The 288,358-nt window shown below is 40.9% G+C and overlaps 5 protein-coding genes and 3 long non-coding RNA genes across 23 annotated transcripts; 3 read left to right on the top strand and 5 right to left on the bottom strand.

Moving 5' to 3' along the window:
- Nucleotides 1-6,267: 6,267 nt before the first annotated feature.
- On the bottom strand, nucleotides 6,268-11,035 carry LOC100028132 (uncharacterized). 2 transcript variants are annotated; one of them, XM_007499873.3, is made up of 2 exons: nucleotides 7,487-11,035; nucleotides 6,268-6,665 (listed from the first exon to the last, which is right to left on the bottom strand). In XM_007499873.3, exon 1 carries the CDS (start codon nucleotides 10,723-10,725, stop codon nucleotides 8,389-8,391), a length of 2,337 nt encoding a protein of 778 aa, XP_007499935.2. In that variant the 5' UTR covers nucleotides 10,726-11,035; the 3' UTR covers nucleotides 6,268-6,665; nucleotides 7,487-8,388. The 2 variants fall into 2 exon arrangements, with proteins under 2 accessions (XP_007499935.2, XP_056661026.1); XM_056805048.1 differs by having other exon boundaries at nucleotides 6,268-6,660.
- On the top strand, nucleotides 7,926-34,470 carry LOC103101679 (uncharacterized). 3 transcript variants are annotated; one of them, XR_001623728.2, is made up of 4 exons: nucleotides 7,926-8,240; nucleotides 27,288-27,407; nucleotides 28,476-28,628; nucleotides 32,663-34,470. It is a non-coding gene; the product is annotated as an uncharacterized LOC103101679 (long non-coding RNA). The 3 variants fall into 3 exon arrangements; XR_008913470.1 differs by having other exon boundaries at nucleotides 27,585-28,628; XR_008913469.1 differs by having other exon boundaries at nucleotides 27,288-28,628; nucleotides 32,663-34,469.
- A 10,548-nt stretch (nucleotides 34,471-45,018) lies between these two features.
- Nucleotides 45,019-45,878, bottom strand: LOC130455370 (uncharacterized). Its single transcript, XR_008913289.1, has 2 exons — nucleotides 45,791-45,878; nucleotides 45,019-45,311 (listed from the first exon to the last, which is right to left on the bottom strand). It is a non-coding gene; the product is annotated as an uncharacterized LOC130455370 (long non-coding RNA).
- Nucleotides 45,879-59,313: 13,435 nt separating this feature from the next.
- MST1R (macrophage stimulating 1 receptor) lies at nucleotides 59,314-92,128 on the bottom strand. 3 transcript variants are annotated; one of them, XM_056805046.1, is made up of 21 exons: nucleotides 91,948-92,127; nucleotides 90,340-91,805; nucleotides 82,603-82,782; nucleotides 80,695-80,820; nucleotides 78,791-78,961; nucleotides 78,051-78,211; nucleotides 75,254-75,413; nucleotides 75,000-75,136; nucleotides 72,666-72,827; nucleotides 72,259-72,352; nucleotides 71,796-72,008; nucleotides 71,421-71,567; nucleotides 70,747-70,909; nucleotides 66,087-66,170; nucleotides 65,800-65,997; nucleotides 65,152-65,232; nucleotides 64,434-64,615; nucleotides 63,820-63,929; nucleotides 63,223-63,388; nucleotides 61,875-62,011; nucleotides 59,314-60,945 (listed from the first exon to the last, which is right to left on the bottom strand). In XM_056805046.1, exons 2-21 carry the CDS (start codon nucleotides 91,573-91,575, stop codon nucleotides 60,615-60,617), a joined length of 4,239 nt encoding a protein of 1,412 aa, XP_056661024.1. In that variant the 5' UTR covers nucleotides 91,576-91,805; nucleotides 91,948-92,127; the 3' UTR covers nucleotides 59,314-60,614. The 3 variants fall into 3 exon arrangements, with proteins under 3 accessions (XP_056661024.1, XP_007499939.2, XP_056661025.1); XM_007499877.3 differs by having other exon boundaries at nucleotides 90,340-91,635; XM_056805047.1 differs by lacking the exons at nucleotides 59,314-60,945; nucleotides 61,875-62,011; nucleotides 63,223-63,388; nucleotides 63,820-63,929; nucleotides 64,434-64,615 and adding an exon at nucleotides 64,637-64,924 and having other exon boundaries at nucleotides 91,948-92,128.
- Nucleotides 92,129-111,768: 19,640 nt separating this feature from the next.
- Nucleotides 111,769-125,008, bottom strand: MON1A (MON1 homolog A, secretory trafficking associated). Of its 3 annotated transcripts, none has more exons than XM_001368050.4 (6): nucleotides 124,639-125,008; nucleotides 121,282-121,428; nucleotides 116,401-116,889; nucleotides 114,396-115,161; nucleotides 112,342-112,489; nucleotides 111,769-112,040 (listed from the first exon to the last, which is right to left on the bottom strand). In XM_001368050.4, exons 2-6 carry the CDS (start codon nucleotides 121,406-121,408, stop codon nucleotides 111,900-111,902), a joined length of 1,671 nt encoding a protein of 556 aa, XP_001368087.1. In that variant the 5' UTR covers nucleotides 121,409-121,428; nucleotides 124,639-125,008; the 3' UTR covers nucleotides 111,769-111,899. The 3 variants fall into 3 exon arrangements, with proteins under 3 accessions (XP_001368087.1, XP_007499940.1, XP_056661023.1); XM_007499878.3 differs by having other exon boundaries at nucleotides 124,807-125,002; XM_056805045.1 differs by lacking the exon at nucleotides 124,639-125,008 and adding an exon at nucleotides 123,328-123,519.
- A 25,094-nt stretch (nucleotides 125,009-150,102) lies between these two features.
- Nucleotides 150,103-251,605, top strand: RBM6 (RNA binding motif protein 6). 8 transcript variants are annotated; one of them, XM_007499881.3, is made up of 21 exons: nucleotides 150,103-150,240; nucleotides 157,514-157,621; nucleotides 160,816-162,130; nucleotides 163,256-163,345; nucleotides 171,625-171,694; nucleotides 195,640-195,713; nucleotides 232,547-232,621; nucleotides 234,231-234,291; nucleotides 234,798-235,091; nucleotides 236,781-236,941; nucleotides 238,598-238,695; nucleotides 239,997-240,039; nucleotides 240,193-240,274; nucleotides 243,522-243,607; nucleotides 245,561-245,713; nucleotides 246,004-246,093; nucleotides 246,555-246,815; nucleotides 248,879-248,953; nucleotides 249,115-249,212; nucleotides 250,070-250,199; nucleotides 251,357-251,605. In XM_007499881.3, the coding sequence occupies exons 2-21, from the start codon at nucleotides 157,578-157,580 to the stop codon at nucleotides 251,480-251,482; spliced, it is 3,426 nt and encodes a 1,141-aa protein (XP_007499943.1). In that variant the 5' UTR covers nucleotides 150,103-150,240; nucleotides 157,514-157,577; the 3' UTR covers nucleotides 251,483-251,605. The 8 variants fall into 8 exon arrangements, with proteins under 8 accessions (XP_007499943.1, XP_007499941.1, XP_007499945.1 ...); XM_007499879.3 differs by having other exon boundaries at nucleotides 234,792-235,091; XM_007499883.3 differs by lacking the exon at nucleotides 195,640-195,713 and adding an exon at nucleotides 184,911-184,951 and having other exon boundaries at nucleotides 234,792-235,091.
- On the bottom strand, nucleotides 152,523-159,721 carry LOC107649683 (uncharacterized). The gene is made up of 3 exons (XR_001623732.2): nucleotides 159,585-159,721; nucleotides 155,853-155,979; nucleotides 152,523-152,599 (listed from the first exon to the last, which is right to left on the bottom strand). It is a non-coding gene; the product is annotated as an uncharacterized LOC107649683 (long non-coding RNA).
- A 3,955-nt stretch (nucleotides 251,606-255,560) lies between the features above and the next one.
- Nucleotides 255,561-282,663, top strand: RBM5 (RNA binding motif protein 5). Of its 2 annotated transcripts, none has more exons than XM_007499885.3 (25): nucleotides 255,561-255,699; nucleotides 256,920-256,987; nucleotides 260,968-261,133; nucleotides 262,568-262,723; nucleotides 264,806-264,875; nucleotides 265,396-265,469; nucleotides 268,005-268,088; nucleotides 270,758-270,818; nucleotides 271,612-271,677; nucleotides 272,019-272,179; nucleotides 272,555-272,652; nucleotides 273,543-273,630; nucleotides 273,834-273,911; nucleotides 274,000-274,072; nucleotides 274,732-274,817; nucleotides 275,191-275,281; nucleotides 275,752-275,843; nucleotides 277,264-277,425; nucleotides 278,281-278,430; nucleotides 278,517-278,588; nucleotides 279,462-279,641; nucleotides 279,842-279,916; nucleotides 280,892-280,989; nucleotides 281,074-281,203; nucleotides 282,009-282,663. In XM_007499885.3, exons 2-25 carry the CDS (start codon nucleotides 256,971-256,973, stop codon nucleotides 282,132-282,134), a joined length of 2,454 nt encoding a protein of 817 aa, XP_007499947.1. In that variant the 5' UTR covers nucleotides 255,561-255,699; nucleotides 256,920-256,970; the 3' UTR covers nucleotides 282,135-282,663. The 2 variants fall into 2 exon arrangements, with proteins under 2 accessions (XP_007499947.1, XP_001368163.1); XM_001368126.5 differs by lacking the exon at nucleotides 255,561-255,699 and adding an exon at nucleotides 256,539-256,687.
- The last annotated feature ends 5,695 nt before the right edge of the window (nucleotides 282,664-288,358 follow it).

The following is a 288,358-nucleotide window of genomic DNA, read 5'->3' as shown; positions in this document are numbered from 1 at the left end:
TTGTATGCTCAGTGCCTCATAAGTCTTACAGAAAGTGAAGACTATAACATTTCATCAAAGGGAGAGACCACTGTAGACTGGAGTGGTCTAGGAAGCCTTTATTGAGGAGTCTGTGATTTGAGCCAGGCCCTGAAGCACAGATAGAATTTAGAAGGAAGGGGATAGGGCATTTTAGAGAGAAGAAAAACCACAGATGTAGAAATATGGAAGACCAGTTCTCTGGTGTGAAGAGACTCTGAAGCCTGCTGTTTAAAGGTCCTTATATAAGTTATCTAATCTACCTCTATCTCCAAGCAGATCGGAGCATAACTGAGGTATAATGTGGGGAGAGAGAAGATGTTGCTATGATCTCTGTATATCTCCCTGATTCTTTCATCCTATCCTGTGTCCAAGTTGCTTCACTGACCACCACTGCTGTCACATGATCCAGAATCCTGGACACCATCTCTGCTTTGGGGGGGGGGGTGTTATGAATTATACTAGATACACACACTGAATAAATACAACCATATCTCAATTTTCTAATAAGAAAAAATTCAGGATGCTAATTGTTCACCAAATCAGATAATCCTCTGACACACTTCTTTTGGCTTCAGAATGCTTTAAACAATTTGAAAAGAAGTAGATTCATTCCCATCCTGTATGATTCTAACTAATATTACAAAGGGCTTGTCTTTTTTGGTCTCATAGAGACTGATGGCAGAGGAAGGTGGCCCAGTGGGATCTATTCTTAAAATTCTCATCACTTTGCCTAGATCTCTCTTTTGCTCTTTTAATTCTACCTTATATAAAAGTTATTTGCATATGCCTTTCCTTCTATGAGTTTGTAAGTACCCAGAAATGAGAGTCTGTGTTATAATCCACATGCAGGTAATTGAAAACTAACTTCATTTTCATTAACTGTCACCAAGGAAGTTCTTTTGTTTTCTAGTTTGCTGTCCTTGGCAAGCATAGATGACCTACCAGTAACAATGCACATAACTATAGTTATATATAACTTTCCTTTTTCTGTCAAGGGCACCACCCATCCTTCTAATCACTCAGCTTCACAATATAGGAATCATCTTTATTCTTGCTCATCCTTCAGATACAATTAACTGCCATGCTTTATTCAATCTATTTCTATAATATCTCCTGTATCTGTTTGCTTCCACACACTCACACAGCCACTGCTCAATTCAGTTCTTTCTCACCTCTCCTCTTTTTTAAAAATTTAATTTATTTATTTAGAATATTTTCCCATGTTCCCCAAGAACATGATTCATGTTCTTCCCTTCCCTTCCTCCCTCCCCCCCCAAATGCTGATGAGCAATTCTGCTGGGTTTTACATGTATCATTGTTCAAAACCTATTTCCATATTATTAATATTTGCAATAGAGTGATCATTTAAAGTCAACATCTCCAATCATATCTCCATCGAACCATGTGATCAACCATATGTTTTTATTCTGCATTTCTAAACCCACAGTTCTTCCTCTGAATGTGGATAATGTTCTTTCTCAGAAGTCCCTCAGAATTGTCCTGGATCATTGCATTACTGCTAGTAGAGAAGTCTGTTATGTTCGATTATGCCACAGTGTATCAGTCTCTGTGTACAAAGGTGTCGTGGACTGATGGCCCCCAGCAGTTCTTCTGGTTCTGCTTCTTCACTCTGCATCAATTCCTGGAGGTCTTTCCAGTTCACATGGAATTGTTCCAGTTCATTATTCCTTTCAGCATAATAGTATTCTATCACCATCAGATACCACAATATGTTCAGCCATTCCCCAATCGAAGGGCATCCCTTAATTTTCCAATTTTTTTGCCATTACAAAGAGCGTGACTATGAATATTTTTGTATACATATTTTTTTCCTATTATCTCTTTGGGGTATAAATCCAGCAGTGGTATGTCTGGATCAAAGGGCAGGCAGTCTTTTAAAGTTCTTTGGGCATATTTCCAACTTGCCTTTCAGAATGGTTAGATCAATTCACAATTCCACCAGCAATGCATTAGTGTCCCAACTTTGCCACATCCCCTCCAACATTTATTAATTTCCTTTGCTGTCATGTTAGCCAATCTGTTAGGTGTGAGGTGGTACCTCAGAGTTGTTTTAATTTGCCTTTCTCTAATCAGGAGGGATTTAGAATACTTTTTCATGTGCTTATTGTTAGTTTTAATATCATCCTGTGAAAACTGCCTATTCATGTCCTTTGCCCATTTATCAGTTGGGGAACCTCTCCTCTCTTAATTATTCTCCCAGCATTCAGTTTCTCCTATCTCAAATTTGCCTTTCTCCCAGTTACCAAATTGACATACATCAGTTACAGGTCTGACCATATCATGACTGTTTAAGAAACTTCAGTAATTCCCCATTGCCACTAGGATAAAATACAAACGCCTCCTCTGATTTCACATTCATTTTCCCACTACTTCATGTTGAAATCAAATTGTTACTGTACCTCATGTATGACATTCTATCTCCCACATTTGTATAAGTGGTCCTCCATCATGGAATGCTTTTCCTCTTCACCTTTAACTCCTAGAATCCCTAGCTCTCTTCAAGATTCAGGTCAAGTCCTGTCATTTATGAGGTCTTTCTGAATCCCTTAGTTGTAAGTGTCCCCTACCTCTACCCAAAGTACTTTCTTCTATTTCGCGTCTACTTATATATTTATATGTTGTTTCTCTCCCCCAGTTGAATGTAAGTTCCTTGAGATCAAGGATTGTTTTGTTTTTGTCTTTGTATATACAGTGTCTTCCACTGTTCCTAGTGAATAAACTCTTAAAGAACTGAATGGTTAGTATTCACAACAACCCTATAAGTCAGTTAGCACAATTTTGTTTGTTTTTTTAAACCCTTCCCTCCCCAATACTGTGTATTAGTTCCATGGCAGAAGAGAGGCAAGGGCTAGGCAATGGAGGTTAAATGACTTGTCCTGGGACCCATAGCTAGGAAATGCCTGAAGTCAGATTTGAATCCAGGACCTCCTGTCTCTCTAGGCCTGACTCAAATCAATGAGCCATCTAATTGCCCCCAAGCACAAGTTTTACAGATACATAAAATGGGACTGAGAGGTTTAGTGACTTATCCATGATCACACAGCTAGTAAGGGTCTGAGCAGAAATTTGTATGTAGATCTCCTGACTCCAAATCGAACTTTCTGGCTACTATGGCATATTACTACTAATGATGACAATGTGATGATTTTGTGTATGTGTGAATAGGATTGACCATCCTCACATTGAAAACCCATAGAGGATATTCTCTGGTAGACATCACTGGCTTTTTGTGCTTAGTTTGGCACATTCTCTCCCAGCTATCTTGCTCCTGTCCATAAGAAAGAGAGAGACAGGGAAGAAGCCAGGATTTGGGGCCTTAGCTGGGTTAGAGGAGATTTAAGTGGAGGCTCTCTGACAAGGCTGCCCCTATTTAGTTTCTCAGGGATCAAAAGGGGGAAGGCATGAGGACACATTTCCAGGAATATGAATAGATGTATGTGGAGAATCTGCACACAGTAGGCATGCAGTGAGAGTTGACCCTTGATATATCTACGTGCCATCCTGCCTGTGAGGGCACGAGTATGTGTACGTGTGCCTGCTTCTCTCTGGCTCCCTGGGCATCCAGTTGAAAGTGCACTTCTGTATGTGCATGACTGCACACACAAATAAATCCCCAAGGCTGTCCCTTCCCCATCTCTAAGACACAGGCATTCACATCATAAATGAAGACTAATTCCAGGGATCTTAGGTTCAGTTCTAGTTTGTGCAGGAGAGGGAAAAGGGCAAAGCATGACTGATATGTCAAATTATCTAAGGTCACAGGAGCAGTTCCATTATCAGGAAAGTGGGCTTTCCTTCTTAGAACTTGGGTGGGGCCCAGAGGTCAGCAAGAAACATTTGGGCTCTTGTGGGGGGTGGAGCAGAGATAACCCATAGAAGGTCTGGCCAGCCAAGGCTTAAGGGAACTAAAATACTGCATGTTTGGAAGCTTCTTGCTGAATTGGACAGAGAGGAGAGAAGGGCTTAAGGGATGAAGACAGCAAGTCAGTGTTGCCATAACTACCACCCAAGCATCCCTGAACTGAAGGGAAATGAAAACAAGGACCTCTCCAGAATTTAACCACTGAGAAAACAGGGAATTCTGGTAAGAGTGTTTCAGGAAGAAGGCTGAAGTTCCACTTCAGTTCCACCCTCAGTTCTTATGGTCTGGGCACCTATCACTCCAGAGCTGGATTATTCACTGTCACATAACTCTATTCCCTTGCTCTACCCTGGGCATGATTGGGCAAAAGCCTTAGGTTTGAATCTTGCTCCGCTATTTATTTTCTGTGTGATGTTGGGAAATTCAGCTTGCAAGTTTGAGCCTCAGTTTCCTCATATCTCGTGGAGGAGTTGGATTAAATTATCTCTCAATTTCCTTCCAATTCTAAAGCCTATGGTCCTCAGTGCAGCTAGGTAGCCCAGTGGATAGAGTGCTAGACCTGGAGTTGGGAATTGGTTCTAATCTGGCCTCGGATACTTCCTGGCTGTATAACCCTGAACAAGTCACTTAACCCCCATTGCCTAGCCTTTGCCACTCTTCTTAGAAGATACTCTGCCTGATACTAAGGCAGAAAGTAAGGGTTAAAAAAATAAAAATAAAAAATGAATCATCTAACCCATCCTTCATTGCCTGGCTTTAGGAAGGCACTAACCTTGTTTCCCAGTAATCCTTTCTAAGTATTTATCAAGAAGCCTCTTTAACCTTTAACCTTTAACCTAGGATAGGATGACTTTGTTCCCACATATGCCAGGCAGCCAGCCCCAATGTTCTCCAGTCCAACTTCCGAAGGAATCTAATAATCCTATGTTTGAGCTCTCCTAACTTCACTTGAAAATTATTAATTATCTATTAATGTGTTGGGTAATGAATATGGCCCCCTCTACTTCTATCGCCTGTCCTGAAGTTAGAATAGATCTTATTTTCTATATTAAAGTTGAAAAGTTTATTCTCAAGAGCTCCAAGATATGCCTTTCTACCAGTCTGTTCCTAGGTCTGAGTTGATACAGTCCCCTTTTTTTCTCCTTTCAGTCATACAATTAATTTGTGGTCTATCTGCTTCCCTCCCCAATAAAATTTCTCAGGAAAAGGCCCTACTATTTAGTCATACATACCTTAATGAATCAATAAAGCAGACTTTTGTTAAGTAAGCATTTACTATGTTCTAGGCACCATGGGGATATGAAGAAAAAGCCAAATCAGTCCCTGCCCTCCAGGACAACTCAACAATTCCACTAGAATGTGGACAATTACCAGATACAGGGACAACATGTAAATAAATACAAGATATGTACAAAGTAGATGGAAAGTAACCTTAGAGAGGAAGGCATCAACAGCATGGCGGAGGGTGGGGACTGGAATATCCTCCTACAGAAGGTAATGTTTTGGGGCAGCTGAATGGCTCAGTGGATTGAGTGCCAGGCCTAGAGATAGGAGGTCCTGGGTTCAAATCTGACCTCAGGCACTTCCCAGCTGTGTGACCCTGGGCAAGTCACTTAACCCCCATTTCCTAGCCCTTACCACTCTTCTGCCTTGGAGCCAATACACAGTATTGATTCTAAGACAGCAGGTAAGGGTTTAAAAATAAAAGGTAATATTTTAGTTGAGTTTTGAAGGAAGCTATGGCTTTTAAGAGGAAAGATGGGAAGAGGAGAGACAGAATTCTGCCATGGGGGACTACCATGTTCAAAAGCTCAGAGATGGGAATTGGAGAATCTTGTATGAGAAATGGTGGTCAGTCAGTATGGATAGGTTGAAGAGTGCACAAAGGAGAATAATGTAAATGGGTTTCTTGATTTCTTGTTGTTGCTGTTGAGTTATTTCAGATGTGTCCAATGCTTCATGACCCCATTTCCATCTTCAGCTCATTTTACAGATGAGAAAACTGAGGCAAACAGGGTTAAGTGACTTGCCCAGGGTTACACAGCTAGGAAGTGTTTGAAGCTAGATTTGAACTTGGATTTTTCCTGACTCCAGGACCGACATTCTATCTACTGGGTCATCTAGCTGCCTTTTGATTTCATAGAATATTAGCTATGAAAAAAAATAAATTTATTAGATTATATAGTCTAACTTCTAAATTTTACACATGGGGAAACTGATCCCTAACGGGAGAGAAATGGATTTGCCTAGAGTTGAGCAATGAGTTAGGCCCGGACTTCCAGAGGCCTGGCTTCTAGGTGTATGAGCAAGGTGGGCAAACATTCAGTGCACAGCACTGAAGAGAATATGCACGTGGTAAGGAATGTTTTCAAAGGTGATATTTAATAAAAGTATATATTTTTAATGCCTGAGCATTCCTCTCTCCAGGGCACGTATTTATTTTGGGTTAGGTATGTTAATCATGCAAGTTCAAAGCTTCTGATGGTGGCAGATTGGGGGAGGGCAATAATGTACAGGGTGGGGGGTACCATTTTCAAACCTTGCCCAGGTTTACAGATGCATTGTCTCAGCTCTTCGCTGGGATTGGCATAATCAGCTCAATCTCTGCTTGTCTCTTAGAAAAGAGATTTCCCCTCTGTCCTCCTGCAAGCAGGAAGAGGAGGTAGACGTCCTCTTTTCCCCAGGGGTCCAACAAAACTGAGGGCAGGGGGTCTGACGGGCTGGGGAGCAGTCCACTCTGTGAGGATGGTCTGTGCCTAGGCTTAGGAAAAAGTTGCACGCATGACTCTGTGTTTGAACTTACTGCTGGTCCAAAGTACACACTCACAAAAGAACCTTTAAAATCTCCTACTGGCCAAAGCCTGGGGTTTTTGCAGCATAAGATAGAAAAGCATCTGCTCCTGTTCTTGGTCACCCCAGTCTTTGATATTTGCCATTTACTCTTTCATTCAATGTTGTTCACTGCCCCATTTCTAGGTTCTTAGATTCAAAGCTGGAAGAGACTGGGGAGGCCACTGAATCCAGTATTACAGATGGGAGAATAGAAGTACAAAGGTTAAATGACTTTACCAGGGTCACACATATTTAAGTATAGGAGGTAGGATTTGAATCCAGGTCTTCCTCTGGTATTTTACCCTTAATTCCCTGGTATTTTCTCTTACTCTATTTGCCTTAATTTCTTGCTTACTTTATGTTCCACCCCCTGGTATTTACTCAATTCTGTGTTACCCAATTTACCCTTACTAACTCTTCATGTCTTAGTATTTACCCCTATTCCCTGCTATTTGCTCCCATTCTAATATTTGCCAGTTACTTTGATTTGGGGCATTTTTATCCAACTTCTTGGCATTTGCCACCTTTTCCCTCATAATTTGATCCCATTGCTCATACTTGACATGATTACTCTTCTTTAATACATTCCACTCCAATTCCCTGGTATTTGTCCCCATTTTATGTTATTTACCCACATTTCCTGGCTCTGTCCTTTGGTATTTATTTACCTCCTTTGCTTTTTCATTTGCCCCTCCTACACACTGGTTAAATGTTCCTAAGGTGTGCTGAACTGGGAGGAGCCACACTCACCACTCTTCCTCCCATGGCTTCTTCTTATCCCTACTTATCCCTTAACATGAATTCTTTGTGATTTACTGCCTCCAAGGCCAATGAAGTCTTGCATGGTTCTGAACAGAGCTATGGCAGAAGTACTTGCAGGAAGGAAGCTAGGTCATGGTCCCTTGGCTGATTGGCTAGATTCTGGGTTGGAGCCCTTGGGTGTTATGAAAGTGTAGCCATGTTCTCTAGATCTGGAGAGGTGAAAAGCTTGGAGATCTCCCCCACAATCCTGCATGCCATCAGAAAGGAAGGATCCTCTCCCTCTGTCCCCACCCCCCAGCTATGAGTCATTTGGCATGCTGTGTGGGTTATTACTTTGTGTTTGAAATCTCCATAGCAACAAGCTGGCAATCAAGGGTAATTGTGCTGATTGCCAGGGCAACGGGGCAAATCCCAGAGAAGAAGCAGCTCCTTGGGCCCTAAAGGTCCTGGCCAGTTGTCCTGTAGGGGGAAGAAGACGGATTTCCATTTCTTGTGGGCACCAGCCCCTTTGTGACCCCAAATCAGGAGCTGTAGGGGAAACCCAGTCTGCTAGGAATGTGTTGGGTGGGGGGGTCATAATTTTCCAAAGGACTGAAGATACCAGGTTTGATGATAAGACCCTATCTTTCCTCTCACATCTGGTGGGGATTGAAGGATGAGTCCAGATGGAGAGAATGGAATAGAGTTGGGAAGAGTTGTTTCACAAGCAAGTTAGGGAAAAGAAGAGAAGATCCTCTGTCCGGTATGGTTGGAGCACTTGGTAGCAAAGTCATGCCGTTATGCCTCTTGAAGCCCTGTCCCCCCCTCACTGGAATCCTATGACCCTAAGAGATACCCAGAGACCCAGAGTCCTCTTTGACTCCCACAGTAACTTTATGCTCCCATGACTATCACAGGTGGTACTTATAGATGGCCCACGGGCCTTCTTCCTGATATTCCTCTCTGCTCAACCAGAGAGTCTGGAAGGAATCAAGGGAGGCCATGATGGAACCTCCTAGCCAGGCAGCCATGGCACGGTGAGGCAAGGATAAGACGTTTGCTGTGGACCCTAGTTCTTGCTGGACCCTTTCGGAGAAACCATTGAGCAGAGTGGTCCCACCTTCCAGAACCACGTTAGCCAACAGTTGGTCTTGCAAGTGTGGCTCCAGCTGGCTAATGCTAATCTGAGCCAGCTCAGGTAGACTGGGCTGATTGAGGCCCAGGACATCAGGCTTGAACAAGGCCTCAGGGCAGCGGAACCGTTCAGCCCCAAGGGAGAGGATATGCTTGTCTGGAAGGACAAAGTCAAGCCGGTTCTTGCTCTCTAGTTGGCAGAGTTCAGAGACCATGTCGAGGGTCACATAACAGCAGGTTTCCTTCATATGGGTCAGAACATCGATCTTGGGTGGTGGCTGCCCACCAGCCAAAAGTAGCTGGGAGAGGTATTCAGAGAGGTCTTTCCCAGCCACATCCAGTCGGTAAAGGTTCAGGGGTGCCAGTTCACCTGTGATAATGGGAGCCACATAGGAAGTGCCATGCCCGCTGCCCATGACAAGTCCTGTGGTACGCCCATAGGCATAGAGGCTGAGTAATGCCTGATGGACAGTTTGCATGGCAGGTACCCCAAAATTTTCAAACAAGAGCTCAACTACCTTCTCACGATTGGTACGAGGGGAGACTGGTGAATCAGCCACCAGAACAGCTAATTCTTGGGGCTCCACACACAATTTGCTATAGAAGATGTGATTCCAGAGGACTTCTAGGGCATCCCAGTCAGTGACCACCCCACGGATCAGTGTAGAGCAAGCTGCCTCTGCTTCCTCTGTGATATAGTAGGGGGTTTTGTCCCCTTCAGAGTTCAGGTGCCTCCCCACCCTGGTAGGCACTATAGCCCGAGTACGATCCTCCCCCGCCAAACCACACTTGCTGTAGCCTGTTCCTGTGTCTATCACCACAGCAGCCAAGTTTTTGTAGGAGGCTGTTGTGTGGCTTGAGGTCATTTGGGCAGGGGGGCGCTCTTGGAAATCAGCGGTGGAGACTAGCTCATGATGGGAACCTTGGAAAGACCCATAGTGTTTGACCATTGAATGGTTTTCACTTGACTCTGTGAGGGAATATTTTACACAATGAGGTCCCTTTTCCACCTCAGTCATGGGCAATATCTTGTAAGTGACACCAGGTCGGCAGTAGGTGGTAAAGGGCAGAGTCTTAGCAGTGGATTTTCCATAGCTGACCTTGCCATCCACATTTTGAGTCGACTTAGTGTTAGTACTCTGGCTTGCCATGACCTGAGATGTCCCGTCCTTTCCAGTATAGACATAGATTTCTGATGAAATGGGCACCCTTGATACACCTACATGAGTGGGTAGAGGCACAGATGAATTTTTATTTTCCATTGAAGAATGGATATCACCTACATTGTTGGTCATTGTAGGTGCAATTAATTCCTTGATGAGTTGGGAATCAGTTAGGACAGGCTCAGTACTGTTTTTTCTGGAGACTTCAGCTATATTAGAAATACTCTCTGTCGTACTGATCTCACTGAAAGAGACCATGTTCCCTTCCTCTTTATTTGAACTGTAGGAGAATGATTCCTGGTATTGGCTATCATATGTGGTACAATTGCTGGGCTCCTTCATTGATAAACTCTTGGAGATGTCTGATGATAGTATGGCCCAGGAGGATGTAGGATTACCCTTGTCTGGTGCTGTCGGGGGCCAGTGGGTTTCCTTCTGTTTGGTTAGAATATTTTGCCCAACAAAATAGATTGGATCCAGGGGTATAGGACCACTAAGCAGTCCAATTTTTGTGGCCACAGGTTTTATAGACTTTCCCCTCTCTTCCAGGTCTGCATTGCTGTTCCTTGTGACTGACTTTGAGATTTCCCTGTCTCTGACCTTAGATGTTTGGGAGGGACTTGATCTGGTAGCCCAAGATTGGTCTTTGCTAGGACATTCAACCTTCTGGGAGCTAGTGGTCTGGGTAGCTGGAGATTGAGGACAGACCACCTTGTCCATGATGTAGAAGGGCTGTGCCTCTAGGGGAAGGCTCCTGTGGGTCTCCTTGCAGTGAGCCTCCCCATGGAAGTTAGTTCCCTCACACACAACCCCAAATTTGGCTTGACTAGTGCATATGCCTAATATCATGCCTTTCTTGTTTGGCTGGTAGGAGCCCAGCGTATAGGAAGCCTGAAATTGACTGGGTTGTCTAGAACAGAGGTCCTGGCCATCCATGCTGCATGTGACCATGGGGTAATGGAGCCTCTTTTGTCTTTAATGTAGATGGCCTGGTTCTCAGAGTTGGAGCCCTGTATAAATTCTTCATTAGTAGATACCATGCAAATGTCTATGTCTTTGTCGATCTGCCCAGCCTTGGTAGGGGTGATGGCAAAAATGACTTTGGGGTTCAGATTTTGGGAGTAAATGGAGCTTGGATTTTTGATGTTGGACTTCTTGATGGTTTTGGCTCCACTGGAAAGAAGGTTGTAGTTGGGATGAGAGTGTATAAACTCTCTCCCCAATGTGGTTGGAGGCTCTTTAGGAGTGAGCATCCTACCTTAGACATTATCATGGGCAATGTCATGGACACCCCTGGAGGAGCTGTCATAGGCATTACCGTGGATACCAATGACATTGGTATAGGTATCATGGGTAACGTCATGGACAACATAGGCCTGCCTCTCCAGGTATTGCCTTATTTTTGTCCTTAGCTAGTGGAAGAAGTCTTGGCTTGTGGTAGGACTGGCAATGATTCCTAGTCTGACCTTTAATTGAGTGTTCCATCAATGTGCATGGCAAAGTTGAGTTGTCTATTATCTCCAACAGTGGACTATTTCTCTTAGCCAGAGTTGACAGAGTCCCCTCAAGAAGTTGATTCTAAAGTGCTAAGGTCACTCAAGGATTCATTAGCCTGGGCCCTCAACAAGAAGTCAAGATAATGCTAAGATCCAAAGATCCATCAGTGGCTTGGTGACTGAAGACGAACTCCTTCTTCCTTGCCCCCAAATCCCACCTAATGTTGGCTTTCCATACAAGAGGCAATTACTTGTCATAATCCGGTTCTAATATTTGACTCTGGTTTGTTCTTCCCTGGCTGGAGTATAAAATCTTTCTAGAAGCACTTATTCCTATAGTCTAGGAGGCTGACATTGGTTTTGGGGATAGGCAAAGGCTGTGAAAGACCAAGACAATGTAGTTGGAAATTTACCTCCTTTAGTGGCCCATCCACCCTCCCCATTTGAAACTCTTCATTTTATTACCCTGGATCTTTTATGTTCAGTGCTGTCCTCTCTTCTATGATTTGCCCAGGGTCACAACTGGTAAGTGATAGAGCTGAGCTTAGGATGGGGCCCCAGCACTTAGCATAGTGCCTGGCATGTAGTAAATGCTTAAAAAGTGTTTATTGACTGCTTGACTGGCTGACTTGACTCCAAATTTTCTGGTTCCCAAATCCAAGATTCTTTTTGAAGTGTTCTACTTCCTTGTGTAACCTGTGATCCCATAAATATTGGCTAAATTGAGGAGCAAGAAAAGAAAATTCTGACTAATTCCAGTGGCTCTTTCCCAGAGGTTGAGATCTCCTCTCCATAAGGTTACCCTTTGACAAAGTGCAAAATTGTTTTGTCCTGAATTGAAAAATCTTTGTTTGCTGATTTAGGACTCTCTTATACACTTGAAATATATGGGCTTGGTCTTCAAAGGTGGTCTGTGTGACCAACCTGGGCAAGTCACTTAACCCTATTTGCTTCAGTTTCTTCATTTGTAAACTGAGATAGAAAAGGAAATGGCGAGCCAGTATCTTTGCCAAGAAAATCCCAAATAGGGTCATGAAAAATCAGACATAGCTAAAAGGATTGAACAATAACAACAAGAGCTGTTAAAATAAACCTCTCACCTTGAAATGGAGGAAGGGGACTAATATAATCAGTTTGCCAGTCAGGGCCAAGTGTGACAAGGAAATCACTTTAACAGACTGATATATATTAATTTAAGGTTCTCAACGTCCTTGTAAGACGGATTATACTGAAAAAATATGTCTCCCATCTTTTTTGTTACTAGAAAAGGATCTTGTTCATATGTGGGGATATTTCGTGTAAATTCATTGATTTCTTGGGGAGTAAACGGTATCCTATGTCTTAAAGTCACCACATCCCCATTCCGTCCTATTTCAGGTACTTCTCTTAGAGGAAACAGGCCTCTAGTTGAATTTTGTACCTGTGGGTCAGTTTGACAAGGACAGGTTTCTCTAGGAGGACAAGATCTCCTTTGCATTGGAATTTGGTTTTCTGTAGGAGAGGGAACATGAGAAACTGGGCTTGCAGGGGAAGGGTTTTGGGGATTAAATTCAGTCAAGATTTGCACTGCACGAGAGAAGCAGTCTGTTAACTGGGCTATAGGGAAGGTGTTTTCCATCTCTATTTCAGGGAAGGAAGTTTCCTCATTCAAAGGTTCAGAAACAGGTCTGTTTCTGGTAGAGTGGGTGTTTTCCAATTGATCCTGTAAGATCAAGAGTCATATGGAATCATGCCATAGCAAGCTTTCAAAAGCAGATGTTTCTATTGCCAAGAGGAGACGATATAGCCACACATTATCTTTACAGAACATATGGTTCCATGCTTATTGATGTAGCATTATGACCTTCATGTCCATATTGATAATAGACCCAGTCTCCAATCTCTGCTATTTTCACCAATCACATTATTCAGTCTAGCAGGATAGAGAATGTATACGATGTCTCTGATGGATACTAGTATGCCCTTCAAACAACTCTGCATCTGAAAACATCAGCAAAAGTCTGTCATTGGTCCTGACTCCAAAGTGAGGAGATTTTAATTGTCCAGTTCTATTTTCTCCAGACCTCAGATTACTCAGCTCCACCTATGGTCACTACCTAAGAATCAGTATGAAAGAAATATTGCCTGTCCCCATCCCTCCTGGCTCTCATTCAGTAGCCATATAGCTCAGAGGTTGGCTCACTGGGAGGACTTGCCAGGATTCTGGTACCTCAGGGAGTCTCTTACTATTGGATTAATGGCCATTGAGGTCCAGTGGTGTATGCCTCTCGCAGAATTGTGAGGTCCCTCAGGACACCAGAAAAAATAGCATTCCCCAAAAGCTAAGTTCTTATAGGTAGGGATCAATGGGGCTAATAATAGAATAAGCAAAGTGCTAGGGCTAGAATGGGTGGAAGGGGTCAGCTTTTGGCAAAGTCACAATCTGTTCATGAAGGGCAACTAACATCTAAGGGGTCTATGGGAGCTTGATCTTGGATGTACCATTTCTATTTAACAATGGAGGGCTCCCCATCTTGTTAGGGACCATCTTACATTATTCAACTCCTAATGGGAAATGTAATGAAGGGTAATAGTATGACCTTGCATCACCAGTTCAGTAGTAATGAGGGCACAACAATAGGCAAACAACTGCTTTTCAAAGGAGTGGCCCCTTTAGGGAGCTTATAACTCCAAAACCCTAATTGTCATTGAATTTAGTCACTTCTTGGTACCCACTGAAGGCTCCATTTAGTCTTGTCCTTCTAGAACCCCTAAGAACATTGGATCATAGGGACCCAGGAAAAGAGACTGCTGGATAGTTCACATTAACTTTTTCCAGAGCTAAATAGCCTGTTCCAAGTTCCACTCCAAAGAGGTGGACATGGGAGTGACTAGTTAAATAGGGACCATCAAAATACCCAGGTGAAAAAAAATGGAGCCTCTAAAATTAAAGAGATTGAAGTCTCGGGCAGAAAGGAAACCAAATCAAGGACTCCAAAAAAGGCTTTCCCCTCTCCCTTTAAGGGAAACCAGACAAGCTTGCATAAAATAGTGCCAACTTGCATCTCAACTATCTTAACTATCTTCTCCCCTCACAAAAGTGACTCCTGTTTTTTACATCTAGAACTCTTCATCTTCAAGCTCTGGTCCTTACTGAACATCTCTGCCTGGTTGGCTCATCTACACTTCAAACTCAACACATCCAAAACAGAACTCTCACTTTGCCCCTAAAGCTACCCCTCCTAATTCCCCTATTTCTGTCCAGGGTACTCCCATTCCTTCATTTACTCAAGTTTTTCCCCTTAGAGGTCATTCTCAAATCTTCATTCCCACTTCTCCTGCCATATCCAATCAGTTACCAAGTATCTTCCATTTCACTTACTCAGTATCTCTCCTGTCTGATCCCTTCTCTCATATCACAATCACCTTAGAAAAGGTCTTCATTACCCCTTGCCTATTGTTATTGAAATAGCTTCCTCATTGGTTTCTCTGAATAGTCAGTCTCTTCGCTTTTTAATCTAGCCTCTCTACATATGAAAGCTAGGGTGATATAAATAATATTGCCTGACTCCTCTACTCAAGAAGCTTCAATGGCTCCCCATTTATACAGGTGATGAAACACAAACTTATTTGTTTGGCAGTTCCCTTGAATTTATTCTGTGCTACAACCATATATCCTATTTTTGCTTGTTTGTGAATATGTTGTTTCCCAAAAGAATATAAGCCTCTTGAGAGCAGAATTCTTATTTTTGTTTTTATATCTATAATACCTAGTCCTGCATATTAGTAGGCAATACATGTTTTTTAATTGGTAGAGAAAGGAATGGAGGGCCTTTTTCATAAGGAGGAAGTAGATGGGGCCCTAAGTGTACTTCTTAGCTCCTGCCTCCTACTTCCTAATCCATCTTCCCTTCCCTTCCCCATGACCCTCTCATTTGGAAAATCCCTTCTCAAGATCCCACTCCCTCCCTCTATCCCACTGGTGAGTTCCTCCCAGACCCTCCACTTTGTATAGGGCTCCAGTCTGATCTACCTTTATTTCCCTCCAGCCCTTTTTCTGACTTCCTCTGAATTTCAAATCCATGCCCCTGTCCAGGGTACCTTTATTTCTATAGTTGAACCTTACACTGCCTTTTTTTTTTAAAGCATTCTTTCATAAGCTCCTTGAAGGCAGGGACTTTCTTGTTAGCTTGTATTTGTATTTGTGTTTGTATCTCCTCAGCTTAGCACACTGCCTGGCACTTAATAAATGCTTCTTTCCTTCCTTCCGAGGAATCCCCAACTAAATAAGGAGACGGAAGGTAGGTAGGGTCCCTTTAAGTTCCAGTATTGATTCTGATACTCATGGTCAAATGTAAGTCATCTAAACTTTAGGGTTCTCATTTTCAAAAATGGTCTCTCTCTTAGAGATGCTGTGAAGAGATCACTAGAAATCGCAAAGTGCTCTACGAAAAGGTGTTGTGGTTATCATTACATCTTATGGTGTAGTGCAATGAGCACTATATTTGGGGTCAGAATAGTTATTCTGTTGTTCAGTTGTGTTTGACATTTTGTGACCCAGGGACCATACTGTCTCTGGGGTTTTCTTGACAAAGATATAGGGATGATTTGCCATTTCCTTCTCCAGCAGATTAAGTCAGGCAGAGGTTAAGTGACTTGCCCAAAGTCCCACAGTTGCTAAGTGCTTGAGACCTGATTTGAACTCCATCTCCTGAACAACCTAGCTGCTTCCTAGACAAAAAGGTTAAGTGATTTGCCCAGCCTCACACAGTAAGTACCTGAGATAGGATTTGAACTCAGGTCTTCCTGACTCTAGGCCAGTCAACTCTATCCACTGAGCCATCTGGGTGCCTCAGAGTCAGAGACCCAGATTCAAATCCCAGCTCATATCCTACATATTACCTTATGTAACCTTTACTAACCACTTAACCTTTAAGGGCCTCAGTTTCCCCATTTGTAATATGGAGTATTGAAGCAGATGATTTTTAAAGTCCATTCCAGTATTAAATCCTCTGGTCTTTTACCCTGGGCTTTAGGAATTTCTACCCTGGAAACAGGGTGGTGGTTGTTATTGGTTCCCTTCCCCCATGCCTTGCCCAGTTGTTCTCCAAAGTGGTATTTACATGAAGGCTAAAAATGGCAACTCTTCAACCCAACGTCCAGGGTGTACTGCTATGGGATACCAGGGGACTAAGGCCAGCAGCAGAAGAGATGCTGAATTTGCATCTCCATAATTGGAGCAATTTAGCTAATCCCTGATTCAGCCTCCTCTCCTGCTCTCCTCCCCTCCTGCTCGGCCCTTCCTGTCTCTCCAGTTTCTCGCTGGATTTTTCTTTAAGTAAGAAACTGGGGCAGTTCAAGACTCTGTGTCACGGCTGTTTAAGCCATTTTAAAGGCCTAGCTCAGAGGAACAAAGATAGGAATAGATGCCCAGTTCTTCCTCTCCCAGCTAATCCCATTTGCCACCCATCTGCTTGACTTCTGCCCAGACACCTTTCCCTTCACCCCTCTTCCCTTTACTTTGCAGGTCCCTTGTCTGCCCCTCCTTACCAATCTACTTCTTTGCCAAACCCCGATACACTTGCCCCTTGAGTTTAGGTCTCCTTCCTGAGCAGCTCCCGTGGCTACTAACCCTTTCCCCCTATTCCCTCTGCATGCTATTATTCCCTTACCCAGCAGCCCCATCTGCTATGGGACTGCCAGCTTCCTGACCACCGATCCCTTCCTGGAAAGGACTCTTGTTTGCCAGACCCACTAGGCCTTGGTCTGCTGATTCTCTGCCCACCAGCCAATTTCTGTTGCCAGACTTCTTCCTGCCATTCCTTGCCCACTGTCCCTTACCTGCCAACCCTAGCCTTCGGTGCCATCCCCATACCTGGACTCACAAGCAAAGGAACACAAAATGATGTGGCTGGTCGTCTGGGATTCTCAGGTCATTGCTGGGGGCTTGCCACCCACTTCCCTACTTAGTAAGGCTCTGGGATGACAGTAGAGTCCTTCTGGTCCCTCCAGAGGATAGATTATCCATACATCTCAGGATTAGGAAGAAATACATTTTCCACTGGACCCTCCTCACCGTATGTCTTTGTGGTCTTTACTGGCCTGATCTCCAAAGGATGCCCTCAGACTGTGTGTTTGTCCTGGGCCAGAAGCTTTTTGTATGAACAAATTCCAGCATCCTTTTTTCCTTTTTGTTCTTTTTTTTTTAACCCTTACCTTCTGCCTTAGAATCAATACTGAGTATTGGTTCCAAGGAAGAAGAGTAATAAGGGCTAAGCAGTGGGGGTTAAGTGACTTGACCAGGGTCATGCTGCTAGGAAATGTCTGGGGTTAGATTTGAACCCAGGTCCTTCTATCTCTAGGCTTGGCTCTCCATCCACTGAGCCACCCAGCTGCCCCCTCCAGCATCCTTTTAAGAGGATAATGAATATCCTTAAAGCAGAGATAATAGTCAGATTCAGGCTTGGAAAGATGGAGGAGCTGAAGCAATTTCAGTTGACTCCCCATCTCTTTCACCCTCTGACTCCTTCCAGTCCTGCCTAGTGGAGCCCATGACATTCCTACTCGCCTCCGAACGTACCAAGATGGTAGCCCTGAAGGCAGCTTCTGGAGCCACTGTCTGGATGTCCCACCAAAATTAGAACCTGTGATGTTGCCCACTAAAAGCCCCGGTTTTAGAATCAGAGAATCTGGAGTCTGTTTGAGATACTTTCCTCTCCACAGTCTTGTGAGGGAAGGAGGAGTATGTTATTCCCATTTATTTTATGAATAAAGAACTTAAGAGAAGTCAAGTCATTTCCCCACAGCCCATAATAACAAGTGCTGGAGCAAGGATCTGACCCCAGCTTTCCCGGCCCCATGGCTACTCTAGGAGTCTTCTTTCTTGGTGAAGCGTTGTCAGCATGTCATCTCCCATGAAGCTCCAGGACCACCAAAGACCCACCCAAAGCACCAGCTTTCCTGAGCCTTTGTCTTACCCTTCCTTTGTAGTCTTCATTTCAATAAACATTGATGAAGGGCTTCCAAGGGCAAAAGAAGCAAAAAACAGTCCCTGCCCTGGAGGAACTTACAGTCTAGTGAGGAAGGCAACATGCAAACAAATAGCTACCAAGCAAGCTCTACATGGAGGATAAAGAGGAATTAAAAATTTGTTTTATATTTATATGTTTTATATTATATATAATATGTGAAATTTTATATACAATGAATATATCCATATATTTATTTAGATACTTATATATAAAAATTGTAAAAGGAGAAGTACTGGAATTAAGATGGATCAGGGAAGGCTTCCTGGGAAACATGGGATTTTCATTCAGGGGAAAGGATCAGATGGATGTTGGGGGAGGATCCAAGAGTCACCACCTGAGGCATAAAAAAGGAACCAAAGGCTGGAGTAGAGACTTCCTTTTTTGTTCAAAAATATTTTATTTTCTCAATTACATGGAATAATAATTTTTAACCTACATTTTCTTTCTTTTTTTTTAAACCCTTACCTTCTGTCTTGGAATCAATAACTGGGCATTGATCCCAAGATAGAAGAGTGGTAAGGGCTGGGCAATGGGGGTTAAGTGACTTGCCCAGGCTTACACAGCTAAGAAGTGTCTGAGGCCAGATTTTGAACTCAGGACTTCCCATCTCCAGGTCTGGCTCTTTATGCCCTGAGTCACCTTGTTGCCCCTTGACTAGATGATCCCTTCCCAATCTACAACCCTATTATTCTGGTATAGGCACTATATAAGTGCTTGGATCTGTAAAATGGGCAGGATACTACACGCTGCTTCTGGTATTGCGATTAGGAAAAGAGACCCTATAAACCTTGAAGGACAATTTTAATGCCAGCTATTATGCTAACTGTGAGAGCCAAGGAGGCTAGACTAGGCTCAGGTTCTGCCTCTGAGACAAAGGGACTCTGGGCCTTAACCCCTCCCAGTCCCAGATGACTGTGAGATCATCCCTTGCAGAGCAATTGTAGACATTCCTGGGAATTTCCTACACAAAAGAAATCACAGGCCTGAACCAACAAAAACAACAATGACTGCATCTGCAATCTGGGGACCAGAAATCCTCCTCATTTGCGGAGTGGCCACAAGGCAATGTGTTCTTTGGCCACACTAATCCATGCACCAAAAAGTGATTCGGTAAACATGCCATGCCCTTCGTTTGGGGAACAGTTCAACAAGTTGTGGCATATGATTGTGATGGAATGCTACTGCACCAAAAGAAATGACAAGTAGATTAATTTTTTTGGTCATTTGTTTCTTTTACATATATATTTCTTTTATAGATGTTACTTGAACATATATTTCTTATATATATTTCTTTTACATATATCTTTTATGTATATTTATTTTACATATATTTCTTTTATAGAGAGATTTTAAACATCTTTTATATACATATTTCTTATATATATTTCTTTTACAAATATTTCTTATATATATTTCTTTGGCATATATATTTCCTTTATATATATTTCTTCCAGATTACATGTAGATACAATTATTTTTCAAACCCGTACCTTCCATCGTAGAATCAATACTGTGTATTAGTTCTAAGAAAGAAGAGCAATAAGAGCTAGGCAATGGGGGTTAAGTGACTTGCCCAGGGTCACACAGCTAGGAAGTATCTGAGGCCAGATTTGAACCCAGGACCTCCTGTTTCTAGGCCTGGCTCTCAAACTACTGAGCAGTTGCCCCCACTAAACAAACAAATAAATTTTAAAAAAAAGAAGGGGGAGACATCAAACCAATGGAGTTCCCCAAAGGAAAAAATCAGAGTAGCTTCCAGACTCTGAGGGTGTAAGGGGCAAATAATGATTAGTGATGTGTAAGGAGGTGGCTGCATTGGTATTCTGGGAAGAGCAGACCCTTTGAGGGGTCGTTTGCTTAGGAAAGGGTCAGAAAAATCTGGCTGAAGTTTGACAGAGACAATGGATGTGGCCAAGGCTGGAGAAAGCTTTGGGGTGGGGGCATAAAAATGGGTGACCTGGCTCTGGTAGAGTTGAGAAAATATTCCAGCTTTGGAGAAAGGACTCAACTATGGAAAATATGTTCTTCCCTTCTCCCTGTGTGCCTCTTGGAGGGTCCAGCAAGGGGACTGGGAATTTTCTCTCCTCTCCCCCAGTGTCGGCAATGGTATCTTGGAGCAGAAGTGTATGGCAGCATCCAATGGAGGGGATCTGGCTGCAGAGTCACCCTGAATGTAGTTGTGTCGTGGGAATAAGGACGCTAACGCAGGATGAGCAGCTCCATTTTAGGACTAAGTCGTGGCTGTGTGAGGTATTTCCCTGTAACAAGATAAGCCGTAGAGTTTGGCAGTGATCCATATCCACCCCAATTGGTCAATAATTAACACTGGCATGTATCCCTTCCAGATCTAGTGAGCGACAGGTAAACATTTACTAATGCCATTAGCTTTTATTAAGTTTCTTTTCATTATAAGCTTGGGTGATTTTCACCAGTTAGAGGTAACTTATAAATGCCCTTAGCTAGATCTGCAGCTAGGTGGTGCAGTGGATAGAGTTTGAGCCTTGGAGTTAGAAAGATTCATTTTCCAGAGTTCAAATCCAGCTTCAGACTCTAGCTGTATGACCCTGGGCAAGCCCCTTAACCCTTATTGGCCTCAGTTTCCTCATTTGTAAAGAGAGTGGCAGAAGGAAATGGCAGGGGGCAGCTTGGTGGTTCAGTGGACTACTGAGAGCCAAGCTTAAGAACGTTGTACAGAGAAACTGAAACATCGGACAATTCAGTGTAACGGACTTCTCTACTAGCAGCAATGCAGGACTTCTCTACTAGCAGCAATGCAATGATCCAGGACAACCCTGAGGGACTTAGGAGAAAGAACACTATCCAGATTCAGAGGAAGAACTGTGGGAGTAGAAATGCAGAAGAAAAACATAGGATTTATCATTTGTTTATATGAATATGTGATTTAGAGTTTCAGTTTTAAAAGATGACTCTATTACAAAAATGGATAATATGGAAATAGGTATTGAGTGATAATACTTGTCTAACCCAGTGGAATTGCTTGTCAGCTCTGGGAGTGGGGAGGGAAGAGGGGGGAGAGAGAGCACGAATTGTGCAACCATGGAAAAATATTTTTAAATAAATAAATAAAATGTTTTAAAAAACCAGGCTTAGAGATGCCCCAGACACTTCCTAGCTGAGTAATTTTGGACAAGTCACTTAATTCCCCTTGCCTAGCCCTTATCTCTTTTCTGCCACCGAATCAACAAGACAGAAAGTTAGGGTTCTAAAATATACATGAACAAAAAAAGAAGGAAATAGCAAACCACTCCAGTATCTTTGCCAAGAAAACCCCAAATGGGGTTGCAAAGAGTTGGACACAACTTAAAAAATGACTCAATAGCAACAGAACTCTAGAATCCCACCGGGGGCCCCAGCCATCCGCCTACTCTTGTGTCATGACTAGGACGAGCTCCTACTGGCCCCAAACCTGGAAAGGTGAGCATGAGAGCAGGGCTGATTGACAGCCTTGCCACCTATCCTCTGGATGGGAAGAGAGGGAGCCCATTATGGGCAGCCATTCAAGACACACGGGGCCCTTTAGGAGTCAAATTGGTGGTTGGTCCCTAGAGGGTCTGATTTTGCAACATGGAATAGCCATACAGATTTTTTTGCGTGGATTGATGAGAGTGAGTCTTGTAACAACAATAACCTAATGGTAAATCCATAGTATGCACAAGAGGAGTCTGGAGACCAACACCTAGAGCTGGTGATCCTCCTTGAAGATATCGGGTCTCACAATCCAAAATCCTTCTGACCCAAGAATAGTTGACGTTCTAGGTTTTTTTAACCCTTACCTTCCATCTTAGAATCAATACTGTGTATTGGCTCCAAGGCAGAAGAGTGGTAAGGGCTAGGCAATGGGGGTCAAGTGACTTGCCCGGGGTCACTCAGGTAGGAAGTGTCTAAGGTCAGATTTGAACCCAGGACCTCTTGCCTCTGGCCTGGCTCTCCATCCATTGAAGGTTCTAGTTCTTTATGAGAACCTAGTTGGAATGCTAGGCTGGGACTTTAGCTGAACCTGATGCTAAAGATGGTAAAGTCCATGACCTGGCATGGGTGCCATTGGCCCCATCTAGCAGGAGTCTTCTAGGAAGTCGCTCAGCTAGGAAGATGCCATCCCTCCCTGCCAGAACTAACTGGAAGACGTTGAGAATGCATGGGAAGAAGAGGAGCGCTGGAAGGATACGTTGCCTAGGCCACCCAAGTCCCCAGCATATGGGCTTCCCCATTTGTGAACTCTTTGGGCATCCACTCTTCCCACTGACACTGGGTGTATTTGTAGGATATCCTCCACCGGTTATGGGGGAAGTGTTTTGTTGTTACTTTTCTGGCTCTGCCATTCAGTAAAATGCCTTTATTTGGAGCTAACTGTGTCCTCTGACTATCCAAAGGGAAGTACATCGGTGGGAGGCTGAGAGCTATAATGAGAGCTACACGGAGGGCAGAGAAGGGGGTCTTTGGAACCTGGGGTAAACCATCACCAAGGAGGCCAGCCTGGGAGTGCTAGCTGGGGAGACTGGCACCACCCAGAGGCTAAAACAAATCCTCTGGCTCTGCAAACAAACACCCCCAGCCGGGCCTTTTGTTGGGTCCTTTGCTGACATTTTGTTGCTTGGGCTCCTGTAGCTGTCACCTCTGACCAGCCTTTTGGCGCCATCTTTGATCTGAGAGGTTTTGTAGGTTTCATCTGGAGGTAAATCAACATTGATAAGTAACAGCTGGTAAGTCCAGGGGCCATATCTGTTTGCAGCCTTGGCTACTGATCTCCACGAAGTAGCAAATTCCAGATGTATTTCCTTAAGCTTTTAACCTGTTTATCATGTAATCTGAGAATGGTCCTGTTCCTTTGGCTGTAGAAGTATTCTGCTTTCTATAGCTTTCTTGGGGTGATGGGCCCTTTAATTCATTAATATTTTTCTTAAAAACCTTTACCTTCTGTATTATACTAAGATAGGTTTCAAGTTAGAAGAGCTCTTAGGGCTAAGTAATGAGGGTTAAGTGACTTGTCCAGAGTCACACAGCTTAGGAAGTATCCAAGGTCAGACGTGAACCTTGGACTTCCCATTTTGTAAAAATTAAATTAGTATCTAGTAATAAAAATATTATATTTTATGAGGTTTATTAAGGATTATTAGAAATCAAGGAATAAAGAAGATACAAATATATAACCACATGCCCATAGCTGATTAGCCAACTCAGAATCTCCAAGCTTGAACCTTAGACTTCAATCTCCTGAAGTCTAGGGTTCAAAATCTCCATTTTTACAATCGCTAGGCCTAGTTCTCAATCCACTGAGCCACCTAGATGCTCCCAGTAGTCATACAATATTAATAAAATAAGGGACAGCAAGGTGGTTCAGTGGATAGAAAGTCAGACCTGGAGTTGGGAAGTCCTGGGTTCAAGTTTGACCTTGGATACTTCCTAAGCTGTGTGACCCTGGGGAAGTCTCTTAACCCCCTTGCCCAGCCCTTACTGTTCTTCTGCCTTGGAATCCAATATTGATTTTAATACAGAAGGTAAGGGGTTTTTTGGGAAAAAATATTGTGTGAATTCTTTTAAAATTTGTAGTCAGGGGCAGCTGGGTGGCTCAGTGGATTGAGAGCCAGGCCTAAAGACAGGAGGTCCTAGGTTCAAATCTGGCCTGAGACAATTCCTAGCTGTGTGACCCTGGGCAAGTCACTTAACCCCCATTGCCTACCCCTTATTGCTCTTCTGCCTTAGAACCAATGCCCAGTATTGATTCTAAGACAGAAGGTAAAGGTTTAAAAAAAAATCTGTAGTCCATTTTACTGTTTTAAAAATATGCATTATTTTGAAGGCACTGATTGTTCTAAATGTGTTTGTTCCCATTTTGCTTTGACAGTAGGATGCCAATAAATCTCTTGAAATATACAGTAATAGCTTTCTTCTTTCTTCTTGATAATTTTTTATTCAAGCTGTCTTATGTAAAGAAGGCCAAGGTATTTATTATAATAATAACAAGACAAAGTAATAATTATAGGACAATAATTATTATTAAGGATCCCAAACTAATTGATGAATATAGATCATGCAGCAAAATATGGAAAATAATAATCATTATTAAAATAGATATTGATATAATATAATTAATAATAAAATATGGAAATATGGTAGAGTGGAAAGAGTGCCAGGCCTGGAGTCAGGAAGGCTCATCTTCCTGAGTTCAAATTGAGCTTCAGATACTTTATTAACTGTGTGATCCAGGGCAAATCACTTAAGCTATTTGCCTCAGTTTCCTCAACTATAAAATGAGCTTGAGAAGGAAATAGCAAACCACCCCAGTATCTTTGCCAAGAAAACCCCAAATGGGGTCATAAAGAATAGGACATGACTGAAGAAAACTGAAAAAAAAAATTTGTTATTTTAATGGTTACCTTATCCTCTTCTCATATTATTAAAAAAAAACCAAATATAAATAAAAGTGGTCTTAGGATCATTTGCTATACTGCTATTCATTTTTTTATATTTAATATTTTGTAGATGATGGTTCAGGTAGATAAATAAATTTGTTGTAACTAAACGAGAATATTGGGATGTAAGATCATCATCTGTAGAGTTACTGAAGGTATCTGAGAAAAATAGAGCAGTAGCAAGATGATAGACCTTGTTTTCTTCCCACATGATTTCAATTTCTTGTGCTAGGTCTCTGAAAGCTTTTCCTTTCCTGTGCTCTAATTTAGAGATGATGAGTTTTTGTAGGATCACAGATGTAGAGCCAGAAGGGATCTTAGAGGTCACAGATAAAGACACCAAACCCATGACAAGTTAAATAATTTGTCCCAGACACAAACTTGAAAGCATCGAGGAGAGATTGGAACCCAGGTCTTCCTTCCTCCCCAGTCCAGTGATCCATCCATTGATGTCCAGGCAGTTGTGAACAATAGTTCTGTCTGTAAATGATGCTCAAGTTCTAGCATTGTTTGCTTTCTGAATTCTCAAGGACCTCGGAGGGCTTGTCACCCATTGGGCTACATAGAATATCAAACTCCTGTTGCCTGGTTCTAATCATTTGATCATGAGGCTGCTTTTTAGGCAGCCTCTGGGGGCTAAATTCTTGCAACCTGCAGTGAGATATGTTGTACAATTTAACCTGTTTCATCACATGATCTATATTAATCAATGAATATGGTTTCCCTAAGGATCACCTTTCTGTCATTTCTGATGGCAGTGACATATGATCCTAAATTATGAGCATAAACTCTCCATTTCTATCAAAAAATCTGTATGATGGAGTCATTTATTTCATGCTTCTGTTTCAGTATGTTTGTTTCCGTTCACATGGATGTCATCCATGGAGTACCATTTCATTCCACTTTTGGATTTCAGACATTTCCCAGGCTCTGACTACAGTCAAGACATTTTTGGTTGCATATTAGAAATCCAGGGATGTGTGTGTGTATTATATGTACACATATGTATATAGCAGTGGAGTAATATCTATATAGTCTTACATTTTATACATGTACATATGTACCAATAAGCTTATACACATGTGTTGATAAGTATGTATGTGCTATATATGTATGTGTGTACATTTCACATAGAAATATACGTGTACCCTGTTATCAGCCTTTACTAAGATTTTGTGAAATAGGATTTGCTTGTTTCAAAAGTATTTCTGTACATTTAAAAGCCTGTTTATTACATGTTCTGAGATCATCCATCAACCCTCCTCCTCCTTTTTCCAGTATTCATCAGTCAACACCCATTTATTATTATTATTATTATTATTAATAATAAAACCCCTTACCTTCCATGTTGGAATCAATACTGTGTATTGGTTCCAAGGCAGAAGAGTGGTAGGGGCGAGGTAATGGGGGTCAAGTGACTTGCCCAGGGTCACACAGCTGGGAAGTCAACACCCATTTATTAAGCACTTACTGTATGCCGGGCATTGGCACTTAGGATGATCAGTAACATTGGAGGGAATAGGGTTTAAAAAAATATCCTTTAGAGATATTGTCCTCCATTTTGCTGTGCCAAAAGTATCTGTTGACTGATTTTTCACAGGCTAATTGTATTAAGTATGCCTTTCCCATTAAGCATTGCCTTCAAAATGCCACACAGTTTCTTAGCATATATGGCCTTGGCTTTCTCCTTAACAGACATGCTCAATGTGTCTTGTTCAAAGAAGACTGGTATTTGTATTACAAACTCGTTTTCCTTAAGAACATCTTACACTCTAGGATTTTTGCTATTTTTTATATATTTGTAGTTGATGATCAAGTCATAAGTGTGGAATTGAGTCACAGACTTTTCAAAGATCAAAAAAAGGTGGCATAAATGTTTTAGTGCCTTCAGCTGGCTTGTTCAATAATCATGGAATTGCCATTGTGTCTTGAGTCTTGGACTTAGGATTATTCCTACATAACTCTACCTTTCTTCTTCTGTTTTATTTTTTAACCTTTACTTCTGTCTTAGAATCAATATTAAGTATTGGTTTCAAGGCAGAAGAGTGGTAAGGGCTAGGCAACTGGAGTTAAGTGACTCACCCAGGGTCATACAGCTAGGAAGTATCTGGGGTCAGATTTGAACCCAGGACTTCCCATATCCAGACCTGGCTTTCTATCCACTGAGCCCCCTAACTGCCCCTCTTCCAACAACTGTAGTATATATTCTTGTGTGAAGGTCATGACATACTTTTATACTCTCTGTCAAATATTGTGGGAAAATGCATTCTTTCATAATGGTCATAGCAGATAACTTATTTTTTAAAAATAACTGTTTTAGCATAACTGAACTATTAAGTGGTTTCACACTTTAATAGCCCTTAAAAAGGGCTTTTTGAAATTCTAGTCCTAGTATGTCCATCCCCTTTTTCAAAACTATTAGTCACAAGGGCATTATTTGGCCATTTATTTCACTACCAGGAAGCACTTTGGTAGTTTGTGTTATATGTAGGTTTTTAGTGCCTTCAGAATCTTTAACTTTTTTCCTCTTTGGATTTAAGTAACAAGTTAATTTTTACTCATTACATCTAATTTAGGTTGAGGAATGAAGTTATTTCTTCCACTTGGCCTGTATAGATCTGCAATATGTTGCTGTGTGACTTGGAGCTAAGGGTATTGTTGGCAAAAAAGCTGTACAAAGTCCTTGTCTATAACTGGTAAGGTTATTTCCAAGTTTGTTATGATGTAGTAATGGCTCATAATACTCTAAAAGCATTCCCATCTTCATTTCATTTCCTTCCCACTTGTGGTTTGCCTGTTTTAGTGGCCAGTACCATCTGGCCTGCAACATTTCCTGCAGGTGGGTTATTGGAATTCCTGCTTTGTTCCAATAGATTTTGCCTTCTCCCAAGAGGGGACCAGAACCCCCCAAAAGGACCCTGTGCTCTACTCTTCTTGTGTCGCGGGATCATCAGATGGTTCTTAGTTGGGTCAGCCTACAACATGAGACCTCGAATATGAATCCAGACAGTGGCATCACTAGAGCCCAACTGGCTATTGTTTCAGGTTTCTGCCAGACCATCATAATTCGATAGAGAGTGGTCTCAGGGTACCCCACTGTACATCATCCTGGCTAGCAACCCCTAACTTTGCCGTTGCCTTAAACATGAACGATGGGGTGGACTTTGAGAAGATTATTATTCTTATGATGAATGACTACTATCACTACTACCACCACTCTAACCACCACCACTACTACCACCATCACCATTTAATTGAAATGAATAGAATTAAGTTGAAATGAGGGAACTACTAAGATAAGACCAAGCTCCAGTGGTTGGCATTGCAATGCATACCAGGGAGGACTTTTTGGGTGGATTGACCTGTGACTTGTCAAAATTCTTCTTAGAGTAATTTTACCCCATCTGTTTCTTGTGGTTTGGAGCAACCCCCTAAGCATGGAGAACTCTCGTGTCAGGGGAGGAAGTAAGGGAGGAAAGGGGCTGTGAGGTTGGCCCCTGGAGCCTGAGAGAGAAGTGACTTGGGTAGAAGCAAGGGCAAGAAACAGGCTAAGCCCTTATCTTGGTTGCAGGCTGAGCCTTGATAGGAATATCTTATCAACACATACCTACAGTCCCAAAGTGTATCCACAGTCCTTCCCCACTTCAGGGGACACATCTCAGGAACCCTAAGGATAGAATGTCATCATTTCAAATCAATCGTGATCTATTTTATCTGAGTGGATGTTTAGAATCTCCCCAATTCTAATTTTTTTTTCTCCTGAGCCAACTTTGGTGGTGCTCCTCTGCCTCCCCAGACCTGGAGCTCCCTGAGGACAAGGAAAGGACTGCTGCTGCTGCTGCTGCTGCTGCTGCTCCTCCTCCTTCTCCTTCACCGTCTCCCCAGAAGACTGTGAAGTCCCTGAGGACAAAGAACAGGTGTGATCCTTCAGACTCTGAGCTCTCAGAGGACATTTCTGACCCCATCTACCCTGCTCCTAGACTGTGCGCTCTCTGACACCTGAGCCTGGGTCTCATTCTTTTCTGTCTCCCTTAGATTCTTTTCTTCAGTTTTCCCCACAGCCCATTGGAGCCAAGGTCTGGGCATAGTAGTTTGATTAGGGTAGATTTGGTCATTTAATCTTAAATTCTGGGGACCCTTAGGTGCCTCAGTGGACTGAGAGCTAGTTCTAGAGATGGAAGGTCCTCGGTTCGAATCTAGCTTCAGATACTTCCTAGCTGGGTGATCCTGGGTGATCCTTGACTCCCATTGCTTAGCACTTATTACTCTTCTGCCTGGGAATCAATACACAGCATTGATCCTGAGACAGAAGATAAGGGTTTATTAAAAAAAATAAGGTCTGCCCCTTCCTCTACTGTATCCCCACCGGCCCCAGCCCCCACTGCCTGTAATCTGTTAGAGCTGCATGTTTGTTGTTCCCTCTACCAGGGAGGTTCTTAACCTAGTTGAGCCTCAGGGGCTCCATGAACTTGTGTGAGAAATGTAAAAATTGCATCTACATTTTCACTAACCTTTAAGTGGAATTGAACATTTCCTTTGATTGTTTAAAAATATTGTTCTGAGAAGGGGTCTATAGACTTCACCAGACTACTGCCAAAGAAGTAAATGACACCCCAAACCCTCTGTAGACAGGAATAGGACAGGAGGGAGATTCAGGCTGGGGTTGACACCAAAAGAGATCAGATGAGAATTTCCAGGTGGACTCAGAGCCCCCCTGTTTCTGCCTTCTGATGGAAAGAATCTAAGGAGACAGCTCCTGCCTGGGACCTGGTGGGGTTAGAAGGCCCATAAATAGCCAGAGAGCCTTCCCCACCCCCAACTTCAGTGCCTCTGGAGAACAAAAGTGGAGGGACCCTGGCCCAGGGACCTTTCCTCCAATCATCTTCCATTCTTTCCCCATTTGAGCCTGAATTGCATTTCTATTTATGATTCAGAGAGTTAAGGAGCCAGGACTGCGCAAGCCCTGCCTGTTCCCATGGTAACTCAAGAGTTTTTCTCATCCCCCCCAACACCACACACACACACACACACACACACACACACACACACACACACACACACACACACACTCATGCAAACCACTTCAGCTTCTGGGTGACATGCGAGTAACGGGAGAGGAAGGCAGGCAGAAAGGATAGTGGATAGCCTGAGTCCTGGACCACTCAATTGTAAAGACAGGGTGGCCCCATTATTGTTAGGACATTCCAGAGACACAGAATCAAAGATGAAAAGGATCTCAGAGATCATCTACTCACACCCTTCATTTTATACTTGGGGAAACTAAGATAGAGAACTGAGATATGAAGATTGTCTATGGTTATCTAGTAAATAAGCATCAGTCAGGATTCTAAAGTAGGTCTTCTGACTCCTGGCCCAGCCCTTTTTCTCTATACTCTTATCACTCCCATGCTGTTTTTAGACATGTATGGTTCAGTGGCTTCCTCTCTCAGGGTGCCCTCAGGCCTATTGGGTCCCCAACAGAGCCAGAGCCCTCCCTTTGCTTCTCCTTTTCCATCACCAGAAAACAATAGCTTCTTTGGTTTCCCAGCTCCATTCCTTATCTTCTATTCATTCTCCCACCACCTACCCTTTCCAGGTCAAAGCTCCTTTTGGCAAGCATTTGCACGCCTGACTATGAATTCAATTTCTTTCTTCTTTCATCCTTTCCTAGGAAGAGAAAGAGAAGTAGATTTCCAGGCAAGCTCATACCTCCCTTTTTGCATACATTTACCTAGCAGAGCTCATACCTTTTCTAATCTCCTGTCAAGCTCCAGGCCCCAGTGTGATTGGATCCCATAAGCATCCCAGCATCTCCAATTGGAACTGACTTTGGCCAAACTCAACCTGGGCTCTGTTGATGGTGCCAACCTCTCGGAATCACTTTTAATCCCTGAGCGAGCTCCTGATCATCCTGTTCCCCTCTCTTTTGGGGTCTGAGTAGGATATGGATCACTGGCTCCTCCTCCACTGCTATATCCTACAAAGGGACAAAATGAAATCTCCTGGCTCCTTTCCTCCCTTATCAGCCCTTGGGAGACTATCACAGAGTTTTTACCACTCCTAGAAGGAGAAGAGAAGAGGACCCTGGACAGATACCTGAGGAACACCTACTATTAGAGAGCATGATCTGGAGGGAGATCCAATAAATGAGTCTAAGAACGAGTGGTCAGATAGGTAGGAGGAAAACCAGGAAAGAATATCAATGAGGAAAGGGTGTCAAAGCCTGCAAAGAGGTCTAGATTAATAAGGATTAAGAAAAGGCCATTGGATTTAGCAACCAAGAGATCACTGGTAACACTAGCAAGAGCTGTTTTGGTGGAATGATGCAGTTGGAAGTCAGATTCTAATGGGGTGAAGAAGAGAATGAGAGAAGAGAAAATAGAGATACCTATTGTAGATGGACATTTCAAGGAATTTAGTTACAAAGGGCAGAAGACATATAGGATGATAATTAGCAGTGATAGAATGAGCAATTAAGGGTTTGTTTGTTTTTTCAATATAGGGGAAACATTGACATATTGGTAGAAAGTAGGAAAGGAGTCAAGGAGGGGGAGGGAAGGACAGAGGGAGAAGAAGGGAGGGAAGGAGAGAGAGAGAGAAAGAAAGAGAGAGAGAGAGAGAGAGAGAGAGAGAGAGAGAGAGAGAGAGAGATTGAAAATAAGTGAAAGAGTGGAGATGACAGAAGAACACTTGAGAAGGTAGAGGGGTTAGCCTGAGTAAATAAGGCCAACTCATCAGGTGAAACAGGGGTAAAGGAAGAGATAATGGTGGGCAGCATTTGAGTGATGAGATAAGGAGGAATGATGAAGAGAAAACTCATGGCTAATGGCTTCCATTATTTTTCTGTAAAATATGAAGCAAAGTTCTCAGGTGAGAGGGGAGGGGGAAGAAGAGCCATGGGAGTTTTGAGGAGGGATGACAATGTTTGGAGGAGCCATTGTGGAGAGGGGATAGTGAATTGATAAGGGAGATATAATAGGATTGCTTAGCAGCAGTGAGATCCCAGTTGAGGTTTCTAAGTAGTAAATCAAGGTTTCAAATTCAGGTCCTTTGCCTACAGATCCAATTGGTAATGGAAGCATCAAGTCCTCTCAGTAACAGGTGGTCTGCTTGGGAATAAAAGGAGATGACAAAAAGAAATAAACATTTATTAAGCTCCCACTATGTGCCAGGCACTGTGCTAAAAGCACTTTACAAATCCCCTCAATAACCCTGGGAGGCAAGTACTATTATTATCCCTCTTTTACTGTTGAGGAAACTAATTCAGACAAAGGTTTAGTGATTGTCTAGGTTCACACCAAGAGGAGTTGTTTGAGGCTGTTGAACTCTGGTCTTCCTGATTCCAGGTACACTGAGTCACCTCTGAAGTGGAGTCACTTTTCAAATCAAGATGAGAAAGTAAGGAAGCCTGAAAGAGACCAGAGGAATCAAATAAAGTTCCATTCATTCCCCAAACTAACAGCTACAATGTTCTGTGAGAGATTCCATGTGACTCAACTTTCCCAAGTGTGTTATTTTAGGCAGTCTGTTTCCTGGTCCTTAGGAGCAGTAAAAACCCTGTGATATTCTCCCTAGGTACAGTAGGGGAAGAAAGGAGCCAGGAGATTTCATTTTTTCCCATTGTAGGATATAGCAGTAGAGGAGGAGCCAGTGATCCATATCCTACTCAGACCCCAAAAGAGAGGAGAACAGGGTGACCAGGAGCTTGCTCAGGGATTAAAAAGTGCCTCTTGGGGGTTGGCACCATCAACAGAGTCCAGGTTGAGCTTGGCAAAGTCCAGTACATCTAGTGCAAGATGTCTGAAAGATGATTGGAGATGAGACTGGAGTTCAGTAGAGAAGTTGGGGCAAGATAGATTTAAGAATTATCAGTATAGACATGGTAATTAAATTCATGGGAGCTGATGTGTCCGACCAATTTTAACATCTCTCAATGCCTTCTCTCCTCTAGTATTGACAGCACCTTAGTACAGAACTTTAATCACCTCGAGCCTTGACTGATGCAAGAGCCTCCAGGTGAACCCGACGCTCTCAAGTCTTTCTCCACTCCACTTCATCTTCCATTTCAGTGATTTTCCAAGAAGGCAGATCTGATCACATCACACCCCCCTCCCACATTCAAATTCTAATGGACCCCTGCAAAATAAAATATGAAATCTTGTACTCATTATTCAAAACTTTTAATTTCTACTTCACAGAGAAGTTATTTTAGATCAATATATCCTTTGCCCTCACATCTGGTTAAATCTGCAAACTGAGTCAGTGCATTGGCCCTCTATCTGGAGGTAGATAGTATGTTTCATCATCATGAGTCCTCTAGAATTATGGTCATAATGCTGATCAGAGTTCCTAAGTTTCAAAGTTGTTTATCTTTAGCATATTATTATTGTATAAATCATTGTCCTAGTTCTATTCACTTCACTCTGTATCAGTTAATGCAAATCTCCCTAGTTTTCTCTGGCACCATTCCCTTCATCATTTCTTGTACTACAATAGTATTCCATCATATTAATATACCATAACTTGTTCTGTCATTCCTCATTTGATGGGTATTAGCTTCAGTTTCCAATTCTTTGCTACCACAAATAGAATTACTATAAATATTTTTGAACTGTTTCCTCTTTCTTTGATACCTAGCAGTCCTATTGCCAGTTCAAAGTATATACACAGTTTAATAACTTTTAAGTCATTGTTTCAAATTACTTTACAGCTCCACCAACATCGCATTAATATATCTGTTTTCTCACAGCCCCTCTAGTATTTGTCATTTTCCTTTTTTTTGTTAACCTTGCCAATCTGATGGGTATGAGGTTGAGTTTCAGAGTTGTTTTTGTGTGAATTTCTTCAATTATCTGTGATTTCAAGGTCCTTCATTTTACTGAAAGTGAAACAGACCCCCAAAGGGGTAGAAACCTGCTCTAGATTATATAAAGTTAGTAGAAGAGCCTAGACTTGAAGGCAATTTAAAAGACTGAATTTGGGGTCAGAGGACCAAGGTTTGGGTTTCCATTTTGCCATCACTGCCTGCATGTCCTTTGGAAAATCAGTTCATTTTTCTGTTCCTCATTATCCTCATCTTGACTCTCCTTTCTCTCTCACTCCCAATATCCAATCAGTTGCCCAAGTATTGTTCATTCTTCCTCCATAACCTCTCTCATGTCCATCCACTTCTCTCTACTAAAATGGCCAACACCCTCATTGGGACTCTCTTTACCTCTAGTTCCAAATACTTCCTAATTGGACTTCTGGCTTCCATTTTCTCCTCTCTCCAATGAAAAAGTCCTTCACAGTCTGAATCCAATCAATCTTTCCAGGCTTACTGAATATGACTCCACTTTTACATTCTAGCCAAAGTGGTCTATTAATAAATAGACCCAAAATTGACAGTTTCCGTAGAATTAACACCATGTTCTCCTTCTGCACTTCTCACAGACTGTTCTTTATGCCTGGACTTCATCCCCTTCTGGACGCTGATTCTAAGAATCCTTAGCTTTCTCTAAGGCCCCACGAATGTGTCTTTTCCTAATCTCTTTGGTTGTTAGTACCCTCTCCTTCCTTCTCAAATTATCATCTATCAACTTATCTATTTATATGTTGTATCCAAGTAGATTGGAAACCACTCAAGGAGGCAGGGACTATATTTTGTTTGATCTTTATATCTCCAGGGTCTAGTATAGTGCCTTGCTTATTGGATTGTAAAAAGAAGGGATTTGCCAAAGAATTAAAAAAAAAAGGATCTATGTACCCAAATGTTTCTATCAGCCCTTTTGGTAGTAACAAAGATTGGAAATTAAGAGATCCATTATAAAACCCAGTGGAATTTTGTGTCAGCTATGCGAGGGGGGTTGGGGAGAGGGGAGGGAAAGAACATGAATCTTGTAACAGTGGAAAACTATTCTAAATTAATTAATTAAAAATTTCCAAAACTAAATAAAAAGAGGTTCATTAATTGGGGAATGACTGAACAAGTTATAGTAAATAATTGTGATGGAGAATGACTGTGCCATAAGAAATGATGAACAGGAAGATTTCAGAAAGACCTGGAAAGACAAGAATTGATACAAAGTAAAATGAGCAGAGTATATTGTACACAATAACAGCCATATTGTACAATGATCAGCTGTGAATGACTTAACTATTCTCAGCAATACAAAGATCCAAGACTTTTCCAAAGGACTTGTGATGAAAAATGCTGTCCACCTCCAGAGAAGGAACTGATGGAGTATGAATGCAGATCAAAGCATACTTTTTAAAACTTTGGGGTTTTTTTGTGGTTTTCGGTCTGTTTTCTTTCATAACATGACTAATACGGAAATATGATTTGTACGACTACACATGTATAACCTATATCAAATTGCCTGCCTTTTTATGAAGGAGGAGGGAAAGAATTTGGAACTAAAAAGTTTAAAAAACAAATGTCAAAATTTGTTTTTACATGTAATTGAGAAAAAATAAAGATTTAATTTAAAAATAAAATAAAATGAGGGGATTTGGCTAGATGACTCCTGAGGTCCCTTCTAATTCAAATCCTAGGATTTTGTGAACTCACATCTTCTGACTCTCAGTCCAGGGCTTCCCATAAATGTTGCCCTCATTCTGAGTGAAGGGTCTCTGGCCCAATCTCCCTCTTCCCCAGGTCCTACCCCCAGATTAAGTGAAGTACAGCATTTCCAGTATGATTCCTTCTTGCCCCTTCATTTCAAACCTCAATTTCAAACTCAGGCCCTGGAGCCCCTAGATGGCCCTTGGGCAGCTAGCTTCTCAAATGCAAGGTCTATTTTTAGGTCAGTTCAGGAGGCAGAGTTGATGGTGTCCCAAGACAAATCCCTCATTGCTCTAGACCTGCACACCTCACACACTCTAAATTTCATTTCCCCTCAGTAAAATGGCCAAGGAGTGAGTGCACTGAAATTCTTGCTATTTTATGGAGGGACAAACTGACCTCCAGACAAGGAAAAGGAGTTGAACAAGAGACCTAGGGTGCTATGATATAGCCAGGTCCTAAAGGTGGGTCCCCAAAGTGAATTACAAGATACTTTCCCCACCGCAAGCCCATGAGTTAAGTAGCATACCATAAATCCCATTTTACAGATGAGGAAAAGGAGGATCATTGAGGTTGAGTGATATGTCCATGATCATGCAGTTAGATCTGAAATTGGAGTCATATCTCCCAGCTCCCAAAACAAGCTCTCATATATTTAGACCATAGACTTAAGACCCTATCGAAGGCAGTTAGGTGGTATAATAGGTAAAACCCCGAGCCTGGAATCAGGAAGACCTGAATTCAAAGTTGGTCTTAAGAACTTTATTAGGTATGTGACCCTGGGCAAGTCACTTAACCTTTGCCTCTGTTTCCTCAATTATAACATGAGGAAAACAATAGTACCTACCTCCCAAGGTTGTTGTGAGAAATAAAATAATATTGATAAAACGTTTAGCACAATTCCTGGCACATAGTAGGCTCTTAAATGCTTGTTTTCTTCCTCCCTTCCTTCCTGTTAGCATGTAAGAAGGAGAGGAGCATAGTTTACCTGGTTGAACTTCAGACTGGGTGTTGGGAAGAGAAGGTAGAGAAGAGAGTGCATAGATTATGGCGGATTTGCAATGCTAGGCAGAAGTGTTATATAAAAGGTGAACTAAGACCCAGGGCCAGGAGCTCAGCCTCCTACTCCCCTACCAGACCTGGGCTGGCAATGAGGTCTTGTGGTGATGTACATCTGGGCATCCAGGCATGGGGATGGGACAGGATGGGACAGACTGGCCCCAGGGGACCCTGTATCTAAGCACATCTCCTCCCTTCCTTCTCCAAACGGTTCCCCATTAAGTGAATGGCTTGTCATTTCCACTTGACTGACAGGCAAATTCATTTAGCTAACAATGGCACTCCATGACAGCACCTCAATCCCCCTCTGCCTTCCCCCCTCTACTGTCAATACCCCTGGGGCTCTGACTCCCAGCTCCAGCTGAGTCCCAGAGCTCAGCCTGAGGCATTCATGTGAGTGTTAGGGAGGGCAGTGTGGAAGGAGGAGAGGTTCAGGAAACCCAAAAGGAGAGGAAAAAATGTTTATAGGATCACAAGATTTAAAGCTAGAAGAGCCCTTAGAACATAGAATTTCAGAGCAGGAAGGGACCTTAGAACAGACTATCAGACCTGAAAGGTTCTGTAGAGAGGAGTGGAACCCATTCATTCTAGAGATGAGGAAATAGCCAAAGAAAAGAAATGATCTTTTTTGAAGTCCAATGTTCCTTTGTTTGGGGGCAGGGATAAGTCCAGACTCTGAAAAGATCCAAATGCAGGTCTTTTCTGATCTCTATCTCCCATCCCCATCCCATGGAAGACCAAAGGCCCTGACAGACTCAGGTTCTATCCTTTGGGAACTTTCCTTATGGCTGGTGTAAGAGAGGAAAGCAAACTTATGCTGGAAGACCATCTTGAGTGGGTGAAGGGCAGGAAGGAGAGAGAATTCTGGAGAAGGAACTGAGACACTGAGAAGATCCAAACAGTTGAACTCACTTCTCTTAGGGAAGCCAATCAGGGAGGTTGATCTGAGTGAACCTCTGAGCCTGGAGCATCCTCCTGTGAAACCTGACCCCAGTATCCAGTGAAGACAACCAGAGTGAATAGGACTTTGTCAGAAAGCTGTTCACCACAAGATTTCCTCGCAATCCCTCTAGATAGCCTTGAACTTGATATCATAGCTAGGACAGCTAGGAATCAGGACAGCTCTCACAATTGACCCCAGAGGGTCAGGCAGGCAAAGCCGGACCCTGCAGGACTTGGGGAAAAGGGGTCCAATTGCTATTTAGAGACTTTCTATTTCCCACCTTCCCATTACCTTATCCCACAAATCATTTGCCCTACCTTTCAGGTGTTCCTTTTAGAATAAATAGCTGTTTACCAGATCAAGTGCCTGCTTCATAGTATCCAAGAAAGGAGACTTGAAGTTTGGGGGGAGGAAAGTTATACGTCTCTCTGCAGAGAGAAAGAAGCTGTCTGTCCTTCTTGTATTTTATTTCAACCAAGTCTCTGAGGGAACAGTAACCTGTGATTCTGAAGGCAACCAGAGTGAGGGTTACCAGGGAAAGAGAGAGGGAAACCAATCTATCCCCTCTCTCCACCTCTTGGCTCTATCCCTTCTCTACCATGCTCTGGTCCTGAATTCAGTGGTGGGGGACTCCATTTTTCTCCCTCCATTACACTGGGGCTCCAGGACAGAAGGGATGCTACTGTGTGCTGGAAGTGGGAGAAGACTTTTGAAATTTCACCTGAGAGTAATATCTGAATTTATGGAAATATTATAGGAAGTAGGAAGAAGGTATTTCAACAGGGGGAACAGGGAACAAAGTCACTAAGCCAAAAATAAACCTAAAATAAGTGGAGGATGGTGGGAAATCCTATCTGGCTAGAGAAGGGAAGTGAGTTGGAGGGGGATGGAGGGTCTCATTTTAGGCAGTGAGGTATTAGAAATGGAGAAGGAAATGGGGTCATAAAAGACGTGTTAAACTTGGAATCTGGGTAGACTTCAATTTCAATTGCATTTCCAGCATTTAACTAACCCCAAATCTCAATCTCCCAGAACCTGTTTCCTCATCTAGAAAATGAAGATAAGGTGGTGTGTCAGATAGAGTGCCAGGCCTGCAGTCAGGAAAATCTGAACTCCAATCGGGACTCAGGCACTTGATGCTGTATGACCCTGAACAAGCCACTTAACCTTGTTTGCCTCAGTTTCCTTATCTGTAAATGAACTAGAGATGGCAGTGGCAAACCATTCCAGGATCTTTGCCAATAAAACCTCTCAAAATGGAGAGTCAAAGCATTGGATACAACAGAACAACAAAATGAAGGTAATAATCCTCACACAACCCACTGCACGGGTTCTTGTGAGACAAGTGCTTTGTAGACCTTCAAGTCCTAGATATGGGTAAGCTCTTATTTTTTAGGCCCCAGGGCTTAGTGCTATGTCTTCCAGTTGATAAGTCAAACCAGCAAGCATTTATTAAGCTCCTGCTATGTGCAAGGCACTCTGCAAAGCCTGAGTTAGAAATAAGCTCTAAAAGATCAGGGCTGTGAGCTAGATTTCCAGTATTCTGGCCATTTAGTCATTTAGCCATTGCTTTCCCCAATCAGTCTGCTTTGTGCCTCAGTTTCCTTGTCTGTATTTGGGAGTTGGGGAGAAGACTGTTCATTTCAGATTTCCAGAGACTAAAGCTGGGGAAGAATCTCCTCCTCAGGCTTCAGGATTCTGACAATAGTGAGATGCTTTTCTTTCGCAGCAGAATTTTGACAAATAGGCTGATTGAATGTTAATTAATTGCAAATTGAATGACATCATTAAAACGAAGAACTGACTAGTGTTTACAGTAGTTGAATTTGAACTTTAAAACTGCATGGAAATTTAAATAACAGATTTTTTTAAACCTCCCGGTGTGTGGCAGTTCCCCCTCTGCCTGGATGTGTTACCAGAATAAAAATAGCCTCTTAATGAATAGTAGCTCTGTGCTTGACTCAGCAGTTACATAACTGAGGCCTTGATGGTCAGTCTGGTCCTTTGAAAGACCCTATTGCCCACCTGCACCCTTCTCCCCACTCATCTCCACCTCAGAAAACAGGATTCCAGATGCCTGGCTTCTGCAGATTCCTAAATAATCTGGATTCATTCTCTTAATTTCCTTAAACCTCAGTCTCCTCCTCCTTTTGTGGAATGTTCACTTCCCCCATCCCTGTATGCTAGGAAGTCTAGAGGGAGTAAGAGGCAACATAGTGGAAATAACATTGGTTCAAAGCCAGGAGATCTGCTCTGATGCTATCCCAGTTTCTTTGGAGAAGTGGCTTAATGGTCTCAGTTTCCTCATTTTTAAAATGAAGAATTTGGATGGAGGATCTCCTAAATTTGCTTCCGGTTCTAAATCTGGAAGCTGACACTAAGGGGCAGAAAATAAGATGCTTTCCATAAAGGCTTTTCATTGCAGAAAAAAGGAAGGGTTCTTTTGATTCCAAAGGGAGAAACTGAGGATCCAAACAAGGACAGAAACAAAGGGATTTCTCTTTAAGAAAAGCTGCTCTGAAGAATCCAAATGTGCAAAATGTGAAATCAGGATGGAACTGTTCCAAAAGATTCTTCCGTTTATTTTCCTAAAGGGATTTACCACAGCTCTCCAAGAGCCCTGGAAATATTTGATGCTTTGCAAAAATTCCACTGATGAAGAATTCAGTTCAACAAGTCTCTATTTAGCCAGTGGCTTCCTTGACTCAGGGAGCTGAGCTCACCTGTGGGGGAGTGAGGGGAAGGAGGAGGGCACATATCTAGGAGGAAGCTTGATGAACTGGGGTTTGGAGGAGCTCACCTGAGTAGCAAAGGAATGTAGTGCTTGGAACCCCCAGGCTCCATCTCTCCAACTCAAAGAGCTGAGTTCACTTGCAGGGGAGTGAGGGGTAGGAAGCAGGGATGCGTCTGAAAGGAGGTGTGGAGGGCAGAGAATGAGAAAATGTGGATCCTGGAGCCTCTAATGCCTCTCCTGCTTCAATGGGGATCAGTAGAGTGAGCCCCAGGGATTGAGAGGGGACCAATGCTTCTCATCTCCTGGGAATGTTACTCAGGTACCTTCCAAAGGCTGGCAGTTCTGTAGCTCTCACTCCCCACTCCCTTCCTCCAGCCTCCCAGCCAGTAGAAAGGAGGGGTGGGGGTGGGAAATTACAAAGGTCAGAGCTGTCTTAAATTCATACCCAAGGTTGCATACAGTAGTTAATGAGGCAGCAAGTATTTAGGGAAGAGCAATGTCAGTCAACAAGCATTAAGTGCTTACTATGTGCCACTGTGCTAAATGCTGTGGGAGTGAAAAGAAAGCCAAGCCCTCAATGAGGTCCCATTATAACATGGAATATAACAAGCAAACAGAAGGGAAATATGGGAGAGGGGGTATGGAGAATTAACAAGTCTTGTAAATGGCTGAAAAGAGAAGACATGGCCCCTAGTCTCAGGAGGAGATACAACCTCTACCCTTGGGCCGAGGTTTAAAGAGGAGTCCTTTGTCTAAAAGGGACAACACCCTCAGAGAGTTGCTGATCTAAAGGGGGAAGACAGGAAGCACTCAGGTATACTGTGTAATACCAACACATAATAAAATATGCCTCCATCAGGAATCTCTATTAGTTCTTGGAGGAGCTGTCCAAGGTGGAGAGGAGCCTGTTGATACTGTTGGCCATAGTTCCAGATCCCAGAGATGCCCCTGAAAGATACTAGAGAACCAGCAATTTCTTCAGTGTCTTGGAGCCTGTTCTTAGTGACTTCTTCAGGGCGAAATACAAGTTGTCCTCCTGGCTCCCTCCACCAGTGCCTCCCTAGTTCAGGAGGTATTTGAATCAATTTCCTTATTGAGACTGACTTTTCTGGGAAGAGCCATGGAGGGCCTCCTGTGTAGAGAGACTAGGCTGAGATTCCTGGGGGTATAATGGAAAGTAAACCTACTCCCCTGGGCCAAAGGCTAAAGGATGATGGTGTCACTGGCTCTGTGGAAAGGATTTGAGATCTCTAGTGTCTGAGCTCTCCCTAATTCTTCCCAGATTGTCCTTCCTAAGGTACAAAGTATAGAGCATAGATTTAGAGAGAAAAGTGATTCCAAGATCACCTATGACAGACACTCTCCTTTTTTTAACCAAAGAGATAATTGAGCCCTAGAGAGGTGAACAAACTTCTCCAAGATCACATAATTTAAAATCTAATTATTATTTTATAACATTATTATGTAATCATGTTATATTTATGATAAACAATTGTATATATACAGTAACACCTCGATTTTCATTGACATCAGTTATTGTTGGTTTTGGTTTTTGTTGATTTTTTCAGTGAAAATTTTGTCTTGGTTGGTTGCCTCGGATTTCAGATTTCGTCAGGCGCCCACTTGACCTTGATTCTGATTTTGTGAAAACAAAGGGTGACCCATGTGTTCTCCTGCTCAGTGTGAGCAATACATCTATTGAAAAGCAAACAAATCCATTTATCCATACAGAGAGCAAACGAAAATCAGATGAAGCATACGGAGGAGAATATATACCTGACTACAAAATGAATGAGGTCTCTCATTAGGAATGAGACATCTCATCTCAGTCAAGTAGAAATTCTCCCATAGTATCTCAGCTGAAAAGAGGGACATGATTAACGTAACAACTCCTCTACATGTCAACTTCTTTCCAAAGTCTTTCCAGATAATGCCTTGATACCTAAGATCCTTATGGAGGGGGATTCCCCTTCCAAACAATAACCTCTCTCTCCCCTCCTCACAGTCTTCCATATGCCAAGAAGAGTCTTCAGAAAGTTAAATGCCATGTTAAATGTTCATTTATCTTTACATTAGACTTTTATATGCATTTTATATTAATTTCTTATTTTTAGTATTAAATACTATATTTTCTATAAAATGTGCTTTTGGTATGTATTTTGGAGCATCTAGAATGAATTAATTGGATTTACATTGATTCATATGGAAATAATTGCCTGAGCTTTCGTTGGTTTCAGATTTCCCAATTATTTTCCTTTAGATTATCAATGAAAACCGAGGTATCACTATATTTACACTTATAATTTGCTTGTTCTAGATAGTGGAGTTACAAAGACAAAAGGAAAAAATAGTCCCTGTATTTAAGGAGCTTACATTCTGCTGGGGGGATACAATGTCAAGGATAATTTTAATCTACAGAGCAACATGGGTCGTGAATCTAGGTATTCTGATTCAGCCTGATTTCCACTCCACCAAATTTCCTTATAAAACATGGTCTCTACAATCATGGAACCCACTGTTAGTAGGGGAAATAAGAGGTAAATACATATTTGCAATACACGAAATGTGAATTCATCAAAGAGGGGCAAGTGCTCTGTGAGTGTTTTGTGAGAAGTGCTGTGGGAAGATGACCAATTGAGTGGGGAGAGGGCAAATGGGATTTAAATTGAATGATACCCATAGCTCCATGCCTCTTCACCCTCTGACCCTTGGTTTTCCTTCCATAGTCTTCCTTTCTTCCTTCCAGGGCTCCCACCTTAGTGAGTGTGGGGATTGCAGAGTGGGGGTTTCTTGGAATAGAGGAGAGCCCAAGAAACAAGGTTAGGGACAGAGACCTTGGCTCCTTTTTTAAACCAAAACCCAATTCAAAAGGCTCAACCCTAGAGGCAAAGCCAATACATGAAGGGCTTTACCACCTGCTTCATCTGTCCTGAGAGCTTAGATGGGGACTTTGGTTTGTTTGATAGTAAAAGACTCAGGAACATGGTAGGAGAGGATTCTGAGATTTAATTCCAGAATCCAGATTTGTAGCTCTGCCTATCCTTAGGGCAAGTCTCATACTTGGGACCTGAGAGCTATGCCCCAGATTAATTTAGGAGTCCCCTCCCTGGTCATTGTACTCTTTCACACTCCCCCAGGAAGAAAGAGTCTAGTCAGTCTCTCCCCTCCTTTAGCACCTGACTCCAGTGACACTATCTCTTTGGTAAGTAGGGTGTGAATCATCTGAGCCTCCCCAGAGCTGGCTGGCAGTGCTCCTCCCTATCCAGACCCTAACCTCCCACCACTCCTTCTCCACAGTGTCCTTTCCACATCTTCCTTGAACCTTCAGTTTCATCAGCGAAGTGCTGTCCATGTTGCTGGTTTGTCTTCTTCCATGCTCAGTTATAGGTACGTCTGGTACGTCCTGAGAAAATAGAGATGGTAAATACCTGGCTCTGTCCTCATAGAGCATCTAGTCAGGGGAAGACCTCCTCAAAGTCATAGAGACAGACTTTGACCTCTAGGAGCTCACATTCTAGGGGGAGAATAAGGAGAAGCTGACTCATACCTTCAAAGGGCACCCAGTATGGAAGTGACAAAATCTCATTGCTGGAAACATGGCAGATACTAGGGGAGGGGCATGTGAAGTAAAGAAAATAGTATGGTGGCTACCCAGGGCTTGATTAAACAGCTAGCTATTCTTTGTCCTCCTCACTTCTTGCCTGGATAGTTATAATCACCTCTTCACTACTCTGTTTCCAGTCTCTCTTCCTCAAATTCCTCCCACATAGTCTCTTATATAATCTTGATTTATTCATCCCTCCATCTATGACATTTTCCTACTCAAAAGTGATCCATGACTCCCCATTACTGAAGTCAGCCTTGCATCCAGACCTTTCCATCACTCCCCAAATGGAACTCTGCTCCAGATAGACTTGTATCTAGACATCTTATCCTTTCCTACCTCTGAACTTTTGCTAACACCTTTTGTCCCATCTAGGATACCTTCCCACATTTTTCTGCCTATCTAACCTATCTATTTTTTTTTTAATTCAACTTAACAAGCATTTACAAAATTCCTATTGTGTGTCAGACACTGTTAGGGATCTGGGAATACAAGATAAAAATAAAGATAGTCCTTGCCTATAAGGCAGAGGGGGGAAAATACCTGTACAAAGCAAAATATACGGGGGGGGGACTATATGGTTGGGGTAGAGGGGACGGGAAACAACAACAACTGAAGGAAGCAGGAAAGGAGGTGACATCTGAGTCTTTGAAGGGAGTTAGGGATTCCAAGAGGCAGAGGTGAGGAGGATTTGGGGGATAGTTTGTACAAAGGCATAGAGGTAGGAGATAGTATATGCATGGAAAAGCAAATATACCACTGGGGCTAGAAGATTATATGCAAGAGAGTAATGTGAAGTAAGTTTGGAAATAGTTTTATTTTGGTAGAAAAGAGCACTGGACCAACAATGAGGAGACTTGAGTTGAACTACAGATTGAATTCTAGCTCATATCTGGACAACTGTGCCTACTTCTAGGCTCCATATTTTATTTTGATTTCCTTTTTTAAAAAATATTTCTGGTGGTTTTATATCACTTTTATTTCCCAATATATCTCTTCCTTGCACAAAAGGCCATTGCTTGGAACAAAGAATAAAGAAGATAGACAGGGATCCCCCCTCCATGATTTGGCAAAACTACATGGACCAAGTTACAGTCTACATGACCCTTTCCTTTGTAGGGTTCATTGGGAAGGTCATTAACTGATCTAGGCCTCACTTTCCTTCTCTGTAAAATCAGGGGCCAGGGATTATTGCTTTTTGATATATGTACCCACCCCCAAGAAAACCCAATATAGAGTCACAAAGAGTCAGGCACAACCGAATGGCTGAACAATTAAAGCCTCCCCCTGAGTGGGGCAACAGAGGATCCTCTTAGAAGGGCTGGGGATTGGGTTCCCTACTCACCCAGTGACTACTTTTCCCTGAACACCCCTAGTTTACAGACTCTTAGCACTGAGAGTTGCACAAGATCATGGAGATCATCTGGTTCAACCTCATTGTTTTATTGAGGAGGAAACGGTCTCCGAGAAAGGAAGGGACCAACTTGAGACCAAACAGGCGATAGGGAGCTGGGCTTTGTAGCTAGCTTCCCTGAAATCCAGCACTTTCCACAATAACATGTTTTCCAGCCCTGCCTCCACCCTCAGTCTTCCAGTCAAGTGTTCTCAAAGGAATGACATAGTCACAGAATGTCAGCGCTGGGAGATTCTTTAGAGCTGGGAGGGACTTTAGAAAATAGAACATAGAAAAAGGAATGTTTTCATGCAGGGAAAGACTCTAAAACAGAGAAAACAGAATGTTAGAGCTGGGAGGAAGCTTAGAGACCATCTAATCCCACCCCTCCATTTTGCAGATGAGAAGACCGTCCCAGCTGCCATTGTGGCCTTCCAAGAAAGTGGGAAGGGGGATATCTAAATCCATTTGCTTCCTATTGCTCATCAGCTCTGATTTACTCAAAAGTAATGACATTTTCTGGAAATGCCTGCCTTCCCTCACATCCCCTGCAGAGCTATTCCTCATTGGCAGGGCTGCAAATTGAGTTGTGGCACAGGGCAGCTACCCAAGCAGGGGAGGTTATGGGACTGGGAGGCAGGGTGCTTGGGTTCATGCTTATGTTCTGGTTATTCTAAACCACAGTGCATGCTGCTTCAAAGACCTTTAGGCTCCAAACCTTCCTCCTCTTCCTGCCCACATCCCTGGGAAGGAGGTTGACTCGAGATGGGTAATATCCTGCCATTTGACAGAGAGTACCCCACCTCCTCAGCCACACACAGCTGACCAGGGAGCAGAGGGTGCCTAGAAACTGTCCTTCCTATGATTCCTCTGCCATTTTCTCAGTTCATCCGGACAGTAACTCTGCTGGGAAGGCAGGTTTTAGGACTGTGATGGGCAGGCATTATGACATAGTGGTTGGGTAGCTAGGTGGCATAATGGATATCACACCAGGCCTGGGGTCAGGAAGACCCCTCTTCCTGAGTTCAAATCTGTCCTTTGACTTTTATTAGCTGTATGACCACAGCGGAGCTACTTACTCCTGATTGCCTCAGTTTCCTCATCTGTAAAATGATCTGGAGAAGGACTTGGCAAACCACTCCAGTATCTTTGCCAAGAAAATACCACAAGAGGTCATAAAGAGTCAAATATGACTGAAATATGACTAACAACAACAAAATAACATTGTGGATCGGGCACTCGGAATCAGGAAGACCTGGGTTCAAATCTCACCTCAGATACTTGTTATATGACCTTGGGGTAGTAACTTAATCTATGTGCCTCATTTTCCTCATCTGTAAAATGAGGAACTTGGACTGAGTGTCTTCTAAGATCCTTTCCAGCTCTAAATCTATGATCCTTTAGGATCCCCATTTGACAGATAAGGAAAGCTAAGTCCCAGGGATATAAGGCAGTATGGCATGGACAGCTTTTTCCTCTTTCTATGCTTCCCCAAATATGATGGAAAGAATCCAGGAGGCAGGCAATGTAGATTCTAATCCTAGTTCTGACACTCACCACCTTTGTCACCTGGGGCAGAGAGTCCCCTCTCTGACCCTCAGTCTCTTCATTTGCCAAACAAAGGGGTTGGATTAAGACATTTCAAAGGTATCATAGAAAATGTGGCTCAGTAGAAAGAGCACTCGATGTAAAGTCAAAATACTTTCATGCCAGTCTGGGCTCTGACACTTAGTATTTGTGTTACTATGAGAAAGTCACTTGATTTTTCTGAGCCAGTTTTATCTGTAAATTATTAATATAATAAACAATTCTATGTGATAATAAATAAATGAGTGAATAAAGGTATCTTAACCTCCTTATCCCAGCCCACTGAGGTTACTAGCTTCCCGAGGGGTAAAGTCCTGCGCATGGAGTCACAAAAAATGGCCTTAATTTCAAAAGTCAATAGCTGTGTGACCTTGGAGAAGTTGTTTCCCCTCTAGAAGTCTTAGCTTGAACATCTATAAAATGGGTATCATCATCCTTGTTCAACCTACCTCACTGCTGTGAGCAAGACATTTGTAGACAGTAAAGCTCTATGTAAGTGGGAGCTATTACTATGACTCTTAACCTCTCCTGTCCCTAGAGGAGCTCAGAGTACCTCTGAGGCCTTTCCCAGCTCTCATCATGCCTAAGGACTGACACATAAAAGCAGAAAGTTTCTGAGCCATCTCTAAGCCCCAGGTAACAGCCCTGGGGCTCCTGGGATTCAGAGGAGGCCTCTTGCTTGATGGTGCCCAGTTTCTCCAGTTCTCTTCCTGATCCATCTCTAGGGCATTCAACCCCTCCTCCAACTGATCCCCTTCTCCTGCCCCAGGAAGATGCCACAGACCAGAGGCAGGACCATCAGTACACTTAAATCGCTTCTGATGGGGTCTGACAGGCAAATGCTGGCCTCTGGAGAGAAGAGAGGAGGGCTGTCAGCAGCAGGTGTGGGAGCCCTGCACAGCCAGGTCCCATGAGCTCCAGTGATGTGCTGCCAACCCCCACCCTCTTAAAGGTCTTAATTGGGTCCCTTCCCCTGGGGTGAACTGCAGAGCCTGCAGGGACCAGCATGGCCCAGAAAATGAACCAAAAATGCACCTTGTTCTTGAGCAGAGGTTTTTTTCCATGTGCTTCCTTCTTTCTCCCTCCCTCAGTCCCCCATCCTGCTCACTGAGCTCTCCTGTTCCTTTACAGGCCCTCCATGTCTTCCTTGAGCCCTCATCACATCACTGAGCCTACTTTTGTTCATTTGAAACTGTGTTCCCCCTGAATCCTCTGTTTTGTCTCTTAGAGCTCTCCCTTGCCTAAAGCCTCTCCCTCTTACTGATTTCTCCTATTTGCCCTGAGCCCTTCCCATACCCTCCCTGAATGACCATACTCCTCACTAAGCCCCCATTGCCCCTCATTCAGCCTACCAGCCCTCCTCTGACCAAAAAAATCTTCCCTGGAGTCCTTAACCCCTCACTGAACCACCACCCTCTCCACTAAATCCCTCTGTGCCTCACCATGCCCACCATCCCCTCACCAACCTAGCCTCTGCCCTCTCTCATCCATTGTCCGAAATTTCCAAGTCATAGACCTGAACCCCCATTCAGAAAACTCACAGCCAATTCATATTTCCTCAAGGATAAAATACAACCTGACTCCTATGTTTGGGCTTGAAACCCCTCATGATGGGGCTCCCAGTTATTTTTCCAGGCTTGTTGCCATTCCTCCCTTTGCTGCACTCTGGCCAAACTGGCCCACTTGCTATTCCAGGTACATAGCTTTCCATCTTCTCCCTCTATGTGTTTGTTCAGGCTGTCCCCATGCCTAGAATGCTCTCACTCCTTATCTGTGCCTCTTAAATGTTCCTCCGTTCTTCAAAGTTCAAGCCAGGTGTCAGCTTTTCTAGATCCGTAGTCCCTCTGGGCTTCTAGTGCCCATTCCCCCAGCCCCACCTCCTTTGCTGAAAATTTGCCTTGTATATGTTTGGCATTTACTTCTCTGTGCCCATGTGTGATTTCCCCTCTAGAGGATAAGTTTCTTGAGGGTAGGACCTTGGTTTTCTTTTTCTTTTCTCTTTAAATATATTTTTATACTAATATTTTTGCTTTTATATCTTCTCAATCTACATTTTTCAAGTGTTCCACTCTGTTCCACCTTGAGGATACAAACATAAACTCTAGTGCCTATCCTTAAGAATTGTATGATCTACAATGACATATTGGAATTGCCCATTGGCTATGGGGCGGGGAAGGGAAAGAACATGAATCATGTAACCATGGAAAAATATTCTAAATTAATTAATTAAAAATTAAATTAAAAGAATTCTATGATCTAATTGGAGTAGGGGTCTAAATAGAAAATACAATGATATGACAGAGGCAGCTGAAGATACATAGAAATTAAATTCAAAACCAGTTGGACAGGGGGGAGGAAGGATAGTAGTCATAATGGGCAATCAGGAAAGGCCACTTAAAGAAGGGGGCATGATGAATCTTGAAAAGAACTTGGAGGGAGACAGAGCTAAGAAGGCATTCTAAACTGGGGAGACTATCTATACAAAGGTGTGTAGGGGGGGAGATGAAATGTCATTCATGTATGGAAAAAAGCCAGTAGGAGATTCTGGTTGTATCAAAGAGCCAGTGGGGGGGGTATTAAATAATCAACCTGGAAAATAGGCTAGAAATAGGCTAGCAAGAGTCTTAAAAGCCCTAAAATGGGGTGGGGGGAGCTGGGTAGCTCAGTGGATGGAGAGCCAGGCCTAGAGATGGGAGAGCCAAGGTTCAAATTTGACCTCAGACACTTCCTAGCTGTGTGACTCTAGACAAGTCACTTAACCCCCATTGCTTAGCCCTTACTGCTATTCTGCCTTGAAACCAATACATAGTATTAATTCCAAGATGGAAGGTAAGGGTTAAAAAAACACATCCTAAAAGGGGATATAGTTACTGTGAAGATTAAATTTAACTCTCCCTTGATTATAACAATGAAATTAATTAACTCTCCCCTGATTGTGAAGATTAAATTGTAACCCCTGACTAATTTTAGAATGCCCTACTTAAAAGCTGAGTATGGAGATCAGCCATTTTAAGATCTAATCACCAAAAGTATAAATATCCCACTTAATCTTTGAGTGGGAGGTCTGTGACCCATGTGTGCAATAGTGGGTGAAGAACCAGAATCAACTGACTGCCTTCTGGGCAGTCCTAGAGCCTCGAGCATCAACTGTGATTGGCAGATGTAAAATTAGGGGAAGACGTAGGAAGTGATCCAAGAGAAAATGTCTTTAAAAGGGAGTGACAACTTCCTGAAGGAGTTCAATTCTTCATGCTTTCAAGTTGAGGCTGGTGAAGAGGGGCAGAAGGATCTGCTGACTGGACCTGAGACCCTGTTCCTTTAGACTCTCACGTGGTGAGTGAAAAGCTGACTCTTAACTGCTGGATATTCAGACAAGACTAACCTCAGGAGAGACCTGTCCTCTTGAGAGAGATTCCCTGCATCCCCAGGGCCTTGGCTACAAGGACCAAGGCTCTTCCGGTTAAGAACTAATTCTCCCTGCCCAGGGGCTAGGAGTAAATTACTTAGTGTTTAGGCTAGATATCTTACCTTATCCTCTCTCTGATTTCTTACTTTACTCTTTCTACATTTTGTAAATAAAATATCTTTGGAATTAATTAAATTCCTGGCAGCCACACTCTTAAATAATTAAGTCCAACCCTTTTAAAATTAATGCCATTTCCCCCTTACATTACTTTCTGGACATGTTGACTCTGAGTCATCTTTGTTTCTCTGGCAACTGTTAAGGAGCAGGATCTTCATAAATGCTTGTTGATTGGTTAATTGATTGGATCTTCCATTCCTTCACTGGGTGTCCATCTCCTCCTCGAGTCCCTAGCTTCTCCTGCTGCTTCCATCTGCCTCATATAGCTCTCTCTCCCTCTCCTGATATCTATGACAGGGGAAATGAACCAAACTCAGGGGGTGACTCTTAAAGAAAAAGACAGAGGAGCAGGTCCTTCCTCAGGGAGACATAGTCCAGGAGAGACAGGGAATAGCAGACCTGGACCTTGCCCTCTGTGAGCTCTCAGTCTAGAGAAGGCAAAAGAGGAGGCACCTTCAGGGAGGTCCCATTGGGGCAGTTGCTTCTCTCCAACCAGGATACGGTCTGTCTCTTCAAGGATCCTTCCCCTTTCCTGGACTGTGTTCCAAGCCATGCCCTTTTACATACACTTAAGAATTGAGGGGAGAGTAGCGGTAGAAGTCTTCACAGAAAGAGAGAGAGATTGACACCAAGGGCTCAAGTTTAGATTAGAGAATAAAGCTCCCTGTGGGCAATAACTATTGTGCTTTTGACTTTATATCCCCAGAAGCTAACAAGATGCCTGGCAATGTGCCAATTGTTTCAACTGGGTCTAAATCGATTCTCTTGGCAGAGATACTGTAGTGGTTTGTCATTTCCTTCTCCAGCTCATTTTATGGAATAAGGAAACTGAGTCAAATAGGGTTAACACCACTTCACTGCCCTGCCTGGCACAAAGTAAGAGCTTGATATATATTTGCTGATTTGTTGGCACATGTATAAAGTTTATTATTGTTGTTTTTTTTAAATAAACCTTTACTAGAATCAATACTAAGTATCCTTCCACTGCAGAAGAGCAGTAAGGGATAGGCAAATGAGGTTAAGTGACTTGCCCAGGGTCATACCGCTAGGAAGAGTCCGAGTTCAGGTTTGAACTCAGATGTTAGATCTCCAGCCCTGGCTCTCTATCCACTGAACCCCTAGAGTCCTCCTCATGGATAGAGTTTGATGCTATAGCAAAGACAGGGAGATTCAAGTCTCGTCCCTTGGGAACTCATAGGTCAGCAGGAACACTCAAACAGAAAAACACCTCTCCATCCAGTGTAGATGACAGAGTAGATAGAACACTGGGCCTGGAGTCAGAAAGATTCATCTCCCTGAGTTCAAATCCAGCCTTAGACACTTACTAGACCCTCGGCAAGTCACTTAACCTGTTTGCCTCCCTTTCCTTGTCTGAAAATAAGCTGGAAAAGGAAATGGTAAACCACTGCAGTATCTCTGCAAAGAAAACCCCAAATGGGGTCCTGCCTAGGATGACACTGAAAGTGACTGAACAACTCAAGTCTGTGTATTACTAGCCGTATGAGCCTGGGCAAGTCACTTAGCCCTGTTGGCCTCAGTTTCCTCATCTGTAAAATGAACTGAAAAAGGAAATAGCAAACCACTCTGTTATCTTTGCCAAGAAAGCCTCAAGCTGCAGGAGACAGCCAACCACACTAGTATCTTTGCCAAGAAAATGGGGTCACAAAGAGTCAGACACGACTGAGAAACAACTGAACAACAACGAATGTGGAAGGCAGTGCGTGCTGAGGGCTGTCAAGCTGGGGCTATGGAAACAGAAGAAGAAGGGATGGTGCCGCCCTGGAGGAATCAGAAAAGGTTTCTTGGAGGAAGCAATGCTTGAGCAGACCCCCTGAAGTACAGACGGGACTTTAACAAGTGGAAATGAGGAGAGGGCACTCAGACTGGGTGGTTCAGGGAAGCTGTCTCTGAGCTGCGGTCACCGATGGGACAGACGGGGAGTCTGCTGCGATGGTAGCCCCCCTTTCCAGCTGAGGGCCCCATGCCAGCACACACCCCCTTTGCACGTGTCCCTCAGATACTGCGTGACACACTCGCCAGGGAAAAGGGGGGCTTTCTCTGTTTCTCTGCCTAAATGCCCCCTCCCGCAGCCCCACAGCTCGCCTGGAATCGTGCTGAGTTCTGGAGTCTGTCCAATTTCCTAGGGAGAGGAGGCTGAATTAGGGGAGACTATGAGCCAGCCTACGTGCAGACAGCACAGGCAGTTCAGGTGTGAGTATGTGTGTGTCCTGGAATCCTTCTAGACATCTTGCTGCCATAACTACCCAGTGACAGCTGAGAGAGGAGGCGGGAGGGCTTCCTCTTGTCTCACTGGACCAGGGAACTTGAGAATATGATGCCAGCTTCTCTCCCTTTCTGAGTACCCCTGCCAGACATAACCTCCCATATTCCCCTAATTATCACGGCTTTTAAAAAGTCTTCCCTTCTGTGTTAGTATCATTTCTAAGATAGAAGAGCAGTAAGAGCTAGGCAAATGGAACTAGGTGACTTGACCAGGATCTCGCAGCTAGGATGTGTCTGGGGCCATCTCTAGTCCTGGTGCTCTGTCCACTGGGATACCTGGCTGCTTTCTCCTCTCACTTCTTGAGTTTAAACCAAAGGATGTGCCTTGGGACACTGTTGAGGAAAGAGGAAGGATCCTTGAAGAGACAGGCCATATCCTGGGTTGGAGAGAGGCAGCTGCCCCAATGGAACCTCCCTGAAGGCGCCTCCTCTTTTGTCTCCCCTAGACTAAGAGCTCACAGAGGGCAAGGTCCAGGTCTGCTATTCCTCTGTCTCTCCTAAACCACGTCTCCCTGAGGGCAGGAGCTGTTTCTCTGACTCCCTCTTTAAGGGACACCCCCTGAGCTTGGTTCATCACTCCTGTCATAGATAACAGGAGAAGGGAAGAGAGCTATATGAGGCAGATGGAAGTTTAGGGAGAAGCTAGGGACTCAGGGATGGGTTGGACACTCAGGGAATAGGAGTACAAATCAATTATTCAATCACCAAGCATCTATCAAGCTCCTGCTATAGGATAGTTGCTAGAGAAACATCTAGGTGGCATAGTGGATAGAGCACTGGACTTGTCTTTCTGAGTTCAAATCTGGCTTCAGGCACTTTCTAGTCATGTGACCCTGGACAAGTCACTTAACTCTATTTGCCTTAAGTTTCCTCATCTGTGAAATGAGCCAGAGAAGGAAGTGGCAAACCTCTCCAGTATTTCTGCCAAGAAAACCTCAAAAGGGGTCACGAAGAGTCAGACATGACTGAAAAGACTAAACAACAACAAAGGGAAGCAAAGATGATGAATTCAACATGTCCAAAATTCCCCTCCTATTTTAGAACTTTTAAGGGCTTTTTGTTGAATTTGGGATTAGAATCCCAAAGCCAGACTGGGTACATGACATTTTTCCTTTGCTCACTCTTCCCAATTACTTCTTTTTTTTTTTAACCCTTGCCTTCTGTCTTGGAATCAATACTGTGTATGGGTTCCAAGGCAGAACAGTGGTAAGGGTTAGGCAATGGGATCAAGTGACTTGCCCAGGGTCACACAGATGGGAAGTGTCTGAGGCCAGATTTGAACCTAGGACCTCCCATCTCTAGGTCTGGCTCTCAATTCACTAAGCCCCTCCTCAATTACTTCGAATCCCCCTTCCTTTGTTGTTGTTTTTTTTAAACCCTTATGTTCTGTCTCAATAACAACTCAAAGGCAAATTGAGGGTAAGTGACTTGCCCAGGATCACACAGCTAGGAAGTATCTGAGGCCAGATTCAAACCCAGGTCCTCCCAACTCCAGGCCGAGGCATTCTATTCATTGAGCCCCCTCACTGCCCCTTTCCCTTGGTCTTAGTACCTTTCCCAATTCCCTGCCCCCAGAGGGTCTCCTGTATCCCTTAGAGTAGGGTCTGGAAGTCAGTAATTACAGACTCAAAGTTAGAAGACACCTCAGACCATCAAGTCAAACTCAAACCCCTGACCAGCGTCCTACCAAATGGTCATCCAGCCTCCAACTGAAGAATTCTGGGCAAAGAGGAGCTCACTGCTGCTGGGTTCAGACAGCTTTCTTAGGTCAAACAGAAGACATCTAATCTCCCTTCCCCACGGCAGCCTTTCAGATGTTTGGAAGACAAAGACTGTGCCTCCAATGAAGTCTTCTCTTCTGCAGACTAAACAACCTTCCATCCATCCGCAGATGATGCCAGTCTCAGGACATCCTGTTCTCTTTCTTCTGGGTAGACTTTATTTTCTTGAAATCCTTCCTAAAACAGGCCAAACCCTAGACGTGGGTTCACACACATTGTGACCCCTGGACAAGTCTTTTACTCCTCTACTTTCTTTGCCTATAAAATGGGAACAGCCTTGCCTGCCCACAAATCTTTGAAAAATGAACCTAAAAAAATACTGAGAGGCAGTTAGGTGACTCAGTGGATAGAGAGCCACGATTAGAGACAAGGGAGATCTTGAGTTCAAATCCAGTCTCAGTCGATTCCTAGCTTTGTGACCCTGGGCAAGTCATTTAACCCCAATTGCTTAGATTTTACTGCTCTTTTGCCTTGGAATCAATACTTAGTATTGATTCCAAAAAAGAAGGTATGGGTTTGATAAAAAAATTTTAAGGTTTAACGCCATATATCATTATAATTATACTTTTCCCACAGGTTCTACATAGAAATCTATTGGAGATGAAACCCACACAGGATCCCTGAGGATTTCACTGGGCCACGTCGCTGCCCCTTTCCCTTCGTCTTAGTACCGCTCCTAATTCCCTGTCCCCAAAGGGTTCCCTCCATCCCCTAAAGTGGGGCCGGGAAGTCAGTCATTACAGGCTGGAAGCTAGAAGAAACCTCCAAGGAAGGCCTGGACCCCAGGTTGGCTCTACTCCCAAGTTCCTTATTTCTTTTGTTCACAAGGAAAGTGGTCGAGTGGGGAGTGTGTACTAATTAAAATTAAATGAGGCTGCTCGGAGCTTTAAGAACTTTATTAAATCAATCACCACCCGTGGGCTGAACTCAAAGCCCTTCAGAGAGGTGGTTGAAGCCAATGGCAAGTGCTCAGGGGGACCCATTGGGTCCCTCCTGCTCCCCCCCCCCCAGCTGCTGAACAGGTGTTCCTCTGTGGAAGGCCGGCTGGGAATTCCTTCTCTGAAAGAGAACAGCCCCTCCCCAATCTTGGGATCTGCAAAGGCAGAGCTAATGAGGGGCAGAGCCGGCCCTTCGCACCTGGTGGAGCCCCATCTTGCCCACTAGAAGGCCTCGACTCCTCTGGGTCTCTGGGCACAGAGCAGCGGATCAGCCAGGCACATAAAAGGGCTCGGGAAGATCTTAATGAGGAATGAACAGGCTGATATTAAGGGCAGCCTCCAACCAGAGCTGGGTCAGAGCTAAGCCCAAATTTCCAGTTTAATGGGGAGCGTCATTGTCTAGAGGATAGCTATTAAAATGATCGCTGGAGGGCTTGGGGGGAGATGGAGTGGGCCTCCTTTTTTCTGCCTCCCCCCCCCCCATTGCTGCTGCTCTCCATGGCCCAGCAGCCGGTGACCCTCAGCCTCTGTCCAGCCAAGCCTCCTTTCCCAGCCACCCTGGGCGCCGGTGCTGTCCAGGACACTCAGCTCCTGAAAGGCTGCTTCTGGGAACTGTTCATAATAGCAGCTGATCATAAAAACTTCAATGTTAAAGGGATTGATAGACATCATTCCTGAGTAGCTAGCTGGGGCAGTGGATGAAATACTGGACCTGGAATTGGGACTTCTCTGTTCATCTAAAAATTAAATCCAGCTGCACACATTTCCTAGCTATGTGACCCTGGAAAAGTCATTTGAGCTTTGTCTACCTCAGATTCCTCAACTGTAAAATGGGGATAATAATAGCATTTAACTCACAGGCTTCTTGTGAAGAGCAAATGAGATCAAATTAGTGCAAAGTACTTTGTAAACTTTAAGGTGGTATATAAAATGCTGTCAGAGATGGGATTTGAACCCAGGTCCTCCTAGTTCCAAATCCAGCACACTATCCATGGTCTAGAAGAGGCATTGGGAAAATCCCATGTCCATACTCTAGTAACTAGGGGCAACTAGACAAAGTTTAAGAGTTAGGAGGAAGCTAGGTAGAGGATCCATGGATTGAGAGACAGGCCTATAGGTGGGAGGTCCCAGGTTCAAATCTAGCCTCAGACACTTCCTAGCTGTGTGATCCTGGGCTAGTCATTTAACCCCCATTGCCTAGCCCTTACCACTCTTCTGCCTTGGAACCTATACATAGTATCGATTCTAAGGTGGAAAGTAAGGGGGTTTTTTTGTGTTTTTTTTTAAAGCATAGGATCAACAATGAGGGAGATGCTAGTTATGTCATCCTCTGCCTTGCCCAGCCTACATCATGAGCACTGGGTTCAGATCCAGAGGCTGTGTTTGAGGAAGGACCCTGACAAATGTGGAACTCTCTAAAAATGATGAGGAGAGAGTTCCTCATGCATTTATTACAGGGATCAGGGTAAGAAAAATAACCTGGAGGAGGCATCTAGTATTAGCAGAGTGGATAGAGAGTCAAGCCTGGAGATAGAAGGTCCTGGGTTCAAATGTGATCTCAGACGCTTCCTAGCTGTATGACCTTGGGCAAGTCACTTAACCCACATTGTCTAGCCCATACCACTCTTCTGCTTTGGAACCAGTGCGTAGTATTGATTTTAATTTGAAAGGTTTAAGTGTTAAAAAAAAATGTGTCTTCAAACTCTAGAGACCACACTTGGGTGCCAAAAGTCCCACCCTAGGAGCCTGTGTTTCACTCTGCCTTCTTTCTCGTATGCCCAGAGGAGCTCAGAATGAAAAAGGAATTCTTTCGGGAGAGATCTGGAAGGGCAGATAATATAAACCGAATTCCCTCGTGATCAGAAGTGGGCAAGAAGCCACTTTCCTTCTGGAGCCAGAATGAGCGGGTGTGGCACAGTGGAGTCTCTGCGAATGACCAAGAAAAGCCAAAAAGGCTAAACAGTTCCAGCTCTCATGGAGTCCATAATCCAGTGGAGGAGCCAACGTGCTAACAGCTACATAAACAAGATGGAGACAGGATTAGCTGAGGGGGGTTTCAGAGGGAAGACCTTAACATTGAGGAAGACTGGGAAAAAGATGAGAGTTTAGCTGAGACTTGAAGAAAGTCAGGGAAGGAAGGAAGAAGAGATGAGGAGGGAAGGAGCGAGTTCCCAGCCTAGGAACAACCAGAGAAAATGTTCACAGTCCAGAGATGGAGCGTCTTGTTCAAGGAACAGCAAAGAAGGCCAGTATCCCTGAATCCAAAGATCTGTGGAGGGGAGTAAGGTGGAAGAAGCCTGGAAAGAGAGGCAGCTGGGAGCACAGTGGAGAGAGTACCAGACTTGGTGTCAGGAGGTCCTGGGTTCAAATTTGACTTCTGACACTTTCTATTTGTGTGACCCTGGGCAAGTCACTTAATCCCAATTGCCTAGCTCTTGCCACTCTTTTTAGTGTCAAAATTGACACGAAGACAGAAGGTAAAGGTTTTAAAAAAAGAAGCAGCAGCCTGGAAAGGTAGGAAGATTTAATATTTGATCCTAGAGGTAATAGGGAGCTACTGGAGTTTATTAAGTAGGGTTTCTTAATGATTAAACTAGTTTATTAAGTAGTAGACCTTTCTAGAGGAAGATCACTTTGACAGCTGAGTTTTATGGCAACCTGACTCAGTTTACCAACCTCACCAGCTGTTCCTGGCTGAGGAGCCTAGGGGAGCCTAGACCCTGACCCTGGTTACAGATTAAACCCTGATCCTACCAACTTGTCTCTCAAAATATCAGTGATCTCACAAAGCAGGGGATTCAACCAGGGATTGGGGATGGCTCAACACCCTCCATTCCGCCCACATACTTTTGACAATGAGTCCCAAGGTTTTATAGCACATGACTGGAGCAGGGTACTCTAGTTGCCTAGATAATAGAATCAGTATTTTCCAGCTGGGAGGGACCTCAGAGATAACTGGCCCAACGCTTTCATTCTATAGATGGGGAAACTGAGGCTGCCCAGAAAAAGGAAGAGACTGACCTGAAGCTCTCTTTTTCCTGGTTTCTTGCTTACTATCAACCAAAGTCCAGAAAGTCAACCAGATATGGAGTGGAGACGGGGTGGAAGACACAGATGATTGCTCTGAGAAACTGAGCCAGGCTACTGCAGGACGAGAGAGTCAGGGGTCCTAGCCTGGCTGGAGCTGTTTCACAGGGGAATAGTGGGCTTCCTGAATTCAGTCTGGTCTGGTGAAGGTAGGAGAGAAGAGCTCCACATCTTTGATATTTTGCAGTTTCAACCCTCTCTGCCTCACTAGTCAGCCTGAGAACCGCCCTCCCCCCATTCCCCCAGCAGCCCCTTCTGGGGAAAGCAGCCATTCAGGGGCCCCCAGTCCCCGCCTGGCCTGCTGTGCTGATGGCCTTGAGGCTGGTATAAATAGAAGTCTGAATGCCTTGGTTACAATAGATGGCTCACCCTCACCCTCCTCCTTCCTCTCCCAAGCCCCCCTCCCTACAGATTCCCATCCTCCCTCTCCCCAACTCAGCTGAGAAGTGGGGGGATGGTGGATCGGCTAGGGAACCACAGGCTAAGGTCCAGATTTAGCCCAAGGAGGAGGGCCACTAGTCAGCTTCGGATGGGTCCCAGATCCAGAATCTCCAAGCATCAGGGAGGGAAGGAAGGGCACTCAGAACACTCCATGCCAAAGGGGGAAGCGGCGATGTTAGAGCTTCCCTAATCTGGGTCTTTGCTTTACAGGGGAAGGAAATGAGACCCAGAGGAAGGGTTTGGTCAAGGTCACCCAGCGTGGTCTTCTGACTTTACGGTCAGTCTGATTTCCAGCTTCCTCCCAATCCTCCTCTCGTCCCGCCAACCTGCTTTATCCTAACAACTGGCCAAGGAAATGAGAGGGCACAGGATGGCAGAGTCACTGGGAATACAAAGACAGGCAAATGGGACAGCTAGGTGGCTCAGTGGATAGTGTGTCCAGCCTGGAGTTAGGAGGACCTGGGTTCAAATATGTCCTCAGACACTTCCTAGCCATGTGACCCTGGGCAAGTCACTTAATCCCTATCACCCATCCCTTAAATTCTGTCTTAGTGTCATTATTAAGATAGAAAGTAAAGATTTAAAAAATAAAGGCAATTAAGCAAATAAAAAACCATTCTCTGATCTCAAGGAGCTCATAATTTAATGGGGGAGACAACATGCAGACAAATATATACAAACAAAATAGACAGATAAAGCAGAGATAATCTCAGAGGGAAGATACTAAAATTAAGTGGACCAGGGAAGGATCATTCTTAGAGATGGTGGGACTCTAGAACAATCTGCAACGGTGGAACTCTAGAACAATCTGTATTGGCAGGACTCTAGAACGATCTGTACTGGTGGGACTCTAGAATAATCTGTATTGGTGGGACTCTAGAACAATCTATATTGGTAAGACTCTAGAACAATCTGTATTGGTAGGACTCTAGAACAATCTGTATTGGCAGGACTCTGGAACAATCTATATGGTGGGACTCTAGAACAATCTGTACTGGTGGGACTCTAGAATAACCTGTACTGGTGGGACTCTAGAACAATCTATATTGGTAAGACTCTAGAACAATCTGTATTGGCAGGGCTCTAGAACAATCTGTATTGGTAGGACTCTAGAACAATCTGTATTGGCAGGACTCTAGAACAATCTGTACTGGTGGGACTCTAGAACAATCCGTATGGTAGGACTCTAGAACAATCTGTACTGGTGGGACTCTAGAATAATCTGCATTGGTGGGACTCTAGAACAATCTGTATTCTCAAAGAAAAGCCAAGAAAGCTTACTGCTTGATCTCCAATGAATGAAGCAATATTGGTGGAAATTTAGGCAACAATGAGAGGAGCTTATTTAGGGCCAGGGAGGATCATCAGTCATATTCTAAGGCCAGCCCTTCCCCAGGGTTCCTGGAAGTATAAAGTACAAAGAAAATGAGGGCACAGTGAAAACCAAGGAACCACCTTCTTTTTGCCACTCGTGTCCCCCTCTTCCTATCGGGGACAGGAAAGGAGAGGTGGGGCCAATGCATTATCCCTGGCCTTCCACAGACTTTGGGGCTAGTGAATGACAGCTCTGTGCCTTGCCTCATGTCCCCCATTCTTTCCTCAGAAGGAAGGAGGGGCTAAATGACCATCCTTGTCCTGTAACAACCAGGACTATAACTGAGGAGCTGGGCCAGGGCTCCTGAGCAGAGAGAGTTGCCTCGAAGGTCCTGAAATGTTCTATTTACATTTCTCCCTGAGTACCAAGAACCAGGGAGCCCTGAGTCAGAGAGCCAACCATGGAGCAGGTCCAGGGCTCTGTGTGAGGCTCTTTGCTCAGTTTTCCTGAGCTGCCCACTCTGGGCTCTCAGGCCCCCAAGTCCAGGCTGTTGGTTCCCCTTTGGGGAGATCTTTATCCTGATCCGGATGTCGTTCCCTGCAACAGCAGCTGTCATGTAGAGTTCTCTAGTGTGGGGAAAGTGAGTGGAGGGGCTGAGAGGGGCCGGGGTCCCCCCCTTTGCTTGCAGGCCTCCTTTGCCTCAGCCTTTTCCCCTGGGTCCTCAGGCTCTTCCTCTTCCTCCTCACTCCGATCCAATTCATCTTCAGAGCTGGGGCAGGGGGGCAGGATGGGGCCACACTCCAAGTTCACATAGCCACTGTGCAAGTTGACATAATGTTCCCCCCGCAGGGAGGCTGCGACACACTCCACCTCCCTCACCAGCACCCCAAAGGTTGGCCGCTCTGTGGGGACAGCATTCCAGCACTGGAGCATCACTTCATACCTGTAAGGGACAGACATCCTCAGAAGAGGAAGGAGAAGGGCCTATGCAGTAGCCATCCACCCCAACCAAAGCCTCCAACCTCATCTTCTTTCTTTAAATCCTTACTTTCCATCTTAGAATCAATACTAAGTAACAGTTCTAAGACAGAAGAGCAGTAAGGGCTAGGCTGTGGGGGTCAAGTGACTTGCCCAGGGTCACACAGCTAGAACGTATCTGAGGCCACATTTGAACCCAGGACCTCCCACCTCTGGGCCTGACTGTCTAACCACTGAGCCACCTCGCTGCCCCAATCCACCCCCCTGCCCCTACCTCCCCATACCTTGTCTTAATGATTACTCCCGCTCCCTGAGCCCAGGTCCCAAACCAATAAGACTTACTAAACATCAGAGTTTAGTAGGGTTCTTATGGATTAACCAGTTGCACCCCTTTCAGTTTACAAAGGGGAAACTGAGGCCACAAGTAAAGAATTACTCAAGATTCTAGTAAGTTAGGGTTAGAGCTGGGTCTAAATCTAAGTGTCTCATCTCCCAGGCTGGGGGTCTGTCTTTCCACTCAATGACATGACTGCCCAAGGGAACTTTGAGTCCGGATTCTATCATTCAGGCGGTATGACCCTGAGCAAGTACTTCTTCGGGGCCTCGTCATCTCCTTGTAAATGAGGTGAATAGGGGATCCCTGAACCCCTTTCGAGTTCTGGTCTATAAATCTCTGGCTCCAAAGAAGAGGCCTGGAAACACAGAACTTACGGCTGAAAGGGACCTTTGCTAGTCTGACCCCCTTATTTTACAGAGATGGAGTGTGAACTAGAGAATGCTTCAACACCTCGACAATCCGAGGTCTCCTGACACCCAGCCCACAAGCGTCAGCCCCATTCCCTGTTCCCTAAAGCGAGTTGTCCCCCACTTCTCTAGTGCCCTCACAGTACTCACAGGGCATCAGGGCAGTACTCGGGCTGAGGCAGACGTCGGCCCTTTGCCAGGAAATGGGCAATGTCAAAGGGGTCGATGTTGGGATATGGGGACGCCCCTCGAGTCAGCAGCTCCCAAAGGAGGACGCCAAAGGACCACTGGGGATGAAGAGGACAGGGTATGAGGAGAGCCAATGGCTAGCCACCTTAACTGTTCTTCCATTTGTTCTCTATTCTGTAGGCTGAGAATGGTCCCCCTCCCAAATCCCCCAAAGGATCCCCGCAGCTACAGATGAGGTGCCGTCCACGCTTAGGGCAGGCCTTATGACCTCTCTTTTTGAAGCCCTCGCCTTCCATCTTAGAATTAATACTGTGCATTGGTTCCAAATCAGAAGAGTGGTAAGGGGCTAAGTGGCTTGCCCAGGGTCACACAGTTAGGAAGTATCTGAGGCCAGATTTGAACCCAGGACTTCCTGTCTCTGGACCTGGTCCTCCATCCACTGACCACCTAGCTTCCCTCTCCCCACAATAACCTTTAAATGAGACCTTGGCCCTCTACATTTCTTCCTCTCTCCCCCTGGACCATCAAGCTCCATCCTCCAAACTACCCTCCTGAAACCTTTGCTTTTGCTCCTCTACTCAGACCCCTTCCAAGGAAATACCTTTACTTGACAGAGAGGGGAAACTGAGGCCCAGGAGGGGTCTCAATGTCAGAGACTTTGTGGGCTCTAGAGCCAATCCCTGAAGGAGGAGGAGGTGAATCACCTTGAGGATTGTCTGTGGTAACTGTATAATAGTCCTACTCATGACAATTATGACTCATTTCTAGAGCACCGTGGCATTTACCACGCACTGAGTGACCAAGGATGATCATCCTGACTGACACTCATTAACTGTGTGAGTTTGGGCATCTCTCTGAGTCTCAGCTGTACAATTCGGGCAGCCCATCTGGACCTCCCCGCAAGAGCTCACAAGGCTGCTGGGAGGAAAGCACCCCAGGATGCCACACGAGTATCGGCTGCCCATCCCCGGCTCTGGGTTATCTGGGGGGTGCCAAGATAATGCCGGGCATTTAGAGCTGGGCAGGACCTTCGAGACGGGTCCTCTAGTCATTTTATAAAAGACGATTGAGGCAGCGGGGTCTACTTTTCACCGAAGATCACAGGGCCAACAAGTAGCAAAGAAAAACGAGACTGGGCCACCTGTCCCCTTGGCTGAGGTCCATGGTTCTGGAAGGACCGCAGAGGAGGAACTGAGAGGGGCCCCAGGGCTCCTCGTTTACAGATGAAGACACTGAGGACCCAAAGTCAACCCGGTAGGATTGGTGCATGGAGGAGAAGAGGCCCAGACCCACAGTCCCGGCTTCTTACCACATCTGATTTGGTCGTGAACTTGTGTGTCTGCAAACTCTCCAGGGCCATCCATTTGACCGGTAACCGGGCATGCCGGTGCCTCCTGACGCTGTAGTATTCCTTGTCTAGGATATCCCTGGCGAGGCCGAAGTCAGCCACCTTTACGGTAAACATCTCGTCCAGCCTGGGGAGATGGGCGACAGAGGCCTCCAGTGCTTTGGCAGCTCCCCACTGGGGCTCCCCTGGAGTAGAATCACAGAACCTGAAAGGGAACTTAGCCCCACTCCTCCGTTTTACAGACTGGCGCATTAGAGGACTGAGATTTAGAGGGGGGAAGGTGACCTGCCCAAGATTGCGCAGAATATTAATACGTGGCAGAGTCAGATCTATGGATTTCAGGCCCATTTTCTTGGAGATTTAGAGCCTGTCTAGTCCCCCCTCCTCCCGGTTCTACATAGGGGAACCAGAGCAGACTTTCCCGAGACCTCACACGGATTTATCATTGGGAAGGGGACCCGCGATTTTTCCGAGGTACTGCATGCATCAAAGCTCCTTTCTGCCTTGGCTCGGTCACCCCCTTTCCTCTCTTGGTGCTTCCCAAACCCAGCTCCTCACATGCAATTCCGAGCTGCAAGGTCCCTGTGAACAAATTTCTTCTCGGCCAGGTAGGCCATCCCCCGGGCCACCTGCAGCCCGAAGCCAATGAGGTCCTTCACCGTGGGGTTCTGAAAAGACAGCACAGCCATCATCAAGCCCAAGAGCGAAGCGGAAGAGCCACGTTCTCTTAGGATGCTCAGAGGGACGTGCCCTTCGCCTTGCTTCCTGGCAATGGCTTAGCGAGCAGGAAAACAGTCTGAGGGACACACAGACCCTTGAAGAGCTCGATGTGGGGAGGTGGAGTTGGGGGAAGACCCCAAAGACCTGTGGCATGAGGTAGGGACCTTGGGCAGGTGGGGAAGGTAGGAGGGTAGACAGAAAGTGGCTCTGGGGCAGAGCTTTAGGCTTTTTCCTGGGGCCTTGGAAGAAGAGAACTTGTGCTCTGACTGGGGAGCCGTGGCCCCCTTGGCCTCAGATGGTGAGGCCTATAACCACAGGGGTCATAGCATCTAGGACCAACTGGGAGAAACCTCAGCAAGCATTGTCGCCTCGCCTTGCCTTGAGAGACTGTGGACTGTCGGCTCTGAGCTAGAAGGAAAGGGAGGTGGGGGGGTGGTCTGGAGGCCATTTACCCTTTCTGGGGAGCGGATGAAATGCCGTAGGTCCCCATGTTTCATGTAAGGAAGCACCACTCGAGGGAGCCCTTCAGGAGGCAGCAGGATGCCAATGAGTGACAGGACATGGGGGTGACAGAAGCTACGCATGAGCAGTCCCTCCCTCAGGAACTCTTCCACTTCTTCTATCTCTGTGATGCCTGTAGAAGACTCAAGATCTCAGTCCAGCTGGGGCCTGGTCAGAGAGGTTTTCCCTCCACCAAGAGAAGCAGAAAAGGACCAGCCCCCCCTGCCCAAACAAGCATTCACGGAGCCATCTGCCAGGCTTCTTGGGGAAGCACATTTCTATTCTATTTCCTCACAGATGTAAAGGATTAGAGTGTCACACACCCTGGAGATGGAGTATTATTGTGCCCACTTTACAGAGGGGGAAACTAAGACCCAGAGAGGGGAAGAGACTTGCCCAAGGTGACCCAGACAGCATGACTCCAAGTCCAGGGCTTCTCCCCCTGCACAGCAAGAGAAGAAGACATGGTCTCTTCCTCTTCCCTGATCATCTCCACCCACCCACCCCCACTCTTCTCCCCACCCTCAAGGACCTGACTGTAAAATTCAAGGAATTCCAAACAGGGCTGGCCCAAGCACTACCAACTGGGTGCACATGCGCACGTGCGCGCATACACACACACACATACACAGACACACACACACACACACACACTTGGAGCATACTCACGATTCAGTGACTTGATGGCACAGTGGATTCGATTCTGGGAAGAGTCCACATATTCCCCATGGTAGACAATTCCAAAATGGCCTGGGGGTAGAGAAGAGAAGGGTTCCTAGTGACGTTTGGATGGAGCACAGGGCAGGAGCAAAACTCCTCAAGGATGTCAGGGACAACTGTCTTAAGACCCCACTCAGGTACCAGAATGGATCTGGCCTCATCCTTGTTCCATTTTCCTAGCCTGAGTCTCATGCCACCCATGCCTATCACCCCAAAGAGACCAACTTTCCCAATCCCCCAACTTTGAGCGCTTGGTCTAGCCTCTACCCACAAGATGACCCTGCCAGCCTTCACCTTTGCTGCCCATTTGGTCGCCATGTTGTTTTTTCTAACCCTTCACCTTCCATCTTAGAACCAGCACTGTGTATTGGTTCCAAAACAGAAGAAGGGTACAGCTATGCAATGTGGGTTAAGTGTCTTGCCCAGGGTCACAAAATAGATCACTATTCTTAAGGAGATTCTGGGGAAGGAGGTGAGGAAGGAAGGAGATGAATCTTATCCTACCCATTCCATCCCATCCTATCCCATCCCATTCCCCTAGCCCAAGCCCCTACCTTTACCCTGACCAGCCCCTAAGACATCCTTGCCAGCCCACACCTTTGCCGATGACTTGATCATCATGTGTGATGATCCATTCAGGGGGGATGAGGACATCCTTCACCTCAGCCAGGAGCTCAGAATTCAGGTCTCCCATACAGATGGACTTTACCCGAAGGAGGGAGACCCTAGAGCCACTGCTGCTGCCCTTGGATGATGAAACTTGAATGTGGCCAGGTCCTACTGTGGGACTGAGGACTGCAGGGAAATGAAGAGGAGGGGAAATAATGGGGGGGGGTGAGTAAGCAGGCCCCCTCCCCAGCCTTTCCCTAGGATCACTTCCTTACCAGTACCATTCCGGTAATCAGAGTCTGAGCGAAGCAGGGGCAGAGAGATGGCTGGATGGCTCCTCTCTAGAGAACCTAGTCGGTCTAAGCAAAGAGAGATTTCTGTGAGAGGACAACCTCTCAGAGGCCTTTCCATGTCAGAGAGGTCACTGGGAAGCAAGAGGCTTGGATTTTAGTCTAGACTAGATCACAAAGTCCATGTACAACTGTAGGCAAGTCATATTTCTCTGGACCTCAGTCTACCATCTGCAAAAAGAGCGATAACCCATCTTCCCTTCCAGAGAGGGAAAGGAGCAACCTTTTGAAGATAAAAGGAAGGTTGTGTTGATTGAAGCATTTTTTCCCCCGAGAGAGGAGAGGAAGATGATAATGAGGGCCCCACCTCTCTCTCAAAGGAGAAAAAGAAGGAATAACTTGGTTGTCAAGCAGGGACAGAACTCCTTAGCAATCAGAAGACAATGTGACAGTGGTGAGAAAAGCATGAGGAGGGGGTAGCAACAGCTAGATGGTTCAGTGGATTGAGAGCCAGGCCTAGAGACAAGAGGTCCTGGGTTCAGATCTGACCTCAGATACTTCCCAGCTGTGTGACCCTGGGCAAGTCCCTTGACCCCCATTGCCTAACCCTCACTTTGGAGGGTTCTGCTTTGGAACCAATACAGAGTATTGATTATAAGATGGAAAGTAAGGGTTAAAAAAAGAAAGAAAAGAAAGTATGAGATTGGAGCCAGCAGACTGGGGTTCAAATCCTGGTTCTGTGAATTACTGGCCGAGACAGCGTACCTAGGGAACTGGAGGTCTAGCTCTGCCATCTTGAGAGGACCCCAGCCATTCTCCAGGGAAATTTTCTAGACCAGCAGACTACCCAAGTCTACTTTTTATGGGGCAGCATCTTCACTGTTCTGCTAGTTTGTTTTCCCGGGACACTAAAAAGATTTTATAGCAAGAATCAAATCCCTTGCCAGTAAACCCAGGCCTTATGGCATTGTTGTTCCACAGCTAGACAAGAGGCCTCTGTCGGTCGGTCACTCAATCAAGTGACTCACTAGTCATGAGTCTCTCTCCCTTCCCCATCCTCAGAGACGCCAAAGCACAGATCCCAGCAGTTGGCTCTCCCCTACCCGTCCAGGTGTATGGAATAAAGCCTTTGGCATCTTTCCTGGTGGCCTTGCAGACATGCATCAGAAAAGCCACATGCCGAGTCCACCGAGGCTCTGGTGGCCGTGGCAGATTTGGCAGGGAACAATTAAAATGCTTGGGTTGAGGAGCCCTGGGGGGGCGGATGTCACAGCATAATTCTCCATCTCTTCACTTCTGCCAGGCAAAGCATGTTCTTAAATAACATCTCAGAATCTCCGTCCTGACAGAAATGCAGCTTGGCAGAGAAGGCGTACACCGAGTAGACGTCCCTCAACCCACTTCGGCCACTATAGGAGCCCCAGTGGCTGCTGGCTGGCAGCTAGGCCCGCATCCACCTGGGGTGGGTGAGGATCGGACTGACACTCCTAGGACACGACTACCAGTGAAATCAATTGTCCTGTGATATCATATACATAACCTTTAGCCAATTGCTTACTGTCTTAGGAAGGGAAGGAAAGAATCTAGAACTCAAAATGAGAGAAAATGAATGTTAAAAATTGCTCTAATGTAGTTGGAGAAAAATAAAATATTACTGGAACAAACAAAATCTAAATTAAATTTAAACTATAAATTTTAAATTTAAATTAAATTTAATTTAAAAATTAAAAAAAAAAAAGAAACCAACTACTGAATATTGTCCTGGGCCCTTTCCAGAGACAAAAATCCAATAATGCTTCATAAATCTATCGCTGACTGTGTGACCCTGGGCAAGTCACATAACCCCCACTGCCTAGTCCTTACCACTCTTCTGCCTTAGGATCAATACTTAGTATTGCTTCTAAGTCAGAAGGTAAGGGCTTAAAAAATAATAAGTCTATGGCTGCTTGTGTTTCCCAGGTAAGTAGCTTAATACATTTCTTTCCTTAGAATGCTCCAGGTACACAAGTCTCACTTCTTGTAATCTGCTACCTTTTGGAGCTCATTTTGTACCAGATTCCAAGATCCTCTTGGCTCAGGGTGCCCAAAGTCACCTGGGAGGGCTTTTATCGCCCTAGACTGGCAGGATCACACATCTAGAGCAAGGAGGGACCTCTAGTCCAACTCCCTCGTTTTACAGCTAAGGGAAGGGGTCCAGGGAGGTGAAGTGGTTTGTCCAGTATCACACAGCACCTCATCATGTAGGATTGCAGCCTGATCGATGAACCTTCTATTGGGGAAACCATCAGCCTCCAGCGACCATTGATCTTTCTGGATCTAGGTTGGCATTAGTGTGTGACATAAAAAATCTGTGTGGATGTGCAAAAGCCGACACTGGCGTGTGTGTAAGTCCTTAAAGGCCATGCCACTTTTGTCATCCCAGCAATTTCCAAACTGTGCCAGGGAGTCTGGGCTGGATCCCTCCCCTTCCTTCTGCCCTTGCGCCATACTATTCTTCATAGCCATCAGATTCCGGAATGGAGATCCCAGTCATTCTCCAGGCAGGACCAGATGATGAGAGGTGCAGGGTTAGTCCCCCGCGGTGACTTTATGTGGCCTGCTGACTAGGCAGAACCAACACTTAGCCATTGACAGCTTGTAATGCACAGCCTCTGGCCAGGCTAGTAATTCTCGTATTAGTCTCCTTTCATGTCCTTCCAATGCCTTCCACATAAAATGAAATTATCCAGCTAAGCCAGCATCTCTGAGTAACCCACATCATCTGCTCTTTGCCCCAGCAGGAAGGATCTAGGAGAAACCCTCTGGGACCTGGGTCCCAAAGGAACAGAATTCCCCAGGATTGGTGAAGGGGGTCTTCTTCCCTCCCCATGCCAGGAGGTTTAGGTAGCTCTAACACAGATCTGGTGCTGGTGGCCCAGCAGATAAAGCCGAGCATTGAAAAAAAAATTCTTACCTCCTGTCTTAGAATGAACACTGTGGATTGGTTCCAAAGGCTAGGCAATGGGGGTTATGTGTGCCCAGGGTCACCCAATTAGGAAGTGTCTGAGGCCAGATTTGAACCCAGGACCTCCATCTCTAGGTCTGGCTCTCAATCCACTGAGCCAGCTAGCTGCCCCCAGTGGGCTTACCTTCTAAGGGGAGAGGGAACCGTATAAAAAGAGTCAGTTAGTTGCTAGAAGGAAGCATTAGAGGGACAGGGAGAGATGGGGAAAGAAAGCCTCCTGCATAAGGTGGCATTTGGCCTGTCTCCAAGGAAGCCAGGGATTCTGAGAGTCGGAGGTGAGGAGGGAGACCATAGATAAGTAGGAATTCCTTTAACAACCTCATAAGATGGCCTATTCCACTTTGAGAGGGAACAAACATTTATTATGTGCCAGGCACGTTTCACATATTATCTTATTTGATCCACACAACAACCCTGAAAGGGAGGTGCTATTATTATCACCCCCATTTTACAGATGGGGAAACGGAGGCAAATGGAATTGTGTGCCTGTGTGTGTGTGTGACAGGGTCATGGCATGAGGGTCAGGCAATGCAAGGGTAGAGACTGGAAGGGAAAGAAGGGGCCAGGCTGTAAAGAGCTTTAAAAGCTTCTTCTATTTTATCTTAGAGGTAATAGGGAGCCACTGGAATTCTTGAGTGGCAGGGTGGGGGACTGGGGGGTGGGGGGAGGGTGATCTCGTCAGACCTACACTTTAAGAAAATCACTTTGGCAGCTGTGTGGAGGATGAATTCGAGTGGGGAGAGACTCCCTCTGTGCTCAGGAGATACTTAATAATTTTTTGATTGATTGATAATAGACATGCAAGTTTCTGAGTCATTGTGCAGAGCATAATGGGTGCTATCATGAATTATAATTCTCCATTGTTGGAGCCTGGTCCCAAGGGCACAGACTTGGAATAACAGGACACCGGAGCTGGGGCTGGGAGCTCAGAAAGCAGAACCTAGATTGGTAGGGCTGGGAGGGACCTTGGAACCCAGAACATGGAATGTTGGAGCTGGGAGGGGGACTCACAACAGGGCGTAAAAAATAGCAGAGGTGGGACAATCTTTGGAGATCACACAGTTCAACCTTCTCATTTTACCGTTGAGGCCCAGATGGGGAGAGGTGATATGGCCAAATTTCCCTGGAGCCAGTGCAGAGCCAGGTCTAAAATGCAGTTTTTTTTTACTCCAAAGGGTCTAGCCCAACCTGCACCTAAACAGAGATTCCTTTAATAATGTGACCAAGAATCTTTTTTTTTTTAAGTGACTTATCCAGAATCACACAGCTAGCAAGTGTCTGAGGCCAAATTTGAACTCGGGGTTCCCTGACTCCAGGCCCAGGACTCGGTCTGGGTACACTCTACTTAATCACTTAATCTAGGCTACGGTACCCCCATCTCTCTGCCTCTAACTATTGGGATGCTTTTACTTACACTGAGATAAAATCTGCCTCTTTCATTTCTATCTCGCTTTCCAATTTGTACTCTCATCCAATCTCAACCTACTCCCACATCAGGACCACAAAGACACGGGGCCCAGCCAGGTGAAACCATCTTTCCATTGGGGCCCAGGAGCACTGGGAGGGATGATGTCACCCGACACCCATTCGGTCTCCCAGATTGTAAAGGGGAGGGGAGGATGAGGAGACAGACAGACTCACTTTGCCTCTTAATCTTCCTTCTCCAGAACCTGAAAAGCAGTAAGGCTAGGACGCAGGCTGCCAGGATGACGATGATGGAGAACACTCCGATGGAGATGTGTAGGAGCTGTGAGGAGCTCTGCGCCACGATACCAACGTTCTGACATTCCCCATTAATGCAGATCTAAGGACCAACCAGTCTGAGCTCAGACCCCTTGGGCTTTGAACCCAGCCAGGCTAAGGCTTATCTTGCTAGAGCCCGGCTTTGTAGAATACTGCCCACTCCCCAGCAGCCTCCCCCTCAAAACTGCCCTACTTTGGGGCCATGTCTAGTCTACTGGAAAATTGAGCTCCACCTCTGGCTTCCCTGGATCTGTTAGAGGAGCTTCCAACTTATCTAATGGTCTGGGGAGCCTTGAACCCCATGATGGTGTGCCTTCCCCTTGCCCTGATGAGGCTGCCCAAGTCTTGCTAGAAGCTCTCTGCTGTGATCCCTCTGTTGGGACCCCCTCCCAGACGGTAGGGGATTTGAGATGGCAGAGGTAGACCCAGGGTTTAGGAGCCCTGTATTCGAGGGCTCTGGCCCCAGTTGTTCTTTCCTTACTCCTCCAGTTCTGGGCTTAGACTGGGCATCTGAAGTTCAGAGAGACAAGGGGACTGCTGCTGAGACCCCAGGAGCCCAGAAATCTCTCTACCTGCAGGGGAACTCCACCAAGGGGGATGGACAGGGTGGGAGGAACATTGCAGATCACAGGATTATTCTTCAGGTTGGCCTGACAGCTTTGGCCACCCACAGTCATGTTCACGTCCATGCAGGAGGCCACGGCGCTTAGTCCCGAAATCTGCAGGGAATCCCATCCTTGTGAACAGGAGGATATATGCTTTCTCCCCTACCTCTCCTCCAAATCCCTTTTCTCCACCACCATTTACCTCTCTCCAAAGCCACCTCTGATTTCCTTCTTCTCCTTCTGCCAATGGCCTCCCATTCCCAGGAGGCCGGGGCTCTCTTGGACTCAAGGGTCCTGGAGCTCAAGCCTCAATGGCTTCCCTTCCCTGGCCCCTATACAAACCTTCACTTCCACAGAGCCCTGCTCAATCTTCAGAGGACCCAGACGGGAATGGAGGTGGGGCTTGGGGTAGAATGGAAATTTGGACTGGAAGTAGAGGATGGAGTCATCCCCACGGATGCTCAGATCGCCCCATACTGGTCCCCGGCCTGGCAGGTTGGCATAGGCAGGAGCCAGGCACACACGTTCAGTGGGGAGCGTTGCATTGTTGCATTCCTGAGGGCCAAAGATAGAGAGGCTTATGGGCTGGTCAAAACTCTAGCTCTGGATCTAATATATGAAGGAGATCTCTGCCCCTGGAGAGATGGGGGAGCCTCCACCTCCACTTTGGGAGCAAACTTTGACAACACTTCTTCCCAGTATCTAACATGGGGGTTGAGGTCCAGCATGGCTTGCACAAGCTGCAGTGGTAAGGAAAAAGAGGGGAACAGGCTCAGAAAAAAAAAACTACTCAGGGTCTGCTCACCAGTTTCTTCACTGTCTTGTGCTCATCCTCGAAGGTGGTAACCATCTGCCACATGGCATCCAGATTCTGGCCCTGGATGGTAATACGGGAGCCGCTGAGGAAGATGAGAAAAGGATTTTACTTTCTTTCCCCTTTCCCATAAGAATCCTCTGGAGAACAATAGCCCCCAGGAAGGAGAGGGGAAACCAAATGCACCCAAGAATGCTTGAGCCAAGGTGGGGACCAGAATCTATCCAAAGGATAGGGGGGCCCTGAGAAGACATGCCCCAAAGGGAAACAGACCTAGAATTAGGAGTTATTGATAACCCCCCAGTATCCCCTAAGAGAGTAGGAACTCGAATCCTCATTTGGCATTGGGGCTGGAGAAAAGGGAAGTAGATTAGACAAAGGGAAACATGGGGACTCACGAATAACTGCAATTGGGGGAGATGCTGGAGATATTGGGATTGTTCCGATATTGGAAAGGCCAAAGAGTATGGATCTCAGCACCCCCAATGTACAAGCTGATGGAGACATTGGCCTCAGCCCCTCCTGGTGGTGTGCTACACAGAAGGTGCTCTTCTTCGGTTCTGGGGGAAGATAGGAGAAGAAAAAATAAAAGAAAAGACTGTTCACTAAGAGGCCCTTCTTCCCCCATTTCCCAACTATCTCCTCAACATCTCAAAACCTTCTGACATTATCTTCTCTTCTCTTCTCCTTTATTCTAGTCTCTAATGAATGGGCAATCCTCCAGGGCCAAGACCAACTCCTCTTAGACACTTGATCCCATCCCCTTCCATTTCCTCTGACATACTACAATACAATCACTCACTCCTCCTCTCCTAGTCTTCAATCTTTCCTTTTCTATTGGCTTATCTCTGGCTACTTATAAGCTCTCCCATAATTTGCCTTCACCCTGCCATCTCCTTCAACTCTTATAGTATCTTTTCTCTATTTCATAGCCAAATTCCTAGAAAGAGCTATAAATGTTTACTTATTGCTTCTACTTCCTCTCTTCTCATTCACTCACCAACCCTTTGCAGTCTGGCTTCTGACCACATCACTCAACTGAAACTGCCCTCTCCAAAGCTGCTAATGATCTCTCAGTCGCCAAATCTGGTGGTCTTTTGTGATCCTTTTCCACCGCTGCAGTATTTGGCACCACCATTCCTCCTGGATACCCCTTCCCCTCCAGGGTTTTTATGACACTGCAGTCTTTGGGTTCTCTTCCTACCTGTCTGTTCTTTCTCAGTCTCTTGTGCTGACATCATTCATAGATCAACTCCTAACAGTGGCAGATTCCCCAAGGCTTTGTCCTAGGCTGTCTTCTCTTCCCTCCCTACACTTACTCTTGGTGATCTTATCAACTTCCAGGTAATGTAGATGATCCTCAGACCTACATATCTATCCCTAGTCTTTCTCTTGAGCACCAGTCCTGCAACAACAGCATATTCAACATTGTAAAATCCTGTAGGTGCCTTAAATTTAATATTTCTAAAACAGAACTCATCATCTTTCCCCCAAAATTCGCCCCTCTTCTCAACTTCTGTCCAGGATGCCACCATTCATTCATTCATGGTAACAGTCTCAGTGTAATTCTCAATTCCTCACTCTCCCATCCCACAAATCAAATTAAGTTTGTCCAAAACATCTCTTTTGGAAAAACTGTTGGGAGTTGGAGAGAGATGGATCAAAGCAGACTATCTTTCACATTAGTGAATTTACGGTTTTATTTGGGGGGTTTGGTTTTGTATGAGGGAGGTCTTACAACAATTATCAATATGGAAGTGTGTTTTATGTGACAATAAAAATAAAATAAAGCACAAAACCACATCTCTTTCATTCAGGTAGGTTGTTGGAGAGGAATAGTACCCTGCCTGGATTCAGGAAGACCAGAGTTCAAATTCAGCCTTGGACACTTACTAGTTGTGTGTAATCTTAGACAAATCACTTAACCTCTGTTTGCCTCAGTTTCCTCATCTGTAAAGTGGTGATAATAATAGTGCCTATCTTCCAGAGTTGTTGGCAGGATCAGACGAGATCACAATTGTAAAGTAGCTAGCATAATGTCTGGCACATAGCAAACACTATATAAGGATTAGCTATTCTTTTTTTCTCTATAGCCACAACTCCAGTTCAGACCTTACTGCCTTTGAATCAGTCTCCTTGCCTCTGGATTTTCTCATCTCCAACTCATATAGCTTCCAAAGTGATATTCCTAAAATACAGGTCTGACTGTGTCACTTCCCTGCCCCAGAAGCTCTGGGGGTCCCTATAATCTCCTGAGTCAAACACAAACTTCTCTCTTTCCAGCCTCACTATACATTCTTCCCTTGACATACTAAGTCCAATTGACTTTCTTGCTTTTCCTCAAACTATTTGTTCTCCTGGTTCTCTGCCTTTGCATAGGTTGTCCCCCAAGCCTGGAATTTACTCTCTCTCCCTCCCCTCTGACTCTCAGAACCTCTGATTTCATTCAAAGCTCAATGTAAATGCCATTTGCCTTGTATATACATTTTAAATGCATGTGTATGCACCTATCACCTCCCACCCTCTTCAGAGGGAATGTAAGCCTGTCAGGGCAATGACTGGGCTTATTTTTGTCTTTGTATTCCCAAGACGTAAGTACAATAAACTGCACACAGTTGGTGCTTTATAAATGCTCATGGATTGCTTGCCCCTCAGAAAGAGAATACATCGTAACAGCAAATACCGTCTAACCATGTCTGGGTGCCATCCTTCAGTGCCAAGGCATTACTCACGGAATAAGGTGGCATTCGGTTCCATTAACCAACACCCGATGACTGGAGCCCACCTTCAGGTTCTGTCCTTTGATGGTGAGCTGAGTGCCACCGGCCTTAGGGCCAAACAAGGGGAAAATGGATGTCACCACTGGCACCTACCCAGAGACACAGGGGAAAAGCCAAAAGAACATCTGGTCAGCAACCCAATGCCTACCGCTTTGGCTCAGTCTCCCAGCACACCCCATCTCGCGCGTGACAATAACAAAACTCACCACAAAGGAGAAACCACTCAGGACTGAAGAGCCATTCACCTGAAACGGATATTTGGACGTTGTTGCCGAGACGGTGAGGGTGACATTTGCAGGACCAGCAGCCTGTGAACTTGATGCCACCAGTAGACATTCTAACTGTTCCACGTAGCCCTTCTTGGAGCTTGGGAGGTCCAGGCGAAACATTAGTCCGGGTGAAATCTTACGGCCAAAACCTTCCCTCTCCCCCACTTCAGATCCTCTCAGACGTCACCCTACTCACCCATGACACTTTCTCGCTAACAAGTCAACAAGCATTTATGAAGCTACTACTATGTTCTGGACACTTTGTGCTAAAAACACGGAGGATACAAAGAAAAGCAAAAAATGGTTCCTGCTCTCAAAGACCTCACCGTCTAATGTGGGGTACATGTAAATAACCATGTACAAATGGGACATGTGCAGGGCAGGTTGCAGATAATCAGCAGAGGGAAGCAACTAATATTAATAGGGATCAGGAGAGGCTCCTTGAAGAAGGTGAGATATTACCTATAATTGGTCAAAGAAAATATCTCTAAAAAATAAGCAAGATCTGAAAGAAGCCAGGAAGCAGAGATGAGGAAGAAGAGCATCCTAGGCATGAGAGAGGGCAAGTGATCATGAGCAGAGTTGGGAGATGGATTTAGCCCTCACCCTGGCATCCGAGACTCTCCAAAATCTGGACCCAATCTCCCTGTCTAGCTTTCACTCCTAATTCTGCCCATCACATAACATCTGTTGGAACTACTTACTACTCCCCAAATACATTTTAACTTTGCTCATGCCTGAAATCTCCAACACCTACCCTATCAAATGAGATAATGTGTGTAAAGCACTTAGCACAATGCCTGGCACATGTAGGCACTTAATAAATGCTTGGTTCCCCTTTTCCCTTAATTTATTTCTATAATGTCCATCCTTCAAGGCCCAGCTCAAATGCCACCACCCTCGGGGAAGGGGGTTCCCTTTTCTACCCCTTTATACTAAGTATTAGTTCTAAGGTAGAAGACCAGTAGGGTTAGGCAATTGTGGTTAAGTGACTTGCCCCAAAACATATAGCTAGGGAGTATCTGAGACCAGATTTGAACCCAGGACTTCCTGTTTCCAGGCCTGGCTCTCTATCCACTGGGCCCTTCTCCAGATCTCTAATAGAATTAATCTTAGTTCCCTGGATGGTACTTTTATGAGTCTTGTCCCCCGATCTGACTGTGAGCCCCCGGAAGGCAAAGTTTGGATCTTAGTGAATTCAATCCATTTTTATTAAATGCCTACTAAGTCTAGAAACACAAAAACAGAAAAGTACCCGCCCTCAAGGACATTACAGCCTAGTAAGATAATAAAACAAATATGCAAACCACTACAATACAATGTGAAACATAAGTGCATAGGTGAGGCCATATAGAGAAGGATGAGAGATGAGGGAGGGATTGATCGCTTCCAGTTGGGGGTGTGTGTGAGTGAATCAGGGAAGGGTACGTGGAAAAGAACTTGAGCCATGTCTTTAAGAAAGAGAAGGGACAGGGCAGCGAGGCAGCACAGAGGATAGAGTGCTAGGTCTGGAGTTAGGAAGACCTGGGTTCAAATCTGACCTCAGACACTTCTTAGCTTGTAACTCTGGGCAAGTCACCTCACTCTGATTTGCCCAGCCTTTGCTACTCTTGTCTTGGAGCTGATACTAAGAAAGAAGGTAAAGTTTTAAAAAAAGACAAAAGAAAGAGAAGGGTTTCAACAGATTAAAATGAGGAGTGTTCCAGGCATGGAACAACAACCTTTGCAAATGCACAGAGGCGGGAGAGAACACCCCAAGACTGGAGAATAGGCAGTAGTCCAATCTGTCTGTAGCACAGAGTGAAATCAGGTTGAAAAAAGGAAGGCTGAAGTCTTCAGTGCTCAGGTAAGGAGTCTGGATTATTATCTCCTGGAGGCAAGGAGGAGCCACTGAGGGAAGCCTTCTGAAGAAGGTCAGTGACATGGTTAGATCTGTACATATTAAGAGGGCTGTGTGTGAAGGATGTGAAGGATGGATGGGAGAGGGGAGAGAACACGGGCCGGGAGACCCCCCAGGAGATTGTGACATGTGAGGAAAGTCTGAGCTAAGGTGAGGGCTGATGAAAAGAGGATGAATGGGAGAGACGTGATGGAGGTGGAAAACAAGACTTGTCAACTGATTGGGTATGGATGGGGTGGGGGTGGGAGGTGAGGGAGAGAGGAGTCCAAGATGGCTCTGAGCTTCGGTGCTTTGGATGAATGGATGGATGGTGGTGCCAGGAATAGAAACAGGGAAGCTGAGCTGAGGTATAGGTTTAGGAGGAAGGAAAAGAAAAAACCTACTGATTTAGCCTTATTTACCTCTGTCTCCTCCACAGAACCCACAGCACATGGCCTTGAACATGGCAGGTGATCAGTAAATGCTTGCTGAATTTGGATTCTGAATTTTTATTACATATCATCCCTCACTCTGGTGTAGCAATTTATAGCTTCCAGAGTACCTTGCCATCCCTCCTTGGGTCCGCATAAACAGCAGAGAGAGAGGGAAGGAGGGAGAAGTAGGATTATTATTCCCATTTTACAGATGGGGAAACTGAGAGATCTAGAGAAGAGACATGATGTATCTAAGGTCAAACAAGAAACTGCATTAAGACAAGAACCTGATTCCCCTGACTCCCACCTGGGTGGTGTGCCAGCTAGGATGGGCAGAGGGAGAGAACACGGTGGGTGCCTACAGGGATAAAGGAGAACAGGGCCCTAGCAGTCCAGGAATGTAGGGGGATCGTGCATGTACCTCTGTTGGGAGGTGGCCATAGACTGCCCCTGGCAGGGACTCTGGCCCACAGTGACTTTCCAGTGGTCCTTTGGGGTCATATCCTGGAAGTGGCTGTGGAAATTAGAGCCACATATTGTCAGCTTCGTACTGCCCTCCGTGGGTCCGCTTTTGGGGTGGAACTGTAACAGACATAGACCATGTTTGTGTGTGCTGGGAACCCCCCCCCAGACTTCTAGATCCTTAGGAAGTTGGAGGAAAGTGTTCTTCCTAAGGCCTGAAGACATGCCAGGAAAATCCAGCGGGTCTCCCCTCATCCTTCCCTGACTGCCCCAGCCTGTGGTTCCCTCTTCCTCCTCCGATCTCCTACCTTCCTTAGAGCAACAGTTTTTAACAAGGGCTCTGGGAACTTATTTATATTTTCAGAACTGTTTCAACATGATGGGTTTTCTTTGTAAGCTCTCTATTTTATTTTATGATTCTGACAAGGGGCTCATAGACTTCACCAGATGCTGCCCATGGAGTCCAGAGCACACCAGAAAGTAAGGATCCCTGCCTGGTGTACGTATCCCTTTGTCTACAGCACCTCGTAGGTCTCTCCAGCCAACAGGTCTGGGTCTGTTCCTCCTCTGGCCCCTGCTCCACCCGCCCCTCTGACACTGAATTCTGTGGGTATATTGTGGAACTAAGGAGGCAGAGTTGGTTCAGGAGAAAGAATAGCTGCTCTGGGAGGGGCATGCAGGGGCAAGAGATGACCATACCTCAGTAATATGGGGTGGGCAGGACTTCTGCTGCCAAGTACTTGGACATTCCTCTTGCCGGGCACAGACATCCCCACACCAACCACAGCCCATGAAGAGCTCAGCTCTCAGGCATCTTTTACAGGTCAGGAAGTGGCGGCAGCCAGGGCCCCGAATTGGCACCTTGAAGACCTGTGGGGAAAGGTGTGGCATTGGTTGTATCAAGTGGGGGAGAGAGAGAAAAAAAGAGTGGGGAGGGAGGGAAAGAGGAAGGGAGAGGGAGAGGGAGAAGGAAAAAGAAAGGGAGAGGGAGATAGAAAAGGGAGAGAGAGAGAGAGAGGGGAGAGGAGAGAGAGAGGGAGAGAGAGAAAGGGAGAGGGAGAGGGAGAGGGAGAGGGAGAAGGAAAGAGAAAGGGAGAGGGAGATAGAAAAGAGAGAGAGAGAGAGAGGGGAGGGGAGAGAGAGAGGGAGAGAGAGAAAGGGAGAGGGAGAGGGAGAGGGAGAAGGAAAGAGAAAGGGAGAGGGAGATAGAAAAGGGAGAGAGAGAGAGAGGGGAGGGGAGAGAGAGAGGGAGAGAGAGAAAGGGAGAGGGAGAGGGAGAAGGAAAGAGAAAGGGAGAGGGAGATAGAAAAGGGAGAGAGAGAGAGAGGGGGGAGGGGAGAGAGAGGGAGAGAGAGAAAGGGAGAGGGAGAGGGAGAAGGAAAGAGAAAGGGAGAGGGAGAAGGAAAGAGAAAGGGAGAGGGAGATAGAAAAGGGAGAGAGAGAAATAGAGAGGGGGGAGGGAGGGAGAGGGAGAGGGAGAAGGAGAAGGAAAGAGAAAGGGAGAGGGAGATAGAAAAGGGAGAGAGAGAGGAGACAGAGAGGAGAGAGAGAGAGAGAGAGAGAGAGAGAGAGAGAGAGAGAGAGAGAGAGAGAGAGAGAGAGAGAGAGAGAGAGAGAGAGAGAGGGAGAGGGAGAGGGAGAGAGGGAGGGAGGGAACTTGTTCCTCACCCTTTTAAGCAATCTTAGACTAAAGCTGGGGACTCTCCCACAAGGGAATCTGGGGGGGGACCTCTCATAGCATGCATGCCTTATACTTCTACATCTTTACCATGTACCATTGCATTCTGAATATTATTGTTATCTTTTGTCATTTGTCTTATTCTTCCACTAACCTGAGTTCCATCATATCATGGACCAGGCTTTTCCCTAATTCCTCTTTCACCATCTGCCTAAGTACCCTTCCTAAGGCACACCTCTCATCATGTCACACTTGCACTCAAAAACCTTCTGTGGTTCCCTATTGTCTACCAAATAAGGTACCAATTTTGGACGCTGGTATTCAAGACCCTCCATATTCTATCAAGCCTGATTTCATTTAACTCTCCTTCATGTATCCCAAACAAACAGAAGACACTCTGTGTCCCATCCTTATTCAACCTTTATCTAACTGTGTTATTCCTGTAATCCACCTTGGTTCCCTTCTATCTCCATTTCCTAAAGTTCCTCCTTTCCTTCTAGGCCCATCTCAGGGCCGGACGCCCCAAGAAGCCATCCTGACTCTGTGCCCCTTCCCCTCCATCTGTCCTCCTCGAGTTGGCAGGGATCACATCCCCCCCCTCAAATTTCTCAGAGTACTTTCCCCAGATGTGACCAAGCCTGATTCTCTGATTCCCTCTAAACACTTTGGATTACAAGCTGATTAGACTGGAAGTTTCTTGAAGGTAGGACCTGCATCATGTCCACCTTTTTATTTCTCATCAAGCAAAGGTCCCTGCCTGTCCTTGGAAGCTGGCTGCTTAATAAATGCTTCTGGGATTGAGATGAGGCTGTTTCCTTTAAAGAAGACCTGGCTAGGATTAGAGGGGTGCTCCCCATCCCCTTTGGTGACATCCCCCTGCAGGAAATGAAACCTATGTGCCCCCCACTAAAGGTCCAGGCTTTACTTTATTCCCAGAGCTGAAAAGCAGGTGGTCCCCAAGGCGGCTGACATCTCGATGCACAGGCTGGGAGGAGCCCAGGGAAAAGTTGGACACGTAGAGCAGGTAGTTGAGCGATCTGAACAACTTCACCTGGGACCAAAAAATAATATAAATAATGGACATTGCTTGAGAGTTTCCAACTTAACAATGCGATCATCATAGCTAACATTTATGTAGCCCTTTAAAAACTGCCCCAGAGGCAGCTGGGTGGCTCAGTGGTTGGAGAGTCAGGGTCAGAGATGGGAGGTTGTGGGTTCAAATCTGGCCTCAGATACTTTTTAGCTGTGACTCTGAACAACTCACTTGACCCCCATCGCCTAGCCCTTACCACTTCTGTCTTAGAGCCAATACACAGTATTTATTCTAAGATAGAAGGTGAGGGTTAAAAAAAAACAAACCATCCCATGCTTGGCATATAACAACAACCCTATGAAGCAGTCCCTATCATTATCCCCATTTTACATCTAGGTGGCTCAAAGGGATAGAACACCAGGCCTAGAGATGGAAAACGTGGCCTCAGACATTTCCTAGTTGTGTGACCCTGGGCAAGTCACTTACCCCCAATTGCTTAGTCCTTATCCCTCTTCTGTCTTGTATTGGTTATAAGACACAAGACAAAGGTTTTTTATTATTTATTTTTATTTTATTTATTATTTATTCTTTTTATCTCCATTTTACAGATAAGAAACTTGAGGCCCAGACAGATTCAATGACTTAATAAGGCTACTAGATTCAAACTCAGGTCTCAGGTCTTCCCTATTCCAAGTCCCACATATCACTGTATCCCCTAACAAAACTCTGTGAGATCAGTAGAAAAATGATTACTCTTCCTACTTTATAGACAAGGTCAGTCACTTCACACACACACACACATGGTTAAGTGTTAGAATTATAATTTTTTTACTAATACATTTAAGTTTATGAATACTCCTACATAGAGAAGGAAACATTTAAAAAAATAATGCATACATGGAGGGGAAGCTAGATAGCCCAATGGATAGAGAGCCAGATTTGGAGTCAGGACAATCTGGGTTCAAATTTAGCCTCAGATACTTCCTAGCTGTGACCATGAACAAGTCACTTAACCCCAACTGCCTAGCCCTTGCCTCTCTTCTGTCTTAGAATTGATACTAAGACAGGAGGTAAGAGTTATTTTTAAAAAATACATGCATGGCAAAGAGACACATATTTAGTCATCCTGTTAACATCCATCTCTTAAACTAGGGGTTCTTTTTTTTTTTAAACCCTTACCTGTTGTCTTGGAACCAATATTATGTAGTAGTAGAGTGGGAAGGGCTAGGGGTTAAGTGACTTGCCCAGGATCACACTGCTACATTTGAACTCAGGACCTCCCATTTCTAGGCCTGGCTCTCCATCCACTGAGCTACCCAGCTGTTCCCTAAACTGAGTGATCTTAACTCGAGGTCTATAATCTTATTTTTTCTCAACCACATGTAAAAACAATGTTTATCATTAGTTTTTTTTTATTTCGAACTCCAGATTCTCTCCTTCCCTCCCTCAAGATGGCAAATAATTCTTGTAGAGCACACATGTGCAGACATGTAAAACATAGTTCCATATTAGCCATGTTGTGAAAGAAAACAGACCGAAATCCCCCAAGGAAAATTTAAAAAGTTTAAAAAATGTGCTCTGATCTGTATTCAGACTCCACCAGTTCTCTCTCTGAAGGCAGACCGCATTTTTCATCATGACACCTTCGGAACTCTCTTGGATCTAGAACGATGGTTTCTACCCAGGTTCCTGGCCTCCAAGCCTAGAACTCTGCCCCATACCCTGCTTCCTCTCTGCCAGAGTTCTCTGGACCCCTGCGTCTGCGCCAGACCCTCCATGCAGGCGTGTTATCATTCTCACCTGTAGGATGCGCCCATCAGCAGTGCCCATGTGTGCCACAGTAGCATTGCCCTGATGGATAACGTGGATGGCCGTAAGGAGAACACTGTCCAGGTGCCCATTGAGAAGGTCCACTCGGGGGTGGTTGGTGGGGATCATGGTGGGGTAGTTCCAGCAGCTGACATTGGAGCCCAGGGTAGGCTGCAGAGAGGATCAAGGGATGCCAAAGGAAAGGGTCAGCAGAATCAAGAAGAATTTCTACATGAAATGCAGAAATGACACAATGAAATGCCTTCTAAGGTATCCACTTCTGATCCAGGCATTGGAGATCCTCCACATTCTAGAAAGCTTTATTTCATTAACTCCCCTCCGTGCATCCCGAGTCAATGGAAGACACTCTCTTCAGTCTTACCCTACCTTCGTCTCCCGCCATGTTGGGCAGGGAGTGCAGATAGGATTATCTTTGCTTAATGGACCCCAAAATGAAGGCCCAGGAGTTTAAGTTGTCTGAGGTTCCCCGGCTAGTCAATATTAGAACCTCGATTCAAACCTAGGTCTTTCCGGAGACCGGGACTCGTAGTCTTTCTACTCTTCTAGCTGGTTCCCCAACGCTCTCTTACTCATCGTCTTCCAGCCCTGACTTCATCTTCTCCCCCCAGAGCCCCAGTAGCCCCACAAATCTGCCCATTGCAGAGGCCTCATCCCACCCCCCTCTCAGCACACACACATTTCCTGTTTCCAGGATTGCTAAAGACTTTGCTCAATCGGAGACCCGACAAGGAGAAGGTACAGCCAGATCACGCCTATGTTTGTGAAATGACGCACCGAGTCCAACCCGCCTGACCCCTCCTCCCCCTTCCCAGAGCCCCTGGACAATGTCTCTGGACCCAGACACCCCAGGGAGAGCCCTCCCCACACCCCCCCCCAAGGGAAACGAGCCAGTGGTCCAAGGAATACAGAGGAATGACAGGATTTAGAGTGAAGTTTAGAGATGATTTTTTTTAACCCCTTATCTTCTGTCTTAGACTCAATACTTCATATGGGTTCCAAGGCAGAAGAGTGGTCAGGGCTGGGTGATGGGGGTGAAGTGACTTGACCAGGGTCACCCAGCTAGGAAGTGTCTGAGGCCAGATTTAAATCCTGTTTGCAAGCCTGGATCTCAATCCTCCAGAAATGTAGATGATTGAGTTCAACCTCTTCCTTTCACTAATAAAGAAACTGAGGACAAAGGGGAGTGGCTGGCTCATGGCCAGCTGGATAAGGAGTGGTCAAGGTTCAGAGCCACAACCTCTGATTTCCAATCTGCAGCTCTTGCTTTGGAAAATATCCAACCAGACTTGCCCAGGAGGGGGAACAGGTATAAAGGGGGGGGGGGAGAAAAAGGGGGGGGCTCCCACTCCAGGGAGGAAATCTGCAACATGTTCTCAGCATGAGTCAGAGACAGGTGAGGCTTGGCCAAGACAGACATCAAGGCAACCAGTCCCAGCCCCGACCCTGCCTCACCCCGAGGGCTCCTTTCTTAGGATCCCACAGCCCCATCCCAGGTAAATGATGACTCTTAGCCCCACACTACAGGCATGAAAACAGACACGGCAATGGAGTCGGACTCAGAACACCCCCCAAGCTGTTATCACTTGGGATCCTCAGCCCTAGGAGGGCTTCATGGGAGGCAGCAGGGTTTCTTTTTTACTTTTTTTACTTTTTTATTATTTATGTTATATATAATATATATTATTGTTTACTTTTTTACTACACGTCCATTTCACAGAGCAAGTAACTGAAGTCCAGAGGGAATGAGAGGTGGAACTAAGGTCAGGGAACTTGTAGCAGAACCCAGGTCTCCCGATAACGGACCAGGGGCCCTTTCTGTGGCACAGATTTCGAACATTTAGAGCTGGAAAAGACCCAAGAGCTCGTTTCGTACCTCCCTCTTCCTTTTGTAGAGGAAGGACTTGTCTAAGGGACACAAGGAGGGTCTCCTGGAGGCAGGCCCCAAATAACCCAAGTCATCTGACTCCAAGGCCAGGACTGGCTCTGGGAACAACACAAGCCTGGGCACACACTCACCCGCCTCCCCACGCCCACCAAGTCGGCGAGCAAGGTCCTTGGCAATAAGCTCTGCCCCTTGGAACCTGGTACGACGGAGCCCAGACCTACAAACAGGATCCTGTGCCTGGGAAGGCTGGGCCTGGCTCCAGATGGCCCAGCCTCCCTGGGCCAGCCTTCTTCCCTCTTCCCTTTCTAAGCCACACAGGAATCTTGGGGAGAGGATTGGATGGGAGGAAATGGATAGACAGGTCTATACAGCCTGGGAGGCAGCAGGGGTGGAGGCTACCAGAGGACACAGGTGCCAGCCTGCCATGGCCTCAACCCTCCCTCCTCCCATGAGGCACCAGCACAAGCGGGCTTAACCAGGAGAAAACAGATGCATGAGCCTCACCTTAAGTACTGGCTGGGTCAATTCACTTTGTAAAAAATAGACCCCGTTTCCTTAGGTAGTCATGACCCTTTGGGGGAGCAATGTGGAAAATACACAGGCTCTGAAGTCAGAGGACCTGGGTTCAAATGCCACCTCTGACAAGTATTACCTGTGTGACCCCCTTAACCTCCCTGGGCCTCAGTTTCCTCATCTGTAAAAATAAAGGGGCTGGATTAGAGAGCCTCTCAGTTCCTGCCAGCTGGATTGATACTCCTATGATTAATCCTAGGTCTGGGGGTCTCTGATAGGTCAGCTCCAGACAGGAGTTACCAAGATCATAGCTAAAAAAGATTCTCTGCCCCAACTCCTGCCCAGGAGACAGTCAGGGGACCATCTGCATCCTGGCCACAGAGTCAACAGGGATCGGATCTGTAACTTGGCCACATCCTGGTCCAACCACTAAACAAAAGTAGTTCCTGATTAAGGCAGGGGATGGTTCTTCTATTTACTGAGAACTCAGGCAAGTCATTAAAAAGTGACCTGTTTCTCCAACTGTAAAATGAGAAGTTTGGACTGGCTGCCTTCTAAGGTACTTCCACATTCTACAACCATGATCCCAAGAAAAGGGAGTGTCAGAGCACGGCTAACAGCAGAGGTTACGTTCAGAAATGGAGACTGTGAAATACTTTGGAGCCTGGTCAGTAAAGGTCACACACAGATAAGGAAGGAGACTGTCACTCAATCGTGCTGGTTATGCCCAAACTCTTACTGCCTGGGGATGTATTTGCTCACTAGGGATGATCTGTTTCATTAGGAGAAAGAAAGGACATTCCCCTCTAGCATCACAGACTTCCTATGCTGCTAGGAAGCAGGGATGGGCTGAGTGACTCACTCTCTTGCTGCCACACTGGGGTGGGGGGAAGAGGGAAGGAAAAGGAAAGGCTGGGCTGACCTTGCCCCCTCACCCCCAAAGAGACAGATGGCATTTCTACTTCTCTTACCCTTGATGAGCCCCATTTCACCCACCTTCCTTCCTTCCTTCCTTCCTTCCTTCCTTCCTTCCTTCCTTCCTTCCTTCCTTCCTTCCTTCCTTCCTTCCTTCCTTCCTTCCTTCCTTCCTTCCTTCCTTCCTTCCTTCCTTCCTTCCTTCCTTCCCTTCTGTCTCAATACCAATTCTAAGACAGAAGAGTGGTAAGGGCTAGGCTATCAGGTTAAGTGACTTGCCCAGAGTTATACAACTAGGAAGTGTCTGAGGCCAGATATGAATCTAGATCCTCCCAATTCCAGGTGGGGCACTCTATCTACTGTTCTACCTAGCTACCCCCTTCAGCATTAGGATTTCAAGGTAACAATTTGATAGAAATAATTTTGAAAGGGATAAGAATTAGGAGACCTACAGGAGAAAAAACACTATCCACATCCAGAGGAAAAACTGTGGGAGTAAACACACTAAAGAAAAACTCCTGCTTAATGGCATGGGTCGAGGGGATATGAATGGGGAAACAGACTCTAAATGAACATCCTTTTGCAAATACCAACAACATGGAAAGAGGTTCTGATCAAGAACACATGCGATACCCAGTCAAACTATGGGAGGGGTGGAGGAAGGGGAGGGAGGAAAAGAAAATGATTTTTGTAACCAAGGAACAATGTTTGAAATTAAAAATTAAAATTAAAAAAATAAAGAATTAAAAAGGAAAACAACAACAACAAAAAAAAGAATTAGGAGACCTAGTTTCTAATTCTGGCTCAACTAGTAATTTACTGTGTGGTTTTGGTTAACTAACTTAATCTCCTTGAATTTCAGTCATTTCATATATAAAATGGGGATAAGGATAAGTATACATGGGAGCAGCTAGGTGGCTCAGTAGTTTGAGAGCAGAGCCTAGAGATGGGAGGTCCTGGGTTCAAATCTGAACTCAGACACTTCCTAGATATTTGACCCTGGGCAAGTCACTTCACTCTCATTGCTTAGCCCTTACCACTCTTCTGCCTTGGAACCAATACTGAGTATTGATTCTAAGACAGAAGGTAAGGGTTTAAGAAGAAAAGAACAGAGACAGCATGATTTAAGGGAAAGAACCCTGGAAGGTCAGAAAGAAAACCTGAGTTCAAGTCTTTGTTCCATCACGTCATAACTATTTGACTTTGACCAAATAACTTCCCTCTTTGAGTCTTCTTTTCGCCTTTGTAAAATGTTAGGTTTGTTTGTTCGTTTTACTGTGCACAGGGCTTTAATTTAAAAACAAAACAAAAAGCATCCCATCATCCTATTTGAAGATTCATGGTTTGTTTCAAATAAATTTTTAATTGCTGCCTTTTGTTTTTACAACAGAGAAAATGGGGATATTAATCCCTGCACTGCCCCCCTTCCAGGGCTGTGGTGAGATGCCAATGAACCAATACCCGGAAAAGTGCTTTGGAAAGTACAAAATTGTGGATTGCTGGGAAGGGCATGTGGGTGCTGGAACATCAAGAGGTTATGCAGCAAATTCCACAACTAGTCACTGGGAGAGCTGGAGCTAGAACCCCAAGGCAGGTTTGTTATTGTTTTGTTTCTTTTTAATTCTCTAGAGCCTAGCCCAGAAGTTCTTACCCAGGAATCCATGGGGAGATTTCTGAGGATTGTGAACTTGGATGCAAGAAAAAACAAAAAACAAACCTATCTTTATTTTAACTTCTAACCGAAATTTAGCATTTCCTCCTGAGTAATCCATAGGCTTCACCAGACTGCCAAAGGAATCTATGATGTGGCCTGGAGTTGGGAGAACCTGGCTTCAAATCTGTCCTCAAACTGGGCGAGTCACTTAAGCTAGCTCTTGCTACTCTTCTGTCTTAGAATGGATACTAAGACAGAAGGTAAATGGGGGGAAGGCATCTATAATGCCCCAAATCTCACATCTGTTGAACCCTAGAGGCTGTGGCTATGTCTAAACTCGGAGAATGGTGCCAATTGGTTTCTCCTGGCCCATAAGCAAGGAGGTTGCCTCAGCTATCAGATCAGCCTGGAAAGTAAGATTGCTCTATCATGTCTTAGGCCAGCTCCTCTCAGAAAGGCGGTGTAGACCAGGGTGCTAGTGGAAGGGGAGTCAGTGCCTTGTATTTGAGTTTGGGGGACTGAGCTCTAGCAGGTGGGAGCCTAATTTAGTCGTCTAGTCCCTCCTGAAAGAGAAAGGCAGATTTGGATTTAAATTATGCCCTTTCTTTTCTATATTCTATTTCTATGCCATTTCTTTTCCGTTACTACCTGAAGGATTCCTCAGGATCACAGATTCAGATCTGAAAGGGACCTGAGACCTAGTTCAATATGGCACCATGATGAAGATGAGGCATGAGCAGAGTCTGGGGCCCCACAGGAGACAGCCAAAGAGGCCTGGGCCCAACCATTGTTAGAGTAGCACAGAGCTGGGCGCCATGTGCCAACAAGGGAGGTGCTGGTGTTCCTGCACACCTAGGCACACACGCCACCCCACCCTACCTGGCCAAGTCCCAACTGGTCTCTGCAGCCATCACTCCCAACCCCAAGATGTTTACAAACTCCTGCACCCTTATCTCAGAATCTGTGGAAAGGATCTGAAAGCTCCCAAGTCACACTCAGCAAGGACTCTGGAGCCCCCACCCCTAAATCCAAACCCTTTCAGCCCCTAATCTTCTTGTTCGTTCTTTGGGAAGGTGGTGTGGACCTAAGTCCTGGGCCTTCCACCAAACCCATCTTCCTGGGAAAAGCCTAAACTGGCTTCCTAACCTGCAGCAGAACCAAACTTTGGCAGAAGCCGAGACCCCTGGTCCCATCCTGGGGTCCCCAAATTCATACCAAGTCCCAGAGCCCATCCCCCTGCTCTAAAGCAAGGGGCGCTGATCTAGCTGGGATGGAGCTCTGAGCAGCAGATGTGGAATTGGACAGCTGCCAGAGGGAGAGGCAGAGGGCCCAGGCTCCAATCTCCTGTCTGTGTGACCTTGAACAAATCATTTTTACCTCCCTCACTGGCTCTCATCTGCTAACTTCTCTCTGCAAATTGAGGTGATCAGACTAGAGAGATCAGGGGTTCTTAACCTTTTTTTTGTCTTGGACTCCTCTGATGGTGTTCTGAAGCCTGTGGATCCATTCTCAGCAGAATGTTGTTATTTTAATTCACAATGGAAGGAAATGCTAAATTTCAGTTAAAGGTTAGCAGAAAAAAGTTGGAATTTGTTTCCCATCCAAGTTCCTAGATCCCCTGAAATCTCCCCACAGATTCCTTTTTGGGGTTCATGGGCTCCACTTAACAATTCCTCCACTAAATGATTTCTAAGATCCCTTCCAGTACTAAAATCAATGATTTTAGAGACCAGGTTGGGAGATGCGTCTCTTAGAGAGAACTGGCTCCCAGCTCCTCAGACAAGGAAGAAAATACACTGTCCTATCCTTGGAAAGATAGAAGATGGGGACAGAGTCCTGGAGTGGGTGGAGAAAGAATCCCCAGAAAAGGGTAAGCTGTCTGCCCTCCTGGTAGCTTAGAGGCTGGGAGGGCAGGGCACAGGCCATGGTGAAATCACTCTTTGGTGTAACCTTGGAAACTACCTAATAAATCAGGGGAATGGGGCCAAGGCAGAGGGTGGGGCTGGAGCTGAGCCTGACTAGGAAGTCTCCTAGAGCTGGGGCCTGCTCTTCCTCTTCCCAAAGGGATTAGCTAGGATTTCTGACCTCACCACCCCTCTAGCCCACTAGGATCCAACAAGCTCACCTTCCTCTGGATCTAGAGCCGGAAGGTAAGACCTGGAGATCACCTAGTCCCTGGGTTAGAACCAGTTTTGTGCTGAGATCTTTTTGGTAATCTGGCAAAGCCCAGGACTCTGTGACTTCTTGCCTAGTCTGTAATTGATGGAAACTGTTTTTGTGTCACAGATCTCTTTGGTAATCTAGTGAGGCCTAATGCTCTGTGAATTCTTATCTAGTTTCATGATTGATAGAGATGTTAAATTTCAGTTTGAAGTTAGTGAAAATAAAGATGGAATTTTTGGATTCCCACTGAAGTTCACAAATTCCCTGAAATTGGGACCTGGAGTTAAAAATCCCTGGTTCTAGTTCAAACTTCAGATGAAGAAACTGAGACTCGGAGAAGCAAAGGGCAGAACAAAGATCTGAATCTGGGTCTTCTGATGCCCAATCCTGGGGGAGGAGTAAAAGGAGACCGATTCTCTCCTCTCACTTTGCCCTGGTTTTCTCCAATTTCTCAGTGGAGGAAAGAGCCCTGCCAGGATTCTGTCCCCCAGCACCACCAGCCAGTGGGTTCTCCTCCCTTTTGTCCCCTTCCCCATCCTCTCCTCTCCTCTCCTCCTCCCTTCCTTCCCCTTCTCACCGGATCTGGGCAGTAGCTCTGAGGCTGAAAGAACTCCACTCCACGTTCCACCCGCTCCTGGTTGGCCTGAGACTCACAGCATCTCTCCATGCCACTATCAATGAACTCATTCAGCTTGGTTATGGGAAAGGCGCACACAGCCGATTTGTGACGAGGGACTCGACTCCCCTCCTGGCTCACGGCAAAGGCCCCAAACAGCACCTTCTGGCCCTCGAGGATCCCTAGATCCACTGCCAGCGAAGACCCCACTGGGGCCACGTGGGCCGCTTGAAGCACGTTGTAGGTTTCCTCCTCCATGCTGGCCACCTGGCTTCTCCGACGCCGCCTCTTGTATGAAAATCTGCAGTCGAGGACCAGCTCCCGGTACTCCCCCAGATCAGTGTCTTGGGCGCTAAGTCGCACTAGTCGAGTATGGAAAGCACTGGAATCCTTCAAGGACTCTGGTTGGACAGTGAGGAAATAGACAAAGCTCTCCGAGCGGAAGGTGTAGATGTACTCGATGGGATAGGTGGCCAGGTATCCGGGCAGCACGGCCAAGGCTGGGGGACTGGAAGCAAAGCCCTGCCAGTCGGATTTGAGCCTGCGGATCGATACAGACTGGGGACTATAGCGGGAGGCCACCTTCCGGTTCAGGGTAGAGGCTACATAAAAGTAGGAAGTATGGCTCAGCTCGACCACAGTCACCTGGGTGCCCAGGGGGCTAGCTACGCAGTCAGGGCAGTCTTGAGGACTATTGGCAGAGGGGGTCCAGAGGCAGGACGTGGAACCCAAGCGGACCGTCCCGCCGTCAGACTCCAGCTCGTGCACAAAACAGCGGCCCAGCAAGGAAGAGCCACAGCTGTAGAGGCAGGGAAATTCGGGGTCCAGGACCAGCACCACGTTGTCTGTGTCTTCCCCAGGCAGCGGAGGGTCTGACGACTTACATTCCGCACAGGACTGGCAGCTGGGGTGGCCCGCAGGCCCGGTGATCAGGCTCTGGAGTAGCCCCAGGCTGTGATTCAGCACATGCAGATGGTTCCTAGTGGCTACAAAGATGGCCCGGCCACCGCCTGGACCCTCATCATAGGTTACCACTCTTTGGATGGGGGCATCAGCCTCAAAACTGGGCACCACGTACTCGACGCTGAAGTTCCGGGAGGAGGCATACGGGATGTGGGTGCACTGCCAGGTATCCCGTGGGGAAGGGGACCCCTGGGCCAGGAAGAGCACCAGCAGGAAGAATGAGAAGAACCCCATGGCAGGGGAGACTGTCAGCTGGGCCAAGGGGCAGGGGTGCCAGGCAGCATCCTTTTTGAGCTGAGGAGAAGGAGTGGGGATCAGCAAAGAGGATCAGCCTCTCTGGAAAAGGAACTCAAGGCAGGGTCCCCCTTTCCCCACCACCTCTCCCTGGCCCACCAGGCCTTCACCATTCAGGACTCAGTTCCGGCAGATCCTTCTTTAAGATAGGGTCCCACAATACAGGGTCTCTGGGGGGATAAGAGAAGAATGTTGGGGTTCAGCAGGGTGTGTCCCTAAGATTCCTTCCCAAAGCTCTTCTGGCCCCGAGTGCCGGAGGACTTCCCTTCCCTTCCCACTGCTCCCAAGGACTGGGGCCCCTAGGAACCATACCTGTGGCAGGGACAGGGGCTGGGGCTGGGGCAGCCAGCCGGAAACAGGAGGGAGGTGCTGGAGCCTCTGTATCGCCGTCTTGTCCCGCTTAGATCATTCACCTGTGGCTTCCTCAACTCGGGCAGAATAAGGCAAGATTGGCCCTGCAGGCGGGGCAAGAGGCTGAGTCTAGCCTGGGAGGGCAGGGGGGCGGGAGGCGGAGCCCAGGAGGAGGAACGAGGAGGCCGGGGCTGGGCTCCCCAGACTCCTCCCGCTTCCCTTGCCAGATCCTGGACACCGAGGTTAGGAAAGCCTTTTCCCCGTCCTCCACCCGTCCCAGACAGCAGTGGGAAGGGGGTGCGAAGGACTGTGGGATTGCTTCCAGTCTCCAGAGCCTGCCGCCAGTGCTGGGAACTGAGTCTAGGGCCGATTTCCCAGCGGTTTAGAGAACCAGTCACGCACTCCCGTGAAGGGCAGCCTAATAGAGCCCTGGATCCGGAGTCAGAAGACTGGTTTGGATTCAGATCCTGTTCCTACATGCTCAGGTCTGTGACCTTGGGCAGCTCTTTGGTCCCTTGGTTTTAGAAGTGATCTCTCAGCCCAATTCTTGGACCTACTAGGTGAGGAAGTCAGAGGACTGTACCATTCTCATCCTTCCCAAACTCCTCAAAGGAGTCAGAGCCAGAGTCTGACTCCAGCCAGGAAGAAAGGCAAGGCACTGCTTTAGGAGCAGGCTCAGGAGAGCAAGGAGAGTGAGAGGGGAGAGATACTGGGGCGACTGCCCCCCTCCCCGATAAAGAGCAATGAGTGTCCTGTGTATTCCTGACTGTTGGGAGCCAGGACCCCTCTAGAATCATAGAATGTTTGAACTGGCCTAAGGGACCTTAGGGAGGAAAGGATCAGAGATTTAGAGATGGAAGGGAACTTCAGGGTTATCTATGCCAAGCCCCTTTATTTACATAAGAGGAAACTGAGGCTCATAGAGTTTAAGGGACTTGTTACATTTTGTTAAGTCAGAGTTAAACATGTTTCCCATTCAAGCCATAGTCCTTCAGAGTGCAATTCAAATCAGATTAAAATGTCCCATCCCCACCAAACAGAGCAAACCACCAGGAAACATGTGGTTCCTGCAGTTGCCTCTTTTAATTTATTATTTTCCTCTTAGAAATAAAACTGATAGCAATGATTTTTGGAACTATCTGATTTTAATGTGTTGGTGTACTAATTTTTTAAAAAAAGAAATCTATAGGGGTAGTTAGGTGACTTAGGGAATTGGGACAGGGGGGCCTGGGTTCAAATATGACCCCAGACACTTCCTAGCTATGTGATCCTGGGCAAGTCATTTAACCCTCACTGCCTAGCCTTTGTGGCTCTTCTGCCTAATACAGAGCATTGATTCTAAGAAAGTAAGTATTATTTTTAAAAAGGAAGAAAAGAAATATAAATTGTAATTTTCTAAGTCAATACAAAGCCCAGAGGGATCCTTCTGTGTCATTTAGTGGTCCCTATTTTTGAGTGACACCCTTGTATTAAGTAGAGAGTCAGAATTTGATCTTAGGTCTTTTAATTCTGATTCTGTTGTCCTCCATCACTACACATTGCCAAATTGGTTCTTCTTTTACCCCCAACAAAGCCCCTGAGCATCCTCAAACAATTCTTCAGGGGCTCACATATGTGGAAAAGGGAGCTGAGGTGAAGAGAATGGATGTACAAAGACTGCCTTCCCCTTCCACGTGGAAGGTGGGCCACATGGCCTGAAGGGAGGATCCCATATTTATGAAGAATGGGCCATACAGGGACAGAGAGTGAATCTTAACAGTGAAGAATCAGGGTGTGTGTATAAGGGTTGTTGTTGGGGGTGGCTGGGTGGCTCAGTGAATTGAGAGCCAGGCCCAGAGACCGGAGGTCCTGGGTTCAAATTTGGCCTCAGACACTTCCTAGCTATGTGACCCTGGGCAAGTCACTTAACCGCCATTGCCTAGCCTTACTGCGCTTCTGCCTTGGAACTAATACACAGTATTGATTCTAAGATGGAAGGTAAGGGTTTAAAAAAAAAAGTTGTTGGTGCTTCCATTTTTGAAGAGGACCAATAACATTGCAAAGTCATCAGCCTCCCTTTTCCAGTCATTGAAGCTCAGTGGCAAGACAGAAGTCAGGACCATTGCTGATGGTCCGAGCTGTGGTGGATGACCTTAGCATCTTTAATGTCTGCCCAAGCTCCAGGTGCTCCAAAGCCCCTGCTTCAGTGGCCTTCCTGGTTGTCGGAACAGATTGTTTCCATCTGCCCATTCCACAGGGAGAAGCCTTCCCGTGCTTGGAGTAGGCATCCCCTAATTTGCTGACAGGTTTGTGGTCCACTGGTTACCCTCAACCTGGCTTAGCCCATTTGTGAGATGGTTTACTGGGACGTGGCTACTGCCCACACTCCAGCTTCCCTAAGCCACAGATGAGTGTATGAGGATAGAGATAACCCAGACGGGAAGGGCAGGACCTTGAAGTTCCACCTCAGTCACCTTGACTTGATGTCTTGAGGGACAGGAGAACAAAATCTCAGCCCAGTGAGGTCAAGAGGGGGCTGAGAGGAACAGGGAAAGACAGACAGGTGAAAGCAAAAAGGAGACAGACAGATTGGTGGAGCAACGGAAAGTAGGCACCCCCTCTGTCCCCAGGCGGGGAATGCAGAGGAAGCCTCCGGAGATCTGGGATCACCTGTTAGCAAACTACTTGAGATAGGGTCAAGCTTGACACTGGGGAAGTGGTGGTAGAAAGTGGGATCCAGGGAGGTGGAGGAGGGGCAGCGTACCCCAGATTGAAAGTGTAGAGACCCAGGTTCTAGTTCTAGGTCTTCTGCTATCCAGACTGTGATTCCCTCTGTCTGATGCTGTGGGTCTCTGCCTCTGTTCTCTCTCTCCATATCTCCTAGTCTCTTTCTATCTCGGTTTCTTTTTCTATCTTTGCATCTGTATCAGCAAGAGCAGTTGGCAGGCTTGGCCCAGGGGATCCAGATTTTCAATTTCCGCAGCTGAACGCCCCCCTCATTTGGCCGCCTTCCTGGTTGGGAGTGTGGGGGGAACCAGCTCATTTCATTCCCTCCCCCCCTCTTCATGTCTCACGTGTCCTCTACCACCACCAAAGCCAACAGCCCTGAGGGTGCTGGGAAGCTGACACTGTGTGTTGTCATGTCACATGTGTTCCCTGAAGGAGAATTTGCTTCTTCCAAGGCACATACCTCATCCACATATGCATGTGTTTGAACATATGTGCAAAGAGAGCTGGACAAAGGGACCCACGGACAGATATACCTACATGCTACACATACTTACACATTTACATGTACACATGAGCACACATACATAATATCAGGAAGTGGCATTTAGAGTGTTTTAAGATTCAAAGTACATTTTCCTAACAACTCTAATGTGAGATACATACTAGAGATATTATCTATTTTATAAATGGGGAAACTGAGGCTTAGGGATATGAAATGAGCTCCAAAATCACTCAACTAATGAGTGTCAAACCTGATTTTCTTTTGGCTCCAAATCTGGCACGCTTTCCTCTATGACACATTGCTTCCCATGTGTGCTCATGCGTGTGCACACACACACACAATTTGGATCATACAAATTATTCAGTCTGGAAACTTCTCCTAGCTCCACCTCTCCCATCAGCCATGTGGAGTCAGCTAGTTATCTGGGCAGGGGGGTTGGGGAGGGTGAAACAGCAGAAGCAGAGTTCTGGTATCTCGGTCTCATTTCTGACTCTTCTTGCCTTGGTTTACCAGTCTCTGTGATATAAATCACCTGTGCCCCTCAATGCATATTCCCAGAGCCTAGGAATGAAAGGGACTCAAAGACTCAGGACATGGAGTAGGGGGAGGAAGATAAAAACTTGTAGAAGGGCAGATTCTGGAACTCTCAGTTCCTTTACCCCAAGAGGATGCCCAGCAGGATTAGTGACATCCTAGGAACAGGCTCCTTGCTAGGTTAACTGCACTTCCTCCTCTACCCTGATTTTTCTATCTCTAAAATAGATTCAAGTTGGTACCAGGAGAAGGTGGGGAAGAGAGGACCGGTGAGGGCTCTTTTTCAAGGTGGAGGAAATTGGTAGGGGTGATGTCTAAAGAGCCTCTTTTATTTGGAGTCAAAAGATCTAAGTTTGGCTTGTTCACATGGGTTGATGGGACATGATAGGGGATGTAGACTCTAAACGACCACCCTAATGCAAATATCAATAATATGGAAATAGGTCTTGACCAATGACACATGTAAAACCCAGTGGAATTGCGTGTTGGCTATGGGAGGGAGGAGGGAGGAGTGGAGGGAAAGAACAGGAATCTTGTAACCATGGAAAAATATTCTAAATTAATTAAATAAAATTTTCCAAATTAAAAGAAAAAGATCCAAGTTTGACTCTGAATCCTGCCCCTACTATGTGACATCGAACAAGTCAAGTCAGTCAGATAACATTTACTAAGTGCCTACCATGTACCAGCCACTGTGCCAAGAAGTGGGCATACAAAGAAATGCGAAAACAAACAAGCAAAAAAAGTCAAACCCAAACCAGATCTTCTTTCTCAAAGAAATCTCTCTGGCTCTTAGTTTCCTAATACAAAAAAATGGAGAGGGATTGATTTAAATCAGGAGTTGTTCACCTTTGTGTCATGGACCCTTTTGGCAGTCTGGTGAAATCTATGGACCCCTTCTCAGAATATAATACATTACTTTGTAAAATAAGATACATAGGATTACAAAGGAAACTACATTGGAAATACAGTTATCAAACTATTTTTTAAAAATAATTTCCCGGGGGCAGCTGGGTAGCTCAGTGGATTGATAGCCAGGCCTAGAGATGGGAGGTCCTAGGTTCAAATCTGTTCTCAGACGCTTCCCAGCTGTGTGACCCTGGGCAAGTCACTTAACCCCCATTGCCTAGCCCTTACCACTCTTCTGCCTTGGAACCAATACCCACTATTGATTCCAAGACAGAAGGTAAGGGTTTAAAAAAATAATAATAAAATAAATAAAATAAAAATAAGTTCCCCAGGGGAAGCTAGATGACTCAGTAGATTGAGAGCTGGGCCTAGAGACGGGAGGTCCTGGGTTCAAATCTGATCCCAGACACATCCTACCTGGGTGACCCTGGGCAAGTCACTTAACCGCCATTGCCTAGCCCTTACCTGCTCTTCTGCCTTGGAACCAATACACAGTATTGATTCTAAGATAGAAGGTAAGGGTTAAAAAAAAGTTCCTAATCCCCAAGTTAACAATCCCTGATCAGTTCCTCAATAAACCCTTCTAATAATGTGGAAATGTAATTGGTAAAATAAAATATCTTTATAATAAAAAAAAAAACCCAAACCCCTTGGCTCTTCTCTGATCTATATTCTGTGGCTGATTTCCCTCCTTCCCAGAATGACATTTTCTAAGGAGAATTCCTGGGGAGAAGACTGAAGGAAAGCCAGTAAGTATCCTGTTCTGTTTGCTTTGGGGTGAGTGGGGGAGGAAGAAAGTCAGGATTGCTAATATCTTCCGGAAAGAGTCATGTTGACTAGTAGAAGGAGCCCTGTTCCTGGAATTTACCCAGGATTCCCAGTGTGACATTGGATGAGTTCCCTTCCCTCTCTGAGATTCCTTTCCCTTTCTGCAAATGGCAGGGGCATGGTGTTCGGATGGGCACAGATGATTTCTTGAAGGGGTTTTCCAGATCCACCAAGTGTGTGAGCTCTACGCCCGTGGCCCCTCCCCGCCACTCAGCACCCACTTCAGCTAGGAAAGCGGGACCTCTCAGAGACTCCTTGTTTAAAGAGGGCCAGGCCCAGAGACAGTCCAGCTGTTGCCCTTGCTGAGGCTCTGGTTTATAAAGGGGCCAGAAGGAGGCCCCTCAGCTGGCGCAGGATCCCAATTTGGCTGTCCTAGCCAATTTCATTCTTCTTTCTGACTCAGTTTTTCTTTCTGTAGAATAGGTGATGTTTCCTGATAACTAGAAAGGGTTGGGGGTGGGGGAGACTGAGAAAAAGGGTGTCAGATTCTAGGGACAGAACATAGGTTGTGTGGGATGGGAGAGGGGTGAGGAAATTCGTCCTGTTCAATCTTCCTCCTTAAATCATTCCTCCCTCCTAAATACCACAGAATGCTGCCTTCCTCATGGCCTTGCTCCCCAGAATTATACATTCCATTTCCTCAGCACTGAAGCATTTAAACTCTCCCAGCTGCCCAAGTTAGCACCATATATATATATATATATATTTATATAGAGTGTCCCAAAAGTCTGGGTGCAGTTTTAAGCTATTATTAAAGCTACTTTAATAGCTTAAAACTATACTTTTAGTTTTAATCTATTGAAGTCTTAATGGCTTAAAACTCTATCAAGGGGGTAGCTGGGTAGCTCAGTGGATGGAGAGCCAGATCTAGAGGCAGAAGGTCCTGGGTTCAAGTCTGATCTCAGACATTTCCTAGCTGTGGGACCCCATTGCCTAGTTCTTGCCACTTCTACCTTGGAATCAATACACAGTATCGATTCTTAGATGGAAGGTAAGGGTTAAAAAAAAAAAACTCTACCAAGACTTTGAGGACATGGTGTATTTAGCAGTCTATATTATTTGCTGTTGGGGTTGTGCCTCCCTTATTCAGAACAGTTCTTGGAAGCTAGAACTATAGTCTCTCACCCCCTCCCAGCTCCCGTGCCCTTTAAGACTCCCTAAAGGCAGAGCCAATGTTGCCTCACTCTGACCAGGGGCTCCCTAAAGAGCAATCTCAAGTCCATCAGGTACATACATCTCTGACCAGGAACCTTTTGGGCTCAGTACCTCAGTTTCGCCTTCTGCAGTGAGAAAGGACCTACCTATCTGCCAAGTGTCCAGGGATCTCACCTCAGATTGTTCCTGGGAAGCTTAGAGCCAGTCTGGCCCAGAGAGATCACCTGCAAGTTCTTGGATAAATGTATTGACGAATAGCCTGCTCATCTAGCTCATCAGATTTGCAGATGACAAAAAAACCAGGAAGACTAAAAATAAAATCTGCTAGCTGGCGTACTTTACATACAGTATTTCATTTGATACTTATAACAACAACCTTACGAAGTAGATGCTATTATTATCCCCATACCCTGAGCAGATGGAATCAAGGAAGGATGACCCCCTCTTCTATTATCTTGTATTTAACTGTTTATATTTATCCTCAGTAGAAAGTGAGCTCCAAAGGAGCCAAGATGGTAGATTAGGGGCATTCACTCACCTGAACTGTCAAAACAACTTTAAGATAATGCCTCAAATCAAATTTTGGAATTGGAGCCAACAAAAAGTCAGGATGAGCCATTTTTCCAGCCTAAGAAAACTTAAGAGGGCAGCCGGAGAAATCTGTGACACCAGGATGGAGTCCTGTCCTAAGCCCACACAAAACCAGCAGCTTAGGGAGCTCTCAGCCCAGAGGTACTAAGGGGTTTGGTGCCTGGTCAAAAAGAGATTGCCCTTTGCTGGCACTGGTATAGCTGGTACTGATGAGCAACTCTATTGCCCATACGCAGTTCTGGGTCACAGTTCCAGGGAAGAGAAGACTGCTAATGGTTGGTCACAAGGGAGCAGAGGCTATGGTCACAGTTCCAAAGCAAAGAGGAACACTAGCACTTATGGCTTCAGGGGACCAAAAGTCCTTTCTGGGTAAAGATCAGATCAAAATCAGGAGAACTGTAGGGACAGTGTGAGAACAACAGGGGCTTCCATCAAACAAAGCTTTGGAAAGCCTAAAAGACCCCCAGCTTGAAAAGTCTCTGGGTAGCCATAGTCTAGATAAAGCCAAACATGTAGCTCACTCCTCACAGAAGACTTCAGCTCCTCCTCCCCTCTTTACTGAAACTGCATATCCTTCCAAGAAACTACTGATGCAGGCATTTGATGAGAATCTGGTTTAGATAGTTACATATTGACATGTTGATTAATCAGCCTATAGAAAACTCTGTCTAGATTTACTAGGGTAAACGAAGTCCATTGTTTTGATCTTGTGAATTAATTGACTTTTATTATGTATGACCTAATCCCTCAGCCTGATGCAAACTCTCTATAAAAATGTACCTCTAATCAAAAAACTTTGTCACTGATTTGCAAGCAGCTTGTCTCTGACCCTCTTGATCCCCAAACCTACTCATCTCTCCCACCCCATCTTGGGACCGAGGTAACTTTGTGAGCTTATTCTTACAGAGCACAGTGACCACACCTCTCCCAAGGTCACACCCTTTTGTAAGCATCAAAACTTGTAGATGTTCCCCCACTAGCTCTGAAAACAACAGCAGGAAAAAAAAAAAACTAAAGCTCAGGAGAGTGACACCCTACCCCCATCCCAGGTGAGCAGAGTCCAACTTTAACATAAAGTTCAAAGTCAAGAAATAAGCTGGAAAAATGAGCAAATAACAACAAAGGAATTCAAACATAAAAAGCTATCATGGTGGCATGGAAAACCAAAATATAAACTCAGAAGAAAATAATGGTGTAAAAATAGCTACAAGCAAAGTCTCAAAGAAAAATGTTAATTGACCACAAAACCAACAAGATTTTCTGAAAGATTTATAGGATGAGATAAAGGTAGTAGAAGAAAAATTGGGGAAAGAAATAAGAGTGATATAAGAAAATTATGAAAAGAGAATTAGCAGTTTGGTAAGAGGCAAAAAAAATAGAAGAAAATAATATTCAAAAAATTGAATTGGCTAAATGGTAAAAGAGGCACAAAATTTTATGGAAGAAAACTTCCTAAAAAGAATTGGCCAAGTGGAAAGGGGATGCAAAAATCTCATTGAAGAAAATAATTTTTTAAAATTTAGAACTGGAGAAGTGAAAAATAATGATTCCAGGAGACATCAAGAAACAAATAAAACAAAGTAAAAAATGAAATTAAAAAAAAAAACAGAAGAATAAGGGGATGCAAAAATCTCATTGAAGAAAATAATTTTTTAAAATTTAGAACTGGAGAAGTGGAAACTAATGATTCCAGGAGACATCAAGAAACAAATAAAACAAGGTAAAAAATGAAATTAAAAAAACAGAAGAATAACACGAAATGTCTCACATTGGAAAAGAAAACTGAGCTAAAAATAGACCAAAGAGCAGTAATTTTAAGAATTATTGGACTTCCTGAGAGCCATGATAAAAGAAAGTGTCTAGATAGCATATTTTTTTAAAATATCAAGGAAAATTGCTTTGATATCTTAGGTCCAGGAGGTAAAATAGAAATTGAAAGAGATCCCAAAATGAAAACTCCCTCTACTCAAAAGAGTAGACGGCTTGAAATATGATATTTGGCAGACAAAGATGCTAAGATTACAAGCAAGAATAATCGACCTAGCAAAAATGAACATAATCCTTCAGTGGGGGAAATGGGCCTTCAATGAAATAGAGAACTTTCAGGCATGTCAGTTCAGAGCAGAATAGAAAATGTGACTTTCAAATACAAGTCTTGAGAGGCATTTAAAAAGTAAAAAGGTAAGAGAAAACATAAGGGATTCAATAAGGTTAAACCATTTTCATTCCTATGTGAGAAGATGCTACTTTTAACTTCTAAGAATTTTATATTATTAGGGCAGTTTGAAGGAATATTCATAGGCAGAGGCCATGGGCATGAGTTGAATATGATGGGTTGATATCTAAAGAAATTAAGGGATGAGAAAGAGGGATGCATTGAGAGTAGGGAGAAAGGAGATATAGAAGAGGGAGAATTTTCTCATATGAAAGAGACACCCAAGGAAGAATTTTTACAATGGAGGGGAAAATGGGGGTAGGGTGGCCAGCAATATTTAAACCCTCTCACAATGGAATTGGTTCAAAGAGGGCAGAATATATACACTCAGATGCATATAGAAATTTAACTTACTCAATGGGGAAATAGGAGTGGAAGAGGATATGAGAAAGAGGAGGGGAGAGCTAATAAAGGGACACAATGGGTAGAGATGAAATGGACTTTTGAGGAGGGACAGGATAAAAAGAGAGAGGAAGAAACAGAAGAAAAAGGGATGGAGAGAAATACACAGTAATCATAACTGTGAATGGGAATGGAATGAGCTCATCCATAAAATGGAAGCCAGTAGCAAAATGGATTAGAAACTGGAATCTAAAAATACATTGTTTACGAGAGATATATTTAAAACAGAAAGATACAAAGAGTTAAAATAAAGGGCTGGAGTAGAATCTAATGTGTTTCATCTGAAGTAAAAAAGGCTAGGTAGCGATCATGAACTCAGATAAAGCAAAAGCAAAAATAGAACTAATTAAAAGAGATAATCAGGAAAACTACCTTATGCTGAAAAGTACTATAGACAATGAAATAACATCAAAAAATTTTGCAACAAGTTTCTCTGATAAAGCCTATTTTTTTTAAGATATACTGGGTACAGAACTGAGTCAAATTTCAAAAATAAGAGCCATTCCCCAGTTGATAAGTGGTCAAAGAATATAAACAGATAGTTTTCAGAAGAAGAAATCAAAGCTATCTGTAGTCATATAAAAAACCCACTCAAAATGGTTAGAGAAATATGAATTAAAACCACTGTGAAGTACAATCTTATACCTATCATACATAAATGACAAATGCTGGAGGGGATGAGGGAAAAATAGGTACACTAATGAAGTGTGGTGGAGCATCATTCTAGAGAACAATTTGGAACTATGGCCAAAGAGCTATAAAACTAGCCCAGCAATAATACTATGTCTGTGTCCCCAAGAGATCAGAGAAAAAGAAAAAAAAGGACATATATGTACAAAAATATTTCTAGCAGCTCTTTTTGTGATGGCAAAGAACTGGGAATCGTTCATCAACTGGGGAATGACTGAACAAGCTGTGGCATATGACTGTGATAAGAAGTGACAAGGGGGGTCAAAAAACATGGCAAGAATTATATGAACTGATACAAAGTGAAGTGAGAAGTACACTAACAGCAATGTTGTATCAATGATCAACTATGAAAGACTTGGACACTCTGATCAATATAATAATCTGGAAAAATTCCAAAAGATTTGTGATGAAAAAATACTGTCCTTCTCCAGAGAGAAGTGATGAACTCTGAGTGCAAATTAAAGTATCATTTTCTCACTTTCTTTCTTTTTGTTGCCTTTTTTTTTGCAATATGGTTAATATGGAAATGTTTTTGCATAATTTCACATGTATAATTGATATCATATTGTTTGCCTTCTCAGTGGGCGTGGGAGGGGGTGAGAGGGAGGGAGAAAATTTGGAGCTGAAATTTTAAAAAGAAAAGAATGTTTAAATAAATAATAAATTGAAATGTTAAAAAAAAAAGAAAGCTTTTTGATGATAGATTTTTTTTTTTTTTGAGCCAACAAAGTGTCTTTTTAGGAAAAAAAAATTTTTTAATTCTTGAATTGAATTGAAAAAAGCAAATTTGATCTTGGGAAGTGATGATCCTCCTGTAGGCAGCTGGGCTTGGCCTCAGGAAGACCTGAATTTAAATCCAATTTCCTATCCTTACTAGCTATATGACCCTGGGCAAGTCACTTTATTTCTATTTGCCTCGGTTTCCTTACTTGTAAAATGGGAATAATAATAGCAAGATCCTCCCAAGAATATTGTACAGATCAAATGAGCTAATAATTATTAAGTGCCTGGCATTTAATGAATGCTATATAAACATTAGCTGTTATTATTTTATTTTAGCCAAACCATAACTGGAGTATAGGATTATTTTAACCCTTATTTTCTGTCTTATAATCAATACCAAGGGCTAGGCATTAGACTTTGCCCAGGGTCACACAGCTAGGAAGCTTCCCAGGCCAGATTTGAATCCAGGCCCCCCCGGAATCTAGGTCTGGAGCTCTATGCACTGTGCCACCTAGCTGCCCCCAGAATCGGAGTTCTAATCTCGTTTTTGCTCCTCACTTCTTGTGAAACCTAGGACAGATCCCTTAACCTTTCAACGCCTTGGTTTCCCCATCTGTTAAATGAGTGAGTTGGTAGAGAGAATAGCCTTTCATATTTTTCCAGTTCAGAGGCATCAAGGGCTGTCTCCCAGGTGAGGGAGCCTTGCGCTATGTGGCCGAAGGAGTCACCCCTTGGGTCAGGGGATGGAAGGTGCAGAGGCAGAGAATGAGGGAGAACGGCCAAATCACGAGTGAGCTAGAATGGAATGGGCTCCCCCCAGAGGCAAGGAGTTCCCATCACCAGAGGCCTTCAAGCGAAGGCTGGATTCATTCCTTTGACAGACATTTTAAAATGCCTCCTATGCACTAGGCACTGGGGTAGACAGACAAATCAAAGGGGCAGCTGGGGGCTCAGTGGACAGAGCCAGGTCTAGAGATGGGAAGTCCTGGGTGCCAATCTGGCCTCAGGCAGCTCCTAGCTGAGTGACCCTGGGCAAGTCACCTAACCCCCATTGCTGAGCCTATACCAATCTTCTGCCACAGTATGAATTCTAAAATAGAAGATAAGAGTTTAAAAAAACATCAAAATAGTTCTTGCCCTCAGGGACCTTGCATTCTATTGGGAAGAAACAACACATGCATACACATATATCAATAAAAAATGCACACATACATGTGTATATACACTATAACTGCAGATATGTATACATGCATATATACTGTATACAAATATATATGCTATGTATGGTATGCATGTATACCTATAAATGTATACATACATGTAAAACCACAAATTGTAGCAATTTATAGATGTGTGTATGTATACATATATGTACCTGCAGGACAGATAGAGAGGCAGACAGATAAATAGAGAAACAGACAGACAGGTAGACAAGTAGAGAGAGATAGACACGTAGACAGACAGAAAAATAGAGACAGACATAAAGATAGATAGACAGACAAGTAGAAAGAGATAGACACATAGACAGACAGCTAGAGATATATATATATACAAATAGACACAGACAGATAGAGAGATAGACAGACAGACAGACAAATAGATGGAGAGATAGATAGATGAATGGATAGATAGATAGATAGATAGATAGATAGATAGATAGATAGATAGATAGATAGATAGATAGACAGACGGACGGACAGGCAGGCAGACAGACAGACAGAGACAGATAGGTAGATTAGATAGATAGATAGACGGATGGATGGCTAGCTAGACAAATAGATGGATAGATAGATCTATAGATGGATAGATGGACGGACGGACGGATGGACAGATGGACGGACGGACGGGCAGGCAGGCAGACAGACAGATAGATAGGTAGGATAGATAGATAGATAGATAGATAGATAGATAGATAGATAGATAGATAGATAGATAGATAGATAGATAGATAGATGGATGGATGGATGGATAGCTAGACAAATAGATGGATAGATAGATCTATAGATGGATAGACAGACAGACAGACAGACAGACAGACAGACAGATAGATAGATAGATAGATAGATAGATAGATAGATAGATAGATAGATAGATAGATGGACAGACGGATGGACAGACAGCTGGATAGATAGATAGGTGGACAGACAGACGGACAGATAGATAGATAGATAGATAGATAGATAGATAGATAGATAGATAGATAGATAGATAGATAGATAGATAGACAGATAGACAGATAGATAGATAAAATAAAAAGTGTGTTGTAATTTCTGGAGGGGGATGGAGAAAGGGCATTAGCCACTTCGGAGAATCAAGAAACGCCCAGGGTGGAAGGTAACAGCTGAATTGGACTTTGAAAGAAGTTCTGAATTTATGGAGCAGTTAAGGGCTGTAGTAGATAGAGCACTGGTGTTTAAATCAGGAAGACTCATCTTTCTGAGTTCAAATCCTGCCTCAGACACTTACTGGCCATGGGACTCTGAGCAAGTCACTTTACCTCTATCTGCTTCAGTTTCTTCATCTGTAAAATAAGCTAAAGAAGGAAATGGCAAATTACTCCAGTACCATTGCCAAGAAAATCTCAAATAGGGTCATGAAAAGTGAGATACAACAGAAGAGTGCCTGAACAAGAAAATTCTGGGCAAGTCACTTCACCTCTGGCTGCCTCAGTTTCCTCATCTGTAAAAAACAAGCTGGAGAAGAAAATGGCAAAGCAGTCCAGTATCTTTGCCAAGGAAACTCCAAATGAGGTCGTGTTGAGTCAGACATGACTGAGAAGACTAAGTGACAACCACAGATGGATTCTAAGAATCGAGGAAGGTAAGGAGTGTGTGTACTATCTTCAGGTCATAAGGGATAGCCTTGTGCCAAAGTAAAGAAACAAAAAGTCTGGTAGGGATTAAGGGCCTCCTAAAGGGAAGGCAGGCCCTGGGAAAATAGAAAGGTTTGAATTTTATCTTTCGAGGTAATAGGGAGCCACTGTGGTTTCTTGAGAGGAAGCATGATAGATTTGTGCTTAAGGAATACCAGTTTAGTGGCTGTGTGGAAAAGGAAGACAACCTTATCTCCCTCCATCTGGCTACCCTCCCCTAGAGAATTCACAGCAGGGCAGCCAGGGAGGCTACTTCCATTTGACAGATGGAGAATAAGAGTGAGCCGATCTCAGGACGGGTACCAAGGACTGAGATGAATGCTGTGAAGAAAACCCTTGGGGCAGGATCATCAGGGGATCGTTGTGTAGGGACAGGTTGGACCAATCCGTGGCCTCTTGGCTCTTCCCCAATTCGGATGAATAATCAATCTGTGCCTCTGATTCCCCAGCCATCCAGGGAGCCCGCGGAGCACTCTGGTCTCTGCTTCCCTCTGGTGACCATTCCTGGCCATGGCAGAAAGCAAAGCCAGGCTCTCAGCCTGCCCTTTTTATTCCTGTCGTCTCCTTTCCCGTTCTGGGTGCCCAACCCAACTCACCCTTCCATGAAAATTAAAAAAAAAAAAATTAAATTTAACTAATTACATCTTTGTAATAATGTATTTATAATAAATTCATCAAATACATTATATAGGATAATAATATAGTAGGTTATAATAAATAGAATTAAATTAATTTTAAATGAAAAAAATTAAATCCTTACCTTCCATCTTAGAATGAATACTATATATTGGTTCCAAGGCAGAAGAGTGGGAAGGGCTAGGCAATGGGGGTCAAGTGACTTGCCCAGGGTCACACAGCTAAGAAGTCATTAAAATTCTTATTAAAGTGCTCTGTCCCTACTCATCAACACCAAGGCCCAACTCATGAGTGATACAGCTGCAGGCAGTGGGGTAAATTTAGTAGAAGGAGGTTTCTAGAGTTGGGTCACCAGCCTGTATCCAGTGGCTCTTCCTCCCATCTCAACTACCAAGGAGTCTTCCAAGTCAGAACTATTTTCAAATAATACTAAGACATTTTAATGTCTAAATATTGATCAATATAACTTGTATCAACAAAAACAATTTCGGGATCCTCAATAAATTTTAAGAGTGCATTAGGGCAGGGGTGGGGGGGGAAGATAGCTAGATGGCTCAGTAGATAGAGAGCCAGGCCTAGAGATGGGGAGGTCCTGGGTTCAAATCTGACCTCAGATACTTCCTAACTGTGTCACTTAACCCCCATTGCCTAGCCCTTATCGCTCTTCTGCCTTGGAACCAATATCCAGTATTCATTCTAAGGTGGAAGATAAGGGTTAAAAAAAGACTATAGGGGTCCTGAGACCAAAAAGTTTTAGAACCACTGTCCTAGACCAATGCCCCACCTCAGTAGGCTAGAGAGGTCCTCCATTCTTCTTCCTTGGGTGGGTTAAGAGGGAAATATCTGGACAGGCTAAGCTATACCACAAAAGGAAGCTAGTCTGGTTCAAGAAAAAGAGCTGGGGGTTTTAGTGGATTACAAGCCCGAAAAAAGTGGCATGGCAGCCCCAAGAGAGTTAAAGTACTCAGGTTTCATTATGAGAGGCATCATGTCCAGAATGAGAGACAGAGGAGAGTCCTCCTGTTCTTGGGCTATATCTATGGCATTATGTGCAGTCCTGGTACCATGTTTTAGGAAGGACATTGATACATCAGAACTTCTCCAGGGGGGTAGATAAGTGGCACAGTATCCCTGGGCAAGTCATTTAACCCTGATTGCCTAGCCCCTTCCCTTCTGCCCTAGAGTTGCTACTAGAACAAAAAGTAAGGGTTAAAAAAAAAAACAACCCTTATGCAGAGAAGGATGTGGAAGAGCCTTAAGACCTCATCAGATGATGGCCATTTGAAGGAAATGGAGGTATTTAATCTGGAGACATGCAAGGATCAACTAAGTGGTTCAGTGGATGGAGAGTCAGTCCTAGAGACAGAAGGTCCTGGGTTTAAATCTGGCCTCAGAAACTTCCTAGCTGTGTGACCCTGGGCAAGTCACCTCACCCTATTGCCTAGCTCTTACTGCTCTACTGCCTTGGAATTGATACAGTTTTAATTCTAAGATGGAAGGCAAGGACTAAAACAAAACAAAATGCAACACAGCTGCCTTCAAGTACTTTAAGGGTGGTCCTATGGATCATCAAATAGACTCTTTCTCCTTGCTGGTCAGAGAGAACTAGGAGAGATGAAAGGAGGTAGAGAGGCTGACGCACTCTTCTATACATAGCTAGAACTGACCTAGAGTAGGGAATATACGTGCCTTGTTGGGAGAGCTGAGCAGGTAGTGAGTCTCCATCATGGGAGGATGGACGAGAAGCCCTTGAGAGTCTCAAAAATATGTTCAAGGTCACCTAAACCACCCAACTGCCCACCTAGTACAGGAACTTTCCATCCAGCATTTCCAAAAACTGATCTTTCAGGGCTAGAGAAAAACTTCCTCACAATTAGAGATGACCAAGTGGAACGAGCTGCTTCAAAAGTTCCCTAATACTGAGTCTTCAGAGGCCAGATGACTATTGCTTGAGCAGTTATATGTTTCAGAGAGGGATCAGACTAATTTTTTAAAAAACCTTTACCTTGGGGGCAGCTGGGTAGCTCAGTGGATTGAGAGTCAGGCCTAGAGATGGGAGGTCCTGGGTTCAAATCTGACCTCAGACACTTCCCAGCTGTGTGACCCTGGGCAAGTCACTTGACCCCCATTGCCTAGCCCTTATCACTCTTCTGCCTTGGAGCCAATACACAGTATTGATTTCAAGATGGAAGGTAAGGGTTTAAAAAAAAAAAACTTTACCTTCTTAGTATTGTTTAAAATCTTTCCCTTCTATCTTAGAATCAATACTGCATATTGATTCCAAGGCAGAAGAGCAGTAAGGGCTAGGCAATGGAGGTTAAGTGTCTGAGGTCACATTTGAACCTAGGACCTCCCATCTCTAGGTCTGGCTGTCAATCCAATGAGCCACCTCCTGCCCCCCTTAGTACTAACTCTAAGACAAAAGAATTGCAAGGACTAAGCAAATGGGGTTGTGACTTGCTCAGGATCCCACAGCTAGGAAATGTTTGAATTCAAATTTGAACCCAGGACCTCCTGACTCCAGGTCTGGTGCTGTATCTGCTGTACTACCTAGCTGCCACTGATTGGAATAATTTTAAGGCTCTCTGCAGTCCCAAGATTTTTTTTTGTGACCTCTGATTGAAAGGTGTCTTCTCTCAAGATAGCCCAATCCAACTTTAACCATTAAAAAATTCTTCATTTTATTCCACGAAAGCGTTTCCCATTAACTTTTGTCCATTGATTCTAGGTCTGTTCTTTGGGGGTTAAGAAAAAGTCCAGAATAGAAAATGTGACTTTCAAATACAAGTATCTGGGCCTAGGTCAAAAGAGAAACAGCACCTGAGAATCCTATATAGAGATCATTTGCAAAAAAAAAAAAGGAAGTAGATAAGAAAGCTTGGAAGGAAGTAGATAAGAAAGCTTGGGGACCAGATCACACGCCTGACACAGACACTTCATGTAGTAATGAGAAGAGACAGTAATCATCCAGATTTCTGCTGAAATTTTTTTTCCTTCCCGGTTTTCCCTTCCCTCTCTTTCCCTTCCTCTCCCTCTCCCTCCTTCTCTCTCCCTCCCTGTTACTCTTTTTCTCCATCTCTCCCTCCCTCTATTACTCTCTCCCTTTCTCATCTCCCTCCCTCTCTCCATCTCTTTTCTTCTTTCCCTCCTCCCTCTATTTCTTTCTCTCTACCCCCTTCATTTCTCCCTTTCACTTTCCTTTTTTCCACCTCCCTTTCTCTATCTTTTCTTTTCCCTCCTCCCTGCCTCCCTCCATTTCTTTCTCCCTCTCCACCCCTTCATCTCGACCTCTTTCACTTTCCTTTTTTCCATCTCTCTCTCCCTCTCTCCATCTCTTCTTTCCCTCCTCCCTCCCTCCATTTCTTTCTTTCCACCCCCTTCATCTCTCCCTCTTTCACTTTCCTTTTTTTCCACCTCTCCCCCCACCCCATCTCTCTGTCTGTCTGTCTCTCCCTCCCTCTGTCTCTCTGATAGAAGCAGAAGCTAAAAACGTCTTGACCTGCCTTGGTGAGAATTCCATCCTTGAAAAATGGAGAAATCAACAAAAGGAATTCTATTCCCGGTCTTAATCTCCCTAACAGGGGACAAATGATGGGAACCTTGATGGAAAAGTGACCACTCCCTCCTAGAGCTTGTGATGTGGGGTGAAGAAATCTGGCCCTCATTTGACCTGCACCCTAAATGTCCTCCTAGCTGAGGCTGTAAAGACACTCTGTTAGGGTTCAAAAATCAGCTTCACACTTAGATGAGGCAGACCTGGCCAACATGTGTTCCCTCAGATAGCACGTAAATTCCTTGAAGGCAGAGACCGTCTGTGAATCCCTAGGGTCTATCAGAGTTTAAAATCTATGACCTGAGGATAGGAGGGTCTTCCTCCCTGCCTACTGCTTGACTGATTGCGGGCCTTCAGAAATGGCGTGAAAAAGGCCCGCAGATCTTAGGCTGCCTTATGAGAGGCTCAGCATCCATCCAGGATTGTAGAGCTCACGGTGCTATAGAAAGGAGAGCTGTTATCATGTCTATACATATGGTCACAGCTACACCATGGGGACAAAGGTTTACCTGCTGGCTAAAAATGTTTTTTATGTTTATAAATACAATAAAACTTTATTTAAAATTGTAAGAATTGGGGCAGCGAGGTGGGTCAGTGGATAGAGAGCCAGGCCTAGAGTCAGGAGGTCCTGGGTTCAAGGCTGGCCTCAGACACTTCCTAGCTGTGTGACCCTGGGCAAGTCACTTGACCCCCATTGCCTAGCCTTACTGCTCTTCTTCCTTGGAACCAATACCCGGTATTGATTCTAAAACAGAAGGGTTTGAAGAAAAAAAAATTGCAAGCATCCATTTTAGCTCAAAGGCCTTACTGAAGCAGGCTGGGGGCAGCCTTTGGCTGTCTGGCTAGTTTGCAGACGGTGGTGTAGACGGTGCGGTGTCTGTATCTACCTACGTACGACTAAGCCTGTCCTGTATGTAGTGGGCGCTTAATAATTGAGTAGCTATTTCTCGAGGCAATAGAGATGTGCCGGCGTCGGGGGCAGGCAGGGGCTGTCAGCAGGTGTGCACATGTACAAGGTGATGCAATGCCGTTCGGGGACTGCTGTGTGGGCGTGCTTGCAGGAGGGGGGCCGGGCTGATGCGAGCAGACGTGTGAGGGGACACGTGTATGCTGGGGCTACAGAACGCAGAGGTTCACAGTGCAGGGATGTCGAGGGGGCCTCCACGGGGAGAGCTAGTAAAGCGAACATTGGTTTTTTTTGTTTTTAAGTCTCACCTTCTTTCTTAGAATCAATACTAGATATCAGTTTCAAGGCAGAAGAGCAGTAAGGGCTAGGCAATGGGCATTAAGTGACTTGACCAAGGTCACCTAGCCAGGAAGTGTCCCATATCAGATTTGAACCCAGGACCTCCCCACTCCAGGCTTGGCTCTCTTATCTTCTGGGATACCTACGGGTTCTGGGAACATTGTTAAGGCAGCTCCTGGGAGACTGCCATGGTCACTGGCAACAGACAAACAGCAGCTTCAGACATCCACTCTTTAATGCAAACACTAAATCCAGGGGTTGCCCTCCCCCCAGCCCTCCCAACCCCCCTCTGTGCTCCCCTCCAGCCCCCCCCGCTCCATGGGACATCCCAGCGGTCCCCAGTGTCCATCAGTACGTGAGAGGGGTGAGAATGAATAGCCGGTCCTCCTCCTTTCGGATCCAACGCATCAGCTTGTGTACGGCACTAATGGCGGACACCTTGGTACCCAAGGGGCTGTAGCACATGTACAGCTCAAAGGCTCCCGTCACCTGGAGAGGAAAGGGCTGGTCACACCTCTGGGAACCCCCGAGGGAAGGGTCTGCGTTAAGGGGCAGGGAGAGGGGCTGGCTGGGAAGTCAGACTCATCAGGAAGCTGAGCCTTCGAGGGCAAATGTCATCCTCTGGCTCTAACCATCAGTCCTCGGCCCCAGCCCCATCTCCCCCTACACACAGCCCGGGGGGGGGCTTGCACCCCTGTCCCCCCCCCGGCACGCCCACCCCATGACCCAGGCCAAATGGATCCCGAGCAATGGGAGAAAAGGGGCCTCCTGGGCTGCCTCTGCCCCTTACCAGAGCCAGAAGGTTCTCATTGGGTCCTGTGTAGTAGATGGTCTTGAGGGGGCGTGAGGCATTGTGGGCACGGCTGTGCAGGTACTGGTAGAGGCCCAGGAGGCGCTCTTGTTCCTCCTCACTTGCGTATGGATCCTCGATCTCGGGGCTAGGGAGGAAGCAGATGGGAGGGGAAACGGGGGCGCGAAGGACACTCAGATCCAGAGCAAGATGAGACCAGAAGCACCTACAAATCCGGCCTTGGCCGAGTCTACTCTCGAGGCTCCGTTTCCTCATCTCTAAAACGGGAGTCATCGTCCTTGGGCCGCCTACCTTACAGAGTGGTAGGAAAAGCCCCGGCTAACCTTCTAAAGAAACAGGCGCCACGCGAGTGCACGCATGGGGGGTCCCTGACCATCATCAGGGCCACAAGCCTCGCCTTTACGCCACTTTGAGCTCTAGGAATTCATTTCTTCCCATCATCTCCTCTGCTGGGTATTTATTCCTCAAGGGACACCCTGCTCCTTACTGCCGGCATACGTGCCTTTACGCCACTATGGCCTTCTTCCGGCTCTCACTCTTGGGGCGTTCCTCAGGGGGGCTAGAACAATCAGGCGGCAGGTCGCAAGGGACAGAAGGAATCGGAGGGCTGGCCTCGGCCTCCCAAAGACCGCGGTTCAGGCCTTCCTATCTCTCTCAGGCTTAACTCAGAAGACAAAGTCAATGAGCTTCTCTCGGCCTCGATTTCCACATCTGTAAAATGAGGCTTACCTCCCAGGATTGTGCGGCTCAAGAGTTCTGAAAACCTTAAAACACTACATAAATGCTATTAGTGATAAAGATGATAAGAATAAGAATAGATGGTGCAGTGGATGGAGCTCCCGGCGTGGCATCAGAAAGACTCCTCTTCCTGGGTTCAAATCTGGTTTCAGACACTTCCTAGCTGTGTGACCCTGGGCAAGTCATTGAATCCCATTTGCCTCCATTTCCTCCTTCTGTACAATGAGGTGGACAAAGACATGGCCAACCCGCTTTTCTGTCTTTGCCAAGAAAACCCCAAATGGGGTCTCCGAGTCAGCTATGACTGAAAAATGATGGACCAAATGCTTCTGTGAAGAGCTGCCTCGGGGATGAGCATCCCCCAGGCCTCTGCCTGAGCCTTTCCTTGTTCCCCTCAGCCGAAAGGGTCTGGGGCCTCCCAGGGCAGAAGACCCCGACTCAGACTCAAGCTCTGCTAACATACATCCTGCAGCAAGATGCTGAGATCTATCTCTAAACCCTGCACACCTGCCCCTCCAGGCGGGAATGTTCTCTCGCCTGCAACAGCACACCGGTCGCATCTGAGACCCCTGGAAGGTGTAGAAAGCCTTCGCCTCCCGACCTCTGCTGGAGCTGGCCGGTCCGAAGCCTATTGCTCCCTTTGTGCAGATGAGCAAGCTCAGAAAAGCACGCGGGATCGTGTGCTACTAGGTGTTGGAGGCGGGATTCAGAACCAGGAGTCCAGGCTCCAAAGCCTTCAGGGCCGCGTCAGCCTAGGACAGTCCCTCCCGCAGTGGGACAGGCCAAGAGGGCAGAAAAGCAACCCGGGACGGTGGAAATCCCGCCCAAGTTGGAGCCTCCAATGTGACACTTTTTAGGTCTGTGCTATTGGCCAAGCCTTAGCCCCTAATTACCATCCGGCCTGCAGCTGCCCTCCCGGGGGTGTCATCTCCCCTCTGTCTCCATTTTCTATTTATATCTTGAGTGCTTTACAGATTAATAAGCTTAATACATGTTCTTTCCTTCATTCTACAAAATGGAGCTAATGGCATTCAAAGGATGCCTCTTTTGGCTTTTTAAAAAGTGCTTTGTAAACCTTAAAGCCACACAGAAATGTGGGTTGTCATCATTCTGGGGGGCACGGACCCCACGAACCTCAGATGCAGTGCCCTGTGACTCAGCCCCATCTCTGCTTCAGCCTGTAAGCTTTCCCCGTCCCCTCGCCCTGCCTTGTAGGTAACCCCGAAGCAGGTGCACGGGCTCCGGCCACGGCCATCCGAACCTTCCCTTCAGGGATCTGGCAGGAGCTCACTCACCTGGTGAAAAGCCCCGAGCTTTTGGACTTGTAGATGAAGTGGCGAAGGTCTGGGATGCCCACTTGGGCCACGCTGTAGAAGGGGGTGCGTAGTGCTTCCCTCAGCATGTGGTGGGCCCCCCGCTTTTTCAACCGTTCCTGGAAACGGCGGCGGCAGTCTGAGACTGTGAAGAAGTCCTCTCGGTCGGTAGAGACCAGGAGCAGGCACAGGTCTGTGTCCGGCTCCAGGTAGGAGATGTGCACGTGGAAGAAGCCACCTGAGTTGAATTTGGGGAGGCAGATGGGCGTCCAGGCCTCTCCTTCTCGAAAGGAGGACGAGGAGCTGATGAGATTGAAGAGAAGGTGGAGGTCGATGGGGTGAAGGAACTGGTCCTTCTTCCGCACCAGAGACACCAGCTGGTTCCGGGACAGCAAGATGGAAAAGACGAGGCTCTTGGCCCGGGCCTGCTGCAGGCTGGTGCTCACAGCGTCCCGCACGCCGGCGGCCAGGGGCAGGCAGCGAGCGGCCCCCATCAGGAAGCTGGGGTCCCGGGCCATGAGCTGCAGTAGGTTGTCGGTGATGCGCTCTGAGCCCGACAGCAGCCGCCGCAGATCGTAATTCTGCTTTTGCTGGAAGATGTGATTAAGCTGGGTCCAGGTGAGCAGGCTGAGGATCTGGTAATAGATGTACAACAGCTCCTGGGCTATCTCCTGCTCTGACTGGCGGGTGCGGGCCACGGCCACCAGCACCAGGGGGCTCCGGCGGACAAACACCACCTTGTAACCATCTGGCAAAGAGGCAAGGAGGAGAAAAGCCGGCCAGGTGAGAGGGAGGCCCCCCTCCCGATCCAGGATCCCTCGGGTGCCGCTCCCTGGCTTTGCTGTGGAGTTTCTACCCGCCTAGTAGTGCCCAACTTGAAAACTACCTCCTCCAGGACTTCATCCCTGATCCCCCTCCTGTCGGCATCGACGCGGACTTCACGGAGCACTTTTCTGGCCTGCTGATGTTTTTTGCCGTACGTTATTGTATATGAAAAGGATCTGCTTCAGCCCCATCTTTCTACCGGACTGTGAGATCCCTGAGGGCCAGGACAATGCCTTATTTCATTGCAACTCTACCCTGGCCCGGAACGCAGAGCTCATACCTCAGGTGATATAATAATATATATATATTATAATATATATATAGTATATATATATAATATATAGTATAATATATTATAGTATATATATATATATATATATATATATATAGTATAATATATATAGTATAATAAATGTTGGCTATATTGGGGTAAAAGGCTTCCCAGGAGCTAGCTTCTAACCTCAGCAAGGCTTAGCTTTGTCCTACCAGGTGCCAGCCTTGGGGAGCGCCGAGGACGTTCCCCTTACCCTAAAAGCCCTTCCTGTTCTTTGCCATCCATGATCCCTCATCTCTTCTAAGAAGTTTAATTAATTAATTAATTCCACTCTCCCAGCCCAACCACTGACTCCTGTCTCAACTGGGGATGCATTGTTTGTGGGTGTGTGACTTGTCCTCTTGGCCTGAAGGGGAGATCTATATCTCTCCCCAAACCCAGAGGCACCCTGAGGGCACAGGTTGTCTCCTCCTCAGACCAGGTGCTGCCTGGGGACAAGCGCTTGTCTCAGCTCAGAGGAGGGGCTTCCTAAGAATACTCTCCCTCTCAGACTGGTGGTTCCCCGGGGACAGGCACCGGAATGTGCCAGGAGCTGGGATTATTTCTTCCCTGGCAGACTAAGGAAATCTGTAGAGGGAGGGATGTGGCAGCCCTTAGCCTGAGGAATGCTTGAAGGTATGGGTTACATGTCCCCCATCATCAGATGAGGACCCCCAAAACAGTCCCCTTTCCTGATGTGTGCATGCAGAGGTAATCTGATGTATGCTATAAACTGAATGTGTCCACAGGGGAACTGGGGAGAAATGGGACCACTTCTGCTCTTCCTTCCTCCATAGACTTCTGCCCAAGCCACGTAAGATCCCATCCCCTTCTCTAGGCGGTCCTTACCTGCATGGATGGAGCGAATCGCATTCTTGTCAGCCTCCAGGAAGGACACCAAGGCCACCATGACCCCCATCGTGCTGGAGAGTGCCTCCTCTGAGCCATAACGGGAATACACGGGCTTCCCTGCCTCACTTAGCACAAAGATGTGCTTTTGGTGCAGCCGCCACGTGTTGGCTGCGTCTTCCTCATCCCCCTCTCCGGTCTCCCCCTCCCTTGAGGGCTCGGAGGCCCTTTGATCCCCAGGTCCTGAAGACTCAAGGCAGTCGTCAGGCTCTGGACGCATCTCCTCTTCCAAGTCCCGGGCCACCCCCGTCAGCTGGGTGCTCAGCTCACTGAAGTCTTTGCTGATCTGCCGCATGTCCGTAGCCGTGGCCCGAGGCTGGGTGCTGGCTCCTTCCTCAGGATTGCCCTCTGTGGCTTCCCCAACCTCAGACTCTGTCAGGTCCTCATAAGAGCGGGCATGGACAAACATGGCACCTTCTTGGCCAGCCCCTGCAAACCAAAGAGCCAAATTCTTAAGGGGGGGGCACATCCTCCTTCAGTCAACTCTTCATTATCGACATTGCGGCTTAACCACATAATTTCTCATCGTGGGACAGCCGCTTCTGTACGGCTTTCCACCCCATCATTAATCATTCCGTGCTTAGGGAATCTTAGGGGATGACGGCCAAAAAAGAAGAAGAGAGATCATTTGTGTATCCCTTGCCAAAAGAACCCCCACAACCATACTGACATTCCAAACCCAGACAGAAATTACTTCTGGAGAGGTACTATGATAGTGGAAAGAATATTGGATTGGGAGTCCCAAGACCTGGGTTCTAATTCCGTCTCTGCTATTTACTAGCTGTAAGACCTTAGACAGACTTTAGTTTCCTCAATTATAAAGTGAGAGAGCTGAAGTAGATGAGCTCTAAGAGGTTCTATCATTCAAAGACCCTTACGTGTAACTCTGATTTCCCACACTTTGGCACTAACCATAGAGCAATACTTCATCAGTGCAGATAACTGAGTTGACTATGAATGACACTGCAACAGCTCACAGTTTATTCTCAAATCAGTCCCCTCTCCCCATCCTCAAGGGGCAAATGTAATTAAGAATGATCTTAGGGGAGATGACTGGCCTTAAGACACAGGAGTTGGGACTAAACTTGCCTTACCAGTATTCTCTCTAACAACTGAACCATTAGTGGGGTCCAGGGCTCACCTCCTCATCCTAAAAATATACTACTGTCCTGCTGCCTAGGTGCTGAGACTGAGATACGAGGTAGGATGGAAAAGGACAGAATCTCAGCTCTAAAAGGGACCCCAGATTTGGCCACGTGGTTGAGTGAGTAATTGAGTAAGAATCCTATTATTATAAATTATAATTATAATTATAAAATGGCCATCCAGCTTTTACTTGAACATCTGTGGCAATGAGGTGCTCACTGCCTCCCAAGGCAAAATTGATTTGCCTACAACTTCTCCCTCCTGCCCCTCAGACAGGACTCAAAAGGGCCTTGAATATGACAGCTCTTCAGATACCCAGTGATCACTGTTTTGACACCCTCCCCTGTGTCTTCTCTTCTCTAGGCTAAGGGTTCTGGCAGGCTTTTCAGCCAATTCACAAATGGTTTAGTTTTCAGTTGCCTCATTATCCTGGAATCCTCTCAGTTTGTCAGTAACCTTCCTAAAACCAAACTGAGGGGCAGCTAAGTGAGCTGGGACACTCAGAGAGGAGAGAGCCGGACCTGGAAGCAAGAGATCCCTGGGTTCAAATTTAACCTCAGACACTTCCTAGCTGTGTGACCCTGACTTAGTCCCTACCGGTTTTCTACCTTGGAACTGATACTTAGAATCAATTCCAAGACAGAAGGGAAGGGTTTAAATTTTAAAACAAAAAACTGAATTCAGTACCCAGAACAGAGGTGCTCCAACCAAAGCAGAGGCTGGGGGCACCCCAACACTTTCCTGTGCTTCCATGTTAATGTTCTATGTTGAGGCAGCTAGGTAGCACCATGAATGGAGCACTGGACTTATAGTCAAGAAGACCTTGAGTTCAAATCAGACTTCAGATACTTGCTAGTTGAGTGACCCTGGGCAAGTCACTGAACCTGTTTGCCTCAGTTTCTTCACCTGTAAAATGTGGATTATAAATATTACTCACTTTCCAGGGTGGTTGAGAGAATCAAATGAAATATTTGTAAAGCACTAGGAATGTTGTAGTTTCTATCTAAAATGCCAGCTATTATTATTACTCTTATTAATGCTGTCCAAGAGTGTGTTAGCTTTTTGAGCACCCTCTCAATTGATAATTTATACTGAGCTCGTAGTCCACTAAAACCAGATTTTTTCTTTTTCAATTTTTTTAAACCCTTCGCTTCCATTCTAGAATCAACATTGTGTATTGGTTCCAAGGCAGAAGAGCAGTAAGGGCTAGGCAATGGGGATTAAGTGACTCGCCCAGGATTACATAGCTAAGAAGTAGGAGGCCAATTTGAACCCAGAACCTTCTTTCTCTAGACTTTAGGCTCTCAATCCACTGAGCCACCTCGCTGCTCCCAGACTCTTGCTTATTATCAGATGCTTCTACCAGATGTATGCATGAAAATAATTATGACAGGGAGATGTGTCCACTTGCTTCTTGAAGTACAAAAACTGCAGGAAACTTTGGAATGCCACCATAATAAAAAGACAACAACAAAGTAGAGTTAAACCACATATACTCACAGCTGCAGAAAGAGAAAAAGTCTAGGGAGCAATGGGAAAGATGGCGTATTAAATAAAGGTTTACATGCAATAAAAGATGAATTTCATGTGAAACACTGTTTAGCTCTACCTCCCCTCATCTGCATTTATGAATGTTTTAGAAATTCAGATGATTTTCCTTACATAAAGAGAAGAGTGGCTATACTCTCTCCCTTTACAAACTCTACCTACAAGTGCCCAATGTAAACCTCAAAATTTCTCAGACTTATGAATGTTAGGGGTTTCCCCCAATCTTCTACTTAAAAAAATTCCCTAGCAGATGGTGAGAACTCTACATGAGTGTGGGGGCTCCTAGCTATGGGAGTGTCCCTGCTCCACCCTACTTAAGACTGCTTTAGGACAGAAAACAGCTTGCTAAACAATGAAAGTACTTTGATCCATGCTTATGGAAGGAACAGGAAGTTCTTTGAGTCATGACTGTTTTAGAATTGATACAATGGGATACTAAGTACCTATAAAGGTGGGGCAACTTGTAAACTACTTAAACCTAAAAGGGTGATAACTTATTCAGAGGTTTTTTCTTAATGAAATCTGTCAACACAGCAGCATTTTTTTCTGACTTACTAAAGAGATAAAAACTACTCAGCTGTGAATTCAAAATGGGCGGTCCTTTAGAAACATCTACAGTGATTGGTAGATGTAAAGACTTAGGGGAGGTGACAGAGAAGATTTTGCCCTTAAAAATAAGAGCTCAGAGAAGAGCAATAAGAGGATCTCGATTTCTGACTCTCATTCTGAAGGAGAGCTCCTTGAGGAGCTCCTCTGAGGGGCTCTGTCCCTCTGGGGTAGGAGCTCTGGAGGCTCTTGAGAGAGGCCCTTTGAAACAATCTCTGGCTGGAAGATTCTTTGAGGAAGGACGCTGGCCTGGTGTTACTAGAATCCTTGTTTAGTCAGACCTTGTGGTGAGTGTTAAAAAACTGACTGATTTCTCTTTTAAGATTCAGGTCTAGGCCATATTGGCTTGAGGCCCTTCATACTTATTCCTTTCTTACTCTCTCTCTCTCTCTCTTTGATTACTCATTGTATTGTTAATTAAAATCTCTATAAAACCCAATTGACTTGGGTATTTGAATAATTGGGAATATTTCTCTGGCGACCACCTTATATTTTGATTTTAAACCCAAGACATTGTAGTGAAACATATTTCTGCGGTCAAATTTACTCACCCTCTCTTATATCTATCACAATTTATATCTTCCACTATTTTAATCACTACAGTTTAAGACCTCAACCATTTTAAATCTCACATCAAGCATGGCACGTCATTTCTTTTGGTTCTCTTCTGGACCATGGAGGAGGAGAAGAAAACAAAGCGAAGATGATCCATTCCACTGTCAGGATGCTTCCCCCAAAGTCCTGCCAGGGAAAGTCCCTGTCTGCCTGCCCCATCAGTCTGTTATCTCAGTGTAGGAGGTGGGGCATGCCTAGGTCCCCTAGGGCCTACAGGAAATCCTCCCCCACAGGAAGAGAAGTCATCCTGCTGCTGGATTTAACCATTTGCATGCCCCTGCAGTTCTGAGCTTAGGGCTCTCTGGAACCCTTGGGTTTCTTTAGGTCCAGAGTCTAGCACTGCATGCCTGCATACCTTCCTCACTCTAGGCACATCCAGAGGTTACCTGGTTACACAGAAGCTGCTTCCATGCTGTGAGGATAGCAAAGGAAGAAAGGGGAGAAGGAAACTCATGGGATCTGTCCATGAGCCTTTCACTTCCCCTCAGAATGAACAACATAACAATTCGATGCAAAGGATCATGGTAACAGAAGACCTGAGTTTGGATCCCAGATTTGTCTCTTACAAACTGGGGGACTCCAGCCAAATGGTTCAGGTCTCTGAACCTATTTCTTCATCTACAAGATGGGAATAATCACATTTGCATTATCTACCTCACTGGGTAGTTTTAAAGATCAAAGGAGAGACCCTCCCCCCTTTTTTTCATGCGCACCATAAAAGTGAGCTGCTAATATAAAAAAGCTATGATTGATCGAGGCTCTGTCCCCTGCACAGAGTTGAAAAGTCATGGCAGGAACTGGTTTGAATTAAGATCTCCAAGAACCAGACTCCCAGGGCCCCTTTTCATGGGCTCTCCCTGATGGGGCTGGTCAGTGCCTGCAGACCTCTCCCTACACTTGCCTTACCTGGTTCTGTGCCCTGGGCCAGTCCTGGAGTCGGGCTCTCGGACCGCTCTGAGCTCTGCCCATCAGAGGGGACCAAGGTACCATTGGTAGTTTCCCAGCTTTTCTTCTTATGCACGTCAGCAGCCATATCCCTGATTCAACCTGTACCTACAAATCAGAGAGAGAAAGAACCTTCAGAGGACTGTGTTGGAGCCTGGGCTAACTGAAGCTGTTGAGATGAGATTCTATTGTGTAATAAAATGAGGCCTAGACTTACAATCAGGACACTTGGGTTCCACTCAAAGCCCTGTCATCCACTCACTATGTGATTCATTTCTTCTCAGGGTCAGTTTCCTCACTGATAAAATGAAAGGATTGGACTTGGTCTCTAAGGACTCTTCCAGCTCTAACTTTCTGTGTTCTAAAGTACCTCCAAGCTCTGACATATTTATGTTATAAGGTAAATTCTGGTCCTTACATTCTATATTCTCAGGTCCCTTCTAGCTCTGACATTCTATGTGCCCTGTTATAAGGGCTCTCTCAGCTTAATTATATAGCCTGTCCCCGCCAATATATCTTATGCCTTTATTTTCCTCCATTAGAGCAGATAATCTAAAGCTAATAATTGATAAAAAATAAAATATTTATAGTACAATCAGCTTTGTTCAAGAGACAAATAGGGTTGATTCAGAAGTCTTTTCGACAGTACCAAGAGGAAAGCCAGTACTAAACACCTACTTCTTAAAAACTGATTACATAGAAGCAGGTAGTGTCAGGCATGGAGATAGGAGGTCCTGGATTCAAATCTGATCTCAGACACTTCCTAGCTGTGTGACCTTGGGTGAGTCACTTAACTCCCATTGTCTAGCCCTTACCACTTTTCTGCCTTGGAACCAATACATAGTATTAATTTTAAGACAAAAGGGTCAAAAAAACAAAACAAAACCAACCACTGTATAAAGGAATTGCCCACATCCTCTCTAGATTACCATAGCCTATGAGGATGCTTCAAGTAGTAGGAGAACCTGAGAGCAAATCTTTGGCCCTCACAAGGCTACTGGTTATACCTTTCCTGAAAGACTCCACTGATGTGGTCCATAAGATATACTTTTCCCTTTCCCTATTCTTAAAATGTCCATCTCCACTCTCTCTGTTGGTCCTTTCAAGATTCACTTCAAGTCACTCTCTCTCCATTGCAGACATGGGGATTGTGGACTTGGAATACTGCATAAGCCATCAATCATAGTCAATATATTGGGGGGGGGGTTCTCCTTCATTCTTAAAAATACTTATGAGATGGCATACTGGATCCAGTAAAAAATCCCCCCAAATCTCTTCCATCTAAACCTCCCTATCCTATGCTTGCATAGTAAGGAATGATATACTTGGAAAATAAATGAGATGTAAAATCAAATGACATACATACTAATAAGGTAAAAATTTTTTTTTAAAAAGAAAAGACCTAGTTCAAACGCTACCCTTCCAAGAAGCCTTACTCCCTTCACAATGTCAGGTCACTCTTATCTCATACTCCTTCCAATACACTCTAAGATCCAGCCACAGCCATTGATTCTCTGAAGAGGCAGTAGAACTTAAGCCCCATGGCAAGGACTTCATAGTGAATATATTTGGATCTCCAGTCTCTCCGATCAGTTAATAAAATATTTTTTGGGCAGAATGGACTTATTAGTCATATTCTCTTCTAAGCAGAGGCCAGGAGCATGTTTTTCTGTAACAGATAAACTTCTACTGATAAACAGTTAATTTGAGAGGGTGGGGGAGGAAGGAGGGAAGAGGGGATGGAAGGATGGAAGGAAGGAAGGAAGGAAGGAAAGATCTAGCATCAGTCATAATAAAGAAATAAAATCCCTAAGGCCAAAGCCCTTCTGAGATTCAGGGGTTGGAGTTCTGAGTCCATCCAGATGGCTCAGGGGGTGGGCAGATGGCTTCAAGGCTAATTCTCCCTTAGGAGAGCTCAAAGCTTTCCTGTACCTCCCCCTGCCTCCTCCTCCCACATTTTCTTCTTCCTCCCCCACCCCTTTGCTGAGAAATGCCCCAGTAGGTTACCTGGCCCATCTCTTCCTAATCATGGATCCACTTCCCTCTAGTGGCTTTAGGGAAGAATTCCTAGCCTGATGAAAATAATGTAGATATTTTCACCCCTCTTCCACAACATACACACATATCTTCCATTATGGGAGTTCAACTTCAAAACTCCCCAAATCCCTAATTAGGAGGGACACAGGAGGTCATTTAATCCAACCCATCCTTGGTAGAGAGGGCAGCATTGTCCTGCCAGGGCACAAAGGAGTATCCTCACATCCCACAGTGTGCCCTTTGTATTCCCAAGGTTCCTTCTACCTCTGGCAACAAAGTTTCCAGAATGCATCTTTTTTGTTAGAAGGGGTGTTACAGTGTAGGAACTCACACAAAAGATCAGTGTTGGCTTCCCAAGAAGCCTCCGCCTAAGAAACAGACTTTTAGAATTAGAAGTGACCTCAGAAATGATCTACTTCATTCTGTAGAAGGGCAAAGTAATCCTACTCCAATGAGATGGGAGAAGAGGCTAGTTCCAGACTAACAGGAAGGGAGGCAAGCCAGGGCTGCTAGAGGGTGACTGTATACCAAATGGGTGGAGCAGGGCGGGGTGGCCTGCAGGGGCTCAGGTGAGGCCCCAGGCAGGGTTTGGGTCAGTCCTAGAACTGCAGCCCTGCCCCCTTCTCTGGGAGGACCACTCCCTGCACTGACAAAGGAAATGGGCTTTTTCTGAATGGACGTAGGGCATTCAGGTGTGAGAGTTGGGGTGGTCTCTTTGTTTCGGGGTTCCCAGGCACTACCCCTCCTTTACCTTGCTCCAGCTTCTCCCCAATTCTTGTATGGGGCCAGGCATGGGGAGTGCCCTGAGGAGACGTGCCACGCTGGGCATTCTGATGGCAATCCCACTGGACAGGGGATTTTAATGACCAGAGCTCAGATTCTCACTCTCTTACCAGAGTAAGTCACTTCCTTTTCTAAACCTTCAGTTTTGAAATTTTTGACAGGAGGGGGTCGGTCTAGATGACCTCTAAAATCCCTTCCAGTTCTAAACCCTCTAATTCTGGCCTTTGTGAGAAGCCAGACCCCCCCCCCCCCATTCTCAAGCGGGCCCCAAGACTGATCCCTGGATCCTGTGAGTAGGTGGGCTGCTCTTCTTGGGGAGGGCCCAGCAGCCCACACCTGGCTAGGCAGGTGTGTGGCTCATCCCCTCCCCCGCCCTGAAGTGCCCGGTAGGCCCTCAGAGCTGGTGAATAATGGATCCAGCTGCAACTCCCGCCTCCCTGAACCCTCCCCTCCCCACTCCCAGATCCCTAGCCCACCAACAGAGGCAGGCACACCCACCTGGCTTCTGCTCCAAGAAGGGGGCAGGCAGGTAAAGCACCGCCCTCAGCCAGATTCCCCGGAAGCTGGAGGGGCCCCGACAGGGCCCACCTAGAGAGCGAGGGGTGCCAGGCCCCAGCAGCCCTCACTCCCCCAGCCCCTGACCATGGTGGTCGCCTAACTGCTGACCTCTGGCCCCTGCTGGAACGGCTGCAGCTCGGACCATCCTGTTCATCTCCAGCCAGCCAGGAAAACAGTGCAAAACCACTTCTCCTCCCAAAGGTCAGTTTCCAGCGACTCGGCCCAACCTTCCCTTAGGTTGCATTGTGGGAATTGTAGTCCGAGAGCTGCTCTAGGCCCCGTGGTCCCCAGCAGCCTTCCTGAGCACTCAGAGGCGTGGCCTACGGGAGGAAGCCTCCTACCTGACTGGTGGCTCCCCTCACTCAATCCTCGGCTAGGCCAGGCCTCTGGAAACTCGTTTCTCCTGCCTCAGAGACCTGCTCTGTCCAGGCCTGGGCCTTTGTGACTCGGGCAAATCCCTGAGGTTTAAATGGCAAGCGCTCTGGCTCTGAAGTTTGAGGCCCTGGGTTTGAAACCTAGTTTTGCTATCTCTAGCCCTGGATAAATGTTAGCAAGTAGCTATGAAAGGATGAGGAGGGATGGTTTCCCTTCTGGATCTAAATTCGATACCATTTTAAATTCCTGCCTCTGCCCAGTGGAAGAAGGATTAAACGGGAGGAGGGAGGTTTGATCATAGTATTATATATAGATGATGCACTTTAGTTTAAAAAAAAATGATTGCTTTCTTTTGGTTTTTACATCCTGTTGATCTCTCAATATTTCTCCCCTTCCAAAGTCATCCCTTATAACAAAGAATAACAAGAGGAAAAGAAAAACCTACTTACCAAAAATTATACAACACATGAACTAAATCTAAGATGAGTGTTTCACACCTAGAACCTCCACCTCTACAAAAAACATTTTCATATCTTTTCTTTGAGGACAGGTTTGGGCATGATAATTTCACAGCATTCAGTTTAAATATTTTAGCTGGTCTTCTCACCATAGTTCCACTGCTGAAGTCATTGTATATATATTGAAAGGCATAGGGATATGTTGAAGAAAAAAGTAATGATTTTCTGGGTTTTAGGCATAAGTTTTCTAGAAATTATTTTAGATTTAATTTGACATTAATATTCAAACATTTCTAGTTTAGAGACAAACTGTCTCTCTCCCCCTGTCCTTGCACATATCTCTTTACCCCAAGATGATCTAAGGTAACATTTATAGGCACTTCTATACCAAAGAAGTTATATGTTAAAATATAATTTGGAGTTAACATTAAATAATAATAATCACTGAAGCAGCTAGATGGCTCAGTGGACAGAGCAGCAGGCCCATAGATAGGAGGTTCTGGATTCAAATGTGGACAAAGATACTTCCTAGCTATGTAATTCTGGGCAAGTCACTTAACTCAAATACCTAGCTCTTCCTGCTCTTCTCCTTTGGATGCTAAGACAGAAGGCAAGGGTTTAAAAATAAAATAAGAATACTCCCTACTTAATTCCTTCCCTGATCTTTCCCCTAAGCATTCTCTGGGAATAATTAAAGGACCCTTTCCCCTCTAATTCATATCTTAATCCTGTCTAAATGGAACCAGGTGACCCTCTTCTCCTCAGAAAGAGGGATTATCAGGCTAGAATTATATCTACATGTTCCCTTGCATATTTTTAGTCTAAGGGATATATGATTGGCTTCAATCTAACTAATGAAAATTATGTTATTATTAAAGGTAGGAAAGGAGAGAGGACTCTCCCCCCCCCCCCAAGCTTTATATCCAAAGCTTCACCCCTTTCCACAAAACTTCAGGTACACAATGAACACGCTTGGCCAAGAAAACACATTTATCCAAATTGAAGAGCAAAGCAGAAAACAGAGAAAGTGTACATAGAAGAATATATGCCAGGGGCAGTTAGGTGGCTCAGAAGGTAGTCAGACCTGGAAATAAAAGGTTCTGGTTTCAAATTTGACCTCAGACATTTCCCAGTGGTATGATCCTGGGCAAATCACTTAACTCCATTGCTTAGTCCTTACCACTCTTCTGCCTAGGAAATAATACTTAGTATAGATTCTAAGATAGAAGGTAAGGATTAAAAAGAAGGGGGGAAAAAGAAAGAAAAAAGAATATATATCAGACAAGACAGAGTGAAGTAGCTCTTTCATTGGGAGTGAGGTAATAGCTCACAAGAAAGAATCTCACCCCACGGTAAGTTCCCTGATTTAAGAATAGGGACATGATAGAGACTGCCAGTTTCTATCCTTGTCTTCCCAGTGTCTTTTCCTTCAGCAAGCTAAAATGAGGTTGGCCTCTTCCATCTTCCCTCTCAAAGCCGGGAAATCAGAAGCACCTGAAGCAACTTACTGCCTGAAGCTTCCCAAAGAAGACTGAAAGAGGCTGGAAATTCTCCCATTCTTACCAATGCCACTCTACCTCAATGCAAAGCAGGGCATTCATCCCCACCAGTGAGGAGACAGTCCCAGACCAACAGATTTTGGCCCTGGAGCTACACAAAGAAAGACAAAAACAAAACAAAACAAAAAACCAGCCCCTGCCCTCTAGGAGGTCACTGCTCTAAAGGCAAGGCAACATAGAAATAATTATGAACAAATAAGCTATATAGAAGATAAATGGGAAATAATCAACAGAGGGAAAGCACTAGATTTAAAAAGTCTGTAGAAGGTGGGATTTTACCTGGAACTTGAAGCCAGGAAACGGGAAATGAAGAAGAAACATGGGAGACAGTGAAAAGGCTGAGAGATGGAGAGTCTTGTCTGAGGAATAGAGGCTGGTGTAACTGGATTGAAGAATACATGGCAGGAAATAAAGTGTAAGAAAACTGAAAGATAAGGTAAGACTATGTTATGAAGCGTTGTGGGAAAGCTTGAGATTAACCCTAGGTTGGGAAGGGTGCTCCTTCAAGAATGATAGTCTCCAATGATTATCCTTAAAAATAGAAAATTGTATTAAGTTGAATGCAAGTTGAATGACTAGGAGGCAGGTGTAGATAAAATACTGCCTCCTAGAAGAGACAGGGTTTAGGATTCTTATACCCTTTTGACAACAGGGACTATGTGACCAGAAATAGGATGGTAAGAGGATGTGCTATGCCTCATAGACAAAGAAGGGTGGATTGCATATTTCATGCAATGATTTGGTATCTGAGATACAAATGGATACTTATCATAAGCAAACTGGGAAGTGTATATCTGTGTTCATCAAAAAGTTAGGGGAGAGGCCAAAGGGAGAGTCTCTCAGAAACCCATCTTATCCCATGGTTTCTGTGGCTCAAAATCCCCTTTCTTCAACCAGTACTGCAGCGTGCAAGGAAAAAATACCTCTGGAGTTTGGGAGTGTCCAGGGTAAACTGTTACCTCTATATCAGAAGGACTTTGAATGCCAAATAGAATTTCATATTTCCTGGAGGTGTTAGGGAGTTATTGGGCTTCACAGAATAGGAAAACAAAATAGTTGAACCAGAGTTTTAGGAAAATCACTGTAGCAGAGGAATAGAGAATGAAGAGGAGTGGAGAGAGATTTGTGGCTGCCATAAAAGTGGCAGTATCAGAGGAGAAGAAGGGGTATATGCAAAAGATATTGTTTGGTGGGTGAAAAATGAAATGCTGGAGGAAACAAATGTTTGAGCTTCTAAGCATTTCAGTTTATTAAGCATTGCATTGAAATTGTCTAACAAATCTGGACCAGGCCCCAAATTAAGTTAGGGCAAGACCCTCAAAACTGGGGGAGAGGGAAGAGACAGACTTTTATATATTAAAAGCAATTAATCAAATAAGGCCAATTAATTCAAGGGAAACAATAAAATAATAGATAATCTGATTTTTAATTAGATGAAAGTTTAGGAACTTTCCAAGTTGGGATGGGAAGAGTGAACAGGTATAATTCCCTGATTTCAGTATAAGAAGTATTTCATTCTGCCCCCCCCCCCCAATTTCTGAAAACAATCATAGGAACACGGAAACAATAAGTGATTCATTCGTAGGGGATATGTAGGTTGCCCAAGATACACAATTGTGAGAAAACTCCTTGCATTAATCTTCAGATCTAACTGATTTTCTGGTCAACATAACTTAGGTCCTTGGTTCTGGATCTCTAAACAGCTGATATCCAGGTGGTCTTGCTTCCCAGCCATACAAAGGTAGGTTCAAATTATACAATAAAGTTTTCTCCCAGTTCCCACAATTGAATAAAGTGTTCTCATAAAGCAGAAGTTGGACTAGTCCCATAATTGAATAGAAAGGGAACTGAGCTAGCTCCAGAATTGAGTCACAAGAGTCCATGTGGTTTATTCAATTCCCACAATTAACCACTTGCTGTTCTAATCCTCTCAATTCCCTCAATTTCCTCAGTTGAAAAGATAAAATTGACAGGCTTTGGAAATGGCTTGAATATGGAGAGCAAAGACAGTAAGGAGTTGAGGATGGAGTCTGGGAGGACTATAAGGATGGTAGTATCCTCCATAGTAATAGAGAAATTTGGAAGAGGAGAGGGTTTAGGGATAAAGATACAAATCCAGTTTCGAACATATTGAGTTTAAGATGTCAATAGGACATCCAGTTCAAGGTGTCTAATAGCCAATTGGAGATGTAAGACTGAAGGTCAGCAAAGAGGTAAGGGCTAGCTAAGAAGATTTGAGAATCATTAGCACTGAAATGTTAAATCGAGTCCATGGAGCTGATAAGAGTGAAATAGTATGGAGAGAGAAAAGGACAGAGCTCTGAGGGACACCCATGCTTAGCCTGTCTCGGAGAAAGTCCTTTTGAAAAATATTTGTTAGTGTTCATTTAAAAAATATTCAGTTTCACATTCTCAGCCTCTCTCTAGCCCTTCCCCATCCACTGAGGAGGCAAATAAGAAAGTCCTTTTGTGGTCAATCTAACCCATCTTCCAAAGGAGCTAAGACTATGTTTTCTAGTGTTTTTAATAGGAATGGGTTTTGTATTTTGTCAAAGGCTTGTTCTGCATCTATTGAGATAATTGTGATTTGTTAGTTTGATTATTGATATGGTTAATTATGCTGAGAGTTTTCCTAAACTGTATTCTTGCTAGAAATCCCACTTGGTCATAGTGAATGATCTTTGTGATATATTGCTATAGTCTCCTTGCTTACATTTTATTTAAAATTTTTGCATCTATATTCAGTAATGAAATAGGACTGTAATCTTTTATCTCTATTTTTGCTCTTCCTGGTTTAGGTTTCAATATAATTACTTGTGTCATAAAACTATTTTCCCAAATAGTTTCTGTAATATTGGGATTAATTGTTCTTTAAATGTTTGGTAAAATTCATTTGTGAATCCATTTGACCCTGGGCATTTTTTCTTTGGCTGCTCTATTGATGGTTTGTTCAGTTTCTTTTTCTGAGATAGGATTATTTAAATATTCTATTTCCTCTTGTAAATCTGGACAAATTACATTTTTGTAAATATTCACCTAGGTTGTCAGATTTATTGGCATATAATTGGGCAAAATAGCTCAAAGGAGCTAAGTCTGGAAAGTATTTTTAGAAAAAGATTTAGCTAAGTCTAGAAAAACCGTTTTTAGAGAAACTAAAAATGATGTTTTTAATATAATTAAACAAGTAGGCAGAGGGTAGAAGTTAGGATGGGAACATTTAGCTGAGATATTTCTGTTACTTTGGAACATCTTTTAAAAAAATGTGCACATTGTTCTAAATCCCTCCTGATTAGAGGAATGCAAATTAAAATAACTCTGAGGTACCACTTTACACCTATCAGACTGGCCAATATGGCAGCAAAGGAAAGTGATAAATGTTGGAGGGAATGTGACAAAATTGGGACACTAATGCACTGCTGGTGGAGTTGTGTCCAACCATTTTGGAGGGCAATTTGGAACTATGTGCACAGGGCTTTAAAAGAATGCTTGCCCTTTAATCCAGCCATACTGATGCTGGGTTTATGCCCTAAACAGATAATAAGGAAAAAGACTTGTACAAAAATATTTATAGCTGTGCTCTTTGTGGCAACAAAAAATTGGAAAATGAGAGGGTATCCATCAATTGGGGAATGGCTGAACAAATTGAGGTATCTGATGGTGATGGAACACTATTGTGCTGAAAGGAATAATGAACTGGAGAGACCTCCAGGAAGTGACACAGAGCAAAAGGAGCAGAACCAGAAAATCATACACAGAGACCGATACATTATAGCACAATCAAATATAACAGACTTCTCTACTAGCAGCTATGCAATGACCCAGGACAATCCAGAGGAATTTATGAGAAAGAATGCTATCCACATTCCGAGAAAGAACTGTGGGAACAGAAACAGAAGAAAAACATATGATTGATCATGTGGTGCGATAGGGATATGATTAGGGTTTTAATGTTAGATCACTCTACTGCAAATATGAATAACATGGAAATAGGTTTTGAACAACGATACATATATAACCCAGTGGAACTGCTTGTCAGCTCCAGAAGGGAGAAAGGAAGGGATGGGGGAGGGGATCATGAATTATGTAACCATGGAAAAATATTCTAAATTTAAAAAATTTGCACATCAATCTATATGCCATTGGGTCAGAGAAATCCTATGGAATGAGGATACAAATATGAGCCAAGAAAATTCTGGATTATAGTGGAAATTAATCCCTAACTTTAGACTTTACTCTGGAAAGAGAGGAAAATAGAGAGGCTAGCTCTGTCTACCTGTCTAGCTTCAGAGATACAGGTGGGGAGGTCTTTAGAGCTTAGCTAAAGGAATTTCTGGGAGATGTAACCCTGAACAGAGCATTTTTTTTCCTACTACATATATCTAAAGGAAACTATGGCAAACACTGAGCAGTGTGGGTGCATAAGAGGTAGAGCTGATTTTTTTCTCAGCTGAGCACTAACATCAACAAGGGCTACTGGGTTATGATAGCAGCAATTATAACAGTATTGAATTGAATGGCAGTTGGATTTTGACACTAGAGACTAGACTGAATTGGCAATGGCATGCATATCCCTGTGTGCCAGAGGAGGCTGCTCCCCTCCTCCTATTCATCACACCTGAGGACAATTTTTACATGCCCCACCCCTCTGTCCAGCAGCCCAATGGGAGCACTTCCTTCCTCTGCTGTCTAGGGTAATGCCAGGGGCTCACAGGCAGTTTGAAGGTACAGTTTGGGCATGCAATCTCTAAAAGGTTTGCCAGTGCCAGACTAGTGAGATGAGCACTGAGGCAGAGCAGATGATGGCCAACTGCTGTAACCTCTGTATTGAAGTTCTTTTCAAAAGTCACCAGAATGGGATGGTAGTTCTGGTTTTCCATTTGGGAGAATAAAAGTGGGGTTTCCTCTTCTACAGAGGCTAATTTCAAAGCTTATTTGGATTTCTAGAGTTACTTTCTAATTTCTCTTTAAATTCCTTTTGCTATCTATTAGCTTTCTGTCAATCTAGCTGTTGCTTTATTTGCAAATGTAGAAAGTACTTCTGGGAGTTGTTCACTCATATCCAATTATTTGTGTTCCCATTTGGGGTTTCCTTGACAAAGATATTAGAGTGGTTTGCTATTTCCTTCTCTAGCTTGCTTTACAGTTGAGGAAACTAAGGCATACAGGATTAAGTGACTTGCATAAAGTCACCTAGTTAATAGGTATCTGAGATAGGATTTGAACTCAGGTCCTCCTGACTCCAGAGTTGGCACTCCAGCCACTGCACCATCCAACTTCCCCAAGCATTCAGGTACTTACTTGTACATAAAAAGGGTCAGAGCTTAAGCCTTAGTTCCCCAAACTGCTGGACTGGGGGCTGAATCAAATTGAACATTATTATCAAACAATTTTTAAATTGTTTTTTTTTTCTTTGTTTATTTTGGATAAACTTCTCATAAGGCAGAACTAAAATGGATTTGGAATTTTTCCTTCTTCAGAAGTCCCATTGCCATCTTTGCTGTTGGGGACAAATCCAGCCTGTCAGGATAAGTGGACTCCCTCATTTCTCCTCTTTTTCTCCAGGAATGTGCAAGGGCAGAGAATTCTCTATGTAGAAGTAATTTGAGGGTAGTGACTAGGAATTAGGAACAGACTGTTGGGGAAAAAGATATAGGTCTGTACCTGACCACTGACACCCATATTCCAAAGATGAGTGCCAGAGGAGAGAAGGAATACTTGTCCCCTTTTGTTGTCATTTCCTGCCTCAGTCCGGTACTCAAGACAAGCCAGAAGACATGTTCACATTGTGATCTACCTAGAGCCTCAGAGATGAGGGTAGGGGGTGGAAGCTCAGTCATATGTAGTGGATGGTTGCTAGTACAACTTGAATTTAGGTTGCCACCTGGTGGCATGCCCTAATAGGATATGATGTGATATGATACAGCCCTCAAATAGGGCTGTAGACCCCCTTGCTACCACTTCTTTTGTGAGTAGGGAGGATTAGGGATGGGGAGTTATATAATACTTTAAACATCTTTGATTCTCCCCTTCCTCTCTTAATCAGCATCTCTTAACCATCCAAACCAGCCTCCCAGTTCTGCTGCTTCTGCTTCTCATCACATCTGACACTGACTATTTTAATAAACTCTTAGTTGGTCTCATCGTTTCAGCTCCTCCTATCTCCAATCCAACATAACTGGCACATGAACTACAAACATAGTCTTTGACCTAGGAGGCTCTGAGGTATGAGGTAGCTGTTGTGTATCAGAAGAAAAAAAAAACCCCAAAACCCTGGAGAAAGAGCCGATAAGAGTTTGAATGTAGATCAAAGTATATGATCTTTTGCTTTATTTTCTTTGTGGGTTGATTGGTTTGTTTTTTTGATATGTGTCTTCTTCCACAACAGGACCAACATGGAAATGTATTTTGCATGATCACATGTGTCTCACCTATATCAAATTGCTTAGCATCTCAGGGACAGGATAGGGAAAGAAGGAGGGAGAGAATTTGGAACTCAACATTTTATAAAACTAATGTTAAAATTTGTTTTTTCTTGCTGAGGTTGCTTATTAATTAACTATATAACCTTGAGTCTTCATCTTCCCATATGTAAAACCCAAACTAGAGAATCCCTAAGATTCCTTCCAGGACTGACATCCAATGATTCTTATTTTTTTTCCAATGATTCTTTGACTTATTTCTTCCCTGTATAAATGCTTCTTATAATGAAGAGGTCCCTCAACAAATGACAACCTATCCTGTGTCTCCATGAGTAGGTACATTGTTTCTCACTTGATGTACAGGGTTCAGACTTGATGTACAGTGTTCAGTTTTGTCTCGGTCAGATTTTTTCAATGCCTCCACTTTCTGCCAAGAACAATGGCTTGTGGTAGGGTGTTATATGGAGACTACAGCAAGCGCAAATACAAGGCCTCCTTTCTTCCTAGAGTTTATCTTCCTTAGTTTATTTGGAAATTCAGATTTTAAAATTAGAAGCCTGTAACCCACTCATTCTTCCATTCTCTGCCAATGAAAGGCAACTGGAGTTGGTCTAAAAGAGTACATAGATGTATTTAAATGTTTTTGAACTTTGTATTTGTTTGGGGCATTATGTTTTACAAATCCCTTCCTTCCAAGAGCCCTCTCATGTAGGTAGGACAATATCATTGTTCCTACTTTATAGATGAAGAAACAAAAGAGTGAAATGACATCCTCTGCGTCAAACACATTTCAGTGCCAGGATTAAAATGCTTTTCCAAAGAGACAGATTCTATTCACAGCTCTATCACTGTCTTGGCTTGGAAGCTCTCTAAGGATTCATTAATAATACTGTGCCTCAGTTTCCTCACCTATCAAACAAGGGCAATAGTCCTTCCCCTCTTTTTCTCTACCCTACCACTGTGATAGCATATGCTATGAGAGCAAACAAGTGAGTGAGGTGGTTTTAGGGCTCCTTGGCATAGGTGTTATTAATAGACAAATTTATACATTTCAATTTAATGAATTCAATTCAGTAAACATTTGTTAAGTACCTTCTATGTATAGAACCTTCCTCCCCTCCTTCCAAGTCCACTGTTTTGTTTTGTTTTTTCATTACACTATGTTGCTTCCCTTAAAAGTAAAAAAAAAAAAAGCATTGTGTTAAGGATGAGGTGATACAAAATTCAGAAAATATCAGGTTCCTGCCCTCTTGGAATTTATGGTCAAATGGGGTATGAAAAAATCAGTCCAGGGGGATAGGTACATGGTTTGGTGGATAGAGAGTCAATCACGAGGGCCTGGTTTCAAATCTGGCCTCTGGTTCTTTGACCCTGGGCAAGTCACTTCACTCCTAGTTGCCTAGCCCTTGCCCTTCTGTCTTAAGAGCTGATACTAGGACAAAAGGTAAAGGTTTTAAAAACAACTTAATCCCAAAAATTGTAGTATAACATAGTATGTAGTAGGGGGACTGGCCAAATAGGGACATTTGAAACAAAGTGCCTTAAGAAATCTGAAAGAGCAGGTCATTACTGACAGAGTGAATCAGAAAAGTCTTCCTGAAGGAGGTCACATTTGAATTGGCCTTTAGAGGATGGGCTATTCCAAGCTTAAGGAACAGAATGAACAAGAACATGGAGTTATCCAGTTTATCTGATGGTACTGGGGGAAGTAATATGAGCTGGAATTGGAAAGGACCTTTGCGTGTCAGGCATAGGATTGTGAACTTTACTCAGGAGGTAATAGGAAGCCACTACAGATTTCTGAGCGGTAGAGATAATACTAAGCAAGTTTCTCTTCTTACTCCCCCCCAGAGGATGGTCCATGTTCATTGTGGGACACTAATCTGCCACATGTTCATCTTTTGAAGGCATCACCATGTTCCTTCTCTGATGGAGAGAGAAAAAAGCCCCACCCGTAGATGAGCTTTTATAGTCCAGTGGCCCAACAGGATCTCTGAAATTAAATTATCCCTCCCATGTCCCTCTTCTGCTTTACAAACGGAAGCAAGTCCCAGGGAACTGCCCCTGGGAGAAATCCCCTGGCTCTACCAATCACCCTATACACGCTCTCCTTCGATCTTTCCAATTGTCCTGTGAGGTAAGTCCTCCACATATTATTACACCATTTTGCAGATGAGAAAAATGAAATTCAGAGGTTAAATAGCTATTGAGTCAAATGCCACCTGTCTGACCTACTGAGGTTTTCAGAGGCAAACAAATTCTTTCTTCTACTCTAGAAACGTAGCTAGCATACTTAGTGTAATAATAACAACTTTCATTGCTATAGCATTTTTAGACCTAAACATTTTTGCCAGAACAGCCCTGTAAGGTCAATTGTGTAAATGTTATCTTCATTTTACAGATAAGGAAATGGAAACTCATGGTATCTAAAGGGGTGTTAACTTGAAATCTGGAGACCCCAATTCTGCCCATGCCCCTCGAGAATTCACCCTGGGGGAAGCCCCAGATTTAGCCATTTCAGACCTTAAGATACTTAATGGTCCTAGTTAGGTGGAACTAGTAAATATAAATTAAATGTTAAATACCCTTTTGTCCTGGTGGTTTCTTCATTGTAAAGCTACAGCTTCTCCCTGTAGCTATGGTAATGCCAATCAATCATACTTCCCTGTCCTTAATTCCCCAAATGGTATATAAATTCCCCTAGTTCTATTGTTCTTTAGAGAATCCTCTAGTGCAGTGATTCTCTCAGATACTGTTGCCAGAGTGCCAGAACTTTTGGCTCTGTGTAGTTTTAGGTGCTTGACTCTATGTAGCAACAGAATATTGGACACTATCTCTTTCCTGATTAAAGACTGAGTTTCCCCCTAAATTAACAGGGGCTTGTCCAAGGCCCTGGGAACTGCCCCTGGGAGAAACTTGAACCCTTGTCCCTGCTTCCAAGTTCACTGTTCTTTTCATTGCACCATGCTACTTTCCTTAAAAGTAAATACTAGTTACATTTGTTTAAATAGTTTTTCATTTACTAAGTGCTTTCATCAGAATTCTCCTACTAAGTAGATAGTAGATTTATTTACAAAACAGAGATAGTAATGAGGAAATCAAATCCCTGCCATCACACAAGAATTTAGCTACTTGGAATTCCTGGCCTTGTGAACAAATTCTGGGCAATATTTGTGTAATCTGACTTAGTGAAAGTACTTTCTCTTTCATGAAGTTGACAAGAGTCCCCCATTCAGTGATGGAAGCCTAGAATGAGCATAGAAATGTGTCCACAGTGACTATATTCTATTGTTTTTGAGACATTCCATCTATTAAAGATTCATATTCTCATGGACGTGACAAAAATTGACCAATCACAAGGCTTACAGCTAGACACTTTGGGACACATAAAATTGATCAAATTATGATCTAGACTTTTTTTTGTATTTTTGATTTTCTGTCCAATCTTAAGATTTCATCAGAGCAGGAAGTTGGAAGTTGGTAAGGAAACTGCCAGTGCTGACTGTCAACTATGGTCTCTTTTTGTTCTAATTTAGCTTTTTTCTGTCTATATCATTTGGTGTGTCTTTCCATATTTCTTTATGTGTTTCATATTTGCCGTTTCTTATGGCATAATAATATTCCAATAAGGAATGGGGGAGTTGATTGAGGAAATCAACTAAGTCACTCCATCCCACTGTGATGTCCTGATATATTAACAAGGTAAGAATAAGGATCATTCAACCAGTCATAAAGTACTTTAGATTAAGTACACCAGGAGAATGTTCATAGGGACTTAGGAAATCTGGTCACTTCCTTGGGGTCTTCTGTAAAATATCAAGCTAGTTAAAGACTAAAGTTTTTTAGATATTTGGGTTTCAGAGTGAAGTAAAAAAAAAAAGGAGAGAGTGTTCTAGTTAAACCTTTTGAGGAGCTGGTTGGAGAGGGAGAACATATCAACATCAGCCTTGATTTCTCCATTCTTCTTTCCCACCCCAACCACTTTGGCAGGAAGAGGATCTTCCAGACTTTGAAGATACTTTAAGGACTTCCTATCAGTCAGTGTCCTAGCATTGTCCTCTGAAACAGGAGATACTTGCCATAATATCTGCATCCAGTGTCAAGGACAGATTGGTGGAGATTCACAGTTCTCCAAAGAGCCCAACAAAGAAGCTACACCAGGCCCAAGGGAAACTTCTGGAGCACCCTGCAAAGGAAAGAAAAGTACTCCTAGCAGCCAAGAGCTTTGAGCTACCCCTTTGCTACTTTACTCTCTTAGCTTGAGTCTACTTTCCCCTGGATTCTGGATGTACTTGTAGGACGTGTGTCATTCTTTGGTGGGGATGTTTTATAGTAACTATTCTCACCGTAACCCAATAGTAAATAGCCCCTTGCTCAAACTGCTTAAGTCTGGCTGACTAAATAAGTGATATTTAACTGACAATCATGTAGAAAACACAGCAGTAGGGGTTCATGATTTATACTACTAGGAAGACATTCCCCTACCTCCAAACCCTCAGGGTTCTCTGTAGAGTCTTGAGGGGGGATGGATTAGCTGAGCGCCAGGGACCTAAATCATCAGGGAGTTGGATTCTCAGTGCCCATGATATCATACTCTTGTTATAACATCATCTTGTTATAACACAATTTATGCAGCCATTGTCTAACTGCTGGACCTTTTATTTACATTTTAAAAATAAATAGTCTATGAAAATTTTTGCCCAGACAGGTTTTTTTTTTCTTTTAATAATAATCCCCAATTCCATTTCCAGAGCTTTAAAGATTTGAGTCTTATAAAACCAGTCTAATAAGCAGATGATAAAAATGTCAAAGAGGATAAATGACTTATCTGAGGCCACACATCAGAGCTGAGATTCAACTCAAGCCATAGAATGACAATATCTCAGAACTGGAAGGGACCTTAGAGCTTTCCAGACCCTAAGACTACATCATATGACCCATGGCCTCTTTGTTGTTGTTCCATAGTTTCAGTTGTGTCCAACTCTTTGTGACCCAATTTGGGGTTTTCATTGGAAGGATATTGGAGTGGTTTGCCATATCCTTCTCCAGCTAATTTTACAGATAAGGAAACTGAGGCAAACAGGGTTAAGTGACTTGCTCAGAGGCACAGCTCCTAAGTGTCAGAAGCTGGATTTGAACTCAGAAAGATAAGCCTTCCTGACTCCAGGGCTGGCATTCTATCCACTGAGCCACCTAGCTGCCCTTAATAATGGGCATAGTCACTTAGTAATACTTTTTAAGTATTGTTCTAATAGTGAGTTTATTGGGTCCAGAGAGAATCATTTTATTTACTCTTAATCTATGTCTATTTTCTTATTCTGTCACTTCCTTTGGTATGTTTCTCTTCTTTATCATGGAACTGAAAACAGCGAATCTTCCTGATGCATCAGGGTCAGGAAAGGGCACTGCATTTGCAACTAGAAGACCAAAGTTTGAATTTTTCCCTGCCCACTTACTATCTATGGAACTCTAGGCAAATACTTGCATCTCAGTTTCTTTTCCTGATAATTGATCTCCAAGTTTCTTTCTGGCTCTAAAATGAGAAGGCAGATCTGTCCACCTCCCTGAGTAATCAAGAGAAACTAACTTATGGCTGAAGTATTTTTGGACCATAGGTAATTCACAAGGGAAGGCTGAAAAATTGAATTCGTGAGGAAGATGTGATCCACAGGACCTGGGAATGCTATTCCTTCCTGGTTGATGATTCAGCTAAGGTTAATTCTGGCTACACTATGACTTTGTATGAGGCATGTTCATTCTCTTTGCCTTAAGTCTACCTCCAGGAATGATATGAGAACTCTCTGTTGTATAGGCCAAGCATACCTAAAGGATCTGTTGTTCTATGAAGAACAGGAACTATATGGAGTAGGAAGATGGGTAGGAGATCTGCAGGTAGAAGGAATCTTAGCTCTGCTACTTTTAAATTTTGAGTCCTTGAACAAGTCACTTCTTTTCTGTTGGGCCTCAATTTTGTCTTCTATGAAATGGAGATAATAATTGCACCTACTGCCCATGGAATGTTGTAGGGATCAAATGAGAATATATTTGTAAAGCAGTTAGCACAGTGTTTGGCACATAGTAAGTACCATATAAATGCTAGTTATTATTATTATTATTAACAAGGACATTGGATTTGATAATCTCTGACAGTCCTTATAATTCTTTTTTCCCCCATTTGAATTAGTTTATTTAGTCAATTGAGAACATTATTCCTTGGTTACAATAATCACATTATTTCCCTCCCTCCTCTCCACCCACCTTTCCTGCAGCCAAATGCCCAATTTAATTGGGTATTACTTAGTGTCCTTGATCAGAACCCATTTCCATATTGTTGATGTTTGCACTAGGATGTCCATGTAGAGTCTATACCCCGAGCCTTATTCAAGCAGTTGTTTTTCTTTTGTGTTTCTGCTCCCTTAGTTTTTCCTCTGAATGTGGATATTGTTTTTTCTCCTAGATCCCTCCAAGTTGTTCAGGATCACTGCATTGCCACTAATGGAGAAGCCCATTACATTCGATTGTACCACAGTGTATCAGTCTCTGTGTACAACTGTTCTCCTGGTTCTGCTCCTCTCACTCTGCATCAATTCCTGGAGGTCATTCCAGTCCCCATGGAATTCCTCCACTTTATTATTCCTTTTGGCACAATAGTATTCCATCACAACATATACCTCAATTTGTTCAGCCATTCCCCAATTGAAGGGCATCCCCTCATTTTCCAGTTTTTGGCCACCACAAAGAGTGCAGCTATGAATATTCTTGTACAAGTCTTTTTCCTTATTATCTCTTTGGGGTACAAGCCCAGTAGTGCTATGGCTGGATCAAAGGGCAGACAGTCTTTTATTGACCTTTGGGCATAGTTCCAAATTGCCCTCCAGAATGGTTGGATCAATTCATAACTCCACCAGCAATTCATTAATGTCCCAACTTTGCCACATCTCCTCCAGCATTCTTTACTTTCCTTTGCTGTAATGTTAGCCAATCTGCTAGGTGTGAGGTGATACCTCAGAGTTGTTTTGATTTGCATCTCTCTGATTATCAGAGATTTAGAACACTTTTTTCATGTGCTAAGTTTTGATTTCTTTAACTGAAAATTGCCTGTTCATGTGCCTTGCCCATTTATCATTTGGAGAATGGCTTGATTTTTTGTACAATTGATTTAGCTCTTTATAAATTTGAGTGATTAGATCTTTGTCAGAGGTTTTTGTTATGAAGATTGTTTCCCAATTTGTTGCTTCCCTTCTAATTTTGAATGCATTAGTTTTATTTGTACAAAACCTTTTTAATTTGATGTAATCAAATTAAAAGTGATGTAATCAAAATGATTGATTTTACATTTTGTGACTTTTTCTAGCTCTTGTTTGGTTTTAAAGTCTTTCCTTTCCCATAGATCTGACAAGTATACTATTTGCCTAATTTGTTTATAGTTTCCTTCTTTATATTCAGGTCATTCACCCATTCTGAGTTTATCTTGGTGTAGGGTGTGAGATGTTGATCCAAACCTAATCTCTCCCATACTGTCTTCCAATTTTCCCAGCAGTTTTTTTTTTTTTATCAAATAGAGGATTTTGGTCCCCAAAACTGGGATCTTTGGGCTTATCATAGACTGTCTTGCTGAGGTCATTTACCCCAAGTCTATTCCACTGTTCCTCCTTTCTTTGTGTGTGTGTGTTACTTTTTTTTTTTAAACATTTTATTTGGTCATTTTCAAACATTATTCATTAGAAACAAAGATCATTTTCTTCCCCCCCTCCCCCAATGGCAATGTGTGATTCCTCTGGGTATCACATGTGTCCTCAGTCCGGACTCTTTTCCATGTTGTTGGTATTTTCATTAAGGTGTTCATTTAGAGTCTCTCCTCAATCATATCCCCTCCACCCCTGTAATCAAGCTTTTTGCTTGACTTTCCTCGGTGTTTTTACTGCCCCTGTTTGTCCTCTGCTTGAAGGTAGTGTTTTTATTTTCTCCTTGATCCCAGTGGATTGTTCAGGGACATTGCATTGCCACTAATGGAGAAATCCATTATGTTTGATTGTACCACAGTGTATCAGTCTCTGTGTACAATGTTCTTCTGGCTCTGCTCCTCTCGCTCTGCATCACTTCCTGGAGGTTGTTCCAATCTCCATGGAATTCCTCCACTTTATTATTCCTTTTAGCACAATAGTATTCTATCACCAACATGTACCACAATTTGTTCAGCCATTCCCCAATTGAAGAGCATCCCCTCATTTTCCAGTTTTTGGCCACCACAAAGAGTGCAGCTATGAATATTCTTGTATAAGTCTTTTTCCTTATTATCTCTTTGGGGTACAAACCCAGCAGTGCTATGGCTGGATCAAAGGGCAGACAGTCTTTTATTGACCTTTGGGCATAGTTCCAAATTGCCCTCCAGAATGGTTGGATAAGTTCACAACCCCACCAGCAGTGAATTAGTGTCCCTACTTTGTCACATCCCCTCCAGCATTCATTACTTTCCTTTGCTGTTATGTCAGCCAATCTGCTAGGTGTGAGGTGATACCTCAGAGTTGTTTTGATTTGCATCTCTCTGATTATCAGAGATTTAGAGCACTTTTTCATGTGCTTATTAATAGTTTTGATTTCTTTAACTGAAAATTGCCTGTTCATGTCCCTTGCCCATTTATCAATTGGAGAATGGCTTGATTTTTTGTACAATTGATTTAACTCTTTATAAATCTGAGTAATTAGACTTTTGTCAGAGGTTTTTGTTATGAAGATTGTTTCCCAATTTGTTGCTTCCCTTCTAATTTTGGTTACATTGGTTTTGTTTGTACAAAAACCTTTTTAATTTGATGTAATCAAAATTGTTTATTTTACATTTTGTGACTCTTTCTATGTCTTGCTTGGTTTTAAAGTCTTTCCCTTCCCACAAGTCTGACATGTATACTATTCTGTGTTCACCTAGTTTATTTATAGTTTCCTTCTTTATATTCAAGTCATTCACTCATTCTGAGTTTATCTTGGTGTAGGGTGTGAGGTGTTGATCCAAACCTAATCTCTCCCACACTGTCTTCCAGTTTTCCCAGCAGTTTTTGTCAAATAGTGGATTTTTGTCCCAAAAGCTTTGGGTTTGTCATGGACTGTCTTGCTGAGGTCACTTACCTCAAGTCTATTCCACTGATCCTCCTTTCTGTCTCTAAGCCAGTACCAAATTGTTTTGATAACCACTGTTTTATAGTATAGTTTGAGATCTGGGACTGCAAGTCCTCCTTCCTTTGCATTTTTTTCATGATTTCCCTGGATATCCTTGATCTTTTGTTCTTCCAAATGAAATTTGTTATGTTTTTTTCTAATTCAGTAAAAAGGTTTTTTTTGGTAGTTCAATGGGTATGACACTAAATAAGTAAATTAATTTGGGTAGGATGATCATTTTTATTATGTTAGCTCTTCCCACCCATGAGCAATCAATGCTTTTTCCAACTGTTTAGATCTAGTTTTAATTGTGTGGAGAGTGTTTTGTAGTTGTGTTCATATAGTTCCTGTGCTTGTCTCAGCAGATAGATTCCTAAGTATTTTATACTGTCTAGGGTGATTTTGAATGGGATTTCTCTTTCTAGTTTTTGCTGCTGAGCTGTGTTGGAGATATATAGAAATGCTGATGACTTATGTGGGTTTATTTTGTATCCTGCAACTTTGCTAAAGTTGTTGATTATTTCAATTAGCTTTTTGGCTGATTCTCTAGGATTCTTTAAGTAGACCATCATGTCATCCGCAAAGAGTGATAGCTTGGTCTCCTCATTGCCAATTTTAATACCGTCAGTCCTCATAATTCTAAATCCCAGAGCTAGATTTCTGGGCTGGGATTTGGAACTTTTTTTCTAGTTTCCAGTTGGCCTAAAATCAGGCAGTTTCTTAGTCCTGATAGTTTTATTTTGTAGTTATTTTGTTTTTGCCATTTGATAAAGGGTTTCCACATTTCTCTGGATTCTGAAGCCCTCCTCTTATATGGCTAGTAGGTTGAGCTGGGCTGCTCAAATCCAACATATTGTCACTTCTGAGAAAAAAGAGATGAGGTCTCCAGGTTTGAGAAGGGTCAGGGTAGGTTCTATCTTCTCCTAAAGATAGGGCTAAGAAGGGGTACTTAAGGGATAACTGGAAATGTCATCACCTTCTGAGAGAGGCACCACATGTGGGAAACTCTTAAATTTCTAGGATCATAGGAAGGAACCTTAGTGATATCTAGTGAAAATCCCTTATTATATGACTAAGAAACTCTAGGCTCAGAAGGACTAAATGGATAGCCTAGGGGGCATATAGTTAGTGGCAGAGTGAGGGTTTAAACTCAGGTTCTTTGATTCAAATCCAGCACTCTGCCCACCAGCAGAGAGATGGGTTCCTACCTTGGGGAGTATAGTTAAAAGGAATATAAAGTAGACAGATTATGAAGGAGAATGGGGAAATACCCTTTTATTAGGATGAAAAGCCTTTGGCCCATGGAAAAGATGGAAGGAAGAAAGCCTTTCTAGTATAGTTTGAGATCTGGGACTGCAAGTCCTCCTTCCTTTGCATTTTTTTTCATGATTTCCCTGGATATCCTTGATCTTTTGTTCTTCCAAATGAACTTTGTTATGTTTTTTTCTAATTCAGTAAAAAGGTTTCTTTTGGTAGTTCAATGGGTATGGCACTAAATAAGTAAATTAATTTGGGTAGGAGCAAAAGGGGGAAGGGGGTAAAGGAAGAGCATTTATTAAAACACCATATCCAGGCCCTGAGCTAAGTTCTAGAAATAAATATATAAGCAGAAAGACAGTCTCTGCTTTCAATGAGCTTTTATTCTAACAAGAAGAAACAACACATATAAGGAAGCTGAAAAACAGGGTTTTTCAGGTTGAGGCATGCGATGGGGGTGATAATGACAGATGCCTATTCCAAAAAACTGAGGCTATTGCTTGTCTTAAAGTTGAGGGACTTTTTGGTGTGGGAGCAAAATGAGCTTTAAGAAGGGTCTTGAGTCAGATTTTTTTTTTTTTGAGAGACATGAGCTGGGTACCTTCCAAGGATTTCCCTGAGTTGGGGGACAAGTTAGAGAGATTTTTTTTAGAGAGAAAATTGTTCCCAGATGCATTTTAGGAGCCAAAGTTCAATTGCTATTCTACTTTTATTGTGGGTACACATCCAAGAAACCTTTCTTATCTTTTGGACCTAACCTTTCATGTAGGAGGTTGCCTCTGTCCTAGATACACTCCTCCCTCCTACCCTATCCTTTTGGCTGGAAACTTCCTCATTCTAAATAGAAGTAGGAGGAATGACAGGAGCTTGGCATAATCTGAGTGGACTAAGTCTGAAGGGAAAGCTCTTGTAAATCCCCTTTTTTCTCTCCACAGATAGAAAGAAGCTTTACAACTAGGCAGGCGGCCAGGAGTCAGGAAGATCAGAGTTCAGATCCAGTCTTAGACACTTACAAGCTGTGAGGCCCTGGGCAAATAATTTACCTTCTGTTTGCCTTAGTTTTCCTCATTGTTAAAACAGGGATAATAATAGTACCTACCTCCAAGGGTTGTTGTCGGTATTAAATTGTATCAGTGTCAAATTTGTAAAGCTTGGCATAGTATCTGGCACATGGTAAGTGATATATAAATGTTAGCTATTATTATTAGCTAATAGTAATATCAATTATTAGATAACTATATTATCTAATAACAATAAAATTGCCAGTTACTTATATAAGGGTAGAGTGATGATAATATTATCTTGCTTAAAGATAATCATATACAAAGTTCTGGTAACCTCCCTGATTATATCCTTGACTGCTCATACCTACCCCTGGATGTCTAATGTTTAGGCCTTATACTTTTATTTGTGTGAATAAAATATAGACCAGTTGATTCTAATTCAACCCAATGCCATTTATCAAACATTTATTAAGTATCTCCTATGTACCAGGCAGTGTGCTAGTTAGTAGGTACCCAAAGATAAATATGAAAATGATTTCTGCTGGAATTAAGGGCAATAATATAATTATATATGTGTATATATATATATGCATTCACTCATGTATATAAACACATGTGTATGTATTTGTATAATGCTTTATATGCCATATACACATTATATATGTATATATACACATACCATATACATATATATACTTATATGCCATATGTGTGTGTGTTTGTGTGTACATGCCTTAACTTTCTTCTTGTCAATTATCCTCTGGATGCCTCAGTTTCTTCATCTGTAAAATGGGAATAGCACCTTCCTCATAAGGTGGTTGTAGTTACCAATCTGGATTGTTATGACCGTAATATCAGGCCAATCCGAAGAGACCCTCTTATAGAGCTCAAGATTTTACTCTGTCATCTTGCTAATTGCTAAGACCCTCTCGGCCTTCACTTAGGGTCTTTGGTCATTGAGAGAGAGCATTGACCCAATTTATTGATTCGGGCTAGTATAACTAATAAATTGATCATGTTCGGACCTTTGTCGCTCACCTTAATTTTCAAACTTAACATTACCAATAGATATAGAAAAAGATTTTGACAAAATCCTATAACACTTTGTGTTTAAAACTTTAAAAAACATAGCAATAAGTGGATCATTCCTTAATATGATAGATATGCCTCTAAAAATCAGTTATCAGAAAGGGCTACCTTGGCCTCAATGACCTCGTGGTTGGAGCAAGTTTTATGATATCCTGGAAACTTATTTCACCTGATGCTGATCAGATGCTAATCACATCTAGAGCCTTTGATCTGGTTAGACCTTAATCACATCTAGAACCCATGAACTGCAAATATTACTTGATCCTCTCCCTTGTTGCCCCTTCCAAGCACTTCTTTCCTTGCAGGATATTGAAATCTTGCCAATTCCTATACATCTCTAGCACTCCTGCACTCCGGTGTTGTGTGGCTACCCTGAATTCCTTGGCTCTGATTAAAGACCCTTGTGTTCTCAATCTCGTATAATCAGAGAGATGCAAATCAAAACAACTCTGAGGTATCACCTCACACCTATGTTATGGCTAACATGACAGCAGAGGAAAGCAGTGAATGCTGGAGGGGATGGGCCAAAGTCGGGACATTAATTCATTGCTGGTGGAGTTGTGAACTGATCCAACCATTCTGAAGAGCAATTTGGAACTATGCCCAAAGGGCGATAAAAGACTGTCTACCCTTTGACCCAGCCATAGCACTGCTGGGTTTGTACCCCAAAGAGATAATGGACACAAAGACTTGTACAAAAATATTCATAGCTGCGCTCTTTGTGGTGGCCCAAAACTGGAAAACGAGGGGATGCCCATCAATTGGGGAATGGCTGAGCAAATTGTGGTATATGTTGGTGATGGAATACTATTGTGCTCAAAGGAATAATAAAGTGGAGGAATTCTATGGGGACTGGAACAACCTCCAGGAATTGATGCAGAGCGAGAGGAGCAGAACCAGGAGAACATTGTACACAGACTAATACACTGTGGTATAATCGAACATAATGGACTTCTCCATTAGGGACAATGCAATGTCCCTGAACAATCTGCAGGGATCTAAAAAACACTATCCACAAGCAGAGGACAAACTGTGGGAGTAAAAACACCGATGAAAAGCAACTGCTTGACTACAGGGGTGGAGGAGATAAGACTGAGGAGAGACTCTAAATGAACACTAGTGCAAATACCAACAACATGGAAATGGGTTCGAATCAAGAACACTTGTGATATCCAGTGGAATCGCACATCGGCTATGGGATAGGTGTGTGTGTGGGGGGAGAAAATGAACTTTGTCTCCAATGAATAATGCTTGGAAATGACCAAATAAAATAATGTAAAAAAAAAATAAAGACCCTTGTGTCCTCGGTTTTCATAAGTGACAGTAATAGAAATCTCAGTGCCTCAGGGTTATCCTTAATAGTAGTTTATCTTCCAGAGACCCTTACCTATTAAGTTCAGTTGGAATAGTATCCCTGGAGGAGGTGCTATATAACTAACAATTATATAGTGCTTACTATGGGCCAGGCATGGTGCTAAGTACTTTCCAATTGTCTCATTCAATCCTCACAACAATGCTGGGAGGTAGGTGCTATTATCATTTCCATTTTTTACAGCTGAAGAAACTGAGGCAAACAGAAGTTAAGTGACTTGCTGAGGGTCAGCTAGTTTTTGAGGCTGATTTTGAACTTGGGTTTTGACACCAGGTCTGGTTCTTTCCATTGTATCACCTAGCAGCCTCAAGATGGCTTGGGGATTATTTTGTATATATACAGTAAAGGTCACCAGATGTCTCCTGAATTTTATAGTAGAGGACCTGCTGACAGTGAGAGTTGTTATCCCTAGTTGTATTTCTTGGCCTTGAAAGACTTGTCACTGAAAAAATTTTAAGACTCTGCCCCTGGCACCTAATTCAGATATGGGTATGCAGTAATTCATTGCTCTGTGTTCTGAAAAACACTATGCTGGAGGCCTAGTGATCATGGATTGTGTTCAGCATGTGTTACCAGCTAAGGACAACCACTGCAAATGCAAGTGCCCTTTGCCATAGTCCCCATGGGTCAGAAGTCACTGTGGTCCTTAATGAGGTGAAGGTGATCTCTCCTATGAAGCGAATAGATCTGCTGACACAAGAGAGTATGGCATCTCATCCAAGGGGAATCTCTAGTGCAGAATAGTAGGTTCAACAGAATTAGGCCTGGTGGGTTTGGTAGAAAGTCTTACCAACTCAAGCTTTACTAGAAAGGCAGAGGGCCTTGGGTGGAAATGCTTCCCTTCCCATTCCCTGCCCCTCTGCTGTAAAGATTAAAATTTAGGGGAGATGGGGAGACTGAGGCAAGTAGAAATTAGTTTCTCTCCACAAGGAGTATTATATTTTTTAGAGGTTTATTAAAGGTTAAAGATTAAGAATATACAAGTAAGAAACATGTGCCTAGGCCAGAGGCCTAGACAAAATAACCTCACATCATGGAAGAGACGCCTCTGCTCCAAAGTCCAAAGTCCAAAAGTCCAAAAAAAACCAAGCCCCTTTCAAAAGCCTTTGAATCCACTTAAATACCTTCTCGATCTCGGCCCAGGTGAGATTACAAGGCATTCTGGGGAAGTGGAGCAAAGGCTCATGGGGATTGTAGTCCTGTATTCGAGTCTATTTTTTACACTGCCCAGCAGTCCAATGGGTGCGTATAGGGGGTAAGGTGGGCAGCTAATAGGTGGCAAAGTTGGAGGGGAGCAGAGCACTGGGGCCACACCCCTCCCCCTCTCTACCCTCTACACTTGCTGAGGACATTCCTCACTTCACCTGCCCCTCTGTCCAGCCCAGCATCCCAATGGGAGTGCTTTATTCCTCCCCTGTGTGTGGGGTAAAGGGGAAAGGACAGGGTGTACTTGGCACTTTGGCTTCAAAAGGTTTGCCATCACTGGACTAGAGGTTGTGGTGAGGTCAAAGTAGAGGGTTAGGAGTTGCCAGTAGAGTGATGCACCCAGGACCAATGGAGGTGGAAAGATTGCCACCTTTGGTGATTGGCAGCTTTCAACTCCTGGCAGAGAAGAAGGCCAGTTTTTGATGGAAGAAATGGTTTCCAGGGCCAGGATTTGTGAGTCACCTCTCAAGTTTGAGACCAGTCTTCCCCTGACCTTTTTGTGTGTTTGAGGGAGAAGACACCTCAGGTTTTTGGGGAGAATGGCTATACCAACTTCTTTTTTATTTATTTTAATTTTTATTAATCTTTACCGGCATTATTTGAGTAGGCCAGGGTCACACAGCAAGTGTCTGAAATGAAACCAAATTTAAACCCAAGATCTCGATCTCTCTCTCTCTCTCTCTCTCTCTCTCTCTCTCTCTCTAGCTATGCTATAAACTAATTGACTAATTTTTACCTTGTTGGTGGATTAATCCAGATCTTAAAGTGATCCTCCCCTCCATCCCTTGTCAGACTGAATGAGAGTTTAGGATACTTGGGAACAGAGTAGATGCTTTTTAAATTCTGGTGTTCTCAGCTAGTATGAAAGCTTCTTGATGGCGGGACCTGCTCTCCCATTTTCTTTGTTTTTTCAGCATTTAGCATATTGCATATCATGTCAGAGTGCTTGTTGATTAAATGCTGTTTGGACCTTTGTATCTCCAGTGGGTGGGGGTGGCTCAACCTCCAGGAAGTGCTTAATACATATTTATTAATTTGCACTGAATTGAGTGGACCTCCTATCAGATGAGAGATCTTTGTTTCATATACATAAAAGGTCCAGGAGATAAACTGAGGCCAGCAGAAGGGGAACCAATGCTAAATTCTTATGACCCTTCATGATCTTGTTCTAGTACACAGCATTATCTATTCCAAGACAGCTTTCTTGTGCTCGGCTCTATTTTGCCGGGCCGGAGCTTTTAAATTTGAGGTAGGCACTCGGGACAGTAGTCACAAAACTACAAATCCCAGTAAGCTTCACGACAGGTATTGGCAGTCAGGTATTGAGCGCCATCTTGTGAGCCACAGTCTCAGCAGGCTTCTTATTGGTTGTCTCCGCGTTCCATCTATCCTTAGAGCCGTCCCTCATCTCTCGCTGAGGACCGCTTCCTTGCGCGGTGCTCCCTGGGAATCGTAGTCCAGGAAGCCTCACGGTAGCCTACAGTTCCCAGTGGGCTTTGGCGTCGGAGGAGGGTTGGGGGTGGGGTGTTCCTTTGTGGAGGCTTGGCCTAGAGGCCGAGGAGGGGTTTGAGAGGAAGTTCCGGTCTCCTTAACGCTGGGTCGGTGACGGGGGCGATTGAGGAGGCGGCGACGGTGTAGCTGTCGCTGTCTCAGGTAAGGGATCTTGGCCAGCGGAACTGAATCTGGTCATGATGGAATACTCGGCGTTGGCCTCCGTCGATCCCCGGCCACTGAAGGTCCCTTTGCTGGGAGGCGTCCTGGCCACTGCCCCCTCCTCGACTGCCGGGTCGGCTGACCTGGAGAGGCCCGTGCGCACTGGCAGGGTCGACTTGCTCAGGAGTTGAACCAGGCCGCCAGAGCAGCTTCCTGGCCCACCTCTCCCCAGTGGCTGTAGCCAAAGGCAGGCGACGTAGTTGCCGTAGTCGCTGCTGCCTCGGGCCCTTCTGCTGCGCGAGGAGGCGAGGTTACCGGCCTAGTTTGCCCCGGGCACGGGCCGCGGCCGGTCCTGGCCTTCTGGGAAGCCGAGTTTGAGCCGGTGGGGAGTGCCGTCGCCTTCAGTCCTTGGTCGTGGAAAATCTGGGGCTGGTGGGTCTGAGGTCTCTGACGACTGCTTTCTGCCTATGGTGCGGCCCCGTTAGGAGGATACGCTAGCTTTAGGGGAGTTAATGGGGAATTTCAAACTCCTCTAAAGAAAGGGGGCCGGGCCCAGAAAGGAGAATCCCGATTTCTGGGGCCTCCTTTCGGGGCTAATCACATCTCTCTCTGTCTTTAACTTTACTAAGATGTGGGGAGGGGAGATCTTAGCTCTCCTATGATAATTTCCTTCTGTTAGCATTGTTCCCTGACTGGTAAACTGCCTGCCCACCTGGCCCCAGCACTCCAGGGTTTCCTTTCTGTGAGTTAGGGGAGATTCAGCATGTGTTGGCATCCAGCGCCTAGTTTCTTTGTCCCGTTTTTGGTTAAAAATGAGAAGGCACATTTATCCACAGAATGTTAGAGCCCTACTGAACCCTAGAGATCATTTTGGCAGATCCCATCATTTTCCTTCTTTCTTTTTTCTTTTTGGTGTTGTTAGTTTGTTTTTAGAGTTCGGTATCATTTGGAGAAGGGTTTTAATGGAATTTTGCACTATTTGTAGTTGGAAGTGTCAGCGTCTCGTCAGTTAATTTTGTATTTTAAGTCCCTGTTCTGGAAGTGTGTTTTTCCAGAATAAGAAAAGCATAGGTTCATAACCTAATAAACTCATAGAGTTAGATCTGTAAGGTACTTTAGCCATCATCTGGTCCAAACCTTCCATTTTTGCAGATGAAGGAAACTGATAGATAGGAGTAGTGACTTATAATTCTAAATTAAAACTTTTGCGCTCTTTGTGGATTATATTGCAAATTTTGGGGAAATTGTCAGATGTAGAGTTCTAGGGCCCAAATGATGAGAGCAGGAGACTTTAAAAGAATTTTTTTACCTGTCTAGAATTAATACTAAGTATTAGTGGGGACAGCTAGGTGGCTTAGGGGATAGAAAACTAGACCTAGAGACAGGAGGTCCTGGGTTCATATCTGGCCTGAGATACTTTCTAGCTGTGTGACACCCGGACAAATCACTTACCTCACTTACCTCACGTTGCTTAGTCCTTACCACTCTTCTGATTCTAAGATGGAAGGTGAGAGTTTAGAAAAAATCCTGAGTATTGGTTCCAAGGTAGAAGAGTGGTAAGGCCTAAGCAATGGGGATTAAGTGACTTGCCCAGGTGTTAAGACAGCTAGGAATTATCTGAGGCCAGATTTGAGCCTAGGACTTAATGTCTTCAAGGCTGGATCTCTGTCAAGAGCCACTTGGCTGCCCCAAGCAGGGCACTTTTTAAGTACATGATATCATGGGTTCACTTTTAAACTAGTGTGCTTGAATTTCTTATTTTCTTCTTTTTGTGCAATAATACTAATTTGGATGATTTGATTTTAATACAATCAAGACATGGTAATTGGAACTGAAGGTTTAGATAGTAATGCTTAGTGGTCCAAGTAAAGGACTGGCATTAGATGTCTGTGACATCAGATAGGGTTGTTGGCAAATGGGTTCACTCTGTTAGGTGGGTATCTTAACACAAAATGAAAATTCCTAGTGATTGGGGGTAGGGTTCTGTTTGTTAACTTCCCCCTATTCTTGAGTTTAGGATCTTAGAGTGTTATACTGCAGTTGTTGAACAGATGGTGGATTAGAAGTTAAACAAGAATGTGTCAAGGGACAAGAGAGATCAGAAAAAGTGTCCTTTGCTTAGGAGACAAGTGGAATGGAAGAAAATTAGGCCTTTCAGTGAACCTTAGTTCTGAACTCCCCATATTTTGTTGATTAAATTTAGAATCATTTTAGAACTGGAAGGAACTTCAGTTCATTTTAGTCCAACTACCTTGTATTATAGATGAGGAAACTGTCCCAGAAAGGTTTAATAAGTTTATTCAGGTTTTTTCACCTCTCAGTTTAATTTGTAAATGGAGAATAAAATTCACTTGAAAACCTGTGAAAATATAAAGAACAAAGATAAGTTCATTTTGTGGTAGATTGCAGTGAATGTCTTTGTGTTTGTTATGGAAGTAAAAATTGTATAATGATTTTATGCTTTAGATTCCATTTAGTTTAGTTTAGTTTAGAATACAAATTGGTATGCAGTAAATATTTGTCTTAAACTCATAGTAATAACTCAGTTATTACTCAGGCATTTATTAAATACTTGCTGTATGCCAGGCACTGTTCTAGGCCCTGTGACTACAAATGCAAAGAATAAAATAATCCCTACTTAAAAGCTTACATTCCAATGGGAGAAACAACATATATGAGTGTGTATGGATACATATCTATATATGTATATATAAACACCCACAAATATGCAAAGAATAAATACATCATATCTAATAATTACATATAAGCTAGTTTGGGAGGGAGGGTAAGATACTAGCAGTTAGGGGGGATCAAAAAAGGTTATGTGTAGAGTGAGCTCAGCTTGAAAGAAGAAAGGCATTGTGAGACAGATGAGAAAGGAGTGCCTTCTAGGCATGGTGTACAGACATTGCAAAAGCTTGAAGATGGGAGTATTGTGTTTAAGGAATAGAGTGATGGCCAGCATGCAAGGGGATTGGATGGACTAGAGCCAGATGATGAAGTATTAAAAAACTAAACTTGAAAATTATATTTGATCCTAGTGGCAATGGGTGGCCATTGGAATTTGCATAGGGAAATGCTATAATTACATCTGCATTCAGGGTGAGCCAATTTTGAGGCAGTGTGTAGAATGGCCTGGAATAAGCAGAAATAGGAAGACCAAGACTTATTAGGCAAGAGGTGATAAATGTTTAAACCAAAGCGGTAGCTTTGTGAGTGGAGAGAAGGGGCTCAATGTGAGAGATGTTGTACAGGTAGAAATAGTAAGATCTGGAAACTGATAATAGCTATGTGGTGAGGGATGGTGTAGATAATGGAACCTGGGAGTCTGGAAGGACCTTTAACAGAAATAGAGACATTTGGAAAAGGAGAAGAAAGTAGGTCAGTTTTGGACCTGTTTATCTATAGGACATCCAATTTGAAATATCTAATGGTTAGGCAGTGGTGATGTGGTACTGAAGTTCAGGTGAGAAACTGGGATTTGATATGTAGATTTGGGAGTCATCTTCATAGAGACGACATTTAAACAATGGGAGAATAAAGATCCTATACCTTGGGAGCATCCCAGTTAGGAATGTTCTTTAAATTGTACAAAGTGTCATTCCATTTTTAAAACAACCACATGAGTTGTGATTTAGAGGTTTATTCATGTCATTGTACTGAGGAGGAAAGTAAATTGGAGAGAGGTTAAATTACTACTCAGGATTAGACAGCTAGTATTGTTCAAAGGATCAAAGGCTAGAGGCTGGAGGAAGGGATCTTGGAGGCCAAGGCCAAGGCCAACTCCTTCATTTCACAGATAAAGAAAAAAAAAAGGTGAAATGACTTGTCTTCCCAGGTCACTCAAGGAGTATCTAAGCTGATATGTGAACCCAGGTTTTCTAGACTCCAGTGCCCTATATTCTCTGCCATGCTTCCTCTCAAGGACACCACATTGATTGTGAGGTACAAGATTTTGTGTAACTTTGTATGGTACAAGCTAATACTAACATGTAGCAGGTAACTTTGGTACTGATGGAAACATTTACCAATCAGTCTTTAAAGAAAAGATGTTTCCCTTTCCCTATCATTCATGTATTTATGAAATCATCCCAACTCTGGTAATAGCTGCGTATTTAACTTTTCAAAAGATGAGTCAGATTAATGGAGCCATAAAAATAGTGTTTTTGTTACCTTTTAAACATTTTAATTTTCTTTGCTAATTAAAGCTTCTGCTAAAAATTAATTTTAGATTTTAAAGACTTAAAAGATTGTTTATGAAAATACATGTTGAAGGTAAAGTATAATTATGCCTTAAAAAGAACATACAACCAGTGAAAAGTAATCAAGGAATACTTGACTCTCATTCTTAAAATAAATTAAATAGATAGTGGTATAGTAGAATGCCTTTATAAAGGGAGCTTAGTCTTTAAACAATATTTGGTTCAATTTTAATTGTCACAATGGATTGCTTTTTCAGAAGTTTTCTATTTGGTCATTTGAAACTAGCCCATAAGCCTATATTTTCTTTGATTCAGGAGAACATTTTATCTTTCTCATTTGTGTGATTTTAAAAATTACTAGATTGCCATACTTTCAAGGGGTATGTATTTTGCTCATTCTGATTTATTTCTATGTGTAGGAATGGCACAAGTACTGGACTTGGAATCAGGAACATCTGAGTTCAGATTCCAGCTCAGATACTGACTCTGATTCTGGGTAAAGTCATTTAACCTTTCAGCCTCCGTTTTCTCATTAGTAAAATGAGAGTTAGCTTTGATGGCTTCTGAAGTCTCTTCCAATTATAAATCTATGATCCTATTATCCTATGATTTTAAAATATTCAATGAATATTTTATCACCTCTCCCAGGAGAAATACAGATTTTCCCAGACTTAACAATCGGTCATATTCTACAAGTGCATTTGTGGGTTAGTTTGGAACTTGGAACACATTTTCTCAAAAAAATAACCTTAATAAAGGCTTAAATTAAATTAACTTAAATTTCTTAACCAGTGCATAAAAATTTGACTCCTAATACAGCTGAACTGCGACTTTGCCCTAATAGTACTACTCTAAGAACTCTTCCTATTTTCAACATTGTTTATATAGAAAGTTATATTCTCTCTAAGTCCAAGTTTAGAATGCATTTTTTCAGCTCTGGGAATAGACGATACCCAACTCCCCATTGCTGCAGGAGTCTTTCAGTATGCCTTGTTAATTATAATCTGATGCCACAGATGAGATAAGGGAAAGGTGAAGAATCCTATTGGAGGGGGTGATGCCAGTAGGAAAAATGGGCATAGTAAACCTTGAGTTGAAGGCTCATGGTAGCAGTGATTACCATTTATGACAGCCCTTAATTAGTTTGCAGCTGCCTATTTAGGGAGAAAAGAATTCTATTTATTGACAAAAAATGGAAAGAAAGATACAGAGAATGTAAAATCCTATCATATTTCTTGTTTTTGATTGCAAAATATCTTTTGATTTGGTAGGGAAAATGCTGCCTTGAAAAAGCTTTTTTCCAAAGAAGTATGGGTCAGAATCATACAGGGGTCCTTAAATGATCTAATGGGTGGAACTTTGACAACTGATTATTAATATCAAGTAAGCTATAAAATAGGGGAGATGTACCTTTACAATGTTCTAGCGAAGTCTAAATGGCAGAGAGATTCTTGTAGATGGTGAAGTTCTGCAGGTATTCTTGTTGGCAAAGATAGTGTCTTGATTGTGATAAAGGCCAAAAACATTTTGAAGTCACCTAATAAAATGAATAGTCACAGAAAAGAATTCAGCCTAACCATTCATACAGCTAAGAGAAAGAGGAATAGCTTTTGTTCACTTATCAGTGAAGAGCAGGCTGCTTTGACTTTGGGAAATTTCATGGTCCCCTTAATGATTCCAAGCTTCTTGAAACAAAAGTCTATTTTTTTGAACTGGAAAAAAATAATGGGTTGGTTATGACAGTAAGGGATTTGACTGGGAAAGTTTTGACATAAGTTTTGAAATTTTTTTCTAAAGCATTGTTATGTCAGAATGAGAAACCCTGTTAGGTCCTCTGCCAGCGTTTGCTCCCGTTGGGTTCCGAGGCATGCTTCATTTCTCTAGCCTATCTAAAATGTCTCAGAATTTATTCCCAGAGGCCTTGGAAATGAAATTGTAAAAGTAAGACAAAGGAATTTTTTTCTTGGAGTATTTTTCTGGTTTGCAGAGGGAGACTTCAAGGATCACAAAAAAGAAAAAAAAGACATGAAAACTAAGGAAGGGTATAGTTGAGAGAGGTACATTTGCATAGAATTAAAGGATAAGAAGTGACCCTGTACTAGGAAGCAAGATGAATAAAAACATAACTTTGTTGTTCTGCTTTTGCACCTTTTAGCTTTCCATGCAGTTGTTACCTGCTATATTGGTAGCTGCAGAAACTCAGAAATAATCATGTTTTCTTGGGGGAAAAAAAAAGATGCAGTGTAAGAGACCTGAACTAGCTGAAGTTCTAGAGGTGTATGGAGAAAAGAGAGTTTGGAGGAAGTAGGAAACCCTTTAACTTAATTTTTTTTATAAGTATCTCTAGAGCTCAGACATGTAACACTTGTGAATTTCTAGGTTCTTTTAAGTTTCCTAGTACTTCAAAGTTTGTCTACTTACTGTTTGTTTACCCTTTAGTGGAGGAGAAAACCCTTTCTCTAGTACTGTATTGCCTTATATGTGATAAAGAAATGGGATTGTTTCTCTCCTCTTCTATTTCTTTAGTAATTTCAATTTCTTCCTCCATTCAGGTGAAGGAAAGGAAGATGGCTTTCTTTATCTCTTTACTTTAATTAATTGTTAATTTGTCTGACTGCATTGACTGAATTGGTCAGTTGACAAGCAAAATTAAATCCCTTATTAGTTCAGGTACTATAAGGAGCAATACATTTCCCTTGGATATGATCTGGTTTGGTCTCCTAAAAAAATGGCAATAATGGTAGCCAGCATTTATATAGCATTTTTAAGGTTTTTGAAGTACGTTCCTAAGACTGTTTATTTTGGAATTTTGCTTGATGTGTAAATGCTTAATAAATATATTAATATTAAGGAAAGTTCAGAAAACATTCTTATTAAATATTAGGGAATTAATGTCCTTGAATTATTGGATGAACTTTTTAAAATGAGATTATTGTTTTTCATGGTATAAAGTAATATGTTAAGTTGGTTCTCACACAAGGGCTCTTCTTAAAGTGGCTTTATAAATGAAACAGCTCTTAAAGGGAATTCCAGGTTTTATTGTGCTAATTGCTCTGTTTTTGTTTGTTTAGGTACTATTACCAGCATTTGGTTTAAAAAAATCCATTTATTGGGGCCCTCCCAACACAGGAAGAAATGTGGGGGGACCCTCGACCTGCTAATAGGACAGGCCCTTTCCGGTATGTAATTTAAAGTTTATAATCAAGAATCTAGTCTCAATGTGTATATTTTTAGATGCTATGTGAAAGATGTACAGTAAAAAGTTTACATTTGCTCTCCCATTGCCAAATTTACTGATAAACTTAACTCTTCTACATCTTGTGATATACTATTATCAGACTGTTGAATTAATAAGAGAATTATTTAGATGTTTATGTCCATTCTTATAATTCGAGATTTCTCACTATACAAGTATAGTCTTAAATTTGGGCTTCTCACAAATTTAATTAGATGTTTTCTTTGGGGAGGAACATAAGTATCATTTTCTACTCCCAGACTATTGAATTTAACTAGGAATACATTTTAAATGTCAAATTCCTTCTAAAATGATTATATAGCTGTAAAAATCTATTAAATTTTTTCCTCCCAATATGTTCTCTGTATTTTGAACTCTTATCTGCTATGTGCTTTTTCAGGGAGATAATACCTCATTTATAAAATATCATTTTTTATATAAGATCATCATTACATAAGATCATGTGCTCTCGTAAAGTTCTTTGAAAAAATACTTTATGCCTTTTTACATTGCAAATTTGAAAATCTGGGGAAAACTTACTGGTGAAATTATCTTACTACAATCCTATTACTCCTAGTTTTAGGAATCACTAAATAATAGGAAACAAGATAATAACTCACAAATAAATAAACTTGCTAGTATAATTATTATTCCCATTTAATAAGGAAACTGAAGTTTGTATAAGGTTTAAGTGGATTGCTCATTGACATAAAGCAATTAAATATTGGGCCTTCTAATTCAAATTATGACCTTTTTCCTACACCACACTGAATGAGAGAATTGGCTATTAGATGATTATTTTTTTCCCAGTAAGTTAACAGGATATTCAAAATCTTTTTTCCCCCTTCTCCATCAGTATAATATTATTGGAAACAGTATTATTACTACTTAGACTTCCCATTGTTCTGAAATTTTAAAAAATTCATATGATTCTCTGATCCTTTTTAGGATTAGTAATATATGTTTATCATTTAATAAGTTATGGTAGAAAAGCTCCTTTCCAAGCTTCAAATAAGAGCCAATTGTACTTATACCTAAGAAATATTTATTAAAAGATCCCTCTGTGCCTAGTACTTTGCTAGATGTTTAATAGCATAGGCTGAATATGTGCCTGCCCTTTAAGAGTTTATAATTCCTATTCCTGATCTCAAACAAAAACCCTATATAACTCTTATCTTCTGTCCAGTACTCAATGAGATGAATTCAGTAAATGTTAAGTACTAGACCGAATTATATGGATCTCACAGGAAGTGACCTTTAAGATGAAGGTGGTGTAAGTTTTTTTTTCCCCATTTGCTTTCAGTTAAGCCAATTTTGGATCAAAGGGCCTCGTAGCTTTAACTTAAAAAAAAAATTTGGTTGTTTTCATAGTCTTATATTTTGACATTTTTATACTTGTAGATCATTGCGAGAGCAAGTTGGATTATTTCCCAAATAAACTGCTTAATTAAGGTAGATTAGTTACTATTCAAAGTTATTGAGTATGTTTATGCTGCATTGTCCAGCACCTTCCCTGTCTTTGTAAAATATAGCCTAGTCATTTTTCTTTACCTCATGTTAACTGACTTAAATTTTAATTTAGTAGATGAGGAAACTGAGGCTCATTTAGTGTTTAAATGACTTGCTTACAGTCACAGTACTAGTAAGTATTGAAACTGGACTAGAATGAAGCATTAATATTTAGTTTACATTGAATTCCTATTATTGGATTAATTTTTCTAGAAAGAACACCTAGTACATTTCAGGAAATAAGATGTGTATTTTATTTGCTTCAGTGTAATTAATACATCAATTAGAGGAAGTGTGAGGGAGTGGATATAGAACTGACTTCAAGTTATTGGGACGATGTGACTCTGACCTGCCTGTCTGACACATAATGGTTCTATGACCCAGAGCAAGTCACTTACCTTTTCAGTCCCCTAAGCAACTTGTTTAGACAGTAGGGAAGATGAAAGTCCTTATGTGCTCAGGACACAGGAATTTACCACTCCAATCCTCTCAGATTTAAAGTGGCTCTTTTTATGGTAAACCATAAAGATCTGATGTAAGTTAAGTAGAATATTAATAGAAGCTGTGAGTAGTCAGTGTATTTACCCCAACAGTTGTTGCATTTGGATTTACTGTTCTAATTTTCAGGTTAAAGCAAGCGAAAGTTCCATAACGGTACCATCACAAAGGAGAAAGTTCCATAACGGTACCATCACAAAGGATAGTTCTTTAGAACTCACCTTTTTTGTTGTAATGAATGGCTTGGAAACAGTATTGTTTTGATAAGTTTTTAATTAGTGTTTTTTTCTTGTACTACATAATTTAAAGAATTCATTGGTTGTTTTGCATTGTAGTGGGATGAGGCGTACTGAGTTGTGCTTGAGAACTTAAGACTTGTGTTCTGCCATATAGCAATTACCTTTCAGCTTTCCTCGCTTTTTCATTTGCCAAAATTACTCTATTCTCAGATCATAGGTTAGGGGGAAAAAGTAGGATAGGTTTGAAAAGCTTAAGTTCAGCTGAGTTTCATCTCAAGTCCTACAAACTGGGAATGCTTTTTAGCATCATATTCATTTTTAACAAATTTCATTACAACAAAATAAATGTATAGATGGAATTTGATATAAAGGAATGTAACTTGGAGTACCTATGAATGCTTTATGGTGATTTAGGGCATACTCAGAATTGACATGTAGCCATGAGAAGTAGACCACTGACAAAACCTACCTTAAATAAAAAGCCTCTGATATATATGAGTCATCATGTTGGCCTTGGAATTCTAGCTTCCCTGGCTGTAGGAAATGGAAAATTATATAGCATGTCACCATTGCTAGCTTATCTGGTATTGCGGATTTTCCCTGTTGCAGGCCTGGGTGAAAGCTTTTTCTGCAGCAGTCATGTTGAAAACGTTGTGTTGACTTCCCTCGTATCCTGAAATGGGAGCATAAAAGTTTACTCCACCACTTCGTCTTAAAATATCAAAACATTGCTGTTTTCTGCAAATCTAGGACATTGTTACAGAACTCTGCAAAAAAAAAAAATTTTTTTTTTTTGGTTTACGGAAGAATGTGCTGTGATTAGAGAAGAATATGCTGGTGTGTAGATTGCAAACTCTGGACAATATGAATAACACTGTCTTTGTTTCTACAGTGGGAGCCAAGAAGAAAGGTTTGCTCCCGGGTGGAACAGGGATTATCCTCCTCCCCTTAAGAGTCATGCTCAAGAAAGACACTCTGGCAACTTTCCTGGCAGAGATTCACTTCCCTTTGATTTCCAGGGGCATACGGGGCCTCCCAATCCTCCCTTTGCAAATGTAGAGGATCATTCTTTCAGCTATGGAGCTAGAGATGGACCACATGCTGACTATCGAGTTGGGGAGGGACCCGGACGTGATTTCATGGGGGGGGATTTCCCTTCTGATTTCCAGAACAGAGATTCTCAGCAGTTGGATTTCAGAGGTAGAGAGATACACCCTGGAGATTTTCGAGATAGGGAAGGACCACCTATGGATTATAGAGGTGGGGATGGTACTTCTATGGATTATCGAGGTAGAGAAGCATCCCATATGAACTATCGAGATAGGGAAGCACATGCTGTTGATTTTAGGGGTAGAGATGGGCCTCCTCCTGATTTCAGGGGCCGGGGTACATATGATTTAGATTTTAGAGGCCGGGATGGGTCCCACTCAGATTTTCGGGGCAGAGATATATCTGATTTGGATTTCAGGGGCAGAGATCAGTCCCATTCAGATTTTAGAAATAGGGATATGCCAGATTTAGACTTTAGGGGAAAGGATGGATCACAAATGGACTTCAGGGGTAGGAGCTCAGGCACTGCTGATCTAGACTTTAGAGACAGGGATACACCACCTTCAGATTTCAGAGGTAGACATCGATCTAGGACTGATCAGGATTTTAGGGGCAGAGAGATGGCTCCCCATATGGAATTTACAGATAGGGAGATGCCCCCTATGGATCCAAATATTTTGGATTTCATTCAGCCCTCTACACAAGATAGAGAACGATCTGGCATAAATGTGAACAAGAGAGAAGAATCCACCCATGAGCTTGCAGGAACAGAAAGACCTCCTTTTGGCATCCAGAAGGGGGAGTTTCAGCATTCAGAGACAAGAGCAAGAGAAGGAGACTCTCATGGTTTGGGCCTTGAAAATGAGTCTCCTTTAGACTTTCGGAACAATCAGCGCCCTCTTCAGGACCAAGACAAAACACCTCAAATCTTTGCCAACAAACAGCCACTTTCTGGAGGTGAACAACGATCAGATTCTGGTCTTGTATTTAAAGAAGAAGTGGGTCTGGATTTCCTTGGCCGCCAAGATACTGATTATAGAAACATGGAGTACCGTGATGTGGATCATCGGGTTCCTGGGAACCAGATGTTTGATTATAGTCATAGCAAATCTTTCCCAGAGGGAAAAATTGTCAAAGATTCCCGTCAGGACCTTCAGGTATGTGAATGGAGTGCATTTTGGTGCAATTAGTGTTATTGTTATCCTACAAAAGAGAGGAGACTAGTAGTATTTTGAGAGAATGGCCTTAGGCTACCTGTCTATATCCTCTCAAAAAAACCCCACCAAAAATGGTTTTAAACCATTAGAAACATTTGTGTAATATGCATCTTAGGAAAAGTACAGGTCTACAGACCCTAAGTTCAGTTATTCCATTATAATTGTAAGCTAGTTTCTATGGTTCAGATTTGATAATATGGCAGTTCTTTTAATTTTATGTTAGAAATCTAGTATGACTGTTATTGACATCTAGATAATTCTTTCGTTTTCCAAAGTTGACCATTCAGGAAAAGAAGAAAGTTTAGCCAAAAACATTCTTTTCATTACAGTGTTAGGAATATAAAGGGTCTGGCCAGAATTTTAAACGTTTATTAATAAAATGAGGTGAGAGGTGAGAGAGAGAAGAGCTATAGATATGTTTTCCTAGAGGAAAGATTAACCTGATTAGGATTGATTCTTCATTTGGCTGGCTAAGGCCTATATATTCTTGTTGCAGTAGCAACTCAACTCAGCTGTCTCTAGCTCTATTAAGTCAGACCCTGAAATCAGCTCCCACCTCAGTTTTTCTAACTTTCTCCTAGCCCACTCACTTTTACACCTCATGCTTGTGGGCCAACTGTTGCCTTTCCTCCTTCAGTAGGGGCTCTCAGGGGACATTTGCCCTACCTTGTCCCCTACCTTAATTGCTGGCTTTCCCACTGACCCCAGGGGGCACCAGAACTTAAATTCTATCCTCATGATCAAGGTCCCCTCAATAATTTCCTTCACATAATAGGAATGGTTATTAGGGCATTTATTTATAAAATTCCTCTTTTAACTAGACTTCCTCAGTGAGTGAGTGACTTTATTAGATGTTTGTTCTAGCATTTATGTAATCTAATAATTTGAAATCTGATTTATCTGGGACTATTGTAATTGCTTCTTATGTTCTGATACAGAATAACTCATCTGTATGATGAGGAGGCCTTTTGTCTTTAATCTTCTAAATATCTGTTATGACACTTTTATTTTGTGTCTGCTTGCCAGATTTTTTGTAATTGAAATTATTTTCATTCTGTATTTAAGGACCAGGATTATAGGACTGGCCCAACTGAGGAGAAGCCTAGCAGGCTTATTCGACTAGGAGGGGTGCCTGAAAATGCCACAAAAGAAGATGTGAGTATATGTTAATTTGTAAAAGTAAATGCTACTCGGATGTCACTGGATGGTAGAGTACATGGAAGGGAATAAGTTATAGGAAGACTGGAAAGAGAGGAAGGAGTGAGGTTATGAAGGGCTTTAAAAGGTAGGGAATTTCATGTTTGATCTTGGAGGTAATAAGAGAACCATTGAAATTTATTTATTGAAGGGTTGGATGTGTCTGTGTGACATGATCAGAAATGTGCTTTAGGAAAAATAAGTTTTCCAGATGAGTGGGGAGAGAGAAGGAAGGGAAACCGAACAGCAGGCTATTGTAGGAATCTAGGTATAAAGTGATGAGGGCTGGTGCCAGAGTAGTGGCAATAGGGGATGGATATAGGAGAGAGTTTATGAAGGTAGAATTAATAGCAACTGATTGGATATATGGAGTGAGGTAGATGAGGAGTTGAGGATGACACTGAATTTTGAGCCTGGGTACCTGGAAAGAGTATGATATTTTCTACAATAATAGGGAAATAAGGAAGAGGAGAGGGTTTTGGAGGAATTCAGTTTTGGATATGTCAAGTTTAGAGACATGGGATTTTAACCTAGACCTTCTCTGACCCCAGAGTCGGTGTTTTTGTTTTTGTTTTTTCCACTTTGAAATGGGAAATGGGAGGCTAATTGCCTTGCCTCCCAGTTGTATTTGTTTGTTTTTCAGTCTTTTCAGTTGTGTCTGACTCTGTGACCCCCTTTTGGGTGTTTTCTTGGCAAAGATACTGAGTGGTTTGCCATTTCTTTTCAGCTTATTTTACAGATGAGGATACTGAGACAAACAGGATTAAGTGACTTGTCCAGAATTCATACAGCTTGTAAATGTCTGAGGCCAGATTAGAACCTTGGGTTTTTTTGATGCCAGGCCTGGTGCTTTATCCACTGTGCCACCAACTGCTTCTTTCCTCTCCGTACCTCCCATTATTTATGTATCATGTATTTAAATATATGTCTGTATAAAGTATTCACATTTAAAAAAATAACTGAAGTGTTAATGTTGCCCATCTGTAGAATTTTGCACTATGTACTCTCAGAACAAGCTGCCTGTATGACATGACTTATTTTTAAATTTATTATTAGATTTTCCCCTTCCCTATTTCAGACTTAGAGCAAAGAATTTTTAAGAAGAAGAAAAAATGAAAAGAAGAAGAAAAGGAAAAGATTTATCAAACCCATACATTGAAAAACTTTATTTAGTGTTCCACACCTGGGGTTCTTCCCCTCCTTCCTATAGATGAGTAGGGGGAACTGTCTTCTCATATCTCTTCTTTGGAGCCAAGCTTTTTTTTTCCCAATAAAATTGCACCCTCTTTATTTCATTTACCATTAACTTGCAGTAATACATTTCTCCACATTGAATTAACTGGATAAGGTAAACTTCGGTACTGTAGCACAAGACATTAGCAATTTATCAGTCAGTGTTCTAGAATCCCTCAATATTCCATCTTCGGTCACTTAGATCATATTTGAGGTTTTGCAGAAAATAGCAAGTTTGACCCGTGGTGCTGGTAGAACAAATGACACTCAACCAAAGCTGCTCCACTACACATTTTGGGGTAATCACAAAACTCCTTCTGGGATTGGGGCAGTTATAGAATGTTTTCTAGAGATGAAGATTTCTGTCTTTTCACTCAGCTGAGACAGGCAGGGCAAGAAGTCTAGGCAAGACCCACTCCAGTATTCAATGTTGAAAGGATAGTCTTTGTGATTTTTAGAAAAAGCTAATTCAGCCAATCGAAAATTCCTATTCAGGCTCAGGATGGCATCCATTTCTTCTTTTGTGAGTTCAAAATTGAACACCTCAAAGTTCTCTTTTATTCGACTTGGGGTGACAGACTTAGGGATTACTGCCACGTTTTGTTGTAACTGAAAGTGGATCAAAACCTGAGCTTCAGATTTCTTGTATTTTTCTGTAATCTTCTTAATAATGGGTTCATCCGAGCATTACTTGTGCCCCCAAGTGGATGATAGGCTCTCACAGTGATACCTTTTGAATGGTAATAGTTGATCAGCTTCTGAGTACAAAATGGGTGGCTCTCTATCTGGTTGTTTGTGGGCTTGTATCATAAACTAGGCTTGTTCAGAAGTCTCTCAATGTGTTGGTGGTTGAAGTTTGAAACTCCAATAGCTTTCACCAGTCCCTCATTCAATAGATCCTTTATAGCCTCCCATGTGTCCATGTAGTCTGTCACTGGCAGTGGCCATCCCATTCTTTCTCATCTTTGGGTAAATCGTCATCTCCTGCCTTAAAACCCATAGGCCAGTGAATGAGGTAAAGGTCCAAATAGTTCAGCTGTAGATTCTTCAGGCTATTTTGGCAGGTACTCCTCACCAAGTCATTCTGGTGGCAAGGTATTCCACAGCTTGCTGACAATGAAAAGGTCCTCCTGTTTCACAGTTCCTTTTCATTGTGGTACAGAAAGGCACAATCAAAGTGGCAGTAAACCAGGTCTATGGCAATCTTCACTGCTTCAGTCACTTGATTTGGAGAAGCCTTCTAGGTGCTGAGACCCAGGCGAGGTATTTTCTCCATTGTGCTTTAGGCTCATCCCAAGCTTGTTTCTTAATAGTATTGTGACATTGATTTTTTTCTTGTTTCATGGCAATGGTTCTTTCAATTTACACTGTTGTAGTAATTGCTTAGATTATTTTCCAGGCTGTTTACTTCACTTTGTATCAGTTCATATACGTCTTTGTTTATCTGTCATGTTTATCTGTATTTTCATTATCATTGCTTCTTATAGTAATATTCTGTTATGTTGGTGTAAGGTATCTTTCACTATTTAGCAATTCCCAAATCAGTAGACATCTACTTTATTTTTAGTTCCTTTGCTACTACCATAAAAAAAGTCCTGCTATAAATATTTTGTTATATATGGAACTTTTTTTAAAATACGAGACCTCTTTTGAGTATATACTTAGCAGTGAAATCTCTGGGTCATTGGATATGGAAATTTTAGTCTTCATTTTGCTTAATTCCAAATTCCTTACAGCAATTTTGTTTACTGTGTTCTACAACCCATCTAACATTGACTGTTCTCATATTTGCCATTTTTCTTGGTATGAGATAAATTTTGATTTGTATTTCTTACTGAGTTGGGTTGTTTCATATGGTTGTTAATCGAACTGTTAGTTCATAACTTTTGGCCTTTGTGACATGACTTTTGCTTACAAAAGAGAAATGATTTTCTTTAGCTTTTCTTCCTGTTTTCTCAGTGTACCAAATGTACTTGATGACTTTTTTCCCTAGTGAGTCGGATTATTTTTTTGTCCTTCTGTATTTTATTTGCATATACATTTTACAATTAGGAGTTGAAATTTTGTTTTGTTTTTATTGGCTTGGGCTGTGCCCTTGGTTATAATTTTTACTAAAGAAATGCTTCTGCTCTTGTAGAGGGATGCAGATTGTAGTTATTCCAAACAAGGTAACTAATCTCAAAGCAATTAAATGCTCATAACAATATCAAGATTATATATTCACAGACTACTTTGTAGGTTGTACTATGGAGATGGTTAATTGACTTCTGTTTCATATAGTTAGGGCACCTAAGTGGTATAATGAATAGAGTACCAGACCTCAAGTCAGGAAAACTCATCTTCATGAGTTCAAATTTGGCCTTAAGACAACTTGCTAGCTGTATGGCTCCTGGATAAATAAGTCACTTAACCCTGTTTGCCTTAGTTTCCTCATCAGTAAGATGAATTGGAGAGGGAAATGGCAAACCACTCCAGTATCTTTGCCAAAGAAACCCCAAATGGATTATGAGAAGTCAGAAATGATTGAAAATGACTAAACAACAAAAGTTGTATATGTTCCCAGGGCTCTTGTGAGTTATAAGAGCTGGAGCTCTTATCTTCAGTAGCTAATGATAAAGTTCTTATTTCTGAGAGTAAGACTGATGAAAATTTTGCAGGTTGTCAAAAAATTCTTATATACTTGAGGTTTTTATTTTTTAAGTAATACACATTTAACTTTTGTTCTGAATGTAAACACCAAGTGAGATGAGCTTTTCCATATACAAAGCAGAAAAGAAAAAAATATTGCTTCTGCAGTTATATATTTAGACAATTGTCACAGCTGCCCTGCTCTGCATTTCCTATTGAATTCCTTTTGTTCTCTTTGCACTTTTAAAATACTTCAGTGAGGACCTCCCCCCCCCCTTAAAAAAGACAAATCTAAGCCCTTCTTTTCCCTTCTCCAATTGGAAGAATTAAAAGCAAAACCTTTATATCAGATATACAAAATCAATCAAAATAAATCCCCAATTGGCCATGTCTGAAAATAGATCTCATTCTGTACCTTGATTTCATCACCTCACTGTCAGGTGGGTAGCATGTTTCATCACTAGTCTACTTCTTCTTTTTTAAATAACCCTTACCTTCTGTGTTAGAATCAATTTGAACCCAAGACCTTGCATCTCTGGGCCTGGCTCTCAATCCACTGAGCCACCCAGCTGCCCCCCTCCCCCTCATCACTAGTCTTTTTGAATGGTGGTTGGTCATTGCATTGATCAGAGTTTTTAACTCTTTCTTCATTGTGGTCCTTTACAATGCTTTATAATGTTCTCTGAGTTCTGTTTAACTTCACTATCTGACATTTCACACAGATCTTTCCAGGTTCTTTGAAATCATGACTTTTGTCATTTTTTAGGGTTAACATATACCGTAATTTGTTCATTTTTTCCCCAATTGATGGGCATCCCTTTGATTTCCAGTTCTTTGCTGTTTTAAAAATTGCCAGGGGGCAGCTGGGTAGCTCAGTGGATTGAGAACTAGCCCTAGAGACGGGAGGTCCTAGGTTCAAATCTGGCCTCAGCCACTTCCTAGCTGTGTGACCTTGGGCAAGTCACTTGACCCCCATTGCCTAGCCCTTACCACTCTTCTGCCTTGGAGCCAATACACAGTATTGACTCCAAGACGGAAGGTAAGGGTTTAAAAAAAAAATTTGCCACTATTTTTGTCCAAAAGGGTCACTTTACTCTTTTTTTTTTTATCTCTTTGGGGTATAGTCCTACTAGTGGTATTACTGAGACAAAGAGTATGTGCAATTTAATAGCTTTTGGGGTGTACAGTTGCCCCTTGCTATATTGTGGTTCACTTACTGGGGCTTTACTGTATTGCGGGTTTAAAAAAAAAAAAAATATATATATATATAATTCTGTGTCATGGAGTTTCCCTTATCGTAGCACACTACTGACTGATGGAATGAAAGGTGACCAACCATAGCACTGTGTTCTATATCCTGGGTGCTGATTGGCTCAGTGATTGTAAGTTAATTAGAATGTGGAAATGGTTTATAGTAGAGTGGGAAGGGTTTATAAAGCCTTAAAATATATAAAAATAACAAAATAAATATAATGCTGCCTCTTCAAGAATTTTCACCTATGGTGGGGGTCTCTGGAACGTAACTTCCACGATAGGTGAGGTATCATTGTAGTTCTAAATTGCCTTTGAATTCCACATCAGTGTATTCTTGTATTTACTTTCCCTTAGCACTTCAGGTGTCATTTCCATTTTTGCCAATCTGGTAGGTGTGAAGTAAAATTTCAGATTTGTCTTCATTTCTTTTTCTCTGTGATATGGAACATTTTTTCATATGCATATTGATAAATTTGATTTCTTCCTTTGAGAACTGCCTATTTATATTTGCATCCTTGATCATTTATCCTTTAGTGGAGAAAATTGTAAATGATGTCAAATATTGAGCATATTTTAAAAACAGTTTCAAAAAGAGGCAATTCTCTGTGGTTTTGAAAAAATTCACTAAAAAGTAGTATTTGCTTTTAGTTCTGGAAAGCAAAAAAGAATAGGGAAAATATAATGTGTTATACATTAAGAACATTTAAATACAATTTAAAAAAACATTCTTTTAAATCACGTGTCTCTTAATTGTTCTAATAAATTTACCTTTCTAGGTTTTTCTGGACTCTTTGTGTTTCAAAGTTACTACTCAGCTTTTAGTTTTTTTAATCAGAAATACTTGAAAGATTTCTATCAAAGATTCATTTTTTCCTTATTGGATTAGTCTCAACTTCTCAGAGTTGTTCTTGGTTGCAAGCCTATTTCTTTAGCTTTTGAAATACTATATTCCAGGATCTCTACTTGTTTGATAGATGCTGACAGGTCTTAACTAATCCTGTTCTGCCTTGGTACTTGAATTTCTTCTTTCTGGTAGTTTGCAGTATTTTTTCTCTGATATGAGAGTTTAGATTTTAACTATAACATTTCTGGGACTTCTCCTTGGAGATTTTTTCAGGAAGTGCTTTCTTTTTTACCATCACTTTTCTTTAAGGTTCTAATAGGTTTGTGCTGTTTAGATTTATGATTTCTTGAAATATGGTATACAGTATTATTATAATTTTTATTTTTCACTCATAGTTTTAATGGAGTTCATTATTTTAAAAATTATCCCCATTACATATTTTCCAGGTCAGTTGTTTTTCATGTCAGATATTCAGTTTTTTTTCTTCAATCTTGATTTTGTTTCTTATTGTGTTAGGGCCTCTTTGATTTATTTGGTCAGTTTTAGTTTTCAGGGATTCCATTTCTTGAGTAAGGTTTACCACATCCTCTTCCAAACTATTTGTTCTCCCAATTTAGTTTCTTATGTCATAGGAAGCCCTGTGGAAAATCCATTTTTTTCTTTGTGCTTCTGCTTATAGGCATTTTTATATTTGCAGTAATGTTTGATTCTGCTTAGTGTTTCATTTGCTCATCTCTTAAGTGTTGGTTTCTGAGTTGGGGGGTTTGTTAGTGCCACCTCCCTTCCCCCAGATATATTTTTTGAATGAGATGTTGATTCTATTTGGTCATTCCCTAGGTTTCCTGTGCTGATCTACAGCTCCTAGAATAGGTCTCCTCCCTAGATCTTGGTGTTTCAGAGTGTTGGACCTTCAGGGCCCTCTCTTTATCCTTTCTGGAAAAAGTATAAAGGACATCATAACCCCTTTACCTGGGCTGTCTCCTGAGTGTTTCTCATTTCTACTATCTGACATCATGAAGGTCCCTACCCTGCTGCTTTCTGAACCACCCTGGGTCTTTTCTCAGAGGAGCCCTCTGATCTTGCTTCATCCAGGCATAGAGCCTTATAGGCCATTCCCTTGCCATTTGTGGTCACATTGGTAGACTACCTGATATTGGTGTTGGTTGATCTGTTGGCTGGCCCCTTTTCTATTGCTTGTGAGCTTTTGGGGGGGGCCTCATGTTTGGGATGTAAGAAGGCTCTTTCTGTAATTTCTCATTGGACTTCTTGATCATAATGTGGTCTGGTGCAAACTAGGGTTTTGCTGTGGTAGATAGGAACTTGATGGTCTGCCTCCTGTTTATTAGGTCATCTTGGTCAGAGATTCATAGCCAGTCAAGAGGTTCATTTTTCTATATATCCAGGTTGGTCATTAAACAAGTCAGTTTTGTGTTGTTCTTTTCATTTACATTGTTGTAAAATATATTTATTCTCTTCCTGGTTTTGTTTAATTCACTCTGCATCAGTTCATGTGAATCTTTTTCCTGTGGCTCAGAATTCTTAATATTCATTATTTTTTGTGGTACAGTAATATGGCATTATATTTTGTATCTATTATCCTATATATTATGTATTATAGTCTTCTGTACCACAAATTATATAGCATTTCCCAGGTGATTGATCACTTACTTTGTTTCCAGTTCTGTGCTGCCACCAAAAGTCCTTTTGGTATATTTGGTACCTTTTTGTCTTTGGCCCCTTTGGATATATATGTATCTGGCAGGAATATCTCAGAATCAAAGGGTATGGACATTTTAATAACTTTCTTGGTATAATTCTAAATTGTTTTCAAGAATGGTTGAACTAATTCATAGCCTTACAATGAGTGTGTTAATAGTCTGTCTTCTATTGTGTCCAATAATTATTTCCATCTTTTGTCACTTTTACCAATTTGCTGTGTGTAATGTGAAATGCTGAATTGTTTTGATTTTTCATAACCATCATGTTCTAGTAGAGAGAGTGCTAAATCTTAGAACCTGGAGGATCTGCCTCAAACACTGCCTTGTCTATATGAGGTTGGACAGATCATGTAATACCTCGTGTAAGATGAGGGAGCTGCACTCCAAGGTCCCATCTAGCTCTATAAAGTTTCTAGGGTTCTGTTGTCAGTGACTTAGAAAAATCTTGTATATAGTTATTATTAGTTTGCAATTCTTCTTTTGAAAACTTCATATTTTTTGAACACTTGTTGGATAAATCATCATGATTTCATTCATACCCATGATTTTTCTTTTTGTAGATTCTTAATGCTTTTCGGACTTCAGATGGGACTCCTGTGAAAGACTTACAGCTAAAAGATTATAGCTCAGGTGAGAGTTTTTTTCTACATACATTCGTCCTTGGACTTATGAAAGATCCTTTATTACACTGATACTCAGTATTCTAACTTATTTAGTCCTTTCAAGAAATCATAAATATACTTTGGTCAGGAACATATATTGATTCATATGGTGTATTCCCTCAAATATCAGTCTGGCTTAGTTGTAGATGGGCTTCTTTGACTGCTTTCCAAAGAATTGCCCATCCTTGAATTCTTTATGCAGCATCTATGTCTGATGAGCTTCTCTAAGAGTAAAGTATACATTAGTATTGTAAATATTTGTCTCTGACAACATTTAATGTAGTTGTTACCTAAATCTTAGGACATAATTTTATAACTTTGGAGTAGATTTGACTTTTTAAAAAAGTGTATGTGGGAACCACATAGTTTATTAAATTTGTAAACAATTATTTTTAGTAAGTTTCAAAGTATAATATGCTTATTCCCTGTTTCTCAAAAGATTATAGGATAATTTGCCACATAAAAAAATCTCCTTTAAACTGCATGAAGGTGAGGTGATGAAGTGCCATCTTTCCAGAGAGACTTTTAAAAAACTAGTGGTTAATTTTGTGAATTGACTTTTGTACAATTGCCTATCTGTGTAATTACTTAATATATGTATAAAACTTCTATTGACAGTTTCCTTCAAAGATGTCAAATGGCTATAAGTCGACCGTAATGTATATTTTGATAATCTTTAGTGTATTAAAAATGGTTAAAATCAGGCAATGAAGATATATATGTGAATGTCAAGTGGGCAGGGTTAAACAGAGACCTTAGTTTAGCCAAATGTAGATTTTTTTGTTGCCTTGATGATTGCTCTTATAGGACTCTATAGTAGATAAAAGTTTTTTTTTCTTAATCAAACTTTATAGGTGTGTCTTGTTTTAAATGTAATTACTTGACAAAACTTGAAATGTGCAGAATTGTTAAAAATAAAGCATTAATTTAATTTACATAACCCACAGTTTATAATTTAGGAATTTTTAGCCTAAATACATCTTGTCAGAAGGCACCATATATTGGATATATATGGAACATCTGATATTGACATTGTGAATATCTAGGTTGGGAGTAAGAAGGAAGCTAGTTCTGGCAGCTACAAATATGGCGTCTAGAGATTCGCTATACTATACATGGGAGAAATTTGAGAATCTGTGTTAAAAGGGAAAAGTGAAAGTGTGGAGGAAATGCTATATAAAGCATTTTTAGTACTATAACACTGGGTATAGCCTTGGCCTCACCACTAGCTTCTTTCTGATAAAATGTTTTCAGTTCAATTTATTAGATTTTGCATTTAATAACTTAATTCTAATTTTGTTAATAAAATCAATGGGAAAAATGGATTGCTTTACAGAAACTTACTTTACAGCCTGATTTCCTGGAATATATCTACTCTACCCAAGGAATACCTGTATCTTTAGATGGAGTTGTATTACAAGGAAGAAATGACATTGGGGTGGTAAAGATGTTGAATGATTTTATGCATTTAGTTTGGATTTCAGACAGGTTACCAGCAAAGAAATATTTCTGATATGATTTGACATTCCTTATTCTAGTTTTTAAGTTTAGTAATCTTAGAAGTCCCTCTGAATGAAAAAAAGCATCCTTCCCTCCCTCCATTGAATGTTAAAAAAAGTTTCATATGCTGATGTTTTTTTCTAAAAGAAACCTGTTGTTTCTCATGTGTAATAACTTTCTATGCTCTTGATCTTTGGGGATAGTGAAGGAAATTTTTCATTACTTTTACAAGAACAGCATTATTACTGCACGGGCATTTCTTGAGCAATAATCTTGGTTCTAAATATATGCTTTGACTTAAAGTATTGACTTAACAGAAGAGACTCAGGAACATTTGTTCTGGCAAGTGTAACAGAATTAGAAAAATCTGTACTTTATTTCTCCCTCCTTTGTTCTCTGTCATTCTGACTTTATTTTCAATGTTGAAACTTCAAGATGAGGTGTTAATTTTTTAAAACTTTAAATGTTCATCTCATTTTTTCTTGAATTAGCATTGTTTGTCAAGAAAATCATCACATTGTTACTTAGGAGTTAGTTGGTACTAACAAATTAAATCTTAAAATGAAATGATTGAGACTTCTCCAAGACAGGTTATCTTTTCTGTACCTTGAATTAGACAAGTGTTCTGAGAAATTTAATGTTTGAAATTTATTTGATAATAAGACTATGCTTGTTTCTGTTTTTCTTTGGGAAAATAGCAGTGCCCACAAATGAAAGGCATCTTTCAGTTTTCTTCAGGCACAGAAGCATAGATGGCAAAAATGAGTAGAGACCATGCAACTCTCCCTAGTTTTCTATTGATGTTTCCCAAGAGGTAATTACTTATAGAGATAAAGTGTTCTTCAGTTGAAGCAATAGGGATGCAAATCCTTACGTTGTATAAGATTCATACTTAGTTATAGGTTTACCCTCTAAAGCAGGAAGTTCTTAACCTAGAGGCCATGAACTTGATTTTTTAAATATTTTGTTAACTGTTTGAATATAATTAGTTTATTTTGCATTTCTGTGTACTTTGTGCATTTAAAAAGCATTCTGAGAGGGCAGCTAGGTAGCTCAGTGGATAGAGTGTGAGACCTAGAAATGATGGAGCCTGGGTTCAAATTTGGTCTCAGATATTTCCAATCTGTGTGACTCCTTAACTCCAATTTCCTAGCTCTTCTGCTTTGGAACTGATACTAATCAATTCTAGGTCAGATGGTAAGGGTTTTTCTAAAAATAGCATTTTGAGAAGGGGTCCTTTATCAGATTGCTAAAGGGGTTAATGATTGAGCCTGCTCATAAAATAATTAAGAATGTATAATTATGAAATTAATGAAATTCATTTAAAAGAGGAAGTTATAAGTAGAGAAAGTAAAGCTATTATATACTTCTCACTTTGGTCATGAGAGTGATGGCATTTTCTACCTCTGATTGGAGAGGAAACTCCAGACTAAATAATAAAATCATCAGATTTGTAGGGGGAAGGGTATTCCTTATTAATCTTTGCTCCTTCTGTGCACATATCCTATATGTATACCATTTGCAATTAATTTGGTTTTTCAAGTAGACTACTAGGAAGAGGTTTTCCAAATGTAAATTATTACATTTGGTTGCTTTATGAGATGTAGTAGAATGAACTTCTTTTCTCAGGGTTTGACCACTTTTGGTTAAACTGGCCTGAGGTTTGAGATCTTCTGAGAAGTGGGGAGATGATCCTATTGTACAGAGAGATGGCAGTGGTCTTTTCTTCTCATTCCCTCATTTTCCAGCCTCTTCCCTTCTCCTTTCTCTCTTGTCCTTTCACTATTAAAATGACTAGTTCCAAATTATAGTGATACTTTCCATATTAATTACATATTTTTTATGCAATTATATAAATGTATTCTTTGTAAATTTTTATTACCCTTTTATATTTATGTGGCATCTACTTTCTAGGGAAAATAACTTTCACAAGCCTTTTTTCCTTTAGCTTTTCAGCCACTATTGGAATGGCAAAGGATGTAGGAAAATGGTAACTCAGAGCCATACACTCAGCCTTGACAACTTCCTTCACAGAAACTTGAGAAACAAAACAACTCCCCAAATCACATTGGGTGGTATTCTTGGATTCACTACGAAAGTTAATGACAGTCCACTCTCTGGGTAGTTATGTTACTTTACTTTCAACACACTGAGTACAGTTAGCATATCGAATGAAAATAACTGTGAATTTAAAAGGTTTAAACAACACTTTCTTTGAGTAATTTGAAATTCCAGCCATAAAAGGGCATTGAATTAGAGACTTGGAGAATTTTATTATATTTAATTAGAACAATCAGTTTTTTTGTGTGCTGTTCATATACATACATAATAGGTATTTCTTGAAAATTACAAAATTATTCTGGACTTTGCTTTAATTCCATGTCCTTGACAGCTGGCAAAATGGGAAACAACATTTCTCAGTTTTTCCTAGGCTTTAAATACCTAGGATTGTGAAGGATATCATTAAAGTAATATCAACTATCACAACTTGGTGCTTCTTTGTTAGGCTTCCATTGTGATCAATAGTAACTATACTGAATTTTGCTCTTATCTTCCTTAACAAATTGTAGGTCTTTGAGGTCTGGGACCAGGTATTATATTTCATGATTAGGTTGCCCAAATATTAAGTAGGTACCCAATAATGTTTTCAATGAATTATACCTTTGTTTTGTTAGGTCCTGTGTTAAAAATAATGCTGCTATATATTGATTCTCTGCTCTATTTGATGTTAGTCATTTGCCACCAGTGACTCTCTGGAGACTTTCTCCACATAGCAGTTATACATCCCTTGTTCATGGCAACCATGGAAAGGAAAGCATGTCTAGAACTAGATTTTCTCCTTGTTATAGTCACAAACATGGTGAAAAGTAGCATTAAGATTGAATGGAGGGGTCAGCTGGGTAGCTCAGTGGATTGAGAGCCAGGCCCAGAGATGGGAGGTCCTAGGTTCAAATCTGGCCTCAGCCACTTCCTAGCTGTGTGACCCTGGGCAAGTCACTTGATCCCATTGCCTAACCCTTACCACTGTTCTGTCTTGGAACCAATACACAGTATTGACTCCAAGACGGAAGGTAAGGGTTTTATTAAAAAAAAAAAAAGATTGAATGGAGTATATTATAGTAGAAAGAATGAGAGACTTGTAACAAGAAGACTTTTTTTTTTTCCCTACTGGGCTACACCATGTAATAGGAAAGGCAAGTATTATAGCATGTATGCTTAATTTTTAAGGAAACCTGAGCACATATTGTATGTTAGTCCTTTTAAGTTGGGCTTAGAAATATCAAATAGTGCATTTTGTGTCTAAATTTATTACCCTTTGTTGGTTGTTTGGCATTTTTAAACACTACCTAACAGCTGACAACCAGTTGTTAGGCCAAAAGTTGCCATAGCTAACTGACCGTAGTAATAATTTTAAAATATGCTTTTAGCACTTATTTTATCTACAGCAATGCAGAAAAATGGATGTTTTTAAGTTTTGTTTTGCTTCTGTTAGTATAATTCTTGGGTGAGATAAAGTTAGAATAGTCTTGATGTCTCAACTTCTGTTTGCTGTGGAGAAACATGATAGAAGTGTCTCTAGATAAAAGTGAGACAGGTTATAAAGGACATTAAGGTTGAATTAATTTCTTGTTCTTTGAAAAAGTATACCTAGTTATCTCATGATCTATGTACAACTTGTTTAAATTTGAACAAAGAATTCTAAATAATTTTTATTTGATAGCTGAAATATCTTAAGTAGGACTCTTATGAGTAGAGTAGAAGTGAAAGAACTCTCGTCTCAACTTATTTTCTCAATTTCATAAGAATGAAGTAGTATATGCCCACTTTCATGAGTCAAGTTTTGATTTTCATTTATTTTGACAAAAATGATTTTTAGATTTATCCTTTCTGAAGATCATATGGGGCCTCATCTTCTCCTTAAATCAGCTTGTTGGTGCTAGTGTCTTAAGGTTCTTCGATTTCTTTCCAGGCTAATTGGATTTCTCATTCTAGAAGCTGACTTTTAATGAGATAATGGCAAAGTACCCTGAGTTTCAAATTGCTACCAAGGCGCAATACATATTTTTATTAAAACAAAACAAAAAACCCTTTACCTTCTCTCTTAGAATCAGTACTGTATATTGGTTCCAAGGCAGAAGAGTAGTTAAAGGCTAGGCAATGAGAGTTAAGTGACTTGCCCAATATCACACAGCTAGCAAGTGTCTCAGGTCAAATTTGAACCCAGGACCTCCTATCTCTAGGCCTGGCTATCCACTAATCCACTTAGCTGCCCCTGCTAGTACATATTATTAGTCCCTGTATCAAATTCTTCCTAAGGTAGTCATCTTTACAGTGCAAATTCAGGGTTAAGTTTTTGGTGTTCTATCATGGCTCTAGATTTCCTTTTGGTCTGATTCCCTTCCTAGATTCATATTAGTCAAATTCACTCCTTTTGTTCTCTTTCTTCTGTAATTAAAAAAAAAAAGACACTATACCTCTGAAGAGATTGCTTATGTTTTTAGTTATCTTATTTTAAGAACCAGTTTTTCTTGGTTCACACCAGAGGATTGCCTTTATATATCTTTTAGTGCTGATCAGTTGGCTTTTGGTTATATCCAAGTTATTTTCTTGACATTTTTGGAACTTTTAAGATTTCTCTCCTAACATTTATACATTATCTTCATTTCCTAAATGTATTCCTCCTCCTAGACTTATTTCTTCTGATAGTACCATCATCTGTCCAGTTTTTCGATTAGATACCTCAGGTACCCAGATTTCTGTCACCCTTGCCAAAGCCAATTACTTGTCGAACCTGGTTGATTCTAGCTCCTCAGATCCTTCATATCTGTTCCCCTCTCTTCATTCATGGCTACTGCATTAGTTCAGATCTTTTTGTATTTCCCTAGACTATTGTAATTACCTCTTTATTTATCTCTTGGCTTCCAGTTTCTCCTTTCTCTTGTGCATCATCCACACTGATGCTGAAACATTAAAAAAATTTTTTTTCAATGAACAGAAATCCATTTTTTCTCCTCCCAACTCTTATTTCCCTTCTTGAGAAAAAAGAAAAGCAAATCCCTTATAACATAATGTCTAATAAAGTGAAATACATTCCCTCATGATCAAAAACATGTATCTCCTTTAGCATAGTGAGTTCATCATTTTTTTGTTGGGAAATGGGCAACCAACTTCAATATAGGTCCTTTGGAATTGTGGTTCATTATTGCATTGATCAAGGTCTTTATAGTCTTATATACACTGTTCTTATTTTGCCAAAATAATCTGCATAAGGAACAGGTCTGACCAGGGCACTTGCCTGCTCAAGAATTTCTGATGGTTCTCTGTTGCCTCTAGGATTAACATTTACTAACTTTAGTGGTCTTGCTTTAGTTTACCTTTCTGATTCATTTCCTATTTCTCCTCTTCATATACTCTACCTTCTAGCAAGTTGGGCTACTTGCATAGTTCTGAAATCAGACAGGTTTCCTCCTTTTTTTCTTTTTTGTCTTTGCACAGGCTCTTTGTGCTTGGAAAAACTTCCCTGGCATCCATTAGCATCCTTAGACCTCCTTTTGTGGTCAATTCAGATGTCACCTCCTATACGAAACTCTTCCCAGATTCTATGAGTTTTTAGTAGTTCTCTTCTTCCTCTTCTCCTTATCTTGATACAATTGCGTCCCTCCAGCATAATGTAAGCTTCTTAAGCTTACATCCTTTGTATTCCTAATGTTTTACACTTGGTAGGGACTTGATCGACTTGAAAAAAATATCTTCTGTGTGCATATATGGCGGAGAGGAATTACGAGTGTAATTTTTTTTTCTGAAAATAGATAAATGATATTAATTATAATCCATCTGTTTGCTATTTCATTGCATTTGGCAGTTTCTGCTCATCCCTATTTGTGTTATCTAATTGAAAAAGACTTGAAAGGAGGTGCAGTTCTTTTTAGTTGTTGACTCTCAGAGGTATTCTTGTGAGAGCACCACATCCTCAGTTCAAAATCTTGACATGGCTCCTTCATATTCAGGCAGGGGGTACAGACTGGTAACCTGTTGCACATGGCTTCAGGTAAGTTGATTTCTTATGTATTAAGTCTTTTCCTCTGAGATAGTGATAGTATTTAATATCCAGCAAGGAATCACTGCCTAGAAAGAAAAAGAAAGCAAAATATTTTGAATCTGTTTATCACTGTGATGTGCACTAAATATTCCTTTTAATTACATGGGATATGACTTGAGTTTTCTTGTCCCTGGAAAAAATGAGTGGAACATGTTGTGTGTCTCTAATTGTGAGGGTGGGAAAGCGCTTTTGAAGCATGGGAAGAAAGGTTTTTTGTTTTTTTTTGTATAAAGGAAGATGAAGAGACTGGTTACAATTTAGTTGTGATTACTTCAACAATTGATTTGCTTAGTAAAGCTATTTTTTCCTTAGTAACCAGATAGAGAATAGGATAGATTACTTTTTGTTTATTTGGAGGGTCTAATGAGTAGTTTATTTACTTTGTGATACAAATGCTTGTAATGTCCTTGTTTCATTTGTCTGTGCCAGGTGTTTGATGTGGTTCTTTTGAGTAGAATGTGCTTTCCCCATATATTATGAAGCAGTCTTTACTTGTATGATGTGTAAGAAATCATTGCTAAGTACAAAATGTGAGAAGCATAAGGTTTGTGATTGATGGGGAACATTTTAGTTGTTACAGCACTGATGTATCAGATATTTCCCTTGAAGCTAGGAGTATGATTTATCTGATTTATTATATTTAAAAACAAGCAAACTTCTTGGTAATATTACCTGTACTTCATTCAACAGTATTGTTTATTCATTTTGTTTATATGAGGTGGATATGCATTTGCCTTTTACAAATATTTATATAATGGTTTTACAGATATTTTACTAAGAACTTAAAAACCATCTCAGACATCCAATTACTCTACAAATGAGAATTTAGGTAAAACACTTCAAGGGAACATTTCTTCAGGGATCTGATTTGAATTTTCTAGTGTATAGACTTAGTTACATCAGTAATAAAAATAATTCACATTTATATCATGTTAAGGTTCACAAAGCATTTTTATCAGTAGCTCTGTGAGGATAGGTCCTGTGCATAACTTCCCTATTTTGTATATGAGGATATGGCTTCAGATACACATAATCTGAGATTTGAATTTGTCTTCCGATTCAAAGACTAGAGCAGTTTTCATGATACTTTATTGCCTCTCAAGAGGTCAAACAGATTGAAACCATAGTTTAAGAAAAACTTTAGATACATTTGTGATTACTAGAGCCACCACAGGTTAAGGGAAACTAGGATTTTGGGGGGCTACTTTCATTTTTTAAAGATTGATATTATGGTGAAGGAACTCCATTGCTGCCCTACAACAGAATTGAGTTATGTTCCCCATAATTTTGATCAATGAAATGCCAAAGTTGATCTGAGAGTGAACTTCTTTCTTTATGTTGGTGTGAATATTTTTGGATAACATAAACTCATAGATTGTGAGAGATGTAAGGAATCAACTCACTTATTTTATGGATGGAGAAAATTGAGCCTAAGAAAAGGTGGTGCTTTAAAGTTTAGTGACATAGAGCTGGTGCTAGCACTGCAGGGAGTTTTACTATGTCTATTCTTGCTGTTGTTTCCCATTGCCTTCCTAAAGTTTTTATTAAACAAGTGGAATTATTTTAGTGTCACTTGTATAGTTCCCATTATATTGCATAACATTTTAAAAAATTTTGATCAATGCCTTTTGTTGTTACATCATATTATTTTGAGATATTTCTTTCTCCTCTTTCTTACCTAGCAAGCCATTCCTTGTAACAAATTAAAAAATAAATAGGAAAAACAGTTTAGCAAAACCAATCTATATGTCAACTATATTTAAAGGTATATATTGCATTGCTTTTTATAGTAGGGAATTTACTTTTTTACACCATGAACTTGTTATGTATATATACATAGCATGAACATGCTATGTAGGTTAGGAGATAGATCTTGTTTGCTCTCTTCAGACAATCTTAAAACAGGGAATAGGGGATCAAATATTCATCTTCATCTTTGCAGTTTCTCTGAGTTTTTAAGTTATTGATGCAATGAATCACAGATATAACTTTGTTGATGTGCTTGAATGTACAGATAGCATATGCTTAAAATTCTTTGTTTGGGAAACATATTCACACGCACACTTTTAAAAGAGTTGATATATTCATGCTAGCCACAAATATAACTTTGCTTCTAATGGGCAAGATGGCTACAATAGGAGACCCTAGGATGTGAAATAATGTAAATTTAGCTGAAAATTGTATTTGCAACTTTAAGTTTAAAAATGCAGTAGGGTAAGTCTCCAGATGTTCTAGTTAAAGAAGCCTGGTTTCTAAAACTACTAAAAAAGTAGTGATTTTTATTTATACATATAAGAGTTACTATAGAGAAATCATTAGGAATTACAAATTTAGTTCCCTTAGACTTTTAGACCATGTTATCTTTTTATAGAATTCTTTTTCATACTTTGAAACTGATGTCCAGCAATCTCAGAAGTAGCATGGAAATCACCTGTCTTACTGGTAGGAAATTCTGTTACACAACTTTAAAAGGCCAGAACCACATACAAAACAATTTTCTTATGTATTCTTGCACTCATTTGGAAAGGAACTCAATGAATGATGATGAAGTTAAGGTTGTTTTAGATTGTAACTTATGATGTCTTAAGTTTCTCTTACACTTTTTTCCAGAGAGCGTAAAATTGTAAACATTCTCATATTCATAACATTTTTATGAGCCAGATATTACAGGAGATGCCAAAATTCACAAGTTTCTTTAAATTTTTGAATGCAGACAGTATGATTAGATTAGAACTTTCTTGGTGATGATTTGAAACAAAGCAATTTCATGAATGTTCTTAGTTGTACAAGTGTTTCCTTCATCTATAGAGGATAAAGTGAAGATATTGATGTCTTCTGGATTGCTTTTTACTAAATAAGACATGTGAGACTGAAATGTTTGTATGCCCCATAGAATTATTTCAGTCTTGTTAATGGATTAGTATTAGCAGATTTGAGAGCTGTGGGTAGGAAAAGTAACTTGTTTTTTCCTTTTGATGACTATGAAGTGTTCTGCCTGCCAGATAATGATGGTGAACAACATATTGGATTTGGTCAGAACTTTAGGCTATCTAGTGGGCCCAGGAATGAAAACTTTCCCTAGGACTTTGAACATTGACATGTAATAGGTAGCATGATTATTTATCCAGTCATCTGGACTACATTGACTATATGTTTAGTCAGATTACTTGAGCCTCACTTATTTGGATACTAGGTTTTCTGCTGATCCAACTTTCATACTTCCAAGTAGCTTGAGTAGATTTCTTCAGTAGGCTGAGAACACTAACATGTACCTGAATAATATATAGTGATCCATTTCTTAAGTTCTGTCAGAATTATCTACCTTTTCATCCAGTGGTAAATATATTGTGAAAATGGAGAATTGACAAGAGATAGTAATTAAAGTTGGTTAGTTTATGCTGTGGATGGGAACATAATTGGAGAATACATTGCTCTTTATGGAAAACTAAATACATATTTCTTCTATCTACTCCAATATTTGCAAATTCACATAGGCAAACATCTTTAGAGTTATATAGGAGAACCAAGTATAGCCTAATTGGAAAAAAACAATCATATTTACTTGCTGATGCTTTGAAACTGGAGAAAGCTATTTTCAACCAAGAGTCATTCTGGGTTTGGTACTTATGGTTGGAGAAGCTGTTTAGAAATGAGCTCCAAGGAGAGGTGGCTGGTAGAGGTTGTGCCAGCTTAAAACCACAAGTGTATTTGGGAAGCCAGAAGGCGTTCTTCCAGGGCTGGGTGACCCTCGCCGAGGCAGAGGATGGACGCTGTGGCTGAGTGGAGAGCGGCACGCCCAGAGAGGAATCCCATGAAGCGGAGCTGGAGGGATCAGGTGAGCCTGGGGTGGAGATAGTAGTAGCAGAGGGAGAATTTTGGATCTCTGCAAACTCACTTTAAGCATGCTTGGGGATTATTGGATTTTTTTGTTTTTGTTTTTGTTTTTATTTTTAAAGTTTTTCACTCTAGGAATTTTGGAGGGGGATCTAGTGAAAGTGTAGTTTGGGGTATTGGCCCTTCTTGAAAATGGGTGTTATCATTTGAGAAATGAATTTGGTGTAGATTATAGGAATAGAAGAAAGCTTGATGAAGTGAAGGGCTTTGAAGAAAAACCCCTCACTTATCTATTGTTGGGTTTGGAGTGACATTCATGACATTTTTAGAGCTTCTTTAGGGTGGATTGGCCACTTGTTGGAAAAAAAACAAATAGACATTTGATAGTTTTCCTTTGAGGTCACTTTAGACTTAAAGAGGCAGCGAGGCATTAGGATTTAGTGTATACCCTAAGAGTTTTTGAGGATCAAGGATTCTTGTCAGATAGTGAGGAAAGGGTGGAATCATAGAGAGTACTTGCCCAAATGGGTCAGTTGTTTGCAGTAAGGCTAGGTTTTGTTTCTAAGGTTTAAAAAAAGGGCCAAAGCAATTTCTTTAGAAGCCTGAAATTCAGGATTTTGGTTTTTAATATTTCTAAAGCAGTTTGCTTTATTTGGGTAACAAACCTTACATAGGACAAACCCTACTTTTATACCTTGGGAGCTGATAGAGCTTCAATTTGTTAAGTCCCTTCCTATTACCTTAAAACATCTTTATTGCCTTGGAGGTCACCTTACATTGAAATTCTGTATCTCAGTCAGCAAGGATTGACATTGGTGGTGGTGGTAGGGTATATTTACATCATCATTGGCTAACCTTAGGTTCTTTCAGGGCCCTAAGGAACTTTGTAATAATCTGACCAAAGTAACATTGTCCATATCACAACGTCAGAGGCTTTTTTGTTTGTTTATTCAGAACTGCCATCTTGGTAAGTTCTGAGTAGCAGGTTACAGAAGGATTTTGTTCAAGGAGAGTGACCTTGGTGGCATTTCTACCACATATCAGAGCAATAGGTAGACGAGATATTTTGGGGAATACAGCATGGTAAATTTTAAAAATCACCAATTATGTTTCTTAAGGCTAAGATTAAAAAATTTAAATTAATATGCCCCTCAAAATAAACTGTTTTTGTTGGAATATAGGTTACACACTTTTTCCTTATAAAATGAATGCAGTCTACAGTCTATAATCAGTATTTTTTTTTCAGTGTTTACCTATATTTTTTTTCCTTCCAAAGCTAGTGAGGTGACTACATTCAGACCAAAGCGGTAGTGTATCAGAGGTGTCAGGGATACTTAATTTTGTGCGGGAGTATGAGAGAACCCATGCATTTCAGTTCAATACATTTGTGTGTATATGGGGTTTTAGAAAAGAGACTATCTCCCTCTTTCCCTTTTTTAACCTCTGTATTCAACATTCCAGCCCTAAAATCAATAGAGGATGTTGTACTTGCTCTGAGGAGCTTTTAATATCTTGAGAAACTTCTATGTTACCCTACTTTATTTGCCCATTTGGGGTGTGAATTCATGATGCCTATAGATGCAGTTTCTGTCATCTCTTGGCTGCTCCCAGGGCCCTCTGATATTTTGGGATTTCACATTTTTGTATGACCTTGTATAGGAGGTCATCTTTTAAGTTCTTTTGAGTGGGTGGTGGGAGTATTTGATGGGTATCAGCATATCAAATTAATTTTTGTTGTTTTCTATTTCAGGAGAGATTCAGTACCTACATGTTCATCCCCCTGAAGTTTGGGTATGTGGCCACACCGTAGTTTTGCCTGAGAAAAGAGTGTGGTGCCAGCCATATGGAACGCAATTAGGGATAGCCCCCAACAGAGCTCGGGTCTCGTGGCTTGGTACCAGAGAGATGCTATGGGACCAGTTATTGCCTCTCATCCAGTCAGTAGTACAGCAGGGGATTTTGCCAAATGTGATAGTAATTCACTTAGGGGGAAATGACTTAGTCCAACAGACTTCACTAGGGTTAATAATCACCATGAAAAATGATTTGACAACATTATGTAGAACCTTTCCCAAAGCAAAAATTGTATGGTCAGCTTTACTGCCCAGGAGGATTTGGCCAGGGGCCCAGAAACCTGGAGCAGTTGATAAAGCCAGGAAGGCACTGATTAAAGAACTTTCTAAGTTTTGTAGCCTCTGTGGGATTTCAGTGTTAAGGCATGATCAGATTGTCTATTCTTCCCCAGAGCTATTTAGCCAAGATGGAGTTCATCTGTCGGAGATTGGGGAAGTTATTTTTAATGCCAATCTACGGGAAGCAATTGAAGCTTGCTTATAACCTATAACCCTTTGGAAAAATGGGCAGGACCACTTCTACTGCTTTGCTGAGTTCCTTTCTCTTCTTTAGGTGGAATTAATCCTTACTTTGTAGCCTTATCTCTAGTTCTTTCCTCTTCCTCCTACTTGACAAGTCATTTGCTTTTGGACAAGTCTTCCAGTTTTAATAAGGCTACAGTGGGGGTTCTAATGCCTCTTTGGGATTAAAGAGACTCCTTTTGTATTGTCTTCCTTTGTGTGAGATGGATATTGAAAAGGTAGGGCTTCCATTATCTTGGCCCCAGATTTGGAAACCACTTGTTTCTCTACTTTCATCCAAGAGGAGGAATAACATCTATGTAAACTTTAAAAGGACAGCAGGCAGAAACCATTCCTAAAAGATGTTTGCAGGGTTTTGTGTTATTGTGTGTGTGTGTGTGCGTGTGGGTGTGTGTGCTTGTGTTGTTAATATAAGGCTCCTTTCTGCCTTTTGCAACTGTATTCAAGAGCTGTGCTCGCTCTTCCCAAACATTTTCCCACAGTATCTCCCACCCCTTCACATTCAGAATATAAAACGAGGCATTTGTATTTCTTTTGTATGTAATTAAGTGGCTTTTCTAAATGATTGAATATAAGCTTCCTAATAAATAAGTCACTTGATCACTTCATGTAAAAATGTATTACTTATATTCATAAAGGGCTATGGATATTAGCACAAGTGTAAATGACAATATGATCTGCACCAATGCCTTCATGGTAGAGTTATTTTATTGATGGCTCTTAGACTCAATTCAATTCAGATGTTATATACATATGATGTTATTGTAATATTTTGTCCTTAATAAAGTTGCAACGTGGAACCTTTCAAACTTGTGATTCGTTCTTTTGTGTCATTTTTTTTAGTGTAATAAGCAACAATTAGGCTCTGTTTTTCTTCATATGAAATGAATAATCAGCTTAGATATTTTTTAGTGATTTCACAAAAGCTTCTTCACTTTAGGCAGAAATGTTTTGTGGAGATCATTGGTGGGAAATGATATGGTGTGATCTTCTCACAAAGATTAATGTAATGCTTCTGTTCCCTGTTTTTTATCTGTTGAATTTCTAAACCTTAAAATCCAACTGAAAATGACATTTTTTTTTCCAGGAAGTTTTACTGGTCCCTCTCCTCACCCCTCCCAACTCCCCCAGGATTGTAAAATAGCTATTTGTTTTACAGTTTTAAAATATACGTACTGTGTAACATTTATTATAGTTACCTGAGTTTATGTCTTATTCCCTGTTAGATTTTGAGCTCCATCAAGACAGGGAGTCAGTCTTATCTGTTATCTCCCTCAGTGTGTAACACAAAATAGGTGATTGATTTGTTTTTTTAAAACCCCTACCTTCTGTCTTGGAATCAAAACTATGCATTGGTTCTAAGTCAGAAGAGCAGTAGGGGCTAGGAAAATGGGGGTTAAGTAATTTGCCCAGAGTTATACAGCTAGGAAGTGTCTGAGGTCAGATTTGAACCTAGGACCTCCTGTCTCTAGGCCTGGCTCTCCATCCACTGAGCCACCTAGCTGCCCCCTAGATGCGTGATTTTATTGAATAAATGAATTGCTTTTGTACAACTGGAAACATAACTTTAAATTAACTGTAGATACCAAAATTTACAGCCAGTGATAATCCTCAAATTACCAGCCAACAATAGAAAATGAACTTTTTGAAGATGCACACAACCTTAAAAGCCCAAACAAGTCTGACCTGAAAGACAACAGCTTTCTGGAAGAAGAAAGATCAGCACATGTATTCCACATGCAAATAAATACATTAGCTGAGTGAAGTAGAACTGAAGGAGTAAAGTTTTCTGTTAATAGTTGTAATAAAGGAATAAAGAATAATATAGCCACCTAACTCTTAGAACCCTATGAAAGAATACTCATTTGTTTGTCTCTAGGCATTCTCAAAATGATGAAATAATTTCAGTCTCTAAACTTAAAGGTCTGCTTTGTTTAATTGTGATCAAAACAATGATTTAGGACTTTGGAGACTTGGGTTTTTTTCTATTCATGTCTTAGGGAATTTTCTCCTCCATGTGTGGTAGTACTGTTTTTAAAAAAATTAATCTGAATGGATGTATGTTTGTATTCAAAGGATATTAAAATGATTTAATGAAGCAACTTTGAAATGTTTTGGGTTCTTCAGAAAAAAAAATTGCCCTCAAGTAAAAAGTACTGAGTAACTTAAACTGCTATTGGAACTGTCTCAGTGTGCTAACAGTTTAGATATAAGAAGTAGCCTAGTATCTATCCATTTGGAAAACTTAGAAGTTAACTTAGTGAACATAATTGATCCCTCCTGAAGGGGACTGATACCCCACCCCCCAATCTCCATGCTTATAGCATGATACCTGACAGTTTTCATATTGGGGAGCAATCATTCTGAAGTACTAAAGGAAAAAGTCTGGTTGATTCCCCCCCCAATATATTTTGTGATTTCATAAAGTGAGAAAGGAATAGCTCCTGTTACTGTTCTATGTAAATTTAATGCCTATGGTGAATTTGAGTATAACCAAAATCAGTGATGGATTTAACAGTATTAAAAGTATGTCGGGTGGGGGGGGGTATTAGTAGGAGTTTTAATGATTCTCCTTCCAACTCTAAGGTTCTGTGAGTCTGACCTGGACTGAGGATTATTCATGAATTATGGAATTTCACTTCTAAACTACAAAAGCATGGCTTTTTGAGGAATGGTGGTAATATATTTTTAATGTATTAAAAGACTAAGAATTGGTGATTGGGTTGGAGGAGTGGAGGAAATAATGTTTATATGTTGAATAAGTTTGAGTTTAGAGTTTCTTGGTAATAATAGCCATTGAAATTTGAATTTTTTTGTGCCTCTAGGTCTCTGAAGTAAATCTTACCTAGATTCTTTATCACTATTTGGGCTAATGAAATCCTTACATCTGCTTGAAACCTTACTCTAGTTAGCTCCTATGTGACTATGTGTTACTTAGTTGTAAATATGTTCTCTTAACTTTGTGTGTTTGAATTCTTTTGCATGGAAAATGACAGGCAATTTCCAAAGTTATATGTTCATATAAGACTAACAAGCAATTCTGGATAGATACTAAGGGAAATTTTAAAGGAAAACACATTAATTAATGTAGCTTCTAAAAGTAGACCCAGGAAAAGTACTATCTAGCATATAGATTTTAATTTCTCTGACTTTAAGAATCTTGTGTTCCGAGACATTGTAGTAAAAAATGCTGATTTATTTTTTAAAATACACACATCCACATGTATATTTTTATTGTATTTTATTTTTTTTAAAACCCTTACCTTCTGTCTTAGAGTCAATACTGTGTATTAGCAATGGGGGTCAAGTGACTTGTCCAGGGTCACACAGCTGGGAAGTGTCTGAGGCCAGATTTGAACCTAGGACCTCCCGTCTCTAGGACTGGCTCTCAATTCACTGAGCTACCCAGCTGCCTATCCTACATGTATATTTTTAACAGAAGGATATGCTGATTGCCCCAAAACCCAGAACATTGAAGGGTCTTCTCATTGATATTCATAAAAGTCAGGAAATTGAAAGGTAAATGGGTGAAAAATGCCTACTATTCAAGCAGTTGGATGTCCAGTTCATTTAATATACACTGTTGTACAGTTACTGTAGAGGAATGCTGAATTGTGTCCAGAATTGGACTGAGTGGACTAGATTTCATCTGGTAAATTGCATTTAAAAAAAAAAAATCTTGAGATTGCTCACATGTGCAGACCCCATATTTTAAAACAAATAATCTCCTGCTGAAGCTATCTAATTCTATATCTTGGAAATACCTTGAGGAATCAAAGTTGTGGTGATCCTAAAGGCAGAGAAAAGATATACAATGGGGATAAATAAATTATAGTATGTATCATTGATGACCTAAGTAGTATATAAAGAAATGGCCTTAGAAAAGGATGGGCTGGTCATGTAATGAAGGCAGGGAATGTTAACTGGCCAAAGAAATTGTTTCACCAAGTACCCATAAAAAGTAACAAAATCTTCAAAGGTCTTAGTGCATTGGGTGGCTCACCTGAGGAAGATCTATGGAGGAATGACTTAAGAATTGCATAGAATTAGAAAGCATGGATGGTGTTACTATTTGTACCAATGGAAGGAGTATCCTCATTGAAAAGATTATTGCAGATCTTCGTAGATATTGAAATACTTAAAAAAAAATCCACTTCTCACCTTTTTTTTCTGCTGAGCTATTAAAATTGCTTATTTGGCTCACAGAACAGCAAATGGCATGTTTAGAATTGCAGGCATTCTCTGAGCACTGATGAGATGGCTGTTGCCCTTTAGTGGGCTTTTTGATTGGGAGGTCAAGTAGGGATAGACTTTTATTTGGTAACTTTATGGAAAATTTATTATAACTTACATTGCAAGGTATATGGGAGAGGAGAAATAGCAATATATTAAAAGCAAGTAAATAAAGTGATATTATCTATTGTGTGATAGAAGAATTGACAAGAAAATAAGTCAGTGCTAAGGCAGTGATTTTGCCTAGTGAGGCAGTGGTGGTGAACAAACCTACATTATGCTGTCATTTTGGACAAATGGCAAAAGGACCACTTTGTCCATTCTGAACCAAATTAATCTTGATTATATACTCTCAGGGGCTGAGGATACTCTTGTGTTTGGCAGTGCCAAATGGCATGGGTCAAACAAAATAGGTTTCCATCTTATCTGTGTTGGTTTTATCCTGACTTAATGGAAAACAGCAGCCTCAGTCCTATTTGTCTCTGCAAACTGCTTTTTCCCCCCATTTCCCAGCATTGTGTTACTCATTTGGCACTGATTTACATTCTGTCTTCTATTTATTTGAGTACTTGTCATTTCTTCTATTATACTGAGCTTCTTGAGGGCAGGGACAGGATTTTATTGATCTTTATATCTCAGAGAACCCAGCCCATTGTTTTGCCTATAGATATGTGATAAATATTGAATACTATTGGTAATAATGATACGAATGCCATCTTTGCTAAAGCAAACCCACTATCAGGTTGAAATGATCCTAGGGACTGGTTTTAATGCAGAAGTACTTAATTTTTTCACTTCATTTTGAAACTAGTTTCTACTACTGAAGAATCTATGTAGGTAGTGTCGAGTGCAATTTTCAAACATGGTAACTAACAAGCTGGGTAGCTCAATGGATAGAGAGCCAGGCCTGAAGATGGGAGGTTTGGGGTTCAAATGTGGTCACAGACTCTTCCTAGCTATGTGATTCTGGGTAAGTTACTTAACCCTAATTGCCTAGCCCTACCACTCTTCTGCCTTCGAACCAGCACTTCCGTAACAATTGTAAGATGGAAGGGAAGGGTTTGGGGGGAAAAAAAGTAACTTGTCAATGTCTTTTTTTCTCCCATAATTTTTTACTTTGCCAGAAAATTTATGTAGTTTTCAGGAAATAGAATTGAAAATGATTGTAAAATGTCACAGATTTGTTTTAAGGGAGTTGTCAGTTATGAATTTTATTATATGGGCTAATTCCATCTTTCCAAAATGGCAGTTTGTTTTGAAATTGGAAAATCTCCCATTCTTCAGGTGAGTACTGCATTGAAGGTTATATAATAGATGCACCCAGTAAAATTATTTAGTAAGTCAGAGGGAATGCTTACATTTCTGAGTTGGTTGTGGCATCCTCTATCCCCTTGTGTAGGAATCTAGTAGTTTAGTGAATTCTGGTTTAGTTATGTAAAAAATTCCCAACTCCCAAGGGAGTGCTTTATCTTTTTGGAGGTTCCAAAATTTATGAGAAATCTTTTCTATAGTTGAGAAGTAAAACTCACTGTTGGAAGTAAGCAAAATGAAACTTGGTTTAAGAATCTTTGAATCAATTAATATTTATATATTTTTATATCCATAGCATTTTAGTGTGTTAGTGTTTTAGTGGTGTAGGCATCCAAGAAACCCTTTTGTTTGTTCTGCCAGAAAAAGTAGTTTTGCATTTAGAAAAAAAGACTACTGCCTTTTTCCCCAACTTAAATTTATATTGTACAGAAATCCACTAAGATCCAAATTATAGATGATTAAATGTTTTTTAAATTGAATTATTTCTAGAGTATTTAGTCAAGTAATGAAATTCTCTGATCAGTCAAGCAAAACTTCCCATATTTCTGGGTTTTTTTTTAAATGTCTTTTTTTCTGTCTCTCAGTGGCATTGCCTTTTTGAGAGGGCCACAGGCTTCTCGAGTCTACAGGTGTGCCACATCTGCAGATCAAATTAGAACCCGGGTTTCACAGGATTAGTGTGTGAAGTCAGCTGTGTGTCTAAACAATGCCATAGTTACATTTGTGGATGACATGGAAGGAAGATATGTGAATTTGGAAGAGATTTGGACTAGACAACAAAAGAAAGATTTTATTGTTAACTAGCACTTGATTGAAAAATCTAAGGATTGGCTTATTGTCATAAGCAACAACAACTACCATCATTTTTCTGATAATTCCACAAAGGTGGCAGTTGAATGGTTGTGTTTTGGACAGACACAAAAAGTTTTTGTGGTTTCTTTATCTGGCATAACCTCTTAAAGCATTGGCCTCATTCACTACAAATATTGCTCCTGGAAGAAGAGATCAGGTGGTAAGTGGAGGTAGGGAAGAGCTAGAACTCTAATTTGTTTTGACATGTTTTTCTCCCTATGCCCTGTTTTCACCTTTTCTCATGAGCAGCTTAAAGAAGTGTTATGAAGCCATTCCTATGTCAGTGAGCACAACTGAAGTGGAGTGACTGGAGTCGTGTACCCATTATTTCAGCTTTACAAATAAGTACCAGCCCGACAAAATGTTTTACTATCCCAATTTTCTCAGTTTGTGAGTTGCTTTAACATTCATCTTCCTGTCTTCTTTGTGTACCACATAGATAGTACTAGACAATTTCTCCACATATATGGTACCAGACAGTTTCTTTCAAACTTGATTCAAGTCATTGTCTTAGCAATGACCTCAGTAAGGTAGAAAAACTTATATTTGGTAATAAAATTCTAAAATCAAAGTTTTGATATTTTGGATTTAGTTTCATTCAGATATCTCAGTTTTAGGGGAAATCATTACATTGAATACTTCATTAAGCCCCCAAATTTCAGTCAAGGCCACTTTTTCCTTCTTCAGAGTGATCTTTTGGGTCTCTAGATAGTTAATATGCTAACTTTTGTGCTTGTGTTTTCAGATTCTATGGCTGCTAGACCTTTTTAGTTCTAGACTTTTTAGGATAAGTCTTATGAGCAACCAATATACACATGGAAATCTATAATTTCTGCCTGGAGAGAAGCTGCTGCTAATTTGCACACAAATGCATGAATGAAAGTCTAAGGCCCTGATGGCATAGAATGGAAGAATGATTTTGGCAAAATGCCTTTTTTCCCTTCAAACATCTTTTCATATGTGATCAGACTTGTTAGAACCTTGTTGTAATCCCCTCTAGTTTGGAATGTGGTATAAGATAAGATTGATACTTTTCTTTGAACAATAATAGATACCAAGAGGTAACAGAGTACTCTCAGGTGCTCTAAACACTACTTGCAACTTTCATTTCTCATTGATTTTGTAGGTCCCTAGTGTAATGTGAATATTTTGTGGCCCTCTAAGATCCTCACACAGTAGTCCCTTTCCTGGCTCCAACTCATTCCTCTCTTCTTGGAGTCTGCAAGTTCTGGGTTTTTACAACTTGTGCTGATAAATTCCTCATCGGGTTTCATATTGCAGACTTAGAGCAGCATAACTACCTTTGTGTTTATATGTCTTTGGGACACTGTATAGGCAGCAAAAGAATAAATGAGATCAAATCTCCCCATTAAATGGCCAGCTGTTTGTGACTGCTGACACATAATGGGGTGTTTGTAATGGGTATTTGGTGATGGAGAGGACTAAGTAACTTCTTTACTATCCTACCTGGTTTTCTTTAGAGGAATTTAAAGCCCTTTTTAGTTATTAATCTACAAAAGTATTTACTTATTGTTGCACTGTGGTAGTGGATGTAGTTCCATCTTTGGTGTACAAATATAAAATATTCTGAGTGCACCTTGAATTTTATCTTTCTCTAGTGGATTGGTGGAAAGAATTCTGAATTTGATGTCATGGTACCTCAATTGAAATACTAGCTCTAGCTTTGTGAACTTAGGCAAAACTTACTCTTGATGGGCTTCAGTTTCCTCTAAGAGGTTATAAAGACCTTCTAGCTCCAAGTCCTACAATCAAGAATCTGAATGGAGTTGGTAGCTAAAAGGTTCCTTTTATGGGACACAAAATCCATTCTTTAGGGGTAATAGAAATTGTGATTTCTATATATCCTCATCTGTTAGTGCAACTTGGATATTTCTGAATGAATCTACATTACTCATAAGTGCTGATATGAAGACTTTGTTAAAATAGGAAGGTGGCCCAGTGGATAGAGTGCCAGACCTAGAGTTGGGAGGACCTGGGTTCAAATATGGCCGCAGATAACTGCCTAGCTGTATGACCCTGGGCAGGTCTCTTAACCCTATGCTTGCCTTGACTTTGCCCTTGTCTTAAATTTGTTACTAAGACAGAAAGTAATTTTTTTTAAGTCTTTATTACAGTTAATGTGGTTAACTCCAGCATGACAGAACTGGGTATCACTCCCTTAGGAATTTCCAGTTCTGATAGGAAGATAATTCATCTCAGACTGCAGAACTTTTGCTTCTTTAGGTACCATCTGCACACATGCACATACACACACACATAGAGCACATGTACATATACATGCACAGCACACTCACATGTACTCTCTCTCTTCACTGAAGACTATGCCTTAATTGCAGTTGCTCCAGTGCTATGCTTGGAAGAAAGTGGTGGTCCCGACACAGCTTCTTTCCCCTTGAGTCTGCTACTCAGCTTCTGTCACTGTTCCTTGCTCTTCAACCTTATTTTTTTTTGTTTTAAGTTAGTTTACCCTTGTTTTAGACAGTGGTATCTTAGTTTAGTGTTGTCAAACTCCTACCACATTAACATTTTATCCTCATGAGTTCCCATAACATTTCTCTCTCCTTAAATCTTAATTCTCATCTAAATTACATCTTCCCTATATGTTCCAGCTGTATAATGTTGTGTCTAGCTTTGTGTTGTCCGTATCCTTTGCTGTAGTTGAGGAAGCGTGGAACACGATCAGTTTGCAATATGACATGGTTCCGCAGAGCTTATATAATCACATATCACTTCCTGCTCCTCTGAACATCAATTCTTCTATCTATAAAATGGAGGTAATACTTGAATTACTTATCTCACAATTTGTTGCAAAGATAAAATGAAAGAATGTAAAATGTGAAAGAGTTTTTATCTCAATATCATATACATGTCAGCAGTTGGAAAAATTTGGTAGTACCAGAGAAAATCTAAAGATGATATGACTCTATACTTTATTAAGGAATTTGAGAGAATAGGTAGGCCCCTCTATCTTGCAGATAACACCTTGCTCAGATGACCGGCAAGAGAGGCTATAAATGTGTTTTGTGCTTCTTATGTGCACTTCACATTTTGAAAACTAGCTCACCAACTGATCTCACAAGCCCCCTTCTTTTTCCTTTTGTATATGAATGACATTGGACTTTAAAAAATGATACAAAAGATGACTGAAGGAGCCTCTGCCAAGCAGAAATCTTCTGAGGCTTTAGGGAAAAAATAGCCGCCCTATTATATGTCTGTACTTTCGTTCTCTGCAAAGGTGGTCTTTCCTTGGGAAATGTGTGTGACCCTGCCAGTTTTACCTCTCCTCCATAGATAGTCAATCTTTTCCATATACCTTCCTCCTGCTGACTTTTTTTTTTCTAGGGCACTCAGCTTGTTCTTAAATGTTGCTGTTTCCTGTCTGAACTGATCTTTGTGAGATTACACATTCTAAGGCATTCTCAGCAAGTCCTCATTCTGAAGGGGAGGGCAAAGGAACTTTATATTTAAGAGATAGTAAAGGCAATCTGGAATGAAATTTGAATTGAGAATCCAGATTTTCCTCAATGCTATTTACTGTTGTGGGATTGGTTTCTGTATTGGGGAGGAGAGAAGGAGGCACTAGGAGGGTTATTGCCTGGAGGGGTCAGAAAATGGGGGATTTGTGTGTCTTTTGTGTTTTGCAAGGCACTAACATGACTCCCGTCTGTATTTAAATGCTGTCCCCAGGTTACGACTATGGCTATGTCTGCGTGGAGTTTTCACTCTTGGAAGAGGCCATCGGATGCATGGAAGCCAACCAGGTTGCTTTATACTTCGGTCGAATGCTGCTGGAAGGATTTTTTTTGTGGGGAGGGAGGGAGATCCAAACGATTTTGTTTTGGAAAGGTGCATAAGAAGATCTGTCCTTGGAGCAAACCACGTATCAGCTAAAATGCTGTTATTAGAAGAAAATTGGAGAGGTTGGGAAGGCTTTTTCTTTTAAGAGCTAATGGGTACTGAGTTGTGCATTCTTTAAACTAGTGCCCAGTAGCAGTGATAGATTCCAAGGATGGTGGCTAGAAAAAAATTAGTTAGAGCAAGTGATAACCCTTTGGGGTATATACCTACAATGGGGTCCTGTTTGGAAAAAACTCTTATAGTGGGAAGTAATCCTTGGATTGTTCTGTGACCTATTCATGTGCAAGGATTTTAGGTAAATACACACACACTTGGATCTATAGCAAAGGCTATGTAGCTCTAATTGCATGCAGATCCTGCATGCATGCACCCCTTTCCATTTCATCTGGGTATGAGGGGGGAGTGGATTTTTTTGTGTCCATGTCTCTTGCATTCATTATTGTTTCTGCCAATTGGAGTTGCATACAAGAAGGCTTTACTGCCTACTGTCTGACCTGGTGAATCTGAATCTGTACTTGAATTTTGTGCTGGAATGGTCTTATTTGTAAAACCCCAGTTGCCTTCTAGAAACTCACTAAGCATTTCATTGAAACTATGTTTTGGACCTCTCTATTGGTGAGATAATGCCCAGTGGAAGTGATGGGAATTTTATTCCCAGTTTGTTTGTTCTCACTATTTTTATCTTGAGAAAATCAGTTCACTTTTTCTGCCTCCATTTCCTCTTTTTAAAATGGAAAAAAAAATGATGTATATATAGTGGTAGTGAGCAAAGTAGTAGTCTGAAAGAAAACTTCTTTAGGTTCTTAAAATATCTAGGATAATTAGTAAAATTTGTTTAAATTTTTAATTAATCTACACACTAATGACATTTAGGAGTGATTCAAATTCAAGTCTGGGCACAGCTAAGTGGCTTAGAGATGCAAGGTTCTACATTCAAATGTGGCCTCAGACATTTCCTAGCCATATGACCCAGGGCAAGTCACTTAATAACCCCAATTGCCTAGCCCTTACAGTTCTTCTGCTTTGGACCCGATATTCAGTATTGATTCTCAGACAGAAATCAAGTCTCAAGCTTGTTCAAATTAACATGGTTAAATTTTTCTTTTCTCCTCTGTGACACCATTGCAATCGCCTAACAGGAAATGAGACTTTGATATGTTTGAGAAAATCCTTTTGAGTATTAAGGAGAAAGGAATTCTGTTGATACAAACACAGAAGTTATTAATATAGTAGTAACCACCAGGGCCACAGCTGTAATTGGCATAAGACCATGTTTCACCCACCTTGTAGGTTGTTACCATTTGGACAGCTCTAATGGGAAACTTTGTTATTCAAAATCTTCCACTCACTGGTCCTAGTTATATCATGTAGAGCTAAGCAGAATAAACGTAATCACAATTCCCTATGATAAGTATCTGTTTTAATTCTGGCTGTTGCCACCTCCCTGAGGTAACTATTAAAGTTGCTAATAGATGAAACTGTTAGTTCAACTTTGTTTTAGTATGTTGTTACAAGGAGAGGTAAAAATCTAAAATGTTAGACTCCTTGTATATCCCACTGGCAGAAAAGAGCAGATCAGTTTTTAGAACTCTTTTTTTTTTTCTGTCATAGAAACTAATTTAATTAATAATTCATTGATCTTTGTGAATAGTCTACTTGCACATGATCCTATGCTGAACTCTATACAAGCCATAAAAGTAAGAAAATACATTTAAGTCTTTTAGGTTCAACCTATCAGGTGATAAAAGGGCTACTTTTATACCATCTTATTGATGAAGACAGGTTTAGGAAAGTTAAATGACTTGCCTAAGGTCAAAGCTACTAATTTTGGAGCTAGGCTTTTGAATCCAGCTCTCAGGTTCAAATCTGGCATGCTTTTTCTTCCTCTTGCCTCTTAAAGAAGTGAAATAAATACAGTACTTACCTTCTGAGAATTTTTGTTCTATAATAGTCATAGTAAGCACTATGTGTGATTCATGAGCCCTGGAACATTTCGTCTAATACATTTATAATTTTGTTTAAATGCTCAGAACAATAGTAGTTACAACCTTTGTTGGACTTGTTCCCTCAGCAGAGCTTACACTTAAGGAATTATTATTATAACAGTACTATGCTTTCTAATTCTTACTTTGCATTGGACTAGTGACCAACACATTTTTGTTAAAAGACTGAAGATGCCTTATTTAGTGAACCTAATATTTGAAAATAGTTAATTGTGTCCTTTTTTTAGGTCACTTAACTGTTACTTCTTTCTTGTTGGCATTCAATGTCAATATTGCCCCATGAATGAGTCCATCTTCCCTTATGTTTCTCACACATTGTAAAAAACAATTTCTCCTGAAAATTGAAATTTACCTATGGCAATACAATCTTCCATTTGAGTTGGAGCTCAGTAGGGAGAAAAAATTAATCCTTCAAAGGGATTAAGCTGTTCCTCTCATTCTTATGATGTAGTTCATTTTTACTCCTTGAATAAATCCAAATTGGCATCTTTTAAAAGATATTATTAGAGATAACTGTGCTGGACCACTACATGGAGATGCCATAGAGAAATCTAAGAATTAGTGGAGAAGGCATGTGAGTGTTGACACTGGATTTGGAGTTGAGGGACTGTGGTTAGAATTTCAGCTCTTCTCTAGATTAGCTGTGTGACCTTAGGCAAGCCCCTTAACCTTTCTGGGCTTCAGTTTCCCTCTCTGCAAAATGAAGGGATCAGGTAATCTGAAACTCTGAAGCCTATTGCCAAGACTCAGAACAAGTAAAGAGAGATGTTCAGAAAGGAAGCTTCCCTGACCACTGCTCCAAAGTCTGAACCCTCAGGATAAAGCATTATAGATTTCTTTTGCTCCTCATTGCTAAGCTGAGGCCCTTTGTTTTTTGTTGTTTTTTTTTTAACACAGATAAACAGTTGCAGCTCCTTGACTTTCCCCTTACTCCCATTTCCTTCTCTAGATAAAATATATTAATGGCCAGATTCAGAATCACCAGGATCTGCTGTATGCCTCTGAACATAGAGCATGTGTGTGTGTATGTGTTTGAATTGGAGGAGGTGTAATTTCAATGTGTCGAGTTAAAAAAGTTTCTATTTTGTTTTGCAATTCCTTGATGGGCAAGTAGTTTTCTTTCATATTCCATCTACCAGTTGTAGCAGATAGAAGTGAATGTTGTTCTTATTAGGCATTGTCAAATGGTGTGAATTGTTGGTGTGCAGGGGAGCTTCTGTAGAGTTTTCTGCGGGCTCATATTAGAGTTCCTTTAGTATCTTTCTCCACACTGAATTTATTCTTCTGAAAGCAGAGCTGGTGGTAGCTTTTCTCATTTTGGAGATACTGGATTGCCAGAGAAACATTAGCCAGAAAGGATTCCATGTGGGGAGCTTTGCAGATTTTCATACCTAGTCTCTGTAGAAGGAAGTTGGTTGACCAGCATTTCTTAGGACAGTCACAGATCTCTCCTCCCCCACCCTTGGGGGCGACTGCATTTGGGTACTTGCTTCAGTGGTAGTAGTGACTAGTATCCTTGGTTTGTCCTGTTTGTGTCACTAGGAATTAGGGCTGATGATGGTATTTTTTGCTCTCTGTTGTGTTGTATTAGACTTGTACTTTTGACTAGAGAAGGAAGCAAGAAACATGGTGATAGGATTTTCATCTGTTTCAGTACTATAATCTTCCGCCAAATTTGGTTAATAAGATGCCTCATGATATACTGCTTTTTGAAATGCATGGATAGGCAAAGAGGAATTTATTCTGAATTAACTTCATTGTTTAGTCTGTAGGTTTGGTGTAGGCCCCCATGTTATCATTGATTGATTCTGAATACTGGTACCAAAATAGCCATTTATTGAATTCTGAATACTGATTCCAGAATACTGATTCTGATTGTGGCTCAATGGATGTTAGAAATGACTGTCTAAAGAATAACCGAGAAAAAAAATTAATGTCTGAAAATTAACTGGTTTAGTGGAGTTGGAGTTGTTAAGCCAGGGTAGCTTGACTACATGAAAGAATCATCCAGGCTTTAGTAGCACCTGTTGACTAGAGAGAAATAAAACATAGCAGAGGAGTGCTAGCTTCGTCATTGTGTTTTCTAGTGTGGGAGAATGTAGCTGGAGAATTTAGTGAGCTTTTTGAAGCAGGCTTTTTGCAGCCAGCACAGTTGAGAGAGATAGGTTTTTTTAATGCCTAACTAACTATTCTAGCATGCTTGTTGAAAATATTAGTATTCTGCAGCCATTTGGCAGAGACCCAAGTTAGGTATTTGTTGTTTAGGTTGGACCTGTTTATATCAGTAGAACTGGGACCCCCTCCCTTCCTGTTCCTATTCCCCAAACTATAGCAGGTGGAACCTATTGGAATCAAAGGTTCATTAGGAGCTCCTGATCAGGTTGGTGGAAATTCCATTATACTTAACCTTCAGGGTAAGATTGCTTACGAGGGACTACATAAGTACTTCAAAGGAGGGTATTTATAAATATAGGAGGTTTTAATATTGCCTCAATTACTCTTGCATAAGATTTGTAATAAGAAAGCCTCACAGTCTCAGCACCTAGCAAGAGAATCACTTTTCTAACATAAAAAAGGAAGTCTTTTACTTCCTTTCTGTGCTTTCTGAGATTAGTACAAATCCTCCTGCTCCAGAGAGGTTTTCTATTTGCTTTCCTTCTCCATTTCAGAGGTAGATACTGGAAAGTAAAAAAAAATGAGCTGAAAAGAGGAATATAGAAAACTCCATAGGGAAGGAAAGTAAGGTGTCCAGGAAAGTAAATTTTTTTAAATCTAACATCTATCTACAGAACCAAATTTTCTACCTCCAGGTCACTCCTTGAATGTTGTGTTCCACAGCTTGATCTGTATTGGAGTCAGTTCAGTGTATCTTTGAATCTTATGGGAAATTTGGCTGTAAAATTTCTTAGCCAGGGGACTTGTATCACAGAAAAGCATCTGGTGATGGTTGAACTTCTAAGAAAAGTACCAAGGAAAACTTACTACTGTCCAGTTTGGCCTCAATGAGAAAAAGTTCCAAGATGTAAAACTTGAATTATCAAAGGAATGCTTCTGGATTAAACTATTTTTTCATTTCCCTCATTCTTGAAAATCTAGGGTTTATAAAAAGAATTTCTGCTATGTCATCTCATAATTATTTGTTGCATCTTATCAAACACAGACACCACACATTTCCATATAGGACGAATAATGATGATGATGATTATGGTAATAGCTAGCATTTTTTTGCAAAGCGCTTTATGTGTGTAAATTGATCCTTATAATAACCCTTTGAGGTAAGTACTACTGTTATCCTCATTTTACAGGTGAGGAAACTGAATCTTAGCTTAAGTAATTTGATCAGTGTCATACAGCTAGTAAGTGTCTGAGGTACAACTTAAACTCTTTGAACTCAGTTTGTTTAGACTTCAAGTCCAGCACTCTTATCCCTTGGGCCACCGAACTGCCTGAATGAAGAAATTTGATTTTTAATTTGCACTAAATTGAGATCTTTTAGCCAAATTTATGCATTTCTTTTTTTAAAGTTCTGTGGCTAGGTAGTGTAGCCAGACTCTTCTTTTAGCTCAGGTTTCCTTTTTGACTGGCTCAGAAAGGACTTGGTTGCATTTGCATATTACCTTACTTATTATAAAATTATGATTCTGAGGATCCCTGTGTCCTACTACATCCCATGAGTTTTTGTGAGGGATTTTAATGCAGATGGGATTTTTGGTTGGGACTTTGAAATGCAGATAGATTCCTTTTCTAACTAGTTCATTTAATCAGTCTCTTTCCTAACTCAGCATTCTACTACACTGTTGTGAAGTACCTTGTAACAACATATGGAGAAGTAAAATATTAATCCAACCTCAGACACTTACTGACCTGGGCAACTCTGGATAAGTTGCCTAATTTCTCTCAGCCTCAATTTCTTTACTGTAAAATGGAGATAATAGTAGCACCTATTTCCCACAGCTATTAAAAGATCAAATGAGATCATAATTGTAAAGTGCTTTTCAATTTCTAGTGCACTATTTAAATACTAGTTATTGTAATTATCATACTATTAGTTTCTGAGTACCTTTGTCATGCCAACTCATCTTTTTTTGTCATCTTACTCATCAGTTCAGTAGACATTTATTAAGAGCTCACGGTATATGGAGCACTGTGCTGGGAAGATAATCATTTACATGCTGAGATTACATGCTGAGAGTGATTTAGGAAGAAACAAGATGCTTGGGGCCATGGTTATGGCCTTATCTATAGCCATATCTTAGAATTGCCCAGTTCTCTACAGTTTGTATTGAAAAAAGCATCTGCTTGGAAGTAGGAGTGTCAACACTGTCTAGAGAGTCAGTGCTACTGTGATCCGAGGAAACTTTGCGAAGAAAGGGGCCAATGCAGTTTATGGAGTTCCTTTTAATTGTGAAGAATCTTCTCCTTTCCCACTAAGGTGTATTCAAGATACTGTATACCATCTGTGACCTTTATCTCTCTTGGTTTGCCCTGGAAGCTACAGCTACTATTGTGTAATGTTGGCAATAGCCACTGTTTCTCGAGAACTGGTAGGTTCCTTAGCAGGCATTTAGGACATGTCACTTTATTGAGATGTTGAAGGTGATATCCAGAGAAACTGGAGGTCAGACTGCAGGGTTTTTAACTAGGTTTCTGACTCTTAGTCAAGTATTCTTTGTGATCATCTAACTTCACTTATTTTATGAGTGAATGAGACCATTATTTAGAATCACTTCAGGATCCAGAATCCCTTCCTTATTAAAGTTTCTAATGGCAGAGAAATTATTTGATCTTTAGGATTATTTGTTTCCAGTTCCACATGGTCTTTACTTCTCCAGAATGAAGCAGTCTTAATATTGTATGTGCACATAAATGATTATATTAATGAATTTATGCCATATTTTCTACCAAGCAAAATTTCAGGTTGTGGAATACAAAGGTTTTATTTCTTAAGGTAATAGGGAGCTGATGTAAGAGTGAATGTGGAATATAGGTGTTTTGTTGATGCATTTCAAAGCTGGAGATTCAACTAAAGCAGTATTTTTAATTTTTAAATTTCTCAACAGTTTCTCTTATGGCAAATGATGACATTCAGTAGAGTTCTCTCAAGTTAAGAAACTAAGGCAGATTAGAAGTTAAGTGTCTAGCTCAAGATTATTGATAACATAGTTAGAAATCAGGACTTTTTGGCCACATGATTTTAAATACTCAAACTTCACCTGCAAAGTCTTCTGTATTTACTTTGGAATAAATGAAACAGTTGTCCTTACAGAGTAACTGAGGAAGTGTCCCTGTGAAGAATTGTTGTGCCCTAGTGCTTTCATCTTGCCAATTTCCTGTGAGATCCAAAGACAAAGCTTCTTGAAGGTAAACATCTTTTTTTAGGGAATGTAGTATTCAGAGTCAAAGATTTCTACTTCAATGTTTCAGCTATTTATGATGCCACAGTTGAATTAAGTTTCCAATTGTTGTCTCTGTTAACTAAACTATGAGTTCCTGGAATATAGGATTGAAGTTTTTTTGGTCAGCAGTTTTTGCTTACTTTTGAGTCCTTAATTTCTTCCCATAGTTGTTGTGTGATTTGTAGAAAAGGAGAATGTCTTTGCTTTTTGGCTATTTTTCCCCCTTCTGGATTAAGATATTGTCTAAATTCTTCAGGATTCTAATTTATACCTTATGAGGAACTTTTCATTGTAAAGTTAACCTTTGAGAACAAGAAGAAAAGGATAGGAATGTAAAGAATCGCTTTGGGAGTGATATTTGAAATAAGAATGTCATTGAGAAAGCATTTAGCCATTTTTTCTTAGCACATTGAAGTCTGCTCATTTATACCACCTCACAGAAGGAAATTTTAATGATGGTTTTTCAGGTCACAGATGAAGCATTTGAAGTCTCAAGTACAGTATCTTGCCAACTTGCAGAGAACAAGTGCTTGATAACTATATAGTTTATGCTGGACTAAAAGTAGAGAGCCTAAAGTAAAAAAAAAAATTCTTTTTGTTCTACCAAAGGGGACTTCTTTGTGTTAGTTTGGCTTGTTTTAGCTTTTATCCAAGGAAGCATAATATTATAAATACCAAAAGAAGCCTCATTTTAACGCCATTTCAATTATAATATGACACTCATTTCAAGGACAGCTTTTTAAGGATCCATTCTGTTTATACCAGAGGCAGTTAGGTGGCGCAGTGGGTAAGTGCTGAACCTGGAATCAGGAATACATGAATTCATATTTAGCCTTAGACATTAGCTATGTGACTCTGCTAAGTCACTTAACCACTGTTTGCCTCCATTTCCCCATCTATAAAATGGGATAATAATAGCACTCACTTCACAGGATTGTTGTTGGGATCAAATAAGATAATATTTGTAAAGCACTTTGCAAAACTTATTAAAGTACTGTAGAAATATTAGTCTAATCACCACAGTCAAAAAATTCTGTTATTTGAGGGAGAGGCCAGCTTCTTAAAATTCAATTCAACAACAGATTCAGCAAATATTTTAAAGTGCTTACTGTGTGCAGAAGACATGGCCCCTGTTTTCATGCTCCTTACAGTCTGATATGATATGTAAACCAATGGCCATCCATACTTTGAAAAATCCATTAACTCATCATTGTGAATACTGTCTTCAGAAGTATAGATTACACTAAGTATGACCTTTAATCAACTATGAGAGAAGATTTCCTAGGACACTGAAGTTATTGCTGGAAAGGTTACTGGAGAGGAATTTACCTGGTATGTGGGTGAAAGAGAGAAAATACCATCAAGTCACATTTTCATTTAGCTGATTATTTTTGCTAACTAGTTTCTGTGCTGCAGAGTAAAGAAAGTACTATCAAAATATAAATGTGTGACAAATTTTAAAACCGGAAGCTTTAAAAATGATACTTTTTCTTTTGTATTTCAATAATTTTTGTGCTCTGGAGCATAACTGTGATTCTGCTAGGACATCTGTATTTTCTCATCTTATGTGATTCTTCTATATGTTTTTATACAACCTTCACAAAGTCTCTATTTAATAGCCTGGAGTACTTCTTTTAATATTTTGTCAATACCAGTGTATCCCAAGAGGCTGTCCATAATCTCTTTCAGACTTAACACATGATCATCCTAACACCTTTTCACAGTAACTGTGATGAAATTTTTCATGCTACCAGTGTCTGTCATTGACAATACATTATAACCCACTTATACACCCCATGTGTTTCTGATGCCTTTTGGGACATGTGGTATTTTGATTCTTCTGAGATCGTGTTTTATGGTTTATAGCTATATAGTATGAACATAACTCTTACAGAGATTGGAATTTATGTGAGGAGGTTATGAAACATAATTTGATATTATGGAAGAGGTACAAACAAATTATGTAAAGTGTAAGGTTTCTTACTGACTTGAGTGGGACCAGGTGTAGGCTTCTCAGAGGAGGTGACATTTGAGTTGATATTTCGTTGGAACTGAAAATAACAACAACAACAACAACAATAATAATAATAGTAATATCTGGCACTTAAATAGCACTTTAAAGTTTTCAAAGTACTTTACATAGGTTAACTCATTTGATCCTTATAACAACTTTGTGAGAGATAGGTACTATTATTACTCCAATTTTATAGTCAAGGAAACTGAAACAAATAGAGAAGTTAAATGATGTGCCCAAGGTCACACAGTTGGTATATGAGGCAGGATGTGAACTGAGGTCTTCCTAATTCCAAGTCCAGCACTCTGTAGTCTGCACCACTTAGCTGCCTTGATAAATAGGAATTCAACAAAAAACGAACTCACTAGGAAGAGGGTAAGATGATGACACAGGTAATAATGAACAAAGGGACACACACACACACACACACACACACACACACACAGACAGACTCTGACCTGGTCCACTTTTACGTGTACCAACGGCAGCTTTAACTTTTCTTTGGACTACCCCGAGGGCAGTCAGTTGTTTTTGATTTGTCACTCACTAGCACACATGAGTCTTGCCCCTCCCCTTAAGACTTAAGTGGGGTGTATACATTCCTGGTGGCTAAAATCTAAAAAATGGGGGAGAGTTAATTCCATCTTCACAGCAGTATCTATTGACATCAGTATGAAGGGCCATTTAAAAGAGGGAAAAGGGTAGAATTTGGATATTCTGTTAGGCTATTACAATGGTCTAGATTAGTGTTAGTGAAGGCCCATAAAATGGGCATAGAGAAGAAATGAATGAATGTAAGCAATATTATACAGGATAGACTCAATAAGATTTGGTAACTAAATGAATGTGATAGGTGAGGGAAAGGGAATGGTTAAAGATTACAGCAAGGTTTTAAATATGGAGATTGAATGAATGGCTGTGTCATTGATAGAAAAATAGTGAAATCAGGAGGAGCACATAACTTGTTTTTAGACATTTATGTGTACTAGTAATTGTTGGATTTTTATTTCATTCAGTAGATATAGTTTCATTTAGTTTTTTGCATTGTTCCTTGGTATTGCTGAGCAGAGATAACAGGCTTTACTTTCATGGATCTTATATCTAGCCATCTCTAATGTGTGATTTAAGAAGGGGGGGGGAACAAAAACAAAACTTAAAGAATCTTTAGTTCAAAACTATCTCATGAGTTAGTAAATCTGTATTGTCACTTCTGAAAATATATTATTAGGTGAGAAGTTACAAATAACACTTCAGTCCTTATGAACCTATTCTTATTTTGACCTAAATAAACTCAGGGCAGATCTAATTTCCAAAATAAAAGCATCTCCACCTGTCTGCCTATGCTCTTCCAGAGGCTTTTAAAAAAAAAATGTTTTTTAAGTTGGACCTAACCCCATTTTTTAATAAAACTTGAGAGTATGTATGGAATGAAGGCCTTTACTGTTGTTCAGATAATTTTAAGTGGTAGACCACTGACCATTTCCCATGTCTGGTTCTGGTTTGGTTAAATTTCTTGGTTCTGAGTCTTTAAAACTTGCAACACAGATCTGAATCTGTGAATGACTCCAATGTTTGATCCATGTATCTTAGTTGATATAACTTGACATTAAAGATCTAAATCTAAATATATTCCCAGTTGCAGATAGCTTTATTCTTTCTTTTCATACTGTCTAAAATTGGAATTTTTATAGATTTAGCAAATAAATAAGAATTTGAGTAGATTGTCCTAGAAGATCCAAGATTGTTATAAAAAGCACTGAACATAAAATCAAAAGAGACTTTTGGCTTGAGTCTGGCCTCCTAGAACTTATGGATTCAAGATTTTTACCTATATAAAATAATTAAAGTGTGTATTTGAGTAGGAATAATTATGGTAGTAGGTTAGAGAAGAAAAAAGTCAGTGAGATCTGGAGTTGTAGTTTGGAGAAGCTTTTTTAGAGGAGGTGGGACTTGAAGAATTTTTATAAAGGGAAAGGAAGAAAAGCATTTCTGGTTGGGGGAATGGCATGAGTAGAGCCATAGAGGTGGGAAGAAGTTTGATATTTATTTCATGGGAATAACAAGTACATTTTTTTTAACCCTTACCTTCTGTCTTAGAATTGATATTGATATTGATTCTAAGGCAAAAGGATAGTAAGGGCTAGGCATTGAGGTTAAGTGACTTATTCAGGGTCATAACTAAGTAGTGTCTGAAGTACATCTTCTTAAATGAAAGTGTGGAATGTCAGGTGGGGACAGATTTCAAGGACCTGGTGGTTTTAGCAATCGAGATCTCTTTTAAGTTGCATGGGATAAATTAGAGGGAAGAAAGACTAACTTCTATGAAGTTTCTTCAGAAAAATGACATGACTAACAATTGGATTGCATCAGTGTCTTTAGTAACAAGAATAAAAAAGTAAAAGGATTGACTGTTGTTGCTATAGAATTTGTCTTAAATATCTAATTCTTATACTAATTAGAACTACATATTTTTCCTGGACCAGTGTTCATACATTTTTTTTATGGCTCTAACTTTTGCTAGCAGTGAAAATATGTTCCATGCTAAGGCTTAAACAGTTGAAGATTCGTTTATTATTCTTGGTTAGGCTATGACAATGTAAGAAATACGTTTGAAGTCTAAATCTAATCTAAATTTACAAATTTTGTGCTTTAGCAATTGAACAACCATGGAGTTATTTTGTATAATAACTCAACAAAATAAAATCATTTGAAGGAACAAATAGTGTAGAATTTCAAGGGAAATAATGGGGAAAAATAGGAATAAAGAGGGCGACCTAGCAGTACTATATCTTAAATTATGACAAAAATAACAATAATAGAAACTACTTTATACTGGTTAAAATACAGAAGAGTAGATAAATTGAGCAAGGTCTAGAACCAATCAAAATACAGTACCCCAGTTAACTAATTAACACCAGAATCCAAATTATAGGGAAGGATTCCCTATTTAACAAAAACTATTAGGAAAGCAGAAATTGTACTTATCGTAGCACATTAACACCATGTACCACAATAAGCTCCAAATAGGTATGGAATCTAAATATTATAAAAGTCACATAATCTAAAAAGTTAGAAGAGAAAGGTTGTAACTTTCTGTGACTTATAGGGAGTAACTAAGGAAGGAATAGGAATGGTCATAAAAGATAAAGTAGACAATTTAATGATAAAATTTAAAAACTTTTGCACAGATGAAATTAATAAGCCATTTTGTCAATGACAAAAAAACTTCACAGCAAGAATATCTAAAAAAGGTTTGATCTCTAAGAATATAGGAAATTGGTAGAATCTTGTAAGAATAGGAGATAGACTCCAATAGATAAGCAAAAGATTCAAACAGGAAAAGGAGGAAAGCAAACAATACTTATTCAAAAGAATGCTCTCAATCACTAATAATAAGAAAAATGTAAATTAAAACTTTGAGATTTCATCTCACCCCCATTAACTTGACAAAGAGGACAAAAGACTTAAAATGGAGGAACTTTGGGAAGACTGACATAATGCACTATTGGTGGTGCTATGAGTTGGTCCTGCCATTCTAGAAACAATTTGATATTGTATTACAAGAGTCACGGAATCATTCATATTCCTTGGCCTAGAGATTTACTGCTAGGTATAAAACCCAGAAACATCAGAGACAAGTAAAGGTTCTGTATGGAAAAATATTTATAGCAGCACTTGGGCAATACAGTAATGTCTGTTGAATGGGTAATGACCAAAAAAATGTTGGTGTATGAATGTAATGGTATATTGTTGTGCCATCAAAACAAATATATGGGGGAATGTAGCGAGGTGACCCAGTGAATAGAGTGCTAGACCTGGAGTCAGGAGGATCTGGGTTCAGATCTCACCTCAGATACTTCCTAGCTGTGTGATCCTGGACAAGTCATTCTTGCCTGTTGCCCAACCCTTACCTACTCTTCTGCCTTTGAGCCAATATTTAGTATTGATTCTAAGACAGAAGGAGTTTAAAAAAAAGAATTAGGAAAACTTGGGAATACTTATGAAGAGGGTTAGAATGAAAGAAGCAGAGCCAGGTTTACACAGTGAAGACAAACAGCCTTGGAAGATATCAGAGCCTTGACAAGGAAACTCTTCTCTACTTCAAGACAGGGTGAAGGCTACAGGTACAGAAGGAGGAATAAGTTGATGGGTTGTGGCCAGTGTGGACTTTTTTTTTTTTAATATCTATATCATAAGGGAGAGTTCTGTTTCGGGGGAACTTAGGGAAATAACAGTCATTGGCAAAATGATGAATCTTTTAAAAAATATTGAAAGAATATTAATTGTTGCCTTTCAAAGGTTTCTCATAAAAGTAACACCATTTTACGAGAAATAACATAAATGTGAATTAAAATAACTCTGAGGTTTCACTTCACATCTACCAAATTGATAAGAATAATAGGTAGAAACACTGAATGTTGGAAGGATGACAGGAGAAGATAGGTATACTGATTCAATTTAGTTAGAGCTATGAATTGGCCCAGACATTTCTGAAATACACTCTGGAATTATGCATAAAAGTTTTAAGACTTTATACTCTTTGACTAGTGATTCCACTCCTAGGCATATTCCTAAAAGCAGGTCAGCTAAAGAAGGAGGACCCTAAATATATACTGAAGTATTCCTGGCAGCCCTTTTCTATGGTAGCAGAAAACTGGAAACCTAGTAGTGAATGCCAGTTAACTAGGGAAATGGCTAAACAAATGATGGCATGTAATTATGGCTAAACATATGGCATGTAATAATATTATCATGTTGTGGAAATGTGTGACGAATATGAGGAATTCAAAGAAGAAAGAGAAGACGGGAATTAATGCAGAACAATGAAAAGTTGAATCAAGAGAATGATATGCACCATGATTAAAACATAGATTAAGGTAAAACTAAAAGGCAGCTGAACTCAATTTCTTTTTTTAAATCATTACCTTCTGAATCAAAATCAATACTAAGCATCATTCCAAGGCAGAAAAGCAGTAAGAGTTAGACCAGTGATGGCAAACCTTTTAGAGAGGTGGGTGATGTGTGAGATGTCTTCAGGCAGAGCAGCCCAGCTCTGCATCTCTCTGGCTTTCTAGAAATGAACTCTGCTGGAGAGATGCTACACATGCTCACAGAGAGGGCTCTGAGTGCCCCCTGTGGTACATGTGCCATAGGTTCATCACCACTGAGCTAGACAGTTGGGATTAAGTGACACTTGCCCAGGGTCAGACAGCCAGGAAGTGTCTGAGTCCAGAATGCCTCATCTCCAGGCTTGGTTCTGTACTTAACTGAGCAACTTACCTGCCCCTAAACTCAGTTTAATTTCAGTGAATACTCTTGCTTCTGGAAAACACGAGACAAACCTTTTTGATAAAGAAGTGGGACTGTAGTTTTGGCAAATAGCTGATTTAAAAACATTTTTTAATACCCAAGAAGTAAAAAGAAAATATATTCTATGCATAGTCATGATTTTTGCGTTCTAGTTCTAGGCTTGGGCCCACATTCTTTCCCTATTGTTTTATGCTTAGATCATTCAGGATTCTTTTTGCTCTTATTCTGGATATAGCTTTGTTTTGATATACAAAATATCTAAATTGCTAGGGGTCAGGGGTTAGAAATCTCTTTTAATCTGTAACTCCTTTACAACTTTCTGGGTGAATGGGTATCATTTAAGATTACATTCTTTCTTTAAACATTTGAAATATATGTACATATTGTTTTTGCTTCTAAAAACATACAAATTTACAACTATTTGACTGAATAGAAGAAAAATATTAAAGCAAAATCAATGAGAATTGCCCTTTTCTCCCTGCTCCTCCCCGCCCAACAGTTTAAAAAATAACTAGGAAAAACCTTTATCTTGGAGTCTGATGTTATTAGAACTAAATTTATGCCTGTATATTTGTAAAGCTACTGTTGACCATACTGTGGACCTTAACCATCTTGATGATTAGCATTAAAAACTGTGGAATAGACATAGCAATTTTCTCTTTTATCTTAGTTCTATGCAAATATGCCCTGGGTAAGAGTTTTTAACAAAGATCTGTGAACTCTTTTTTTTTTAAACATTTGACAAATGTTTTGGTAGAACTGATTTCTTTTGCAATCTTATATATTTTACACATTTAAAAACATTATTTTAAGGAGGGATCCATAGGTTTCACTGGATTGCTAAAGGGGTCCATGATGCAAAAAAACCCTAAAAATTCCTTCCCTAGAAATGTGAAATAAACTGCAGAGGTAATTTTTATATCACTTATTTGATAGCCAGCCTTAGCTGAAATTCTACAGGACAGAGAGCATTAGAGCCTTGGATATTTGCCTGGGAACACATTTCCTTCATCTTTTAAAAACAAAGTTCTGACTGGCTCTCAGGCATGACATACCAAAATTCTGGGAAATATTTCACTTGTCTTTGAGAGCTTAAGGAATCCTGGCAGCTGGTTGGATCCTGACCAGTCAGGTTGTTTTGCCTCCAAACAATTTGCACCCTGTTATTCATTTGATATTCAAGTTAGCAGTATATTATTTCTGTACACAGATATGTATTTATTGCATGTACATCTTATCTGTTAATTATAGATTCCAAATTCCTGTTCTGGTCTTCCCCCACTACACTTTCCAAAAGGAACTGTGTATATGATATGCAACCTTGGCACTCATAGCACAGTGGATAGAGGGATGGACCTGGAGTCAAGAAGATCTGTGTTCAGATGGTTGACATTTATACGATACTATGTGCCGAGAACTGAGCTAAGTGCTTCACAATATTTATTTTGATCCTCATAACAACCCTGGAAAATAGTTATCATTTTTTTGTTAGCTTTGCCAATCTGCTGAGTGTGGAAGGAATCCCAGAGTTTCTAATGTGCATTTCTCTAATTATTAGTGACATTTTTTCACATAGCTGTAGGTCACTTAGATTTCCTTCCTTGAGTTGCCTGTTGATATTCTTTGATCATTTATCTTTTGGGGAATGGCTCTTATTCTTATAAATTTGAATCAGTTTCTTATGTATCTTTGAAATGAGACATTAATCAGAGAATCTTGCTGCAAAACTTTTTTTCAAAATTGTTTCCTTTCTACTCAGTATATTGAATTTGTTTATGCAAAAACACTAATTTTATATAATCAAAATTATACATTTTATCTTATATAATTCTCTGTCTCTTTCCTTCCCTTCTTTAAATTGTCTTGAAAATCCTTAAGCATACTCAACCTTTCATCACTTTAGCATAGATTTCCTTTGTAGAGTTGACCTGGCTCAATCATCTTTCTTTTTACTACTTTAATCTCAATTTTACTTAATTATAAAATACATTAAGGAACTGGCTTTATTCACCACAATGGAATACTTGCACCATCATGGATGAAGAAAATACTTTATTGTAGAATGTAGAATATTCTGTTTCTTTTTTTTTTGTTATCTTCCTATTGCCTCATTCAATGCTTTTGGTTGGGATGGTTTGTCATGATTAGGTCTCAGCTTGTTTCATGCAAATCCTTTTTTTTTTTCATTCACTGCTTCTTTCTATTTTATGAAGTGATGCTACTCATAATTTTCTACCATTCTACTTTGTGACATTTTGGAAATGAGTTTATTTTCTAAACAGCGTTGCCCTTGGCCTGTCTGTTTGTCAAGGAGATTGGATGTTTGTTGGGTGGAGTGGTTTGTAGGCTATTTTTTAGTGTAGTATCATTTTTAATGATTACCATATCTATATCTGTACCTTTTCCTTGACCCATTTTTCTTTTTTTGATGCTTTTGGTTTGTTTGAATAGGTCAGATATATTAGAGTGGCAATTCCTTTTGTGAATGGTTTGAACTAGAACACTGCTGAAGACTCTTCCAACTCTCAGTTTCTGTGATTAAGTGATAGGAAAAAGTGTTCAACAAACTATTTAAAAGGAATTGTAGGACTAGCACTCTGTGGGGGGGAAGGGGTGTCAGGGCATTTATCTTTCCCATCCTGTCCTCTCATTCTTTTTTCTCATGCCACTTTTTTCTCCCATATGCATTTTCTTCATATCAAAAGCTACGTTAAGTATGCATGCCTATTTTTTCCTGTCTTTTCTCAAAAATTTGCCAAAGCATCTATTTCTAGTCTTCTAGATTATAAGCCAGATTTTTTCCTTTCAGTTCCAGAAATCACTTCTGCAAATTCTAATTATCCTCTCAATTAAAAAAAAAATGTGCTCAAGCACACTAATTAGCTTCAGTATTGTTCCCCCTTCTGTCTCACTCTCTGATCTGATTTTACTACCTCTTCCTCTCCTTGCACTTTATGGATTATTTATCCATATCCATATAATAAAAATATACTCAGGTTCCATTTGGTACTATGGACGCAAGTATTGTGTCTCCATCTAGATTGTAGGATTAGATGTAGGATTAGAACACTGACCTTTTCTTATTTGTGTCAGACTCTGAGAGAGACAAACATTACTCTGCATGTATTAGGCATAGATAAATGTAGGCTTCTCCTGCTTGTAGGAAAAAACCCTGGAGATTATTCAATCCAATTTTCAAATGAGGAAAATGAAGCCAAGAGAAGAACATAGGCCTGACCAAAGCCTCATAGCTAGTTAGTGCTATGGGCAGGACTAGAACCTTTCTCCCACCACATTGTATACTTTTTAGATCCTAAAATGTATTCTGTAACAGTATTATTTGAACATTATTAGCAAAACTGAACCCCATGGTGAAGGCTAGCATAAATGCCATCAGATAAGTAATATAACAAGAAGCAGAAAGTTTAAAAAAAGTATTCTTTAGAGATGGGATGACATATCTCATTGCACCCATGTTGTCAGTGGTTCCCCAAAAATGCTGTAGTTTGGGGTCAGCTGGGTAGCTAAGTGGATTAAGAGCCAGGCTCAGTGATGACCTCAGACATTTCCTAGCTGTGTGAACCTGGACAAATCCCTTAATCCCCATTGCCTAGCCCTTAACCTAGCCCTTAACACTCTTCTGTCTGAGAACCCAATACTTAGTATTGATTCTAAGAAGGAAGGTAATTAAAAAAAAATTTTTTTTCTGGCTCCAGAAAACTATTTAGTAACTGTGAATTTATAAGGGAAAGCAAGGAAGAAAGAGGGAAACTTACTCCTTTTTATTATACTTCCAATTATTTCTAACACAATCTCACAAAACATCAGAATGTGAAAGGACTTTAGAAACAACATTGCCTATATATCCCTCTTTTTATAGTAAAGGAAACTGAGACCCATTTCATTTCATGAAATGCTCAAGGTCATTAAAGTAATGTTGGCATATCAAGAATTTAACCCTGACGTTTGGTAAATCTTTACATTTCATTTTGATATATATATATATATATATATTTCCTATGACAAGTCAATTCTTGATGGAAATATGTAAGAGCCTATCCAATCCCTGGGTAGTCTTCACTGATTTTTGGAGGTAAAAGTTATGAATAGGAACATGTCTTATTTTATTCACCTTTGTCTTCATGCTTTCTCTTAAATTTGGACTTTTTTAAGGTTTCTCTCCCTTTCTTTTTTGTCTCTTCACCTGCTGAATGGTAGCAGTGGATTCCTAGTGGTCCTTAGGGACCATTTTTGAAAACTGCTACTTTGAATCATAATAGTTAATATTTAAATAGTGCTTACTATGTGCCAAGCATATATTGAGCAATTTACAATTATTATCTCATTTAATCCTCACAAAACTCTGGGAACCATGTGCTATTGTTATCGTAACCATTTTACAGATGAGGAAACCAAGGCAAACAGGCTAAGTTGACTTTCCAGCTAGGAAGTTTCTGAATCCAGATTTGAACTCAGATAGAAAGGCTGGTCACTCTAACCATTACAATACCTTCCTGCCCAATAAAAACCCTTATTGCTATCTGATCATTCTATTCCTTTTGTTTTGCTTAGATCATTTGAATCTGTAGGCCTGCATTACTACACTTTATTATCTACTGATATTAATAAGATATGCTAGTTTATAGACGTATGGTACATGATATACTTGGTAGTATTTAAGACCAATTTTTGAAAGTTTTTTTTTTTTCTTGAAGTGTTATGAAAAGAAAAGCTTCCTTAAGAGGTTGAGTTGAAAGCATTCTGTTGGGAAGAGGTGGAAATTCTCAACTTTCTTTATATTTGACATTATAGAGATTGGTATTCCTTTTTTTTTTTTTAAGCTATTAGTTTTAGAGACTTGAGCTATTTAGAAATACTTTCTTTACAAGACAACAGGAAATTCTATTCAGGGTGGATTGGACTAGGTGACCTCTGAAGTTCTTTCAACTTTTCTGTGATTTTTAGAGCATACCAAATTGCATTTGTGAAATTGTGCAGCAAATTAAAGTCTCAAACTGTTCTCTGACAGAAAAGCCCATCTTTTCAATCAGTATTCTCCTGCTTTTCGTTTATGGAACATGACCTACAAAGAATGGAAATTGCATATGATTTAGAGCTGGGTATAAGTAGGCGATAGCATATTGTTGCCATTGATGGCCTTTATGTATAGTGATAGCATTGTCAAGGAAGAGATGGGCTGCTTGTGAATAAAAGGGATGTTGTGCTGGTCCCCATCAGATATTCTCTGTGGATAATTTATTTGAAGGACATGGAAAGGAATAACATAAGATGAGAAGATGTGAATGGGTTCCTGTCTGTAGTGCCTCAGAGCCACAAAAGTATTGTATTAGCCAAGGACCTGAAAAGAAGGGAAATCAGATCTTGACCTAGGAATCCTGCCACCTCAGCAGGAGAGTGTACATAAATGCTTGTGAACACTGTTAATTGGAAAATCCTTACTTTGAAATTTTCTGTCTATTTAAGATGACTATTTCTGGGGCATTTCTTACCTTCAGTCTCTAGGGCAATAAGGTAGAAATGAGAGAGTACTTTAGGAATCATTGGGAATAATGGACCCCAACCCATCAAAAAGAAGGATTGTTCTATTATTTATTGACATCCTGCTACTACAATATACATTGGTATTAGTGCTATAGTGTTCTAGCTTAATCTGTGTCTCTGATAGGAGTGCTTTGTGCCTTTTCCTGAAATTTTGTGAGGAAGAAAGTCGTATGTAGTACAAGACTCAGAAGCATTGTCTTGATGTGCTGTTGAGAGTTCTGAGTGGACTTAGTAGACTGAATCTATAATCAGAAAGAGATCTTTGCCATTCAGGAAATAAGAATATTAAGTGAATTCCAGCATTCCAGAGGAGTAGTTGGGCAGAAATATGATAGCCCTCTTAAGAACCTTTTGAGATTCTTGGGTGAGAAGTAATGAATGAACATTTCATTAGGTCTTTGATCACTCATCATTATGAGTATTTTCTCCAAGAATATATATTTCAATCTATCCACACCTTTTTTCTTTGTAATTCTTAACTGTTATCTTGTAAACTTTCATTTGAGAATGTATCTAATAACACATTGCAAGCCCTCTTCTGGGTCCATATCCTAGGGTATCAGTGCAGAGAATGGACTGGTCATCTGTTTATCCCCTATTTTCACCAAATAACAATATTTAGCTCATTTTTGGGTCATCATCTCCTACACTATATTTTTTGTCAATCTCAATTCAAAAAGCATTGAGTAAATTCAAGCGTGTGCTAGGTAGCGTGGTGTTGGCACTGGTGATAGACAAATGCAAATGAAATAGATTCTGCCATCAGGGAATTTAATACTGACAAATACAACATATACAAGGATAAATACCATATATACGCAGAGTAAATTCAAAATGAGAGGAAGGCAGTAGAGAGAAGAGCACTAGTCAAGAAAGATTATTCATGCAGGAGCCTTTTATTTCTCTTGCCACACAAATTTTTTTAATAATGTTTTAGCTAATGTATGCTGCATAATACATTTTCAGTGCTCTTAGGTTCACCTACAGTTTTGGTTCTTTGCACATTATAGTGCTTCATGTTTTCTAGTCACTTAGCATATTAGAAAAATATTGTTGGTAAAAAGATGCACTTTTTGGGAGTTACTGAAAACAGTTTGTGGTTTCTCACATGCAGCCAGTTCCAGCTCATTGTCCTTCTGTGGTGATGTTCTGAGATGTATGTATAGAAGAATGAAATCAACCAGTTCTCCTCCAGACACAGCTCAGAGTTGGGGCAGCATGATTTCTTTATCTCCTTGATCTATCTTGTGCAAGATATTAGAATAGTCTCTTTTGAGTGGTTATTTTGAATTTCAGAGATGCTGCTTAATTCTGTCCTTGGTACAGTCAGCAGAGTACATCATCAAACTTGGGCACCTAGAGAAACTTATTGTCTCTAGAGAATCACTCCTTCATTTGAACCCTCTGCCAGCAAGCAAGTATAGAACACACCCCATTTTATGTTTCACTCATCAGATCATCTGAGGATTTTTGAATAAAGTCATCAAGGATGCAACTTTTATGACTTTAATGTATCTTGTTGGAGGAAAGCTTTAAAAGTGCACTAATTACCAAGTGAAAGTAATGCCTGTTTTCAGCAGTGAGGTCTAAAGAATGACTCGTTATTTAGTACTTACTTAATTTGCTTTTTTTTTTTTGAGCACTGTGTAACCTTTGTAATGTGCTTAGCCATGCTGCCTTTCTAGTGTCTTGTGACTTGCAAATTTATTGAAGCTTTCTGGTATTTTTCCGTTAGCTCAGAATAATTCTTCTAAATGAAAAAAATAAATAAAAAAGAAATTGCTTAGTAACATTATTCAAAACACCAAGAATAAAAGGCTTTATGTTTACTTTTCCAGATTTTTGTATATTTTCTTAGTTAAACAACTGGTGAATTCAGTAAGCATTTATTGAGTGCCTATTTTGTGCCAGGCATTGTGCTAATTGCTAGGGATCCAAAGAAATAGCTCTATAGTGGTAGAGGTGGTAATAAAACAAATTTAGACTTAGGGAGGAGGATAAGGAGGCAAAGATTCCAAGAAGTAAATGCAAACGAGAACATCCCATGCTCAGGGTTACTTCCCTAGACTAGCAGACAGGAATTGGAATGCTATATAGGAGGAGCATCAGGTTGTTGTCCAGTTTGGCTAGAATGTAGAGATGTGTGAGCTGGAGTAATAAGGCATCAACCTAGAAAGAGAAGTAAAGCCAAATTGTCATGGGCTTCAAATTCCAAATCCAGAACCCTAGCTATTGAAGTTTCCTGAGTAGGGAAGTGACATAGTTAGGCTTGTGCTTTAAGAACTCCCCAGTCCAGATATTTAGACAGGGAACTGTGATTCAACATTTTCAGAAGAAATAGTTGAGGGGAGATAAATTATATTTAATTTTTTGAAAGCTTATTATGTAAAGGATTCTAATCAGCTATTTTTCATGTATATATTAAGTAAATGGATCAGGATTATAAGAGGAGAGAGATTAAGGTCATTTATACTTCCCTGAAAATTCTAAGGAACAGAGACATGGCTTGGAAATTCTTTTAGTCTGGTGGAAAGAAACTGGATTTAGAATCTTAGAACCTGGATTTGAATCCCAGCTATATTGTGCGATTATGAACAGGTGATGTAACTTCTTTGTGCCTTAGTTTCCCTATCTATACAATGAAGGGATGAAGTGTGTGTGTGTGTGTGTGTGTGTGTGTGTGAGTGAGATAATGGAATTGACTTCCACAGTCCCTTCTAGATCTAAATCTGTTATCCTATGATTGAGTATCTGGTATAGACTAAGGCACTTTCTTCTGATGAAGTGAAATTATATTTGAATAAATTAAAAATTGAACTCTAGGCAAGAATAAAAGTAACAATAATTTAGAGGGTGAATTGTGTATAAAAAAAGGAAGTACTGAAAGGACTTTTGATGAATACTTTTATGAATCTGGCAAGTCATTTGCGGTCCAACTTTCTTTAGCTATAAAATGAGGGGACTGAAGCAGATGATTCTAAGATTCTTACTTGTTTTAAATCCTATGATCCTGTGTCTTGGGCGTTTGGTTTGGAGTAGTACTGGGAGATACTGACACATTTCACGAAAAATTGGGTTTCGAGTTGGAAATAGTTATAATGTATTACTTTTCATGTATAGCTTGATGATATATTGGTACATGAATTCATCCAAGTAGCATTTTTTTTCTTCCCATCTTTGCTGACAATAATTTGAATATCAGTAGCCTGAATGATGAGAGAAATTCAGTCCTTCAAACCCTACTATATGGTATGAAGAGGTGAGGAGTAAAAATGTCACCTTACCCATTTCCCCTGTTCCTTTTTTATTCATTTAAGCTCATTTTCATAGGCTATGATATTTCTTCAAGGGAGTAAAATCAAATGCTTCTGGTCTTTTGAGATTGGAGCCTTTCCTTAGACTATTCTGTGTTCCTGTTTAGGAGCAATATGTTTGTGAATGATTTAATGGTGTGTATCTCCTTACTGTAGAGGAGGAGATAATGATTTATTCAGCCTGTTTGTTTAATTTTGCCAGTGCACTATTGATTTGCTGGAGATAAATGATCTCTTAACCTGAATGTACAGGAACTTTTGAGTATTAACTAAGACAACCTGGTTAACTTCCTCTTTGATACCTTTTAGGATGCTTTCTCACTACTTTTGACTTGTACTATGGTCAGGGAGGGAAACATCTGCGATATCATAGAACTAAGCTCTAAAAGTCTAGTGAGTCTGGGTTCAGTCCTCAATGTGTCTGTGATTTGTTGTATGATTTTAGGCAGATCACTACTTCTTTCTGGTCCAAAAGCTTTTTCATTTGCAAACCAGGGGCTTTGGAGTTTTTTAACTCCATAGCCCCTGGTAGCTCTAAATCTTACTGTCTTATTTCTAATGGCTAGTGATGAGGTTCTGGGAATTAAGGTCCCGCATAATGTCTGCTCTGATGGTAGAGGGAATGGCACTATCCACTTTCCTTGTCCTTATGATCATTCTTAGCAAATAAAGGCCTAGAGGATTTTCTGGCAAGACGCTTTCTTCTGGTAGCAGGACAGTTTGTCATCTGTAGACTATGCTTACATGTAAACATCTGATCATTCTAAGAGTTGGAAGATAGGATCTTAGTTAATCACAGAAATCTAGGCAAGACCGAACTTTCAGGAAAAATTGGGTTGGAATATTGCTTAATCTGACTTGACACCTTTTGGTTCATTTTATAATGTCAGCTGTGGAAAAACTCATTCCTAAAATGTTGAGTCCTGGTTGAGTTAAAAGGATTATTTATTAAAAGGGAAAGTGTAGATATACATGGCAGAGGGTAGCCAGAATGGACATCCCACACAATCTGAGAACGGTTGAGACACATTTTGTGAACCACAAGGAGTAGTTTGAGGTGGAATTGGGGGTGGAGAATGGGCAATCTCTTCTAGATACAGGTGTAACACAGAATCAGGATATTTCAGGATGTTTGGTTACTGCAACTGACCACAAGGCTGGTTTAAGCTGGTTAGGCTGCTTCAGGTAGAGTTTGCTACGGACTGCTCAGCAAAGTTAGCTAGCAAACACCATGAAGTCGTCTGGGAGTGAGTGAGGCTTCTGGCTCACTGCTGACTCCTGATTTGCTATTTACTGCAGATAGGCTTACTCTGTGTCCAAAGCATCTGTAGAGTAAGCTGACTCATGGAAAACAGACATATTAGTTTCAGCAATATTTTGACAAGAAAGAAAATACAAAGTTAGTCTACATCTGATTTAATTGTAGTGAGTATTTTGAATTTTCTTGTACCTAATATTGCTTGAAATAGAATATAGTCCCTGTCAAGGGCTTGTAGATCCTTTTGCAATTAAATTTGTCTTGTAATGGAATTTGTCAGTATCCACTGGTGAAAGTTGTACATTTTAGCCTCCTACTTATCATAGTCTCTTCTCTTTGATATTTTTAGTATTCCTTGTAATTGAACAGGGACAGAGAGACTGTGATTTTTTTTTTAAGAGACTAGATTAGAATTAGTAGGGACAACTTATCTTTTTTGGTTAAACCCTCTTTTCCTAAAAGCCTTCTAGGGATTCAGTGGACTTAATTGAAATGTAGAAGAATATTTGAAAAAAACTGGTCATTTTTGTTTGTAGGATAAAAGAGAAATCTTGGCTTCCTGAGAAATATGTACTCACAAAGCCAGTTGTCTTCAAAACAAAACTAAAAAACATCTGCTTTCTGCTTATGTGTACTTCTTGGCACAAGGACTGAGTTGGCCTCTGTCCTTCAAAGTGCCAAGTATGGTCAAACTCTTAATAAGATGACAATACTTGTAGTCTTCAAGGAGCAAAGAGAAGATGAGAGTGTCTTCTCTGGGGCCCTGAGTCTAATTAAAGTATGTCAGTATACAATCTGCCACCACCATGCTAGAGGATGATCTCCCAGGAAGATGATAACTCTCCTATTCCTTTTAGCCTTCTTAGTATTCTTGTTATTTTGGCCACTAGAAATCTACATAGAATCTCTTAAAATTCTATTTTTATAAATGTGCCCATACTGTGCCAGATGCTTTTGTACAAAGATAAATAAGATAGTTCACGTAGGAAGACAAGGAGAGCGGTTGGGGAAAGAGTTTTGTTCCTATTCCATAGTGCCCAATTTTATTCTACCTCAACTTTGCTACAGAGTGTGATGACCAGATAAAACAAAATTAAGCATCTCTGATAATGCTTTTGCCTTCCCTTCAACCTTTTTTCAGCCTATATTTTTGTTCTTTTGGGAGTTTGAATATTCTCAGTATCTCAGTATCTCTTTGTGAAATCATGAAGAACAGGAGAGGTCAAAAGCCTGAACATGTGAGGCTTTATTGAGATTTTGTTTTTTAAATTAAGAAGGTAGATCCTTCAAATTATAGCTTGGTGAGCTTGATGTTAATTCCTGGCAAAATTTTTAAACTCAAGGAGTGCCAGCCTTGAAAGAAAGAATGTTTAAAAGCCAGCATAGGTTCAAGAATTAATCTCGTTTTGTTCTTTGTTGTTGTTCAGTTGTTTCAGATGTGTGCAACTTATTGGGACCCCATTTGGGGTTTTCTTGGCAAAGATATTGAAGAGGTTGGTCATTTCCTTCTCCAGCTCATTTTACCGATGAAGAAACTGAGGCAAACAGGGCTAAGTGATTTGCCCAGTATCACATAGCTACTAAGTGTTTGAGGTCAGATTTGAACTCAGGAGAATGACTCTTCAAGATTCCAGGTCCAGCATTCTACTGTGCTACCTAACTCTATAAGATGCTATATAGATAGAGTTTACCTAGATTTAAACAAGGCAATTAATAAAGTTTCTTATGGTAGCTTCATGGTCAAGGTGGAGAGATGTAGACTGGATAATAATGTACTTGGAAGATTTAAAACTGGTAGAATGACTGTCAAAGACTTGGAAGAAGGTCTTTTTTTGGAGTGACCCAAGGCCCTATCCTTGGCTCTGTTTTGTTTAACTTTTTAAAAAATCATTGACTTAGAAAATATAGAATGTTTATCAGGCATGGAAATGACATGAAACTGTGATGATAGCTAGTATGTTAAATGACAGAATTAGAATCCAAAAAGATCTTGGTCATTTTTCCTACCTATTTTATAGGTAGGCTCTGTTTTCTGGGAGGTTAGGGCACCCTCTTAAACTTCAGTCCTTCCTTGATGCTATTCTTACCTTCTTTTCTGGGTTTCTACCAATTTCAGTTCTTTAGGGGCTGAGAGCTCTGCTGATTCCATTAACCTTTGAGGTCCTGATAGATCAGACTTACCTTAGACTTGGTTGTAAGCTTTGGGTCTTACTTTTATCTTGTTCAGGTCAGGAACTACTCAAATTGTAGCCTCAGGCTTAGGTATAAGTTTTTGGTCTTACTGTATACATATTTTAGTAGGGCACACCGTTGATTCCCTGACCTGGAGCTCTGCCCTGACCTTTAGGCAAAAAGAACTGGGCCCCCTTACTATCAGCCACCCCAAACTGGGATCCATATCCTTGAATACAACCAGACTGGTACACTTGGTTTTGTTTTGGGCTCATACAGATCAGCCCATCTCAGCACAGACTGCCCTGGGCTGGTTCTCTGGACTTCTCCACAGGTTTGAAATTTCAAGGGGTATGGGTTGACTTGGACCACTATTTGCCCAGGCAGGGTCTCAGGATCTGAATGTTGGCTTGACCTTAGGTTCTGAACCTGGGACAGCAGATGTGGATGTGTGACTTGCTCCTGGCTATATAGTTTCTTGCTGACTGTGCTCTCTTCTAACCCCAGTGCCCCAGATGTTCTCTGCCTACCTTTTGGGTTTTTCTTTTCTTGAATGTTATTTTATTCTGTCTTATTGTTTTTTTCACTCCTGTATTCATTTTGTGGCCTTATTTTAATATTTGTTGAAGAGGATTCTCATGGTGACTCAGAACTTCTCTACTCCACCATCTTGGCTCCACCCCCTCATCCCCCAAAGATTTTGGGAGACAAGAACAACAGATTACATCTTAATGGGATACAGTTTAATGGGACTAAATGAAAATTCCCACACAAGCTTAAAAAAATCAACTAACTATAGTTGCATAACTGGTTCCTAATTGTTTTCTGCTCTTAATGCTCCTTCTACTCTAGTATATCCTTTGCACTGCTTGTCAAAATGCTTCATTGTCTTTGGAGCCAAATATAAACACTTCTGTTTAACTTTTTTTTTTTTATAAAACATTTACCCTCTATCTTAGAATTGACACTGAATATTGGTTCCAAGCTATAAGAACAGTAAGGGCTAGGTAATTAGGGTTAAGTGACTTGCAAGGGTCACATAGTTAGGAAGTATCTCAGGCCAAATTTCAACAGGGCCTCCTGTCTCTAGGCCTGGCTTCACTAAGCCATCCAGCTACTTCTCTGTTTAATATTTAAAGCCTTTCCCAGTCAGGCTTCCACCTATCTTCTTAGCCTCCTTGTCGCCCTTCCCACACATTGTGAGCCAGCCAAACTGGCTTTCTTTCTACTCTTCAAACATAATACTTCATTTCATCTACATTCCTTTATCCTGGCCATCTCTCCCAGTACCTGGAATTCATGCTGTACTCACCTTCATATCCCTGTTTTCAAGCACTACCTTGTATATTAATCCTTCCCTGATCTCTCTCAGTTTCTTTTGCCCAAACCAGTTCAAATTTAACTATCTTACATTTGGTTTTCCTTCTCATTTATTTTGTATATTTATACATATGTACACACACACACACACACACACACACACACACACACGTCTACCTTCATAGAATGTAAGCTCTGAAAGTAGTGTTTGCTGTTCTCTGTATCTGTATCCCTAGCACATTGTAGCCCAGTGCTTAGATACTTAATAAAGCTTTTGTTGATTGATTAATGGATGGATGAATGGAGTAGAGCATGGGCAATGTAGTTGAAAAGCAGTTCATGATAAAAAGACCTGGAAATTTCAGTAGGCTAAAGTATGAGCAACAATGTGGTGTGGCAGCCAAAAGAACTGAGTCATTCAAAACTGAGGAAGTTATCAACTGAAAACTGCCCTAGTTAGATCATTTCTGGGTTACTGTGTGTTTAAGTTTTGGGCGCATTTATGGAAGAATATTGGCACATGAGAACAGTTCCAGTAGAGTACAACCAAGGCAATGAAAAGACACAAAGCCAGGCCTTAAAAGAATAATTTGAAAGAATTGGCAATTATTTAGAACATCAAGGAAAAGACTCTGTGTGGGGGGGGGGTAGGGGGAATTGGGGGTTGGAGTGTTCATTATGGTGATACATGATCACTGTAGAATTTTTAATGAAAAAAGAGACAATTTTTTTTGATTGGTTCTGGTGACTAGAACTAGGACCATAAATAGAAATTAGAAGGGGATATTTGGGCTTAATAGGAATATGAAGACAAATTTGCTGACAATGCTAACTACCCCCAAAAATGGAATGGACTACATTTGGTAGGTAGTGAGTTTCCTATTGCTGGAAGTGGTCAGGTGCCCCATGGAAGAACTGCTTGCTGGGGATGTTCTTAATGTGAACCATAATTCAGGTAAGATATTTGACCTCTTAAGATTTTAAAAATCTGATTCTTATTATAGAAACCTGGTATAATAGTATATAATTTTAAGTTAAATTTTTTTTATTGATAACTTTTGCTTTTCCTTCTTCTGCTTCATTTTCCATTGTAATCCTCTATCATCCCTCAAGCTATCCTTTAAAACAAAGAATAAAAAAGAGAAAAAATTTCAGCAACATTTGACACCTAAAAAGTCTAATATAGATGAACTGTTTTACATTCGTAACAAGCTTTGCCCCTACAAGATAATTTAAAATATTTGGGAATCTATCTAGAAAGAGAAACACAAGAACTATGTGATTACAACTACAAAATACTCTTTACAGAAATAAAGACAGATCTAAATGTAGAAGTATTTATTGCTCATGGGTAGGCCAAGTGAATATAATAAAAATTATAGTACTACTTTATTCAGTGTCACACCAGTCAAATGATCAAATGATTACTTTTTTAGAGCTAGAAACAATAGTAAAGAAACTCAACTGGAAGAACAAAAAGGTTAAAAATTTCCAGAGGGGGGAAAAAAGACAGAAGGAAAGGTGTCTAGGGGTACCAGATCTTAAATTATACTGTGTAGCATTAAAAAATCATTAACCATTTTGTTACATACTGAAGCAATGAAGCCTCCTAACCTCATGGTTGATAAACCCAAAGATCCCAAACTACTACAGTAATAATATTTCACTGTTTGACAAAAAATTTCTATGAAAATTGGAGAGTAGTCTTGTAGAAACTAGGTATAGGCCATCACTTCATACCACATACCAAAATATGTTCCGGAGTTAGTTAACATGAATTGGACATAAAAGATGACATCATAAATAGATTTGAAGAGCAAGGAAGAAATTGCCTTTCTGATCTATGGATGAGGGAAGAAATCATGACCAAATAAGAGATAGATAGGGTCACAAAAGATAAAATGGACAATTTTGAATACATAAAATTAAGTTTTTGCACAAATAAAGCCAAATTAACATAGCCAAAATTAAAAACAGGTAAATGACCAAAAAAATCTTTACAAGTTTCTCTTATAAATGCCTCAGTTTCATGTAAGGAGCTCTTTCAAATTAACAAGAATTAAGAGACATTTTCCAATTGATGGACAAATAGCAAAAGAATATATATATATACAGAGAGAGAGAGACAGTTTTCAAAGGAAGAAGTGTACATTATTATTAGCCATGTGAAAAATGCTTCAAAACACTTATAATTAGAAGAAAAATTAAAAACTCTTAGTGTCTGTGTCACATCTATCAAAATTAGTAAAGTTGACCAAAAAGGAAAATTTCCAATATTATTGGCACCGTAGGAAAAGAGGAATTTTAATGAACAGTTGATGGAGCTGGGAATTGGTATAGCCACCCTGGAAAATAATTTGGAACTGTATCCAAAGTCATTTCTGTAGTATTCAGGAACTGGAAATCAAGAGGATTACCCCTCATTTGGGGGAATGGCATAACAAATATGGTATATAGATGTAATGAAACAAAGGGACAGTTTTAATGAAAACTTGGAAGACTTATATGAACTGATGCAGAGTGAAATGAGTTGAACAAGGAGAATAATTTATACAGTAATAGTAACATTGTAAAAATAAACAACTTTGAAAAACTTAAAAGCTCTAATCAATACAGTCAAAGAGGATCAATTATGAAGCATTGTACCCACCTCCCAATAAAGAGGTGATGGACTCAGGTGACAAATGAGACATATATTTTTGGGACATGGCCTGTGCAAGCTTTTGTTTTGCTTAAATAGACATGCTTGCCACAAGGGTTTTATCTCTTACTCCCCACTGCACCCATTTACCCACTGGGGTCTGGGCTAGTGGCAGAGGAAAAGATGGATGGAAAGGACAGAAAATTATTATTTTTTTAAAATAAAGTTTATAAAGTTAAAGAATTCTCTCCCTGGTCAGAACTGTTAAAGGTATATGGTGGGCATTTTAAAGCTTGGGGAAAATGCACTTTAAGATAGTTTTGTGTCATACAGTAGCAACAAAATATAATTCCATGATGTCAGCTTTATGTTCATATTTGCTCCAGATACCTCATAAAATCTCTCTTTAACCGTCATACGTGTTCCTGATTACTTGCTTGCTTGTTTGTTTATTTTAGCTAAAACTAGCCAAGCTAATGTAACAGACAGGATAATGATGATACTTTTTTCAGACTTGTCAGTTAACCACCTTGGTGAACTAGGTATTTGATAAGAATAATAGTGAAATTTAAGAGGCTATCTTAAATGGATAAAATACATACTTTAATCCTAGACTATGTGGCCAGTATTAGAAATATGAATGGTGATTTATCAAATACAATAATGAATGAATCGATGTAAAATATCAACAATGACATTTAAAATCAAATGTTTAACCTCTATATTTTCAACTTCTGCCACCTCTTAGAGCAGTAATGGCGAACCTATGGCACAGATGCCAAAGATGGCACGCAGAGTACTCTCTGTGGGCATGTGGCTGCCCTCCCTCCTCCCAGCATTCTGTACTAGAAAGACAGAGGGACTTTGGCAGAGCTGCTCCCATCTCCCTCTCCACCCGCCTGATGAATGTTTTCACATTCACATTCTCTGCCCCTCTGCCTAGCAGTCCAAAAGGAGTGCACAGGATGGGCAGATCCCAGGTGGCAGAGCTGGAGGGAAGCAGAACACTTGGGTCACTCCCCTCTCCCTCTCCATACTTGTTGAGAACATTCCTCACTTCCTCCATCCAGCAGTCCAATGGGAGCACTTCTCCCTCCGCTGTGTAGGGTGAGAGGGGGATGGGGTGCATCCAGCACTCAGTGAGGGGGAGGAGCACACAGTCTCTGGGCAGGACAGGCACAACTGGGTCTTGGGGGTGAGTGGGGGCAGGGCCTGGCATTCTGTCTCTAAAAGGTTCACCACCACTGTCTTAGAGTAATAAGTTTTATAAGTTCTTTGTTTGCATTATAAATAGTGTTTTCTTTTATTAAAACCGACAAAAATACTTTGATGCTATAGATAAGACAAAGATCAAATGATATCCTTTCAATGGAGGACTGTCTTCCTCTTAATTAGGATTAGTATCTAACCATTAACGAATTAATCTCTCAGTGGTTAGTTAAAAAAGGACATTTTATTCTTAACTTGCATACTTGTTCCAAATATTGTGGGTCTCTTTTTTATTTTAAGGATGAGTCTATTGGATTTTATTGTCTTGGTGTTCTTGGTAAGAAATGCTGCTATCACATTTGGACTGTGGTCATGTTGAGTATCTAAGCAAATTTGTACATGTGTTTCTTTTCAGCCTTTGCCCTGTATCTACCTTGAGGGAACTGTGGAGTGTCCTGGTTTAGAAAAGAGCCTTGGCTGATTTGAAGGCTATTTATTAGTTGTATGATCATGAACTCTGAACCGTATCTGTAGAATAGAGGTGATAGTACTTTTGCTCCCTATTTCTCAAGTTGTTGTGTAAGTGATGCATAGATGTAAGGAATAACCATTATCTTGTTTGTATTTTCATTATTTCAATGGCAATTAGAACTCTTGTTTGAATTAAGAGCACAGTGTAGAAGCTGTCAGAAGCCCTTTCTATTGTAACACAGCTAAATGAACTGGAGTCAGAGGGCCTGTATTCTAATACTGTCATTTCTACTTGTATCACCATGGACAAGTCTTTAAGCAACAGTTTTCTCTTCAGTTATAAAATGAGGATTTGGCCTATAGTCCAAATCTTTTAAGATTTATAATCTACTTCAGTCTGTAATAGCAATGGGCTGAGAGGAACAATGGAAATAGTCCCTGAATTTAGAATCAAACTCCATTATTAGACTGTGGTTGCTCTTGGGATAGAAAATGGTGATTTTTCTTGCCAAATAGTAACTTAATTGACTTTCATATCTTCTTTCAGCCTCACTTGCAGGCTCTATGATTTTATATTTGAATAGAGTCTGTATCTGGATAGTGGGACTTGGATAGTGAGAAACAAGTTGCATATAGACTTTGGAAATGGAAAGTTATCAAGAGTTGCTAATGTGGACACCCTTCTGAGTCCATAAGTTATATTTTGCCTTCATTTTCAAACTCTTATAATCTTTTCAGGTTCAACATTGGGGGGGAGTTTTATGACTCAGCCTAGTTGCCCTCTCATTCATGAAGCCTCTTATGAATTCATCCATCCCTTTAATCTACAGATTTGCAAATTAAATAAATGAGGAGTCTTATGAATCTTCATAGTGCTTTGTAGCCCTTAAGTACTTATAGTTAATTTGGATGTTTATGGTAAGGGGTTATGCCCTTTTTCTGTATTTTCCTGCAATTGCTTGAAAGACCCAGTATATAGCAAATGATTAATAAAACTTGAGCAATCAGTAGTTAATTTTTTAGGCTTGTCAGAGTTTTGTGGTATTAAAACTAAGGGCGTCGAATCTGCAGAAGGAAAATGTTAAATATGATGTTGAATTTATACAACAAATAAGACATAAAAATTTATTTGTGTACGGAGGATTAATATGGGAAATAGTCCAGAATTTTGGTGAAGAATTGAATAAAATGAAAATTTGAGAATGGCCCTCATGTTTGTCTAAATCTGTGTCTGCTGTCTTATTCTTCTGATCTACCCCTCCCTTGAGACAACCTTGATATATTACTTTGTTTCAACCGAGAAACTAGTGATAATGGCAATCAAATGTAACAGTGTACAGAAGGCTTAATTGGCTAATAGAAACTAATGGTTGATAAAATGCCTGATAAGCCAGGTCTATTAATTTTGGTTTTCTGAAAGTATTGTTTATTATTTTACTAATACCACTTTAAAGAATTCTGGCAGTGATTTTTTTTTTCCTCTCTCGACCCAATAGCCTCTTCTAAAAACATATCACAAAAGGAAGGGAAGGAAAAACTGTTGTAGAAGTCTCTTAGGTAGGCAATTTAAAAACCACTTTGTTTTTGCAGTCTATAACTGAACAGAAGCTTTCATTATATTGGCCTTCAGAGAATAGCTCTCAGGCAAAAGGAATAATTTGCCCTGAAAAAAAAGGAGTGCTTGGGGCAGCTGGGTAACTCCATGGACCCAGAACTAGGCCTAGAGATGGGAAGTCCTAGGTTCAAATTTGACCTCAGACTGTTCCTAGCTATGTGACCCTGGGCAAGTCACTTCACCCCCATGGCTTAGACCACTCTTCTGCCTTTGAACCAATACACAGTATTGATTCCAAAGTGGAAGGTAAGGGTTTAAACAAAGGGGCAGGGGAATGCTCAGAGCAAGAGCAACATTTAATGAAGATACTATGGAAGGACTATCAAGTTGACTTGAGAAGTGTCATTTTAAATATGTTGCTTCCAAATGGTGAAGTCAGAAGATATAAGTTTTAGATTAAAATTAGGAGAGATGTAGCATAGATTCTTAATGTGAGATGATGCTACTTACTAGGCCTGGACTGAATATTTTTGAACTTTGTGAAATGCATTTATGAAACTGAATCCTTCTTATAAATATCAGCCACCTGATTTTGTGGTTATACGTGGATTATGATATCTTCGGCTTTTCTTGGGTGAATACTAATTGTAGGGTTAAATTAAAAAGGAGACAAGATGTCTTCTCCATTAAACTTTGTAATTTCTTCTAATGAGTTGAGTTCAAAAATTTCATCTGGAAGTGGATTATAAAACATTACATGCTATGGACAAAAGATTGAATCTGAGCCTCTTGTCAACTCTAAGAGGCTAGTTGTCGGTTCGCTAGCCAATGTCTGAAGAATGTTGAAGAAGATTGATAGACCTGATGAGGTCTTATTTATACCATTGCCCACATTGGCAAAGTTAGCAGATCATATGTACTCTCTTGCTTTCTGCTGATAATGACATTAACTATGGAACACAGTCGGCACACAAGCATGGGTTCTGTGTGTTTCCTGGGTTTGGCCCCTTAACTTTCCGCAGCCTAAATTTCTCCATCTGCAAAGTAAAGATCCCAGAGATGTAAGAACGGTATTTTTTCCCCCTCTTTAAGCTCTATTGAAATGTATTATTGATATTAGCTACTTTATAGGGGAGAAACCATGCTTCCTTATGTGTGTAGGGATTTTTTGTTTCCTTTGTTATTCCTAGCAAGTGTGTATTGGTCCCGAACTTTTCAAATAGGTTAGGTCATTGATTCATTTTTTAAAAAATTATCTTAAATGTATTATTATTTTTCCTTTCAGGTCTGATTCTTTTTTAAAGTAGGAAATCTAGAGGAACTTACTCTAGATTTGATGGGAGGTGGAAAGGAATGTACTTCTTTTGTTTTCATGTAATCTTTAGTTCATTCTATTTCTTTGGCATTGAACTGAGTATGGGTTATCTGAGAAATGGGAAGACTGTCCTCTGATTAATTTATGATCAAAACCAGAAAATGGAGCCCGGTTGAATGGGCACATTATCTATAATTAATGTCTAAATCTAATGGAACACTGAGAGATATCCCTCTATGTTTAAGAGTTTATGTACCTCAGGGATTAATGGTCTAGAAGGGCAATTAATTGAAATAGCAGCTGTTTTTAGGGATTTTTTTTGGTGAGAAGATGTTTACCTCTTTGTTTTGCTCTATATTTAATGGCTTATTTCATTCAGGGGTGCCTATTTTCTCCTGGTACAAAACAGACATTCTGACTTACCCAATGTCAGAGGTGAGGGAACTTTGGGGCCACAAACCATTTTATTCCCTGCTTATAGTGGCACCAAACTTTAGGGAGACATTTTCTTTTGGTTGTGTGTGTGTGTGTGTGTTGCTCCTAGGCCTGCCAAGGCCCCCACTGAGCTCACTCTGCCGGCTCCAAGCCAGAGTGATGCTACCATCAGATATCATTTTCTGCTCTAAGGATGTGACTAATTATAAAGCTTTCAGTAATAATACTTTGTTTCTTTATGCTCATGCCTTATATTTCTAAGGAAATGTAATACCACTTCATTGCCTTTCTGACTGGAGGCCAGTTAGCCATGGAATTGAAGATAACAAAGTAGGCTCCTGATCTCCTGCCCCAGAAAGAAGATATAGCTTCTCATCCATGGCACTGGACCTCAGTTCAGCAAGGTACCCTTCCTTGGACTCATCAGGGCACTCTGAATGTGTTCAGTGAGAAGCAGGCTGCCTTAGCACAGCCTCCCTATGGAAAGATCCAGAGCTAAGAAGAAGTTTGACTCTCTTTCTCCGAGGAGTTGGAAGTACTCTTCTTTCCTAAGCACAAATCTGCCTGGCAACATAGTCTCAGGACTGTAGCTTTGAACAGTTTATTCACTTTATATCTGAACCAAGTTTCTTCTTTATTAAATCCTTTACTTTGGTGACAGAAAAGGCTTCTTTGCCTCCCTGTCCTTTAAAAAAAAATTTTTTTATGACATCAGTTTTCTAAGGAGTTTATGTTGATGTCTTACCTATTTGTCTCAACAGGGAACTTTAAAGATCTGTGACAAAGAGGTGACTTTAGAGTATTCACCAAGCCCGGATTTTTGGCACTGTAAACGGGTATGTGTTGAGAGATTTCTTCCTTTTTCTATTCCTAGGATAAAAAGATAATAATTAGGCCAAAGGAACACAGGCACCAGAACCAAGAAAAAATGGAACTCTGCCTGGTTAGGTTCACTACTGTGATGTAGTTTTCCCACAGTAATTTTGACTATTGAAAAGTTGAGGAAAATCCACACTGAAGGATTTTTTCAGTATCATCCATTTTGGGGAAAAAAGCTAAAATTTTTAAATTGAGTATGGGGCCTTAAACTGTATATTTCATATAAAAAGATGTCCAACAAATCATTGACTTTAAAAACCTGTTAAAATTGTCTTGATTTGTTTAAAAGTTGCCTTGAGAGGGCAGCTAGGTAGCACAGGGGATAGAATGCCAGGCTTGGAGTTGGAAGAACATGGGTTCAAATATGACCTCAAACTTCCTCAATGTGTGACCCTGGGCAAGTCACTTAACCCTGATTGCCTAGCTTTTATCTCTCTTCTGTCTTAAAACCAATTATGACAAAGCACAAAAATAAATAAATAAAACAAAAATTGCCTTGACCTATCTAAAACAAACATATACTACAAGTATATGCTTCATTATATGAATTAAAACAAAACAAAACAAAGAGACTCTGAAGATGGGTAGGCTAAGATGTCCAGACCCTAACTGCTGTTAATACAGGAACTTTTTTCCCCCTAGAATATGGATATGTGGGAATATGGGAAGTTATATAGGAATCATATATTTTGATCTATGTGGCATTGTCAGTACATCACTTTTCTGTAAAATGAGGTTAAATGAGATGTTTTCCCCAGATTTCTTTCCATTTTGTCATTCTGTGATCAGAGTCAGAAGTCAGCAAAGTAGAGCTAACTGTTTTTCATAGGGTTAAGAATGGCTTTTACATTTTTAAGTTCAATAAAACTTTATTTAAAAATGTAAAAATAATTCTTAGCTCACTAGCATCATAAAAACAATCCAGAGTGCCAGGCCTAATTTTCTGATCCCTATTCTAAGTGGTAAATAGATCATAAACTCTGACAACCAGCTATGGTTAGATTATCCTAGAAAACAACGTAGAAAAGCATTTATCTGCTTGCTAGTGGGCTTTTTACTCTTAAGGGATGAATTGAGATTTATTGTAGAACTATGCCTAATCTATTTTATGGAGATCATCCAGTTCCATTGACAGGAATAGAGGAAGAGAATAAAGATCTCTAAAGAAGCTATTTATCTTATTTCGTGTTTATGCTGGGTTTTTTTGCAACACCTCCAGAATATCCCTAGAAATGTTCCTTAAATAACTGTATTAGATGTCAGCTATTTATATTCTTTTCCTTTCCTTCTCTAAGTGTGTTTTTATTCCAACCTCATTGGAGTAATTGCTATATGTTAACTTCATCTCTATTTGGTTTTGAGACTAATTGGGGCGCTTTCTCAATTTGTTCTGTATCTGTTTATGTACTGTTTATGGAATGGTAACAGTTTTGGAGTCACAGTATTCTAAGTATTAACTATCTTAAATTTCATTTTAATGTTTACCCTTTCTTAACATTTAAGATGTTCAGAAAGGTTTTTAGATGTATTTATTAATAATTTTGCTCATCCTCTTTTCCTTTACAGTGTAAAGTTAGTACTGTTGGATATCGATCATCTTGTTCATATTGCAAGTTTCCAAGAGAGGGTTGGTGTATTTTCATTCATTTATGTATTAACTCACTCTGGGTTTAAATTCAGAATCCTCTTCAGTTTTATGAGTCTGCGTATCCGTAACTACCTTCACTAAGAATACTGTTAAACCCTTTTTAGATACACTATTTTTTTTCCAGAATTGCAACAAAATTCCAATGGCCCACTATACAAATTAATTTTTATACTCTATGATCTAATTCAGTGAGTAATCCTCAATTGGAGAGGCTACTCTAATAAGTAAAGTAGGTTGGAGTCCTAATATCTAGATTAGTAATAAAAATGAATTCTCTCTCCTTGGAAAGTTGAGTCAATTTATCTGACTTCAGTAATATTAAAATAACTTTCTTTGCTTTCTGGGCCATTAATGAGAGTAGGGACAATATTAAATTATATTAAAAGCATTAAGACACTAGAGTGTAGAGACAGAGAAGAATTCTGATTCATAATTTTGAACCAAATATTATAAATTTAATCGTAATTCCTTTTGCCTAGTGACAGAGGCCAAAGCTTCCAAAGTTCAGCAGGAGTTAGCAACCTATCCTGAACCCCAGAAATCACCAGTCCAGCCAGCAGTACTAACAGAAAAGCAACAGAGCCACCCTCAAACACCAGCTGACAAAGAACCTGAGACAAAAAAGAGAGAAGAGGGAAGAGAGAGACGCTTAGGCCAAGAGCAAAGGAGGGACTCAGAAAGGTATCCTTCTCGAAGGGAAGGACATGACACCACTACCCGAAGAGACAATGAGAAGGACCAATGGTCTGGAGAGTCACGCCAAGATGGGGAGAGCAAAAGTAAGTAAAATGTCAGAGGTTTATTATTAGGTTTAACAGTTGTAGATATGTAGGTTTCAATATGTTTCCTAGAAAAATTTTCCAAATCACAAGATGATGAGAATTTTCTAACTTTTTTTTTCTCATGGATTCTAGGAATAGTGTATTTCTAGAATTGTGAATATTTTGATATAATTGTTTAAAACAATGCCTCTGAACAAACTGAAGACTTTGGAATCAAAGATCCCACTTCCCCAGGTTCTGTAGGTAGATTTCAGAGATTTTGTGAACTTATAACCAAAAAAAGTGACCTCTACGTGAAATTTAACATTTCCTGCAATTATGAATGTAGGCAACAAACCATGATTCTGAGAAAAGGTCTCTGTATTTTCCCAGACTGTCAAAGGAATCCATGACACAGAATGGTTAGGCAAACCATTTCCCATCTTTGAACTTTAGCTTCCTTAGCTGTAGTGGGTATGTGGGAATAAATAATTTCTGAAAGCCTTGCCAGCTCTAAAGCTTGTGATCTATGAATTTGCATTCATCAAAGGACAGAAGATTATTCCAGAAAAGCAGCAGATAATCATTCCGGATTTCTAATTTTGAAACTTGAAGAGAAAAAAATAGCCTAAACTATCACAAGCAGAACTTGTGAAATACAGTCATTGTTGCTGAGTAGTGTAAGGGTTAAATTTAATGGTTGGACAGTAATTTTATGAAATTATGTGGTTGCCAATATTATATCGAGTTAGAAAATTTATTTATAAATATTTACAAATAGAGAGGGAATAATAGAGAAGAGACATGTGTAGCAACCAAAAAACTCAACCAGGAAGGCTGGTGGTGAGTAACCACACAACATCCTTCAAGATGGTAGCTAGTCTCTTAGGAAACTAGGAGATTAGTCAGCCTTTCACTCACCCAACAAAGTAGTGCAGGAATCAGAGTCTAAGTTGAAGCCTAGCTCCAAGCCCATGATCCAAACCACATTCTCCAGCTAGCTTCCTCAAAGACTCTCAAAGACTCTCCCAGTTAGATTATCTCCAAAAGACAATCTCTTCAGACAATCGTCTCCAAGACCATCTCCCCAGACTGAGTTCAGGGCTTGCTTTTGTGGTGACCTTGTCTCTGCCCCTCTTCACAGAGGCTAATCACAGTTTCCAAAATTGTCTAGCACTGCCCAGGGGGTTCACAGTTTCTGAGGGGGTGTGAACTCTTACAAGTTACTGAGTGATTGAGTTTCTGAGGGTGTGAATTCTTAAAACAAGTTTCTAACTGAGTTTTAAAAGGGTGTGGAGCTCTTCCAAGTATCTTGCTGGCTTCTCATCTAGCACTAAGTAGGGTATGAATTCACTAAGTGGTTTGCAAGCTCATGTACCTAGTTCAAGCTTATGTTGTGTTTGTGTCAAAAGGTAGACAAAGGAGAGTTAATCCTGTTTTCACAATCTAGTGAGGTACTTAAGTTAGTGTTAACCAAAGTGTTAGCTCCAACTAGGCAAAGAGAATAAAGGGTTCCCTTTCACAAGTGTAAACTCAAAGAGAACAAAGAATTCCCTTTTACAGTAGAAGAAACTTATCATCCAGAATAAAGAATCCACCTGACTTAGAATTTGTAAGAGAGCTGTCAAGGTATTAATTACACTTTTGCAGTTTCACTTTTGTCTTTTTTCTGCTTTCCTCCCTTTCCTCCACCTTTGGCTTTGCCAGCTATTATGCTGAAACGAATTTATCGGTCCACTCCACCAGAAGTAATTGTGGAAGTGCTAGAACCCTATGTCAGACTTTCTACAGCCAATGTCCGAATCATCAAGAATAGAACTGGCCCCATGGGCCATACGTATGGCTTCATTGACCTGGATTCTCACTCGGTGAGTTGCTCTGACTCAAACATTGTTTAAGGCAGGAGAATGACAGGTAAGACAATTGAGAAAGTTGGGGGGAGTTGTCATTTAGAGTCTTGGAGGGCTGCTCTGGTCACACAACTTTTTCTTTGTTCTTCGGACTTATGATTCATATGAGGACCTAATTTATTAGGAACTCCATGTTGGAGGGGATTTCTTATTTTTGAGGCTTTTTTTTTTGTAATGGTGATTAGAGTGCCTTATACAAAAGACAGTGTTTAATGAATGAATCAATCAATCATCCTTTATTAATTGCTTCTTTTATGCTAGTAGTACTAGGGATACAGATGCAAAAAAGACAGTCCCTTCCTTAAAGGAGCTTATAATCCAATGGGGGAACATAACACACAAAAGGAAGGTGAAGGACAGGTGGTGGGAGAAAAGTAGAGGTTGAATGGGACATGATGGAAAAGTCAGGGAAGTTCCAAAGTAGTATAGCCAGAGGGAGAGAAATGAGGAATGAAGGCACTGAAGGATGTAAGACTCCTAAAATCTCTTCCCAGACCACTATTGCTTTGATTTGTGATTTTTGACCAGAGAACCAAACTTTGATTTCCCCTACATGTAAGATGGAATTTATACTTAATCTAAACCTTCTTTTTATTTGAATAATAGGCGATGATGCTTGTTAGTTGTAACTTTTCTTTATTATTCTACAGAATAAATGACACCCCTACCCCCATTTACTGTTCACAGGGTTTTGATATAAAACATTTGGTATTCTATGGGATACCAGAAGATGATGTTTTTGAGATTTTTTCTCTTTTTGCAATTCAAATGACACCTTTAGAGAGTTTAGGTACTTTTTTTTTTTAAAGTGAGGTTGTCTTCTTGTTTTGAATCTAATTTTAAAACTATAATAAAGACCCAAGAGAAAATAATTGGATAGGGAAGCTGAGTGGCTCAGTGAATTGAGAGCCAGGCCTGGAGATGGGAGGTCCTGAGTTAAAATTTGGCCTCAGATACTTCCTAGCTGTGTGACCCTGGGGAAGTCACTTAACCCCCATTGCCTAGCCCTTACCACTCTTCTGCCTTGGAACCAATACACGGTACTGATTCTAAGATGTAAGGTAAGGGTTTTAAAATTTAAAAAAACAAACAAAACTGGCCTTTCTTTTGATTGGTACTCCAGAGTCACAAAGGATTGTACTAGAATGATTGGGTGTCAGTTGAAGACTGAAGGAATGGATATAATTTCTGATGCATGAAGTCATGGCACAAACTGGAGCCACTCTTCTAACCTGTACTCTTGGAAGGCTTGTTTTCTTCCATTTGAGTTGTAACCAAAAACCCAAGTTTAGAAATCTAGTTAAGAAGCATTTAGGGACAGCTAGGTAGCAAGTGGATAAAGTGCCAGGCCTGAAGGTAGGAGGACCCAGTTTCAAATCTAGCCTCACATACCTAATAGTTGTATTATCCTAAACAAGTCACTTAACTCCCAATGCTTTGCCCTTGCTGTTCTTAGAATTACTCCTAAGACAGAAGGCAAGAGTTTCAAAAAAAAAAGAAGAGAAAAATTTAATTAATTTAACATAATTTCCCCAATTTTGATAGTAAATATTGGGTTCTATTCCAGAGGACCCAGATCTTTCCTTGGGATACAGTCTTTCTTTGTTTTCCTAGGAGGCCCTTCGTGTAGTGAGGATTCTACAGAACCTGGATCCCCCATTCAGTATTGATGGAAAGATGGTGGCAGTTAATCTTGCTACAGGAAAACGAAGGCAAGCCGTGTTGTGGGGCAAGATTTCCCTAGATCTGAGTCTGTCTTATGGTGCCTAGTACTTGTTCCTTTCTTCAATAGTAATGGTAGCTTGTCCTTCCATTTAACTATCTAGCAGTTTATAGCAGGACACCAGATTGTATTGTGTGGTTGTGGCTCTGTACTTCCCAAATTTCAACATAATCCCCAGCTGAGAACTCCAGAGGAACCTCAAGAATCCCCTTACCAAATGTCATGCTTCCATCTATTCTTGGGTAACAGGGAATTTTATTGGCTGCTTTTAACCTTACTGTAAAGGACTGTGTCCACTTCACACTCTCCCAGCTGTAATATTATAGGAGGTGTGGTATCCAACCTGAAGATGCTTGGATAATACCCCATTTGCTTTTTCTTTCCTAGGCCTGAGTTTTTAAGTTCCCTGCTACTTTGTTCCACTGTCACCACTACCACCACCAGTATGTACTTTGTTTTCTGGATTCCTTTCACTCAAATTAGTTGAGGAAAGAGAAATTATTACCCCTTCCTTGACATCTCTGAAACACTTGGCCCTTCTTCAGATTTTCAAGGTGTTCAAAAAACTTGTTCTTTTTTAAATTGTTAGTAACCATAGGACAATAGACATGTTTCTAAAATAAGAAATGAGGAGAGATTTACCACATAAAAGAAATCTTAGCATGCTAGTCTTTGATGTGATGCAAATAGAATCTCACCTAATCATTTTTTGTTTCCTTTACCTGCTCATCTTTTGTTTCTTGTATGTTGTCAGCCCTGCCCTTGACCTGTGATCTTTCTTTTGGTTCCTGCCCTTTCTTTTTCCCAAACTCTGCCACCTTGATTTTTGGTAGAGTAATGGGATGTGGAGATTCTCATGTTGGATCCTGAGCTTCCATAAAGAACTCAAACATTTTAAGAGAAATTGTTTCCATCAGCTGGGTACAAGAAAGTCCTTTTCTAGTATCAGTTTTAAAAGTTAAGCCTCTACTGAAGGGGTTTGAACTAGTTCACTAGATATGAGATCAGGGATTATTATAACTTTCTATGGCTCATAACTTAGACAGAACTACTCATACTTCCCTAAGTTATCTGTTGGACATCCACTCAAGTCTCAGAGCAAGTTAGTCTCTAGGTCTATTTTCCCCCTTGTAAAATGGGAAAAAGAAAGTTAATTGCTATCATAGTGGTATGAATAGAAATTGTAGTAACTACAAAAGAACAGTCTACTATACTTTTATGATAATAGTAGTGTAGAAATTGTAGGTAATGTATGTTTAATTTGGATATATTTTGCTTTTCATTTTGTAGAAATGATTCTGGGGATCACTCTGACAATATGTACTATAACCAGGTAGGTTGGAGCAGATACTCTTTTGGGGTTGGAGGATGTTATTAAAGAAAAGTTACCTTGAATTCTTCTCTGAGTACAGCTAAAAGTGTAAGAAAAGTAATAATTATCAAATGATTTGCTTTTTAGCTACAAGACTTTAACCTCTCTTTTTAGGGTAAAAAATATTTCCGAGAAAGGAAGGGAGGCAGCAGAAATTCAGACTGGTCCTCAGATTCAAACCGACATGAGCAGCAATGTAAGAGGAATAATCTTTAGCTTCTATTGTCTTTCCTTTTGATGTGATCTGCTGGTCTTTGCATGATTTTTTATTAACACTTAGTTAGCTGTAGAGGATTTCTCTCAAATCTTTGCCTTTTAGAAGCTCTATAAAACATGGTATCACCTCCAGATAGAGAAATGATGGACTCAGAATACAGATTGAGGTTTAGGATTTTTTTGATTTTTGGATTTGGCAAATGCAGGAATTTGTTTTGCTTTTGACTATACATATTTGCAACAAGCTTTGACCACTTTTCTAAGATTTTGTAAAGTGGATTTTTGTCAAGGTATGAGTTTACCTAAATGACCTATGAGGTCTTTTTTTAATTCCATGATTCTATTGCCCCTAACAATTTGTCTTCCTGTACCTTTTATCAATTGGGTTTGACCTTTGGACCAACAAATATATCTCCCCTTAAATATTTTCTTTCATGAGGCTACATGTTTTTCATATGATCCTTAAAAGTCACAATATCCCTCTGTACATTATAGTTCTCCAGCTATAATGAGCTTGTAGTTCACTAGAATCCCAGTTTCTTTTTTATATGAATTGCTTTCTAGATAGTTTCCTCTCATCTGGAATGGTATAGTTTGTTAAAAACCCAAGTAGAAGACACATTTATCCTTTTTAAAGACCATCCTGTTAGTTTTTATTCTGATATTCCAACCTGTGAATTTTTTTTCCAATCATTCAGTTTCCAAGCTATTAATAATAATGTTGAACAGCACTAAACTAGACACTGGTCCAGTGATCTTGTCATTGCTTCTTATTATGTATGATCTCTTTCTTTTCAATTATATGCAATAACAATTTTTAACAGTCATTTTTTTAAAAAGCCTTACATTCTGTCTTAGACCAATATTAAGTATTAGTTCCAAGGCAGAAGAGTGGTAAGGGCTAAACAGTTGGGGTTAAGTGACTTGCCCAGGGTCACACAGCTAGGAAGTGTCTCAGCCCAGATTTGAAGTTTAACACTCACTTCACTCATTGAGAAAGCAAGCAGTTTGCTAAAGGTTATACATACATTACTTCCTTTAAAAAATTTTTTTTCTGGTAGTAAAAATCAGCCTTCTTTTCACCACCACTACCACCGCACTGTTTGAGGGAAAAAAAGAAAAACAAAAGTGCTATTATAAGCATGCATTGCCAAGCAAAATAGATTTCTGTGTTCAATCTCTCTCCATAAAGAAATGGAGAGATTATATATATATATATATATATGTATAAAATTCTGAATTCTGAGTCCTTTGTGTCTCAGAAGGGTGAGTTAGTCTGTTTAATCATGAATCATCTGGAATCTTCATTGCTTACTATGCTGATTAGAATTCTATAGTCTTTCAAAGTTGTTTGTCTTTACAATATATTTGTCATTTGTAATCTACTATTCTCCTGGTGTTTTTTACTTTACTCTTCATCAGTTCAAACAAGTCTTCCCTGATTTATTAAACCATCCTCATAGTCATTTTGTATAGCACAATTGTTTTCGATTACATTTATGTTCAACGATGGGCTCAGCCATTCTCCACTTGATGGGCATCCCCTCAATTTTCAATTGTCAGTGCTAATAGAGCTATAAATATTTTTGTACATTTTTAGTTAGTTTGTTTTGCTTAGGACTTATCCCTCTTTAACCTACTTCACATTTGTTTCCTCCTCTCCTTTCTCCCTTTTCCCTCCAGTTTCCTACAGTGAGATGTATAGCAATACCCAGCTCTATGTTTATATGTTCTTCCCTCCCTTGACCAGTTCTTATGAGGATGAGATTCAAGTGTCCCACTTCCCCATACCCTGCCTTCTTTTTGTACTTCTACTTGTGCACTCCTATTACATGAGATAATTTTCTTTAACCTTTCTTTCCTCTAATGTATTATTCTTCCTCTCCTTTCCCATTCTTCTTTTAATATTATCCAATCCCAGGGCCTCTGTTTAATTAGACTTCTTCTTATGGTTTCCCTTGATGAATAGAATTCAATCAGCCAATCAATAGTCAGTAAATATTAGGGGCAAGGAGGTGATTCAATGGATTGAAAGCAGCCTTGGAGTTCAGAGGACCAGCATTCAAATCTGGTCTCAGACACTTCCTAGCTGTGTGACCCTGGGCAAGTCACTTAACCCCCATTGCTTAGCCCTTATCATTCTTCTGCTTTGGAACCAATGCTAAGATAAAAGATGAGGATTTAAAAAAACAGAGTAAGTATTGACTGCTTACTAAGTGCCAGGAATTATGCTAAATGCTAGGGGTATGTATCCAGAAAAAGGTATATAGTCCTAGCTCTCAAGTAGCTTATTTGGGGGAAAACTACACTTAGAAAGGAAGCTGAAAAAGTGGGGAGAGGTAGGGAACAAGGTATGGTAGAGAAGTCAGAGTTGTCAGCTAGATGAGAAATGAGATGTTCTGAGCTGAGCTCTCCCCTTAATTAGAGGTTTGGGAGTTCATAGTGCCACCCTTCAATCAGAAGGGCAGAAGGTAGACTGATAGGTTTTCATTAATGAGCTTCTTGGGAGTATGGTGGAGATGTCTAGGCTGGAAAAATGAGTCAAGGTGATTTTTTTCTTATATTTTCTGATTAGGATTTAGACTGGTTTGTTTTCTGCATTTGTTTTTAAGAATTGTAAGGGGTAGAGGCAGGGCTTGCTGTGCTTCTGTCACTCTGTCCTCTAAATTCCTTCCTGTCTGGTCACTTTTAATCCCTTACCAGCTGTCTATGAATTGACACTAAGTATCACTTCTAGAGCAGATGAGTGGTAAGGGCTAGGCAATGGGGGTTAAGTGACTTATCCAGGGTCGCATAGCTAGAGGCCAGATTTAAACCCTGGACTTCCCATTTCCAGGCCTGGCTCTCAATCCTCTGTGCCATCTAGCTGCCCCCAATCTGACTTTTTAATCCCTCAGTCTATAATATTATCTGGGCCATATCGTCCCATTTTATTCACAAGGATATTATAAGAAACTTTGTCTAATACCAAGATAAAATCCAGATGTAATATATACAATATTCTACTAGTCTCGTAACCCTATTGGAAAAGCAAGTTAGTCTGTCATGACCAGTTTTTTTGTTTTAAGTTTTTGTTGATCTCTTCTATTTCTTATGTCATTATAGAACCCTTCCCCCTCCTGCTCCTACCTAACTTGTGGCAGGAACTTCTTGTCTAGTTCCTTCCATATGTGTATTTGTGACTCTACCATGCACATGAGAAAAACTAATGTTGACTTTCTTTTTAGCTTCATCCGATTGCTACATATATGATTCTGTCACTGGTTACTATTATGATCCCTTAGCTGGAACATATTATGACCCCAAAACACAGGTAACTATTTTTTGTTCTGACTACTTTATTCTTTTGACAAAAATGCACATTAATATGTAATAAAACCTTATAGAACAAGGAGTGAGGAGGCCTGGCTTTTGCTACTAGCTTTGCTACTTTCTAGTCTCCTAGCTACTTTCAACTTTAACACATGACACTGGGGGGTAGAGATGGGGGAACCTAATGAAACAAAATCCTCCGATTTGTAAAATGGTGTCTTTGTCATAGTATATTATTAATATTAAATAATGTAATGGGTGTTTATTTCTATAGCTCTCATCCTGGTTTATTCTCTTTTCACTTTTCACTTGGACATTACAATAACCTTCCTAATTGGAGGCAGCTAATTAGCAGAGTAGAGAGAACAGCAGACCTGGAGTTGGGAGGACCTGGGTTCAAATTTGGCCTGAGGCACTTTCTAGCTCTGTGACTCCAGGCTAGTCACTTAACCCTGATTGCCCATTGCTCTTTTGTCTTAGAACTGATACTAAGACTGAAGGTAAAAATAAAAAAAAATTAGCTTTTCTAATTGGTTTCCCTGACTTTAGGTCTTTCTCCTTTCTAATCCATCCTCCATATAGCTACTAAAGTGATTTTCCTAAAGTGCAGATTTGACCATTTAGTTTTTCTCTTCAGTACACCCTGATAGTTAGCTAATTGCCTCTATGATCAAATATTAGTTCCGCTGGTGTGTACTTTTCAGTCCGGCCCCAGACCTCTAACCTCATTATACATAACTGCCCTTCCTGAACTCAGGGAGAGTTCAGCCAAACCGGTCATCTTGCTGCCCCTCACATACAAAGCTGCATCTCTTCAATTTGCAACCCTTTGCCCTGGGTGTCCCCCATGAAGTGCTAATATGATCACTGTAACAAGTTTCTGCAGGAAGTAGGACTGAATGAGAACACCGAAGCAAGCAGAAGAATGGGGCTTAGTGACTAGTAGGAATATCACTTATGTGACAAGAGAGGAAGCAGTGGTACTGAGATTTGAGCAATTGAGAGAGAGAGAGAGGGAGGCTCAGGACATCTTATGCTGAATGGCTTCAATTTCAGGGAAACTGGAATCCACTAGGAGCAAGGAGGCTTAAGCAGTGAGGACTAGATTTGTACTATAAATTTGTTGGGGGGGGGGGGTGTTAGAGACCGAGAGTCCCTTAGGTAGGATTGAGAAATAAAAGACCAGAGAGATTAGAATCTTTTGAGGTCAGAAGGGCTGCACAGCTGATAGCTAATGCCAGCAAAGTTTATTGAGTAGTGGAAGGGTTTATAAAGGAAAAAAACCACAGGAATGAAGTGGGGGGGAACATGTGAGTATATGTGGGGTTCAGCAAGTTCATGGTTAAATGGGAGATATTCACATTCCAATCTTTGTCCTTAGACCTAGAATATTATTTCCAAAGTTTGGACCTTTACCTAATTTCTTAGGCCCCAAACTTGGTTTGTCTCTGTCAGGGGGAAGTTGGTTTGATTTCATGATCATCTTCTCCTCCTTGACTACTCTGGGGCAAGAACAGAGAATCTGTAGAGTGGAAAAAACCCTGGAATAAGGGTTCAAAGAAGGTCCAGAACTAGAGAAAATAAAGACCTTGAGGACAAAGTTGAATATGGAATTAATGAAGTAAGAATAAGAAAATGATACAAACACAAACATTTCAGGATACACAGAACAGAGGATTAGATATGAAACCAAATTTATGTTATTTTGTTAAAGCATATATTAAATTTAACATGACTATTACTTACAGGTCCCCTTTTGAAATTCTTTCTGCTCTTCTGTTTTTTTTGTCATTTTGTTCTCTTGTTTTTTGATCCTCTTTTATCTTCTTTCTTTTGAAAATCCCTTACTTACACTATCTGCTAACTTCACCTCACCAAAATAGAGGCCCTCCCATGTCATAAATATTGTTAAGAAAAACAAATCAAACCTGCATTGTTTCTTATTGCTTTCTAGCAAGAAGTTTATGTGCCACAGGACCCTGGGTCACCGGGGGCTGAGAGCAAGGGGAAGAAACACAACAATCAAGGAAAACCAAATGAAAAAAAAGATGTCTCTAAAAGGGATAGCAAAGAGAAAAAAGACCGAGCTCGAAGCACACCTACAAAGGTGAGAAAGAAGTCTTTACATTCCAAAGACTCATAAACTTTCCTCATTTTTCATATTTCCCCCTTGCTAAATGCAGATTATTTCATTTATCTGTTTTGTCAGGGTAGAGATGTGAACAAGAATTGAAATTGTACTGTACTACATACTGTTTACCAAGTACAGGGCTAAAATAGCCCAAGTCATATCTCCTCACCTTTTATAACCTGATCTTTTCCATTCCTTAATAATTACCAGGTGAATTTTCCTCTTAAGTAAAAATTCATTTTAGTTTTCACACTGTTTCATTTCAGGAGGTCTCCAGTGAGGGGAAGGCTCCTGCAGAAGATGTCTTTAAGAAACCACTTCCCCCTACAGTGAAGAAGGAGGAGAGCCCGCCACCAGTAAGGCTTCTGAGGATTCAAGGGGGATGGAGAAAGCCCTATATTGGTTTGAAAATGATAATATTTGTTTCAAGGGTTTTGTTTTCTTTTCTTTTTCTCCATTGGAGTAGAGGGGAAAGAAGAAAAGTGGAAAAATAAACTAAAAAATTTTTAAATTAATAAGATAAATTTGTTAGCTGTAAATAGTCCTGTAACCTTTGACCTGTTGTACATCACTTTACCTTGATAGAGACCAACTAGCAAGGGTGGGATAAAATTTGGGCAGTGGACAGAAATTGTGCCAGTTTGTCAAAAATTTAGCTTTAGTTGCCTTGTTAAATTACTTTTCACTTCCAAATGTAAAGTCTGAGAATTTCAATTTTTTCAGTCTTCTTGAAAAGAAAGAGAACAGATGCAGAATAGTCTGAAAAAATGTCTCTGATAAACAAAGTTTTCAAACAGATGTTTTCCTGTCTTTCCAGCCCAAGGTGGTAAATCCTTTGATTGGCCTTTTGGGTGAATATGGAGGAGACAGTGACTATGAAGAAGAAGAAGAAGAGGAGAAGCCCCCACCTCCCCAAACTCGTCCAGCACAGCCCCCCCAGAGGGAAGAATTTTCCAAAAAGGAAAATGAGGAAGACAAACTTACTGACTGGAACAAACTGGCCTGTCTGCTCTGCAGAAGGCAGTTTCCCAATAAAGAAGTGCTGCTCAAGCACCAGCAGCTCTCTGATCTTCATAAGGTAGCTGGGAGGGCCACTTGGCTTCCCAAACCTTTACTCTTGGGACTTAAAGGAATTAGAAGATTGTCTTCTGGATGAAGGGTTGGCAGGACAGTCCTGAGCTTTAGTATTGCGGTAGGCACTTAACTATCTGGTTGGTCCTGGGCAAGTGCCTTCACCTATAAAATGGGACTGATGATTGTAAAAACTATTGGTGTGATGAGATAACAAATGAGATAATACATAAAGCACTTCTAAAATATTTAAGAGCTATTTAAATGTGAATTGCAATGATGACATCAGAATTATTTAGTTTTCATTTGCGGCTTTACTCCAATATTCCTCAGTTTCTTGCTCATAGTTCACAGTTAAACCTGTTTACAATTAAACTAATTTTAATGGAATCAAAATTCTCATTACATATAGATTACTCTGAGAAAAATGTCATTTCCTTTCTGTGTAGGAAGAGGAGAATCAAATTAAGTGGCCAGACTGGTATACAAATTCTAGGATATGAGTTCTAAAGTCCAGTCATGTTCTCATCATTATGCTGTATTTCTTAAATTTGGACTCTTGGGTTCTAGTTGTAATTTAATGAATGCATAGGTGAAGAAAGGAAGGGGGATTTATTAAGTGCTTATTGTGTTTCAGAAATTGTGCTAAGGGCTTGGGGGAGGGGCAGGACCGGGTACAGATATTAAAAAAGAGATAGTCCTTGCCCCTAAGGTCCTTACATTCTTTAAAAAAAAATTTTTTTTTTAAATTTAAACCTTTACCTTCCGTTTTGGAGTTAATACTGTGTGTTGGCTCCAAGGCAGAAGAGTGGTAAGGGCCAGGCAATGGGGGTCAAGTGACTTGCCCAGGGTCACACAGCTGGGAAGTGTCTGAGGCCTGATTTGAACCTAGGACCTCTGGTCTTCTAGGCCTGGCTCTCAATCCACTGAGCTACCCAGCTCCCCCTAAGGTCCTTACATTCTAACAGGAAACCAAACGGAGTTTCAGGGATGATGAATGGAGCCATAGGCCATAGTCTGGGCTCTTTTACCCCTCAGGACTGCACAGTCCCAGAGCAGAAGTTCCATAGCAGAGTGGCACAATCCACTTAGGCATGGTCTCTGGAGTTCCAATGCAGAGGATTCCACAGCAACATCAGGATGTCCCAGCAAGACAATGGCCGGAGTGAAGTAAAGTCAAGGGTCCAGGGCTAGCTCAATATTGCAGGCCCTCTTTAACCTTATGTCTATGGGCAAGTCAGGCAATGATTAATTTTCCTTCTCTTTCATATGGAAGAGTTGGATCAGTTAATCAACTGGCCTTTACTAATAAGCACCTGCTATGGGCCAGGCACTGGACTAAGCTCTGGGGTTAGAGAAAGACAAAAGACTTTCTGCCTCCAAAGTGCTTACAGTCTAATTAATGTGGTGTCTGAGGGTCCCACAGCTAATGTCTGGAGCAGAATTCAGGTCTTCCTGACTCTCCATTCCAGTGTTCTCTGCACTGTATCACCAAGCAGCCTATGAAATCTGAATCTCTGACTCCAAATGTTGCAGACTTTCCACAGTACCAACAGCTCCAATCCCTGGAACAAAGCCACTCCCCCCTGGAGGAATGATGTGCCCTCATTAGGAAATGCATAATTGTGGCAGCTTTTGCTGCTGGCTTGGGAGCCTGGCTTCTAGACTGCTGCATTTTCATGGGGAGGAGGGGGGTGAGTCTGCATGCTGAGCATGCTGGACTAGTTAATTTCTGAGCTCCTAGTTCTTGCAGAGAGATCCTTGGTCATGTGTCTTCTTATTATTACTTATTAATTTGGCATTGTAGAGAAGAAGAAATTGAGGCCTACTTTTAACTGTAAACCATACATTCAGTCAGTGAAATAAGCCACTCTCTTCTGCCCATGAGAACAGCAAGAACTATTCAGTTCTTGAACTTCTCTGTTTCTTTAGAGAGAGACTATAGAGGAAGTATTAGGAAATAGTCCAATTGGAAGTAGCCTGTGCATTTTTAAAATTAGGAACAGTTTTCTAACAGAAACTCAAACTCCAAAAAGTTCTTTTTACTCAAAATTCCCCTTATTTTCACAGCAAAACCTGGAGATCCACAGAAAAATAAAGCAGTCTGAGCAGGAGCTGGCTTATCTGGAGAGGAGAGAACGGGAAGTATGTTTGTGGGGTCAAGGGCTTTCCTATTGATCTCTGCTATTTACTAATTTTTATCCCTCCTCAGGGTAAAAATTAAAGGGGTCTCTTCCTATTATTTCACCTTTCCTCAGTCTGCCTAGAAAAGTAGAAAATTTATCTTCTATTTTGGTTCCTAACAGGGAAGATATAGAGAAAAAGGAAGTGACCGTAAAGAGAAGCTTCATTTTTCAGATTCCCCAGATAGGAAACGAATGAAATATTCCAGGGAAACTGACAGGTGAGTCATCATACTTTCCCTTTTTGGGGCCCTTAAAACTATGAAACAAAGTCATTACTTCTTCATATGTAATACAAGGTGTGCCGCTTGCAAGGCAAATTGAAGTATCTACCCTAAAAATAAAACATATAACTAATCCTTACATTTAATTATTATAACCCAAATAAAGTGTTGGAAAGAAAGGCTATGTGTTCTAGGGATTTGAAGCCAAGGTGGCAGAAGAGACACTATAATATTATAGAGTTAGAGGATTTAGTTCTCTTGCTAATTATGTCTTGAAGCAGAGCAAGTAACTTTTCTAGATATAAATTTCTTATTTGTAAAATAAGTTATTTGAATTAGAAGAACCCCATTACTGTTGTAAGTCTTATGATCTGCTGTATCTCTTCTGAAGTTGTTCAACTGGGGTCAAAAAAACAGTAGATTTTATCAGCATCACAAAATGAGTCTTTTAAGGAACAAGAAGTTAAAGAATCCCAATTACTAGGCCAGTGTTAATGCTCTTTTTTATTGAAAAGCCCCTTGTGGCTACAAGTACAGAGTTCTATGGGAATAACAGTGACCATTATTTGTTCCTAGTAATAACAAGAACTAACTACCAGAATTTCAAAATTACAGCTTAATTCAAATTAGTACTTCAGTACTTATTTCAAACCTGAATTTTCAAAAGATACAAAGTCATGTGAAAGAAAGAGGACACTAGGAATTTTATAATTTGATCTCAGTCTGATCTTGATGAGATTTTTTTTCCCTTCTCTTAACATGGGGCTTGATGTCAATAGAAATGCTTTAGTTCTTGTCATGACATTCTTCATCTAAAAGCAAATGCTTAGTAGGTACAATTGATTCTTTTGCAGTGATCGTAAATCTTCAAATAAAGTAGGTATTGACAGCAACAACAAAGGAGGCTGTGTACTTCAGTCTCCAGGCTGGAAGAAAGGAGCAGGTCTGGGATATGGTCAACCAGGCTTGGCCTCAGCAGAAGAGGTAAAATTATTTTTATTTTGTTTATTGATAGCTCTCTCTAAAACCTCTGTGATCTTCTGTGATCAACTATGCTTCTTCTAACAGTGCCTTGGAAAAGTTGATATAGGTAGTGATTGGAAAGAGGACTGTCCAATTAATTTTTGTTTTTGAGAAATAGTATTTCCCAGAGTATGATCTAATATAGAGCTGGAACAAAAGGGTGCTATCAGGAACACAGATGACATATAAAGACAAGAAGGGATCAACTCAGTGATTAGGGGATAGGTGAATGAATTATTTTTTTTGAGTGAAATGGAATAACATCAGGCATAAGGGAAAGGAAGATGGAGGATGACAATTGGGAAGGGGCTTCAAGAATTTTGTGTCAGTACACTTTTTCAATTAAAATATTTTTTGTTCTGAGAGTAACAAAGTCACCAAATATGCATTTCCATATACAAAGTAGAACCGAGAAAGAAGAAAGATTTTATGTGAAACTGAATTGCTATTTTATACAGCTTGGTTTTTTTCCTTTTAAGTATACAATAAATGCAACTTGTAACTTACAAAGATTCTTACACAGGACATTTCTGAAAGCTAAAATTTGGAAAGAACTACAATAGTATGATACCATGTTTTCTCCACAAGCTAACATTCTTTTTCATGGGATAGCTGTTTTGTTTCTGTGGGCAAAGCTGTTTTGATGAGTTGGGGAAATTTGGTTTTTCTATGGACACAGACTTATTCCATTGAAATTTAGACTCTTTTCTGGCTCTTATTTTGGGTGCATTTCTTTCTTTATTTTTTAAACCCTTACCTTCCATCTTGGAGTCAATACTGTGTATTGGCTCCAAGGCAGAAGAGTGGTAAGGGCTAGGCAATGAGGGTTAAGTGACTTGCCCAGGGTCACACAGCTGGGAAGTGTCTGAGGCCTGATTTGAACCTAGGACCTCTGGTCTTCTAGGCCTGGCTCTCAATCCACTGAGCTACCCAGCTGCCCCCATTTGGGTGTATTTCTTGAAACCTTCATGGTCATTATGCACACAATTCTACCTCTATCACATTTTTTAATATTTTTTATATCTCTGGCCCAGAATGTTCTATAACTCCCAGAAAATTCTGTGGCCTAAGGTAGCTCAGAAGCCAGCTAAATGATAGTTGTTACTTTTCTTTTTCAGACTGAAGGTTGGACCAGGGGACCTGGTGTTGGATCACAAGGGAAACCTAGTAAGAGGCAGTCAAATGAGACATACCGAGATGCTGTGAGGAGAGTCATGTTTGCTCGTTATAAGGAACTTGAGTAAAGGATTGAGATGAGTCCCGAAGGGTGCAACTTTCTTTTGTCTGTCTGTCTGTCTGTCTCTCCTTTTGTTTTGTTACTGTTCTTGCTGCTAGAACTTTTTTAAAATAAAATTTTTTTCAATGTGGTGATGAATATAGAAGTATTTTTTTAATCTGCTACACTCTTGCCATTCCTTCCTCATGCCCCCAAACTACATATTTTGTAGAATTAGTAGACTCTTGAGCCTAAATTGGTTCATGCTTCAAAAATGTTGGCCATACATTTGGAATTAGTTGTGTAAAGGATAATTTTAGCATTAGTTTGGCCCCCACAATGGGCCCAAATCACTTAATTCTCAGTACTCTCTAAGAGGAATATTTACAGACATGCATTGATTAGTAAAGGGAAATGACTCAATGAGAATTTCATATCACTTTGAAATCACAGATTTGATTTAAAGGAACAACTCTATTTCAGATGTACCCTTCCATTAAAGTTCACAGCTCTATAAGAGAAAGGTGATTATGATATCTGCCCCCCCCCCTTTGGCCCGATTAATGCCTATCATTTCTCCTATGGGTGAACTGAATTGGTTTTTATCCAGTACTAGCTAAGTTCAGTTATTTAGTTTTATAATAGCCCTTTAACCAGGTATGCCTGATAATGATGGATGGATTCTTTTTATGCTATATTATTAGTTTTTATAGTAGCCTAGACTTCTCTTCAAGATAAATAGTTCCTTCTTAACTTAGATTAACAATATAGAAAACCACAATTATTAATAGTAGCAGAGAAACTGCCCTTTGAGAGGACCCATATATTCAAGTCAGATTAGGTTAGTGATTTATTTCATTCTTTGGCTTTATGATCTTGTAATTCCAAATTAAATTTGTTACTGGAAATGGCATCTAAAGGACTAGGGGTAGTTGGAGACACCACTTTCTGATTAAAGCTATTTTTTTTCATTTTGGAAAAATAGAAATTGGAAAAGGGTAGTATATCCTTAGATAGGGTTTTGGCAAATTAAATGAGGGTAATGACCATATAGTTTGCCCCCCCACCCCCCTTACCCAATACCCTTAGTGCACATTTGTTAAATTGAATAAAATTTGACCTACTTTAGTTAATTCCATCACTTGGTTAAGCCCACCATTGAAGTAAATTTGACTTTAATGACTTCTTTCACAAATGATGACACCTCAATTCATTTTAACTTTGAGCCTATGTCAGCAGTTCTTTTCCAGCATTACCAGTGCCTTTTATAATATAGGATATTACTATGCAGAGAGGATTAGGAAAAATAACAGCTACCTTTGACAATGCTGAAGACCTGAGTCTTTTTTTTGAGGACACAGGTCTTAATTTTGAAAATCAATTTGTGCCATATCTACTACTTATTAACTTCTGTGATCTTTGGTAAGTTTTTGTCCCATTTTGGTCTTAGTCTCCCTTATCCCTTGCTCCAGGAACATGAAGGGGTTGAATTAATCTCTACATTCCCTTTCATTTTAAAATCCTCTGAACATAAAACCTTTTAGCTATTTTTATTGCAACTAAAGCAGCCAAGCCAAGAATGCACTGCAAAGATTTGTATTAAGAACTCAAGAAAAACTTGAATTAAATTTGGGAAACGGCTACAGTACAAAAACACTGGTCTTGATCATTGGTTTTGATTTACCCGTCTCTTAGGAGTGTAAACTTCTTATTGACTGTATTATTCAGTTTTTCTCCACACCTAGCCTGGGCTGTGTAGGCAGTGGAGCCTTTAACATAATTAAATGAAGTAATGAATAAAAAATTAGAAAATCCAAATTCTTTATATACGCATTCAACAATTATCTGAGCACTGATTGTGTACATAGTAATGTACTAGCATTATGTAAGATATCAAATACTGCATGTAATTTCCAAGAACATGTCCAAACCAGTAGCAGAGGTTTGTTTTTTTTTTTAGTTGAAATTTTTTATTTAATTATTTAGAATATTTTTTCCATGTTACATGATTTATGTTCTTTTCCTCCCACCTTCCTCCCATAGCCAACTAGCACTTCCACAGGGTTTTACATGTGTCATTGATCAAGACCTATTTCCATATTATTGATATTTGCACATCCCCAATCATATCCCCATCAACCCATGTGATCAAGTACTTGTTTTTCTTCTGTGTTTCTACTCCTACAGTTCTTTTTCTAGATGCGGATAGTGTTCTTTCTCATAAGTCCCTCAGAATTGTCTTGGATCATTGCATTGCTGATAGTCGAGAAGTCCATTACATTCAATTGTATCCATCTCTGTGTATTAGGTTCCCCTTTCATTCTGCATCACTTCCTTGAGGTTGTTTCTGTTCACATGTAATTCCTCCAGGTCATTATTCCTTTTAGCACAATAGTATTCCAGCACTAACAGATACCATAATTTGTTCAGCCATTTCCCAATTGAAGGGCATCCCCTTATTTTCCAAATTTTTGCCACAACAAAGAACTATAAATATTTTTGTACAAATCTTTTTCCTTATTATCTCTTTGGGGTATGGCTGGATCAAAGGGCAGGCAGTCATTTAAAGTCCTTTGGGCATAGTTCCAAATTGCTTTCCAGAATGGTTGGATCAATTCACAATTCCACCAGCAATGCATTAATGTCCCAATTTTGCCACATCCCCTCCAACATTTATTACTTTCCTTGGCTGTCATGTTAGCCAATCTTCTAGGTGTGAGGTGGTACTTCAGTATTGTTTTGATTTGCATTTCTCTATAAGAGATTTAAATGTGCTTATTGATAGTTTTGATTTCTTTATCTTAAAATTGCCTATTCATGTCCCTTGTCCATTTATCAATTGGGGAATGGCTTGTTTTTTTTTTTTTTTGTACAATTGATTTAGCTCCTTAGAAGGAGTTTTTAAGATGTCAATTCATTTAAGTGGGAATCTCCTAGAATTTGGAAATGCTTAATCAAGGGTAAGATATTCAAATCCATGGTGTTTCCTCTGCTATTTCATGCCAACATTTCATTGCCAGATGGAAATTATGTATTGATCCAGTTTTCTGTGTACCTCAACTTTCTCTTCTACTTTTGATCATTCTCTGAAAGGACTATAGGAAGTAGTAGTGAATTAAGTTTTACCATCTTGGAGTATTATCTGCAAGAAGGCTAAATTAGTATATTCATGAAAAATACAGATAATGCCAAAAGCTAGAGGCTTTGTTGTTCTGTAGAACAATGGATTTAAGTGTTTCCCACCCTCAGTCTTGTGAGAACTAGCATTTATTTCAGAGAAAAGGTGCTGAAATGAAGAACTGGAAAAGGCATCTTTCAAGAAGGTGGAACTTAAGTTGGGACCTTAGAGGCCAGGAGAGATGTGAAAGGATCCAGGTGTATGATTAGAAGACTTGGGTTCGTTCCTCTTGACTTCCCTTCTTCACAAGCATATAAAGATCAAATAATAAGGAATTTAACAAAGTTCTTTAATTGGCTTCACAAAAGAAGGGAATAAAACTTGGGTTGAGAGGTCTCAAGAGGAGGTCAAGCCAGGCACCTTTGGTGGAAAGGGCAGGATTTAGGATCCATGGTCTTATGCTCTAATGGCAGTTTGTCTGCTCATTTACCTGAATGACCTTGGGCAAGTCACACAACTACTGAGTTTGAGGGCAGAAAGGCCCTCAGAGGCCATCACTTCCAAATCATATTTGAAAGGAATTATACTGCAGCCTTCTAGCCCTATAGCTATAGCTACAGGCCCTTTCTGAGGCTCTCCTCTATAAAATTAAGGAGTTGCATTAGACCGTCTCTAAGGCTCCTTTGCTCTAAATGATCTTATTACGAGATGATTTTTTTATACCTTCTTCACTGCCCTGGGTCTTAGGTGCGTCTAAACAAGATACTGTCTTCCACAAAGAAAGGAAAAGTACCTAAGCAGTTAACGAGAAAAAAACTCCAGGTAATCAAAACCACATCTCCCAGCAGCCACTGCGTAGTGTTATAGGGCGGGAGAGAGAGCGCGTCGCGCATGCGCGTCCATTGGAAGCTTCCAGCAGGCGGAGGCCTGCCGAGCGGGGCGAAGAGCAGTGTGGGTAGGAGACGGCTGTCGGCGTAATCGCCATTTTGTTCTGGTCCTGGATCGTCGCCGAAGCCTCTGGGACGCCGAGCCGCGAGGGCTGCCTCGCCCAGCACGGTTAGGGGTGAGTGCGCCGGCTCGTCCGTGCTCTCCCCGGGAACTCTGTCGTTGATCCCAACCGCCTTTTGGTGAGTACTCTTGCCCGGCGTCAGCCATCTCCTGTTCCCATCTGTCAGCCTGGAGAGCGGCGGGGGCAGGGCGCTGAGCCCCCGAGAGCAATACTCGGAACCTCCTGGGGTGCTTCGTCGGCCGCCTAACTTCTCTTCCTCCCCCGCCCCTTACCCATCGTCTTTCCTTCACCCCCTCTGGTCCGATCCCGGCGCGGCATTAGCCTCTGGAGTTGGTCCCCAGTCCCTGACTCGATCCCGGCTGGCCCTCACCCTCGCCCCTGGGATCCGGGCCTCCCCTTGTTGGGCTGCGGGCGAATGGGGAGCGGCAGCTGTCTTTGCGCGGTCGGTTACATCCTCCGGCTGTAGGCCCGAACGCCATTAATCCGCGGCCCCTTGCGCGGGCCCGACCGCCTTCCCCGCGGGGCAGCCTCTCTCCAACGAGCTGGAGCCACCGGCATCGGATCGCCCAGAAGGGCCCTCTGGGGAATCTACGCGCGGGGCGGGGGAGTTGGACTTCCCAGGGCTATCTCTGGGTTCGGCCCGGCAGCCAGGCTCTGACTGAATTCTAATCCGGCTGTTAAACGCTTTGAGGGGCGGGGGACGGCGGTCGGCGGCGCTGATCTATCTCCTCCGTGGAGAGCCGGCCTGTTGTCCTGGGTGCCGCGCGATTGTGATGGGCCGCTAATTCTGCGCCAGCCAGCCGGAGCTCCGAGAATTCGCAGCTACGCAGACTGCGGGGCCGGCCCTGGCGGCTGGGTGCAGCGGGACTACGGGGTTGGTCTTCTTAACTGCCTTAGGGAGGGTTCATCAGGGGAGTTGTCGTGCATCGGACAGTGTCTCCTTTTCTAGTCCTTGTAGAGAGAAGTAGCTTCGAAGCAATCTTGAACTCATTTTCGTTTTCTAAAAGCAAAGGCTTAGAGCTTTTTTCATTTTTTTCTTGTTGACTTCTGTTAGATTCAGCTAACATCTGAAAATCTCGATTTTATGCAGAACTTTATTGAGAGAGGTAACTCGATAAAGGTTTTATTGGCTTTAAGACCATTTTAGGCCTGGTTTCAAAAAAGGAAGTAACTAGTGCATTGCTATCGCGGAGAATGAGAAAATAGGCACAAACTGGAGTATTTTTCTATCAGAATCCTAAAATTGACTTGGGGTGGGTAAGCACATATTCCTAGCTCATTGCAAAACCTTGTATGCTAAACATAAATTTACATTAATCTCTTTCTCTTGCCTTTCAGATCAGACATTTGACAGTTTTGGAGCTGTGTGCTAGTATTTTTAACAGAACTATGGGTTCAGACAAACGGTATGTTGTAACTACATGACATTGAAAGTAATTCTTAGCCTGGATTTAGGTATATGTTTTATTTTATTTATTTATTTTTTAACCCTTACCTTCCATCTTAGAATACTGAGTATTGGTTCCAAGGAAGAAGAGCTGAAAGGGCTAAGCAATTAGGGCATACAACTAGGAAGTCTATAAGACCACATCTGAACTTGGACCTCCCATCTCTAGGCCTGGCTCTGTCCACTGAACCACTGTTAATGAACCTTTTTAAAAGATCTCATTAAACTTTATTTGCAGATCTATTAGCCTTTTTTCTACAGTCTTTAAATATACTTATATATTTCTTCTAGTTTATATCTTACTTGTCTCCTTTCTTCACCTGTTTTACTGAGGTAAAGATGAACAACATAGTGTTTCTGTTTCTATTACTAAATCAATATATTCTAGTTTTTTGCTTTAAATTCATCTTAAAACATTTTAAAACCCAGTATGTCATCCAAGAAGTGTTCAGAGAAAGTACCAAATAACAGTACTAAGTTACAACTCTTAAAAAGTTTTAAGATCCTTGCATCAGGTGGTTTAGTTGTATAATTGAATTTGAGACAGTACACATGCACATACAGACTCACTTTTCACTGCCAAAAACTTAAGCTTCTGGATGGCAGAAACTTTTTTTTTTCTCCATATCCCCCATTTCCTATCTTAGCATATCTTAACATTCACCTTGGGCAGTTAAGTGCTCAGTTTGAGTTAGTATAGTACTTGGAGTTGGAGGACCTCAGTTGAAATCCTTGTTGTTTCTTTGGGAAGTTCACCTTCTTGGACATCATCTTTCTCCTTTGAAGATTGGGAGAGTTAGATAATCTCTAAAGTTGCTTTCAGCTTTAAATCCTATGAACCTATGAACAGAAGAGAGCCCATAGGAAAACACAGGGCAGAAATGGAAAAGAAGGGAATTCTTTAATGAGATATCCTTGCCACTAATACAAGATTTGAGTTGAGATCAGAAGAGTTGAGAGGAGCAATACACTAGAGCGCATGAGAAATGGAGGAAGTACATAAAAATCTATTAAGAAGAAAAGCTTGTAGGACCATTAGGCTCATAATTAGGCTGATAGTTGGTTGCCTCCACTGCATACAATGCTATTATCCCTTTTTATTTTCTAATTACTATCAGGGCTATTCAGAACTATACTTTTAATGTAAGGAGCTCATCATAGACTTGTCTTAATTGGTATCCTGAAAAAGGAATTGGGAATTATGAGTGTCATGTGATTTCATTCTATTCTAGAATAAGGGTCCTTAACCATTTGTGTCATGGATTCCTTTGGCAGCCAGATGAAACTCATAGACTTCAGAATAGTGGTTTCAAATATTTGAAGGAAATATTTAATTTGTTAGAGGTTAGTGAAAATAAAGATGTAGTTTTTTTTCTTTTCCAAGTTCATAGATTCATGAAATTTATTCATGGACAAACTCTTGTTTTAGAAATGGCATTTGTGGTTCTAGATCACCTCTTAAATAAAAGTATTCTCTTTAAAACCACTTGCTTCTCCACCTCATGTTCAGCCCTGACAATCCCTCTTCTCTTTAAACTTGATCAAGACTCATGAGGTAAACAAGCATAAAATTGGCAAGCATCACAGTTCTAATAGAATGCTCTAATCATATATCTAGCCCTTTCACAAACATTTTTTTGCTGTCTATGTGATTGAGCAGCTGTTGGCTCTCTCAAGTTTATGAAATTGCTACATCTCATTCTCTTAGTTTTGTCTGAGTCTTCAGATTTTTTTCTTTTTATTAAAAAAATTGCTTATGCTACATGGAAGCTAATTTTTATTAGTGATAATAATAACTTATCTTTAAGGCTTACAAAAAAGCAGTTTACACACATTATTTCATCTCTTTATAACAATCCTATAAAGTACCATGCTACACTAAAAAGAACACTGAATTGGAAAGTTCAAATATTGGTTCAACCACTTAATGTGTAACTAGAGGCAAGTCATTTCATCTCTCTGGGCCTCAATTTCCTGTCTGCAAACTGAGGAGTTTGAGCTGGTTGATTTCTATTTTCCCTTCCGATCTAAATCTTATCCTTTGAGGTTGTTTCAGATATTCCCATTTTACAGATTAGGAAATAGGCTCAGAGAATGAAGTTAAATGGCATTTCTATATTAACATAGTAACCGGAAGGATTAAAATCCAGGCCTCTTGATACAAAGTCCTGGACTTTTTCTAAAATATCTCACTGAGATCCAGGATTACAGTAAGCATTTCCCCCCAAAAAACCATATATGTGAAGACCAGTTGTACACTAACAAATGAAGGCCAGCTGCTGTACCATCTGAATTGACAGTTTTCTGTTGTTACTGGTTAACTACTGGTCACATAGTTGATTCTTGACAAAATAGTTAATTACTTGACTTTATTGAAAACCATCATTTTGAAGGGTCTTTAAGTGGACCTTTGGTCCTGAATGACCATGGTACACCTGCAAGAAAGAGGACTAAGAGAAAACTTTTCAAAATTAAAGTTTAAATTCTAACTTTTACATCCTCTTTAACTCTTCCATCCTAATCTGTGGTTAGTAGAACAATAAAAATGGATACATAATAAGCTTTCCATATTTTGTGGCTTGATGAGAAACTGAACAGTCAACATAAAAGATTACAGAAACATTTAGGGGAAAGAGCAAGCATTTATGTTAAACATACACTGTGTACCAGACACAATGCTTAATGCTTTTCAGTTATCTTATTTGGTCTTCAGGACAACCTTGTGATGTAGTATTATTCCCATTTACAGCTGAGGAAATTGAGGGAGACAGCAATTAAGGCAATTAAGTGACTTTTAAGTCACATGTCTAGCAAGTATCTGAGGCTAGATTTGAATTTAGGTTATCTTTACTCCAAGCACAGCTCCCAATGAATTATGCCCCTTAGCTGCCAAGTCCATTGCTATAAGGTTGAAGGTATTCTAGAAATATTTGATATTCTAACATTTCTGTTGCTACCTTGTAGCAGAGGATGAGCTAGGTTTCTTGTAACCATTTCAGATTTTTCCTGCAATTATATTGAGGAGGTAGTTAATGATTTAGATCTCTTCCTCAATGGGGCATAACTTGTTTTAGTTAAACCACCGGCTATCCCTTATGCCTGGAAAGCTTCTCCTGGTTTCTGAGTCCCAGATAAAATCCCACCTTGGCACATCTCCCTTATTCTGGTGTCTTCCTTTTGTTGATTATTTCCCATTTTTATATGTCATTGTCTCTGTTAGACTAAGCTTTTTTCTTTTTGTTCTTTCTTTGTATCCCTATCACTTAGCACCATTTCTGGCACATAGCCAGTGCTTATTGACTGATTTAACATTAGTAAGACTGTCAGCAGTGTACCATGTCTATCTTTATGCTTGAAAATAGAGAATCCAATAACTGTGAATGATATTCAGGAGGATAAAAATGACTGATACCAAGAATGATGCTGTAAGGTGGACTCTTGGTATGACTCAGAAATACTGTATGTGGGTGGTCAGGGGATAGATCGAGGTTTGGTTTTTTTTTGTTTTTGTTTTTGTTTTAAACCAGAGTCCCCTAGAAACAATAGGACGGAATTCCCATTCACCTATATATTAGGGAAAGGCCATTCCTGACAATTTATGGCATAGATACACATACTTCAGCTTTTCATTCCCCACCAAACTAAACTAACTCTAAAAACAAACTGAACACTAAATTTTTTTTAACACTTGTTTAAGAAAGTTCTGTTTGCTATACTTACACACTTAGAGTTTAAATATCTTTTGGTTATCTTTACATTTTGGAGAAGGATCTATTTCTCCAAGTAGTTATCCTTAGAAACTGAAAAAGTTGAAAATTACAATTATAATCATGTATTATATTTAACTGCTGGTCCCTTTGTACCATAAACTGAATTTAATGTTTTCTATAGGGAAGACATGTAATTATTTTTATTCTAAATGAATATTTTATCTTGTAGAGTCAGTAGAACAGAGCGTAGTGGAAGATATGGTTCTATCATAGATCGGGATGATCGAGATGAACGTGAATCCAGAAGTAGAAGAAGAGATTCAGATTATAAAAGATCCAGTGATGATCGCAGAAATGACAGATATGATGACTACAGGGATTATGACAGTCCAGAGGTAAATGAATTTTACCTGATTTATAAAATTGTTTTAAATATAAGACATACTATCCAGTACCTTAATTTACTATATGTGAACATAATTAATTTTTGAAAGCAGAACTGATTAAGTGGAGAATTATATAAAATATTTTCTTTCTTTTTTAACTCTTACCTTCCATCTTAGAATCAATTCTGTGTATTGGTTCCAAGGCGCAGAAGAGCTGTATAGACTAGACAATGGGGGTTAAGTGACATACCTAGGGTCACATAGCTAGGAAGTCTCTTGAGACAAGATTTGAACCCAGGACCTTCTGTCTCCACCTGCATTGCAATTTACTTCTCCATCTAGCTGCTCCCCCCCTCCATATTTCTTATAGTTGTGGCTATTGAGTTATTAAATATGAAAATTAAATCTTTAGTTTCTCTATCCTTTCATTGAACTTTTAATTCCTTTTGGATTTTACGTTCAACTTTTGTATTCTTAAATATAATTTAATTTATTTTGATCTTCAAAGATCATTTGAGCCCTATGCAGCATTGTAGGAAGTGTAGAAAATTCCACTTAAGTAAATTGGGTTGGAATAAACATACATTTAATGAGGTAGATTTCAGTTTAATATAGACCATGCTTCCCTCCTGAGAGAGAATAGCTAGTGTCTAAGTTGGCTAGTTGCTCAGTGAAGTAGAATGTGGAGCCGAGGATACCCTTATTTTCTTAAAACCCCAAAGTCACCCAGCTAGTAAATGTCAGAGAATGGATTTGAACTTAGATCTGCTTGACTCCAAACCCAGTACTATCCTCTGAACAATCTAGCTGCCTGCTTTCATAAGAATGGTTTACTTTAAGGTCTTCAATAGCTTCCTAAATTACTGTTCTTAGTAATGGGAAATTGTGACATCTCCACTCCTACCCCTCCCCCGAAAAGATAACCCACCACCACCATATGCATCCCATTCCTCTAGAGCAGTGATGGCAAATCTTTTAGAAACTGTGCTGTGCCTGGCCCCCTGTGCTGGATGTGTCTTTCACCCCACAGAGGGGAGGGAGAAAGTGCTGCCATTGGGCTGCTGGCCTGAACATAGGAGCTGGTGAAGTGCATAATGTCCTCAGCAAGTGTAGAGACAGGGAAGGGAGGGACCCAAGCACTCCCCTCCCCTCCAACTCTGCTCCCTGTGAGCTATCAACCTTATCCTCTATGTGCTCCCATTGAGCTGTTGGGCAGTGGGGTGGAGGATGGGGGAAAATGTCATTAGATACTGTGGAGAGGGGGAAGGGAACAGTTCTGCCCAAGTCCTTCTGCCTTTCTAGAAATGAACCCCCGGATGCGGGGGTGCCCACAGAGAGTGTGTTCGTGAGTGCCATTTTGCCACCTGTGCCATCACTGCTCAAGAGTAAAAAACTCATTCCCAAAATGAAGTTTTAATTGCCCTTTTCTTTGTTGTCCATCAGAGGGAACGAGAGAGAAGAAATAGTGACAGATCAGAAGATGGTTACCATTCTGATGGTGACTATGGAGAACATGACTACAGGAATGATATTAATGATGAGTGGGAGAGTAAGACAATCATGTTGCGAGGACTTCCTATTACTGTTACAGAGAATGATGTAAGTATCCAAAGAAGAGATGAATTAGAAATTTGAACATTGGCTTTTTAAAAATCCTGATTATCAAAGTTCAAGCTTTTACTCGTTTCAAATACTCATTGAGTGTTAAAACACATGGACATTTTGATATGAGTTTCACACAATTCCTTGCATTGTTAAATTAAGGTTTATTAAACCTTGTGATTTGTTGTGAAAAAAAAAATTTTTTTTTTAAATCCTTACCTTCCACCTTGGAGCCAATTCCAAGGCAGAAGAGTGGTAAGGGCTAGGCAATGGGGCTTAAGTGACTTGTCCAGGGTCACACAGCTGGGAAGTGTCTGAGGTCAGATTTGAACATGTCTCTAGCCACCCAGCTCCTGCCCTCTGGAATTTTTTTTAATATAGAACTTTTCAAAATGGTTACTCATGATAGGAAGAGTTATTCAGTGGAGGTATTTGTTGTGCCTTAGCCTTTCTCACCCTTCACCCCCCCCCCCCCCCCCAAGCCCTTGAGGCTTATTAAAACTAGAACATTCATACAAAACAAGAGTTTGTAGGTTTCCAGAAGTCTGGGATAAAGGGAATACAATTGCCATGTGAAAGTATACATATTATATATATTTAAAAGACATTAATATCATTATGAGATTAGATTAGTGGATTTGTAGGTTTGTGGTGATTTTTAATGCATGAAAAGGGTTTATTGCTCATCCTGTAACATTCAAGGAAGCTCTGTTCAACACATACTGTCCATTCCTACATAAGAAATGCCAAATCGAAAAGAAGTTTTAGTTAATGTCGCCTACTGAACCAATAGAGGGAGCCACATAATCACATTTCATTTATCCCATGTTATTTCTGTCTAATTGTTGAGCATGATTAATTTTACTATTTTAATTTTCCTAACTTCTGTTGTACAGATATAATATTCACTGTTAAGAATGCCATGAGGCTTGTGAAGTAGTGCAACACTATGATTTTTAAGGGTATAGACTATCAGTAATATTCTAAAATTTTCTCTCTTGAATGGCATTTGTTCTTTACCAGAGAGTTAAGCACTTCCCAAATATTTTATTACTCACTTTTTATCTGTAATTATCTTGTTCTCACACTAGATTTGTAAGCGTTTATAATCTTTCCCTTTAAAAGAAAGGATGCAATATATTTTACTTGATTTTATATAGTAACTAACTAATACAATGATAAACACATAGTAAAAGATCAGTAATTTTCTTGGTTTATTATTACTATTTTTAAAATTCAGTTTTGCCCTGAGACTTTTGGACATTGTGGCAATTCATATATTTATATTGCAACCAAGAGAAGGGGAGAGGTGGGGGGGAGAGGGGGAAGAAAATGTTTTCCTAACAGTAAGAAAAAGTTTTAAAAAATCATAACAACCATTGGTACAGAGCCTTGGTTTTATTTATTTTCCCCTCACCTTCATCATGTCTTCGATATAAAATAAATTGATAGGAGAACTCTAGGCACACAAAACGAATTCTTTTTTTTCCCCATTATTGTAATTGTAAGGAAAATGACTTCTGACTTTTGACATATTGCCTGGAAATTTTTGTTCACTGGAAAATCCTTAAGATGACACTCTTTTAGGTATAAGCAACAACTGATTTCTTTAGGAAATTGGGTGATTTAAAAATTATTACTTTGCAAATTTTAAGTGTATTTCCAGTGCATTGTGAAACCTAGAAATGTATTTCCTGTTAAATGCTCATTTACTGACTAGAATTTAAGGAATAGCTGTTGTGACCATTAATCTTAACTATTTTCAATCTGGGAATTGGGAGTAAAGGAGATTTTCACTCTTTTTCAGTTGCAAGTCAACTGATGGTACAAATTTGTGTCTAAGGAAAATTCCTATAGATATATTGAGGGAAATGCTCAAGACTTGATGAAATAAATTAATTTCCACCAGAAGAGGATGTTCTCATTTCGAAGTCAAGATTAGGGTGACTGCATTTCACTGACAGAAGTTATATTTGGATGATTGAGAAGACATGGTTCTATGTTTGAATTCTCCTTGTTTAGTATGGAATAATGTGTAGATTTGAAACTTTAACTGCAAACATGTAAAATCCTGTGCAGATTCGAGAGATAATGGAATCTTTTGAAGGCCCTCAGCCTGCAGATGTGCGGCTGATGAAGAGAAAAACAGGTGAGAGCTTTCACTCATTTTCTAGAAATTGTTTTTCTTCCCCACCCCTATTTCGGTCCCTAAAGAACATCCTGAACCCCCAAATCTTCAAGCACATGAAATGAGAATGAAGGGTTTGCCATGGCTAAGGAATGTGACACTTATGTTAGAGAACATCTGAGGAACTTTTAAAAAACACTTTTTTTAGGGACTTTTAACAATTTTTGTTTTTCTTTTTTTTTGGGGTAAGTAGCAATAACGTAAACATCCCCCATCCCCTCACCCTAATTTGACTGTTAGTCTGTTGCATGGTTACTTTGTGAGCGTGGAAACAAATTTGAGTGACATTTAGCCAGTTAAGGTGGCTTTGTTCCTTGCCATGGCAAAATAAAGAGAAGATCCCAAAGCCAAGTCACATATGTAAAACTGCTTCCCAAATTGGCTTTGTCACGAAGTAATGAAGCAGTTGGAGAGAAATTCACCTGTTATAAAGGAACTGACTAACACAAGTATCCCGTCTATATCTGAATGCTGTCTCTAGGTGTAAGCCGTGGTTTCGCCTTCGTGGAGTTTTATCACTTGCAAGATGCTACCAGCTGGATGGAAGCCAATCAGGTTGCTTCACTCACCAAGTCTAGATATTCCTGAAAATGGAACAAGTCTGTACAATTAAAAAAAAAATGAGGTGGAAGGAGTGGTTTGTTCCAAAATAGTGACTTAAATAAAAGCTTTGTATATATTAAAATCTTAATCCAAAAAAAACCAATAGTATTTTTAAAAACTGAATAATTTGCTCTGCATTTAAACTTGGCTGCTTGGCAGGGCCCCTGGAAAAAAATCATATATTTGTATATATGATTGAGTCTTAAAATTATCAAAACATCCTTTTCTCCCCTCCCCCACCTGATTACATTCTCACTGTGACCATTGAGAAGAATATTATACTACTAAATGAACTTTGCATTTGAAAGTGGAAAGATTATGATGGATGCCCATAGTAGGCATTTTTACTGGTAATAATCTCTTTTTGCCTGGATATGATATGCTACTTGGGAGCAGGCATAAATATATTAATCTTTCTATTGTATACATTTAAATACTACTTGAGAAATATGTATTATAAATCTGATAAAAGTAGCTCAGTGGAGGTGTCCTGCTGCTGTCTACTCTGTTGTGACAATGAAATTAATGTTTTGTTTAAAGTGCTCTTTAAAGATGGCACCTAATTGTAATTTGTTAAATGCAAATCACTTAAAGAGCCTTTCTTGTGATGATGTTCTTCCAATTGTGAAGACGATACTTAATACTTTGCACTTGAATAGCATTTTTGACTAGAGTTCAAAAGTGTAATACTAAAATGCTTCTATCAGGTGCACCTTGGGAAAAAAATGTTTTAGTTGTAATAACTGATATAAAATATTATATTGCTTTTTATATGGCAATTGATAAGTTGAGTCATCCTGAAGTAAATTATATTTTACTGGGAACCTATTATTTAAAGACTCAACTAATGAGAGTATCATTTTAACTGACTCATTTGTCAGATTTTTATACTTCTCATTTCAGTAATCAGAAGCCATGACATTATAGCCTAATGAAACTAGGACGTCATGCATTTCATACCATGGACACCTTCATAGCAAACTCAGAGCATACTTAATCTTTATGTGCTTAAAGTAAATTTTCCTGGCATGACATTCATTGCTACCAATGGGTGTACCAAAATCTTACTTGCCCAGGAGCTTAAAAATCAAGATCAAAATTCCTTTTAAAACAAACCAAAAACTCCACAATTTTAATGTATACAAAGCTATATTGATGTGTATTACTTGGAAAAAAAAAAGTACAGTCCAAATTCACTCCAGAAAGGACATTAGAATCAGGGAACCCAAAATAGTTTAGAGTCTCACAGTAGCCCTACTGCCAAATTATAGATGGGATGATCTTTTGAACTTTGCCAGCATCTTTATTTCTGTATGTGCATATCCTAGTGAGTGGAAGGCCCGTCATTTTTCCCCATAGGTTAAACAATCCTATTCTCTAAACCATAGAAGTTATGACAATACTAAATTCACAACATTTTAAATCTCCCAGAAAGGAACCATCATTTCGTCAATGTATCTTTTAGGAGGCTTATGCTCCTTAAGAATCTAGGACTATAATTTTACTTAATTCTCTTCTACTCTTATCACACCTCAGTAAAATTATAAAAATTGCTCCCATTAAATGAAGACTCTTTGGGGGCAGGTGTTAGCCCCCTGATACTTGTGATCAGAATGATTGAAGCTTAGAGCTTTAGATTATTAAAAACTTTAAAAGTCCCTTTTAGTCACTTTGTTGACTTGATGGACATGGTGGTGAATGCATTTGTAAACTTTTCCTACCCCCCTGAAGAAACTTCATTGGCCTCCTGGTTATATTCATTTTGAAGAGGGTCTGTGTTTCAGTGAAGAAGGCATCTGTAACACGGGGATTACATGAACTGATATAGTTGGGAAGAAATGAAATTTAGTTATGCTTCAGTTGGTGGCATTCAAAAAAGTCCCGTCCCGCCCCCCTTCCAACCCGCCCCCCAAGAAGTTTAACCAGGTTTCCCTTTGAGATGAATTCCCTTCTTTTCAGAGGGAAACATCTTGAAGAAAAGTACTTGGGGAGTGGGAGTTAAAAATGCTTTTGTTGATTAGATTTTGGGATTGGGGGGCAGGGCAGTGAAGCAGTGCCCAAGGACAAATGTTCAAGGGGCTAAAAACAGAAGGCCATCTAAAACTTGGGTTAGTTGTGGTTTGGGGCTTTTTGTTTTTGTTTTTGTTTATATAAATAGACTCACTCTTAGCAAACCTGTCAATGCTGAACGTTAGGACTTCTGTCTCTGCTGGAGACACTTCCTGGTTCCATGTCAGCGTTTAGTGTTTGGCAGCTCTTTCAACACGCCCTGACTCCGTTTACCTTTACTCCGAATCCCATTCTCTTACTGCCTATGTCCGCCTCTCTGAAGGATTGGATGGGCAGAGTATAGGTGGCGGTTGGTCCTCCCCGTATGTTGTCCATTTAATTCCAGAGCACTGATTCTTCCGAAGTGTGCTCTGCCCTGGGAAAATGGACACACATGCCTCAGAATGGGAATAACTAATTGCTTTTTTTTTCTTGCAGAAAAAGTTGGTGATTCAAGGAAAGCATATTGCAATGCATTATAGCAATCCCAGGCCTAAATTTGAGGATTGGCTTTGTAACAAGGTACCGTGGTTACTTTTGTAAAAATAGACTAAAAACTTTCTTTAACTTTACTCTGAAAAGATTAATAATGGTGTACAGTCTAAGTATTAGGCTGATGAAAAGAAGGCAGTTAGGGGTGACCCCTATTATTACTTTGGCTCTCACTCATCCTTAAGTATAACTTCTCCAAAGTGGCAGTGATAGGAAAGCCCAAGGAATTTTCTGTTTTCCCCTGTCCCTGGGTTCTTGGCTCCAGTTCACTTTTTAAAAATTTGGCTACAGAAAAAATCTTTATTGCCCCAGAATTTAAATATTAAGAATTCCTAAGTAGACATGAACATTACTTTGGACATAGCCATAAGTATGCCAGCAAACTATCCTATTTAGATTTTTATATCCTGGAATGTATAATGTCCAAGTGCTTTTAGGATTTTGGTTGACTTCAAGCTAGGATATTTGAAATCTTGGTGTCCATACAGCCAATTTAATTCTAAAGTGATTGGTACTTCATAGTTTATATGTAAGGGTGATGAATCATTGGGTCAGCCATTATTATTGGGTATATTGGTTAAATAGCCCAATTGCACAAAAATAGCTTGGCAGAGTGTCACCCAGAGGCTTTAGTTGCTGGCGTTACTAAATGCTTCACCGCTATTGTATTTTGGGATCATTAGAATTGGAATTAGAGCTATTTATTTGATTTTAGAATATTTCATTTGAAACTTGAAAGACAAATTTAAAAAATTATTTTAAAAAACTTACCCTTCTGTTTTAGAATCAATGCTGTGTATTGATTCTAAGGCAGAAGAACAGTAAGGGTGAGGCACTAGGGGTTAAGTGACTTGCTCAGGGTCACACAGCTAGGAAAAATATGGCTAGATTTGAACTAAACACTTCCCATCTCTAGGCCTGGCTATCCCCTGAGCCACCTGCTACCCCAAGACAAATATTTCAAAGGAGAGTGTCTATTACTGGCAATTGGCCATTGCCAGGGTAGTGATAAGTCACTATGGCAGATTATAATTTATGTAATATCCTTGGGATTCATTTGCCATGGTATTGGTAGTTTTGTATGCAGGTTCTTAATTTTTCTATCAAGCAGTGTTAATTGGTAGGTCATTTGTTTGGCTGTGGATTTGTGTAAAGCAAGGTATATAGTTACTAAGCTGTTAGAATTGTCAGGTATTCACTTCACAAGCTGTTTTCTGGATTTTAAGTTTGCATCTTTATTTTATTTTTTAAATATATTAATCATGACATAATATAATTAATTGATTTTTTGGTTAAGAGTATATCCCAGAAAGATGACACATAAATCCTTTATGGTGATCTAGAGACCATAGACCCAATTTTAAGAGCGTTGGCTTTATGATTGTTGGATTTTGAAACAGAAAGACAAATAGGTGTTGCCTCAGTCAGGTCCCTCGACTTCACATATAAAATGAAAGGTGGTTTTGGTACTTGATTGTATTGGTGTAAGGAGCAAATGGGATGATAAATATATGTAAAATATCTAAATAATATTTAAATCAAACTTTAAAGCACTATATTAGCTATTCATTTTTAAACTCACTTTTTCCTCCAGCTACTTTTAGTTTTGTGGATTTCTAGGCTCATCAGCTCTATAGTGTCTGTTAGCATGTAGTAAGGAGAAACTCTGTTATTTGTTGGTATGATTACAAACTAAAATTCTAGGTTAATTGTAACTGCTTAAATTTATATAAGATTTTAATAAATGGTTTTGTTGTCTTATTCATTTGAGCTCACAGTGACCCTGTGAAAAAGTATTTGTGTTATGCGCATTTTAGGTGAAGAAACTGAACTATTAAATGAAGATCAGAGCTATTAAATAACAGAGCTTGAATTCAAATTACAGTCAGACAAAATTTTCTGATAAATGAGGTCATATTCTTTACACTATAGTTTGTTGTAGTAATCTGTATTTTATACATCTTTGGATATATCATATCTTTTGATCATTGACCTTCACAACACTCCTGTTTATGGAATAGGAGACTGAGGTTTAGATCACACATCTAATAAGTAATAAAAACCATTGTTCAAACTGAAGTCTTTTTTATTGCAAGTTGAGTACTTTCTACTCCAAATATTTTAATTGTTCTTGTTTTTGATGATCAGAGAGTACATTGTGGTAGCCATATTGCTGGAAAATTTTACAGTATATACTGCCTATACTTTCTATTTCCCCAAATGCTATGTTGACTATAATGCAATAACTGACAATAACTTACTACATTATTATAGGATGGACAGAAATTTATTAAAATATAAGATTCTACCTGATCAATTTTTAATGTCTTATAAGAATTAGGAAAAATTCACATAAGTTTCATCTTTTTTTTCCTTTTAAAAAAATGTAAGTCCTTGCAACAACTCTTAAGATAAAAGGGAAAGGGCTAGCCAAAAGTTAGGTGACTTGCCCAGGATCACACAGCTAGGAAGTATCTGAAGCCAGGTAGGGTTCCCCCTGACTCTAGGCTTGGTGCTCCTTTTCACTATGCCACCTAGCTGCTTGTTACATTGTTAGTAACCACCACAATTTACCTATCTAGGGAATAGACAGTTATCCCTCCTGCTTTATTTAGTACTTGAGTGGTTAATAGAGATTTATGGGTTGATATGAAAAATAAAAAAATTGAACTCAACCCTCAAACTTTTTTTTTTTTCAGTGCTGCCTTAACAACTTTAGGAAAAGACTCAAATGCTTCCGATGTGGAGCTGACAAATTTGGTAGGTTTCATTCAACTGATTTAAAAGCATTTAATACCATGGCCTGTATGAGCTGTATCAACAAGTATAACTGGCTTATATTTAAGCTCATATACTTCTCCTTGCTTTCAAGTCTGACCAGAATATTCCTTTTATTACCTAGATTTAAAATAGAAGCCTTATTTACACTCCTAATTTGCTATTTGCATTTTAGTGGTCAACAACCAATTAGTGTGTTCTGAAAATAAATCTGGAATAAATTTGATTTTAGGCCAGCATCTTCTAACATATCTCACAATAAATTCAGAATAGATTATGTGGCCTAAATATTTAACTATACCATTTTTAAAATGAGAAGATTCTCTTTCATAGTTGTACTAAGTGGTGAATTTTTCACCAAACAAGAACAACTGAACAACAACAACAAAGATAAAAGACTACATCATTTTGATTACTTGTAATTGAAAAGCTTTTGCAACAAACTACGTCCTTGTTAAGGGTCTGAAAGGTTGTGTATGTGTGTACACATGTGTATGAACATGCATGTTTATATACACAAAAACTAAAACCAAAAGCTGGTCCCTGGTACATAATAGACTGATGGATAGGAACAGATTTTAAAAGAATGGAAAATTATTTGCCATATGAAAGAGTACTCCAAAACACTATTTAAGGTGCAAATCAAAACAGTTCTACAAAAGATGGGACTAACTAATAGGAGGGGTGGGGAAAGATTGGTCCATTGATACATTGTTGATGAAGTTGTGAGCTGGTACATTCATTTTTCTCAAATGTTTCCCTCTTCCTTATTAAGACTCAGAACAGGAAGTACCATCTGGAACCACAGAATCTGTCCAGTCTGTGGATTACTACTGTGATAGTAAGTGAAAGTGCTCTCCTATTAAAATTTGACCTTTTGTTCAGGCTTTTTTCTCTACATTTCTATAATGCAAAATAACCTGAATTAAGTTGTTTTTTTTTAAAAATTGTATAAGTTTATCGCTTATAGGAACTGCTGCAGCAGGAATATATATGATACCATCTGGGAATACCTCAGTAATTTTTTTTAAGCCCATCCTCATTGAATTACTGATAAAATACTGATTTCAAATTAGCTGCAGATTTTACTAGTACTTAATACTACTTTCGTGTTTACTATTTACTAGTACACTGTTTATACTAAAAATTGAAATATGCATAACATTTGTCTTATCTCCTCAGCTATTATTCTTCGGAATATTGCTCCTCATACTGTGGTAGATTCCATAATGACAGCATTATCTCCATATGCATCATTAGCTGTCAATAATATTCGTCTTATAAAAGATAAACAGACACAGCAGAACAGAGGGTTTGCATTTGTTCAGCTGTCTTCAGCAATGGTGAGAATAATTTTTAATCATTTTACCCTAAATTTTAAGTATGACTATTTCATGAATGATTTGCAGTTTGGTAGTTCCTTAATTATGGAGATCACAGCTTAACTACTGTTATAATTTGTGGTTATTCATATAGCCTTAATGTGTATTTAGTTCTCATGACTTAGTCAGAATTTTGTTACTTTATTTTTTGGTTCAGGTTGATTTGACGCTTTAGCAATAGCATATTCCTTTGTATTTGATAATAAAAGGTATGTTTGTTGAACCTAATGGTTTTTTATATGTTTGTACAATGGGTCATTTTCCTTTTAGAGAACCAGATTTCTTAGATTTTGAGGGGAATTAGTAAGTGTATCTTGTTTCATTATTCCTTTTTAGGATGCTTCTCAACTACTACAAGTACTTCAAAGTCTTCATCCTCCACTGAAAATTGATGGCAAAACAATTGGAGTTGATTTTGCCAAAAGTGCCAGAAAGTAAGTGGTTCCATTGTACTTACTTAAAACAATCCAGTTCTAAAGATCCTGAGATTCTCCCCCTCCCCCAGTGATTCCTTATTAATTGTACAGCAATGCTATTGATTTTTGAATTGGTGTTTGATGTCCTCTGTTACTAAGCCTATGGGAATAAGAGGTTTTTCTGTACATGGAGCTTATTTCTTTACCTGTCCTTGTAAGTCAATTTGTGGTGGTTATCAGAGAACTCTTTCCTTTAGGTGAGGATAAAAGCAAATAGGAAAATAAAGAAATAATGGTACATAGGACCATAGGTTTAGACCTAGAAGGAACCTTAAAGGTCATTTGGATTTATACCCTTTCATTTTACAAATGAGGAGAATGAGGCCAAGAGTGGTTAATGAGTTAACCAGGGTCACATAGTAAGGGATTTTAGATGCAGGATTTGGACAGGTCTTCCTGACTCTGGAACTCACTACCTGTTGTACTATTGCACTCTACAGATAGGATTCCATTTGTAGGTAATCACTTTTCCAGAAATGGACAAGAATAATGATTATTACAATGATCACAAATTTGCCTGGTCTTTTGGCATTTTTCATTCTACAGATGTTTGGTTAGTTTTCGAATTTTATTTTTACATATATATCTCTCAGTTTGAATATAGAATGGAAATATTGTGTTGAAATGAGTGTATAAAGCTCTTAGACACTTACTTAGAGATGATGATTTGGCACTAACAGCAGTTAATAAGTAGTGCCTTTGAAGTTTATTAATTTTCAGGCTACAAATCAACATGTGGGGACCATCTCTGATTGCTTCATATGACTAAGTTAGGGGAGAACAAACCTGAGATGGATATGAGGGGGAAGTACAGTTTTGTTCATGAGATTTGGTCTTCATGGTTTCAGAGATTTGGTTCTCCCAGATGGTAACCGGGTCAGCGCCTTTTCTGTGGCTAGCACAGCCATTGCTGCAGCTCAGTGGTCATCCACTCAGGTATGAAGGTGGGGAGGGGCCTTCAAGTTAGTGCTATGGTATTGCCAAGATTTACAGGGAATGGACTTCCTGTTTTCTGTATACCTACCTGCATTGATTATGGTTGGCATGCTCTCAAAGAAATTATTAGGGAATGTTTCCTAATTGCTTTTATTTGAAATTTATTAATTTTGTGTTTATTCCCTTCTGCTGGAATTTTGCAGTCTCAAAGTGGAGAAGGTGGCAATATAGACTACAATTACCTCCAGCCAGGCCAAGAAGGCTATGCACAGTATGCCCAGGTGAGTAAAATTTTAAGAAATTTAGACTCTTCTGGTCTCCAAAAATCTCACAGGAGTTTGCCAACTTTGCCATTTGCATTTTCTTCAGTATTCACAAGATTATCAGCAGTTTTACCAGCAACAAGCAGGGGGAGTGGAGAATGATACATCTACTGTACCAGGTATTGCACTTCATTGCATCTTATGGTTAAACTTTCACAATTGAGGCAAACATACTGGATTCTTTGGCGTTCAAAAATAATTAGGAATCCTCTTTGTGATCCTCTGAATTCTAATACAAACTTCCATGGTTTAAGGGAATTCAGGGGAAACGTCCAAATTACTCTTGTATTTACCAAGTTTTACCCTAGCAGATTGTGACATTAGTTTTGAGTGACCACATCCACTTTTCCTTGTCTCTTTCATTGCCAGCATTTTTTTACAAGGTCTAGAAAGAATATGACTAGTGCCAGTTGAAAGTATAAACCTCAAGATTGCTTTACTTTAAAGATTAATTAAAGTTACAAATAAAAACTAGATGGCTAAATATCTTCTTTTTTTCTCATCCTTCCTGCTATCACCTCCCCCATAACAATTACTTTCTGTTTCCAAGAAAATTTAATTGTCAAAGGTTAAAGGATATCTTCTCTCCATAGTGTATAACCCCTTGCTTTTAATGATAATTAGATAATAACAATTGACATAAACTGCAGTGCAATGCTGGGAGGCAATCTGAAACATCAAAGAGGAATATTGTTGAATGTTTAGCTTATAATTTTGTCCTGAGGTTTCCAGGTAACCTAAGTACATTGGCTCTCTAACCAACTATTTTTATTATCAGGGGCAGCAGTCACCACTACTTCAGCAGCTGTAGTATCCCAAAGTCCCCAACTGTATAATCAAACCACCAATCCACCTGGCTCTCCGGTAATCTGTAGTTTTAAATATAGAACTGTTTACTGTTATGGAAACTTCTGTTTTGCTGGGCAAATTTTAACCTTTTCTGCTCTGGACCAAGAGCACATTGTCTTTGTACCTTTAATAGCATGAATTTAAAAATATTTATTTTAAGTAATTAAAAGTTCTCAAAATATTTCATTTATATTGACTTTATGCATGCCTCGATTTTAACCTTTAGGAAGAATAACTGCTGGTAGTGTTTATGTTGTTGAAATTTTTCTTTGACTTATTGCTATAACTTGTCAGAGGAGTACTTTCTTTGGGAAGGTGTATTGATTGCCTTTTTTTTTTTAAAGAAACTTTCAAAAAGAAAATTACTAAACCTTCTTTCCTTTTCCAGACGGAGGAAGCACAGCCAAGTACTAGCACTAGCACTAATACCCAAGCACAAACTGCTTCCCCAACTGGTGTAGTTCCTGGTACCAAATATGGTAAGTGTAAAATGAGTCACTAGTCATCATTAAGAGGCTTTTCTACTGGGGGCAGCTGGGTAGCACAGTGGATTGAGAACCAGTCCTAGAGACGGGAGGTCCTAGGTTCAAATCTGGTTTCAGCCACTTCCCAGCTGTGTGACCCTGGGCAAGTCACTTGACCCCCATTGCCTAGCCCTTACCACTCTTCTGCCTTGGAGCCAATACGCAGTATTGACTCCAAGACAGAAGGTAAGGGTTTTATTTAAAAAAAAAAAAAAAAGAGGCTTTTCTACATAGGTACTGTTTAGATTTAATGTTATATTAGCTTTGTGTGTGTACCCTGAAATTGCACTGAAGGGAATGTGTGAGCCATGTAGTTAGGATAGAGAATACATTTAATAACTTCTTGGACATGAATAAAAATTTACTTTCTTATTAGCCCATTTATTATTATAAACATACATTGTTCTAAATTTTTATCTTTACAGCTGTTCCTGACACATCTACCTACCATTATGATGAATCTTCAGGATATTATTATGATCCAGTAACAGGACTTTATTATGATTCTAACTCTCAGGTAAATGCAGCATCTTCTAATGTAGTTTCATTTTAAAGCTATTATATTCACTTAGGTCAATTTATGAGGCATGAAATTAAATGTTTTCCATTTGAATTTTTTTTCTGTAAACCCAAATTAGTTTATTCCCTTTGAAACCATTTTAAACTTTTTGAAACATGATTTAGTAACTACTTCAATCTTAAGTCCTGAAGTATATGATGAAGCTATTGCTATCCTTGTGGAAAAACCAGTTTAACAATTTCTAACTGTTTTCTGTTTCCTCCTGGTAATTCCTAAGGGAGACTTTGTTTTTAGATTTTCAGGATTTTTTTTTCCTTCTAAACCCGTACCTTCCATCTTGGACTGGCTCCAAGGCAGAAGAGTGATAAGGGCTAGGCAATGGGGTCAAGTGACTTGCCCAGGGTCACACAGCTGGGAAGTGTCTGAGGCCAGATTTGAACCTAGGACCTTTCATTTCTAGGCCTGGCTCTCAATCCACTGAACTACCCAGCTGCCCCCTTTCAGGATTTTTTAATGCCAGAAAAATCTGAAGAATCAATAGACAAAACAGCTTGTCAGTCTCTTAAGTTCTGCCTGTAATAAATAGTAAGAGAATTTGACATTTATATAGTCGATTTGCTTTTTGAAATGATGACCAAGAACAAAAGTTAGAAAAGCTCCTCCGCCTAGCACTTCTAATAAAATTCTAGTTTTTCATTCTTTGTCTCCCTGTTACCCTCCCCCCTTTAAAAAAGGGTTCATATGTACCACATAATGAGATAGAACTCAAGCATTATGTTTATCTTTACTTGTGAGGACTAGGGTTGGTGTTAAGCAAGATTTATGGGCTATTAAACAAGGCCATGGAATGTATTCTGTTGAGTGAGTGGCTTGTTACTTTCTGAATTTGCCTTTCTGTCACATGACTCGTAGTTACTCTGGTGAAGGATTTCCAAATTTAAGCTTTGCTTCCTCCCCCCACCCCCCCAATGAGATGACTATATCCTCGACTCTGTTGGTTTTGTATAATTGCTAACTTAGAAAGATATGAAGACCTGATTACTGATTTGTATCCTGTATTTGTCTCCTTCACGAACTTTGTTAAGTCAGCCATAAGATCTTACATCTCAGATTGAGTTTGCCTTTAGATATTCAGTGAAATCTCCAAATGGCCAAGATGGTTGGTGGAGTGAAGTATTAGTCCAGACTTTGGCCCTTGTTCAGCCAGATGAGAATACTCCTGCCTTAAAGAGAGTCACTTCTGGCCAGCTATTTTTTTTTTTTAATACAGATTTCCAGCTCTTTGAGTAAAAAGCTACTATAGAGTTTACTGCTTTTTATGTACTATCACCATAAAGTCACTTCTATCACTCATTTGAATAGTTATGTGACTTGACTGAAATGTCATTACTGAAAGATTATTGTTTTTGCTTTCTAGTACTATTATAACTCCTTGACCCAGCAGTATCTTTACTGGGATGGAGAGAAGGAGACCTATGTGCCTGCAGCAGAGTGTGTAGCCCAACAACAAACTGGTTTGCCTTCCACCAAAGAAGGGAAGGAAAAGAAGGAGAAGCCGAAGAGCAAAACAGCACAACAGGTAAGGCTTGAACTATAATGATTAAGAACCTGAAGAGTATAATGTATATTGTCCTGTTTTAATCCTCACAGCAACCTGGGAGGTGGTAATCACTACAGCTGTTACTTTCTTCTTTCAGATGAGGAAGCTAATCCTAAGAGGAAGGGATGAGGTGACACAACAGTTAATGTGTGTCACCTGCAAGAATTTAGGCTTGAATTTAAAATTTAAGTTTTCTTAGTATTTGCTGTGGCAGGACTCTGCTTTATAGTTGGATCATGGTACTTGACCAGTTTTGCTTTAATGCTTTAAAACTGATAATACCCGAAAGTGAATGTTTTTATTTGATAGAAGGTTATATTTATTTAGAGTTAATATTGGATGCCATTTAAAACACTTGTTAAAATTTTTTAAAATTTTTTTATGACTAATAGTTTTCCTGCTATGTTTTTCTTTAAAATTAAATTACTGAGGGGCAACTAGGTTAGCACAATGGATCTAGAAAGCCAGGCCTGGAACTGGAATTTGGAGGAGACTTGTGTTCAGTCTGGTCTCTGAATTTTCTAGTGGTGTGGCCCTGAGCAAGTCACTTAACCTTAATTTCCTAGCCTGATACTTGAGTCCATTTTAAGACCAAAGGTAAGGATTTTTAAAACAAAATGATCTCCTGAATTAATATTGCCTGCCTTAAAGCTCTAATTCTGTGTTATGGAAACATCATGAGTTGGCAATAAAACCAGGGATTTTATTAGACCTTTTGTGTTGAGAGATCTTTAGTGGCCAATGTGATGCAGAGAACTTGACCTTCATTGTCCAGTTCTATTTATTGTCTTGATTCCAAATGGTGTTTTGTTTTTGTTTTTGTTTTTACTTTAGATTGCTAAAGACATGGAACGATGGGCTAAGAGCTTAAATAAACAAAAAGAAAACTTCAAGAATAGCTTCCAGCCTGTCAATTCCTTGAGGGAAGAGGAGAGGAGAGAGTCAGCAGCAGCAGATGCTGGTTTTGCTCTCTTTGAGAAGAAGGTAAAGGGGTATTATCTAGCAACAGTGCTTTAAGTAGAATTAGTCATGGAAAAACTGGGCTCATGGATTTTTATTTACCTTTTAAGGGAGCTCTGGCTGAAAGGCAGCAGCTTATCCCAGAGTTGGTGAAAAATGGAGAAGAGGAAAATCCACTCAAAGTAAGAAACAATTTGGCTACAGTCTATGCCTCCTGTCTCAACCTTAAGGAAGGTTCTTCTATGTGTTTGTGAAGATTTATCTGCTTATTGTGTAGTTATATTTGTTTTTGTATTGGTGAGTTTTAATTTGCATATTAGTTTATATATTGTTTATTGTATTTTATGTGTTCTATAAATATGTATGTGTATATTTTATGTATGTTATTATATATTCAACTTTGAAATAATATATAAACCAACATGCAAATTAAAACTCAACAATCACAGTCAGTATTTGATTCAGTTTAATATAGGACTGGTATATTACATAATACAGATAAAGCAGCTTCTTAAATTGAGACAATTTTTTCTTCTAGAGATATGCTATGTGGCCATCTTAAATTTTTTATCAGGATAATCACTTGACAAAGCATACACTTTCAGCTACAGATTACTTTATGATTTTATATGGCTTTATAAAGAGACTAGAGGGAGAGAAAAACAGTTGTGTTGACACTTTGCCACACATGGTAAAAAAAAACAAAGTAAGATCCTTGCCTTCAGGGCCCTAAAAATTGAATTGTGCATAAATACATGAAATAACAGTTAAATAATACAACACAATACAATGTAAGTAAGTATATGATTAATTGCTAATTTTGTCTTCTGTGGTTATCTGAATTAAGAGAACTTGGGACTGTATTAGTCTAGTAAAGCCTTCTTAAGGCCTTAAAGCTCAACCATAAAGGGGAATGTTCCATAACAAGAGGTGTGAATTTTAGTTAACATTTTCCAAATCTTGAACTGTTGAGAGTTCTCTCTGATCCTTAAGTTTTGAAAAGGTGGTATACCTTTTTATTAATAGTTACTCTTTTTTTGCTATTTCTTTTCTAGCGTGGTCTAGTTGCTGCTTATAGTGGTGATAGTGATAATGAAGAAGAATTAATGGAAAGAATTGAAAGTGAAGAAGAAAAATTGACCGATTGGAAGAAAATGGCTTGTTTACTCTGTAGAAGACAATTTCCCAACAAAGATGCTTTAGTTAGGCATCAACAACTCTCTGACTTACATAAGGTTTGAGTTTGTTTTTTTTTTAATGTATACTATTTCAGTGCCTTGTTTTTCTAATTTGAATGTAAAGGAGTAGCAGCATTGCATCATTGTTATACTCTGGCTATCTAGAAAATGTGAGGAGGAAAGACTTAAAAAACAAGTGATATTCAAAAATCCTGTCTGAATTTTTTTTGTTTGTTTGTTTGAAATGCTTTACACAGCAAAACATGGATATCTATAGACGATCTAGGCTGTCTGAGCAAGAACTAGAAGCTTTGGAACTAAGGGAGAGAGAGGTAAGTGAAACAGATGTTAACCAGTTCATAAGAAGTATTCATAATAATTAGCTTTTATTATTATAATGCTTTATGGTTTGCAAAGAACTTAATGCATTATCTCATTTGATCCTCATAACAACCCTCTTAGGTAGGTACTTAAGCATTTTTATCTTTTCAGTAGAAAAGACTTGAGGGCAAGAATATTGGCTCAGAATGAGGGAAAGTTGTCAAAACATCTAACAGGTTGCCTCAAGGAGGAATTGAGTTCCTCATCATGAAAGATCTAAGTGGAGGATGAGGCCACTTGATGAGCACATTAGAGAAGTGTTCTTGTTCAGGTAAAGATTAGTCCTCTGAAATCTCTTTAAGATTTTGATTTTGAAATATTTGAGTACCATACTACATTGTAAGGCATTGTTCTAAGAAAAAAATTCAATATCATTGACCTTAAGGAGTTAACATACAACTTGAGGGATATAAACACATGGAAGATTTGCCAATAGCCATATAAGGTAGTGTGTGATTGCCAGATCAAGTGAGGGTATGGTCTTTTTGTCCTGGAGAGAATTTCTGGGAAGACCTTGCACTAGAAGAAAAACACCTCCAAACTCCATAGTTTGACTCCATTCTCTCTTCCATGAAAAGCTGGCATATAGGCAGATGAACCAATAGATCCAGTGCTGTTAATGATGTGGTTCTTAAAGGGTTCTTTTGTTTTTAAAGTTTTATCTAGAAAATATCACTTAAATCTTACTCATACAGAAAAGCTTTTTTAAAAATTGAGCCAGGGTGACTTTATTAAAATTAATATGGCATTAGTAAGGTGACATAAGGGAGAAGGCCACATTTAGTATTTTTCAGTGGTAAAGAAATGTTAGATTTACATTAAGTCAGTACATATTAAATGTACTACTTTGGAAATCTAGAGATAGGTTTAAGTATTTGAAAAATGGAATTGGTATAGATTGCCAACATTTCCTTTCCCTTGTATAGATGAAATACCGAGATCGAGCTGCAGAAAGACGGGAGAAATACGGAATCCCAGAACCTCCAGAACCCAAACGAAAGAAGCAGTTTGATGCTGGCACTGTGTATGTTTCTTGTAAATTCTACCACATATGAAAGGATATTTTATTTTATTAGTCTATAACTTTCTTTTTCCTCCCCATTTTTAGTAATTATGAACAGCCTACTAAGGATGGCATTGACCATAGTAATATTGGCAATAAAATGCTACAGGCCATGGGATGGCGGGAAGGTTCCGGTTTGGGGAGGAAGTGTCAAGGCATCACAGCCCCCATTGAGGTAAGCAATACGGTATTTGGGTTGTGATGAAAGCCTTGTTCTAGAGAAATCTTGGCAATCTGGTTGTCCTGTTCTCTCCAGATAAACCATTGAGTTTGACTTATTTTTTAATCTAGTCAGACATGGTGAGAGAGGAGTAGATATGCTTAGTAATTTTTCAGAGCAGATAGTTTTGTAGGCAATCTGGCGATTTTCTTTTCCTATTGCCTAAGACTATCCTATCATTTAAAGCTTCCACTTTAGCATTAAATAATATTCAGGTATATCTTAGATTGAATATATTTATAATACTGTGTTATCGGTTCTCCCTAGCTGGTTTTATTTATATGTGGAATTATTTAAAATTTAGTTTGTAGCTATGCCCTCCGAATTATTTTAGGGTATAGATTTAAATGGTCATCTCATTTAAAAAAAAAAAGATTCTTATTAGTTACCTGGAAGTAGAAAAGCAATAGGAATAATCATATTTTAGTCCTGCCAAGGCAGGTGCTGCTGACCTCAGATTTTTTTAAGGCAAGTGATAGTAATCTTGCTTTGACAATGCAGTTTTTAAAAAATGGGTACACTTAGACCATTACCATTTATGAGGGTTGTCCCATTTTTGCAATTTTTTTTTTCATTTTTAATCCTCAAATTGTTCAGATATATATTGAGGAAATTAATTATCTGGTACATTTATCTTTGTAACTTTTTAGTTTGAATGGTCCTATCAAGGGAATGAGCTTGAAAAAAAGTCTGTGTCATGGGAATACTTTGCACTTTTGGTTTATGTCAGGTGCCCAGCATCTTCTTTCTTTTTCCCCAGGCTCAAGTACGAATGAAAGGAGCTGGGTTGGGAGCAAAAGGAAGCTCCTATGGTGTGTCAACTGCAGATTCTTACAAGGATGCTGTTCGAAAAGCCATGTTTGCTCGATTCACTGAGATGGAATGAGAAGCATTGCCTTGTTCAGCACCTTTTGTATACTGATAACTGGCAAAGAACTGCACTTCCTTCTGCTGAACTGACTGTTACAACCTGTATCCTTAGGAGCACTGCTAGTGCTGGTAATGGTTTAGGGCAAACCATTCTATTCCCTTGGGGACTTTTCTTCCTCCTCAAAAGTTTTCCCCTCAAAGGTGGGTTGTATGGGGAATGGCCTTCTTTTGTGCTGAAGGGATCATGAACAGACTTGGGGGGAGCTCCCTGTCTTTTATACCTTATTGTACATTACTGTAATTAACTATATTTTATGTGTGCAGGCTGTGTTGTAGTATACTCTGCTCCTCTGGTTCGCTGTAGATGTTGAGAGGTGTTAGGTGTTGACACTGATGTCTCATCTATGTTTTGTTGTTGTGCTCTCTCATTTTGGCAGAAGCCTTGTGTATATTTTGTATAATATGCCTTTGTACATACTTTTTGAAGATTTTCAGTATAGTTGCCAATTCTGGCTCCTTTACAAAAGAAGCATCTGGAAAAATAAGTGCAGTGTGTCTTTTTATTCTCACACGGGCGGGTAGAGCCTGTCTGAACAGGCATGACAATGAGCAGGAGGGTTTTTAAAAGTGCTTGACTGATGATGGTTTTCTGGTTATGGGGTTTTTCCCACATCCATAGGAAGGTAGAAATGGTGGGTGGAGTTTGAGTTTTTGTGTCTTCTCTTTCCCCTGGTTTAGTTTTGGTCAGTTGTCTTAAAGTCAAAGTGAAGTGACTGACCTCTTATGTCTGAATACCCAGGTTTTGGCACAGCCTTGTCATCAGTTTACCATATGACATTGAGCTCCCACCCCCACAACTTGTTCTTTTCTGTGAAACAAGTGAGTGTTCACTTTGGGAACACAGACCCAGAGAGAGTCTAGACGGTTGGAGGTTCAATAGGCGTTTTAAAACAAATAGCCCCTACTGTCCTTTGCTTAAGGTGTAATAATAGCATTAACGTCTACATTCCCAGAAGACTTGAGCCTTCCCTCTTAACCTGCTGTCTGCTTTCCCTGCAGAAGAGATTAATGGATGAGTTCCACTGTTATTTTCTAGACCTGACAGTTAATATCTCTCATCAACTACTTTCCAGCCATCTTGGGAACTGAATATAGGGCATGATTACCTGGCGGGCAGAGCTCTGGAAGGCGGCGGGCAGGCTGCCTCCCTGGGGCTACATCAGAATGGAGTTGAGAGATGGATGCAGTGGCAGTAGGAATCCATCCCAAACAAGTGAGACTTAGGAAAAGAGAGTGCAACACTTGGGAATAGGACATCACAGAAGCTAAAGGAATTTGGTTTCATCTTTTGGAATTGTATTTATAGAGCTGGGAGGAATACCATTTATGCATATGAAATACGTACAGTTTTTATTTGTTCCCTGACTCTTGCACTTGGGGGATTTTGGTACAATGAAGTGTAACCAATCAAGAAGCATTTTATTAAACACCAAATATGCTACATACTTGAAATGCAAAGACAACAAAAGACAGCATTTTTTCAGATGAGACATGTACATAAATGAAAATATATAAGATCAGTTGGTTTTGGGGAGGGGTAGGATCAGGAAGGGCTTCCATGTAGGCGTTGGGTGCAGAGTTCTGAATGAAAAAGAGTGAGGTGTGATGGTTATAGTGAGGAGGTCAGTTTGGTCAGACCAGTGTAGAAGCAAGAAGTGTCTTAAGATGAAAACCTGTTAAGGGAGATGTGTTCAATGTGGGGATCTAGAACCCTCTTGAATGATTATTGGTAGAATTGAGCCTCGAGAGGATCTTGAATGAGGCCAATATTTGAATCTACAATAAAGACTGGGGCCAAAGTCTCCGCTGGAATAAGAGGTACTGCCATAGGAGATGGTAGAACAAACTAGGAGAGTGCCAACCACTACCTAGGCCTTCTCTGTCCATATCCTGCCTTCAACGGTCATGTAGATCTCACTCCGGAGGCTATGGTTTGGATCATGGAGGGATGCTTGTAGGCCTTAAGCCTGCTGTTTCACTAGACTGCAGGAGCCATAGAAGTGGATGCCAAGGATACATTAGGAGTGAGAACTTAGCTAAGAAGTGTTTTTCTGTGGGAGAAAATGCTCCAGGCATGGAGATTGGAGTTTGAATGTTTCTGTTGACAAACACCCGAGTTGCCAGTCACAAGTGGCCTCATTAGACACATCTGATAGCGTCAGCTTGTGAGGAGGATTCCAGGTGAGTGCACACATAATGGGATCTGGGAAACTCTTAATTATGTGTGCCCAGCTAATCAAAGACTGAAGCTGGAGTCTCCTTTCCCCAGGGGGTTGTTTGAAGGAGCTCAAGCAGCTGAATACTGGGGAGGTGAAAAGACTTGGAAAGCTCTGGTGGAGATTGCCTTGTCTTACCCACACATACACTCTTAAGGGGCCCTGGTGCCAGTTTCATCAAGTAAGCACTATTAATCTAATCAAGGGTAAATTTCTGCTCTGCGGTGGCCCAGGGATGCCTTCTCAAAGCCTAGGATAGCCAGATGACTGGATCTTCCTTCTGGACCTAAAACCTAACTGATCTGGCTTATTATTCAGGTGCTGGTCAACTAAGGACCTTACCTTCCTGCTACAGCCCTGGCATATCTTCTAGTTTGACAGCTCTGAAGCCAGCAGCTGGTGTCTGGGAAAATGCCCTTGTCACACATAGCATGTACCTTCCAAATTGTCCCTCAAATCTCTAGAGAAAATGTCCCTTGGGAGAGAACACTTTCTAGTGCCTATATTCAATGAGTTGGGCAGTGAGAGACACTTGGGTTCTGAACACTGACACCTACCCCCTCATGCCCTCTTCTAACTGTTCTAGTGGGAGGGGGGAAAAGCCCCTGCCGGTTGAGAGGATCCTTGGAAAAGCCTGGATAAGCGGGGAGCCTGGGTTTGGGAGAACTCCTGCGGTCCCTTCCTGCTTTGTGTCCTTTTCTCCTGTTTCTTGCTCTAAGGGAAAAGGGCTGGCTTCGTGTATACTCACCTTAATCTTTGTGTAATCGAGGCCACTTGAGATTCCTGGTTTAAACCAATTTTGGAATTGGCTGAGTGGGTAGGGTCAATTGGGGATGTAGATGGAAACAGGAGCAGCTGTCCTGGCCACTCTTCAAAGTGCTCTGACTGATGGGCCTAACCCTGGATAACTAGGGAGGCCTCAGATAAGCCCCTCTGGACAGGCAGGGCCTGGGTTAGTGCCCCTCAGGGCGCCCAGGGCCTAGCCAGCCTGATCCTAGAGGGAAAGGAGCCATCCTGGACAGCTGGTAAGGAAGCCCCTTCTCCGGACAACCTCCATCCCCAGCGAAGGATCTACAACCATGAAGGCTTGTGGTGCCCCCAGTGTACCACCAGGTGGCAGCACACTATTAATAATGAGAGTGGCCAGCTTGAAGTGAAATTGATGCGAACTTATTTTTAAGAACTTTGGACTCTGTTTAAAAATTGATTCGGCCGATATACCACCTTGACAACAAAAGCCATAGCTAGACCCCAGTCTGATATACTCAGTTGTTTCTTAGGTGAGAACATAGCTCTGGTCAGATAACAAGCTAGGAAGTGTAAACAACAAAAGATTTTGATGGCTGATGAATACTGAGTATTAGAGGGATTTGAGCTTGCTGGAGATAAGGGAAGATGGTAATGAATCTTGAGCAGGAAATTTAAAGGAGGAAAAAGTATTCAAATTAAGATCTTAGTTCTTGAGTTGGCTGACCCCTACTAATGTAGATAATTAGGGATAGTGAAGGCAGCTTTGGGGGCCTTTTCCCCAGCTTCAGTAGTTAAATCAGTCCTAGCAATGACCTAGGAGGAGTGGGTGATCATCTACCTGGCTCCTACCTTTTTGTTTCCTGCAAATGAGCCCTCTGTGCTCCCTTGATGAGATGGAAACTGGTGTGAGAGGAACAATGGAAACGTGTGTGAGCATTAAGTGCTTTGAATCTCTTGGCAATTCTATCTAACTTGAGGGTAAATAATTTCTCCAAGAGTTTCCCAGCATGGTGATGCTCAAGGTCGATAAAATGCATTTCCTCATCTTGCTCCCCCTCACGTGCTGTCTGGCATGACTATTGACCTCTCACAAAAACATCCTGGCAAAGGAATGCATCAGCTTGAATTTTTCTCAGGAGAGAGAAGGGAAACTGAACAGATGAAGGGAATAAGAAGGCTTGGGTAGCTCAGAGCATAGCTGAGCAGCCATTAGGATCAGAATCCTAGAGCGCGGGGCCTGAATGTTAGAATTGGGAGAGTTCACAGAGACAAGGCCAGTCTGGCAGTGGCGCTGTTATAGATGAGGAAACAGACCCAAAGAGGGAGAAGGATTTGCTCAAGGTCACAAGAGTAAGTTTCTGGCTAAGCCAGTCTCTTGACAAATAATCCAGTGCTCTTTCTAATGGACTAGAGTACTTCTCTCAGACAAAACAGCACACATCAAATTGCTCCTTGTTCCCTATAGGAATGCATTTGAGGCTCTGGGTGATCTGGCCCTGCACTATCATTCTGGACTCAGGCACTATCAAACTGGACCACTGGAGCTTCTCCCCAAGGGCAGCCCTTAACTTTCTCCATATTTTTGCTTTTAAAGTTAAAATAATCTTTCCCCTTCTGCTGCCACCTGTATTTCTTCCTATAGAAATCTTCCTCATTCTAAAAAGGCCAGCTTAAATATAAGCCTCTACAACACCTTCCCTCTGGGATAAATTTCTCCTTTAGTTTCCTCCTCTGTTCAAACCGTGACTTGTTTTGTGCTGTAGTTGGGTGCTCTCCCACCTATTAGACTATGAATTTGCTGAGGGCAGGGACTAGGATATGGCCATCTCACCCCCCTCCCCCCTTTAGTCAACACAGAACATTCCATATCCTAGGCACGAGAAACAAATGAATAAACAAGTGTTTGGGGTCCTGTGTGTTTACAAGCCGAGCCCTAGGTAGATCAGGGAAGGCCCGACTCCCGATTGCCCAGGGGATAGAGGAAGATCCTTGGAATCTGATCCCTTAGAGCGGGATTTGCTTCAGCCTTCAGCAACCAGAATTTTTAGTCCGAAGACCTGGGTGAAAAGGCCTGTCCTGCCACTGCCCAGACGCTTCTTTTTTGAATTCTCCATAAAATGGGGAGTTGGACGTGGCCATCTCCGAGGCTTCTTTCTCTCACTTCGTTGTTTTCCCGAGCTCTGGCCTCCATTCTGTTGTAGCTCGCCCTTCTCCTGAGGTTCAGAAGCTGGGCTGGTCGGGGTCTGATGGGTCGTGCCGCGTGCAGGCACGGTCCTCTCCCGTTTCTTCTTGCCCTTTGCAGCAGCGCAGGGCCCTGAGGTGGGGATGGTGTTTCTGTCGAGCTTTGAGACCTACCAAGCACTTTGCAGAGAATCTCATTTGGGCCTCCAACAATTCTGTGAAGTAGGTGCTCTTCTCATTTTACAGCGGAGGAATCCCTGCTCCCAGCCCTGTCCCGCTCCTTCCAGGGGCGGCCTGCTTGCCATCTGGTGCCCCCCTGCCACTCCCGCAAGCAGCATATAGGGGTCCAGGTCCTAAGAGGCCGGGCCGATCCCTGAATTGGGAAGGCTCGGGGTGTGCCTGCTGAGACACTCAGCATCATTAAGTCTTGGAACTGGAAGGGACCTTGGAGACCATCTGTCGAGTCCAGCCCCTCACTGTAAAGCGGGGAGGTAATGGCTGCTCTCACGTTGCCCTGAAGCTCCCTTCCGTCAAGAAGGCTCCAGAAGTTTGGAGCCTGGGAGAAAGAGACAGCCGAGACCCGGGAGGAACAAAAGGAGGGAGCGCAGGAGAGAAATCTGTGTCAGCAGCGGGGAGGAGGAAAGGCCTGCAGGGGAGAGATAAGGCTGAGGCAGGGAGGGAGCTCGGAGGGGAGGGCTGGGGAGGGAGAACCAGGCCTTTCTCCTGGTTCAGGAGATAAGGCAGAGGGAATTGGGTGGTTAATTCAGAGCCTGAACGCGACCTCCTCAGGGCAGGTACCGAAAGGAGCCCCAGAAAAGAGGCTGGGAGACTTCGGAGGAGTCTGGGGAAAAGCCAAAGCCGGCCGGCCAGCCAGCAGCGGCCCATCCCCCTCCAGAAGCCCATCTCCCCAGGCCAGGGGGCCTCCAGCCAGGGGCTAGCCAGGAACAAAAGCTCAGAGCTGGCCCAGCAAAGTTTGGGCACTTGGGAGCTATGCTTGTGGCCCTCCAGGTTCTGCTAGCTGGCAGCGTTTGCC

Source organism: Monodelphis domestica, chromosome 7 (genome assembly GCF_027887165.1).
Source record: "Monodelphis domestica isolate mMonDom1 chromosome 7, mMonDom1.pri, whole genome shotgun sequence".
Classification (NCBI taxonomy): domain Eukaryota; kingdom Metazoa; phylum Chordata; class Mammalia; order Didelphimorphia; family Didelphidae; genus Monodelphis; species Monodelphis domestica.
The sequence above is the reverse complement of the archived record's forward strand: the minus strand, read 5'-3'. Positions and strand labels throughout refer to the sequence as shown.

Excerpts from the sequence above, each read along its gene's own strand:
- RBM5 (XM_007499885.3), top strand. Across the intron at positions 273,912-273,999 it reads GCTATGCACAGTATGCCCAG|TATTCACAAGATTATCAGCA; the intron begins GTGAGTAAAATT and ends CATTTTCTTCAG. Across the intron at positions 275,844-277,263 it reads ATTATGATTCTAACTCTCAG|TACTATTATAACTCCTTGAC; the intron begins GTAAATGCAGCA and ends TTTGCTTTCTAG.
- RBM6 (XM_007499879.3), top strand. The coding sequence starts at position 157,578 with ATGTGGGGGGACCCTCGACCTGCTAATAGGACAGGCCCTTTCCG. Across the intron at positions 157,622-160,815 it reads AATAGGACAGGCCCTTTCCG|TGGGAGCCAAGAAGAAAGGT; the intron begins GTATGTAATTTA and ends TTGTTTCTACAG. Across the intron at positions 240,275-243,521 it reads AAACCGACATGAGCAGCAAT|CTTCATCCGATTGCTACATA; the intron begins GTAAGAGGAATA and ends CTTTCTTTTTAG.
- MON1A (XM_001368050.4), bottom strand. The coding sequence starts at position 121,408 with ATGGCTGCTGACGTGCATAAGAAGAAAAGCTGGGAAACTACCAATGGT. Across the intron at positions 116,890-121,281 it reads GGCCCAGGGCACAGAACCAG|GGGCTGGCCAAGAAGGTGCC; the intron begins GTAAGGCAAGTG and ends TTTGGTTTGCAG. Across the intron at positions 112,490-114,395 it reads AGCTCGGGGCTTTTCACCAG|CCCCGAGATCGAGGATCCAT; the intron begins GTGAGTGAGCTC and ends CTTCCTCCCTAG.
- LOC100028132 (XM_007499873.3), bottom strand. The coding sequence starts at position 10,725 with ATGGTCACATGCAGCATGGATGGCCAGGACCTCTGTTCTAGACAACCC.
- MST1R (XM_056805046.1), bottom strand. The coding sequence starts at position 91,575 with ATGGGGTTCTTCTCATTCTTCCTGCTGGTGCTCTTCCTGGCCCAGGGG. Across the intron at positions 70,910-71,420 it reads TTGGTGGAGTTCCCCTGCAG|ATCTGCATTAATGGGGAATG; the intron begins GTAGAGAGATTT and ends GTTGGTCCTTAG. Across the intron at positions 63,930-64,433 it reads TCATCCGCTCCCCAGAAAGG|AACCCCACGGTGAAGGACCT; the intron begins GTAAATGGCCTC and ends CTGTCTTTTCAG.